This window comes from Arvicanthis niloticus, chromosome 14 (genome assembly GCF_011762505.2).
Source record: "Arvicanthis niloticus isolate mArvNil1 chromosome 14, mArvNil1.pat.X, whole genome shotgun sequence".
Classification (NCBI taxonomy): Eukaryota; Metazoa; Chordata; class Mammalia; order Rodentia; family Muridae; genus Arvicanthis; species Arvicanthis niloticus.
In genome coordinates this window covers 26,402,431-26,690,788 of record NC_047671.1, presented here as the reverse complement: position 1 = coordinate 26,690,788, position 288,358 = coordinate 26,402,431, and the positions used below count along the sequence as shown (strand labels likewise).

At 40.0% G+C, this 288,358-nt stretch overlaps 2 protein-coding genes across 7 annotated transcripts; one reads left to right on the top strand and one right to left on the bottom strand.

Annotated features, from left to right (window-relative positions):
* The first annotated feature begins 57,330 nt into the window (after window positions 1–57,330).
* Htr4 (5-hydroxytryptamine receptor 4) lies at window positions 57,331–233,807 on the top strand. 2 transcript variants are annotated; one of them, XM_034518230.2, is made up of 7 exons: window positions 57,331–57,571; window positions 74,307–74,379; window positions 146,860–146,985; window positions 148,226–148,426; window positions 163,701–163,854; window positions 171,305–171,873; window positions 228,888–233,807. In XM_034518230.2, exons 2-7 carry the CDS (start codon window positions 74,354–74,356, stop codon window positions 228,973–228,975), a joined length of 1,164 nt encoding a protein of 387 aa, XP_034374121.1. In that variant the 5' UTR covers window positions 57,331–57,571; window positions 74,307–74,353; the 3' UTR covers window positions 228,976–233,807. The 2 variants fall into 2 exon arrangements, with proteins under 2 accessions (XP_034374121.1, XP_034374120.1); XM_034518229.2 differs by lacking the exon at window positions 228,888–233,807 and adding an exon at window positions 194,298–196,864.
* Window positions 233,808–236,403: 2,596 nt separating this feature from the next.
* Fbxo38 (F-box protein 38) lies at window positions 236,404–283,998 on the bottom strand. Of its 5 annotated transcripts, XM_076912565.1 has the most exons (23): window positions 283,767–283,873; window positions 280,954–281,141; window positions 275,406–275,593; window positions 270,190–270,323; window positions 267,876–268,039; window positions 267,499–267,664; window positions 264,629–264,766; window positions 263,463–263,600; window positions 260,969–261,062; window positions 259,682–259,812; window positions 255,724–255,894; window positions 254,037–254,179; window positions 252,990–253,203; window positions 251,569–251,688; window positions 249,997–250,176; window positions 247,782–248,519; window positions 243,932–244,032; window positions 243,622–243,724; window positions 240,449–240,615; window positions 239,232–239,377; window positions 238,562–238,665; window positions 238,103–238,216; window positions 236,404–237,224 (listed from the first exon to the last, which is right to left on the bottom strand). In XM_076912565.1, exons 3-23 carry the CDS (start codon window positions 275,531–275,533, stop codon window positions 237,046–237,048), a joined length of 3,573 nt encoding a protein of 1,190 aa, XP_076768680.1. In that variant the 5' UTR covers window positions 275,534–275,593; window positions 280,954–281,141; window positions 283,767–283,873; the 3' UTR covers window positions 236,404–237,045. The 5 variants fall into 5 exon arrangements, with proteins under 5 accessions (XP_076768680.1, XP_034373943.1, XP_034373945.1 ...); XM_034518052.2 differs by lacking the exon at window positions 280,954–281,141 and having other exon boundaries at window positions 283,767–283,998; XM_034518054.2 differs by lacking the exon at window positions 280,954–281,141 and having other exon boundaries at window positions 248,007–248,519; window positions 283,767–283,867.
* Between the last annotated feature and the right edge of the window lie 4,360 nt (window positions 283,999–288,358).

Genomic DNA, 288,358 nt, shown 5'->3' with positions numbered 1-288,358 from the left:
CCCAGAGAAACCCTGTATCAAAAACCAAACCCAACCCAACCCCAACCCCAACCCCAACCCCAACTCCAACCCCAACCCCAACCCAAACCACACAAAAAGACTTTTTCAACAATAGATGGTGATTAACAGAGACCCACAATATGTCAAGGTGCACAGAATAAGATACTGTGGAATGCTCGGCCCTAAATTGAATATACTTACCCCTTTTGCCAAGGCTCATAGGTCATTCTGGAAGAACAAAAGATAGTGGATGACCATAGGGAAACTGTTTTCTGGACACCACAGGGCAGTTGCACATGTGACTCAGAGGGATTGTGAAAGCATGCATGAGACCTTCACAAGTCCAAGCCAGAGAATATCCCAGCGTGGAGGGAAGGAGGGCATGAAACTCCACTCCTTGCTGAGGAGTTACTGGAAACCAATAGCTACTGTTTCTGGGAAAATGAGAGTCCGGATTTACGAACAACACTATCTACACTTGATGCTTTTTCTTTTTTTAAGAGGACACAAAGTTGGGTGGGTAGGGAAGTGGGGGTTTGGTCTGGACAGAGTTGGGAAGGAGTGGGTATATTCCAAAAACACTGTATGAAATTTTCAAAGAAGTAAGAAATGCTTTTATGTGATGGGTAAGAGGAAGACATCAAAATTTCATCAAAAGTGCTATAAGGCCCAGATTTTGTTTGCTATTCAGTGTAGAGGTATCTGTAATTTCAGGCTGATTTTTTTATTCACTCCATTTTTCTTTACAAAAGCACTTTTGAGTGAGTATTCTAAGGGTCTTGGAGCTTCTCTCTGCCACATTTTTTTAATATTACGTTTCTTGGGGAGACAAATGCAGGAAGCTCATCTACACTAACAGATAGCCCAAGGATTTGACATCTACACACATGTTGAAAAGAAGTACAGGTCATACTTCTGATATTGGTATATGCTTCATCAAGAAGTGTTAGTCACAGATCCAATTTTCTAAGTGACATTTTGAGAGGTTTCTTAAATAGATTCATTAAATTAGACCTGGATAGGAAACGAGTGAGACTTTCATCTTTTAGATGAGGAATTTGGCATTCAGGATACAAGTCTGATTTTATCTGACATCACTTTATTTTTGGTTTATATAAAAATTTGCTTTGAATTGCTTGATAGTCTCATTATTGAATGTAGAAAAACCTTAAAATAAAAAAATGACAGGTTATCTGGGTTGTATCTGTTGCATCTATTTAGGTATATGTAGAATAAAATCCATATAAATGTACATGTTAAATGTACATGTTAAATGTACATGTTAAATGCACACGTTAAATGCACATGTTAAATGGACATGCTAAATGGACATGCTAAATGGGCATGCTAAATGGGCATGTTAAGTGGACATGTTAAATGGGCATGTTAAATGGACATGTTAAATGGACATGTTAAATGTACATGTTAAATGAACATGTTAAATGGGCATGTTAAATGCACATGTTAAATGGACATGTTAAATGGGCATGTTATATGCCCATGTTAAGTGGACATGTTAAATGGGCATGTTAAGTGGACATGTTAAATGGGCATGTTAAATGCACATGTTTCTACAGTACCACAAACCAAACCCATGAGAAATTCAGACAAAAAACTGTTTTCTCCTGTGCTCAGTGAGTATTCAGTCTTGTGAGAGGAGAACGGGAAGACTATAGTTGCACTGAATATTACAATTTGCACTCCTCATTTCCAGAAACAATAACTAAAAAAAAAAAAAAAAAAAAAAAAAAAAAGCAAAGCCCAGTGTGGTGCAAGATGTGTATAGTACAGTGAAGGAATTTTTCTCTGAAACAGAAGGAGGAGGCGTGGCCACAGTGTGGAACAGGAGCCTCCACAGTTCTTATTGTTAAGTCAAAATTTTAAGGACGTTTACAAGGCATAGATTTAAAGAAGTCAAGAAAGAAATTTCACAGAGGTTGGATAGCACATCTGTTTGGACTATGGAACTTCCGGTTGGTAGGGAGTGAAAACTAATAGAAAAAGATGCAGTTTTTCTATCCTCTGCAACCATGGGGTTAATTCTGCCTTGCTTGAAATCAGTGTGGCAAATTAAATGGTACTGATTAAACTCCCCCCTCACCCCCAACTCCCTACCCCTACTGCTACCCCCAGCTTTATAGACCAGAAATCTCACCTCCATCATGTTCAATGGAAATGTTACTAATCAATAAACGTAGCATGTGCCATTGGCACAGGGCACTGTTTCTTGACAAAAGAGATAATTCAGACAGAAGGCATCTAGAACCACGTAGGATTAAAATGAAAGGAATTTGGTATTTTTGAGCACCAAACTGGAACATTTGGGTAAATGGGCATCTTCTGCCTGGGTAAAATTCTTCTTTCCTCTCTAAAAAGACTGGTTAATCAAAGGTCTTCTCACTGGGCCACATTTGAGTCACACTGACCATTCTTAGCTAGAAGTTTTCAGTTCTCAAGGTGCATTTTTTGTTTTGTTCAGCTCCCACAAAGCACTATTACTTGGGTTACATTTGAATTTACTCAATAATACATAAAGGCAATCTAGTCTAATCAACAGAACCTAGTCTATTCAACAGAACATACAACTGCAGGTGGCAACATCACTTCTCTTCTGCCTCTCATTTGGGAGGGTGACTTAATTAAAGGCAGAATTCTATTGTTTCCTCTCTCTCTCCCTCTCTCTCTCCCTCTCTTCTTCTCTCTCTCTCTCTCTCTCTCTCTCTCTCTCTCTCTCTCTGTGTGTATGCGCATGTGCATGTGTGCATGCATTTATATAGATATATAATATATATAAATATATGTAATATGTATATATTTTGTATATGTAAATTGTACATACACTATATATGTATGTTACACACACACACACACACACACACAGAAATAGACCATGAAATTATTAGAGAGCAAGGAGGTGTCCATGAGAGGGTTTAGAGGAAGGAAAGAAAGGGGAAATGATATAATTATATTATAATCTTTAAAATAAGAAATAATTTTAATATAACAAATTTTGTTTCATTAAGCATCTTTACAATTTATCTTATTATTTTAATTTTTAGGTTAATAATTTGTCTGTACATCTGTGTTTGTTTCTGTGGCTGTGTACATGTGAGTGCAGGTGCCTGTGGAGGCCAGAGGACATCAGATCTGTGAGCCACCTGATGTGGGTTCTGGAAACTGAACCCAGAGCCTCTGCAAGACCGTTATATATACTTAGCCGCTGACCATCTCTCCAGCCTGCAGATTATTGGTCTTTGTTTTCTACTCCTCCATGGTTATTCACCTGAGATACATTTATAATTTAATTTCTTGGTTACTCTATGAACACAATTAGATTATTTTTTGCCAGTACACAGACTGATCTTCAGGATGTTTTTTACAGTCTACATTCGAACTGCATTGCAGGAATGCCCAATTTCTTCAGATGAAGTGTTCCTTTTCTCTGTGGGTTTTCATATTGTAAACATGTGAATTACTTTAGGGTTGATAAGTGCCTACGAACAGTGAGCATCTACCCGTGTTAGCTAAGTTTGCTGGTCAAATGAGGTAGGTAAGGGAGTTATTTTTACATGTGGCGGTACCAGCTTCAAAGTCTATAGTGATCCAAACTCAGTTTACAGGACCAGTTTTCCGATGCTGGCCTCAGTGATGTTGAACATCTCCTAAGCTTTAAACTTCCTTTTTTTATCATCTGTAAGATGAAGCTACAATCATCATATGTGTAAGTAGGTGAACTGCAGCATGTGGGGTTGCCATGACTAATCCCATTCTCACTTAGAGAGGTAGGCTGGATTGGCAAATGCCCAAGTGTATAAAATCCTAGCTCCCATTGTTAATTCAGGAGTGTGTGCCCTAGGTTAAGCCAGCCAGAGTACAGTATCTGCAACAGCATATTCTATGTTGATGGTATTTCACACTCATCGTGTCTGGGTATTCCTACCTCAGGATTTTATTTCTCATCTTACTGACAGCGTGAGGCAACAAATTCCTTGGCCCTGTAAACTGTGAGCGAAACTGTGAGTGTCATTTTCAAATGCAAGCTTCAGCACCAATATGTGCTTTTCCATTGCCCTTTACCACTGCTATAAAATCAATGTGTCTTGGAAACTAGCTGTTCTCCCATTCAGTGTTGATATGAATCAATTCTCAGCTGGCAAGTTCAGTAAAGAGTAAACTTCTGTCGCTTTGCATGCCACTGTGAGTTTGAAGTCAACACCACTCCACAGGAAAGATGTTTAAACTTAATTTACTTTCACTATGAAGCTCAAAATGCTTGACTTTAAAACAGGCATGTCCTTGCACACACATGCATGCACAGACACACCACACACACACACCCCACACATATACCACACACACACCACACCACACACACACACACACACACACCACACCACACCACACACACACACACACACTCATATACAAGGACACAAAACAGTTGTCTCAGTGGGAATAAAAAAGATTTTATTCAAATTTGAGAGATCATGGTCTAGAAACACAGATTTAGTTTAATCCAAATTCCATGTTCTGATGTGGAAGCAGTTTCAGGAAGGTTTATAGTTTTACAGAAGGAAGAAAGTCATAAACCAAGGCTATTTAAAAGTACATTGGTGAGTATATCAGAGAGGCATATACAGCTACAAGGTGGAGAAATATCTCCATTTGGATTCGGATGGTATCTGATGACATTCTTAGTTAGCTCTGGGCTTGGGTGGAGCTAGTGGCCTGCTAAGTTAGTAGATTTAAAGGGGTTTTATCTGTTAATCCCAGGATGGTAATTCAGAGGACACAGAGGTGAGAAAGGAATGACTAGCTTCCCGTCCCCATAAGGTATAAATAACTTCTGAAGCCATAACATTCCAACCTCTTCCCATCAATTCAATCAGTGTGGTTCTAATTAGTTAACCAGGCTCTGCAGTTTCCAGGATCTCTTGTTGACAGACCTGAAGAAACACTGGGACACCCTGTAGTGTCTCCACAGCCCCCCTCTCCAGCCCCTCCACCCACCCACCCACCGTGGATACAGTTACACTTGGTTATCATAATGCAAATCTGCTGGGGGAAAGAGGTACTTGAACATCAGCAAACGAGTTACAGAGACAGCCCCCTAAAAGGACACTCAAGTGGACCCATCTTTAAACGCGTCAGGTAAGTGAACCAGATGCAACAAATTCCCTTTACTCCACTTCAGTTGAGTTTTCTTTTATTTGTGGCCCAAATCATTTTGAGTCTATTTAAATGGCTTGCACAACGTGATTTAGCAGAATGTAATGTGGGCAGCAGTGAGACAGGGCCAACGCGTGAGCTGCTCATCGCTGGCAAATCGATGCTCTAAGAGGTGACAGAAAAGCTACTCCGGTGGAACCGGATGAAGCCTGTCAGATAAGGGTTCTCCAGTGAAGGTGCATGATGGGCACCTCTCTGTTGTGACAGAAATTGCACGGAGGAGGAGAAATAATGAAGTTTCAGGTTTCATGCAGGCCATTCTTGACACCTTCAACACTTCTCTGTCCTTACAGCTCCAAGTGCCTCTCACCGCCTTGTCTGACCTTTCTGGAGTTTCTGCCTCCCCTAGCTAGATGTGTCATTCATCTAAGCCCACTGTGTTGCTCTTCACAGTCCCAACATGGAGCACAGGACCCTCTTCCTGGACTCAATGGCGGACTGGTGGGGGGTTTAATTAATTAGCATGTGTAAGAGGTTTCCAGCTCTTTAGTGGATTAAGAATAATTAGGAAGGCAGGGCCAGGCTGTTTTGAATACCACTCCAATTCCTTCCCTGCTTCTTACAGGAACTTGTTTCAGTGTTTCATCCCACTTCTCATTAAGTAGATTCAGAAACTACCTAGGAACTCTTGACAAGAGGCAGGCATTTTATCCCTAGAGTTAGTAAATTGTATCAATAAATAATGCTGTTTAACAATTACCATGGGCACAAAGTATTTGGAAGTACAGTTGAAACTTACCGGATTTTGTTTTCAGCTTTCTCTTGTAAGAAATCTTCCCTGTCAACTCAGGGGTCACAGATCTCCCCCAGCCCCCTCCTAGAAACAGCACCCCACCCCAGAAAGTGTACCTTGTCTGCCCCGATAGTCACAGACTTTACATGCCATGTTCTTCATTTCACACCTTGATTAAATACTTTGTCCTGCCTTTATTTACCTTTTATCATAGAAGACAAAACAGGAATCGCATTTAGGGGTGCACAACACATATAGATACCCTGAAAGTTGACCTCCTACTATTATAACGGCTGTTCTATTATGCCATGTAGGTCCTAGACACAGGTTTTTTACTATTGTCTTCCAGGTGCAAGATAACCATTCTGTCAGAGGCTCCTGACAGAGCTAAGAAGGCACTAAGAGAAAAAAGACAAAGGAGTTGGCGACTGAATTACTCTGAATGTCTCATTTGGAACTTAGTTACTTGAACACCTTTATTTTAAGGTGATTCTAGAAAATAGCATCAAATCATCATGCAGTGATGTCCTCACCAGAACTGGATCTCTCTGGTTTAAAGACCAAGGAACAATGGATGACAGGCAGGCCATTATCAGTTCTGTCACATCACAACTTTGACAGTGTATTCTAAGGAAAGATCTTTAAATGCTAATTATCCTGTTATATAACAATAGAACTTAATCTCATCTAGCTGTATTTTTGTGTCTTCCAACTTCTTCTCTATTTCTCCCTCTACCCCACCCTCTCTAATCTCTGGTAGCCACTATTCCAGTCTATTCTGCTGAAGTTAGTCTTGAGGAACATGTGAAGTGATGGAGAGTACCAATTTTGACCTTGCCTGGGTCAAAATTGCAGCATAATACTATACTGTGCTCTAGGAAGGCTCCATTTGTGTGTCAGTAAGGATACACGTGTTTTTAAAAAAGCATTTTTCTCACCTTCAAAAATCAATTGGCATCAGTCCTTCATCCTGCATTAGGCTGTGAAGCACTGTCCCTGCCCAGTGCTTACAGCCCGTTGGGTCGTAAGCAGCTAGCAGAGCTCCGAGATCACTTCATCTGGAAGAATATTAAGATCTTTATCTGCCATGTGGTGCTCAGCAGTCATCATTAAAAATAGATGTAGAGGGAAAGGCCTTTGGAATCCTTTAGTAGGCTGAGATACAGCACTCGTGGTCCTAGATCCTTGCCGGAGGTTCACTTGTAAGCATTCTGAAGCAAAATAGAAGCGTGTCCAGGAGTCTTTCAAGTTGGATTTCTGTTTCCTCCAATATGTTCAGCAGCAGTCCTGTGAATGTGAGTTGCTTCTTGTGTCAGATGTAAATCAGACTGCATCCCAACATGAACTGCAGGAGGCCATAATGAAACTCTAAACTCAGAGCAGTGACAATGACAGTGACCCAAAGCACGCATTGCCTGGCCATTGATATCTTCTAAATGTTTCTGCCTTGTGGAGATGAAGATTGGCTGAGAGGCAGAAGTAATAAGAAAGAGGAGGGCAGAAAAATCATGGGCAGTTTTCAGTTCAATGCAAACAAAATGCCCAGGAGATAGCAGGTGGGCTTGTGTTCAGTTAAGGTTAGTTTTCTCTGCACTCCGGGATTCTGGGGTGAAGTGCACAGAAATCATCAAGGAGCTAAATTCACAAAGGTGACTTTGCCTCAGCTAGTTGAGGATTTTTTGTTTTTGTTTTTTGTGCTGCCATCCAGAAATAATTAGAAAATTAAATTCAAAGTCGCCGTGTTCCTTGTCATACCACAGCTTAAAAGAACCTCGCTGTGCTGACTTTTAGGGGGCCAGTCAGTTATTATTTGTGGGTTATTTGTGCCTTACTCAGGGAATATTTCCACTAGCAAAATGCAGTTTCAGCTCCCGTCTCTCCTCCCGCCCACTCGTAGCCCTCTCCTGCCTGCATCAGCTGTTATTTGCAGAGCGCAGGGAGTAGAGCACATACCCTTGGCTTCACTGCTGGTGTCTGTTTAGGAGTTTGTGGTTATGGTTGAGGAGATGTCATCTTCCCAGTGAGGTCTTTTTGTCCTTTACTTCTCTGATGCTGTCCTAGAGAAGCCATCAGGATGTAAATTTCAGAAACCGTGACCTGCGTTGGTTGCTCAATTCCCCGCTTCTCCTGGGGACATATACCATCGATTAAAAGCATATTCCAAAGACTCTACCACAGGTATAAACTCTCACACTGGAATGAACTGAAAATGAATCCAGGAGTTTCAGCTTCATATCTATCACCGTGTGCTTGCTCAGAAGGAGTAGGATATTTGGTCCATGTCATGGTTAACATAGATGGCTAATATTTTTTCATAACATTCTTCAATTCATCCCCAAAGTTTACAGAAATTCCCAATAGTGTAGCCTCCAAAACATTTGGTCAACTGGTCTTTGGCCCGTTTTCCTTTGAACCTTGGGTTGCTACTACTCAATATCTTATAACTAATCTATAGCAGATAAATAATAACAGTCATATTTGAAATAGCTTCAGGGTAAAACTGTACCATAAGATCCATTAAACTCAAAGCAAGACTTCCTGGAAACGCGATTGCTGACTGCATTAAAAGTTGTGGGTATACTCCATAAGGAAGCTTCTGCACGAGGTTTGTGTCTGTCCCTTTTCAAATTCCCAGAAAATACCATCTGGCTTCAATCCCAGTTTCTATTAGCGTCCATTAATTTAATTTTTGCTTGATCCTTCTGGTTTTCAGGAATGTCTTTTACAATGTTCCAGGCCAAGAAATGACCCCACGCTGTAGTCCCTATCTGTAATGTGTGAAGTGTAACTGTTTCTTGGGAGCCCTTGAGATGACAGACTTGTAATATTGGTTGACACCCTTTCATTGTTACCCATAGGGAGATCTAAATTACCACTCCTCTGACCTTAGTCAACTAGTACGAATCAAAACTGTTTGCAAGCATACAAAATCGGGAATAGAAAGAAATTTTACAGCTGCCTAAGCTGTCTGCCTTGATTGACACCCTCTGTGCAGTTCATTCTTGAGCTTTCCTAGACCAGCTACAACATGGATATGTGCAGAATATACTGCCAAATGCATCCGTTATGTGCACCGTGCTATAATATACATTCTACTGCATGTGATATGCAATTGGTTTTAATAAAAAAATCTCTCAAAGACATTTCTATAGTGAAGTGTCATCTTTATATAGGGAACTGCCACATATAAATCGTTTTTAGATCTTGCAGAATCCTACAATTTAAATAAGGCGAATATACTATACTATTGAAGGTCAGAAAACTGAAGCTTATGATGATATGATTGAGTTACAGTAACATGAGATGGAAAGTAATAGTTTTTACTTTGAAACCAGTCACGGATTTTTTTTCTTTTTGGGAGGGAGGCATGTATAATAGATCTGAGTTTGATTTGAAGCATATGAGTCCATCAGATATTCCAGTAAAAATTTAAATCCTCCTGGGAAACCAGCAGGTATAAGAACAGTAGGCCTGGTGTGGCACTGATTGGCAGAGATGTGGAAGGGCATCCCTCTCTAAGTGGGCCACAGTCTTTGTAGAATATAAATCTTTGACTCTCATAGCTTTCCCAGGCCACTCTGCGGTTAATTGAGATTAGCATGCCTGAACTCCTCCTTTCCTTCCTCTCCTTTCTCCTTATACTTTGTCATCTCCCCTTTGTAGATTCCCAATTGTCTTACCATTTTCATCCAACGAAAACCATCTGCCATGCTTCCTGGGTCTCTGGTACGTCCTCTTTCTAATGTTTTTACCTTGTTGACACCAGGTTGTATCTGTGACACCCTAGGAAACCTCTCTCAGTCATTGAACTCTCACTGATCTCTAATATGGTTCTTTACACAAGCCTAGCAGGTCATTCTTTTGCATCTGATAGCCACTTTGTTTTTGCTGTGAAAGCATGCCAATCACTGACTACAGCTGAGTGCTGAAATTAGCACTGAGCGTCTACTAGTAAACACAATTCTACTGCACTCAAGAGAATCATGTATTATCTTTACATGTCTCTTTTAGTTGACTTTTGTTTTAATATGCATTTCACTGCCTGAAAGTATTTTACTTAAACTCCCCCAATAGATAGACTTCTTTTCTTCCCTTGTAATTTATTTCAGTTAAGTCCCCAACTCAACATTAAATATGGAGTTAAATGTCACTGTGATGGTTTATATATACTTGGCCCAGGGAGTAGCACTATTAGGAGGTGTGGCCTTGTTGGAGTAGGTGTGTTACTGTGAACTTGGGCTTTATGACCCTCCTCCTAGTAGCCTGGAAGCCAGTTTTCTCCTGTTTGCCTTTCGAACAAAATGTAGATCTCTCAGCTCCTCTCCCATCATGCCTGCCTGGATGCTGTCATGCTCTCGCCTTGATAATGTACTGAATATCTGACCCTATAAGTCAACCCCAATTAAATGTTGTCCTTATAAGAGTTGCTTTTCTCATGGTGTCTGTTCAGAGCAGTAAAAACCTAACTAAGACAGTTACTCTCGTGCAGATCCTCTATAAACAGCAACAAACCTATTAATGCAACACACTCACATGGTTTAAAAAGTAAAGTATGTGTGTGCATTTGTGCCTCTGTGTGTGTGTGTGTGTGTGTGTATTGGGGTGTGGGGAAGTCCTAATGAGAAACATCTTTTTCTTGTTCATCATCCCCAATCTCTCTGGTGACAGTCATTTTAAACTATTTTGTCTGTCTCTTACTTGGATTAACTTAGTATTTCTAAACATTATGACTTGATTTAGCCTTAGTTCTTATTTTATGTTAATCTCTCTCTGGCTCTCTATCCTTCTGTCTCTCTCTGTCTCTCTCTCTTGCTCTCTCTCTCTCTTGCTCTCTCGCTCTCACTCTGTCTGCACCCACTCTCCTGCTACCATCCCCATGCCCCCTGCTGTAAACAACCATTTGTCTGCTCTCTCCATAGACTGACCTGTGATAGAAATTGCATAATACATATGTCAGGTGTTCAAGACTCATTTAAACTGCAGTGTATGCATGTCTACTTACGTTTTATTTAGGGCCTAATAAGGTTGTTTATCCTTGTATGGATATACCACAGTGTGTTCATTTATTCCCTGATTGTTAGGTAGTTCCAGTTGCTTATACCTTTTGAATGTTATGGCGAATTATACCACAATCACGTGATAATGTGAGAAATTACTACACTGTTTTATTTGTAATATCTGGGCTATTTCACAGTTCCACCATAGTGCATAAGGCTTTCAATGTCTCCAGACCCTCCCTAACACTGCCTATGGTGCAACTTGTTTATTATAGTCTCCATAATGGCTGTGAAATGGATGCCATTTTTAAATCTCTCCCCATGGTAAGTGATTCTGCCAACTATTTTATTCATGTACTTATGGGATTTTTTTTTTTTTGAGAAATGTGTTTTTAAGTCATTTGCATGTTTTTAATTGGGATATTTGTTCACAATTAGGCTTTAAGATTATGTATTCTGGATATAGGTTCCTAATTAGATATAAGGTATGCAAATATTTCTCTCTGTGTGGTTTTTTTTCACTCTCTCAATAGAGACCTTTGTAGTAAAATAGCTTTAATTTTGATGAAGTTAAATGGATATAAATTTTCTTTTGTTACTTATAAACTTGGTACCATTTTTAAAAAATTCATTACTTAAGCGGCTAGAGAAATGGCTCAACCACTAAGAGTCTGTACTGCTCTCCCAGAGAACCCGAGGCTGGTTCCTTGAATCTATGTTGGGTAGCTCATAATTGCCTATAACTCCAACTTCAGAGGAATCGGATACCTCTAGATTTCTTGGGCACCTGCTCTCTCTCCCTCTCTCTCTCTCTCTCTCTCTCTCCCCCCCCCCTCTCTGTCTGTCTGTCTCTCTCTCCCCCCTCCCCCCTCTCTCTCTGTCTGTCTCTCCGTCTCTGTCTGTCTGTCTCTCTCTCTCACACACAGATACATACTTAAAAGAAAAATAAATTTTCTAAAAATCTATTTCCCAGTTGAAGCTCATACAGATTCAGTATTTTTTGTTTTACAATTTTAACCTTTAAATTTAGATTCAATCTATTGTGAATAAATTTTTATATACAATACAGTCAGAGTCCAACTTCATTTTTCTTTTGCATTTTTTCTATCCACTTATCCCAATACTACTTGTTGAAAATACTAATTTTTTCTTACATAGAATAATCTGTGTCAATATTTAAAATTGACAACACAAACTTATTGCTATCAGTTTTATTCTGTTAATCTTTATTACCTTTGTTTTATATAAAAATTTAAATGAGGACATTTAGTCCTTCTACGTACTTCATCTTTTTCAGAACAGTTTTGAATTTTCTGCACCAATCAAAATTATTCACAAATTTCAGAAGCAACTTTTTAACTATGTGGAGAAATTAGGCAAGATTCGGGTAAGGAGTCTGTTGAATCTGAAAATCAGTTTGGTGAATATTGTTATATTGAACATCGAGTGTTTTTTGCTTACCTCCACGGCCTAGGAAACATTGAGGAAGGGGGTCAGAAAGGTTGTAAGAACCAGAGTTAGGGAGGACTGAGGCGAAACAGTGTCTTCTGAACAGGACTGTGGGGAGCCAACAGAAGGCGGCTATCATCCTTGTAGCCATCTTGAGCCATATACCCTGAAAAGAGACTTGATTACATTAGCCTACAACAGCTGAGCACACTCTGATAACATCTTGCTTTAGATACCCAGGATCTTCCCTTGGGTGTGTGAGACTTAAAGGTGTGTGACTTAAAGGCGTGACTTAGAGATCAGATTTAGAGACAAGGCCTAAGGGCATGACTTAAAGGCGAGGCTTAAAGGTGTGGCTTAGAAGTGAGACATATAAAAGGTGAGTGGCAGACAGAAGAAGTAGTAGTTGGTAGACATTAGACACTTGGTGAAGAGTACAACTTAGAGAACAACTTGGAACAGAGAATCAGACACTTCAGAGAGTACAACTTGGAGTAGGAATTGGGCATTAGGAAGAAGACACTTGGAGGAAGACCTTGGAATTAGACATTAGGCACTTAGCACTTGGAAGAAGAAACTTGGAACTTGGAGGCACTAGGGACTAGGAACTAGGGACTAGGAACTCAAGACTTGGGACTTAGACTAAGAAGAGAGACTGAAGAATAAGCGGAATTGAATCACACTCTGTCTGGTCTCCATTCCTCGAGTCCGTTCTCACTCTCTCTCTTGCTGAACCCCGAACTGCGGACTGGAGCAGCTTGGGGCAGTGCAGGCTCTCACAATTTAGCCCCCAAGGCTTTTGGCAGTGCGGGTTCCAACACTGACAGAGCAGTCCGAGACACAGGACAAAGCTGATGCACTCTTGAAATTACAGAAATTATGATTTCCTGCACAGACCTGTGTAAAATCAAGCTAGTAAATATTCTGGTATGGAATGGGGAGGGGCTTACCTGCCCACATCCCTAGGTGAGGAGATACTGGCAGCTGATGGTTGCTAAGAGAGAGGAGTCGAGATTTTAAAGAGTGAGTCTTCTTGTAAGTAAACTATACTCCAGTGGTTGGCACCAGACCCTGAGTGTATGAACAGCACGATTTGAACTCAATGGTTAAAAAACAAGAAAAGGAGGACTCCAAGTTGGCAGGGGATAAGAGGGTGAAGGTGGAACCAGGGGTCAGTGGGAAGTAGTGGAGGATAAATATGATCAAAATATATTATATGCAAATAAAAGGAATAATAAGCAACATTGCAAATCTGTATAAATATCTACATTATGATTGAATTTTATATATTAAAATATGACTCAAAAACTTTTGGGGTTAGACGATATTACAAATAAGAATTAATTGAGTGTTTTAGTGGACATGGAACATTTATAACTTATTTAGATTTTGTTTTATAATGTCTTATGATTTTAGAACCAAATTTATCTATTTTCTCAAATTTCTTGTTTAGTATTCTTTGAAATACTGTTGAAAATTAAACTTTCTATTTCATTTTTCTGATTGTTTATGCGTAGAAACCCAATTGAGGTTTTCAGTGCTAATCTTATATCCTCAGATTTGCTGGATTTTTGTGTTAGTGTTAATAGTTTTTCTAAGTTACACCTACAGATATAGACAACCCAGTGGCATTGCCTCACTCTGGGGACATTTGCTTTCTTCTCTTGTCCAGCTGGTTTAGATACCACTTTTTTCTTTCTTCTTTTTCTCTTCTTTCTTTCTTTTTTCCTTTCCTTCTTTCCTTTCTCTCTCTCCCTCTCCCTCCCTTTCTTTCTTTCTTTCTTCCTTCCTTCCTTCCTTCCTTCCTTATCTCCCTGCCTCCTCCCCTCCCCCCTCGTCCTCCTCCTCCTTCTTCTTCCTCTCTCTCTCTCTCTCTCTCTCTCTCTCTCTCTCCCTCCATTTTTGAGTTTTGCTTTCTTGTTTTTGAGACAGGGTCTCTCTGCATAGCAGCTACCTACCTTGAGTTCACAGTGTAGACCAGACCAGCCTTTAACTCACAGAAATCCTCAAGTCTCTGTTGCTTTGGATATTTCTTTCTAAAAAAAAAAAAAACCAAAAAAAAAACCTCAAAGGAGTTGTAACCCTCAACATGTGAGTTACAACTCCTTTGAGGTCATATATCACATAGTCTGCATATCAGATATTTATATTGTGATTCATAACATTACAAAATTACAAGTTATGAAGCAGCAATGAAATAATTTTGTGATTGGGGGGTCACCACAAAACAAGGAACTGTATTAAAGGGTTGCAGCATTAAAGGGTTGTAGAGAACACTGGTCTAAAGTCCTGCACACATCATATCCTGAATCTTATTTTATTAATCCAGTCTGACGATGTCTTTCTTTGTTTCCTATCAGTGTGGTTGGAATATTTCTGCCAGATTTTCTTTTGTCTTCTTATTTTCATGTCTTTATTTACCATAATTCTTTTTTTCACTGGCTTCTTTTGGATTACATGAATATTTTATGTAGCATTTGCATTTTGCCAATGATTCTTCACTCGTGTTTTGAGTTATTTCCCTCATGATTGTATCAGGTCTTATGTATAGCATAACTTATCAAAAGCAACATAATACATATAAACAATTTAATTCAAGGTAAAAGGTAAAAATGTTTCTTCTATATAACCTTTGTCTTATGGTATTATCGTTGCAGGTAGTATGTCTACGCATGTTACAAACTCAGTAAAAGATTTTTGTAGTAATTTGGTTATATAGCTTAGTGCCTTTTAGATAAGCTGGCAGAGGATGTTGTCATGTACATAGCCACAGGCGTTGCCATGGTAACTCTCCCATTCATCTCTTCTGCAGGGCTTCTCCTGATCTTCTGACTTCAATGGAACATGTAGAGCTGTTTCTGTTTGCATACAACTTGATCCCATCCATTTCCTTTGTTTGAATGCATCACATTTCTCTGCTGTGCAAACCTAACAATATAAACCACCAATGCTGCTCAGTGCACCTGCCCCTTAAATCAATAGAAAGAGGCAATGAGAAAGATGTATGTTTATATAGTCTCAGATACCTAATCAGCTTTATTGGTATTCTGGTTTTTTTTGTTTTGTTTTGTTTTTTTTTTAAATCACATTACTGTCGGGGATAATGTGCTCTGAGTCTTGAGAATTTTTAGTGCTTATAAAATGGCCAGGAAATGTCAGTTTTCCTCAGTGTATGTAAATCTGGAATTTGTACATTTCACTTTAATTTTTACAATACCACTTCTCTGGACGTGGGGCTCTTCATTGGCGGCTCTGTTTCCCCTTTGAACACTTTATCACCCCATTGTCTTCTCAATATTTTTGCTCTTAAGAGAACACCTTTTTGATTTGCTATTGAAGTGATAAGTCATTTTCTCTCGTCACTCGGGGGTCAAAGGCGTGCGCCATTACTGCCAGACCTGCTTTATTTCTTTAATCAGATTTCCTTTAGTTCCTTAGGAATATTTCTCATGGCCACTTAGGGAGCTTTGTTTCTTAAGTCTGACTCGGTTTTTACAGCCATTTCTTTGCTTTTCTCCTCCAGTGTATTTTATATTTCCCTATTTCTTTTTCATACCTTAAAAAGCTGTTTTGAAATGTCATTGTCGATGAATGTATTGTATAGTTCTGGTTTATGCTTTCTCTCCATCCCCACTTCTGTGACTTCCCATAGCTGTTTTCCTAGTTACATCATGGATTTCTGGTACAATCCTCATCCCTTGCCCACAGTGCTCAGTTGTCTTACACAACAGCTCTGTGGATCTCCTTATAAGCTATCATGCTACCACGTGCCATTCTTAAGCCTTAAAACAAGATAAGGACAAGGTCTCAGATTCTGTCAAATAATTTATTGCTTTTGTTGCTGTGATTTTGATATGAACAAGCTTTTGAAATAAAATTATTGCTCAGAATATATTTTCCTTTTATTGTACTCTCCTCTAACTGCTTGTATCCTGTTACCTGACATCTAGTGTGAAATTGACTTACTTGATTGAATTTGCTTCTTTTGATAAAAATGCATACCCGTGAGAGAAAAGCTAAGCATAGTACACTCCCCCGTGTGTGTGTGTGTGTGTGTGTGTGTGTGTGTGTGTGTGTGTGTGACTATCACCATTAGGATGAAGGCCAATTTTTCCCCTTTAATAGTAGTCTATGAATTTGGTATTTTCTTTAACTTGGGGGGGGAGATAAATGGATAATTAAGTTATAATTTGGTACTTGAAAGTTTGGAGGAATCAGGAATGTTTTCAGAATATCGTTATCAGCATGTTTATTATTGTTATGTGGAAAGGTAACTGATTTTTGTAAGTTAACTTGTGTCCTACCATTTTGCTGAAAGCATTGGTCGCTTCTATAAATTTTCTAGATAAGGAAACTTCTAATACATAAAATATGGTACCATCTTCAAATAAAGATAAACGACTTCTTTTTTCCCTACTTGATATGAAAGCTGATTCCCTGAGCCCTTGCTCTCATAGTACCTGGAGGTGCTAAGCAAACTGCCAAAGAAGGAAAACAATCAACAGTCATATCTAGCTAGAAAGCCTGTGAACCACAATAGTGACCACAAAGATACAATAGTGGCATGTATATGGGGAGAAACCAACAGATGTCCAATTGGACTTAGGGCTGGTTCAATAGGAAAGAATTCATGCCTGTTAATATAAACCTAGCCAACCACCAATGAGAGGTCATGGGATCTAGAGGGAAACACACTACTGTTAACTTTTGTAAACCAGTACAATTTCTAATTGCATCTTAAACACTTATCCTTATACCCACAGACTCCTCATCAACAAAGCTTCTTTTAGCAGCAGATGGAGACCATTACTGAAATCAGCAACTGGTTAAAAATTAATAGAACTTACTATGGAGTACCCAACCCCAATGGACATATCTATAACACAACTACTTCTCTAAGGTTCAGGGAACATCTCAGAAGAGGGAGCAGAAATATCATAATAGCCCAAGGACCAGGATATCTGCTGCAATTTTGTGTCTTCTGTGTAAGAGAGGGAAGAAAACACATGAAATATCAACAAAATGGTTACCTAAACAAAGCTTGAAAACCAATCACAATTTAACTTTCCAATGTAGATGCAGAAAAATCTCATGAGATCCTGTCCCAAGATAAAAAAAAACTACAGTCAATTAATAGCTGCTTAGAATGGGAGAATCTGCCTTCTTCTAAATGAAACTCCAGATAGTTTGTCTTGTCCTAAGTAGTCATTCCTAAACACACATACACATGAGCAACACTAAATGGACTCTGTAAGATATAATTTTCTTAAAGAAGTCCTGAATTTGTTGAGAAGGAGTGGAAGGATCACAAGAGGAGTTGGAGGGATAGACATGATGTAAATGCTATATTCATGTATGAAATTCTCAAAGAATTAAATGTAAAAATATGCATTTTATCAAAAGAAGAGATGAGTGTCAATAGAAGCATTTCTCATATATGGAGTCTTGGCACAGATAGCACTCACTCGTGTACATCACATAAGTCTTTAGGGCCAAGTCAGAGAAGGTGAAGGTGTAGAGTATATATTAATAAAACCTAATTAAGTAGCATCTATAACAAGCATTGTAGTATAGGAAAATTACTCATTACTTCAGTGAACCTTTGTGACAACTATGAGAGGTAGCATTAGCTTTATACTTCCTTGTTATAGTCTCTTATGCTATGATTCTGAAGCATTAAGAGTAATTTATCCCAAGTTGTGGAAGAGAAAGTGGCAAAGCCAGCATTTAAATACAGGTTATCAAACATCAAATCTCGTGACTTTATCTTGAGAGCTATTGTAGGGAAAAATATAGGTCAATATAAAAGAACATAGAGTCCTGTGTTCCTTAAGTTGGGGCATAAATTCTGAGAAATGTGCCTTTATTTATTTCATCACTGTGCCGACATCACAAAGTGTATTTACACAAATGGAACTTGATCATGTAGAGGCCAACTGCTCAACCTGACTTCTTGATACAGTTAAGAGATGCAATAAACAGAAGTTAGATGAGGCTACTGTGCCAATCCCTTGGAGAGGAGTGTATGGGACCTGCAAAACAAACGACTTGAAGTCAAATCATGGGTTATAAGCTGACAGTCCATGTTCTGCTCCAGACGGCTTTCAGATTGCTCTGTCTATGATCCACTTTCTCTGGAGATCTTCATGAAATTCTCTGCTTGAGACAGCTTCATTTTTTTTTTTTTTTTCGATTCTAAAAACTCTGGATAGCTCATCTCTTGAAGAGCTAAAGCCCAATCTTTTATTTACATATCAATTCAGTCTTTACCCCAGGTTCTCTTTTGATTATCTCTTGAATTGGTATCCCTTGACCCCTAACACCTTGATTCTTAGAAAGAGACACCAAGCATAAGCATAGACAATAAAATAGCTGAGTGGGACCCTGCCCTAAAATTACCATTCCTAGCATCCCTGGGCCTGTACCTAAAGTTCTGTTCCAGGCTAACCTTGAACTCAGGAATCTGTCTGCCCTTTTAAGCATAAACTAAATAACTTAGCTGGGTAGAATCTTGCCCTGGCATTGCCACTCCCCAAATCTCTTTATCTCCTGCCTTAGTAGATTTCTGACAAGCTGGCTTATAGTGCAGCTGCCTCTGACCCTGTAGATCTATGAAGCTCCTTATATAATTCATATTGCATTGTTATATTTTGCATAGTTGAAAAATTATATATTTTTGACCTTGTGGTTTCAGTGTTCTTTCCCACAGCTTTAAGAGCTGTCCTGAAGGTCACAGCTTTCTACCATTTTGGTGAGACATAGACCTCCCAGACTCATACTGTGATTATCATGGAGTCATTAACCTTGGTAGAGAGGACATTCCTCAATAGGTACACTATTATACAAACAAGCTTTACACCCACAGAAGTCATCAACACTTGTGAAGGCCTATGCCCTGCTGGCTCTGTTCCAGGGGTGGGGAGCATGTCATTCCATCTTTTACATGGCTATGCCAGACTCAGCATTGCTGACTGTACAGTGAGGCATGCTGTTTTCCAACAAACTCTATGCAAGAAGTATATTCTAGTGATAAAATCATAGTTGTTTCTTACTGCTAGCCACCAAGTACATAGTGTATATGTTATATTTTTATATGGCCAGCAGGTCAGTAGGCTTTTATTAGTCTATAGCACACACACCTATAATACATACACACATATGTTAAACAATAATTTTAAAAAAAGAGGCCATTTATTAGAAAGAGAGCAACTCGGGGGACGTAAAGAGAATCTCTTTTGTACTGTGTGGAAGCATCAACTGTCAATCAAAAGCCAATGGCCTATTAACAAAAAGCAGGAAATAAGAAGTAGGAGTTATGATAGAGGATTAGGACGCTGGGGGATAGTGAGATGTGTGGACTTACAAAACTGAAGAGAGGTAACAAGATATGAGGCACATATAGAATACAATATAAGGGTTACATAGGTTACAAGGTAGCTGGAGAACAAGCCTAAGCTTATGGCCTAGTGATTTATTTATAAGTGATTAAGTCTTAGAGTCATTATTTGGAAACTAGGGGCATGGGTAGAAAAGACCCTGGTTATGGGGGGATGCATATGAGGGTTTGGAGGAAAAGGAAGGGGAATATTATGTAATTGTATTATAATCTCAAAAATACCAATAAGAGAGAATATATGAATTGCAGATCTCTAGTACTGAAGTTGAAAAAGATGCCAAAATATTTTGTTGGACATATAATGGAAAAATCAGATTATGGGTGAAGTAGGGGTACTTCTGTTAATGGGTTAAGTGGGAGAGTAGAAATTTTTGTAGACAGATGGACAGCTGATTTAAATCAATTGTCTTTATTTTTTCCCAATGGCCCTTCAAATAAAATATCTTAATTAATAATTTTGATTTTTTTCAGAAATAGAAGCTAGAAAACAGTTTTTTTTAATTGAATGTGCAGCTCACCTTCATAATTCAGAAATTTAGAGTTTTTTTTTTTTTTTCAAAAGATCAGGAGATTTCTTTTAAATGAGCCCTAAGCATTGCATTGTAAATACTGATTTTATTTTCCAGTGTCCCTGAGGTTTCATAGATAAATCATTCCTTCATACTTTGAAACTTTGTCACCCGTCAATGTTTTAGGGGTCTTTGAGAAGTAGCCCTAACTGCTGGTCTAGGTCCTCATACGTATAAAAACACAGGGCCTTGTGCCAATAACCATTCACTCATCTTGAGATGCCAATTTAATATTAATCTATATCAATTATTCAAAAGAAGTTTTACTGCTATTTCAATGATCTACTCAACACAGTACTATATCAGACAGGCTTTGACTTAATAGCTTTTTTTAGTGTAATGTCAACATTTATATACATGGCTCAGTGGAGAAGTACAGCTATGGTGAGCCCATAGAACACTTATTATACAGCAAGCACTATAAAGCTATTGTGTTTTAATCACTAAAAGATATAGAGAGCCGGGCAGTGGTGGCGCACAACTTTAATCCCAGCACTTGGGAGGCAGAGGCAGGCGGATTTCTGAGTTTGAGGCCAGCCTGGTCTACAGAGTGAGTTCCAGGATAGCCAGGACTACACAGAGAAACCCTGTCTCGAAAAAAACCTATATATATATATATATATATATATATATATATATATATATATATATATATATATATATCAAGCCAGTAGCCAAAGTAACATTTGGTATATATATATATATATATATATATATATATATATATATATAAATATATCCTATATTAATCTGGAAGGAAGTCCTGATTCTAGTTTATCTTCATCTTGTCTATCTTGTCTGAGGTCTCCAGTCAGCTCAGAGATGCCATGCTATGACTCTGTCCACTACTGTCCAAGATGAGAAAACACCTCTATCCCATGTCTCAGAGTTCATTTTTATTTAATTATTTGTTTGTTTACTTAATCGCCAGGCATGCTGGGAAAGTCCAGAAGCTTTTGTGCGCCTCAATCTCTTTACTTGTGTAATGTGGATATTGATCATACATTCTCTGTGAGTTTCTGCTGTGAAGATAAAAGTAAGTAAAGTCTGGGAAACGTTTTATAAACTGTGAAGCTCTGTGAAAAAAAAAAAAGCTATCATTTTTTACAGTGGTGTTTTGGCAGAGTCTAGATGCCAGCCAAAAAGAGGCTGACTCAGAAGCAGGTTTGTAGGGGAGTTGGCAGCCTGCTGGGACATTGCTAAGGAAACCAGTAGAAACATAAACGTCACTAAGCTCTATCCTTATCTGTCTACTGCAGAGTATCTGCCAAGAGCACAAACAGTGCAAGGACGGGTCACAGGTAATTTGCACAGGACATCACCTTCCATTTATGGAGGGAGAGAAGGTGGGCATGGCTCTAAGGAAAGAAGGTGTTTCTTTTAGTTCAAAGAAGAAAGTGGTTCCTGAACATTTCCATCAAGTGTGTGAAGTGCCATCTGGAAGGCAAAGGAGGAGGTTGACTTAGGTTTCCTTGTAGGAAGGGAAGTCTTTGTCTCTGACATCTTTAAAAGGCTTGTAAGGAGATCAAGTTAGTAGCAGAAGCCCTGGAACTTCCTCTGGGCTCAGTGGATGGATTCCACCATCGGCATCCCCTTACTGCGCGTAACAAATTGGAATAGAAATAAGTCTCTGACTCTGACAACTGGGCCTGTGAAAGCCCCTGGTGTCCATTCATATTTTGAAAAAAAAATCTCTCATATAATTCTCCTCTATACCACCGTAGTTCCACCATAAGTCATGGTTTCTGTGATGAATTGCTTTCACTTTTCCCTTTTTGTTTGAAATAGGGGCTACCCAGCATACATGGAGCCTCGGTGTTCTTTGTGAGATTCCTTATCACACACCCACACTAAAAGGCACAGTTCTCCTTAGCATCAGAATGTAATCCCCAAGGACTCTCTCTTCATGTTCTATTTGTGCTATTATTTAACAGCTATGTACTCCAAGGTTGCTCTTGACCCTCCCATTCTCTTACCTATCATAATATCAATTAAAGTGTCCTATCTTCATGTCAATCACTCAGTCTACTCCACCTCATCTCACTAGGCATTCCTATTGGGTTCTTTATTACACCTTACATGAATCATTGGGTTATGTGTCACTTCTGCTTTCTAGTTATATTTTTTTATGAAAAAAGAAAATAACAACAACAACAACAAAAGTAACGAAAACCCAAGAAATAAAACTCCTTTTAAAGAAGGAGAAAAAATTTTATTTTTAATAAATTTTTGGTTAGCCCAAACAAGTTTCATGGTGGTGTTTTTATACACACTAACACAGCATCATACAACGTCACTTTCATGTCTCCCCAGACGCTGTCAATGCCTATATTTAAAAGGAAAAGTCTTGTATGCCATTTCCTTGATTGAAACCACATTCTTGAAGACTTCCTTTTCTCTCCATAGCACGTGAGCAAGTTTCTCTTAAGGAAAGCATCTGGGATTGTAGGATCAAAGAAATAATCATGGTGTCAAGTGGGTCTTAGTGTGGTGTGGTCCTGAACTAAGTTGTCATCAGGACCAAGATGACGCTACATGCAATAAACAATGGCTGTAGAGAATGCAGAGAGAGCTAGGTATATAATCAATACTGTTCTAAAGATATTTTTCTCAAAATTCTATTGATAGTTAGCATTTTTTTAAGTTTCTGTGTTACTTCTGGCTTGAGTAATTGTGACTAGCAGGTAAATGACAGATGATTTAAATGAACCGGCTGAGATACCTACACGGCTCCCGTGGGTAGTGGTGAATCATGGAGTGTTAGGGTTACCATGACCAAAAAAACTTGGGGAGGAAAGGGCTTACTCATCTTATGATTCCATATCACATTTCATCATATAAAAACATTGGGACAGGAACTTAAGAAAGGCAGGAACCTGGAGGCAGGAGCTATTGCAAAAACCATGGAGGAGTACTGCTTACTGTCTTGCTTTTTTCTAGCTTGCTCAGCCTGTTTTCTTACAGAGCCCAGGGTCACCAGCCCAGGGATGGCAACACTGTGATGGGCTGGGCCCTCACCCAGTCAATCACTAATTAAGAGAATGCTCTGCAGTCTTGCCTACAGTCAGGTCTTATGGAGACATTTTGTCAATTAAGGCTCCCTCCTCTCTGAGGACTCTAGCTTGTGTCAGGTTGATATAATACTAGCCAGGAAGGCAATATGGGTGGGAGGGAAACTGGAGGGCTAGGCATTCCAGTAGTCAGAATACATTTTAAGTGTGCCTGATATTGTCAAAGAACAAACCCAAGGAAAAATATACAAATAAAAAGAAGATAGGCTAGAAAGTCTGTGAACTGTACATGTAATCAGAGAAGTGAATTTGACACTGTTGCTGAGAGTAAGTGAGTGGGTTGGGTCCATCAGATGCCATAAAAACAAGGTTCATAAGGGACTTTGGGAATGCTTATGTTAACCATAGGAGTAGGCTTTAGCTTCCTACTAACATTTGAACAATAATCCTTCTTAGAATTCAGTTTGTTTTTGAATTGTTTGTTTTTTTAACAGCTGTTCTCAGGGCTTTCAGAATAACATTTAAATCAGTATACTGTACCTTGTTCTGAATTAAACATATTTTCCACAGAATATGTTTGAATGCATAGTTATGGTATCTTCATGAAATCTAGTGATCCACTACTTCACTTCTCAGGTCAGGCAATCTCTCTAAATCCAAGTTTTTCTTAACAGTGAAATGTGAATAATTAAAGGGATTCCTTTACGTTGTGTGGTGTAAATATAGTGATAAGTTTACGTGTTTGGAATAGTAGTGTCTATAACAGAATGAGTAGCTTCTATGACAATGACATGATGGTCCTAATGAGGACAATGAGGAAGGAGAAATGGGAGGAGGAAGAAATGAAGGTAGAGATGATGAAACCTCCCTAAAGAATGCAGTGGTTTCACAAGGCTGTACTGTAGGAAGGATACAAAATTTGTGGTGCAGACAACACTTGCCTGGCTTTCTTCTTCTAGCCTTTCCCCCAGGAACACATTTTCCCTATGCCGGGAGATACTGAAGAAATCAACATGCACTTTGTGGCAAATGTGACGCCAACTCCCACTTCCCTAGGTAATGGACTTTTCCCACTTTACTTGGAAAGCAAACTTTAATTCTTCCTACTGAAAAGGAAAGATGAGCTTTTAACATTTGATACCTGAAAAATTTGGGAGATATGAATTGTCTGCCTCATGTAACTGGCCGATAAAAATCTCATTCATACACTTGGGTGGGTAAGAAATGTCAGATTGTTGTTTTCAGGAAAGAAATGAAATCTGTGGGCCTCTGTCTTGTAGGTGGACAGAAAATTCATTCTTACCAAGGGATACTTTTTCTCTTTCTGTAGAGTCACATTAGAAACCTTCCGGTTGTACTTGTCCATGGTAAGCACTGTTAAATGCTTTGGGTACACTTCATGGTTCCTTAACCAACAAGCAAGATGTCTTACACATTAAACCTAAAGGGAGACACCTTGCTGAGAGGAGATGTTTTTCCTCAGACAGAGCTTACTCAGGTCCTAGTTCCCAACTGGAGAGAGATGGCTCTGTGGATCAGAGCTGAGGTTCCAACTATTTTTGGAAATCACCAAATGTCCTCTTGTCCATATTGATAACTCTTATATTTCTAATGTCTCTTATTCTAGTACAAATTATCCCAGCATGGGAAATCCAAGAAAGTTCTGCATTGAATGTGTCTCCCTTGCTCCTCAAGCTAACAAAACACAAACACTTGGCTGGTTTTAAAACTAACTAACTCTCTCTCTCTCTCTCTCTCTCTCTCTCTCTCTCTCTCTCTCTCAATTTGCATGCACATACATGTGTGTTAATACATATGTATGTGGAGGTAAATAAAAGACAAGCATAGACTTAAATAAACAGATTAATATCTTCAGAAATGGTTTTGTCTACTCATTTTACAGATAGGGAAACCAAGGTTCTGAGAGGTGCCCCATTCATTAACAACAGAGCTCTAGTAAGTGGCGGTGATAAGCTCATTGTTGGCACCAATCTCTTACCAGCTTCCCCAGGCCTAGCCTGCGGCTCTTACATTATTATAGCAACTCCAAAGAATGAATATTTTACTTCTCTGTATTTTTAGCTACTTCAAAATTCACAGGATAAACGACAAATGCCGTGGGTTTTTTTCTTCCTTCTTAGCTGAATGTTTGCAATGACAGAAAAGCATCCAATTCTAGGATAAAATTGACATTAAAATCGTAAATGGCTAGCTGTAGAGCTACAGACACCAGTTAGCCACACATTTGCTTATTCTGCTTCTGAGTAGTGCTATTCCATGTCATTTGGCTTTCTTTCACAGCAGACTTTCATTCTGTAACATATGCCAATTTATCAGAAAGTCTGGAGTAACTGACCAAAGGCAAAAAACAAGCAGAGCTTTAGGAAAGGGAGATCTGTACCTTGAGGGACCAAGATTCTATTGCAATAAAGTACTAGTCTCAGATGAGTGTCCATAAGATGGCAGACAGCAAGAGTTCATTTTCTCATATTGGCTGTCCAAGATCAAGCACTGGTAGGCTTGGTTTTCGATGAGGCCTTTCTTTTGAGTTAAAAATGGCTACCTGCTCCCTGAGTACCCAAGTGATTTGTCTTCTGTGTACATTCACTTTGGGTGTCTGCTGTAAGGACAGCAATCTTTTTGCATTTGTTTCTTATCCTATAACATCCTTTGATCTTAATTGTCTCCTTAAAGGTCCAATCTCCAGAAACAGAGAGTCCAAGACTTACGGTTTGGTTTCATAATGGTATGAAGGTAATGTTTGTTCAGTAGAAGGCACACTTTGAATTAATCTTTTGTCAGTTTTCTGGGTATTATTATCTTGTGATGGTGGATCTCAGCAAGACCTAGCTTCTAATCAGCCACACAGACACCAAGATGAACAGTTGACAGTGAACTGTGCTATGATATTGGGTAAGGTAGGTAGCTCAAGGTGGTTTTGTCCTACAGTATTTTTTTTATATTTTAGTTTTTATTTTTTCCTTTATATTTTATTTACATTTCAAATGTTATCCCCTTACCCCATTCCACACCCCCTGCCAAGGAACTCCCTATCCCAACTCCCCTCCTCCTGCTTCTATGAGGATATGCCCCAACCCACCCTCCCACTCTCACCTCCCCATCCATGATTTCCCCCACACTGGGGCGTCCAGCCTTCACTGGACCAAGGACTTCCTCACCCACCTATGCCTGACACTGTCATCCTCCCCTACATATACAGCTGGAGCCATGGGCCCCTTCTTATGTGCTCCCAGGCTGGTGGTTTAGGCCCTGGGATCTCTGATTGGTTGGTATTGTTGCTCTCCTCATGGGGCTGCAAACCCTTTCAGCTCCTTCAGTCTTCTCTCGCATTCCTCTATTGGGAACCCCATGATCAGCTGTGATCAATGGTTAGCTGTGAGCTTCTGCCTCTGTATATTTCAGGCTCTGGCAGACCTCTAAGGAGACAGCTATATCAGGCTCCTGTTAGCATGCACTTCCTGGCATCCACATTAGCGTCTACCTTTGGTGGCTGCACATGGGATGGATACCCAGGTGGAATGGTCTCCAGACAGCCCCTCCTTCAGTTTCTGTTCCACACTTTGTCTCCATATTTGCTCCCTTGAGTATTTTATTACTCCTTCTAAGAAGGACGGAAGCACTCACACTTGGTATTTCTTCTTCATGAGCTTCATGTGGTCTGTGAGTTGAATCTTGGGTATTTTAAGATTCTGGGCTAATTAATATCCAATTATCAGTGAGTGAATACCATGTGTGTTCTTTTGTGATTGGGTTACCTCAGGATGATATTTCCTAGTTCCATCCATTTACCTAAGAATTTCTCGAATTCATTATTTTTAATAGCTGAGTAATACTCCATTGTGTAAATGTACCACATTTTTGTATCTATTTCTCTGTTGAAGGACATCTGGGTTCTTTCCAGCTTTTGGCTATTATAAATAAGGCTGCTATGAACATAGTGGAGCATATGTTCTTGTTAAATGTTGGAGCATTTTCTGGGTACATGCCCAGGAGTGGTGTAGCTGGGTCCTCAGGTAATGCTATGTCTAGTTTTCTAAGGAACTGTCAGATTGATTTCCAGAGTGGTTGCGCCATCTTGCAATTCCGCCAACAATGGAGGAGTGTTCCTCTTTCTCCACATCCTCGCCAGCATCTACTATCACCTGAGTTTTTGAATTAGCTATTCTGATTGGTGCGAGGTAGAATCTCAGGGTTGTTTTGATTTGCATTTCCCTGATGACTAAAGATGCTAAACATTTCTTTAAGTGCTTCTTAGCCAGTCGAGTTTCCTCAGTTGCGAATTCTTTGTTTAGCTCTATACCCCATTTTTAAATAGGGTTATTGGTTGTCTGGAGTCTAATTTCTTGAGTTCTTTGTATATATTGGATATTAGCCCTCTATCAGATTTGGGATTGGTAAAGATCTTTTCCCAATCTGTTGGTTGCTGTTTTGTCCTATTGACAATGTCCTTTGCCTTACAGAAACTTTGCAATTTTATGAGATTCCATTTGTCAATTCTAGACCTTAGAGCATAAGCCATTGGTGTTCTGTTCAGGAACTTTCCCCCTGTGCCCAAGTATTCAAGGTTCTTCCCTACCTTCTCTTCTATTAGTTTCAGAGTATCTGGTTTTGTGTGGAGGTCCTTTATCCACTTGGACTTGAACTTTGTACAAGAAGATAAGAATGAATCAATTTGCATTCTTCTACATGTTTTCCTCCAGTTAAACCAGCACCATTTGTTGAAAATGCTGTCCTTTTTCCACTGGACAGTTTTAGCTCCTTTGTCAAAGATCAAGTGACCATAGGTGTGTGGGTTCATTTCTGGGTCTTCAATTCTATTCCATTGATCTTCCTGCCTGTCTCTGTGCCAATACCATGCAGTTTTTATCACTATTGCTCTGTAGTAAACCTTGAGGTCAGGGATTGTGATTCCTCCAGAAGTTCTTTTATTGTTGAGAATAGTTTTTGCTACCCTGGGTTTTTGTTATTCCAAATGAATTTGAGAATTTCTCTTTCTATCTCTGTGAAGAGTTGAGTTGGGATTTTAATGGGTCTTGCACTGAATGTTTAGATTGCTTTTTGGCAAGATGGCCATTTTTACTATATTAATCCTGTCAATCCATGAGCATGGGAGATATTTCCATCTTCTGAGATCTTCTTCAACTTCTTTCTTCAGAGACTTGAAGTTCTTGTCATACAGATCTTTCACTTGCTTGGTTAGATTCACACCATGGTATTTTATATTATTTGTGACTATTGTGAAGGGTGTCATTTCCCTAATTTCTTTTTCAGCCTGTTTATCTTTTGAGTAGAGGAAGGCTACTGATTTGTTTGAATTGATTTTATATCCAGTCACTTTGCTGAAGTTGTTTATCAGGTTTAGGAGTTCTCTGGTGGAAGTTTTAGGGTCACTTAAGTATACTATCATATCATCTGCAAATAGTGACATTTTGACTTCTTCCTTTCCTATTTGTATCCCTTTGACTTCCTTTTGTTGTCTAATTTAGCTCTGGCTAGGACTTCCAATACTGTATTGAATAGGTAGGGTGAGAGTGGGCAGCCTTGTCTAGTCCCTGATCTTAGTGGGATTGCTTCAAGTTTCTCTCCATTTAGTTTGATGTTGGCTACTGGTTTGCTGTATGTTTTACTCTGTTTAGGTATGGGCCTTGGGTTCCTGATCTTTCCAAGACTTTCCTGGAAGGAATGTTGAATTTTGTCAAATGCTTTCTCAGCATCTAGTGAGATGATTTTGTGTTTTTGTCCTTTGAGTTTGTTTATATGGTGGATTATGTTGATGGATTTCTGAATATTGAACCATCCTTGCATTCCTGGGATAAAGCCTACTTGATCATGATGGATGATTGTCTTGATGTGTTCTTGGATTCAGTTTTTGAGAAGTTTATTGAGTATTTTTGCATCGATATTCATAAGGAAGATTGGTCTGAAGTTCTCTTTCTTTGTTGGATCTTTGTGAGGTTTAGGTATGAGTGTGATTAGGCCTCATAGAATGAATTGAGTAGTGTTCCTTCTGTTTCTCTTTTATGGAATAGTTTGAAAAGAATTGGTATTAGGTCTTCCTTGAAGGTCTGATAGAATTTTGCGCTAAAACCATCTGGTCCTGGGCTTTTTTTTTTGGTGGGGAGACTTTTAATGACTACTGCTATTTCTTTAGGGGTTATGAGACTGTTTAGATGGTTTATTTGCTCCTGATTTAACTTTGGTACCGGGTATCTGTCTAGAAAATTATCCATTTTATCTAAATTTTCCAGTTTTGTTGAGTATAGGCCTTTGTAGTAGGATCTAATGATTTTTTTTAATTTCCTCAGTTTTTGTTGTTATGTCTCCCTTTTCAGTTCTGATTTTATTCATTTGAATACTGTCTCTGTTCCTTCTGGTTAGTCTGGCTAAGGGTTTATCTATCTTCTTGAGTTTCTCAAAGAACCAGCTCCTGGTTTTGTTGATATTTTATATAGTTTTTTCTATTTCTACTTGGTTGATTTCAGCCCTGAGTTTGATTATTTCCTGCCATCTACTCCTCTTGGGTGTATTTGCTTCTTTTTGTTCTAGAGCTTTCAGGTGTGCTGTCAAGTTGTTAGTGTATGTTCTTTCCAGTTTCTTTTTGTAGGCACTTAGAGCTATGAGTTTTCCTCTTAGCACTGCTTTCATGGAGTCCCACAAGTTTTAGTATAATGTGTCCTCATTTTTATTAAATTCTAAATAATCTTTAATTTCTTTCTTTCTTTCTTTCTTTCTTTCTTTCTTTCTTTCTTTCTTTCTTCTTTCTTTCTTCCTTGACCAAGTCATCATAGAGTAGAGCATTGTTCAGTTTCTATGTGTATGTGGGCTTTCTATTGTTTTTGTCATTATTAAAGACCAGCCTTAGTCCGTGGTGATCTGGTAGAATGCAAAGGATTATTTCAATCTTTTTGTATCTGTTGAGGCCTGTTTTTTGACCAATCATATGGTCTGTTTTGGAGAAGGTACCATGAGATGCTGAGAAAAAGCTATATTCTTTTGTTATAGGATGAAATGTTTTATAGATATCTGTTAAATCCATTTGGTTCATAACTTCTGTTAATTTCATTGTGTCTCTGTTTAGTTTCTGTTTCCATGATCTGTTCATTGCTGAGAATGAGGATTTGAAATCCCCCACTATTGTTGTGTGAGATGCAACGTGTGCTTTGAGCTTTAGTAAAGTTTCTTTTATGTATGTGGGTGCCCTTGCATTTGGAGCATAGATGTTCAGAACTGAGAGTTCATCTTGGTAGATTTTTCCTTTGATGAGTATTAAGTGTCCTTCCTTATCTTTTTTGATGAGTTTTGGTTGAAAGTCAATTTTATTTGATATTAGAATGGCTATTCCAGCTTTTTTCTTGGGACCATTTGCTTGGAAAATTGTTTTCCATCCTTTTACTTTGAGGTAGTGTCTGTCTTTGTCACTGAGGTGCATTTCCTGTATGCAGCAAAATTCTGGGTCCTGGTTATATATCCAGTCTGATTGTCTACATCTTTTTATTGGAGAATTGAGTCCATTGATGTTAAGAGATATTAAGGAGATATGATTGTTGCTTCCTGTTATTTTTGTTATTAGAGGTGGAATTATGTTTGTGTAGCTATCTTCTTTTGGAGTTGTTGGAAGATTACTTCCTTGCTTTTTCTTGGTTGTACTTTCCCTCCTTGTGTTGGAGTTTTTCATCCTTTGAAGTGCTGTATTTGTGGGAAGATATTGTGTAAATTTGGTTTTGTCATGTAATATCTTGGTTTCTCCATCAATATTGATTGAGAGTTTTGCTGGGTATAGTAGTCTGGGCTGACATTTGTGTTCTCTTATGGTCTGTATGATATCAGTCCAGGATCTTCTGGCTTTTATAGTCTCTGGTGAGAACTCTGGTGTAATTTTTATAGGTCTGCCTTTATATGTTACTTTACCTTTTTCCCTTACTGTTTTTAGTATTTTTTTCTTTGTTTTGCGCATTTGACGTTTTGATTATTATATAGGAGGTATTTCTTTTCTGGTCTAGTCTATTTGGAGTTCTGTAGGCTTCTTGTATGTTCATGGACATCTCTTTCTTTAGGTTAGGAAGTTTTCCTCTGTAATTTTGTTGAAGATATTTACTGGCTCTTTAAGTTGGGAGTCTTCACCCTCATCTATACCTATTATCCTTAGGTTTGGTCTTCTCATTGTATCCTAGATTTCCTGGATGTTTTGAGTTAAAAGCTTTTTGCATTTTGCATTTTCTTTGACAGTTATGTCAATGTTTTCCATGGTATCTTCTGCCCATGAGATTCTCTCTTCTATGTCTTGTATTCTGTTGGTAATGCTTGCATCTATGACTCCTGATCTCTTTCTTAGGTTTTCTATCTCCAGGGTAGTCTCCCTTTGAGATTTCTTTATTGTTTCTACTTCCATTTTTTAGATCCTGGATGGTTTTGTTTAATCCTTCACCTGTTTGGTTGTGTTTTCTTGCAATTCTTTAAGGGATTTTTGTGTTTCCTTTTTAAGGGCTTCTACCTTTTTCCTGTGTTCTCCTGTGCTTCTTTAAGGGAGTTATTTGTGTCCTTCTTAAAGTCCTCTATCATCATCATGAGAAGTGATTTTAATTCTGAATCCTGCTTTTCTGGTGTGATGGGGTGTCCAGGGCTTGTTATGGTGGGAGAACTGGGTTCTGATGATGCCAAGTAACTTTGGTTTCAGTTGCTTATGTTCTTGTGCTTGCCTTTCACCATCTGGTTAACTCTAGTGTTACCTTCATTCCCTGTCTCCGACTGGAGCCTGTCTTTCCAGTTATCTTGCTTGTGTCAGAACTCCTCAGAGTCCAGATGTCTCTGTGATCCTGTGATCCTGAGCTCCTGGGTAGAAGAATTCCTGGGACTCAGGCCGCCTCTGGGATCCTGAAATCCTGCTGCTCTGAGTGGAGTGGCTCCCCTAGAATGGCTCAAGATATGGTGTCTTCACAGGAGCAGACCAGCTAGTTGTCTGCGGCAGCCAAAAGGACCAATCGAGGGGTGGAAGGGGAGTGGTATTCTGGGGAGGGCGGGGTTTGGTTGGCTGATGGATCCTCAGCACCCTAGGCTCTCAGTTGTAGCTCTCGGGCATAGGGTAGTGGGAGGGGGGGTTCTTACCTGCTGCTCTTAGTGCAGTGGCTCCTCTAGGATGTCTCAGGATATGGTGTTTTTATGGGAGTAGACCAGTTAGGTGTCTGCCCCAGCCAAAAGGACCAAGCAAGGGCCAGTATTTTTAACATAGATCACGTTGCTGGGATACAACTTCATCATAAATGTAAATGCATCTGTATAGTCTCATGGAGGTTGGCTAAAGTTTCAAACATACATTGACCATCTAGACCTTACTACTGACTAGTCTTTTCTGGTGAAGTCTGGGGATGAACCTGCTGTGAGTTCTTCAGTTCTTGGCCTCTATGTTTTATACTCATGTTCCTAGAGATTCTGTATTGTTTTGGACTATAGAGCCACCCTCTCCCCACGAGAGTGAGATTCTATTTTCTGTTACCACCACAAAGGCCAAGATAAGTGGGAATGAAGACAGCTTATTGGGAACGTTGAAGGACATTATGAAAGAAAGGAGACTGCAGAGGAGACAGAGTTGATGGCAGATAGACATAGGTACCATTTGGTTATTTGCCTCAATAAGAATATAACTAGAATCCCACTGTTCATGAGGTTGGGCTCTTCTGTTTTCTTGGAGGCAGATAGGATAACTTGAGATGGTTGTACTTTCCCTTTGTCCCTCACCTGTTCTGGAAGTGACCCTGTAAACATCTCTGAGGTGTAAACTTTAAAAAACACCATTTTATACCATAAATGAATGGGGAAAGTAGAGTCCAGACAAGGAGGTGTCTTGCCCAAAGTTTCCCAGCTTCCCAGCAAACTTGGGCCAAGTATGGATCACAGCATTGAGCTTCTAGTTCCAGTGCTGGGCAGTTCCTCATCTGATACAGTGATTACTGAGCATTCCATTCTAAGCAAATTCCATTTGGGAACTACACCATATACCCTACTGGGGTATTTTTAGATGCTAATTTCTCTTTCACAATTTTCTTTAAAGGACAGAAAAGCACAACAATATCCAGACAGTCAAGAAGAAAAATTACAAACAGTGTGGGCAGTGGGTATCATACATCAGCTGAGATCAGACAGCCTGAAAAACTGTTCTGTGTGACTGAGCTGCTGGTTGATTGGAGCTGAGGTCAAGCTGGGAGCCTGTAGCCTTAAGCTTGGCTTCACATCAGCCCAGTGCAAATTCCTATAATTATTGGCTTTGAAGCTGTTTGCTTTGGGCTAGATCCCAGCCTTGCCACTACTCATCTGTGTGACTGTGTTTCAGTTTCTTAAGATTTGCAAGCCTCAGTTTCCTCATTTGTAAAACTGATGTTCAAATTTATAGGTTTATTTGAAGAATTAAACAAAATCCTTGTGGATAGTTCCCGGTATGATCTAGAGTCTCTAAAATGTTAGTGATCAGTTAGATGGATTCTTTTTCCTTTGAATTTACTCTTTAAGTATTAAAAAAAAAATTGCTGCATACACACATCTACTGTCAGAAACAGTTCAGTAAGACCTGCTAAACATGGTAAAAAATCCCATAAAACCACAATTAAATAATTTCGTGAAACTTTTAAAAATGAAAAGCATTTGATCCAAAAGGCCCACCACTGTGCTGAGTCAACAGGCATTTTGAGAGCAGCTGATGACCATATCCAAAGCAGAGTAGATTGTTCTTATGTTTGGGGTGATTGATGTGGAACAGACAGTCTCGGGGCTCATGTATAGTTCATCTTTGTGGATGAGGAATCTAAGGAGCTGTCGCTGGAGGAACAGAAAGCAGCTGATGACTAAGTTTTATTTTTCCTTCTCTCAGTCTCCTGCTTCTGGACTCCAGTTAAGGAAAGGATGGAGAAGACAAGGAAACCAGGGCTAGTCCAGGAAGTGCATGGAACGATTCTCTGCCAGTACTTGGGGAAGCCTTAATATTGATGACAAACTTAAAATTTGTCATTATGGATCTGTTTCAAAAATGAGATTATTCTGATGAAGAAAGCAATGCTATTATAAAAGTCTGCATGCAGACTGAATCATGAGCCATGTTGGTGCTGGGAAAAAGGCATATGAGCAGGTATTCTTTTACAGTTAGGTAAAACTATATTTTCTCATAACATACATTTCCCTTTCCCTTTCAATCTTCTGTAGGCACTAGTAGATTTTAGAATTTTTTTCGTCATATCTTCCCCCTTAAAGCACGAACCTCAGAGAGGAGAAGAGATAGCATTAGAGATTCTATGAAAATGGATTGGTTACATGCCTTGTCAGGTTATAGTCTGAATTTTTAAATTCTGCAAATGAATTGAAATTGCATAGAATTGTTGGCAGGGCCTCTTGTGTAAAACTTGTGTCTTAGGGCTTTACTGCTGTGAACAGACACTATGACCAATGCAAGCCTTATAAAGAAGAGTATTTAATTGGGGCTGGCTTACAGGTTCAGAGGTTCAATTCATTATCATCAAAGCGGAAACATGGCAGCATCCAGGCAGGCATGGTGCAGGAGGGGTTGAGAGTTCTACATCTTCATCTGAAGACTGCTAGCAGAATACTGATTTCCAGGCAGCTAGGATGAGGGTCTTAAAGCCCATACCCAAAGTGACACACCTGCTCCAACAAGGCCATTCCCTGGCCCAAGGATATATAAACCATCACATCTTGGAAAGTCTTAAGTAGGTAAAATATATAGGATAGGTATTATCAATAAGTATTCTAAAAGAGTGAAAACTAGTAGAAGGGGGTTTGAGGAGACCTAGGTTTCAGGTTCCATGTGTAGATGAATGGCACAAGACAGCACCATGCATTTTATTGTGCTCCAGGTGCATATGAATCACTGTCACACAAACTTGCTGCTGCTTTACAAGTCCTTGTATCATCAGAAGTGCTGAGATGATTCAGTATCTGAGAGCTAGAATTGCTTCAAGGCTCATCCATTCTCAAGGCTGCAGGTTAGTGCTGTTGTCCTGGAGCCTCCATGGTACAGTCAATCATCCTACCTGGCATCCCTACGTATTTCTGCATCCACAGGAAATGCTGGTTGGATTTCAAGCACATGTGCTATGTTTTTTTTTTTTTTTTTGGATGTAAAACGGCCGCTACAGAATCATGTGATTGAATGCATAAGTGCTAGCTGATGACATTGTTTTGCAAGTTTGTGGAACTTTGGAAAGGAATGCTTAGCTAGTGGGACTGGATCTCTGGTGACAGGGGAAGGAGTTATCACCTTGCCCTGCTTTCTGATCCATAATGTGAGCAAGCACCCACACATTCTTGAGGCCAAGATAGCCTCAAGCCTCTGCCACTGTCATGATGGCAGTGGCAGATGCCACTGTAATGATGGCTCTACCGTCAAATCATAAGCCAAAATATCTATTTATTCTTCTCATACATTACATCCAAACCATACTTTTTTCTTCCTTCACTCTCCCTTCTACCTCTTCTTTCCCTCCAGAGCCAAAATAAATCTTGTCTCCCTTAAGTTGCTTCATATCAAGTGTTTGGTTATAGCACTGAGCAAAAGTAAATAATACAACCACATGAAAAGCCAGGAAAGTCACGCCTCTGTATGTGATTTAGTGTATGTCAATTTTATGCAGAATCAGGGAGAAAACACAGACTCTACTTCTTGAGAAGGAAGAATGTAGTTTATATGGAAAGAAGAGTGTGTGGTATGGAATATTAGTGTGAGCATCGGTGGGAACTCCTGCCCAGCCCTTCTCAAAGCATCAAACACTTCCAAGAAATTAAACTTCGGAGATTTATGAAAGCATATATGATAAAGTTGAATTTCCTAACGTGGCCAAACAGTGCCTGCTTCTTTAAACTCAATTCCCCCCTTTACTTTTTGAGCTACAACTTACTGTTCTCTGCTTGAACACTTCAATCATTTTTCAAGTCTTTGGAGTCTCCAAGCACAGGGCCTTCTCCACAGTCCTCCAAGGAAAGAATGACAAAGGATTATTTTATGTTTGAAGCTTCCTCTCCCAGATCTGAAAGCTGTCAAATTTGTAAGAGGAAACTGACCAAGCAGGCATGTCTGTTTTTTTTTTTTAATTGAGAATTTTATTGTCACTAGAACATCAATGAATCTGGATGAATGGTTGTCTCGGGAGTGGGAGACAGGGTCCTTTGCATATGTTCAAGAATGGTATAGCTGGATCCTATGGTCAATCTACTTTTAGCTTTTTGAAGAATTCCTACACTGATTTCCATAGTGAATGTAGCGATTTGTATACCCACCAGCAGTGAAGAAGTGTTCATCTGTCCCCACATTCATGACAGCATTCACTGTCATTTGGTTCTCATTTTTGTTTGTTTTTTTTGACTTTGACCATTCTTCCTGGGGAGAGATGATATCTCAAAGTCATTTGAATGAATGCTTATACTTTGCATCTCTGAACCGTGGATCCCAATAGAAGGGTAGGTGGGGAGAATTTCTAAAGGCTGAACAAGAGAATTTCCTTTTATGTCTTCTTATGTGCAAAAGGAGAAAACAGAGGATCACAGGCCTTGGGAGCCCTCATGTCATCAGATGAATACCACTGATACCAGAGGCAACAGGTCTCATAAACTGTTCTTTGTCATATCTTTAAAACAGAAGGGCGCCTGGCAGTGGTGGCACAAACCTTTAATCCCAGCATGTGGGAGACAGAGGCAGGCGGATTTCTAAGTTCGAGGCTAGCCTGGTCTACAGAGTAAGTTCCAGGACAGCCAGGACTACACAGAGAAACCCTGTCTCAAGAAAACAAAACAACAACAACAACAAAACCCCAAAAACCTCCAAAAAATCAACAAAACACAAACAGAAGGGCACCTGGAATTCAAAGGCCACCACACTTGCCAGTGACTGCCCCATGCTAGTAAGAACAAAGTGAGGTGGATCTGTTCAAGCATGCCTTGCTTGTGCATCTGCAGTTAGAGAGACAGCCAATCACACCAGGGATGTTGAATGTATTTCCCATAGAGTTAATAAGATTCTACTGCACTAAACACTGAAACCCTATCTGCCTTCCTCAGAGACAATGAATCTCTGGGCAGTCATAGAATTCCAGTAATGAGAACTGAACTCCAGTGTAGGGAAGACATGAGTTGTAACAAATCACTTCCTGCATTCTGGAGAAGACAGGCACATGTAAATTACCAATATGCCACTGTCACCAAGTTACATATTTATTTATATGACCACTTCTTTATTGATTTTCTTTCCTCCATGATTGGGGGATAGGATGTGTACATGTTGGGACAGACATAGAACTGCAAAGTTGCATCAGCAAAGAGAAATGAACTGGAAAAAAATGAATCCACCACACAAATTTATTTGAGGCACACTTTTGGGAAAGTTTATATTTGATGCTCTTAACTTTGTCCAGTTCTTACATTTTTCAGATTAAGTTGAATGTGAGATTCAGACTGTATATGAGCCTCTTATTTAAGGGAAATGCCAGAGATATGTTGAAAATTCATTCATTTGTTCAAAAATACAATCCTTCATGGAAAAAAAAAGCACACTGTGGGGTATGTCTCCCACTTCCTGTTCGGATTACTATCTTACATTTATCTTGTTCCTGACTGGGCAGCCTGGCATTTGGCTTAGGTCATCTCTGGACTACACCAAAGAACGAAAGTCAAGAAGTTAAAGAGTGAAGTTTTGTCTGCACTTTGCCTTCGATGTAGCTGGAAGTTCTTTCTTCTCTGTGGCATTGGGCAGAGATGTCCCACTGGTAAGATTTGGCTGCAATGTGTGTGAGGAAACCTGGCCTGAAAAGGCAAAGCATCTAGTCAGCAACGGGGCTGGACACATTGCTGTTATTCTAGCTTAGAGAAAACATTTCTACATGATTGGAGGCAAATTGTTTCCCTCTCTATATACCCTAAAATACCATAAGAAAAAGAAATTTAAAATAAAAGGAAGAAGTCAATAAGCTCCTTTCTGACTATCTGCTCACAGACCCATCACTGCATACTTCTGGTTTGGAAAATGCAACAAACAGTAAAATCCAGAAACCTTCAGCTCAACCATCATCTTAGCTCATGAACTAGATACTAGCTGAGTACTGCTGAAGATGATCAGGCTCTGAAATGTGAACCACCAGAGACGTTCATTCAAAGGAAGAGGCTTCTCCCTGTATCTGAGGACCATTGGGGGGTAGTTTTCATTGAGTGAGCATCTTCCTGGGCCCCGTCTAGATGTTAAATACTTCCCAGTTATTTCATATCCACTTTCCTAGTTGGCCTTTTCACTAACAGTAATCATATTTAAACAGAAATTAAAAGAGTCCTCTCCTAATGCTCCAGCACAAAGCAGGTGCTTAATGTAAGGTTGGTGTATAAAGGGAGCAATTAGGAATGCATCCTTATTAGTTCTTGGCTCTGCCATGAGGTGTTAGTGTTTATTTTATTCATCAGTCTTTCCAGCAGCCTTCTAGGTACAACACGAAGCCACTCAGTATCTCACTCCACTGAAGCTTTGATTCCATGTCTAATTATAAACGACAGTGGAGAGGAATGAGGTGGGGCTGCCAAAGAGGAAAAGAGCCAGAGTGGTGTATAAAGACTGAAATTATTCTAGATTTATCTTCCCAGGGAATGGTTTATGTCCTTATAAATGCTTGGAGACTTTGGAAGTGTAGGTTGAGAAAAACTAGTGGAAGAACTTTAGTTTAAGATAGTAACTTTGGTTAGGTTTTAGAGGACTAAGTCCACAGTTGATAGCAATAGCTTCAAGCAAATCCAACAGGTTTGGTAGGCCAGAATGAAAAGAGAGATATGACTCACTGAGGAGGGCAGTTCCGTCAGCATGAGGAAGGGTCTGAATATGCACCCGAGGAAAACACATGGCAAAGGAAGGGGGAAGAGCTGGTCAACCGAGGTCACCCTCAGTTCCCTCACTTCATTAAAATAGTCCATCTCAGTTCTTTCTGAATACTGATATTCTAGAAGAAAGTGAGATGGCTTTATTTTTATTCTAGGGTAAAACTTTTTCTCTTCTAAATTTTCTGGTGTCTTCTACAAACATCTACTCAATTACTACATGTGGAATCTGAGAACCAGCTTTTATTCTTCTTGATCTACCTGCATTCATAAAACCAAATCCCTTCCCCATGTACTACAGAAGTAAGAGAAAGTTTTTCCATTTTTGCAATCAAAAGTCAGACAGTGAAACATGACAGACCATATCAGTAGGTGATACTTAGAATACAAAGGCAAAAGGTGCTTTGGCATTTGGTGTTAAGGACATGCAGCTTGAAAGAACTTTGGTTGTTGGTATATTTCAGGTGAAGATTCAAAGAGTTGAAGAGGTAAACTCTAATGGTATTTAAAATCCTGGCTGAGATTATTTTAGGCAGAGGGAGAGAAAAGCTGAGAGCAGTCTGTACGTTCCAGGACAGGGAGAATCATTGTGGTCCAGACATCGATGGGACAGGGTATAGAGGAGCATGAGGTCAGAGGACAGAGAAACTCACAGATTTTACAGCTCTTGGGCTGACACTTAAGTGATGTTTCTACATGTCTGCGTCAACACATTCCCAAGCATCCTCATGAGTCCTCATTTCTACTACTCCAGGATTGTCTAAGCCATCATCATCTCTTGCTGGGCTGTATTTATTTTTGGTTGCTTTTCAAATTCTCTGTTTCTCCATCTAGACTACATATACCAAATTTTTTTTAAAGACCATAGCATGGTGCCTGTATTTTGCTTTCGGCACTTCATAAAAGTTGATTGGGAAATGTGTTTAATCAAGGAAAAGGAGGGAGAAAAATTCAGAAGGAAGGGGAGCAAAAATGGTGAAATGATTCTAGGAATGCTTGAAAAAGCCATTGAGAAATTGTTTCAACCTAAAGTTATATATAATACATGTAAGTGTGTGTGTGTTGTGTGCATACATACATGGAAATATAGTTTAAATGAAGCTAAGCCTCTTGTGCTTTCAATACTTCCTCCTCAAATAAATTGATTGCCTAATAAATCTCCCATACTAGGCATTTTGAGTTGCTGGTCAGGAAAGTCCTAGAAATTCCTAAAACAATACAGGTTTTTGCATTGCCCTTGGTAACCTCCTTGAGGTGGAAGGTCAGTCCCTATTGTTGAAGATACCACACACATTGGACACAGGACTCAGAGGATCCAAGCTAGATCTGACTTGAGCCTGAAGACTAGCTTTCAGCATTCCAGAGGGACTGTATAAGCTGCCAAGGGAGGGACTACTGCCAACCAGTAGTCCTGCCCAGCTGAGATACCTACAAACCACAACCATGGCATGATAACCCTAAAGGTGCAATAAGAACATTCCTATCTAGGTGATAACCAACAGCACTCTTGTTGGACTTAAAGCCATTTAGTTGGAGGGAAATCACACTTGGTCCTGTCTCATCTCCTGGGGCTAGTGAGGTCATGAGTCTTAGACGACAACCTTCTATGGACACTTTCCTAAACCAGTGTAATTCTAAACTGCCCCCTAAATACTTATCCTTGTCCCTACAGACACTTGTAGCTGTCCCTGCTCATCAAAGAAACCTCTCAGCAAACAAAGACTATTATAAACCCCGCAACTGAGAGAAATGCAGAGAACAAATATCTTGGTTGCGCCAGCCTCAATGGATACATCTAGGATACAACTCCCTCACTTAAGATTCGGGAAACATTGCAGAAGAGCTGGGCAGAAAGATTGGTAAGAGCCAGTGTGCTGTGGGATTGAGTCTCCCGGAAGTGTCAGGAAGATGTACCTGTGATGCCTCAACATCAAGGCTGCCTAAGCTGGACAATAACAGTGTCAATAGGCAGATTCATGCGAAAGAGGGACACCTCATGGGGCCTCACCCCTGGAGAAGTAATGGACAACTAAGGACTGCTGCAAGAGGGGTAATTAGTCATCTTCAGGGACGAGAAGACTAATTGGCTATCCAATTCTAAGCAATCAGCTCTGGAATCATATACATACAAACAACACTAAAGGGAATGGACAGGATATATCTATATATTTATGTATTTATACATACATGAAACAATTAACAATTAAAGAAAAAGAGGCCACAGATTGGTGAGGGAATGGGATTATACATGAAATGGGTAAGAGGGGGGAACAGGATGGGATCATTATATTTTACTTTAAAAAATAAAAAAATATATTTTTTAAAATCTAAACAAAAGAATAAATTAAAAAAACCCATAGTTTATACCTGGAGAAATTTTACAATTCACACACACACACACACACACACACACACACACACCACACCACACACACGAGGGTAGCGTAGTCTGGGAGCTGTAAGCAAGCTGTAGAATCAACAAAGGACCATGATTTCATACACTGTTTTAAAATCTTTCTAAAAGCAAGAAAGGACAGCAGGTATAATATGAATGTTTGAAGTGGTGACATTTTTTACTTTATGAAAATGATATTTTTAGTACATTCATCTCCTCTAATTGTTGCTGCATTTATTTCTGTTCCCATGGGAACCTAGAGAGGGATGGTTTCCTGGCCCCTCTGGGCTTCAGCAGAGGCGAAGGACCACAAGAGTCTCTAAGAGCTCTCTTGAGAAGCTCTGCATCAGTGTTTCCACTCCACAGTGCTGTTGGAGACTCTGTTACTCTGTCAGATGTGTGTGCTGCCCCACAGACAAGCAGGTACACGCGAGAGAGCTTGCCACGAGGGAGAGGGTTGCATCAGCGGCATCATCTGTACAGTGTGATTGAGAGGTTAGAGAGCAGTAAGAGGTCAAGCAAGTCTTCTGGAGAGTAATATCTCTATTTCCTACGTTGTACTTGAAATTTTTCTGGGGTTAGCTAGAGAAGAGGTTAATTATCTTCCTGTTTGAGTTTCTTGCTTAATTATCTTTCTCTTTGAATTAAAAAGCATGAAGAAAAGTTGAAACAACACGAGAGACAAATTAAGCCCCAGAAAAGTAAAAGGAAAAAAAAAAGGAGCCAGACAAAACATGCGTAAAGTTTCTCCACTGTTTATGTCCAAGTGTGGCTGGATGCTAGTCTAGCTAATAAGAATAATAAAAGGAAATTCCGATGCCTTTGTGATTCAGTTTCCTGAAGCAAGGGGGTCACACAGACACCTTTAGGATACATTCATTCAGTTGTTCTCATCAAAAGATTCTCTCAGGGCGCTGTGCACTGGATGCAGGGGACAATGAAGGAGGTGTGTCAAGAGTAAAGGAGAAAAGCTAGCCTTGGGCTGATTGGCATTTGTGACCACTAGGTACACTAATGGTGGCACAGTCTGCCTGCCCGCCCGCCCGCCTGCCTGCCTTAGGAATGGCATTTTCAAAAAAATAAGAAGTGTGAAGCCATGCAACCTACAGTCACTTCAATGTAACCCAAATCCTTTCTAAGTGTGTGTCAACCATGGGATGGGGAGAAATCTCCAGGACCATCTAAACTCTCTTCTTTTTCTTCTTTTCCACACTGTCACTCATCTGCAGGTGTCCCTTTTATTTTTGTCTCCCTCTACCTCTCTCCCTAAATTATCTCCTTATCACTCTTACCTACACTGTCTCCTCTCAATCCCAAGGAGTTATAGCAAGATCTTCCTGCAGATTTGAAAAGATCATATGAAAGTTAATTATTTACACTCTGTCACCGATTGATTAATATAACCATAGGGACCCAATTTGCTGCAGGAATGTGAGAAGCAGAAATGTGTTCGTGTGCTGTTAGTAGTTTAGAGGTCTAAGACTGTGTTTTCCAGCTCTGTGAGAAATGGTCCAGTGAGCAAGGCAGGAAATCCAAAGTTGAATAGTGTAACTTTCATAAGGGAGATTAACACTTGTTTTCCGTTTTCCTTCTATTGACTTCCTGTCCCCACATGCTTCTGTGTTCAGTGAGGTCACAGCATTGCCTTAAAGACTCTCTTTAGGAAGCCAGGATGTATCTTCCCCTTCTATGTTCATATTTCAAATAAGGTAACATTTTTTAAAATTGCCTTTCTTGGTTTTTTTTTCTGATTCCCTAACTAGCCAGAGTAATTAAATGTGTAGCATGGAGCAAAAATGTATGGAAACATCTAACAGTCTGCCAAGTGAAATGCTTGTATTTTGCAAAGCTTTGTCTATAGGGAGGGAGTTTAAAAATAAATAATCCTAATAGCTAGGTGCCTGGCACTGAGCCTTGCAGACAGGATGCACCATCTCCCTTGTACCCAGCAGCAGGATCTGGATGAGATACCCCTCTGCTCTAGCGTTCCAGGTGTGTAGGGTTCTCAGAGGTTTCAGAACAGATGGTGCGGCCAGGATCTGAGTCCAGGTATGAAAGAATGAGGCTCTGGGCTCTTCATCAGTCCATTATACTTGCCAAAAGACAGAACCAATGCATCAGCATGTGCAGCCATTTTACATTCCATTCCCAGGGTCTATGTTTTACAGGTGGAGAAGGAACAGTTGCCACTGTGATAGACAGTTCCAGCAAGAGGTTAGTTAATGTCACCCAGCTTTCTTACAGGCTGGTGGCAGGGCTTTGGGGTACAGGGGTATTGCAACATAGCACATGAAGATCAACCAAAGAGCATCTATGCCAGGTTAATGTCTTATAATTTCTGCCTAGGGGTTTTTCTAGGTTTCCCCTTTCATCCAGGGTATGTTGCTCAGAATCTTCATGGCTTCTTAGAGCCAAGAGAAGCTAAGCTCAGTTTTAGGTTGTATGGCTTCAGCTCTCTCTCTCTCTCTCTCTCTCTCTCTCTCTCTCTCTCTCTCTCTCTCTCTCTTTATATATATATATATATATATATATATATATATATATATATATATATTATATACATATTACTCTGTCCATCTTTATTTTTATACTACCACTACCTCCGCTACCTTCAGAATTTGCTTCTTTATCTTCATAATTCATTTCCAGTATCATTTAGGTTCAACTGCTAACATAAATCTTCATATTCTTTATTATTGTGATATTTGTTACAACTCCTCCTTACAACATAAAATTCTTGCTGTACATAAAAGACTATGGTTGTTATCAATAATTTAGATTTTAATTACTTATATGTGTTGGCAAGTTTTATGTCAGTTTGACTCAAGCTAGAGTTATTTTGAAAGAGGAAACCTCTATTGAGAAAATGCTTTTACCAGATTGGTCCATAGGCAGGCCTGTCAGGCATTATTTTTATTATGATTGATGTAGGAGGGCTCACCTTACCCTGAGCAGTGCCACTGGTCCTGGGTCCTTTGAGCAAGCATACTGAGCAAGCTATAAGAAGCAAGCTGGTAAGTAGCCCTCCTTAGACTTAGCTCCTGCCTCCAGGGTCTTGCTATGCTCGAGTTCCTATCCCAAGTTCCTTTAGTGATAGAATGTGATCTGTGAGATGTTAGCTGAAATAGACCCTTTTCTCCCCAGGTTATTTTGGACAGAATATTTTATTATGGCAGTAGAAACCCTAAAAATATATAACCATAATGTAATTTCTTTAGTTTTCTCATAGGTCCATACAGGAGAAAATGGCAGCAAAAACTATTTTTTTTAGAAGTAAATAATTTTCCTGGAACTCCTTTGAGGCCATAACTCAATGGTGGCTCCCTAGAAAGAGTATAGTGTCTCCCTTTTAAAGCTGCCTGTATATTCTCAATGTATCAATACTAAAAAATATTCTTATCACCATTTCTTTTAAAAACAGAGTTATCATTATTAATTGAATGTATGTATATGTGTATGTCTGTGTGTGGATACACACCCATGAGTGAAGATGTCTGTGGAGGCAAGAAGAGGGAGGACCCCAGGTTCCCTAGAGCTGGAATCACAGGAGTCTGGAAGCTGCCCAGTGCAGGCATTGAGAATCTAAGTAAAGTCCTCAAAAGGAACAGTATGCACTCCTAACCACTGAGCCATCCTTCCAGTCTTTTCTGTTTATCTCTAGCTGTATCCTTGGCTTCAAATGCCTCACTTTACAGAGTATGAGTCATCTCTTTTGGGTGTGTTTTTGTTAAAGAACGAAGAATGCTTCACATTGAACTGGTTAGTCTCATACCGTGCTTTCTATAAATGGAAGCCAGTGGTTATAAGGTACAAGAAATAGAAGAAGTCTAAATTACAACGTGTATATTAGGCACAATACTCCAAAGAATTATTGCAAGGAAAAATAGTCCTACCCTACCAAAGTCATGCCATTTACATTTTTTATGGTGCCAAGGTGAAACTCACAGACTTGTACATGCTGGGAAAGCATATTACTGCTGAGCTATACATACCAAGCCCATGGAATTTATGCTTTCCTCCATCCTCTGAGAGAGATGCTACAGTTCTGCCATTGTAGGGATGCAGTATGTAGAGCATTGTATTTAGTGCTGCAGAGGTAGAAAATTAGATGTTCTGGATAGTTTCCTTTCCTGAGAACTATGCAATGCACAAATATTTCCCAAGATATGAATGCTATGTGTAGACCTCTTCTGTTCCTCCCTCTTCCCTCTCTCCCTCTCTTTCAGAACTCTGAAATAAAACTAGACATAACTGAGTAGAAAAATCATTTTCCTAGAACAGGTGCCTCTAAAACTACAGCAAAATCTAATTTCCCAACTACAAATCCTTATTGCTAAAAAGAAGAACGTGGGAAAAATGTGAAATTCTGTGATAGAAGGGTCTCCATTCTGCCCGATACTTCATTCCTGCCATGCTAACACATGGAGCAAATGACTCTTCCCAGACTCCATACATACTTACAATAAAGTTGCAGCTCAGACATAATCTCAAAATTTCAGTGAAAGACAAAAAATACACACGTGCAATGATTACTGTGTCAGTAAATCTGATTTAAAAAAACAACAACAACAACATTGGAAACCATGACGATACTGCACTGTAAATCCAACTGAGCGGCATTTCTGTCTTAGTTAAGTTGTCATTTCTGGGATTGGTCACTCATGATATTGTTGGTTTGTAGCGAGGGTATGTTAGGTGCGAAGTGTCTCACCTGGGACTCTGAAATCACTCACAGCACCTTAAAGTGTTCACTTTAAAAGCATTGCATAAAAAACTGGACCAAAGAAGGGAGTGGAGATACTTCACTCCCATTTGCTAACTCACAGACACACACTAACTGAATGAAGTAGATGCAAAGATTGTTGTTATAATCAAAATTGATTTTGTTTTTTGTGTGTATCTTGAACACATAGAATTGAATTTATTCAAATGATCTGAAAATGCATGTTGCCTCTGAATCTTTTAGTCCCATTGGTAGGAATTAAATGTTTTATGATTCTTTTGTAGATTGGACCCTTAAAGAAGAGATGTTTGCCAGTGTGGTGTACTTGTCTTGGATGTTCATGTGCTAACTAGAATTAACTAGATATATTAGCTGCTTGTCACTGACTGCCTCAGGTGCTTAAGAACCAGATATAAATTTAAGACACTAGTCCTATCTTCAAAACACTTTAAGAGTTAAAAATAAATACCCAGGTAGGGAAAAACAATTGACAGACCGAAGAGACATCCTATAGAATGGGAGAAAATCTTTGCCAGCCATTCACCTAATAGGGATTAACATGCAAAATATACAAAAACATTTGAAAAACTAAACACCAAAGAACAAACAATCCAATCAATGGCTGTGTTTCAAATGAGTAGATACAGATGGCCAATAAAATACATGAAAAAAGCATTCGACTTCCTTAGCTAGCAGAAAAATGTAACTCAAAACAACACCAAACTACTACATCTAACCTAGTGCAAAAGGCTGCCGTAAAGAAAAAAAAACAATAACAAACTATTTATAAGGGAAACCTTTCTACACTGTAGACATGGATGCTGTGGACATCAACATAGAGGTTCCTCAAGACACACAAAAGCAGAGATCAAGCTACTGCATGATCCAAGCAGACCGTTTCTGACGATACACTTAAAAGATCCAAAGGGGCATAATTAGGACATTAACACTACTTATGTTTATTTCAGCACAATAACAAAATAAAACCAGCCTAGCTTCCTATCAACAGATGACCAGATCAAGAAAATATGGTATATAGATGTGGCACAATTGTGTGTGTGTGTGTGTGTGTGTGTATGTGTGTGTGTAATACAGAGGATGACCTCAGGCATGGCTCCTCAGGGGTATTGTCAGCCCTCTAAAAAATTATCTTGATACTAAAACTCGTTTTGAGAATTGTATATTACAGAATACACAGCCTTGGTGTATCTACTCATCAAGCAACCTGAGCAGACCTGCTCAAACCTCTGATGTCCTGGAATTCCATCTGGATGCAATGAAGACACAGTGTCAGAGGCTTATCAATTTACTCTTCCCCCACCCTCTTCTAATATCTCAATGCCCGTAATCAGCTTGAAGAACTCAATGAAGAGTCAGTGCCCCTATTCCCTGGGCTTGGGGACTAAAGTGGTTAATATTGGGCTGTCTTTCTAGGGGAAAGTAGTGGTTTTGTTGGAACAGGAAGGATTAGCTAGGATTTATTACATAGCCATAACTTATTGGTAGAAATCTGTATAATTATTATCAAGATGAAGTTATAATTTCTTAAATGGTACAAAATTTACTTTGATTTCAAATTTAAGGTTTTCTTTGGTACGAGCTTCTTATTGATATAAAAGTGAGATGAATATTGATACTCTCATGGGCATTGTGCCTGTATAACACACTTAGGAATACAAGGCTTAGACCCAGTCCTTCTTTAACTTTTTTAACTGATTTGAGATGGTCAGACTGTGAGTTAAGGGACTATAGCAAATTCATGGCTTTGAATTTATTGCTAGGGTGTTTTCTATATTTTATTAAGAAATAGCTAAGATGAGTTGACAGACAACAGTCCAGATTGCCTTACATGGATAGTTGGTTTTCAAAACGTCAGAAGTCCATAGAATTGACGTTACAAACATTTCTATATTAATGTTCATTTTGATTAGAGACCTGTCTGCTCCTGACAGCTTCCTGTCTTGGATTCTAAGAAGAAATTGAGCATCTTTGGAGTTACTCCAGCTGTGGGGAGACAGGGGTATTGTCTATCTGGTTGTTTGGTTTCTCTTTTTTTCCCCTCTTTTTAAAGAGACAGAATCTCTCACTGTCCTGAAGCTTCCAAGTAGGCAAGCAAGATTTCCCAGTCAGTGAACACTAGCCTAACATCTGCCTAACTCTGGGGTCCTAAGCATTTGTACTAGCACACTTGAATTTTCTACATAGATTCTGAGTATCAAATCTAAGAACTCATGCTAGCGTGTCGAATACTTTACTAACTAGGCTATCTCCCTGGCTCTATATGATGTATTACTTAGCCATTAAGAAAAGCAAAATTATATATGAATTTTTAAGTAAACCAGAATGTTTTGCTATGGCCTTTCTGAACATTCTTAGTGTATTCATCTCTCCCTCCTTCCGTCACACCTTCCCTCTTCCCTCCTTCTCTCCCACATTCCCTTCCTTACTCTCTTTCAGTCTTGGCCTTCCTCCTCATTCTCAGTTAAATATATTCATATTAAATATAAATATTACATAGTTATCCATGTATAACAGAGAAATGCAGCAAATTTGTTTTGCATGTGTATACACACAAAAACCACACACACACACACACACACACACACACACACACACACACACACACACACACAGTTTGAATGACGTAGTGACATAGGTGGTAATAATGTTCCCCCTGAGAGCCATAGACTATCTAACAAAATCCCCAGTGCCAGGCTTGGGAAATCTTTCTTTGACTTGTTTGTACGGATGCGTCTAGTCCTGCAGTGACTTGAAGTGCCAGGGTAGGTTGTTTCCCAGGAGGGACTTCCACCTTCTCAAAGGTGAAGGAGAGGGTTGGAGGGGGGAGGGGCCATCCATGTACAAGCGAGGAAGAAACTGGGAGGAGAGGCAGGGGCTTCTATTTGAGTTGTAAAGTGAATGAATAAAGAAATTAATGAAAAAAGAAAGAAAGAAAGAAAAAGAAGAGTTATCTTGGCTTTCAATGCTGGACAGCTGGCTACATGTCCATAATGGGACGGTAGCAGAGAGCTGGAAGACCGCATCTCAACCTCACACCGGAAGCAGGGAGTGTGAAGCGGAAGTGGGCTGAGGCTATAGAAGGTCAGAGTCAGTCCCCAGTAATGTACTTTCTCCAGCAAAGCTCCATCATCTCCCCAAACGTTGCTGCCACCAACCAGGATTCAAATGTATGAGCCTGGGAATCATTCTCATTCCAAACACCTCAAGAGGGTTGAGGAATGGCTGCAAATTGCCTTGAGCTGTAGGCTCACACAGTAGGTAATAGTTGAAGCAAGCTTTAGATTGAGGACACAAGGCAGCAGTCTTTAAAAGTCCCAGGGGCAAAAAATCGGAGGCTGGAATGGTAAAGTGGTTGCTGCTATTGTCTTTTAAAGCATTTCTGTTTTAAAGTGCTTGAAAAAGAGAGGAAAAAAAACTCTGGCTAGAGATCTCATCTACCAAGGAAGTAGTGAGCCGATTGCACTGGAATTACGTGTGCGCTTGGCAGTTTCACTGTGTGTCCAAACTTGGCAGTTTCCAAAGTTTTTAAATCAATGATCTTAAAGGCTATCTCATTTCTTAATACTACAAAGTAAAGCTGAGTAAAGAGCTATTCGATCTTCCATTTATTCATCACACAAATATTTACCTATTGCCTGATTTCGCCTTGTTTTATTTCTCTCACGACCAGGAGTTTGCCTTTAAAAGCTGATTGTCTGATTCACTTTTCCCTTTATATTCATTCCTGTATTTATTATATTTACTGGCTCCAACATGAGAGACATTTTATTGACTTTGTACCTTTTCCCTCTTCTCTCCCGAAGGCATTTTATGACCTAGGCAGCCGTCTTGATAGAGAAGATACTGGAAGTTGTAAAGTGCATACAAAGCCAGCTTTGTAATCAGTTGATTTTCAGAAAGCCATGCTCCCAGAGCAAGTCACCTCATTGCCTTAGGTGTGTTTCCTGATTCCTTCTGCTCCATCAAAATGCCTGAGGTGGAGACCTGCAGAGGTGAGTAACCATGTTCCCAGGGCAGCCTGTGTAGTGTGCTCTCTACTTCTGAAGATTTCTTTCCACCCATACCTATTATGCTGAGCCTTAAGAGGATTGTGTGGCCAGCCTCGTTTGCTTTGGAATGCAGCTGCAGAACCGTGGCTCTGAGATCCAGACAGACTGTTGCCACATCTTCCAATCTCATTTTCCCTCAGCAGAGTTGACAGCACGAGATTTATTACCAGACTCCCATATTATCAGTGTCCAGCTTTCCTTTTACAATTAAAATGTGTAATAACTATTTAAAATAAAGCATACTTTTCTGACTTGTGATGCAGAGAAAACTGATGCCAGTGTTTTCTGAAATAACTCATACATTTTTAATCTGCCACTGAAGGCATTTCTATTAAGTGTACTGTTAGGCATTCCACTTCTTTCTTTTAATAATGTTTTGTGAATATCTCCTTGTATTATTTAAATCCTCTCTGAGAGGCATTTGGATATATGTATCTGTGCATGCTCATATACATAATGCTTTCCAGTGTCTCAATCCATAATTTAAAATTGCATTTAGCTAGAAAATTGTACAGTATTTCTTTTGAATACCTTTTTCCAATTTGTGAGAGAACTAGAGTTTCTTTAAAACAAAAACAAACAAATTTCGACTTTTTTCTCCTTGGGTTAGGGATTCTCCTTGATGAACAACACTGTCTTTCTGCAGTCTTTGAATATGCAATGTCTCGGAGGAGTCCACATCCCAAGATTTTTCCTTTGCTCCTCATGACTTCCATTTTCAAGAGATTGCTCACTCACTCTCCACAGTGGAAAGAAGCAGGAGCAAAATACACCCTGCATAATTGGGGCCTTTAAAGAATCTTCCTGGGAATTCCACAGAGCACATCTATTTTATTGGTCAAAACTTAGCCATGGGCTGAGATGCTAGGGATGGAGTCATCTATCACTAAATAAAAGTGAGATCTGGTTACTCGTCAGCAATGATATAGAATGAATGACAAACAGAGACATGGCTTATGTAAGAGCTAAAGGTTCATCTATAGCATTAGGTACAGTTTGATCCAGCTAAATATCTTCAGGACTCTGATTCTACTTTTTAGAGACTCTATGGGTTTTTTTTTTTTTTTAAATGTGTTCTTTTTATACCCAGATTTAGCCTCTCTAAAATAGAAGAGATACCTGCAACATTTCATCAAATAACTTTTGTAACTCACTGTCCAATGATGGAGAGAGACATTCTTTCTAAGAACTCTTACAGAAAAGCAAGAATATTACTCCCAAAATTCAGACCTGAGGCTTTGTGTATCATTGGCTCAAGCTAGATTAATCCCTTGCCGAGTCAAAGATTAGAACCAACTAGGTAGAATATATTAACGACTTTTGTCATATAGGAGACTTGCAATGGGTTAGCTCCACTAAAATATGAATTGTCTGTATACAGGAGCTGTTATCACTGCACAGGAAATTCTGAAAGCTGAAGTTGCCAGGAGATCAGTGTTCACAGTGGTTCTTGAAGGAATTATCTTTATTATGCACATAATGAGTTTCCGTAGTCATTTCTTTATTTGCTATTGAGTGACCTCTAGTATATCATTTCCCTCTCCAGTCACCTTGGAAACTCTAAGCAGCATGGATCTTCTGGTGTTTGCTCTTCTATTATGAAAGGAGTTAACACCTTTTGACTTTTATTCTATGTGGTGGGGATGTTGAGGTCCCTTCCTCCACTCACCATCTAGTTGTTTTTATAACATGAGGAATTATGCATTCTGCTCTGTCACTTTAAGTAAGTTTTTTCAGATATTCGTAAGTTTTTTCAGATATCCATAAGTTGAATAGGAAAGTTGAAGATTGGGAAATGCCACGTAGACGGCTATGCTGTCATAAATACAGTTTTCTGGAAGCCCAGATATTTACATTCCACTTTCAGATAATTAGAGACAAGCCTGTTTGTGCCCCTAAAATTCAAGCACGCTTTTTAAACACATGTGATCGAAGTGTTCTTTTAAGTTCTACAAGGTCTTATTGTGATACAACTCCATGTTTTCTTTCTCCTTGAGATCTTCTTTCCACAGTTATCCAGCCTTAATGGGACCAGGTGCCCCCAAGACCAGCAACATCCCTGGGCATCTTATGTCTAGAGATAGATCTAGGGATAGGCTGTGAAGTTGGGCTACAGAGCAAGTATGGAGTTTGTCAGCACACAGATGACAAGGGAAGCAAGCCTCCAATGAAACAGCGTGGACCAGGAAGAGAGGGAAGAGGGGAGAGCCTTGCTATTTAAGTGCTAGCTGAGGAAGAGTTGACAAGTGATACTCAGCTTTTCAGATTTAGTGTCAGACAAGTCCCAAGAGAGCAGAGGTGACACTGAACCTCACACTGAGAACAGGGGTTTCTTCTTCCACTGTTTCTGGCGATGGTACCCTGTTGGTCCTTTAGTGCCTACTCTGCTGGACAGCTCCAGATGCAGAGCTCACATCTGGATGTGATTCTCTCTCATTCTCTGTGATGTTCCAGGATATCCTCTTCCTTCTCAAATGTAAAAGTCCAGCCTGACTCTATTGTTTCCAACTGTACACATGTTCTCTTAAGGGTCTCAAGCTGTTGAGTGGCCAAGGCACTGAATGCAGTAAATCACGAGTGTTATTTGGCATAGTTGGCATGATGATGACTTTCTGTTTCATGCTTGCTCACAGAAAGATAACCTGGATTCTAATCTTGGGTCCAAAGTGAACTCTGCTGTCTTCCACCCACAACAGCCCAATATCAAGTCCCTTTCTTCCTTTTGTGTTTGCTCTTTTAACTTTGTAGACTTTAATAGTATTTCTTGGAACTGTTAGGAGACACTTAAGAAGTTATCTAAAGTGCTTAGTGTAGCAACTAGCTAATAGTATATGCTCAGTGAATGAATGCTAAGTAGTAATAAAATGTGGGTAATGGTAATAATGAGTTCCACTTGTCACCCCTGTTTCCATTATTAATCTTCACACTGTGTGTTGAAATTCTCTGCCCAATCCTGTCTTTTTTGGTTGGGTATGAGTATTTGAGAAAAGGGACCCTATCTTCTTAGAGTCCTATCACCTAAGACTAAACACATGCCTCATCGTGTAGAAAACTAGGATAATGCTGGGGCTGGGAGATTGCTCATCAAGCAAGAGTGCTTGTTGCACTAGCAGGAGGGCTTGAGTTCAGAACCCAGCACTGATGTAAACAGCAGAGCGTGGCTATGCATGGGTTTGCAAACACAGTGTCATTGTGGGTTAGAGGTTTGCTGGGGCTTGCTGGCCATTGGCCAAGGTCCAGGTTCAGTTAGAGATCCTATCTCAATGGAATAGGGTGAAGAATGTTTAGCAGGACATACCACATTCTTCTCTGTCTCAGCACGCATAGGTAAGACATACCCATATGCAGAGGAAAACATAGAAAATGGATATTTACCAATCATCTAGCTTACTAGGTTGCTCTACTTTAAACATTAAATTAGGGGCCAAGTAACCCACCAACTATCCCATTGTAATGTTTAATTAGTACTAGTAAGAAGTCTCAAAGTGTCCACATTACCCATAATTCAAATATGGCTATATGAACATGCAAACCTCTGCTCCGGTCATCTCTGTGACCAGCAACAATGCTTGAAAACAGATCCCTGCTGATGAGGTTGCTGGTGACTGGACCAAGGGTCTGAAAAACATGATCCAACCCTGCAAGTCAAAGACAGTGCTGTAAACCAACCAAGCCTGAGCCCCAATTCATAACCTGCCTTTGGACAGTCCTGGTCACTGCCTGTGCCCATTCTAAACACTGTTTTGAGCTATGTTTCCATTTCTTTAAACAGATTAGGTCATCCCAGAGATCCTCTGGGGTCAAAGGCCATTTTTTTGAGTGTCCATTTTTTTTTTCTTTTCTCCCTCCCTCAGGCCCTCATTTCCTTTTTGTTGGCCAAAAGCCTTCAGGGTTTTGAAATGGGACTAACTCCCCTGTGGGGAAGGGGCTATGCTTATCACCCAAATCTGCATTGTCCCATTAAATATATTACCTAAGGTTTATCCCTAATACACTTGTTCATGTTATAGTTCCATTTGCTGTGCATTAAATGTGCCATTATTGTTTACACAATTTTGATTTGGGGACTTGTGGAAGCTAATAGAATTTCATATCAGAACAATTTAAGTTTAATAGATATAAATGAAAAAAAATTCACTTTTAGTTTGGTTAGGGTTTTGTTCACTGGGTCATACTCTTGATACCTGTCTTCATGTCTGGACTGTTACCCCCAAACAGACTAAATAATCATTTAATGATTTTTATTGGTAATAAAAGAGGAATCGTTTAACTGCCCCTTCAAACATAAATAGTTAAGCCAAACGACATCAGGACAACTAGAGAACAAAGAACGAAGCTGAAGGAGCCAGGGTGTTCTTATCTTGCCTGTGATAACTGCTCTGATACTCTTTGTCTCCTCAGTTATCTCTGTTACCGGCAGCTGGCTTTGCAGCAATCCAGCACTGCTGGGTTATCACAAAGTGTTGGCAACAGCAGTTATTACAAACACATGATCCTGGCTTGATGAGGTCTCACGCTTTCTTTCTCAACTCTATTAATTTCTCTTGGAATAGTCTGGTTCTGGGAAGTTGTTTTCTTCTCAGAGGCAGCCCATGGCCTTTGTCTATCTGTCTCCTTATCTGGTCCATACTTGCAAACCCACGACATCATGGCATCTGAACCATTTGTTATATTTGCAACTCTTCAGTACCTGAATCTATTACTTCCCCAGTCTCACCCTTTCATGGACATTCTAGAGCAAGGATTCTCAACCTTCCTAATGCTATGACCCTTTAATACTGTTCCTCATGTGGTGGTGACCCCCAACCATAAAATTATTTTGTTGCTATTTCATAACTGTAATATTGTTTTGAATTGTAATGTTGTCTTAGTCAGGGTTTCTATTACTGTGATGAAATATCGTGACCAAAAAGTAAGTTGGGGTGAAAAGGTTTTATTTTGCTCACACTTCCATATGGCTGTTCATTATTGAAGGAAGTCAGGACAGGAACTCAACGGGTAAGGATCCTGGAGGCAGGAGCTGATGCAGAAGCCAAGGAGGGGTGCTGCTTATTGGCTTGCTTTTCCTAGCTTGCTCAGCCTTCTTCCTTATAGAACCTACAACCACCAGCCCAGGGAGGGCACCACTCACCATGAACTGAGCCCTCCGCCATTGGTCACTAATTGAGAAAATTCCTTACAGCTGGATCTCATGGAGACATTTTCTCAACTGAGGCGCCTTCCTCTCTGATGACTCAACGTGTCTACTGGACACACAAAACCTGCCATTACAAATGTAAACATCTAATATGTAAGATATGTAATATGTGACCCTCAAAGTGATCACAACCAACAGGTTGAAAACCTCAATTCTAGAAGAAAAAGGGAAAGGGCATTGTGACATTGACACAGAGAAAATGGCTTAAAACACAATAAAGTTTGGGTTAGCAAAGCAGCTGGATATCTGGGCTACCTTGATCATTGTTCATCAAAATCAGGCGCTGGTGTGACCATGCAAGAGACAAATACTGTGTAAATTATCCATCATGGTAGCAAATTACTTGATGACTTAGAATGTGTGGTCACCTCGGAATCCTTCAGATTACTAATTTAATAATTACTCATGTACTAATTTAATAGTTTTCACTGTGTTAATAAAAATGTTTCTGCAGGGCTGCCATACTTTCTGGATTGAGGGCTGGTGGAGATAGACTCAACTGTTGTTTTCAACTTTCAAAATCTGCCTGTCTTCTTTGACTCATTCTTCTTCAAACCCATACATATGGTCCTATGATTCTGAAGGAAGGCAATAGGCCATTAGGAAGACCAAGTGAACTCAAGAGACTCTTTAGTGAAAAGGGTTGGTCAATTTAAACTTTTTAGCCTGGCATGGTGGTTCCTGTAATCCCAGCACTATGGAGGTTAAAGCATGAAGACCTCAAATTCCAGCCTGGATCCTGTCTCAAAACTAAGCAAACAATCAAGCAACAGGACAAAACAGCTGGGGACTAGCCCAGGATGTGTGACAACTTTGGGTTCAGTCCTCATAATGGATACAAAGTATCCAGCACAAACTCCTGATTTCACCTGAGTTGCTTCCCGCACCAATCGTAGGTTAATGATTTTTAAGACTGTCTTGGAAGATGTCTTTGCTTTCAGAATTTAATCACTACTCATAGTTTGTCTGTTGGGCAAGTTTCCAGGCAGCCTTGGTGGTACTTACACATGAATTCTTCATTCTAAGGTTTTTGGGGCCCCTCCCACATCCGAGTGATAAAGGCTCAGCCTTTTCCAAACTGTCCTAGCAATGTGGTCTCATTTAACATTCACACTATTTCATCCTTGTGATCGGAGGCTTTGATCAGACATGTTGACAGCAGATGGATTTTGCTCTGTCATAGGCCTTCACAGATACTTCAGATCCCTAAGTGGTACCCACGCCTGGACTTTTGGAAAGCTGGTAACACTACTGTCAGTGTGTACCCTGCTTTCCATGTGAGAGCACTGAGGCTGGGTCCGGTCTAGTCACATGGTCAAGGTCACAGGTGGTCAGAGCTGGGAGAACCCGCTGCTAACTTCAGAGAGGATGGCAAGACTGGACTAACAAGGCGGGGCTGATCCCTTAGGGAATCTTCAGACAACTGAAAGCATTAACTCTGCAGAACTTATGATCCAATTCCCAGAGTGCTGGGTACTCTCTTGAAGGCCCCTCCCAGACAAACCTTGCTCTGGGCCAGGCCGCGTCAGGCATGAGAAGGAGGAAGTAGGCTGCACAGTGGAAGGATTGCCCCTTGCACAGACACCTCAGAGCATTCTTGACTTTATTGTCTCTGAATAGAGGAAGTGGACACTCAAAGAGGTGAAAGGATTTGCCCAAGGTCACCGAGGAGTCTGCAGTGAGGCCAGGGTTTGTGCCCTGTCCCTAGCGAATGGGTATGGTCCTGGTCAGAGAGAGCACATGCTGGTCAGCCCAGGGGTGTGAGATCAGGGCAGCCTCTGTGCCCACTCCCCAGTGCGCCTCTCTGCACAGGTGGCACCCCGCGTGCCCTGTGGGGGCGGCAGCGAGCTGGACCGCAGGGACTCCCAAGCTGGGGGCTGTGGAGCCTGCTGAACCCGTCTCGGTTAGGAGCAGAAGGATGCTCTGCGTGCCCAGGTGAGCCCAGGCTGGGGTCTCAAGCCCAAGCCGGTGCCAGGTGCCCGCCTTCTTGCCTTTTCCCGAGCGCGGGGGCTGGAGCCCGCATCCAGGGGGCGGCGGCGAGGGCGCAGGCAGTGGCGGGGTGCGCTGCTCAGCGCAGCAGCAGCGGCAGAAGCAGAGCTCTGCGCTAAAGGTGGCCGCAGCGATCTGCTAGGGTGCCGCTCTCCCTAGCCTTCCGCAGCCGCGTGGTGCTGGGAGTGCGCCACGAGATCAGAACCCCAGGAGCCCACGTGTGCAGGTGGGGATGCTGAGAGGGGGCGGGGCAGGATGCCTGGGTTGGAGGGGGCTTCAGGGTTCTGTACTTCCGATACCCACCAGCCTTTGTCGCACGAATGGGCTGTGTGTGTGTCAATGTGGGTGGGTGGACTGTCTGTCTGGGTAGGACTTGTCTGCAGCGTGGGACCACTGAAGGTTGAAAGGCTGCCCTGCACTTGTGTAGGTAAGTACTTGTGAAACTGCATGTGTGTTCACTGACTATGTGAGGTTGTGTGTGAAAAGGAGGGGGGAAAGGAGAGGAGGGTGAGAGGGAGGGAAGGAAGAGAGAGAGAGAGAGAGAGAGAGAGAGAGAGAGAGAGAGAGAAGCTATATTGTGTATCTGTCCTTGTTGGTGTGTAATTCGATGTCTCAATAGACTGTAGGTGGTTTTGAGTGTGTGACTGAGTGTGCCCTCGATGTGTAACGAGATATTCGCCTCTTGAGTGTATAAGCAGCAGCAGGCGTGTGTAGTGGCATGAGTGTGTGGATGCTCTGTGCTGGTGCTGCATGATGATGTCTCTCTCAGTCCCTGGCAGTACTAGGGACCATCCTGCTTGTTGCCTTTCGTAGAATCCAATCTCAACTGAAGATGCTTCTTGTCCAGGTTTGCACCTTGTGCATGGCGCACTGCTGGCTGCTTCAGAAAGAAGTGGCTGTTGATTCAGGGGAAGTGCTAATTGGCAAAGGTGAGGAAGTCCTGGCCAGTGTGCTTGGCTTCTTAGAGTTGAGTATTAGAAGAAAAATCGTGGTGATTTCCCATTTGACCCATGAAAGCAACACAAAGTGTTTCTTAAGGAACAGATTTGACGTGTTTCCCAATAAAGGGGACACTGGTGCAAGTCTTCATATTGCTGGGACAGAATTCTTTGGGTCATAAAGCTGTAGGTGACCCTGGCTTATAGCTGCTGATAGATGTTTGTCTGGTCCTCAGAGATTTCAGTATCAGTGAGCAAGGGATGAGAGTGAGCTCACTGTCGCTTGTGAGCACAGTTAGAGAAGAAAACATTGGTGATGGATGTGGTACCCGAGAAACGAGGAAAGAGTCAGAGAAAGGAGGAGACCCTCAGAGTCCTGACAAGCAGTTCCTATCCAGGAAGTAGCTCCATATAGAAGAAAGATAACACAAAGTAACCAATGTTCCGGGCATTCCCAAGTCATTATTAAATGTTGCATTTGTTTTCTTTGTGCATCCTTAGTCTAATCTCCATGTTGTGTTTACATCATTTCCTCTTCTGGGGAGTATCTTTGTTGTAATTGTTTTTATATGGTAGAGTCATTGTTGGCATTTAAACTCTAAGAGAACTAGATAGAGCACAGTGAAGTTACCCAGAGTTTCAGGGAGCCTTTAATCTCTGTTCTGAGCAGGCAGGGGTCCCAGGACACCAGGATGATAACACCTGTGGTTTCCCCTAAGTATTCCAGGATTTATTTCTCAGTGTTGTTCCTTGGACCATCAAACAAAATGTGTTTTCTTTGTACTCTGGACTCACCAACATCCTCCCCTACTCTGCTCAGCCTCTCTCTTCCTTCCCCACCATCACAGACTGAAGGCAGCACCCGGGAGTTGTCAAAAGCAGCACAGCATCCCAGCCTATACCCTTGTTCTCCCAGGTGGCTGATGCATCATTCCCCAAGTCATCCGAACAGGGTTCTGACGTCACCTTGAATTTCTCCTCCCCCTTCACCAGGGGTTGCCAAAGCTTAATCAATTGGCAGTTTGTCCGTTTTCCTGGAGCCAGTTTTTTTTTCTTTTCTTTCTTTCTTTCTTTCTTTCTTTCTTTCTTTCTTTCTTTCTTTCTTTCTTTTTTTTCTTCTTATTCTCACCAGCGCCACCTTTGTCAGGTGAAACCCAGAGTTAGGGAATTTCCAAAGTCGGTGACATACACAGTCTCTGATCATAGGAAAAAATGAAATATGAAAGAATCAATGCAGGGAAGAGGAGATCCTTGTGACCACTAGAGTCCGGCTAAAACACTCTATCAGTTCTTGATGAGTGTCACGTTGTGTGTGTCATGATAAGTGTCACGTTGTGTGACTTAGCTCAGGTCTCTACCCCTCTCCGGCTTAGTCTCTTTACTTGTAAAACTGGAAACAGGATGGCAAGGAGAGCCTTGTCACTAGGTCCTTGGAAAGGATTCTCTCAGCACTGACTCACTCCAACTGCCACTGTTTTAGCAAGAATAATTTTACCTAATGTCTCATGTGACCCTTTAAAAACGTAGTAACATTTGTTTTAAAAAGAACATTTTTAAAGATATGGGTAAAGTGGAAAAGTGAGATATGCTGCTGACTTAAGTTTGAGGCTGAGGATTAACTTCAAACACTATCAGAGTCGGGCGTTTTAAAGGTCACTCAGTTCGAAGCTTCGTGGAGTGCTAGAGTCTCCTCGTTATTAAGATAATGTCATGCTACATTATAATTCATGTTTTCTCAGGACTCAACAGCACTGGCATTTGGAATAGATGATCTTTGCTGTTCGGTGCAGTGTAGGATATATTTTTTATTTTTTTTTATATTTTATTTTCATTTCAGATGCCATCCCCTTTCCCCATTTCCCCTCCCTAGAAAACCCCTATCCCATGCCCCCTTTTCCTTCTTGCTTTTATACATTTTTTTAATGCTAATCAAAGGCTTTATAAGTTTGGTAATGCCCAATCAGAAGTGTAACCCAATACCCAACCTAGATATATCAACTATCTTTGACTGGTGGAGACACATGAACATCTGCCTCCATGCCCCCCTCTCTTTCTCTCTCTTTCTCTCTCTCATCACTTAGCTTCACCCTTCCTGTTTAAATAAAACTTTTCTCTCAAAATGCAATTAGAGCATAGTTATTCCTAATTGTACCAACATCCCCAGCATCCATTAGTAGCATCCCCATGTTACAACCAAATCTATACCCAAACGTTGCTAACTGTGCCGATGGAGGCACAAGGTCTTTCCCTATTCTGGTTGAGAATCACTGCTGTAATTTATTCACAAGCCTGGTAGCCTTACACAGCAACACTTTACAGCCAGGAACTTGCCATGTTGCTAACTGCCATCCTACCCTGTCTCGTTAACTACCCTCATGTACTCTCCTTTATTCCTCCTGGATTTTCACCGCCTTATTTCTCTGCCTGCAAGTACTCCAGATGTGCTGGAGGCTGAGGTGCATTTCAGAAGCATTGATAGTCTTAATAACTCACATTAACCTAGCCCTTGATATGCGCCAGGCACAGTTCTAAATGCTTTATGTGGATGGTCGAATTTAATCTTCATTAAGAATCCTGGGAGAGGGAGATAGAGAGAAAGAGAGGGGGGAGAGGAGAGAGAGGGTGGAAGAGAGAGAGAGTGAGGGGGAGAGAGAAAGAGAGATCCATTGCCCTCATTTTAGAAATACAGTGACTCAAGCTTACATAGGTAATAAATATGTGTTCTGTTCTCTCAGCTATTGAGTGCTGGTGCTGATGCTGGCTGGTGTGATGCCTTACTACAGTCCATTGTAGGGACCTTCACACTGCACTGCCTTGCAGCAATGGGATTTGATGTTCCAGGCTAGACAGGAGGAACTGAAAGCCCCCTTAGCCTAGTTGTACAACCAAGTCTGCCTCTAGGAAGGAGGTTAAAGACTCTCAGTTGTAAATTGTGTTTGGTTGTTGTATGCTATTCTTCATTTAAAAAGAAAAATACTTTCTCTTATTCAGAATTAGCTCAAAGGTATGTTTATAGTGAGAGAGGGGTGGCTGGCTGGGTGGGGTCCTGGAGGAGCGAGTGTGAAGGGAAATGGAAGGAGGTAACGGGACCAGATCGTGACCAAGGCATTCAGTTTCTACAACTCCACCACTGTCAGTCTTTGTTATCAAAGTTAAGGTTCCTGTGTTTTCATCAGCTCCTTCCATAGTCTTCTCAGCCTGCCCTTTCAGTACTTCATTCTGCATGCTACTGAGGCAGAATTAAAAATAAAATGTAAAAGGCTCCTCAACAGGGTAATAGATAGGCCTGGTCTACGATATTGTCAGAGTAAGGGTGACTCCTGTAGCAATTACTGATAAGCTTGGGAATCCAAGGTTGACTAAGAAGGTTGACTGTTCCTTTTAAGGCTTTGGACCCACAGATTCATCAGCTTTGACTCTGTACATCTGTGGTTTGGCAGAGAGAGTGGCCTTCAGTCTGTGATGAGCAATAGGAATAGCCATTGGGCTTGTTAGAGCCTACCTCATTGGGCAACCTCCCCGTGGTTTGTTTCTGGGTTAGAGAATTTTCACTTCTACTGGCTGTCCACATGCTGTTGCTGCTTCTCTAGAAACCACAATTGGGATTAAGACTTAGATAATTAAAACAAAGGCCTAATATGGCTTTTTCTTGGGAAGATGACCTTTTAAAAATAAGCATTGTTTTAATGAGAAGGAAGTGGTGGAGCAAAATCCCAAACCAATAAGAGTGATGAACTCATCTCTCACTAAGCATCTGCCTTAGATCTTTCCATGTCCTGGTCTACACCCACCCCTGCCTCAATTTGGACGATAAAATGCCCCATTTACAGGATAATCCATCCCCAAAGTCCTCTACTACACTGTATGATGCCAAGAACCTCATGGGACACCTCTGTGAGACTAGGAAGGAATATTCTTCATCCACCTCGCCCGCGTTTCATGTGCAGTTGAATTGTATTTCCTTTCCTTTCTGATCTACCTTAGAATGATGGAAAAACTCAGCACCTTTACCCGTAACTGATGAAAGCTTTAAGTACAGATCAGAAAGTTTCTTTAAAAATCAAAATGTAAACCCAGTCAACTCCCACATTCCTCCTGAGTGCCAACATCTGTTTTTGGTTTTGCATGAGCACATCCAAACTATGGACCTTTAGGAACTTGTTTGCAAAGATCTTTTTTTTTTTAATGGCTTATTTGCTGGGTATAGTGGCACACACCTTTAATCCCAGTACTGGGAGTCAGAGGCAGGTTATCTCTGTAAGATCCAGGCCAGCCTGGTCTCCGGTAGTGAGTTCCAGGATAGTCAGAACTACATAGTGAAACTCTGGTTCAACAACAACAACCACAACAACAGAAATGATCTACTTATTTTATTTTATGTATATGAGTGTTTGTCAGCATGTACATATGTGTACCATGTGGATGCCTAATGCACAACAGAAGAGGGCACTGGGCTCCTTGACACAGGAATTACAGAAGGTTGTAAGCAACCATGTGGATGCTGGAAACCAAACCTGAGTCCCCTGCAGAAGCGGTAGACACTCTTAACAGCTGAGCCACTTCTTCAGCCACAAGAAAGAGCTTGATATTTTGAAACTTAAGTAGAATAATGTTTATTGGCTATCCATCATATGCTGTCAAAGTCTAAGTAGATTGTTTTATACCTGGGCTTTTTGGATATTTTTTCTATCAGCTCTTGAGAAAAGCACTGATTGCATGATTTACAGATTTGGAAAGTGCAGTCTAGAGCTTTAAAGAATTCCTGTGTCTGGAGTGTAGTATTTTTGTATCTGCACTATAAATGTTAACAATGCTTTACTTAAACAAAGGTTGGAATCTATTGAAAGGACACTGGGGCTTTTCTTAAGGACTTAAGTTCAGGGCAGAAGGGTGAAAGATCACTTCCAGAGAGGTCAGCTCTGGGAGCTCATGACGTGTTTTTTTGTTGCCTTCATTAATGGGACTACCTTTTAAAGTCTGTGTCAATCAGTAGATTTCGCCAGAAATAGGCTCTTATTGGATCACTCATCTGTGAACACAAAGTCAAGGTCAAGTTCAAGGTCAAGGCTAAGTGTAGTTGTCAGGGACTCACACTAGTAGTTTTGATAGATTTTTTTTCCCCAATGACAAATGATTTTTTTTTTTTTTTGAAAAGGCAAGAAACCATTGCCTATTCTCAAACAGCTAGTGTGGCGAAGACAGAACTTAACATCAGATTTATCTCCAGGGCTGTGCATTTTTTTCTCCCTAAAGGGTTGTCTGATGGGGAATAAACATTAATGTGGCGTGTAATAAGCACAGCCATGATGCCTCACAAGACGCCATTCACCATTCCCTGCACAGAATCCTGATCCTACCATCTGTGCATCTCCTGGATTTCTGGCACATCTCTGCCCTCAGTTTTCGGTGTCATTTGGCCTGGCCTCTCATTCTGTTCATGCATGTCACTCCTCTGACACACCGATCCCAGGAGTGGGTGGGAGCTATCAGCTTGTCTCAGCCATCCCCTAGATAGTAAATAATTAAGGCTAATACACACCTTGCACTGGCTGTGAGTTTTGTTGACAACTCCTCTAACATTTCACTGTTCTAACAGCCATGGGTGCCAATTTTGTGTTTATTTCCCGATATTTTATCTTGAGAATTCATGGTTAAGTGTAAAGTTGAAGGAATTATGTAATGAATGTCTAGGTAAAAACCCAGTAGCGTTTGTAATATTTTCTTAGAGTTGCTTTATCTTAATATTATCACCCACCGGAACATTTCTCAATGATTAAAAACTTCCTTTTCCCCTCTCATTTTATAATGGGGAGTTTGAAATCAAGGCAGGAGCATGGCTTACTGAAGGTCAGATGTGGAAGAGTCAATGCAGTTGGTGTTGCACTTTGATTATCTAACTCCAAGAAGTATTTTCCTATCTGCCAAGTAGTTGTATCCCCTCTGAGAAGGAAGAAGAAAGGATGAACTCAAGGCCAGCATGAAGGTCAACGAGGTCACAAGGGTCCACAATTCCCACTACTCTGATCCTTAACACATGGCTCATCTTTCCAACAGCGTGTCCATTACTCTATTCCTACTGCACAGACCACCAGAGATGCCTTCATACAACTAATAGACTCATTTCTTCTCAATGCTTTAAATTTCCTATGAAAAGGGCAGGCTGGGAAATTACTATTTTAGATAATCCTTTACAGTGTTCCAAGAACTCTTCCATGTGTTTTTTAAATTTTTTTAAAAAATTTAAAACAGTAGATCTGCAAGACAGATGGGCTTAGTATCCTAAAGGCAACACCTAGCAGCTGGAGACCAGGGACTTACAAGAACAAAGCAAGGAACTCAGTGCGATAGGCTGCTAAGAACCTTTCTTGGGCAAAAGTTTAAGATGTATTCTCTTTCAAATACTAAGAGATGCTGGAGGGGCAGGGATGGATGTTTGAAGATGTCCCCATGTACTAAGTAAAGCTAAGCTGGCAAAGTTGAGCTTGGGACTCATTAAGATGTTCATCCTTTTGTGGGGGGTGGGTTAGTAGGTGAAGACCTGGGCTTTAGAGCCACATTCCAGTGTTGCTTTGGACACCACCCATTGTATAGGTCTCAGTCTATCCATCTGTGAAGTGAAGATAAATACTACACTCCAGACACAGGAATTCTTTAAAGCTCTAGACTGCACTTTCCAAATCTGTAAATCATGCAATCAGTGCTTTTCTCAAGAGCTGATAGAAAAAATATCCAAAAAGCCCAGGTATAAAACAATCTACTTAGACTTTGATAGCATATGATGGATAGCCAATAAACATTATTCTACTTAAGTTTCAAAATACCGAGCTCGTTCTTGGGGCTGAAGAGGTGGCTCATTTAGTATGAAGACAAAATAAATGTTGCATGGAAAGGTTTGGTCCTAGGCCCACTTAGAACATTTTTTTTTTAAAACTGCATTAAAAGTGCTTCTGTGGAATCTGTTGGTACAGTTTCATTTTCCAATATTTTGGGGTTCAGGACATATGCTTTTTGGGAAGAGAGTATAGACAGAAGCATTTTAGAGGTGACATTTTATGGGTGACACTTTATCAGAGAAAGGCTGGAATTTTCTGCTCAAGCATTTCCAGGTAAGAGCTTGTAAATGGCTTCTGCCCATGGAGATTGCATTGGCAAATTTAATTGGATGTGATCATTTGCATATTATATCCGGAATATAGAATTCTGCATAAACTATCTTCTAATGCAGTGGTTTCAGAGGCAATGGAAGGATGGGCAGAAGAGTTAAGTACGCTGTGGAGCCCTTGCCATTGGGATGTTCAGCAAATCCTGGGATCTAAGACTCTTGGTTGTTGGGCCCTGTAAACAGATAAAGAAGTACTAAGGAGGAAAGGATGCTCACCTGGATGGAAGCTCTCTATCGGCAGAGCCCTTCCTGACGTGCCCCACAATTCATCTGCAGCAGAACAGCCACAGGATATTTGATAATTTAGAGATCCCTGAGTTTTCTGAACCTGCGATTTTGGGAGAGATTTTTAGGTCCCTTTATACTTGAGAGTCACCAGCTTTAAAGCCTTAATTTAGGTGTAATGAAACTTTGGCTTCTGTTGCTTCCAATCTTGGGTCTCTGACACCAATAGTGAAAGAAACATTAGCATTCTCACACTTAGATTCCCTGCAGGCAAGAGGGATGGTTTCTGTAATCACATCTCAGGATAAGAGGCAAAAATCATCAGGTGCATTGCTTCCACTTTGAAGAACCACAAGAGGAAATAGTCTCCGCTGATTGACATGCACCTTGTTAGGGAGGCAGGCTAACATTACTGAATTCACTGGGAATCGGGTGTCTAAGTATATACTTGTGCATTAATCACGAGAAGTTAATATCACACCTGTCCCTATGATATGGATGACACCATCAGGGTAGGGAGAGTTAAGTCATTTACCAAGGTCATACAAGCAACAAGTGAGTGGACTAGAACATGTTTCAGGGCTGGAATTTGAATTAGGGGTTGGCAAAGTCTCTGGTGTGTGTGTGTGTGTGTGTGTGTGTGTACACTACAATCTAAGAACCACTTTACATTTCAAATTGTTAGGAATATGTCAGGTGAAAATTTTATGAAATTCAAATTTCCATGTTGACTTATTGGAGCACAGCCATACAATTTCATCTCTACAATGTCGGTAGCTGTTTTCACACAGCCTCCAGAGTTTGATAGTTAGGAGCTCGTCTTTATGCTCTGAAAGAAACCAAAATACCTAGGTAATCCTTTACAGAGGGGCACAGTATGCTGCTCCTCTGTTCCAAACAGCTCTGTTCATGTGCATCAAATTCCAGTCATCTGACTTCTGTCCCTTTGTGAATCTTGCCAACACTCATACCATCTGGAGCATTATCTGCACAGCATTTTCCTTTAGGTTAATTAATTTTCCTTAAATAAACATATCCTTAAAGAATCAAAACCATAAGTGGAAGTCAGTGGCACTTTTAATCAATAGAAGACACCATAAATACAGAGCACAGTTAAATAGCAGCAGCAGGCATTTCTAACTTCTTCCTGTATTCCTGCTGATGCTGTCACTGTTTCCCTGTAGAAGGCAGTGCCACCTCTGCATTGTTTGTGGAGATAGGTTTTCAACCTGCTAGATTCCCTCTGTTCGTAGACATCATGATTTGGAGATGCTTGGGAATCCTTGTGACCAGTCCTATCCAACCAATTACAGGTGTGGGAGTACAGATGCCCCAGTTACCACCCACTCTTTCAAGCAGCTCTGTCTGAGGCATATGATGTCCTCGTTTCCAGAAGTTTCCCTGTAGGGTTTTGTTTCAGTGTCTGAGTAACATATTTCTCCTAGGCTGCATCTCATTTCTCTTTTTCCTCCCCTCCCCTCCCCTCCCCTCCCCTCCCCTCCCCTCCCCTCCCCTCCCCTCCCCTCCCCTTCCCTCCCCTCCCCTCTTCTGTACTGTCCTTTCCTTCCCTTTCTCCCCTTCCCTCCCCTCCCCTCTCCTGTACTGTCCTTTCCTTCCCTTTCTCCCCTTTTCTCCCCTTCCCTCCCCTCCCCTCTCCTGTACTGTCCTTTCCTTCCCTTTCTCCCCTTCCCTCCCCTCCTTTCTCCTGTCCTTTCTTCTTCTTTCCTTTTTTTCCTTTAACAATCATCATTCCTTCCCAGTGTACCTCCACTTTGCAGAATAACTATGTGCACTCTTCATCTTCACATTGACATCTGCTTCTGGGCATCCAACTAAGATAATGGTGTGTTTCTTGCTAAAGACCGGACATGAGGGTTGCTCTTTTTTATTATGAAGAAGATTAGTGAATAGCAGGAAGATACTTTTATAAATTATTTTTGGGGGTTATAATATAATTACATTATTTACTCCTTCTCATTCCTCCCTCCAAACCCTCCCATACACACCTCCTTTTTTTAAGCTTTTCATCATATGTCTATGTCTATGATGTATATGTATAATATTCTGAAATAGCAGGAAAATTTTTCAAAGATAAATTAGCACATATCTGAGTTTTTGTCAACATAAACAACAATGATTAAAACAGAAAAGGAGGGACTCAGGAGATGGTTTTATGGTTAGGAGAGTTTGCTGCTCTTCTAGAGGATCCAAGTTTGATTGTCAGCTCCACATATATCAGGTGGTTTACAGCTCCAGCTCCTGGGGATCCAATACTCTCTCCACACCCCGAGAATACCTGTTTTACACACACACACACACACACACACACACACACACACACACACACACATAAAATAAAAACTTTGTGAATTAGAAAATGAAAACAGAATGCATCTTTCACCATATAATGTTTTAGCACTTAGCCCTGAAGTCACCTGGTCCCGTTATCATATTCTTTCTGATGTGGTAGGGAAACCATGTCTGGCCAGGGCACCATCTTGTTTCTAAAGTAGAAGCTCTGGAGTGGCAGCATCAACAGTACCTATAGATTTGTTATAAATACAGACTCTCTAAACCTAATCAATCAGAAACCTGAGGGGGGGGCACTTTGTTTTAACAAGCTTGTAGGTGATTCTCATGCATGAAAACCACAGCCCTACTGTAAACAGCCTCTTATTTTGTTCTGTTCTCATTGCGTGCTTGGATTTCATCCGAAATTCACAATCATCTCTGTCTTGCTTTCTCCCCTCAGACGTGACTGACCAATAGTTTTCATGCCCCCCCCTTTAAGCCTCTGTTGAGGTGAACACCTGCCAAAGCACACAAGTCAATAAATGGAAAGCTCTGGTGGTTCGAGGGATCTACCTAACAGCCAGTCTCAAACTACTCTCTAGACTTCTGTGCCTCCCTCTCTGGCGCCCCAGCTATGAGGCTAATTCCTTCTCCAATGAGGATGCAGTGCTGCTCATTTAACAAATGCCTGCTGATCGTGTCCCTGTCTCTTCATAGACTCTGGTCAAAGGAGATATTGATCAAGTGATAACAAAATCTGTTTTATGTTCCTCAGTCTCTGTTCAATCCTGAAATGCTAAGATCCATCCTTAATTGGACCTGGTTTGTCTCTGGTAAGCCTTCTGTAGTTAGCATATTCTTTGAGAGTCAGACTCCCCACCTTGTAAAAAGTTTGTTTTCTACAACCATTCTATGTCCGTTCCTAGCTAGGAACAGACATGAAGTTCATGCCCCTTCTTCACGTTTCCTATAAACCATTGCTTTCCCTGAAAGGTATACTAAGTGTGCCTCTTCTGTGATCTTCACTGTTTACGATCCAGTTTCTAGCAACGATGCTAAACTTTCCACTGAATAACATTTTATTTAGCCAAAGAAGAATATTTCCTTTAGTTGTTTTTGAAAAAAAAAATATCAAAGAGTGTTTTTCATTCATACACACATGTGCATGTTCATGTGTCCCAGCATACGGTTATCCCAAGAATGACTGAATTGGCTCTTGTGTGGGTTTATACTTAAGGAAATGAGATTGTTTCTTAGGACTATCTAGATGACTTAGCTCAAGTAGAATTTTGGCTAACCCTAGTAGATCCAGCTTGTGGAATATAGGTACACTTTTTTGCCATTTGTGTTGTATACAGTTGTATGTGTACACTGAAACTTTAACGATTAAATAAACAAATAATATAGATTTGGGAAGGAGATATTTACAGAGAGAAAATTTCTAAAATGAATATGTCAATTGAAAGAGGTTAGAAAGCCTGTGAAAAACAGTTTCCTACAAATTCCAAGTGTTTTCTGCGAAAGAAGTCTAGGGAAATAGCCAGGGAGAATAATTTTTCTTATTTCATGAGAATTTGCACAACTGCATTTTCAGGTGGTTCTGTAGCTTTTATTTAAAGCACACTTTTCAGGTTAAGAGAGTTGGGGCTGGTGGGATTAGAGACAACATAGAGTATATGGCTGCCTGTTACATGATGCTGGTGGGATTGTATACATTGGTGCATTGGTTGTGACAGGCTAGACCATTCAGGTGAGTAGGTCAACAATACACATTTGAATGGTTAACTCTTATAAACACCTGCTCTTATGTTTTTCTTTCTGTCTTTCTGTCTGCCTGTCTTCTTTCCTTCCTCCCTTCCTTCCTTCCTTCCTTCCTTCCTTCCTTCCTTCCTTTGTTTTGCTCTACCTACAATATACTTGAAGTATATTTGATACAGTATGTGGGTTTCCTTTAGCTTTTGTAATTTGTAATTCTTTGACATTTTTCTCTGTGCTCATCCCACCTAGTAATCTGTGTCTTTCCATTCCACATCTGGGGAGAATGAGCTCTTGACTGATGACCAGACTTGCTTACAAGGAACAGTAAGTCAGTAGCAGGGTAGGGCTGAGAACACACAACCTGAAATCTCTTTGTCCAGTGTTCCTGATAGCATGCCAGGCTCCCAGCTTTAATTTGGCTATTAAGATACATAATGTTTTACTTATTCTTGACACTTGTCCAAAACAAAAATATTGAGTATGACCTTTGATGTAGAACTATAACCCATGTAGGCATATTCTATAAAGCAATGTGGTCCCTCTAAGCATAGTTATGCATGAATATCCATCTGTGCAACCAAATCCAAGGAAAGCAAACAGGGCACAGCAAAGCCAGCTGAGGTTATGACTTAGCTCCAGGTGAGCAGGTGTTGGCAACATACCAAACTACATCGATCTTCCGTTCCAATAGGTGGGGACCATTACCGGTGAGTCCAGTGTGCATATTTCTTATAATGGAGATGCAACCACACACTTTCTGTTAACCTTTAACGACAGTTTCCTAGCAATATTTCAGACCATGTTGAGGCACGTTCACCTTGTAGGTTTTCATACCCTTAGTCATGTAAGAGCTTAGAAGCCAGAGAACTGAGCGTTCATGTCAGCAGTGTGGAGGGCTGTAGAGGTGAATGTTTCTTCTCCCCCCACCCCTTTACTCTGTAAGGAACAGTATTGTGTGTGAATATGCCTGTCAAAGAAAATACGCTCCGAGTGGTCTGTGTTCTGTGTTCCTGTCATTTTCTCTTATGACATGTACAATGCTGGAGTAATTCCAGTGGCTGAGCTTGTTACAGTCCTGAGAGAGTACTGAGACAGTCATTGTCCCTCACATGATAGAAAAGGTTTTTAGCTTTCTCTTCATCTTCCCCCCCCCCCCCAAAAAAAAACTTACTAGGCTCCTTGTCTGGTTGAAATAATCTCAAAGTGTTTCTTGGAATGAGGCTCATATGGAGAGTACAGTTCCTTCTCTCCTGGATTTCATAATAGAATGCCACATAACTGTCATTAATACACCCTCAACTTGGGGATGGGGTAGAGTCGAGAATGAATCTTACTGCACTCTCAGGGATCATTGAGGAAGAGGGGGCTAGGAAGATCCCGAGGGCAAGAGGAACAGGAAGTCTGCTTACATCTCCTATAAATGTCAGAGAAGTCATACCTATATAGTCTCATCAATCTTGAGTTCCAGAATTCATAGCTGTGCAAGCTATTCCCAGGATTGTCAAGTGTTAGCTATACAACTTTGCAAGGGAACCAAACTCTCTGACCCTCAGTTTCCTCATCCATGGGTTGGAGATAAAGATTCAGAGATCAAAGGAAAGAAAGAAACTCATTCATTGCTATTTAGTTAATGGCAGCTAATTAAAATGAAATTTACTAGGACTCACCCACTTAAAAATTGCTTTTATTTTATGTGTATGAGTATTTGCCTACAGATATGCCTGTGTACTCTGTGTGTGACTGTGCCTGTCAGACACTGGATCCATAGAGTTACTAGCATTGCAGAAGATTATGAACTGGCATGTGGGTGCTGAGAACAGAATACAAGTCCTCTGGAAGAGCAGTTGTGCCCTGGAATGTTAATCATCTCTTTGTCCTGGCTTTGGCTACTTCTTACTTATAATGTTGTGTTCAAGGATGTCTGTGTAAAATATCCTCTCCCCCTCCATGAGAAAGTTATAGACTGCCAAAACTCTATTTTCTCATTTGCAAAATGAATTAATTGCTTAATTTGACTGGCATGTGTACAGAGAGGCTACAATGCACTGGGCGGTTTAGTAGGCTAGGAGGATATTAGAGGAGTTAAGATAATGGCTCTATTGAAGCTTACATTGAAGTGACAGAAACAGAACATAAACAAGAAGGCTAGAATAAATGCACGTATCAGAACAAACCAACGCAACATAGAAGGTAGGAGTTTTCAGAAAATAAGGTCTGAGATCTTAGGCATGGAGAAGAGATTTCCTGAGGAAGTGACATTTGAGGTGAGAAAATAATTTTTATTGAATTTAGGGAGAGGGAAAAACAGTTCTCTGGGGTGGGGTCTCCTTTTTTTTTCTTTTATTGGATATTTTCTTTTCTTACATTTCAAGTTTACTTACATTTCAAATTTTCCAGGTCTTTCCTCTGAAAACCCCCATCCCATCCCCCACCCCCTGCCTCTATGAGTGTGCTCTTCTACCCACCCACCTACCTGCTTGTGCCTTCTGGCTCTGACATTCCCTTACACTGGGGCATCGAACCCCCACAGGACCAAGGGCCATTCCTCCCCCTGATGTTCAACAAGGCCATTCTCTGTCACATATGCAGCCGGAGCCATGGGTCCCTCCATGTTTACTCTTTGGTTGGGATTTATTTTTGATGTTCAAGAGAAATAGCATGACTGTGAGCAAGTGGGCAGTGAGATGTGGGCATGGATCATGCTGAGATTTGAAAGATGCTGAAGCCAGGTCATGTGTGTATGGGCTGATAAGCTATGGTGTACACTTTGGGGCTTATTGTGAGTGGCTCCTGTCATGGTTGAGCATTTTCTTCCTGAATGTTCACCAAGGCATCTAAAGGCTCAGGTTGAATTTCGTGGTTCTTTTATCTGGATTAATGAACTTAGAGACTTTGCTTGGTAAGATTCAATTAAAAAAAAGCATAGCCAGAATTATAGACTACTAGAGCTGGAAGCTAATGCTGAGATGTTCTCCTATAATCTCTCCAATTCTTCAGAAGTGACTGATGATGCCTGGGAGGAAAGGGAGCTTGTTTAGGGAGACTTGAAGAAGCAGCCGGGCTCCACCCCTGAATCCTCTAACTGACATGTAGTGGAAGAAACGGGATGCAAACCTTAAAGATTATCTTGCACAGGGTGTTAACAGAGCCAACTTAGTTAAGTGATGTCAGGGACCATGAAGAGAGACACATAAGGGTTTCTGCAGGGCTACATGAAAGGAACTCCCAGTAATCAGAAATTTAATTTTCTCTCAATGGATGCTAGGATTACTTAGCCTAGAATCCCTGCATAAGCCTTAAAGTCTTGAATTCCTAGGTTCAAGATTCCTAGGCTCTGGAGCTAGGGAGATGCTCAGTCACTAGAAATGCTTGCTGCACAAGCATGCGGACCTGAGTTTAGATCTCTGGCACCCATGTAAAGGCCAGTTTTGGTTTGTAAGCCCAAGCCCAGGGCAGAGACAGGTGGATCCCAAATGTTTTCTTGCTAGCCAACCTAGCTGACTCGGTGAGCATCTAGATTACAGACAGACTCCGAAGAAACAAGGTACAGAGTGATAGAGGGGGCTATAAAATATCAACCTCTGGCCTCCACATGTATGCATGTGGAGCCTGCACTCACATACAGAGATAGATAGGTAGGTAAGAAGCTAGACAGGCAGGCAGGCAGGCAGGCAGGTAAAAAGAAAGATAGGTAGGTAGATAGATGGATACATACATAATACATACATACATACATACATACATACATACACACATACATACATAGAGTTTAATTCCTGGACTTCCTAGAAAATGTTTTTTTTTTTTTAATCTGCTTGTACACATTTTCTATTTCTGGGCAGAGAATAAGTATTTTCTAGATTCTCAAATACCCAACTAAATTTGTATTGTTTATATAAAACAAAACAAAACAAAAAACCCTGAAAAAACACTATTAAGCCATTACTATTTTATTTCTAGCAATATAGTTACCTATTTTCACTAGCTAGTGTCTTAAGGCAGACCACAGAAAGAAAATGAAGGAAAACAACTAGGTGGATTAACATAGAGTAAAGAAAAGTAGCCGCATGTTTTTGCATCAGATCATCAGTGGAGTGCAGGTTTTCTGCGGCATTCAGCAAAACACGCCTCACACAATCAACCTCAGTGTGCTAGTAGTTCTTTGATATACTATTAGTTATTCAATAGTTCTACCAAATGAAAATTCCAATTAGTAGGAGGCAGTCCTTACTTGGCATTTTCTTCCTGTGACAGACCTTTATTTTTCTGTGTTACCTTCCCGCCTAACATCTCCTTTTCCTTGTAGGATCCTGTGGGCACTGAAATCCAACGTACTCATGCCCATTTCCTGTAATGGACAAACTTGATGCTAATGTGAGGTAGGTTGCATTTCTGAATCCTTTGTGTTGCTGGACGTGGGAGTTTGTGACAGACGGCCTCTGCAAATCTGTCGTAGTGGAATTGCAAAGCTAAAATGGACTTTTTTTTTTTTTTAGCTGTTGCATATTTAATCATGAGTGTGGTATACTGCTTGATTATTAGTGCTTTATTACTATGCTTAAATGATTAAAAAAAAACCCAGCTGTTAATGTTTCTATCTGTATGAACCAATAGGTCCCACTTGAAGATACATATTCGTTTCTGCAATAATAAAAGTTAGGCATTTGAACAGAAGCAATGAGATTGAAGATTATCTATCTGTATTGAAACTTCAGATGTAAATCCTAAGTAGATTTGTCTAGAAGGTTCTAGTTCGCCCACTTTTGTTTTCAGCCAGGGCATCAGATCATGGTCATAGTATACCAGATGTTTCTGTACTGAGTGAAGTTATAGTAACCTACATAGTTGTTGTTCTTGTAATTTTCTGTAAACCTTGGGGATGGGAGGTTTATCTAGAGGCTTGCTTTGATTTATCTGGCCTTACCAAACAGTGCAAAAATAAGTTGTATTTAAGGAAGTTTAAGTGGTCTGCCTTTGTAGTCTGTAACAGAATTATCTACAAGTAACTGTAGTTGGAGGGCATCTTAAAGTCACATGCTCTGTGAAATCACAGGAGATTTTTTTTTCAGTTGAGACCTGTGGAAAGTGTGTTTTATGTATTAATCATCGGTCTGTGTGATGGTTTGATATGAAAAAACTATGACCACTGGCTTGATAGGCGTGCTAGCTTGGTCTGATTTTGGGTGGCAAAGTTATGCTATCACCCCACCCGAGGATCCCTGAGGTACAGAATGTGTCTCACAGTACAATGCAGAATTCCTGGCACGTGATGAGTTTTGAATAAAGAGTTGATCAGGTAGCCATCGATGTACAATGCAAATTTCAAATATCATTGCATTCTAGTACACTAGATACAAAAAGCCATTATTTATCAATAAAATATTTTACACTCTTAATAGAAGACATTGTAGATTTTGTTACTTACCCAATAGTAACTAACTTGGTGTAGCCGAAACATTCCACATAGATTTGAAAACCTATTGACATGTGTTTTACTCTCCTCTCAAAGCTTGTAAGATTATTTATGCAGAGAAAACACTGTGGAATTGAGAACCTTGGCTTTCATTTTGTTAACCAGAAAACCAAAGTGAGCAATTCTGATGGTTCAACGTTGCTAAATAGTCTTTAAATTCTAAAGATTGGATCAAACGGGGTTAGCTGGTTAAAATGCACCTCTGGGGATAATAATTTAGACATTATGATCCCTTGCGTTGCTAACTTTTAGACATTTATTTATGGCAGTGCTAGCTTTCAATGGTGAAATATGATTCGATTACTCGATCATTAGCTGTTCTCCTGGGATACTGTGGAAAACTGGTGTGGGATTCAAGATGATATCACCCCCAGAATGTTGTCTGTGGACCATTCTGTCAGTCCGTTTTCTAACTGGATCCTATCAACAGATGTTCATCCTCACCCACTCCCCCTCTCTATCCACAATATTAGTAACAGGCAAATGTCATGGACTTTCTATTCATTTCCTCCTTAGTACAGCCTCTGAGTGTCCATAACAACAAAAAAGGATATCTTGGCTCACATTTGCTAAATTGTGATACATTTGTCGTTAGTAATTCTCAACAAATTTAGGTGGCATATCAGCAACTTTTTATTATCATGAGGAGTAATATTATTTTATCACTTATCAAGTGAAATAAATTTCCCTTTTATATAAATATAGTCAGATTTGAAAGTGAGTTTATGTAAAGAAAAATGAAATCCAGAAATACATATTAATAAGTTCTATACTCATGAGGATATTCTAGAATATTCTAGGTTTAGCTAGATAGCATAAATTTTACCATTTTGAAAAAAGAGATTAGAGGGTCTTCTTTTCAGTTGCTGTCTTCATATGGAAGGCAAACACATAATGAGGCAGGAACTGAAAGCTCTAGGTTCCTTGCCCAAGGGAGAGATTCTTTTAATTGTTCTGTAGACAAAGAAAAACCAATGAGGGAAGACAGAAAGTCAGAAGAGAAAGACTGTCTTCCAGGAGAGGAAGTAACTTGGCTTGAATAAGAAGGGACTTAACAACCAATGATCTAGCAGCTATAACAGACATTAAGATTAGTTATATATGTGCATATATATGTATATGTTGTGAATACATATATGCTCACTAATGTCATACACACACACACACACACACACACACACACACACACACCACAGTGGTATGTGTGCTGACCTCTCCCAGGACACAGTCATTCAATGACATTTTAACTTGCTGTAGATTGGGTGTTGAATGTTTGCATTGTTGGACGTAGGAAATCATCATGAGCTGTAATGTTGATTCCCATCACTCTATTTAATACTTAAGTAATCCTAGGGACTACCTCTTTTAATCTATGCTCAGGGTCATAAACTTTTCTGTCTTCTACTATCCTATAACTATTTTGTTAATGAGTATATGGTGTGTGTGTGTGTGTGTGTGTGTGTGTGTGTGTGTGTATGAATTTAAAGAGATAGACTACATGACATTCCTGTCTGGGTAAAAACAGAAATATGGTTTGCAAAACATTAATATTTAGTAATGGACACCCAGAAGGAAGAGAGTAGTGTGAGACAATAACCATATTGGGGGAAATTTCAGAAATAATTTTTCACTTTCATGGGCTGTAAGACTGAGGAACTCTTATCAACTCTCCCAAAACATGAAGAGGAAAAGAAATCTTTGATTGAATTGGAACTATAATAAAATGTCTTACAGAGTTTGTCAAACTATATTGACCATTTCAGCTTTTGTGTTTATGTATCTTCACTGAATTTGCTTCTATGGCTTGGTCCTTATGATTTATGTATCTGCCAGAGTTCCTGGCTAGACACATCAGGAGCTAATCCTGGCAGACACAATCAGAGGTAATTTGGGACCAGCTATTGTGAAGCTTAAAAAGTTAAGACCAAAATGTTAGAAGGCCACATTTAAAAATAGATAAAGATGTCAGGATTGGTAGAGGAACCCTGATAGTGAGGTACACAGTGGGCCATGTCCTTTTTGCAGTATAAGAAGAATAAGAAAAGGAACATGGGACCTTGCATGTAGAGCTACAAATCACAATGCAAACACTTTCTCCTACACTGAAAACAAGGATGGTAGGGCAGCCCAAGTCATGATGAAGCATCACAGTGAATCTGGACCTGTTAGAAAGTGAGCTCAGATAAGTTCTTTCTATAACTAGTGTCTCACAAGCTTCACAGTGAGCTGATAGGCTGACAGATTCTTCTGAATAATCTGACACAGAATTCTAGGAGTTTTGGCCCCTATGTTTCTTTTGGGGACTCTGGAGTAGACAGTTATGTTCCTTTCTGGGAAAGGATGGAGGAAAAGGAAGTAGTTATCTCTAATTTTACAGCTGTTCTTCCCAGGTCTCTTTATTGTTAGGGAGTGTAACTCTGGTTCCCCATTCTCTGTAAGACAGGAAGCCACTCAATGTATCTGTAAAGACTTGCCCTTCACTTCAGAGATTACCTGATATAGGCTTATACTTTTCAAAACCTACTTTATTTAGTGTTTTTAACCACTTCAAACTCCCTTTTAGCCCACTGACTAGAATTAGAGGAAAAGGTTAATAGGGAAAAGGAATTGTGGGCCTATTTAGAAGTATAGTTCTTTGGGGGTAATTTCCACTCTTCTTTGACAGGATACCAGCTGTCCAGTTCAATAGCAAACACCAAACACAAATCAGTAGCAGCAGCACGAGCCAGCAGAAACAGTAAGGCATCACCTGACTCAACACAAGTCAGTGGAAGTGTTCAGAATTAGCCGGAACACCACGAGAAGCTCTTTGGCACATTTCTGTCTATGAAGTGAAGGCCAACAAAGACCATCAAAGACCAACAAAGTGTTGCATGCTGTAGAATTGCAAGAGCATCCTCTCACTATTTCTGGGGTTCAATTTATATTTTTTTTCTAAAAATATCAATCATGGCACCTTCTCATGTGTCTGTTTTCAGCAAAGCATCACATGACACAACTGAGTTGTTACAGACACCAGAAAATTTCCAACTTCAGCCTGAAATTACTGTTTGTATAACTGCACACACTTCCACTGATACATGGTTTTCTTTGCTTCAGGTCACCCTGAAAGCAAGCCACATCTGTATTTCTTTCTTCCTGTTGCTTATTACAGGCAAAAGGTGTCTGCTTTTGATGACTCTTCCCTGTGGATATTTAGTTCCAGAAAGTATGGGATTCAGGGCAGCATTGAGTAGGTAGAAGAAATCCTTAAGATAACGACCCCAGACTGCTTAAGAGCAGCCTTCTTTTGTATTTAGCTTCCTTGTTTTGATAGCTTCTTGCCACCCTGGATTCATCTTTTTGCCTGCTGGGCTCTCTGAAGTTTCCTCTCTACTGCCCCTGAAGTCTCTGGTGTTTCTCCCTTCTTCAATAAGAGCATCCTCATCTGGGATTCTGTTTCTTCTCTGCAAAATGGCTCTGTATTCTCTTATTAATGTTTCATATCAGCCAGCAACAAAGCATCTTATACAGTTAAAAGTAATAGACGGTAGCAATCCCCTTCTTTTACTATGGTTCTAAAAACCTGAGAGTCAAATTTACACTCAATAAAAGCAAGGCTGGGTAGAGGTGTCTGGGTTCTAATGAACATTTGTTTTATCTCCCAACTCCTTTGAGTCTCTTTGGCTTCATTTACTTTCTTTTTTTTTTTTTTTTTTTTTTTGAGACATAAAATACTTTAATTGACTTTTTGTCTGATTTCATCATCAAATTTATATTTTTTGTTTTTTTAAATTTTTTTATTTTTTATTAGATATTTTATTTACATTTCAGATGCCATCCTCTTTCCCCATTCCCCCCCTTAGAAAGCCCCTATCCCATGCCCCCTTTTCCTTTTTGCATTTATACATTGTTTTAAAATAATGTTAATCATAAGCGTTATAAGTTTGGAATTGTTCAATCAGAGGTGTAACCCACTGACCAACCTAGATATAACAACTATCTTTGACTGGTGGAGATACATGAATATCTGCCTCCCTGTCTCCCCCCTCTTTCTCTCTTTCATCACCTAGCTTCTCCTCTCCTTCTTCTTCTCCTCTTCTTACTCCTTTTCTTCCTCTCAGTACTCCTCCTACCTTAGCTCCTCCTACACATCACCCTTCCTGTTAAAATGAAACTTTTCTCTCAAAATACAATTAGAGCATAATTATGCCAATTTGTACCAGTGAGGTACAAGATAGTCCTAATACCCCGTCCATCCTTTTGTTGACTAACCAGCACCTCTGTCATCTATCCTAACTAAAACATTTAGTTCTGAACCTGGCTTTAGGATGAATGTCAGCTGATGACCATCCACTCAAATCTTTTCTCTTACAGTAAATAGCTATAAGTTTTCAACCCCGTCAGAAATCCAGAATGACTGAGTTAACTATAATTGTGGGAAGCACAAAGCATAGCTTCTAAAACTTAGCCAATTTATAGAGACCTCTGAACACCTGAAAAGCCCCTATACTACCGAACGTTGGAGCATCAAATCTTCAGCCTTCTGGCCCAGAATCATCTGACAGACCTTGGTGATGCAGGATTATTAAGGACTGATTACTCTGTCTAGGCAAATATAATCAGTCGACTAGTCTGCAAGTCCTTTTCTGGACAGTAATTTGTCTGTAGATGGAGAGAGGCAATTCTTGCCTAGTGGCTGTTACCACACAACTGGAATAACTCCAAGGATGCTCAATTTCTTCTTAGAATCCACAACAGGAAGCTGTCAGGAGCAGACAGGTCTCTAATCAATATGAACATTAATATATAAATATTTGTAGCATCAGTTCTATGGACTTCTGATGTTTTGAAAACCAACTATCCATGTAAGGTAACCTAGACTGTTGTCTGTTCACTCCTCTCAGCTATTTCTAAATAAAATATGGAAAACACCCTAACAATAAACTCAAAGCCATGAATTTGCTATAGTCCCTTAACTCATAGGTTAACCGTCCCAAATCAGTTAAAAAAGTTAAAAAAGGGCTGGGTCTAGGCATTGTATTCCTAAATGTGTTATACAGGCACAATGCCCATGAGCGTATCAATATTCATCTCATTTTTATGTTAATAAGAGGCTCGTACCAATGAAAACCTTAAATTTGAGATCAAAGTAAATTTTGTACCATTTAAGAATTTATAACTTCATCTTGATAATAATTATACAGATTTCTACCAATAGGTTATGGCTATGCAGTAAGTCCTAGCTAATCCCCCCTGTTCCAACAAAACCACTACTTGTTCCTAGAAAGACAGACCATTATTAACCATATTAGTCCCCAAGCTCAGGGAATAGGGGCGCTGACTCTTCTTTAACTTCTTCAAGCTGATTAAGGGCATTGAGATTTTAGAAGAGGGGTGGGGGGAAGAGTAAGTTGATAAGCCTCTGATGCTGTGTCTTCACTGAATCCAGATGGAATTCCAGGACATCAGAGGTTTGGGCAGGTCTGCTCAGTATGCTTGATGAGTAGATACACCAAGGCTGTGTATTCTGCAATATACAATTCTCAGAACAAGTTTTAGTATCAAGAAAAAAAAAAAAATTTCCCACCCCCAGGGGGCTGACATTTTTTTTTTAAAGATGTTGGTTCTGAAGACTTTGTTTTTCCCCGCTTGTTAAAATTGGTTGTAGTATTTACGTTTCAGATTTTATCCCCTTAGCCTACTTCCTCCCACCACCCAGAAACCTCCTATCCCATCCCCCTCCTCATGCTTCTATGAGGCAGTGACTGCACCTACCCCCCCCTCACTATCCCCTCCCCACCCTCACACCCCCCCCCCACTGTGTGTTCATTTTTTTATGGGATCAAGAAACTCCTCTCCCACCTATGTCCGACAAGGCCATCCTCCCCTACATATACCTCTGGAGTCTTGTGTCCCTCCCTATGTGTTCCAAGGCTGGTAGTTTAGACCCTGGGGGGCTCTGGTTGTTTGGTATTGTTGCTTTCCACCTGGGGTCACTAACCCTTTCTGCTCCTTCAGTCCTCTCACTAAGTTCTCCATTGGGAAACCCCTGATCATATCAGTGGTTAATTGTGAACATTGTCCTCTGAGTGTGTCAGTCTTTGGCTGACCTCTAAGGAGACAGCTATATCATGTTCCTCACATTATGCACTTCCAGCCATCCACAACAGTGTTTAGATTAGGTGGCTGTACATGGGGTGAATACCCAGGTGGAATGGTCTCCTGATGGCCCCTCCTTCAGTTTCTGTTACATGTTTTGTTTCCCTATTTGCTCCCTTAAGCATTTTTGTTTCTCATTCTAAGTAGAACTGAGGCATCCCCTCTTGGTCTTCCTTCTTCATGAGCTTCATGTGGTCTGTGGGTTGAGTCTTCGCTAATCCAAGCTTTTGGGCTAACATCCGTGGAGATACGTTTGTGTAACTATCTTCTTTTGGGGTTTTTGGAAGATTACTTTCTTGCTTTTTCTAGGTTGTAGTTTCCCTCCTTGTGTTGGAGTTTTCCACCAATTATTCTTTGAAGTGCTGAATTTGTGTTGAGATACTGTGTAAATTTGGATTTGTCATGGAATATTTTGGTTTCTCCATCAATAATGATTGAGAGTTTTGCTGGGTATAGTAGTCTGGGCTGGCATTTCTGTTCTCTTAGGGTCTGTATGATATCGGTCCAGGATCTTCTGGCTTTTATGGTCTCTGGTGAGAAGTCTGGTGTAATTCTTATAGGTCTGCCTTTATATGTTACTTTGCCTTTTTCCCTTACTGCTTTTAGTATTTTTTCTTTGTTTTGTACATTTGATGTTTTGACTATTATGTGGCAGGAAGTATTTCTTTTCTGGTCTAAACTATTTGGAGTTCTGTAAGCTTCTTGTATATTTATGGACATCTCTTTCTTTAGGTTAGGGAAGTTTTCCTCTATAATTTTGTTGAGGATATTTACTGGTCCTTTTAGTTGGGAGTCTTCCCCCTCATCTATACCTATTATCCTTAGGTTTGGCCTTCTCATTGTGTCTTGGATTTCTTGTATATTTTGGGTTAGTAGCTTTTTGTATTTTGCATTTTCTTTGACAGTTGTGTCAATGTTTTCCATGGTATCTTCTGCACATGAGATTCTCTCTTCCATCTCTTGTATTCTGTTGGTGATACTTGTGTCTATGACTCCTGATCTTTTTAGGTTTTCTATCTCCAGGGTATTGTCCTTTTGTGATTTCTTTATTGTTTCTACTTCCATTTTTAGATCCTGCATAGTTCTGTTTAATTCCTTTTCCAGTTTGGTTGCATTTTCTTGCAATTCCTTAAGGGATTTTTGTGTTTCCTCTTTAAGGTTTCTATCTGCCTACCAGTGCTCTCCTTAAGTTCTTTGAGAGTGTTATTTATGTCTTTCTTAAAGCCCTCTATCATCATCATGAGAAGTGATTTTAATTCTGATTCCTGCTTTTCTGGTGTGATGGGGTGTTCAGGGCTTGCTCTGATGGGGGAGCTGGGTTCTGATGATGCCATGTAATTTTGGTTTCTGTTGCTTACATTCTTGCTCTTGCCTTTTGCCATCTGGTTAACTCTAGTGCTGCCTGTACTTGCTGTCTCTGACTGAAGCCTGTCTTTCTAGTTATCTAGCTTGTGTCTGATCTCCTAGGGGTCCAGATGTCTCTGTGATCTTTTCCAGCTGCACTGATTACAGTGGTACCTCTAGGATGCCTCAGGATATGGTGCCTCCAAGGTAGTAGTCCAGCTAGGTGTCTGCTGTTCTGGGTGCAGTGTCTCCTCTAGAATATCTCAGGATATGTTGTCTGAAGCTCTGAGTTCATTTGTTCTTCTGTGGCTCTGGATTGAGTGGACCTTCCAGTATGTCTCAGGTGGAATCCGGGGTCCACACAACAGCAGACCTGGCAGGGGTCTGATCCAGGCCTCAGATCTGAGAACTAGTTTCTAAGACACTGTCCAAGTTAGAGCTCCTGGGATCCCTGCTTCCTCTGGGTTCTTGGAGGTTGGGAACAGAGCTGTCACCCAAGATCTGCTCAGTGCTCTGGCCCAGACTGGAAGGAACCAGTGTTCCGGGCCGGGAGAGACTTCCTGGGTCCTTTTGGTTCCCAGTTACTCCCTGTTTAGGGCGGGCCCTGCTGTCTGCTTACCTAAGATACTGCCTGAGTTCGAGCGCCTGGGATCCCCACTTCCTCTGGGTTCTTGGATGTTGGGGGCAGAGATGCCACCCAAGATCTGCTCAGTGCTCTGGCCCAGACCGGAAGGAACCAGTGTTCCGGGCCGGGAGTCTTCATTTACTTTCTTGATAATGCATCCACATCTTCATAGGCTGATTTTAAAAAAATGAGAAAGAAGACCAAAAGTTGAACACTTTAGAAATAAAACACATAATCTCGATATAAAACATGTCTTGCTTTATACAACGTATAGCATTAATTAAACACTGTAACAAAGGTAAGTGGTGAGTTTGGATTAGTTGCCCAGTTGCCATAATGCCCTGATGTGCTCAGTTACAGTTCATTACTTTAAGACATTCCTTTAGGTATTAGTGTAACTACAAGAATATCTTGAAATTATTCAAACTTACAAAAGGAAAAAGGGTAACAGTTGTTTCAGTAGACATGCTGATTTGGGGCTGGATTATTAGCACTGGTGGCAATACATCTTAGTTTGACAAAAATCTGGGGATGAAGTAGAATTTTTTAATGCTGTTTCGGAGTCTTGAAGTAATTCACAGATATAAATTGCCCTCCCTAGAGACTTAGCAATATGGAGTCACTTTGGAACCAGGGTTAATTTGTGTTTGTAACCTGGCAATTGGAGTTGGGAACAGGTGCAATCTTAAGGCTGGAGAACGTTTTTACAGGAAGTCTCTCCTCAGGCTCTGAAACTCTGAAATTCATTAGCATATAAGGAAAAAGTGAGTGGGTGTGGCTTCAAAGGGGTTATTTTTATGTTGCTTTAGAGATGTAAATGGTAATCATACTCAACATTACAGCCCAGCTGACAAAGTGGTGATTTTCCCATTAATTCTTTTGATTAGATCAGGGACACAGTGAATTTGAGCTGAACCTTACCCTTCGTTGAATATCTTTGTGCCTAATAGGGTTCTAGGGGGCCTCAAACAAGACATATCACAGGTTACCAACTGGGCAACAATGTGCATGTCAGTTTATTGGTTGTAGCCTTCCATTAACACATACAGGAAACATTATATAGTTTCACATGCTTCTCCTTAAGCACCACACCCAGTGAGTACTACAGCAGCAGGAGCCGTGTGGCTCACAGAAACAACCCACATATGGGTTCAAGTCTTGCCTTTCCCTGTGACTGGATGCACGACCCTGAATGGATTATTTAGTTTGTCAAGCCATCAGTGTGGTCATTTTAAACTGTAGCTGCTGAATAGCCAGTTGCTTTATGCTTGTCAGGGTGTACCTTAATTCTGGCAAAACAGAAAATTAGTTTAAACTTTTTTTTAAAAAAAGTTTCATCCATGTATACTGTGTTTACATCATTGCCTCCCTCCCCTTCCCTTCCTCCAGCCCCTTGCATCTCTTCCATTCCATCTCAAATTCATGATCTCTTTTTCTTTAATCATCATTGTTGCGTACTTATGAATAAATACATAAATATATCCCACTGAGTCCACTTAGTGTTCCTCATATGTGTATACTTTTAAGCTTGACTACTTGGTACCCACGTAACCAAGTAGAGGGCTTATCCCTCAAAAAGACCTGTTTTACCTTGCTCAGTCGTCATTAATTGCCCATGGCTCTTCATCTAAGAATGGGGTTTTATGAGATTTCTTCCATCCATGTTGACATACCAACTGATGTCATTACTTGGGTCTTGATTAGGTAGCCATAGTGTTCAGATTCCATAGGTTGAGCTTTACTGCCAATAAAAAGATGCCATCTCACAGCAGACATCTGGTTCTCTTGCTCTTAAAATCCTTTACTTTTTCTTCCATGATGTTCTCGGAGTCCAGGGCATGGGGGTGTGTTGTAGATAAGAAAAATCCATATCACTTCAAATCACCACTCACAATCATCTTCTGATCCTCCTTTCACTTGACTGCAGAACTGGTTCCTGGTCTCTTGGTGTCTTACCTCTCCCTGGATTCTTTTGAAAGAGCCTGCTAGCTCTTGTCAATCTTTAATTGGAATCCCATATTCCAGTAATATGTTCCTAGATAGTTTCTTATGACCTTCCATAAATCAATAGCTGCAAAGAGCTTGGGGAGGAGCCTCTAGGCAATGCCTAATTTTTCCAAAAACTTTACAATATCTATATTATCCTCATCTTTTACCCAGTAAAACTCATCTCTGTACATAATAAGATTAAAGTATCGCCTGTATCAAATGGTTCAATATGTTATAGACAAGTTAGGTTATTTTGTTCTTCTTTGTAAAAATGAGATATTATGAAATTCAAGAAACATATAACTTAAAGTATCACACTGTGTCTCATGAAACATCACTGTTTCAATGCTATTATACCTTTGTGCATAAATGGGTATAGATGCACATTTATTATAAAATAATAAAATATTGTGAAAGAATAATGAAAAGGAGATTATAAGTAAGCTTTTCTGGTCATTGCATATACTGTCCACATGTACCAAACTGTCATACATGTGGTTTACCCAAGACTAAAATCCAAGTATTTTCTTCCCAAACTGCTGCTTACTTCAGATTACCTACAATTATTAAAAGACAAACTATCTCCTAATGTGTGTATAAATTTAGATCAAATTTTACATAACCATAGCTCAATCTGAAAAAAGGGTCCCAGATAATAAAAGCAAAATAAAAAAATTGTTTGCCCTTAATGCTTTGAACATTTGATATGAACAGCTTGCTGTGATTTAGTCATACTGTGAAGCAGGTGACTTGTATAAACTCACTTCTGAAAATACTGGAAGGTCTTTATTAATAGATATTGCATAATTATACACGGTGCACCTCAGTCTGAAAGGGATCTTCATTTTCATCAAAGCCACATTCCTAAAAAGAGCAAAGGCAGTATTTCCACTTATCTTTGCTTGATGATGAAAAAGGATATGTAAAGTCATACAATAGATGTGTAAAGTCATTGTGAGATGTTATTGCATGTATGTGTGTGTGTGTGCATGTGTGTGCATGTGCCCATAACCATGTGCTTAGGTCAGAGGACAATATGTAGAAGCTGTTTCTCTCTTTCCACCACATGGGTTCCAGGGACCCATGAACTCAGTCTAAATAATCTCTAGAGCTTCACAGCTCACCAGTGTTATTCTGGGGAAGGTCTACCATTTGGCATTTTGTACTAATTTCCAAAACCAAAGGCCTAGTAGATATGTTTGGCTTCTGGGGTTTTGCAAAGTGATTAAAACTCTATTGGGGACTGGGGACAACTTTCCTAAGTAGTTTTGGTTCCCTCTTGTTTGAAAGAAGCCATTTGAAGTGTTCTCTAGTTAAGGTTCTATACAGTGTGCAGGTGGCCAGAGGGTCTTTAATCTGCTGGCCTGCTCCATGGGCTTTTAACTTGATCACTTAAATTTGAGAAACTGTAGTCAGAACTATCTCTAAGCTTACAGATCTGTATTACAACGATGTATGTTTTCACATTGATACTCAGTTCTACTGGCATTTAACAAATAGGGTTTTGTTCAGTTTAAGATCCCCTTTGCCCCCTTTTTTCAAGTAAGGAACTGGAACAGGTCTCCTAATAAATGCCTGGTAAGTGATTAACACTCTATCAGCCAGCTAGTGATGATTAAGCCATTTTCTATTTGCATTTCTAAAGAACTTGAGAAGGAACCTTCCCCTTTCTCATCTGCCCACTCTCTCCTCTTTAGCTTGTAATGTCCTTATGCATTTCAGTGCTTGTAAAAACTTTTATACAAAGTGCTCATCTTTGATTGCTTTATTGTTCTGTTGAGCATAATAGATACAGGTGTGTAGTTATTGTAAGCCTTCTAAGTGCTTCCTGTGAAAACAGAAACTGACGTGTTCCAGTCTCTCTCCTCTCATAACTGCCGCCTTTGCTCATTTTTACAATTACTTCCAAAAAAAGTGTGTGAAAAGATATATAAAATCACAGTGATTTTTATTTGTGTGTGTGTGTATGTGTGTGTGTGTGTGTGTGTAAAAAGTGCAGTGATTTACTGTGTGTTTTAGATAAGCTACCATAATTAAGGGCTTAAAAACCTTAATTTCTTAGCAGAGAATATCCCTACCCTGAAGGGGAATGTTTTGATAGTTTATTCTGAGATTAAACTAAAGTGTGTCATTGCAATATTGACAGTTTTACAAACCAATAAAGTCAGGAATCTTAAGAAAGTCAGGAAAATTGTGGTTGATTTCTGTTTGTAACTTGAAGCATGTTGCTTTCATTCATATATATATATATATATATATATATATATATATATATATATATGATTAAGTCCTGTTTCAAAAACCAGCAAACAAATAACAGGACTTAACATTGTATCCCAGGCTAGCCTGAAAGTGGTAGCAGACCTTTGTGTCAAGAGCCATAATGGGACAAGCTAATAATTAGCAGGTGATCATCCTGAAATACTTGCCTTGGATTACTATATAATCCGCAACAAGTGAGCCCTCATTCAGCAAGGCCATGAGGGACTTATTTTAGGAAAGATTCCTGCTATTAATATGCTTTTTCTATTATTATTACTATTATTATTATTATTATTATTATTATTATTATTAAACATATGTAACAATCACTAAGCTACAACACACCCCTTTGGAGCAGATTTCTGCAGATCCACGAAGATGTACTGCTTTGTAGTGATGCTATATAGACAAATAGATGACTTCTTAAGTCTTAATAATGATCCTATAAAAATTCCTACAATTATATCAATGATTATTAAGCTTTTTTATAACAGAACTGCTATTAGGTCCCTCTCTGATAGTCAAAACTGCAATGAGAACTCTGTCAGTCTCCCAAGTGTCATCAGTTAATGTCCCTTAGATAGTAACCAGACTTTCTCCTGCTCAGAGCACATTCCAAGATGTCATAAAACAATTAACCAAAGGTCACTAAAAGGGAACTGACAATTTATTATAGGTGCTAGAACAGAAGATAAAATATTGCCTGGGTTTATCTATACAAAAACTTCACTAATTTCTTAGTTATAGTTTTAAACCTTCAGTGAACCTGTGGAGCTAGACAGGTGATGGATGTTTAGCCAGATAATTATTCCTGATGGATATGCATGTAAACATTCTTTGTAGTAAACTTCTATTTCAATTTATGATTTGATTTTTGGTGTGAACTTGTGATGAACTTTGTAACATGTGAAGATGTACTCTGAAAGATGCATAAGTACTGAAGACAAAGACAAAGGGAGTAATAGGAGAGTCGTAGAGTAGTCATAGATGTAGAGGTTCCTTAGGAGCCATTCGTCCTTTCCTTTCCTTTTTCCCTGCCTAGAATTTTTTCCCTTAGAATTTTTCCTTTCTTAGAATTTTTTCCTTTCCCCCCACTTAGGACCTTTCCACTTTTCCCCTTAGATAGCTTTCATAGGAAACTTTTTACACTTAGTAATAAACTCTATAGCAACGTCTCTAAGTGTCTTTTCTTCCATAGACCTCAGACTAGCAGCCCAGCAGCTCCTGCTGAGAGAGTACAAAGGCTGTTTTTCTAATCCTCTGCTGTTAGGCTACAGGTGTTAATCACCTAAGCCAGCAGTCTTTTACCCTCAGAAGAAGTTTTTAAGATAGTACAAGGCTATTTACCTAATCCTTTGCTGTTTGGGGGCTGGGGTACTGGGTGCCAGAGACTGCAGTTTCTGGCCACAGGGTCGCAGATGGCAGGTCAGCTACAGTAGCATAGTAAGTAAACTTTAGTAATGTAGATAAGTAAACTTTATTATACAGCAACCCTAAATATATCTTAAGACCAAGTCTTACTCCCCACCCCCCACTCTTCCATCATCCCCCTTGGCTGCCTCAAGAAGAACCGAGAAGGGGAGAAGAAAGAAGACACCCACCTTCTCCATCCACATTGGTGCTGTTTCCCCCCCCCTCCCCCCGGCACCTTTGACTTCAGCTTCTTTAATAGAAGACATGTTACATTCTGTTACATTCTGTGCTGATATTGTAGATGGGTTGGATCAGTTAGTTTGAGAAAGAAGAATGGCATTTAATCAGTCTTATTTACATGAAAGATTTTATAGGGTGTTTAGCCCACTTCTCTGGATAATCAGTCTGAATCACAGAAAAGGCTCCTTAACCTAAGCACACGGGTGTGAGTAAAAGCAGAAAAAAGAAAGATTAATCCACTTCAGAAAAAATTATTTTTAAGGTGCTCACTCTCTGTTCATGTTTTCATAGCTGAAGATATTGGTGTTGGATAACTCCTTGGTGTACTCTTTCCAGGGGAGGACTATGTCTCCCCCTTTGGGGAGCATTCCTAGTTACCTGCAGTTCTTTGTCTAGGGCTGAAGCCTTGTTGCCCACCCCCAGGTCCACAGTAGCATTTCCGTTAGTATCCTCCTTGTTCAGCTACTGTTTAGGCTGAAATATTGGTTAGACTTCAAGAGGGTAGCTCCTTGCATTTCTAGGAGACACAATTTGACAGCCAACTTCCTATTTTTTGGGCTCTTACAACCTCTTTATACCCTCTTTTGCAATGATCCACAAACTTTAGAAACACACACACACACACACACACACACTTGAAAAAGTAGCCACAAATTTCAAAGCGAGCAAGGAATAGGGTACCTGGAGGGTTTGAATGGAGAGAAGAGAAGAGAAGAGAAGAGACGAGACGAGACGAGACGAGACGAGACGAGAAGAGAAGAGAAGAGAAGAGAAGAGAAGAGAAGAGAAGAGGGAAATGATGTGATTACATTATGTAAGAAAATAAGTTAGTATTTACGAAGATGAGCCTTACTTTAGTTGTTGCTGGAACACTGAGGCTGCAAACTAAAAGTAGGGAAGTGAAAAGTTATTTAACATATCTGATCTATTCAAAAAATCTAAGCACTTAGTCATATTTTTTAAATATCTGTAATTCATATTTGATTAATTTTGACATGCTTCTATCCAATTATGTTGAACTGATGAGATTTTACTCTGTGGGGGGAAAAGTAGTAACCTTTTTAGACAGGCTTAATTTAGCTCCTTTTTCCCACCTAAAATTACATAAGCTTAACTCTACCACTTGCTTTGCACTCTTCCTGTCTCTGCTTAGTTATGCTTCATCGTCTCATTTCTGACTCTGCTTACATCCCTGTCTCTCTCCACCATTCCTCTAGCAGTCTGATGACTGGCCATCTTCCTTCTAGGGCTACCCTCCTACCCATACTCAATATGAACTCACTTGTCACCTCAGAGCTCTGTGTAAGCTCCAGATACCAGTTGTAATTGTCAAAGTTGTTTGTAGTTATTTATTTAACATGTATATTTCCCCTGCTGAACTTCTATGCCCAGTAGTAGGCACCTTGCCTGGTGTCGTATACCCAGAAGTAGACTCAGGGCCTGGCATGTTAGAATGTGAAAGGACCTTAACTAAGATTAAAAAAAAAAAGGGGGGGGGGGTATTTCACCTCTCAACCCTTTAGGCAATGTCTCATATTGTACCTACAGGCTGCTAATGCCAATGACTACCACCACCATGCACACACTGAATCTCCATTGTAACCATGCATTCTAAAGCTGAAGAATGAACATGATGGATGCACGAACAGAACATGAGTTCTCTGGTTGAAACTGAAATGCCTCTCCTGTAGAATTATTTGTTGGCATTTGGGACCTCAGGTGACAAGGTCACTGTGCCCTTTATTTTTAGCCCTTTATGGGATTGGTTCTTTTGCCTGGGCTGGCACCTCACCCCTACTTCTGCCATTACTAACAGGAACTGAGGACATGATAGACCATGATCTGTATTAGTCTTTCACAAGTGTTTTCTTGTTTATTCCATATAACAGCATTGTGGGAAAAAAATGCTCTTACTTACTTGTATTTTATGAAGCTATACAAAATGACTAGGTTTGAATACAGAGCCCAGACCTCTAAATACCATGCTATGACATACCACTGTTGTATTTATGGATGCTGGCATTATCCCAAGCCCTAAAACTACCATGACTCATTTTGCTTCAACAATTCCTACTACTGCTATGACTATCTATCTTATTATGTCTTGTTCTCTACTATTATGACTATGAGTTACTAAGTCTTTGCTTTTGATATTGTGCTAAGTGAGACCTTCAAGATAATATTGTGTTTCCCTGGGCTAGCAATACAAATAGCCCGCTTTGAGAAGGAATGCTGTTGTAGTTGAGGTTTTACTTCTGTGAACAGACACAATGACCAAGACAACTCTTATAAGGACAATATTTAATTGGGGTTGGCTTATAGGTTCAGAGGTTCAGTACATTATCATCAAGGCAGGGACATGGCAGCATCCAGGCAGGCATGGCTCAGGAGGAACTGAGAGTTCTACATCTTCATCTGAAGGCTGCTAGCAGACTATTGGCTTCCAGGAAGCTAGGATGAAGGTTGTAAAGCCCACGTCTAGTGATGTGCTTACTCTAACTGGGTCACACCTTCTAATAGTGCCACTTCCTGGGCCAAGCATATACAAAATATCACAAATGCCTATGATATACAAACTGATGGCATGGCCACAAAGTGATATGGTTAAAAGGGAAATGTTTTATTATAGCTATGGGAGAGAGCCAATTTTTATGGGAGCCTGAGGCATCTGGAAATGTCTAGAGCAGAAAGAGAAATTAGTAGACTGAACTTGGCCAGAAGACTGGATCTGGCCATGAGAGAAGCAGGAGCAGAGTAGAGAGAGGGGGAAGTGGAACAGAGAGGGAGAGAATAGAAGAATAGAGAGAAGGGGGTGGGAGACAGAGAGAGAAAGACAAATGGAGTAAGTGGAGCCAAAATAGCAGGGTTATAAGGGAGATAACTGGGGAGATAAGTCCATGAGTTAGAAGGGTTTAGGGTAGGAAAGGAGGGCCAAGGAGCTAGTATGGACTTTGAATTATATAAAAGTGTGGGCTATTGAGGGAGCCTAGAGGCCAGCATGCACTTTGGCATGCTAATAAACACCATAGATTTTAGCCACTTTTTTTCCCTTATGCTTTTTGGAATTTGGGGGAAATTGAATTTCCTTTTGACCTGACAGGTCTCAGATAGGAGAGACAATTGCCTGGGACTTGAGACCTCCTGAGGAGACTCACTCCTTAAATAGCTTGTCTCTCTTTGACTGGTTCATATTCCAGGAGTTCTTCCGCACTTTTGATGAGAAGGTTTGGTAGGTCTCAATCTCAGGATGAAAGGCTAACAGAGGTGCCTATTATATCAAAGATGACAATACCACTGCCAGGCTCTCTCAGCATCCCTCAGTCCCTACCTGTTATAGAGTCCTCCTGGCTTGCATACACCAGCCCCTACCGGGAACTCTCCAGCCCAGGGACTGGGCTGCCCTTCTTCCAGCTGCTCTTCCTTGTGTAATCTAGCCACTTTGGCTACATAGTCCTTTTTGACCCTTTTCATCTCTGGGTGTGTCTCTTGGCCTAGGTTGACCCTCTTGGTCGGTAGGTCCTCTTCTGCTCTCCTCCCCTTCTTTCCTCTCATGACCTGGCTCAGCCTAGCCATGTATACTCTGGACTCTCCCAGATTTCTTTGTCTCTGCACCTTTCTGTATTCTTCCTTTTACCCAGCCTTCTCCTTCACCATACCTAGGGGCAGTTCTGTCCTCCTCCTTTTTTTTTTTTTTTCATTCAAGTCCGCTAGCTGCTATTTCTCTGTCTTCTTTTTTGTATCCTCAGAGATGCCTGCAATCAGCCAGGAATCTAGACTGTTAGTTCAGGAACACCCTTAAGAAATTCCCTCATGGCCGTGTCCTTCACAGTAGCTACCCTGATCAGGCTTAAGAATACCAGTTCATTTCTTTTAAATTGATTTAGTAGCCCAGATAATTGGGTAAATTAGATTTAATAATCAACTAAATCTAGATTAATTGACATCTTCGTGAAGCAAAGCAATAATGAGATTATGTCAAGTTATGCACACTGGCTAGGCTTTATTTTGTAGACTAAGATCCCTGATTTTTTTTTTACCCTTCTGTTCTTTTTCTGTGTTATTTGTAAACAGACTAGGTTTTGTTTGTCCATGGTGCACATATCTTTAATCTCAGCACTTGGAAAGCAGAGACAGGCAGCTCTTCATTAGTTCAGAGCCAGCCTGGTTTGCCTAGTGAATTTCAGGCCAGTCAGACCTATGTAGTGAGACCTTGTTCCAAAAACAACACCAATCAAAATCACCCTAGCTTTTGTTTATCCTGTTGCTGTGCCTGTCTCTTCCCACAGAATGGGCACTATCTGTGTCCCTGCTTAAGTTTCAGTTACCAGTTCTCTATAGAGGCTGGCTGGGTTTAAGACAAGCTCAAGGGTTGCCAGGATAGCTCAATAGGGTAGAAGTGCCTGTTGTGTGATTGTGATGACCCGAGTTCAGTTCCCTGATCTCATGGTTGAAGAAGAGAACTGACTCCAGAAAACTATATTCTGACCTTCACATACAGGGATGCACACCCAATGTTCTCCCACATATATGTCACCCACACATACACGCACATGTTAATAATTCTCTCTCTCTCTCCTCAATGGCCAATTCTTATGTAACTAAAAGCCTTCAATATATAAAAGTCAGAGTCATTTCGTTCTCAGAATGCTTCTGAAATGCACATCTGGTTTAAGGATGACTGATGCTCTGCTCTGTGGCCCTTTCCCACCCTCAGTGACTTTCTCTTCTCATCTGCACTGTGTGTTTTGCCATCTTATATCCCCTTGCTCATTTCCCCATGGTTTGCTGTCTCTTGCTTTTCTTCTCTGCCGAACATTCCTTCTCTCATTAACATTTGGGACCTATATATTTTTCTTCTCCTTAAACTTATTATCTCCTAGCCCCAACTTACTGGCAAACATACTATTTTGCTTTACAAATACTACAAGAAATTCATCAATCCAGAGTCTGACAAAGCATAAACTAACAGTTTGGTGACTAATAAACTTCCATATTAATAATTTAATTCATGTCTTTGGGAGCTCAAAGTTTACAACATTTGTGCAAATGCACTGTTTTCTAATTCTTCAACATCTAGTAAAATAGAAAAGTGTTTCTTTCTTTTTACCTATTTTATTCTTTTTCTTGAAAAGCCACACAAAACTAAGATTAGAATGCAGACATTCTGATATTCGGCCCAGTGTTTTCTTAGGCATGTATCAGTAAATGAACATAGGGTAGCAGTAACGTCAGCATGCTGATGGAGATGTCATGAGGTGTGCACTCTATTTAGAGACGCATATTGGTTTGATGATATTTATTCTAGGTAGGTATCTATGCAAAGCCTAATTGCAGCTTGGTAAGAAGTTTCTGGGGTTTGAAGTTAATTTATTCCTTAGGATAGCATTGATTAGGGGAAAGGCTACAGCATAATACAGTGCTATTATAATTTGCAGTTAATATTAGCCATGTCAGAAAATGATAATATTCACCACATTAAAGGGTAATTTGCAAGGGTAAAAATTTTAAATTATTGATATGATATATATTTCTCAGTTTAATTTTTTTTAAAAGGACTTTCTCACGATGTCAGACTTGTCTACAGTTCTTAGTTTGGGAGGAATAATGCCTGAAGCAACTGGATTGGGAGAAATTATTATAAGAGGGAGTAAAAAAATCTAGCATACATTTGGATACCAGAAGCTGGATCACAAATTGGCATCTAGGTCTTGGGATTCTCGCAGAAGCTAAGATCCTGGAGCTGGGATACAATCCAGGAGAATGGCAAGAATGAGTTGGTGGTGAGTGTTGCCAACCACTCAACATGAAGTATTCAATTGACCTTTGCATTTCCTTATTATAGATGGACCAGACCTCCAAGGCAAGTCCTAATAATGATAATCATACCACATGGACAAGGAAACTGGGAATTTCAGAGTGAACTCCTATCATCAGAGAAGGCACCATAGGAAACTGCTCCCTGAGGCATAGGAAACATGGGTTATCTACCCATGGAGCTTTTAAGTAGTTATGATTCTTTCAAGATAAACTGAATTCTGAGTAGGTTAAGCAACTATGGGACTTTATTAATTCTCCTCATTGGAAATTCACACTTACAGTTTGCTGGACCCGGATCTAAAGCAAGGGCATTAGAATTACGTTTTCCTTGATATTCTAACATCTGTTTAGGGAAGGGCTGCCCATTTAATAGCATCTTGAAGTTCTCAACTTATATATTAACCACCTTCTAATGCAGAGAAAATACAAGTCTTATCAATGGTTCCAATAAAGCCCCAGAATTAATCTCTTGGGAACAGATTGTACACACACAGTCACCTCTAAACCCATGTAGTTTGTATGATATTTCCATTTGAATTTCACAGGCTTATGAAATGTGGCAGGTAGGCAAAATCATTGCCAATTGGAGCTGAAATGAAAACAGTGGGTTCAGGTCCATAATTCCGCTAAGGAAAATGGAATCATTTTACCAAATTAAGAGGAAGAATAAATGCTTTATAATCTAAAGCAGTGTTTCTCAACCTGTGGGTCACGGCCCCCTTGGGAATCAAATGATCATTGTCACCACAGCAAGAGGAACTGTATTGAAGAGCATTAGCCAAGTAGAGAACCACTGGTCTCAAGTGTCCAATCCTGGGCCCCGTGTCCTTACGCTACTAGCTTAAATAGTCAGTGAGCTTTTAGACCTCGTTGACATTCAGTTCCGAAGAAAATTGTATCTTCTCTTACATAAGAGTTGTGTTGAATCATTCTGAGTAATTGATGCGGTGGGTTACTACAGACCGAGCTAAGAGTCTAAAGCAGCAGTGTGGCAATATAAGCTGGTGCTAACAGAGGAGAGCAAGGTAGATAACCTTAGAACTGCCAAGGCTGGAAGGATCAGGTGGTACTTATGATTGCCAAAGAGCAGATGTCTAAAGAAGAGAGCAGAAAGATTGGGGGTACAGTTGTGTTGCTTGTTAGCTGACAACAGTGATCTCTCATCCTGAAAGCCTTTGCTTTTTTCCTTTCAAGTATGCATGGGCAGCCTTGAGATCTCTTCTGCGGGTAGAGGCTTATACCGGAATCACTCCCTCAGTTGATTGGTTTTTTGACATTAGGAAATAGAAACCACAAAGTTCAAATAAGCTTTTGAATTTCAAAGAACTTACTAACAAGCACTAGTGACTATTTCTAGTTTAAACAAACGATTAAGAGTTGACAGCAGAAATGTAAATTTCACTGTAATAAGAGATTCTGCTAATCCTCTATTTGTGGATATTATTCTGACACATACAGATATGGGTGTGTGCATATATGGTGAGTATTCATATGAAGAGGCGGTCAGGGACTGTTTTTCTAAGTGACTGGATATTTCTGAGTGGGTGTCGTTTTGTGGACTTGGCAGCTGTTGAGTCGTGATGTAGTTTTTGTTCTGCTATTCAAAAGCCAGACTCTGTATGAGATGAGGAAAGATGGAGGGGTAGGTCAAGTCTCCCTGAGCACTGTAATATCACTAAAGCCTGGAGAGAACAGGAGTTTGTGGACTAACTCTGCTTGCTAGAAATATAAGCAGACCACACGGATGCAATCCACATATATGATTATAAGTGGTCTGAAAACTATACTAAAAGATAAGTATAAAAGGCAGTTGAAATTAATTTTAATGATTTATAACATGTAACTCAAGACGTCCAGAATATTATTCATGCATGTGATATCACATATCAATAATTATTGAGGCAGTTAACATTTTCTTTTACTCAGTTTTCAAAATTTAGTGTTTTCTATTTCTGGCAGAGATGAACTCAGGCTAGTCACATTTACATGTTCAACCGCCACAAGTGGCTAGGGGAACCACATTGGAGAGTGCAGTTGTGGAATCTAGGTCCAGGGGCCAGGAAACTGCTAAGTAGACTACTAAACCTCTTCCACATCATCACTACTGAGCACTACCGAGAACACTGCCAATCTATCACTTTCTTATTGATCCTATTATGTCTTCCAGATCTTTAACAAAAATATTTTTTATTGTTACTGGGTGAATGCATGCATGGCAGTATGTACCCCATGACAGCTGTGTGGGTAATATTTAGGGGCCTGGGGATGGGATGCACATTGCCAGGCACACACAGCAAGGAGTTTTACATCCACTGAGCCATATTGATCTCAGTGGCCTTTCCTACATTTTCAAGTGTCTGAGACAACCTCTACCAACTGAGCAATTACGAGGTGAGTAACTTCAAACCACCTTGCCAGCACAGTCAGTTTTACCTCTGTAAAATCTCCAACATTTCCCCACTGTCTACACCCATTGGTCTGTCTATGAGCTTGGTACAAGGCCTTATCTTATCTCAAGTGACTATCAGCCCACAGAGACAGAACCCCCTGTTTTTTTATCCCTTTGTAGTACACTGGCATACCTAGCTTATTATATCCATTTTATCTGTTGTTTTTATTGAACACTGGCTATTTCTAGTAGGTGTTTTTAGCATGAGACACTCAAAAAATGTTTGCATCCTTTTTAATGTTATCAGTTACTTCATCGCAGACTAATCAGGCTGTTTTCCAAAACTATTTTTTTGACCTGATTATGGTTCATGTTTTTCTGTCTTCTTTTCATAACTCTGTTGAATTACAACTCATTTCTTGCTTTGGCCTTTTTTTTTCTTTTGAAATCCTCCTACAACTTCCACAGTCTTGGCTGGACCAGACAAACCACACAAAGAAGTGTGGGGGAACTCCCTCCTCTGTAATTGTCTAGTTTTGAGTTGGGGCTGCGGCTGTATGAGCTCCTGTTGACGGCTTTCCTTGAGCCTCACTGCAGAATACTATCGATAGTCCTGTGCTATTTGTGCATAACATTTTGGTCTGTAGTGAATGTCTGAATTGAGGTTCGAGTCCTGACTTTATGTTGTCATATTAACTTAACCATTGCAAAGGTTTTTAAACGAATTTGCTTTCTTAGTCAGAAAGAGAGAGAGAGAGAGAGAGAGAGAGAGAGAGAGAGAGAGAGAGAGAGACTTTTTACGCAATTAGCAATGTCTAAATAATATCAACTTGAATTTTGTATTGAATCAACAAGACCCCTTAACCTTGAACTTCAAAGATTCTTGTCTATTCCTTGAATGACAGTGTGGATGGTTATAAAGGTCAGGTTCATTGTTGATATGAAGGGTACTCTTCAATCAAGCAGGAGGCTGAAACTGTGAACATCCTAGAGGAAAATGAAGGTAGACACAAAGCAATGAAGGCATATGCAAGAGCAGTGAGGAATGACATAGCACCTTGGATTAACATAGCTGGAAACTGTCATCATCCCTCAAACCCCACATTCAAGTCTCTTATACTGTGAATGTATGAGTGGAAAGAATTATTTTATGAGTGGTCTGTGTGTAGAAGTTTACAGGATCTAAGAAATTTAGTACAGGAGTACAGCTTCTGTCAACCTGTGTCCCTTAAAATAGAGATGAAGAAATGCTTTCATTTGCTGATGATTCTAGTCGATTAAACCCAGATACTGGCCAGAGGGAAAGAACATTGAGACATTGAGTGATAAGGTCCAAGACGAGACAGAAAAGAAAAGAGTGATTGAAGAACATGGCGCTCACAGGCTAATAGAAAAGCCAGGCAGCTTTGGTTACTCACTTGATTTGCTCTGGGAAATGGAACATCCTTTACTTTGGGGCTCCTGTGTTTGGGGTGGGAAACATTGTACTCAGGTTTCAGTGTGGGCATATTCTCTATGCCTGTCCCCTTCTTAAGAACCTGACTAGTCACTCATGATTCATTCATGTGGATCAACACATACTACATTGGAGGCATTCCTTTTCTTTTAGAGTTATTTGTGTGTGCAGGTGTATGTGCCAACACATGTAAGTTTGTGTATAAGTAAATATATGTGTACGTGTGCATGTGGGAAGTGTGCACATGTGTTTACATATGTGGAGGCTGGAGGTTGATATCCTTTGTGTTCCTCTATTTGCTTTCCATCTTTTTAAAAAATATTTTTATTATCTGAGAAATTCATTAAAATGAATTTTTATCATATTCATTCCCTATCTACTGATTTTTGCCTTCCCGCATAATTTTGTGATCTCTTTCTTCTTGACTTTAAGCTCAAAAATTTGAATTTAATTCATGTTACCCAACTCTTCTTTAGTGTGGAGTCTGATATAGAATATGGTTGACTTACCCTGGTAGGTTACACTATTAAAGAAAACTCCTTCTGCCTCTCCAAGGAACTATCAGATGCTAATAGCTCCCCAGTAAGGGGTAGGGTTACATGTCCACTTTCAGCCCCATGATAGAATTTTGTCAGATATTAGAGTAGATATGCCTGCTTGTTTCTAGTTCCATTGTTTGTAATGCCTCTTTCCTTTTAGTCTAAAATAGTGTCTATCATTGATGGTGAGGTGTTTTTCTTGGAGGCGGCATAAAAATGGATTTTGTTTACTAATTCTGTTAGTTGTTCTGTGTTTTTATTAGAGTATTGCAACTATTAATTCTGAGCCATTTTTGAAAATTGTTTCTTAATTTATATTATTTTGTTGTGGTGGTATTGTTTCTTTTACCTCTTTTTGTTAACTGTTCTGGGAGTATATATTCCTTTTTCTCTTGTACTTTTATTTTTTTCCTTCAGAACAAAGTATTGCTTCTGGTATCTATAAAACTGATTTAATAACTGCATTGTTTTGAATATGCTTGGCCCAGGCAGTGGCCCTATTAGGAGGTATGGCCTTGTACAAAGTGTGTTACTGTGGGGGTGGGCTTTGAAAGTTTCTACCTAGCTGCCTGAGGATGACAGTCTTCTCTTTGCCTTCTGATCAAGATATAAAACCTTTGGCTCCTTTTCCAGCACCATGCCTTGCCTGGACACTGTCATACTTCCCTTCATGATGACAACAAACTAAACATCAGAATCTGTGAGCCAGCCCCAATTAAATGTTCTTTATAAAAGTTGCCTTGGTCATGGTATCTGTTCACAGCAGTAAAGCCCTACCTAAGACAATGGCACAATGGCATGCATTCATCAAATCTATTTTTAATCATGGATCATTTATTTTCTCCCCTCTGACTGATAGTATTGCTGGGTATAGTAGTCTGTGCTGGCATCAGTAGTCTTCCAGAACTTATAAAGCATCAGTGTAAGCCCTTCAGCTTTCAAACTCCCCCTGGAAAACTCATCTGCAATTCTGATCGGCTGGCTTTCATGTTTGAGTTGATTTTCCTGTCTTGCCATTTTCCATCTTTCTTTGTTCTCTAGACTTCATGTTTTGTGTATTGTGTGATGTGAGGAGTTTATTTTCTGCTCCTGTCTATTTGATTTCCTTTATACCTTTTGCCCCTTATATCTTTCCTTGGATTTGGGACATTTTCCTTCATGGTTTTGTTGAAAATATTGTCCATACCTTTGACCTGTGGTTATTCTCTTTCTTCTATAACTGTTACTCATAACTTTGGTCTTTTTATGATGTCCCAGGGCCCCTATATGTTTTATTTTTATTTTGATTTTTGTTTTTTGTGGGGTTTGTTTGTTTGTCTCTAGATTTTGCATTTTCTTTAGCTGAGTCATCTATTTCCCCTACCTTGTTTTCAAGACCTTATATTCTCTCTTGTACTTGAGCCAATCTATTGGCAAATCTTTCCTCTAACATTTTGTCTTATACAAGTTTGTCACTTTGTATGTTACTTAAATTTGGCATTTCTCGGATGCTCCATATTTTTTCAAATTTCTATTTTCACATATCAAATTGCTTTTTAGTTTCATTCACCTGTTTGTGTTTTCATAATCTTAATTCTGGCATTTATTCGTATCCTTTTGATGTCTTTGAATATATTTATAATTGTTATTTTGAAGTAATTGTCTTGTATATCAGCTAAGCTGCTTTTCTTACAGAATATTTTGATGGGAATGATAATTTCTGGAGGAGATATATTATCTTGGTTGCTCATGCTGTTTGTATTTTTGCAATGAGACAAAAAATGAGTAGCATTGGATCATTGCTAGTGGGTTTTGGTGTGGATATCAGATTACAGCTATATTGTGTGGGTGTTTGGATCTTTGTTGTTTCCCCAACTTATCAGATTGTGAACTGAATTATGCTTCATTTTCATTTTTGTATCCACTCTGTGCTGATGTGTGATAGGTGTTGGAAGTATTCTCAGCTCAGTTGAGAAGCAGGTGCAACTTCTGGCCAAGAGTAAATTTTTTTTGTAGGCTTCTACTGCATATGTTCATAATTCTATGGAGGGCTTACTGGGTCCTACAGATGGTCCTTAGGTGGTAGAGGCTGAGACCATAGTGCCTGCCCATAGATGGTATTCCATGAGGAAAGAGCACAGGATATTGCATCATCCTCATGTGGAAGGATAGTGTGGAAGCCAGGTTAGGGTCTCCTTTTCTAGGTTCAGTGTCACAGGACACAATATGGACTAAAGCAGTATGATAGGTTGGGGTGGCTGTCAGGCTGGGTCTGAGTACTCTACTAGATACTCTAAGTCTGCCTTTCTAATGTCTCAGAATGGTGTATTATCAGTCAGCGTGGCTGACAGATTGGTGTATAGGCTGATTGGGCCAAGGATTCCTACCAGGAGTTCTGGGTAAGGCTCCACATAGTTCCAGATCTGTTTCTCTACCTTTAAAAAAAAACCAACCAGACAAACAAAAAGCAGGAGATCTCTCAGTGAACCCACAGAGCACTAATTAGCTACATTGACTAGACAATGTGTTCCGGAAGACTTTCTGTCTCCCTCTCACATACTTGAGATACAAGTGTACACCAACATGCCTGGATTTACTTAGGTGCTAGGGATCCAAACACACTTGTGTAACATGTTAACTGATCCATCGCTATAGCCCTCTCTTGAGATTATAGAAACCTTGAGAAACAGGTAGTAGGCATTTAATTACATTTGGGGGAGAATCTGTCCAAGAATTAAGCCAACAAGGAGACAGAGTTACTGTGAGGTGGATGGAAAGAAACCAGATACCACTGAACTTATCTGATGTTATGGCTGCATGTAGCTATTCCCTCCTACTAGAACCTTTAGCAGTGTAGCCAAACATTCACTTCTGTTTAAGCCACTTTGGTTTGGGGTTTGCAACGTTTAAAACTCGTGTCTACTTAAAGTTGTTAAAGTAAAAGGCCAGACAGGAGAGTTGAATTAAGGTACTATTAGGAAATAAGCAGTCAGTTGAACTGGTCAATTAATAATGTGAGCTAGCTATGGTTAGCTTCAGAGGAAGACATAGTAAGATTAATAGAATTATCTTGCCATAGATAACTTATCCTGTTATTCATTTTTCCAAGTTTTATGGTGATAGATAATTATGACATTGACTATCATTAAACTTATAAAACAAGATACAACTATGCATACAGGTAATATATTGGAAGAATAGACTTTTGTATATGCATACAAATCTGGAATACTGTGTGCATAAATATTTATTTATCCTGCTTGTCACTGGTAAGTGAGATTATGGGTGTTGCCGTTCATACATCCATCTGTATTGCACAAATGTTGTTTAGTAGCAATGTGTTATTTTGTAATAAAAATAAAAATACAAATACATAGTGTAGTCAGCAATGCTGTATTTTTCTTCCTACTGACTGAAGAAAGCAAGTACTGATTACAATAGGAGACAGAAAATTCTCCTAGAACTAATCACCTGGGTGGATGTCACAATAGGGAAGTAGAGAAAAGCCTGCCTCCTGGGATCAGAAAGAAGGCCATAAAGAATCCCAGTCTTGGGGAATACAGTCTGAACCAGGAAAATTGATGTCCTCTCTCCTCTTTTCCTCTCTTGAGATGATGATTATTGTTATAATATATTGTGTTAACTTCTCATCAAGGAGAATTAAATTAAAATTTTAGAAAAAAATGAATGCCAGAAAGGTTTAAAATGAAAGGTTTTCCTTTTCTCAGGTAAATTCAGATGTATATGTGTCCAAGAGTACTCATGCCTGTGGTTATGAAGACAGCTCTTGATAGCTGCTTGTATAATACAGCTGACCAGAATCCATTCATTGTGCTGGTACATGGTTCTTGTTGCTTAGCAACAGGAATAGAATTGCTATGTGTGCTTCTCAATAGCTGTAAAGTCCTGTTCTTTATTTTCTATATATAAAAAATAAACAGAAGAAAGGAGAAAAGACCATAAGAAACATAGTGGAAAAAAGATCCAACTGGCCTTCTAGATGCAAAGTACAGGATCTGTGGAACTTTAACTAGGGAAACAATTGTCAAAATAGTTTCCCCTCCAGTGAGGAATTGATTGACAAGTCCAAGTTCCCAGGTCAGCATTTGATTGAGTAGTCTGGAAGAATGTTGTTTCCAGGAACTTAAGCACTCCTTTAGCACGTGTTCCTCTATGTGCTCATGAGGAAGGAAAGCCATCTCATTTTATCTTGACTATTTCAAGTATTTGTTTGAAGGATGTCTTATTAAGATTGATCCTAGACTCTCTGGCTCCCTTTTCATCTTCATGCAATTCACAATTTCCTCCTCCTCTTCCTCCTCTTCCTGTTCCTCCTCCTCCTCTTCCTCCTCCTCCCTTCCTCCTCCTCCTCTCCTTTCTTCTTTTTGCTTTGTTTTATTTCAAGACAGTGTTTTTCTGTGTAACACCAGCTGTCCTGGAACTTACTCTGTAGTCTGGGCTGGCCTCAAACTCAGAGATCCACCTATCTCTGCCTTCCAGGTGCAGGCATTAAAGGAGTGTGCCACCACCACCCAACACAACCTACAATTTGTATTTTCAGATTCTGTAACGTTAAGAATAGTGAATTTTGTCAGTTTCCTTAAACCAGAGCCATATGGAAGGGCTCCTAAAGAGTAACACTTAAGTGAATTACCATATAGTCAAAAATTTCCCTAAAAAGCTCCTGAAACTTGGGATATGTAGTCTGTGCAAATGAAAGCAAACATTCTTTCTCTCTCTCTCTCTCTCTCTCTCTCTCTCTCTCTCTCTCTCTCTCTCTCTCTCAGTAAGCACCCACAAATTTTTAACATGTGACTCTTTGATTTACAAGGGAAGTCCCAGTGTCGATATCCAGTAATGGCAATGAAACTGGGCTGGAAGAAGACACAGCAGATACCAGATCTTGTCTCATCCTTATCTGGGAACCTGAGATCCTTCAGTGAATAGTGAACAAAATTGCCTGCAGCATGCCAGCATCCTCTCATGGGGTCAGTTAATTGAGTATACAATGCACCACTCTGATAAAGATCCCCTCCCCGCTGTCTACAGCCTCTTATTGATATTTAGGTCAGGAGTATGCCCTACTTTTATCAGTCAATAAATCAGTCAATAAACTATTACTCATTGTTATCCAATTTCTTCAACATAGAACTGAAACACTGCATGCTTGAACTGAATCTTAAGTGGTGTGGACACACTCCCTACATGACACATAACTCTATAGTAAAATGTATATTTTGAGTAGCTGTATTGTGCCACTTTCTACGTGTATTCCAGGTCTAGTGTGTCCCTTCGTTTCCTCTTAAGTTGCATTTTCTTGCTACTGAGGGCAGGGTGTTTCCTAGCCCATCACATGATTGTCATATCGCCTCTACCAACCCTCAGGTTAGATATCAATTTCTAAGGGAAAGCCTGAGCTAATTGTCTTTATGCTGACATATTAAATATTTCACTGATACCTCACATTTTAGTACTTATGAGATTTTATGGTAAGTTTTTTTTTTTCCTGAAAAGCATTATAGTACTTAAAGACCAACACTCTCATATTTTGCCCAATTTCTTAAGGTAGCTTATGCTCAGCAAATATTAATTCAGTGACTGCCGATGTAAACCAGACTTTCACTATTGGCTCCAACGTAGCCTTATATACACAGATAGTTACAGGTGCTATCTTCCCTCCAGTGTGTATTATACCTTCTTCATCCAAAATTAGGTTGTAGTAGGTACATGGACTTATGCCTCAGTCTTCAGTTCTATTTCATTGATCACTGTGTCTATTTGACACCAGTAGTGTGCTGTTGTTATTATTCTACCTCTGTAGCATAACTTGAAATGGCGGTTGGTGACACCTCCAGTAGGTGTCTATTCATTATTTAAAGTTTCATATTGTTTGGGTATCCTGGGCCTTTCATGTTTCCATATGCATTTTGCATTTATATATTTTTTTCAATTTGTGGGAGGGATTGAGTTGGCATTGTGTTGAATCTGTGGATTGCTTGTGGTAGGCTGATCATTTTCACAATATTATTTCTGCTAATCCCTGAGCATGGAAAGTCTTCCCATCTGGAATCCTCTTCAGCATTTTTCTTCAGTGTCTACAGGTTTTCATTGTCTAAGTCTTCATTTACTTTAGAGTTATCCCAAGATACGTTTGGAGGCCTTTGTGATTGCTTCCCAAGTTTTTTTTTTTTTTCTTGGCATGTTTGTCATTAGTTTCTAGGAAGGCTGTTGATATTTGTGTGTTGGCTTTGTATCCTGCTACTATGTAGAATACATTTATCAGATTAGGATGTGGGAGCTTCTGGTGGGCTCTTTTATATAGAGAATCATAAATTATCTGCAAATGAAGATATTCTGACTTCTTTTCCTACCTGTATTCCTTTTCTCTTCTGCACTTGTTCCATGGCTTTAGTTTAGATTTAAACACTATATTGACATCTATTGTCTCCTTTTAGGTGTGGTTTTAGGTTTCAAAGGCTGCCTTCAGGTGCAGCATTTAGTTTATCAAGATGAAGTCACTTCAGATTTTTGGTGTAGGTGCTTTGTGTTATAAACTTTCCTCTTAGGGCTGCCTTAATTGCATTCCATAAATTTTGATGTGTTGTGCTTTCATTTTCACTCAATTCTAGGAATTTAAATTTTCCTTCATGATTGATCTCTGGATCCACCTTTATTCAGCTGTTTGCTGTGTTTTGTTGCATTTCTTCCACGAGTTTGTGTACTTTCTGTTATTTGCAATTGCTGTTGACATCCAGATTGATTCTTCTGTGGTGAGATAATATACAAGATAATATTTTAGTGTTCCTAAATTTGTTGAGACTTGCTTTGTGTCCTAATATGTGCTTAGCTTTGGAGAAAGTTCTGTGGGTTTATGAGAAGAAAGTATACTTTTTAACGTTTGAGTGTGATGGTTTGTATATGCTTGGCCCAGGGAGTGATGCTATTAGGAGGTGTAGCCTTTTTGGAGTAGGTGTGTCACTGTGGGCATGGACTTAAGACCCTCATCCTAGTTGCCTGGAAGTCAGCCTTCAGGTGAAGATGTAAAACTCACAGCTCTGCTTGCACCATGCCTGCCTGGATGCTTCCATGCTCCCACCTTGATGATAATAGACTGAACCTCTAAACCTGTAAGCCAGCCCCAATTTTGTCCTTTGTAAAACTTGCCTTTGTCATGCTCATGACAGTAAAACCCTAACTGAGACAAGTGTAATATTCTGTAGTTGTCTGTTAGGCCCAATTTTTAAAATGATGTTATGATGTCATTTAGCACAGGAGTTCTCTATTTGTTTTTTGTCTATATGAGCTGTCTGTTGATAAGAATGGGGTTTTGAAGTCATCACTGTTGCTCTGTAGGATCATTTTGTGATTTTTATACATAATATTTGTTTTATGAAACTCAATGCCTTGCATTTGGTGCATAAATGTTTAGAATTATAACATCCTTTCAGTGAATTTTTCTTCAATAAATATGAAATCTTCTTCCCTATCTCTTCTAATTAATTTTGCTTTGAAATCCATTTTGCAGGATATCAGACACCTATGCACTCTTCTTCTTTGTTCCGTTTGCTTGGCAAACCATTTTCCATCTTTCTACCCTAAGGTGGTATATACTATTATTGGTAAAATGTGTTGGGAGGGGGATAGGCAGCAAAAAAGATAGATACTAATCCACTTTCTTAGTCATCTTTTTGTTGTGAAAATTGAGACTATTAATATTGAGAGTTCTTACTGAATGTTTACTAATTCCTGGTATTTTGTCATGATTGTATTTTTTTCTTAGACCTCTTCATTTTAACTGTTCTGGGACTATATATTTATTCCCTTTCACCTCTTGGGTATGTTTAATATTCTCTTCAGATCAAAATATACTTTTCTTTGTAGATCTGGTTTTGTAGACATAAATTCCTTATATCTGCTTTTATGAGAAAAAATTTTCTTTCTCCTTTGATTTTGACTGATAGTTTGTTGTGAATAGTTGTCTGGATTGGCATCTGTGGTCTGTTTCCTAGCTGAATAGGTAGTAGCTTGTCTGAGTTTTGAAGAGATAAAGGTGAATGTTATCTCTAGTGCCTTCCCCAGACACTGCTGTATGAGCTCTTGTTTGTGTGCCTATGTTGTCTATGGGGCTGGAGTTTCCTCTGAGTTGATGCACAGTGCTGTTCCAGTGCTTTGTAGTTAGGTGCCTAGTACCTGTGGCTCTCCAACCATTCCTAAAGAGTCCAGAACTGATTAATTTCCTTCAGGGAATCTTCTTTATCAAGGTAGTTCAGAAATACATTTTGGTATTGTGAACAGAAGTTACAAATGCTAGTTGATTCTCCCTACATGGTCATATCTGTTTTCTTATATTTTAAATTGTTCATATGAAAAAGAACAAACATTTTTCTGTTATGCCAGGTAGGCTTTCTTAAAGAACTTTATCTTTTATGTATTTGCTTTCAATTTTTTTTCTATCATAGGCAATCTTCTTTATGAGAAGATAGGGAATAAATGTATGGGGAAGTTTGTTCTTTTATAACATTAATCCATGTATAAAACATGGACAATGAAAGCTCATATAAGATTTTTGGAATTGAATGGAGGTTGTTGTAAAGGGGTATTATCATAGCTTTATGGAAACTGTCAAGATCAGGATTTGGTCCAGCTTTGTCCATAACTGTCTGTCTTACTCAGGGTTACTATTGCTGTGTTGAAACCAAATGACCAAAAGCAAGTTAGAAATATATATTGCATATTTTATTTATTAATTTATTGTGTATGCACTCACATGCACACTGAGGCCAGAGGAGGATTCTAGGTGCCCTGTTCTGTTTACTCTCTGCCTTATTCCCTTCATATAGTACCTTTCCTTAAACCTGGAGCTGGGCTGGTAGTCTGCCAGCCCCAGCAATTCATTCCAACATTGTACACAGGTTACTGGTACATCGCCATGCCTGGTGTTTTAGGTAGGTATTGGGATTTGAACTCTGATCCTGTTGCTTGCACAGTGAACTCTTTTACCTCCTGATCCATCCCCCAGCCCTATCATACTGTTAGGTGAAATGTTTCAAATGAAGGTATTTCCCACACCATTTAAAAGTACAGTACTGTGCCCCCTGCACCTGGTATACTTGTTCTGTTAAACATGAAGAGAAACAGTGTTAGCACCAGGAAAGATGGGGTACTCTTCCATGCTAAGAGATTTGTACTGAATTTTAAAGTCAGTTATTATCTTTTATGACATATAAAATATCTGGGTGACTAGAATAGATTTCAAAAATTAGAGTATTTGAGAGACTGTTCATCTGGAAATATTGTGGGGGTGGATTAGAAAGAGATTTTTAAAAGCCAAAGCCTTATCAGATTACCAGTGACTGTGCATTTTAGTTTTGAGTTTGGGGGTTTACTCAGAAGCCCATGAGGGTTCAGAATAGTTTTAAGCAGCTGAGTGGTATGACCTATTTCATTAGGATTTTAGAAATACTTGGCTACAATCTAGATAATGATTTAAATGGTGGCAAAGTTTTAGCAGAGGCAAGAACTAGAAAGTTTATTTCAAGTATGAAATTTAAAAATTAAAATGGAAGCATGTAAGGTGGGGGAAGAAGACAGAATAAAGAAAAAGAGGCCGAAGGATGAGCAATGGTAACCTTCAGACTTTGGAAACAGTAACGATAGCGTGAGGTACCCAAGTGATGCTGCAATTTGGGTCAGCACACTGGATCCAAATCAGGAAGCTTGGTGAAACAGGAACAATAAAGATTCCCATTTTGTAATATATATTTGAAGTTCAAATGTATATTATTCTCATATTCTGGAAGCTTAGAACACAACAGAAGATTGTGATATTGCATGCAGCACATGTCCTGCTTAAAGAAAATTTTAAGACATGTCCAAAGGGACACTTGCTGAGCCTAATATTTTCACAAATATGAGCTCTTTTTAAAGAATATCTTCAGCAAGGCATAAAATTCATAACCCAGGAATCAAATACTACATTCATGTGAAAGTTCAGAAAGTCAAGCATGTAGAGTCAGAAAGTGAGGTGGTTTCCTGAGTAGTGGTGTGGAATGAGAAGATGCTGGCTACATGGAACAAAGTTTCTATTAGAGCAGAAGTAAGTCCTGACTGAAGGTCTGGCGGGGAGCATGGTGACTGTACTTAGCAAGAAATTATGTATCCTTGGGACTCATCACACATACTATAAGGGTAGTAAATATGCTAATTAGTTAGACTTAATCATTTCTTAGTACCTATGCCAAGACACCATGTTAATTTCCACAAATATACAACACTTATTTGCATTATAACCTCAGGAAGGGAAAAGTAAAGCTTTAACATGGCAAAATATGCCAAAGGAAGGCATAAACTACTGGCAAAACTGGAAATGTTGTTTGTAAACCAATAGCCACCAAAGAATTAGTACCATGGGTGTATAAGTGTCCATATAAAACTTTAAGATCGTTTAAAAAATCAATCCAAACAGAAATCCTTAAAGGACAGAAATAGAATGACCAATAGGTAAAATTTAAAGGCCTAACTCTCAAGGAACACGTGGAAATGCCAAGCCTTACACAATGAGGTACAGTCTCACACCCACTATACCATCAAAAATAGATAAGCCAAAGCCACCAAGTGTTGATAGAATGTGAGGGAAAAGGCACTTACTCAGGAGGGAGTTAAATGGTCTGATTATTTTGAAGAGGATTTTGGTGAACTTTTCACTAAGTACTTTGCAAAGTTTTGATGTCTGTTTTGAAGAACAGTCGAATGTAGGAGTACACACCCAATGAGTCTACAATTCTTCCTCTGGATTTTTACACTAATAAAACCTCTTGGACTTTTGTATAAGATTGTCATTGTAACTTGTATTATGTTGTATTACATTGTAACTTGTAAATTATGATAGCTAAACAGTGGAAATTAATTATGTGTCCCTAAGAAGAAAATGAATTAGTAGACTGTAGTTTAGTCCTGTAGTTGTTTAAAACTCAATATTAACGAACTCAGTTCTATTTGCATATTACAGAGATCTCCCGTGAATGGAGTAGAAACTCTGCCAAGGATGCTATCAGTGTGGCGCCACTATTTGTAAAAGACAACCCAACATGTCTTGCTCATATGTGTATGTGTAATAAAAGAACCTACACGTAACTGACTTGAGTGTACCAGAAGGTGAGGGAGGGAAGACTCTTAGCAACATACAGTTCTTCCCCAACCCTCGGAGTCTAAGAACTTCAAAGTTTGCCCTCAGTTTACATTTCTTCAGCCTAGCTGTGCTTTTTGGGATGTCTGAAATGTTTCCTTATTAAAAATTATTTCAAACGATTTTACTGAAGCATTTCACCAGCAATTCTTCATGCTGATAGTGAAAAAAATGTTGGTTGTATAATGGCAGAGTGATGGAGACTTCGGCCGGGAGACTCTGAGATACTTGGTGGCAGACTCAGGACTATATCTGAATCTTCTGGTCTTGGCAGTTTCCTTTCTTTATGCTTTCCTCGTTACTTTCCTACCTGGTTGACATTACATTAAATTTCCCAGAATCTCTCCAGAAAAGTTAAGGGAGGGAATACTGAAGATGGCCATCCCCTTGCTGAGGCCAGCAAGACCAGAGAGGAAACATGGGTTGAAGGAACTGTCTGGAAACAAAGAGCTGGGAACTTTTACAATGCAGCCTTGATCCGGGCTGGGAAGTTGAGTCTGGGTCACCGATTGTTACTTCTAGACTAGACTTCCCCCGGATTTCAGGTGGAAACACAGGTCCCAAGAGCAGCAATTGAAGATGTGAGGCATCCTGAATTGTCCTTAGCTCCACATTGTCATTGTTCTTTAAGGGAGTAGCTTGGATCCCAACTAAACCTACCTGGAAAGAATAAACAGTGGTTAGTTATGTAAAGTGACAGGAAAGATACAGGTACAAATTAGTGAAGGGGAACTAAGATGCAGATCTGTGGTTATGTGGGAGGAGCAGGCCTCCTACGTCTCAGGCTTCTGATGGAAGAAAATATATGAGGAAGATGGGTTCAACTCAGGCAGAGCCCATCACCCTGGTTTCCTTCAAACTCCAGGATTTCAGAGAATCCCTGGCTTGTTCCAAGTCACTCTGGTATTAGATGCCCAGGTATATAGTCCAATCCTAGATGCACTACTAACTTATTCTGTGACCTTAAATACCTCCCTTCTAAGTTTTCCAGCTTCAAGGAAAGGTAATGGGCACAAACTATTTTGAATTGCTCTGATGTACTTTTGCACTTAAGTATCTTCAAGGCCCTTATTCAATGCTACAGAATAATAGGTTTGGTTTATTTGCTCATTGTTAGTTATATACTAATCTACTGGTACTGGTACTGGTAGTATTTCAAGCCCCCCTACTCTTAACTCTAATACAAAGGTAGCTTCTAAGGACCAAGGAAGTGACATAAGTTCTTGTAGAAGTCAGGTGTGATACAGTAGTAATGTTGGGGTGGAGAGGGCATAGAAGAGTTACATAGTGCATGCATCCTCCAGAAAGATAGGCATAAAAATGTCTCGGCAATACTGGACTGCCAGTGAACACTTTACATAAGCAATGAAAATGTCTCATGAGGTTCTGCAGCCATTGGAATTAGCTTTAGGAGGATGAGAAATAGCAGGGAGTGTGAGGTGAGAAAAGCAGGGACATCCATGAACTCACCTGTTATCTCCACCACCCACACCTGGCTTTGTAGAGATTCAAACTGATGGATCGCACTAAGAGCCCCATCTCCAAACATATTGGTGGAATTCAGTTATTTGTCTCCCGAGGTAAGTCTGGATCACAACTTTCCTTCTGTTCCTTCTGAATGCACTTTGGTAGCTTGGTGCTGGCATACCTTCTACATTTTGTATTCTGTGAAATTAAAGATAAAGTGGTTTCAGGATTCGCTCATTTCATTCATTTAGTCTTAAAAAAATAAAGTAAAATAAAATAATAAAATAAAACCAGCCAAGCATAGCTCACAGATATTCATCAACTTTTGTCTTGGGAGCCTAGACTTTTAGGGCTAATAGAATCACACAACATCCAGTTGACAAATATCAGGTGCCAACTCTGGCTCCAAGAATTGTTGTGGCCTGTGGATTACAGTAAGGAACAAAGCAGGAAGGTCGCCTCTCCTCCTGGAGAGCAGCAACAATTATGCAAGGCTATAAAACATAATCTAGTAGCTTGTATAAACTACAAAGGAAGAGGAGGCAGCAGAAAAACAAAAAATGAAGAGCAATCGTGACTGTCGAGTGCAAAACTCTGTAGCCAGGAACAGGATTGCCCAGCCCAAGGAAATAAAATCAAGGTCACACTTGGAGGTCAATAGCTGGGTGACATTGGGTATCGGAAATGAAGTGAACATGGAGATAGAACTTGGAAAGCAACACATACTCTTAGCCTTAGGCATGATGAGAAATGCAGTTGTTAGACTCTGGGAAAGAAGGGAAAGTTTTCTCTAAGAGTGTAGCCCAAGACTATTTCAGGCAGCACAACTGCCCTGGAAGGTGTTTTTGCTTCTTGGTTTTTTTGTTTGTTTGTTTAAATTTTTAAATGATACAAAGTTGGGTAGATAAAGAAGAGGGGTGGATCTGGTGAGGTAGATCTGGCCAGAGTTGGAGGATGAATATAATCAAAATACATTTTCTGAAAGTTGAAGCTCTCAGCCCTGAAAACATATGTATGTGTAACATTATACTGACTGAACAGGTTATATTCAGAAACATGTACATATATAAATATACATGTATGCGTGCAATAACAATTAGTAAAAAAACTAGACTGAGATTTGAAGGACTGTGGGGATGGGTATATGAGAAGGTTTGGAGGGAAGAAAGTCAAGGGAGAAATGTAACCATGTTATAATCTCAGGAAAATGAATTTAAAAATAAGAAAAATGAATGAGCAAGTGACTATATGAATGAATGAAAACATCTGCCTAAAGCACTAGAGTAAACATTTCTCCAAAAATAAAAAAAGATGTATAAATCGCCAATGGGCATAATAAAATATGCTTAACATCTTTATTGAAAAGGAAATGAAGTCAAAACCACCATTAGAAGGCTGGTCTGATTTTAAAAATAGCAAGTACTGGCAAGGTTATAGAGAAAGCAGAGCACGTGTGCTCTACCGTTGAATGGCATAGCAGCTGTGATGAAGAGTATGGACATTTCTAATGTTAAAGTAGGGTTTTTGTGGAGTTCAATCATCTTGCTTCCGGTGGGGTGGACATCTCAAAGAATTGAAGTCATGGGCAGTGGTGGCGCACGCCTTTAGTCCCAGCACTCAGGAGGCAGAGGCAGGTGGATTTCTGAGTTTGAGGTCAATCTGGTCTACAGAGTGAGTTCCAGGACAGCCAGGGCTACACAAAAAAGTCACTATCTATCAAAACAACAACAACAGCAACAATAAAACAAACAAACAAACAAAATTGAAATCAGGAGTTGTGAGGAGCTGTCCTCATTTGGAAATTTGGAACCAAGAGGAATTGGGGGAGGTCGTATATACATACAATGGGATATTATTTAATTAATTATTTTTTTTTAAAGAAACATGTTCTGCCATTGCTCAATAATGTAGATGATCCTAAAGAATTATGTTTCATGAACTAAGTCTGTCACTGGATAAGTCCTGCATGATTCCTTTATATGTGACATCTAAAGTGGTCAATGGTCCAGAAGTAGACACAGAACTGTTAGGTGGACTTGTTCTGTGAGCATGAGTGAATACTCAAGACAACGGATTTTTATGTATCTGCTGGAAAAATGTTAACTTCCACCAGTTAGCAATAAAGTCCAGGGTTGAACTTGTTAATGAGATAGATCTTGCTAGAAGAGAAAATAGTGGGTTTCGGAGATGATGAATTTATTATCAGCACTTTAGTATGGTAATATGAATATAAACGTGTATCCAAACCCACAGTATGTGAGAGGCTCCCAGGACCCATTGGGGATGACCTTAGCCAAAGTGCTCAACAGGGAGGTGATGGAACCTGAAGAGACCACCTCCAGTAGATAGAGCCCCCAGTGGAGGGATGGAGCCACCCACCTACCTTCAAAGGTTTTGACCCAGAATTGTTCAAGTTAAAGGAAATGCAAGGGCAAAAATTGAGCAGAGACTGGAGGAAAGGCCATCCAGTGGCCTGCCCAACTTAGGATCCATCCCATCCATGCATACCAAATCCAAACACTATTACGGATGCCATATTGTGCTTGCAGACAGGAGTCTAGTTTGGCTGTCCTATGAGAGGCTCTACCAGCAGCTGACTGAGACAAATGCAGATACTTACAGTCAATCATTGGATTGAGGATGGAGACTCCTATGGAAGAGTTAGGAGAAGGACTGAAGGAGCTAAAGGGAATGACAACCCCATAGAAAAATAACAATATCAACTAACCTGGACCCCTCAGAGCTTCCAGAGACTAAGAACCAAAGAGCATACATGGTCTGATCCATGCTCCCCAGCACATATGTAGCAAAGGACTGCCTTGTCTGGCCTCAGTGGGAGAGGATGTGCCTAATCCTGCAGAGATTTAATATCCCAGGGAAGGGGATTCTGGGGGTGAGGTGAGGTGGAGTGGGTGGGTGAGGGGGAGCAACCTCTCAGAGGCAAAGGGGAAGGGGATAGGGTGAACTCTGGGATGGGGCACTGGGAAGGGGGGGCAACATTTGGAATGCAAATAAATAAAAATAATTTAATAAAATAAAATTTAAAATTAATTTTAAGCATACACAATAGTGGATGCCATTATGACATTTACACATATTTATTATTATTCTTTATTCTTACTCTTATCCCCTATTCCTCTCATTTCCAGTCCTGCTCCTGTAAAAGTACGGCCTTTTCTACACTCTCCTTTTTTTTTTTTATAATGACACAGAGACTTTTACATATTTTTCAATAAGGCTAGCACTAAACTGGTTCTGAGCTATTCTAACCGACTATGCTGGCCTGCCCTACTTTCCAGCCATGTGGCCCTTTACCTGATAGCTTGGTTTTGCTCTGGCCTATTTCATTTGTATACTCATGGTAAATGTCCAGTGGCTACCTGAGACCCTCACTTTTTAGGGCACAAAAGTCCCTCCTTATCCTCTCCTGCACATCTATAGGCTGATCAACAATTTATAGACCAATCAGAAGATGACAGAGAACAATGTTTTACAAAATACTGAGTCAGGGAAATGTTTCGTTATAATGACAATACCAGAACCCAGACTGCAGCCATATCTCTGGGTACAGAAGAAGTCAGCATTTGAATGCACAGTGCACAAAAACATCCCTCAATAGGCTTGAGCCCTTCCTCTTTCAAATAATATTTCTTCTGTTTCCAGGTCTTCGGTACATTAGATAATAGACAGACAGACAGATATTTTAAGTTTCTAGGTTCAAGTAAAATAAGGTCACCACAGACACAAATTTAGAGTTAACCTGGAAAAGTCTAAGGAAAAGAAATTTCCTGAAGGTTATGTGTTCTGTATAAAATCCAGCAAAAAATATTAGAATGAAGTGGAGAGCTGGAAGGGGAAGAGGGTTGGCCATGCCCACTGGGTGTAATTTAAAGAAAGAATGAGCATGTGTGAATGCTTAATGTTCTCCTCTAGTTGTCGGATTAACTTGGCAGTAACTGATCATTCTGGGTGATAAGAAAACCCTCTGTAGGCAAGGAAGAGGACATCAGTTGGCTGACACCAATTGTTCAGCCCTGAGAAAATATGCACAGGTGACATTATACAGACTGAGAAGGTTATATTTAGAAACAAATGTGTATATATAAAACCATGTATGTATGTATATTTGTATATACATATATGTGTGTGTACATATATAAATATGCATACATATATATACATATATGTGTGTATGTAACAACAATTAATAAAAAGAAAGCCATGAATAAAAAAAAAAGAGGGAAGAGTATATAGTAGAATTCAATAAAAGAGGAGAGGGAAGGGGAAGAAAAGTAGTGATGTAATTGTATTTTAATTTACCACATTAGGCAAACATTCCCTTCTACTGGACAGGCTTTAGTCTAATTAGACACCCATTGGTTACTCTCAGACTCTAAGTGCCACTATCACACCTTTCAAAATAAATTACCATTCTTGTTATTGTGGTTTCTATGATCTATACTGGACAGGGTTATCAATTAATTAATTTCCTTTCTTGGCAGTCTTCATAGCTCCTTCTGGTACTGTGAGCTATAGTACTCAGGGAAAAGTCTTCCAGATTGGTTCCTGCTCTACTTATCCTAGTACTCTGCTCAAAAAAAAAAAAAAAGTACACTCTTTAGCAATAGGGTTTTATCTTCAATTTCTGGTAGGCAACCAAGGGCCATCTCAACAGCCTAACATACTGGGGGTAGATTTCTTGCACTCACCTGACTAACAACTCATCATGACTGACACCTATTTATATATTAACACACACACACACACACACACACACACACACACACACACACTGGTAAGTAAACAGAAAATAGTGCGATCTCCCATGACCTTTTAAAACACTTTTAGGGCAATTTATACATCTTCACTTGCTCTGTGTTGCTCTCCGTCTCCCTTTCCCATCCTGTCTTCCCCAGTTCCTCATTTATATCAGCAGTGGTCCACTGTTCCCCTCTCTAGAGCATTCCTGTCCCGACCATGGTCCCTTTTTACTTTCCTAAAATCTAGGCTACACACTCATATCTAAAAGGCCCAAGCTAGATCCACTCCTAAGAGAAGAGATGTATTATTTGTCTTCTGGATCTCGGTCACATCCTGAAGTCTAATAGTTTCTAGTCCCATCCATTAGTTACAATTTCATTTTTCTTTACAGCTGAATAGTAGTCATAGTGCATATGTACTGCATTGTTACCATCTCTTTGTCAGTGGAATGACCGTTAGGCTGCATCCGTCCCCTAGCTGTTGTGAATGGAGCAATAGTGAATCCACCTAGCAAGCATCTGTGGAATAGAATGTTGAATCCTTTGAGCATATGTCCAGGAGTGGTATAGCTGGGCGATAGAGTCGATTTTAGGTTTAGGTTTTTGAGGATTTTCCATCAACAGTGATCTCCAGAGTAGGTGCATAAGTCTACAATCTCACCCAACAGTGAGTGTTCTTAGCCATTCTGACTGAGGTAAAGGTAAATCTCAAAGTGGTTTTGATTTTGCATTTCCCCAACTGCTAATGGCTTTATTTTAAACATTCTTTGAGAAATTTCTTGTCCATTTTTATTCTTCTGGAGAACATTCTGTTCAGATCCATAGCCTTTTTTTTTTTTTTTTTAGGAAAAAATATGAATCACTTTTTTTCTGACTCTTTGTATTTTGAGTTCATTTTATACTCATTATATTTGATATGTTCTTTATATATTACAATATATTGATGTTAATTCTCTATCAGATGTGTAACCGACAAAATTCTCTTGCACTATGTGGGCTTCCTCTTTGCTTTGTGAGGTCCCACCTGTCATTGTTGGCCTCAATTCCTGGGCAAATAAAATCCTAGTCAGAAAGTCCTTACTAAGTCTCTATCTTGTACAGCACTGTGTATTTTCTCTTCTGTCAGTTTCAGGTCTCATTGAGATCTTTGGTCCATTTAAAGTTGATACTTTTTGTACAGAGTGATAGATACATGTCTAATGTTATTACCTCATGTGGAAATCCAATTTCGCAAAAACCATTTGTTAAAAGATGTCGCCTACTTGGCATCACTGTCAAATATGAGATGGCTGTGGTTACATGAATTTGTGTTTGGGTCTTTGGTTTTGTCCCACTGACCCACTGACTTACTGACCCACTGACCCACATGACTATATTTTTATGCAGTACTTACCTATTTTTATTACTGTAGTGTGGTAATATAGTTTGAAATCTGTCTAGAATTATGCTTTTTGCTCAGGATTGTTTTGGATATCTAGAGGCGTTTGTGGGTCTATATGAAATGTACAATTTTCTTTCCCTATTTCTGTGAAAAATTTCATGGGTATTTTGATTACATTGTACCTATAGATTAGCTTAGATAGAATAGTCCTTTTCACAATATTAATTCTATCAATTGGTGAGCATAGGAAAGCTTTCCATCTTCTAGTGTTTTTGTGGCTGGTGAAACCAAAGATGCTAGAGGAGACTCTAAAGGCAGCGGGACCTGGGAGAACGGAGCTGAGAAGTGAGGCAGACCAAAGTCTCAGGAAATAGCCAACTTTATTTTTAAAAGGAGGCAATTTATACTCTGAGAGTTAAGAGGAATCACACGAGAAAAGCGCTCAATCATAAGGCCAAGCCACATGACAGGCAAGCTGCATGTGGTGGGTGAGTCACACATGGCAAAAACATTTTTCTTCCAGAGCAGCATATAAAAAAGTAACAACAGCCAATAGCAATGAACAGTCTGTAGTAAATTCACTCTTACCTACTATACCTGTGAGGAATACAAAACCATAATTATCTAAGAACAATTCCCGTGGTTTGTTTTTTGTTTGTTTGTTTGGTTGGTTGGTTGGTTGGTTTTTTTTTTTTTGAAGAAACTGAAGTCACAGACTCTTAATGTCTTGGTTTCTTTGGGGCTCTCTCACAAGCACTCGGAAATCCCCTCACATGACTCCATTCTTGAACCATATTTCAACATACCTCTTTCGCTTTCCTAAGACAGTATAATTCTCAGCTACATTCTAAATTCTCATTCTTATATCCACAGATAAGTATAGCCCTTATCTCCATTCCTCTTTGTTTGCAGCAGAAAGAGATCATTATAGAAACCCACAACTGGAATCTCTATGCAGAACAAACAGCTGACCACAGGGTACCTACCCATCCCCAGTTGATACAGCAATGTCTACACCTAAGGATGAAGGGAAGTTGTGAAAAGAGAGAGAGAGAAAGATTGAAATCACCAAAGCACCATGCCATCTCCTGTGACTCCATGTCTTCTACACATAGAAAACTGCACCCATGAACTTGTAACAACATGATCACCTACACAAGACCTGAAATATGACACTGCCAGTTGACACATCAATGTGGCTGGGGAAGTCTCACAATGCTCCACCCCAAAGTGAAGATCTATGGCTGGTTAATGACTGTTGAGAAAAATAGAATTAGTCTTCTCCAGGGATGAGCTCTTTCACAGGTTATCCAAGCCCAAGTGTTTAATGCTAAATACACACACATACACACACATACATACATACACACACACACACATACATACACCAACATACACACATCTATCTATCTATCTATCTATCTATCTATCTATCTATCATCTATCTATCTATGTATTTATCTGTTGAGAGAGAAATAGACAACACTAGATGAATTTAGCAGGTTTTGTTAATATTTTTTATGTATGCATGCAATTTAATAAATAATAATAATAATGAAGCAATGCATTTGAGGAGGATTGAGAGATACATGAGTAAAGTTTGAAAAAGAAGGGCAAATGATGGGAAAATTCTAGAAAATTACGTGTCTCTCTCTCTCTCTGTGTAAAGAGTGCCTGGAATTTGAACAAATAGAACTTTAAGTGCAGAAATTAGAGGATAGGACACCACTATAAGTTCTACACTGTTTTGAAGGACAACTGATTTCCATAGCCTAGGATAATTAGCTGAGGTGAGAGAGGGGTATCAAGATTCTTCAGTAAAATAGCTATGCTTTGGACTTTATGTAGGAATTCCACTGTAATAGCCCTTCCTTCTGAGGCGTAGACTGCAGCTTCAAATTGTAACAGCAGTTTTGGAGGGCTAAGTACTCGCCACTGTGCATGCTTTACATGATCTTCCTCATATAATAATCAGATAGTCCCAAGAAGCAGACACTGTGGTGTCTGTTCTATCAAGAGAAGTCCCAAACCCAGAAAGCTTCAATACCTTGCTTCAGAGAAACACTAAGCATTGAACCCGGGGTAGTTCGTGGCCAAAGGCTGTGCTCTGGTTATGCAATAGCCTCTTCATGGGAGGAAAATACATTATTTTTTAAAGGAAGAGATTTATATACACAAAATCTTATCAAGTGAAAGTATGTGTATTATCACATAATGTAAGACACGTGCTTGAAGACATCTCTTTCACCCTCTCTGTCCCTCTCCCCCATCTCTCTCTGTAATACCTAATTACCAATATCAATAGACACCTATGCAGAAGCTTGGAATCAAATGTTGGATGGTGAGCAAGGTGAAGTTTAGGTTTCTTTGAAATGCTTACATTATCCTAAGTGATTATATTAATAATTTATTCATAGATTATTTGTAGTTGCACACGAAGTAGGTCACAGCATCCAGTTTGGAAAATAAGTTTTCTCCTTTCTATTTATACCCTCCCACTTTCCCAGCAGAGGTAACTGCACCCCACACACAGAATCTATTTTATTCCTGTGTGTTTTTAATTATTTTGAGCACATTAAGCATGCATTTTAGAATAATATTTGGTATTTTTAATGTTTTTACATTTTGACTAGGCAAAATGCTACATATTGTCCTGGAACAGTATTCAAAATATATTCTATTTTAAATTGGAAATATATGTGTATAATATCTCAATATTGATATTTTCATCACTTATTTGTGAGGGTTTACTCTATGACAGTGATTTTTTTCTCCTGTTAATGAATATGTGGATATTTCCAGTGTTTTGCAGCCACAGAAACAGTTCCATGATCATATCACATTAGATTCATGTGTGAATTTCCTTGTTTTTCTATGCCCAGCATTAGGTGTTGGCTGTGTTTGCCTTTACATTATTTAGTGGTGACAAAATTTTCTCCAGTGTCATGGTGCACTTTCTAGCTGTTTGCAGAAGTTCAATTGTCTCAGGTCTTCCAGTCAATGCACAGTCGTGCCAGATTATTGGCAATCCGATTTAATTAACAAGAAGAATGTGTTCGTTTTTTTACACGAGCACTTAAAAAGAAAGAAATGGGAAATGAAGACAAGAGAGAAGAGAGAGGAAGAAAAGGGAAAGAAATTCAACATAGGAGAAGAAAGGGATCTAGCTGAGGGAAGTCTGTCAACCATCCAAGGATTGCTCACCTCCCCTAGTGAGTCAAACCAGTGCCAGAATTAGAGCTGAGGGGTCTTTAGTGGCTCTGAGCCAGAGCAGGAAACGGACAGGAGGCACTGATGGAGTCTGCCTAGAAACTATTCTTAATAGGACCAGTGTGATCACTTGGCCACTCATTTACAGATAAGCCAGGCATTTCCTAGAATGCTCGAAGGTTTACCCTTGTTATTTACGTTTATTAGTTTTTATAAGATTTTTTTCTTCCTTTGATGTTTCTATCAGCCCTTCTATAATGACATGTCAGTAATCGAAACCAGAAATTTTACTTTATGGCCCGTGACAACAGCAAAAAATAAATAAAATTAATTTGATGGGGGATTGGACTTTGATGTAATATGGAATGCACACAATGGGAAAAGAACTACCAGATATTACAGAAATCATAATCCTTCAAAACCAGCGTCCTATTACTAGCCCTGGCAGGGAAAGTGGTATTATGATAAATTCAAATATGAAGGAACAAGAAAATACTTTCAGAACACACTCACTCACAGTGACTTCTGGGTTACAGTAACACAGACTCATTTAGAGAAGAAGTAAATAAAATGAACCTCAAGGAGCCTGAGTTTATCTGAAAACATCACCTACAAAGATACCAGCCTCTAACTCAAGTAGCATAAGCAGAGATGCTCAAAGAAGCTTCCACTAATTGAAAGCTGAATCCAGATGTTAATTTTCAAAACCCATGCTTTCTTTCTCTGTTTCTCTCTTACTCAGTTACTTGTTCTCAGCCTTCATGCCATGCAGGGCCTTTGTCAGCTGTCTTCAGAATGCCTTACCCTCTGGCTGCTCACAGCCATGGCTGAATAACAGTATATTTTTCTAAGTCAGCCATATTTGTTTGGGATGGGGAGTTACTGTGATGTCTGTAGCTGAATTGGGAGGCTGATATGTCCTAGGTTTCTGAAAGAGTGTTTAGCAACACAGAGTCTTATATAGGACAGTTTCCCAGTTGAAGACACTTGCCCTCTTTCTGCTTGTCTCGGGTTACTGAGAACTGGTATTCTATGTTATCAATGCCATCTCATGACCCCGTGATAATGGAGATCTTATCCCCAGAAATCTTTTCCATATCACATTCCAACTGCTATTCCTGGGTCAATGCTGTAAAATGAGAAGAAAATTGTTAGTGTTTCTTAGTTTGAGCCAAATTTTACCTTCCCCTAGATTCCATGGCCAGACTTATTCACACTCTTTAGGGCTCAGTGATCATGAGCTCTGAGTGTTTGGTATCCTGGATAAAGTCCCTGTTTCCTTGGCTCTGTTATGTGCATTGCATAAAATAATTCCAGAGGCCATCCTGTCCAATATAACCCTTAATGGTTCTCAGGTTGATGAAGATGATTCTCCTCCAGGACAATTCTCAGCATATTCATTGGCCTCTAGAACTTTAACTTTCATATTATCTTTAAATACCATTGCTCACTGAAGGGTTGCCATGTTCTAAGGTGAGGAGGATGAGGGTCAAGGCATGGACCAGCATCAGAAGAGAAATAGACACAGGGGTCACAGTGCAGTGGAGACATTCTAGAGATAGAAAATGAGACCCAGAGGGTAGAATGTTTCAGATGAAAATGGTGGAGACTATGACCAGTGGTAAGAAAGCTTCAGGTGTGAACACTTGAGGGAAGCATCTTAGGAAGTATGCGGGACAAGTTTCTTGTCGGGATGTATGTCCAGAAACTCATGACTCACAAAGAAGTTCTCAGAAACAAAACACAACAACAACAAAACAAACAAACAAAAGAACCCAAGGCCTTTGCATTCGTTTACATTTCCTTTTTATTTTATCTTCACAAATAATAAAACTAATAGTGATATTATGTTAGAACATCATAGAAATGAAGAGCTCAGGCTCTTGAGTTAGGAGAACCTGTGTTCATTTCCTGAATTTCCCTTTTCCATTCTGTGGCTTTAGACATGGTAGTTCAAGTCTTGCATACTGCCGCTTCTACTGTAAATCAGATATAAGAACAGTGCCCATCTCTATAGGCTTGCTGTGGCAATAAAAATAGTGAATGTACTAATAGCACTCTTCATAACTCATAGTAGCATTCAATAGAGAATTACTCTTCCATTTAATCATTGTTAAATCATAATGAAGCCTAAGGGATTAGGAAGAACCCACTGGATCCCAATGGGATGCTCCGACTAAATTATGTAACGGTGCACACTGCAGCTGGGCATTTATTGTCAAACCATCATACAAGATTCCAGTCTAAGCAATATCATGTACATGGAAGTGTTTCTGCCCCATAAGTTATTCTGGGAAAGGACAACAATAAAATGATCGAGGATTCTACAAATCAGTTTGCAAATAGCTATTTGGCAAATTAGATATTCATGTGAGAATGAAATACAGCCTTTTATGGAAGATGTTTATCACAGCTGTCAAAATTCTTAAAGACTGTGAGGGAATCGTGAGGCTAGAACAGATCATTCTAATTTTGTTGGTAGTAAAACAGTCTTTTCCTCTGCTTCAGTCATCCCAACACTTCACATTCACTAGGCTTCATTTGCAGCAAACAGCTAAGGCTGTAAAGCAATACACTGGATGTTCAAGAGATTGAACTTACGGAGATTTTGAAATTCACACTTTTTTATTTCAGTGTTTCTTCTCACTTCTGATCAACCACTAGCTTCCTCTTTTGTAAGATCATTTTGTAAATATCTTTATGATATTAAAGTGAAGTAGGTCTGTAAGTGGCTTATTTTTTTGCACAGATAAGAACTTCAATGTAGTTCACTAACTAGAATATTTTAAAGTGTTAAGTAATTTGTAATATAATTACATATGGAATGCAAATGCTCAGGTTTGCCTAAAGTAGAAACAGCAAAAAGCCTGTGCATGTGAGCATTAAGAGCCCATGGATGTGACACCCTCCCACAACCTAAGTCGTGTGAGCCTGATTAATGGTTCTAATACTGCGACCGGCTGCAGGTGACACATAACAAATGCTTGCTTGGACAGAATGACAACTTGGCCTTCCTTCAATCAAGTTAGTATAAATAAGTAGCTGTGTAAAGTTCTTTACATTTACATGTAGAAGAAGTTGAATTCTATATTATTTCATTTACACAAGTGCCTGGGATGCATGTTAGCCTCATGGAAAACGTAGGATGTATTTTCTGTAGGAGTGATTCTTTGTCACATTGTAGTATGGTGCCCCATAAAGGCCTGCTGTGTTCTCTAACTATAACCACGGTCAAATGTCTCCATTAGTCATCATAAACAGCCCCCGCAGATTATACTACATCCACTAAAACCATGTTTTAAATGGGTATACTGATTTACATGTAAGGAAAATGTTTTACATGGCCAAGGTCAGACATCAAAACCCAACAGACTGACTGACTCACTGCATGGTTGTTTACCCTGATACTCAAGACGGGGACATACAATCAAGCCCTCCCCAGCATCAATGTTCTTAAGTCAGCCTGTGGCTTCCCACTGAATTGATAAAGCACAACTCCCAGGTCTCTCAGATTTGCCACTCTGATTTCATTTGGGCATGGTGCATCCCTCTACTCTCTGCACCCCAGCCATGAACCTCTCCTGCTGGACCAGTGCTCTCACTGCTGTACAAGCAGCCTTGTTTCTGCCTCCTATCTGCTTTTCAATAATTGTTCTCCTTCCAATCTCACCTCAGTGACGACTTCTGATGTCTTACAGGACCACTAAGGTCAATGCTTCTCTCTTACTGTCCACAGTAGCAGTCAATTTACACATACAGTCTCTATTTTGTGTCTGTTTCCCCCGATGGCTTCTGGATTCTCTGAGGGAAGAACTGTATGTGTTTTCTCTTCTTAGTGCCCGAGAGGTTACATTTTCAAATACTTTGTTGGGTGCATGCATCCATAGACACGAAATGATTGAATGAGCGAGTAAACAAACATGCCAGTGACTAACCTGACATTCCTTGGCCAAACCTCCTTTTTTGAGTCAGTGAGTTTGTTTGTTTGTTTTCTGCTTACACTCAAGCTACCTGGAGAAATGAATGACTTAATATATGACCCATTTGGCAAGAACAACGTGTTAACCTTCTAGTTTTATGGGAGGAAGAGAGTTACCAAGAACTTGTGAGTGTGCCAAAAATTCGAGAGTTGATGGGTTTCACAGGAAAGGGAGTCTTTCCTTTAGCTCCAGGTGAACACATAGTGCATTTATAATTATAAAAAATATAAAAATTCTTAAAGCAACAACTTCCTTAAGCTACATCAACTCCTTACATTAAAACATCTCCTGTTGGGGCTAAAGGCAAGGATGAAGCTATTCCATTAAAATAAGAAAAGAGAAGAGTAGCCGGGCAGTGGTGGCGCACGCCTTTAATCCCAGCACTTGGGAGGCAGAGGCAGGCAGATTTCTGAGTTCAAGGCCAGCCTGGTCTACAGAGTGATTTCCAGGACAGCCAGGGCTACACAGATAAACCCTGTCTCGAAAAACCAAAAAAAAAAAAAAAAAAAAAAAAAAAAAAAAAAAAAAAAGGAAAGAGTGCTCAATATTCTCACTCCTTTTCAACATAGTGTTTAAAACAGTAGCTCAATCAATTAGAAAAGAGAAGGAAAACAAAGAGATACAAATGGAAAAAATAAGAAGTCAAATTACTCCTATTTGTAGACGTTGTGATGGTATACATAAGAGATACCAAAAAAAGTCATAAAACTTTTAGAAATGGCCAATAGTTTCAGAAAAGTGGCAGGATAAAATATTTTTGCATATAAATAAGAAACACACCTAGAAAGAGATCACAAAAACATTATAATTCACACTAACCTCAAAAGAATGAACGCAACCAAGGTAGATGGAAGACCCATAAATAAAAACCTTAAATATCTCTACAGTGAGATTGAGACAGACACTAGAAAATGGAAAGACATGCCATATTCATGAATATATTTAATATTCACGGATGTTGTGGAAATGATCACCACACCAAAAGCAATTTACAGATTTGGTGCAATCCCAATATAAATTCCCATGATATTCTTCACAGAAATGGGGGACAAAAATATCCCTAAATTTCATATGGAATCACAAAAGATTCTGGATAACCAAATAATCCTTTGCAAATACAAGAGGGATTGCTGTAGCTGACTGAAAGCTATACTATAAATTGATTGTAATAAAAGCAGCATGGTGCTGGCACAATGATACTCATATAGATCAGTGGAACTAAGTTGAAGAAACAAATATGACTGCAGTATTAAAGCTGTCTGACATTTGTCAGAGATGCTAGAGGACAAACATCCTTGTCAACAAATGTTGATAGGGAAACCAATGTCCAGATATAGAAGAAAAACATTAGACCTGTAGGTATCAGCTTTAAAAAGGGTCAACTCCAAATGGTTCAAAGACCTAAATGTGAAAGAGCAAAACAGATAGAAGAGAGCATAGGGTGTGCCCCACAGGGAAGATACCCCATTTCCTTCAGGAATTGAGGCCAACAGTTGATGAGGGGAGTACCACAGAAATAAAAAGATTCTGCACAGCTACAGCAACAATGAAGTGCAGAGAAATCCCAGAGAATTGAGAGAATCTATGCTACAAATACATCTGACAGAGGATTAATATTCAGAATAGTATAAATATATCAAAAACCAAAATGTCCAAAATAAAAAAACACATTAAAAGTGTGTTTGGGATTCAAACAGAGAATTCCCAAAAGAAGAAATTGCTAAAAATATATCTCAAAAAGGAAACAAGAAAGAAAGAAAAGGAAAGCAAGCAAGCAAGGGAAAGAAAGGAGAAATTGAAAGAAAGAAAGAAAGAAAGAAAGAAAGAAAGAAAGAAAGAAAGAAAGAAAGAAAGGGAAGGAAGGAAGAAGAAAGAAAGAAAGAAAGAAAGAAAGAAAGAAAGAAAGAAAGAAAGAAAGAAAGAAAGAAAGAGAAAGGCTATCTCTTCTAGCAATTTGGAAAATGCATATCAAAACAATTTTGTCATTTTATCTTATGCCAACCAGAATGACAAAGCTCAACCAAATCATCAATAACAAATGTTGAAGAAGATGCAGAGAAAATAGAAACCTTATTCATTGTTTAAATTGCAAGCTATTGCTTTCACTCTAAAAATCAGTATGGAGAACCCATATATATATATATATCTGCCCTAGGACCCACATGTACTCAAAGGACTCAACATTCTACTTCATAGATGCTTACTCGGCCTTCCTCTATTCACTATTACTCTACTGCTCTATTCACAATAGCTAGGAAACAGAATCAACCTAAATGACCTACAACTGATCGTTAGATAATGAAAATGTGGTTCATATACACTATGCAATAATATTTAGCTGAATAGAAAAATGAAATTGTAAAAGCTGCTGATAAATGGTTAGAGCCCAAACAGATCATACCGAGTGAGGTAACTTGACTAAGATGACAAGTGTCACATGTTTTCTCACATCTATGCTTCCAAGTTCCCAGTGTTCAGATGTGAGTATATAACCTGGAATAGTTGCCAGAACCATAAAAATAAAAAGAAACCATGGTGAGGAGAGAAAGAGAGAGGAGAAAGGAAACAAATTAAAGTGGAAAATGGGAAAATTGGGAAGGTAAAACATACCTAATTATGATAAATCACAATGACTAGCATAGCATGATAACCCTAAGGGAGCATTAGTGGTATGCACACCTTGGTGGTAACCAATAGCGCCTTAATTGTACTTAGGACCTGTTCATCAAGAGGGTAATCATGCCAGGGACTGGTAACATACCTAACTACCTGGGCTTAGAGAATTCATGGATATTGTAAGAACACCTGCAAATAACACTTTACTCAGCATAATCCCTAGCTACATTTTAAATGCTTATCCTTATGCATCCAGAAGAGGGTACTTCTCACCCCTCATCAAAGACACTTGTCTTTCAACAGACTTTATTATAGAGAACGACGCTCAAACCATTAGATTGTGGTGCCGTGTCACAATTGATACATCTACAACACATCTCCAGAACCCAAGGCCCAAGGAGCATCAAGGACGAGAAGGCAGAAAGATTATAGAAGCGAGAGGAATAGAAAGTTTGTTGTGAGACTGTATCTCCTAGAAAGTCAGAGAAGCCACACCCATGCAGTCTCATCATTTTGGTTACTGAAAAAGGTCCAACACCTGTAGACGTGCTAGGATGGAAGGAGGAAAGCTTATGAGCTTACAGGCTAGTAAGGTATGCTAAAAGGGGAAGATATAGTCTTCCCCAGGGTAGAGCCCCTCGCCCCAGTTGGCTATTTGATACTAAGTGGTCAGCCCCGAAATAATATACATACACATAACATTATATGGACTGAAAAGATTGCATTATATATTTAGGTATGTAAATATTTATCAACAATTGAAGTAAAAATAAGTCATAAATTTGAGTGGGGGAAGGGGAATGGAGGGAGGGAAAGAGGGAGAGAGAGAAAGAGAGAGTAGGAGGACACACAGGAGGGACTAGAAGGAGGAAAGGGAAGGGAGAAATTTATATAATTACAATTTTAAACATTAAATTTGTTATAAGCTATTACATATGATTCTGTAACATAAGAAAGGAGAGGAGGGTCTGATTCAAGGAGAGATATGAACATGAATCTGTCTATGCTTGGATGAACTAACATTAGTCTTTCCTCTTCCCTCTCTCCCCTGTTTCCTTCCATGCCTTCTGTTATGTCTGCATGCATGGTAATGTATGCATGTGTAAGTAGGTACACACATGTAGATAGTGAACTGATATTTTTGAGACTCTCTTTAAACCTTTGTGCTACATGAATGGTTCCCGTTTCTGTCACACAGTTTCCCACTGAATGCCATCCTTTCCAGGTCCATTTTCTTTCTTATGAACTTTCAGCACATTTTTTTCTTATCTATTCTATCGCAATGTTTTAAACAAGTTATATTTGGAAAGACTTCTATATGTTCTTGCCAGCTCTTTGTCTAAATGCCTTCTGTATTTGTCATTTCAACAGCCCTTAGTCAAACGACATTCCACCTTACTGATCAACCACCGAAAAGGCTGTTTTTTCTTGCTATACTGTGAACTAAATAACCAGGACAAATGTCAATGCCATTTATTCATACACGGAATGAACAAAAAGTGTAAAGAATAGTAGCTAGCATTTATAAGTTCCATACTACTACAGCATTTACAGGTACATACTACCAAGATATATTTTAATGTTTTTGTATTCATTTCCTTAAACTCATAATATCTTCAGTGCCAGGGCACAATTAGAAATGTGCTTCAAAGTATTTCTGCTCTTCAGAGTATAATACAAGAAAAACTTTGTCTTCTCTGGAGAATCTAGTTATCTCATCCGGTATATGATGCCAGCGACTAAGAGTTACACATCAACATGATAATTGGTGGCCCTAATGTATCTGACTCAGAAATTATTTCACCCAACTCTTTTGTTTAAATAGGTCAACCAAACTACAAATCAATAAATAAATTTTAGAGCTAAGCTATACCACTAGATTTAATATATATTTACAGAATACTCTATCTGGTGTAGGTACAGTACACATTCATCTTCCCAAACCCTGAAACGTTTATAAAATCTATTATGTTATAGGCCACAAATCAAAGCTTATCAAATACAATAAAATCAAAACAATTTTTTGTATCTTATTAGACCACTATGTAGGATAACTAGAAACCAACAGTAAAAGAAAACAGAGAGATGCCACAAACATATGGAGAAGTAAGAATACACTTTTGACTGAATAGTAAGCCATTGAAAAAGCACAGGAGAAATTAAAAAATTCTCAGACTCAAAAGAAAATGTCAATCTAACTTATCAAATTTCTGGGAGCTAAGACAGTTCTAAGAGGAAAGGGTATAGTTATTAATATTAAAGTAAAATAACCAGATATGTCTCAACTAAATAATGACGCATCTCAGGGTCCTGGCAAAAGAACAAGACAAACCTAAATGCAACAGATAGCAAGACACAGTTAAATCAGGGCAGAGGGTAATGAGATAGAAAATAAAATAATAACATAAAGACAATCACACAATGGTTATTCATTTGCAAAAATAAACAAGATGGACAATCCCCCATATAAACAAAGGAAAAAAGAAATGGAGGATGCAAACTAATAAAATTAGTAATGAAAGCAGGGAATGTTGTAATGAATCTCAGTGAAATCCAGATATTCCTTCGGGAACACTTTGAAAAACAAAAAGGAAAAAATTTCTAAACTCCTTTTACCTACCTAAATTAAATCAATATATAAGCAGCCCAAAACAGACCCATACCAAGCAGAAGACTGAAGCATCAATCAAAAGGCTTTCCACAAGGAAAAGCTTAGGACTGGGAGAATTTACTGCTGAATTCTATCAAACCATCAAGGAAACATTCACACTGGTACTTCTTAAACTATTCTACAAAGTAGAAATGAAAAATAAAATACCAGCAAACTTACTCTGCAGTGTCAGTATTATCCTGATATTCAAACCAAATAAAAACACAGCTAAGACATAACCTATGGACTTATTTGCCTGATAAGCACAGATTCAAAATTTTTCATTAAAATATGTGTAGCCCAAATCAAGAACATGTGAAAAGAATCATCCCATCGGCACAAGGCTAGTTGAACGTACACAAATCAATAAACCTATTACAATGTGTACAATAGACTTGAAGACAGAAATTACATGATCATTTAAAGTGATAAAAGGCTTTTGAAAAGGTTCAGCATACCCTCACCATAAAAGCCCTAAAGAAGCTACACATAGAAGGAATGTATCTTAATATAATAAAGGTTGTACATGCTAGGACTATAGCCAACACTATACTAACTGGAGGAAGCCTGAAAGCATTTTCTTTATAATCTGAAGCAAAACAAGAGTCTCCATTTTGTTTGTTCTTATTCAATATTGTGCTCAAATTTTGAACTATAAATAAATAAATAAGAAAGAATATACAAATAGAAAAGTAATTAAATTGTCATTATTTGCAAGTTACATGAACCTATACTTGAACAATTCTAAAGACTCCACCTGAATACTCATAGTTCTGGTAAATACTTTTAGCACAGTATAATACAAACCAAATAAAAACATAGCTAAAACATAACCTATGGACTTATTTAACATGCAACATACAAAAATCAGTATTCTATATACTGATGATGAACATATGGAGATCCAGCAAACAACACTAATTACAAGATCTAATCAGGGGACAAAAGTCTTCTCAGTGAAATTGTACAAGAGTCTAGGAGATGAAAAGGTTTCTCAAGGACACAGATTGGTAGAATTAATATAAAAATGCCAATATTACCAAATGTCAAATAAAGTATAGGTTCACATTACCAAAAGAGTCTATAAATGTAATACAATCTTCATAAGATTGTGTTGGGGGCCGACTTTTAGCAGAAAGCGGCTATCAGCTTTGCAGCCATCTTGAGCCATATATCCTGACATGAGACTTGAATTACAATAGCCTACAACAGCTGAGAACACTCCGATAATCTTGGTTTAGATACCTTGAGATTAAATAATCTTGGTTTAGATACCTTGAGATTAAATAATCTTGGTTTAGATACCTTGAGATTAAAGGCGCATGAGATTATAGGTGTGTGACTTAAGAGTATGGCTTAGAAGCATAGAGATCAGAGTTAGAGACAAGACCTAAGGGCATGATTAAAGGTGTAGCTTAGAGGCGTGGCTTAGAAGTGAGACATATAAAAGGCAGAGACAGAACAGATCAGAATTCAGACATTAGGGAGACACAGCAGAGAGAAGACATTAGGGAGACTATAGAAGACAGAACCAGACATCAGACCAGAGAGAGAGATTCATACACATGAGACATTAGGTAGAATCTGCCCTCACCCTCGCTCTTGCTGAAACCCGACCTGCAGACCGGAGCAGCAGCTTGGGCCGGGATACAGTGGCCGCCCAAACGTGGGTCGGCCCGGGCCTCAACATTTTGCCTGGGCTGCAACATTTATTTTGGCAGCCCCAACTTGGGGCTAGTGCGGTCCCCAACAAGATTGGAAGAAAAAGCAGTCCTGAAATCCCAAATAGATATAGCAGCACTAGGCAGAAACATGATCTCAAATTATATTATAGGTGTGTAGTAACAATAGCATTGCATTCTAAATAAAAACAGTATATAGGTCCAACAAAATAGAACAGAGGATTCATAAATAAACCCATATAGCTTTTACCATATAATTTTGACCAAGGTGTCGCGGTGACTAATCTTCACTGTCAGCTTAACTGAATTCAGAATCACCATGGAGGTACAACTCTGTATGTGTCTATGAGAGTGTTTCCAGGAAGGTTAAACTGAGGTGTGAAAGCCCATCCAGAATGTGGGTGGCATCGTCCGTTGCATGGGCTGAGAAGTGGAAAGCCACACTGAGTGCCAGTATCCATTCCTCTCTGATTCTTGACCGTGGGAGACAGTGTAACCAGCTCCCTTACTTGTTTGTGATGACATCCCCATCATGATAGACTGTGTACTCAAGCTGTTTCCAAAACAAACTCTTCCTTAAGTTATGTTTGCCAAATATTTTGTCACAGTACGAAGAAAAGTTTGTCAAGGACACATCAGAGAAAACCCTTTTAAACAAAGGATGCTGGGAAACCTGGATGTTTCCATGTAAAAGATCAAAAGTAGATCTAAGTCTCTCATTCTGCACTAAAATAATTCAAAATGAATTAAGGACCTCAGTGTAAGCCCTGAAACTTTGAAAGGGCTAAAGGAAAACACTTCACAATCTTGGCAAAGGAAAGGACTTTGTGCAAAGGACTTCTCCATCATAGGAAACAGTCCAAAAAAATCAACAAATAAAATTCCAAGAGATTAAAAACCTTCTGGACAGCAAAGAAAACTAACAGCAACATAATGACACAGACTATGAAGAAAACAAATCTTTACTATCAGACAAAGAGTCTGTATCTAAAATGCATAAAGAACTGCAAAAAAAAAGTTTTTCATAACTTCAGGAACATGATTTACTCATTTGCAAAAGAATACCCCAGAGGATACATGGAATTTAAATGTTAATTTTCCTTTTACTTGCTGTAATGAAAGATCAGTTGGCGCCTCACCAGAAAGAACGTATTCTCAGTAGATGAAGCACAGGCAGCTTATTGTCAAAGAAATTAACCCTGCTGAAACCATTATTCCCCACTGATAAAATATTTTCCTCTGCTCCAGGAAAGTTTTTATTGTAAAAATAATGTGTGACCCTTATGCTATAGCTGTCAATATGCAATTAGTACCACACGCAGTAGCCTTTGTAAATATGCCCGATATGAATGAACAACGGTGAAAATTAAACATCAAAACAAATTCCAGTCTATCAATGGGCTAGTGAGCTGACTTCCTTAAAAGGAGACTATACATGACAGATAAATATTCTTAAAAGTGCTCAACTGTCTCAGCCATCAGGGAGAATGTGAATTATGCCAGTCAAAATGGCAACCCTGAGGAAAACAAGAGCAGTGAATGTAGATGAGGATGTGGGAAAGGGGGCACTATCATATACCACGGGTGGGAAAATGAACTGGCAGAATCTCTGTGGACGTCAGTATGTATAGGTTTCATGAAACAACTGAAAGTGAAACCACCCATGTTGTCCAACTATGCACTTCAATTCCCACCACAGTGCTTCTTACAGGTCTGTGTCTCTTTCTATATTATTCATAATAGCTAAGAAATGGAGCTAGCCTAGGTGTTTATCAACTGACAGATAAGGAAAATGTGATACTATAGCTGGTAGTTGCTTTTACTGAGTTGTAAAGCCGACCTAAGTAATGACCTTTGAAAGCTCGCTCCTGCTCAACTCTATGATCTCAGCTCACTACTCTCTCCCTCCATACATTGTTCCAGATACAGGGGTTCCCAGGCTTCCTTAAGTTCCCAGAATGAACCAAGCACATTCTCACCTCCAGCTTTCTCAGAAGAAGTTGCCCTCCATACATGGCAAATTAACGGACTTTTATTGAGTTATAAAGAAAAATGCAATTATGACACTTACTGAAAAATTCAAGAGCTATAAGTCATCATGTTAAGCAAAATAAGCCAGATTTCAAAGACAAGTACCCCATGTGTTTCCTTATGTGTGGACCTTAGGTTTAAGTTTATATATGTGGAAATGTGTCTGCATGTGTATGTGTGAGGAGATCATGAAAGGGGACCAAGAGCAGAGAAGAAGAGACAGACTGACATAGCGATAGAGAGATGGAGACAGGGCAGAGAAGGCACAGGAATATCTATAGATCATGAAAGCAGAAGGGGCGTGTTTATGGGGAGGAGGTGAAGACATGAGAGCCGAGCAGATGTACAGGGAAGGCTGGGCTCAGGGGATGGAGAACAACATATGCATAAAAATGCCCTCTGCTTTATACACTTTTAAAATCAATTAATACAACTAGTTATGACACACAATTACAAGGCACTCCTGAAGCATACTGGATAGCCAATAAGATATTTGATCCTGTACTGAAGGAAATGTGACAGCTTGCCAGGTAAAGGTGAAAGATAGGAGTGGTTAAAAGTGTATGACATCTTAATGGGGGGTTATATATCTTTCTGTGGTGGAGTGGGTTACGCTCCAGTGTCAAAGATAAAATGAGAGCGTTAACTAGGTCCAACTTTGGCATTTTACCAAAATAATAATGAAAAGCTATTAGCGGATTTTTAGCAAAGGGGGAATTAGTATTTTATTCTTTTGTAAAAATTCCCCAAATTTTGACTTCAGGAATATGAGTTGTGAAAAAGTAAGAAGTCAGAACATTAAACCAAGAGCCAGCTCATTCATTCGTTAATTCTTTCTTTCAGTATTCCACACCTTGTTGTTTTACCACTGATGATGATTTGTTCATGTCAGTGTTGTGGGAACTAGAAACAAATCAACATAATAAACCAAGTTACTGCTTCTGTTAAGCTGAGGTTCTCATTTGCCTGTCTCTGTCTCTTGTCTGCCTTTCTCTGATGCTCATAGGGATACGTGCCAGGTAACTGCTACAAATACTAATATAACACATGGCAAAGGGATTGAGAGTGAGGGGGGTTACTTGAAATGTAAATGTGGGTGGCCAGAAACATTCTCTGTCTGCAGAGGTGAAGCTGAACAGAGACCTGAATGAACTGATGAGGAGGCTGATCAGATCCTAGATGGAAAGATACAGGTGGATAAAAAGATGCAGAGCTGGGGGTGAGAGGGCAGCATCTTCTGAGAAAGCTGGCGGTGAGAATGTGCTTGACTCATTCTGGGAACTTAAGGAAGCCTGGGGACCTCTGTATCTGGAGCAATGTATGGAAAGGAGAGGTGGTGAGTTGAGATCATAGAATCGAACAGGAGCAAGCTTCCTAAGATCACCATTTAGGTCATGGCGAGGGCTTTGTGTGTGGCTCTCCAGGAGGTTATGTCAAGGGTGGTAAATACAGAAGTGGTATGTCCCACTGTCAACATTTTGCAAAGTGTATGGATGACTGCACTGTGCGTGGAAAGTAGTGGAAGCAGGATGGCACCAGAGAACATGCAGCCATGAACTTGGGCGCTACTGAATGGAAACTGAACAGAAGCTGATAAAAGGCCACATATGAGGTGCCATTTAGAAGACAGAGTTAAAAGAATTTGCTGACATGTGTGAGCATTAGAGAAGGAGGTCTATAAAAAAATTATCTCACATTTTTGGCCAATTAACTGGAAAGATGGGTTTGCCATGTAGTAGGATGGAAAGTGGACTGAGGCAAGAAAAGAAAGAGTTAAACTGAGACCATATTAGATCTCAGCTGACTGATGGAGAGCAGACTGAATGGGTAAGAGGGTGTATGTTTATCACTGTCTAGGTAAAATTAATGATGCAAAAATACATACCTACATATCTACATATCTATCTATCCATCATCTATCTATCTATATCATCTACATATCTATATATCTTTCTCTATATCTCTGTATCTCTATCTCTATCTATCTATCTATCTATCTATCTATCTATCTATCAATCTATCTATCTATGTTGATATCTAGATATTTATCTATGTTGATAGATATCTAGATAGATAGATAGATAGATAGATAGATAGATAGATAGATAGACAGACAGATAGATATCTTCAGTGGCTCTCCTGATCTTATTGTTTCTATATAATATTCTTTGCTGTTTTTATTTATATTTTAGTATTTTTGAGATGTTGTCTTTCTTATGTAGCCCTAGCTGGCTTAGAACTCACTCTGTAGCCTAAGCTGCCCTCAAACTTAAGCTGGTATTTCTGTCTCAGCCTCCCAATGTCTGCGATTATACCTGTGTGCCACCACAGCTGTTATCTGTATTCTTCTTTCAATCAAATCTATCTCTAGTTCCTAAAGATCAAGGGCCATCAAACTTTTCTGCATGAGCGGCTATAGAGGAGGTTGTTTCAGCTTAGCTGGTCATAAAGCTCCTATATAATTACTGGACTCTGTCTATGTTGTTTGAAAGTTGCCATAAAAATCCCTAAAGCCATGAAGGGTAAAGTTTGTGTTCTAGTGAAAGCTGTATTTACGAAAATGCAGTGGGCTGAGCAGGACCAGTGCTATTGTTTGGCTGTGCCCACCGTGGAGGAACTTGAAGCAATGGTGTATTTTGTTTTGCTTTCCCTTCTTTTAAATAGACTGGGAGCAGGTCATTAGCAGACTATGGGGAAAATCTTCTCTCAGTTGAGTGCTTCTTGAAGTAAATGATTGACCATAGGAGAGAGGCTACACAGAGTTCCCATTCCCCTAGATCCCACACCAACATTCTTACAGACAAGGCAACCCTTTCAAAGAAACCATCAGCCAGAAGTTGAAAAAACACCCTACGTTTAGCACAAATGAAGATATTTCTGTAGTGAGTAGGCATTTTCCCAAATAGTTGTGGGTGAAGACATATTGGCAAAATAAATCAGAGAGTCTATATGGAATTCCCAAGTAAACATAAATGTATCTCTGCAACCGCTCACTTTCTACTTTGTAAGAAAGAAATTTCTTAAAGCGATAGAGCCTCTTTTACGGTCTAATTTATGGACACAATCATCAAGCACTTTATTTCCCAAAGGAACGATAGTTAACACGCTGCAGTGGGGAGGATCTCGTGTATTGTTACCGTGTCAAATCTGAACTGGCTTTGGTTAACAGACTCATGCATGTCTCAGAGAACAGCGACTTTGATCTTGATATCTTTTGTATTTCTTCTTTCTTTTGTAATTTTTAACTCCGAAATGCTGTGTATGGACAGAACCTCTTTGAACTTTGAAGCTCTCTCATGCCTGGTATGTACGATCTTTGGTTTCAAAAGCTCTATTAGGAGCTTCCAGGAGAATGCAAGTTCCAGTTCAGAATTACCTGTCACTACATGAGTACCAGCTACCCACTTCTCTTCAAAATCAGTGAGAATTATTTTAATACTATAAATGCCAATATATATATATATATATATATATATATATATATATATATATATATATTACATATATTTTTTTTATCTCATAGGACTTACTCTGTTTTCCCCTACAATTTTATATATCCAGCATGATTTTTTTCCTTAAACTTCAGCATGCATTTCTTTTCTTTAAAGGAAATTTACTCAGCTCCAAATTAGCATGCTTCAAAGTTAGTGGAAGTAGCACTGAACTTACAATCAGAATACATGGGCTTAAATTCCAGCTCTACCATTGGACAGATGTAGAAGATTGTCTCAGAACCAGGTGGCTGCACAGTGATATCAGATGGCCTAAGTGTGAAGATGGAACAAGCCAGCATCAAAAAGAGAAAAACCTTCCCTTCATGCTTTGTCCCTCATATGGAGCCATGCAGGTGATCATTGTAAAGATCTACCCACTTCCAAGCAAGGTTCTCAGCTGAGAAGAAAAGCACTTAGGAAAGATGAGACGCTACAGATTCAGACTAATGACACCTTTCTAAGTTTTCAAGTCATGGTCCTCGGAGTTTATTTCACAAGCCAGTGGCATTAGCATCGCCTGGGAACTGGTTAGAACTGGCCTCTAGCCCTAAAGCGTTGAACTAGAAACTGTTATGAGTGGGCCCAGCAATGTGAGTTGCACAAGACTTCTGGGTGATTGCTGCTGAGGCGAAGTGAAACTACCGTAATGCCTCTCATCAGTAAACGGTCCTACACATACAATATTATCCATCCCTTCATTTCAAAAAAGCACTTGAGGAAAATCAGTCTATTGAAAAATTAACTGAAAGACCTCATCATTTACTGAAACAGCACAAAGTAACATAAGGCATAAGAAATAATCTCTTCCAGAAAAACAAATGCTAATATGAAAATATAGACTTCCTAGTGACTGTAACATTATCTAGCATGTGGAAATAAACCAAGACTTTACAATGGAGAGCACACGGAGACTGTTCATTCTGAAGGTGCTGTAGCAAGAGGGCCAGCCTCCATGCCTTACATTTAGCCAAGACTCAAAGATAAACCGAGGAGGAGCAGAGAAGCCCTGAAGTGAACAAGCCTTCGGAGGTGCTCTGAGTGGGGACTGCAGGTGAAGGAAAATAGAAAATGCACTTACAGGAAGCATGGCATCTTTGGTGATTAGCTTGGGAACCTAATTGTCTTTCTATGGTTGGTCTTGTGTTGTTAGTAAGTAGGAGAAACTAAGGAAGTGGAGAATTGAACAAGCCTTATGCTTTCAGGAGTGGATCCACAGATTTTTCAGCTAGAATTGTACTGTTATACATAGTCTGATCATTGTCGGGTTGGTCTCTCAAGAAGTTCTGCTTTTGTTTCTTATTTGATTTGCTAGTGGACTAGAGATCTTTGGCCATCACCTGCCTCTCGATCCAGCTTCCTTGAGTTCATGACTGTGTGTTCACCACCTTCTGATGTTACGGTTTCTGGTTGACTGGTGATTGGTGAAAGAACAAAGTGCTGCTCTCCTTATCCTTGTGTGAATGCACCAAGATTGTGAGCTGGGGAGGGGTGAAGAAAGAAGCTGGGTTGGAGCATTTGAGCTGCCCAGGAGGACCCTCTGTGAGTGTGCACCGTGTGTTTTCAAAGATGTTTCCTCTGTATATGGCAATCCTAACATGTGGGTTAGCAGGCCCTTCCTCTGGCAAAGACTTTTGTCCAGTGATAAAGTTCTCTTGTCAACCTAACATGATTGCGATGGTCAAATTTGTAAATACATAAAACAATGGCTGTTATCTGGCGGAGCCATTCTCAGTTTTACCCCACAGTTATTGTTCTCTGCTTTTCTCTATTCCTTTACACACATTCTCTTCAACAAGTTTTTCTGAAGGACACAGGCTGGGCTGTTTTTAGGCATTTTGATGCATCAGCCTACAGAAACCTGGGGCTCTCTTAGACTATCTGATTGGTTTTCTTCTGCCATCTTTTCATTTGATTTTCATCCAAAGCTGCCTCACATGTGACCACTGCCCCCTCTTCCCACCTCACTATTCACCTCTCCATCCATCATTCCAGTAGCACTGAGATCTTCTTCTCTTTGCCTTTCCACCCATGTCCACAACATCGCAACCTGCTATCAGGAAACTCATTTCCCACCTTTCTTCTACTCTGCTGCACTTTAGTGGTGATCCATAGATGCTTTCTCCTTTCTTTCTTCATATCTTCAGCTGCTACCTTGTCTACATCATGTTTAGGTCAAGACTCTGGCCCGTTCTTGGATGTTTGCATTTCTACCCAAGGCAAATACCATGTGTGTTTCCTGTGTGGCTATCTGGTCTCATTTGTAGCTACAGACACCTAGCTGCCTATTGAACATGCACACTTGCAGCTCTTACCTGTGTTTCACAACTTATTTTTGCATGTAATAAAATTATAGCATTTTTATGCATGCAAATTCAAAATATGGATTTTACTTCTCACCACCACCCATGCCATTATTATTTTTCCATATTGGATATTAAATAACATATATGTACATGCTACTTCTTTTGTAGTAAAGTACTGTCTTCTTTGAATCTACCAATATTTTAAACTATTTTTCATATTATTGAGATTATAAAATAGTTATAGCATTTCTCCCTTCCTTTCCCTTCCCTCCCTCCATATACCTGTGGTGGTTTGAATATGCTTAGCTCAGGGAGTGGCACTATTAGGAGGCATGAGCCTGTTGGAATAGGTGTGGCCTGTTGGAGGAAGTGTGTCACTGTGGGGGTGGGCTTTGAAACCCTCCTCCTAGATGCCTGGGAGTCAGTCTTCTCCTGTTTGCCTTTGGAACAAGATGTAGAACTCTCAGCTCCTCAAGTGCCATGCCTGCTTGAATGCTACCATGCTTCCTTCCTTGATGATAATGGACTGAACTTCTGAATCTATAATCTAGCCCCAATTAAATGTTGTCCTTTATAGAAGTTTTTTTGATGACAATGTCTCTTCACAGCAATGGAAACTCTAAGACAATATCCCTCCCCACTCCCTCTCAAATTCATGGCCTCTTGTTTTATTGATTGTTATTATATACCTATACATTCTTAAATACAATCTTCTCTGTTTGTATATTGTTACTTGTATGCATGGTGTTTTGGGCTGACCACTTGGCATCAGACAACCAGTTTGTCTTCTATGGGAAGACCACCTCTACTGCCTCAAATGAGCCACCCTCTTCTCTCCCCAGACACACACCAGAAAAGCGCATCAGATTCCAATTCAGATGGTTGTGAGCCACCATGAGGTTGCTGGGAATTGAACTGAGGACCTCTGGAAGAGCAGTCAGTGCTCTTAACTGCTGAGCCATCTCTCCAGCCCCCACGCCTCTCCTCATATCTCCAATTCTACTCCAAGCACTGTGCTGTTTGATTTTTTGAGACTTACCTAAAGCTCTTCTGATTTGTTCTCTTGTTCATTCCCAATGACATTATTCTGCTCCTACATTTCTGTATCTTTCAGTAGGACATTAGCTTCTCATCTGGGAAAACCGGCCCTCAGAGTCTACTCCTTGGTACTTATGTGTGCTCGTTTCAGGTGCTTGCCTCTCTGAGGGAGAACCTAAAAGGTTTTTCTGTCTCAAGGCATTTTCACATAAGCCTCACCCCTCTATTTCCTCTATGTCTGAGTACTCTGAAAAGGTCACCTGAATGTCATCTGTAGAGTTCCTGGACTACCTAACATTTTCCTCTCATTTAATCACTCTATACTCCACCTTCGTGTTTATGCCCTTTAGAGTTTTGTAATTCAGAAGTCTGGAGAGATGACTCACAAAGATCTAAATCCACTCCCCCACGTGTGCATTAAAATGCCAGACATAGTTGTATGCACCTGTAACTTTAGCATGGGTGAAGAAGATACAGGAGGATCTTTGGGCTTTGTAGCATGCTATAATAACTGAACTGGTAAGCTTCAGGGTTATCGAGAGAACCTGTTTCAGAACACAAGATGGAGAGGCGATTGAGGACATAATCTGAGGTCAACCTCCAGCTTCTGAGTGCATGCGCACCCACATGCAGCTTCATCCTCCCTCCACAAGATAGAAGAGAGAGTGAGAGCATCCGTGTCACACAAGGTTAAAACGCCAAAAGCCTGTGCTTCACCTGAGATGTATAAAAACAGAATCCGTATTTGAGAAAGGAAACCCAGTGAATTACAAACATCAAAGTGAGAGGACAATTTTGAAGTACTGAGCACATCTGCGTTTGTTCTCTGAATGTCCACTTCTGTCTTCTCTGTTTCTGCCCTAGTGTGAACTCCTTGGGGACGAGGACTTTGTCAGTGTCCAGCACAGCACTTAGCGCGTAGTTGCCCCTCACTGTGTACATGGTGGATGTTAAGACATTTGATCTAACTTTTGAGGCTTAGAGGGAATAAGTAAATGATTTAGTCACATGGTGTATTATTAATAGAGCCAATGTGGAAGCAAACACCATCTGTAGCATGATCCATACCTTATGCTTGTGCACACACAGGCTTCTGCTACTTGTGACAGTTATTTGTATTAATGCTGTCCTTTGACATGTGGTTTTATTTAAACCAACCTGTAGAGAGAACTCGGGTTTAGTCTTTGCATTTTCTTTTACTGAGAACAGAGAAAGTGTTAAATCTGGCCAGCAAGTTTATAGAATTTCTTTGTTAATGGGTCAAAAGATCATTGAAAAAGAAACGAAAGAAGAATTTCTCATAGGAAAAGCTGTCAAAGAGCCCATTTAGTATAGATGTCACCTCTGTGGTGAGAACTGTCTAATTGCTCTTGACGGTGTTCCCGGAGGATGTCAGAGGCAACCCAAGGATCTAACACAGATTTTGAAAGAGTAGCTTCTAATTTATTTTACTCATTGTTACTGGAATTTATACTTATTTTTGCCTATTTATAAAAGTTCACTCTATGGTTCAATTGAGCTTATCACTCACAATTAAAAGTTTACCCTCTTCCAGCTCCCCATTGCTGTGCCACAAATGAACCATGACATTGAACCTGTGCCCAGTGCTCTTTAAACACATATTCTTTGCAGCCAGAGGTGTCCATCACAAACACTCTGAACATGTTTTCTCTTCCTAAAAGAAGGAAATCAGCCAAGGGAAAGCAGTTCTAATGGAGAATGTGAGCTATGTAGAGAATCCATCTGCTAATGATATATTTCTATCAGCCATTGTTGATAAGAAAGTAGCCTAAAATACCCAGATCAACTGGCCACTGACACAGAAGTCTTCTACATTAGCATCATGATGTATACTTATCCATATGTTCTTTTGGTATTATAATAAAACACAAACAGACAATTGATCAGTAATATATTAAATAATGACTATAATCAAACATTTCTGTAATAAGAAGTACACCCACAATGGTGTGGAGCTATTATCATCAATACTATTTCCAGAAATTTTCCAGCAACGCAAAGGTTAACTCTTACCTATTAAGTAACAATTCCCATTACCCTGCACCCCCAGGCCTGAGGAGTTATCAATTTACATTCTTATCTTGTGAATTTGTATACTCTGTGATTTTAATATAAGCAGAATCGCATATTTGCTCTTTTATTTCTGGTGCATTTCACCCAGCATGATATCTTCAATGTATATCAATATTGAAGCGTATGTCATTCCTTCATGCCTTTTATGGAAACATAATATTCCAATACATATATGTGTTTACATGTCTATTACATTCTGATTAATTTATTGTCTGTTCACAGATATAAACCACTAGATTATGTCTCCAGGCCTTTATCACTAATGCTGCTAAGAATGTTGGTATAAAACATTCTGTTTGTATTCCTGTTCTCAGTTCTTTGGAATATGTATTTACAACTGAATTTCTGGGTTTGTGTGGTCATTCTGAGAATATACTGAGCCTTCTATAATCCCATTAGAGATACACATAGACTCCAAATCCCTTACATTGATGGTAACACTTGGTTTTGTTTATTTTGCTCTGTTTTGACTGTAGTTATTCTAACAACTGTGAATCAGTCTCTCAGTTGAGCCAGGTGTTCTGAAATAAATTCAAAGCAATTCCAGGAAGCCACTGAAGTCTCTCCCTGGCAATGAGAAGGTTCTTATCTCCTTCTTCAGTGAGACTCAACCTTGGTTACAAATCAGAATAATTTGGAGCTTCAAAAGTTCTGACACTCAGACTACAGACAAGAACAATTAAATCAGTTTTCTGGGTAGAGCAACACAACCAGAATCTTAAAAGTATTTTCTGTGGCCGGGCAGTGGTGGTGCACGCCTTTAATCCCAGCACTTGGGAGGCAGAAGCAGGCGGATTTCTGAGTTTGAGGCCAGCCTTGTCTACAGAGTGAGTTCCAGGACAGCCAGGGCTACACAGAGAAACCCTGTCTCAAAATAAACAAACAAACAAACAAATAAATAAATAAGAATATAATTTAAAAAATTTTGCGTATAGAGTGTATGTGTGTTTGTACAGAAGCAGGTATAGAGATGTGTTTGTGTGTGTGCCTTTGTATGTGTATGCACACGTGTGTGTGTGAGTGCATATATATATACATGCACACATGTGTTTACCTAGTAAATGCTGGGCATGGTGGTGTTGCCTATGACTTGAGGACAAAGGCAGGTGGATTCCTTTGGTTCCCTGGCCAGCCAATATAGCCCAAGTGACAAGCTCTAAGTTAGTGTTAGACTCTCTCTCAAAACCAAACCAAAACAAACAAAAAAACCCAAATAAAACCCTAAAAATAATGGAGAAACAATTCTGCCTCCTCACATGCTCACATAGGAGAGTACACTTCCACACACGTGTGCACACATACACATTCCTCTTCAAACACAACGATGGTAGCCTTCTAACCTCCACAGACCATCCCCATCTCCCTATCCTTTTTGGAGCTAACACTCCCTATTTTCTTACATATCTGCTTACTCTCTGCATTATTTTTCTTATAGACACACTAGGCCCATCTTAGGGTTTTATGAATAAATATGTTAATCTACTCTTATTTCAAGTGGAATATTCCTTCTGATCGTTAAAAAGAAATCCCCCCTTTAAAATTTTTTTTTTTGCTGGATCTTCTCTATTTTAGGTAAGATCTCCTCTATGCTTTCAAAGAATGCTTTGGAATACAGTGAAGAATGTGCCTCCCTTTGTGGAATATTACATGCCTGTCACTCAGTCAGCAAACTAGCATGTGCCTATGCAGTATGCATTGCATATGGCCACACACCGCACACACTATAGACCAGAGACTTTACTGTCACTTGAAGTTACAATGAAAATATAACCAGAGACAGTCTGAGAGGGAGATATTTATAAAATAATTCTGAAAGTTATGTCAGGCAGTCCACACCATGAAGATGAGAAATATTGCTTGGCTGCTGCACGTCACCTAAGGGTTGAACATAAGCATGCAGGAATGACAAGTAGCAGCTGAGCACTGATAGCATGTTCTATATGAAACACTGATAGCATGTTCTATATGAAACACTGATAGCATGTTCTATATGAAACACTGATAGCATGTTCTATATGAAACACTGATAGCATGTTCTATATGAAACACTAATAGCATGTTCTATATGAAACACTGATAGCATGTTCTATATGAATGGGCATCAACGCTGCAGAGATGGAGCCCTAAAGTGTTCCAACAGCTTACCACCGCCAGTTTTCCATGCTGATGTGTTCACTTCATGTCCAACAGTTTAAAATTTTTTCAAACTTCATTTTGTTTTGTTTTGTTTTGTTTTGTTTTGTTTTGTTTTGTTTTGTTTTGTTTTGTTGAGACAGGGTTTCTCTGTATAGCCCTGGCTGTCCTGGAACTCACTCAGTAGACCAAGCTAGCCTTGAACTCAGAAATCTTCTTGCCTCTGCCTCCCAAGTGCTGGGATTAAAGGTGTGCACCACCACTGCCTGGCTTTTTCAAACTTCTTAAAAGGACCTTTTTGTGACATTAGGAACATAATTGTTCCCTGCAGTTTCAGAGTAGCCTGCAAATGCTGTGCTTTTGTTGAGAAGGAACCTTCACTTCAACCTAATAAACCAAAACCTGATCTTATACTGGCAAAAAAAAAAAAAAAAAAAAAATTGTGGAGTCTAATCAGGTACTGAAACTGACAAGGATGTGAGTGTCAGAGAGATATTAGGTATCAGTGAAGAAACAGGTCATGAAGTAGAAGAGGTCCCAGGACCTCTTATCCTTTGAGCTTCACAGAATGTTGAGGTCATTTGTGAACTGTCACAAGAACACCTGTTGAGTATGGCTGTTTCTTTCTAGACATTACACAGCTTAAACCGCAGCTTTTACTCAAGCTAGAATAGGATAAAAAACGCATAGCCCTTGTGTTCATGCAGACCTTGGTTTCAGTGACTACCACCCATTGATCACAGATCATCTCCTCCATCTGATAAGCGAGAATCATGAGTTGAACACACCTCAATGAATCAAATAGCTGAGGTCCTGGTGTGGAGGAACTTGCACTGTAGATGAGTCAGGTGTGAAACCCAGAAATCAACCAAGTACATACCTAATTACTAGGCAAGGTGAGTCTGAAGGAAAACAAAAATATATGCAGTCAAGGCTAACTATTCACCTTCCCAGTCTCCCTCTCATATTCTCCAGCCAACTGGGGATACTGTCAAGTGATGGCAGACCTTGGCAGATTCAGGTGCATAAAACATGTTGCTATTGTTGGGTAATGATGATGTGACCTTCCTGAAGACTGGGGGGGAGGGGCGGGGGGCAAATGAATGGCCTTTCCAATGTGTCTGATGCTCCCTCACATCTGGGTGTTTTGTGTTTCCATAACCTCCAGTTCTAACGAGGGTTTCGGGTCCGTGGAGAAGGTCCTGCTGCTCACGTTCCTTGCAGTGGTTATCCTGATGGCCATCCTGGGCAACCTGTTGGTGATGGTGGCTGTGTGCAGGGACAGGCAGCTCAGGTGAGCAGCACAAGGGGAACTCTCTGCAAACATGGGTGTCAGAGGGATCTCCCTGTAAAGTTGACTCTGAGTAATTTCTATTGTAATTTATCATGATGATGGAAAACTTTCATGAGGACAGATTTTGAAAAACAGAAAGGGGACTACACATAATCCTACAACCCCAACACCAACATAACCATAAGAACACCTTGGAGTACTTCCATCCTTTCTGGAATCTATCTGTTTGTCTGTCTATCTATCTATCTATCTATCTATCTATCTATCTATCTATCTATCTATGTATCAATGGTTCAGGGAATAAATCAACCATAACTAAAGATTGATTTAGGGAATAAACACTATATCTACCACATTTTATATCTTACCAGCCTCAACTGTAGCTACAATTATAATCACTTAATATATTTTTCAAAACAATACTGTATGGTATTGGTGTGGCCTGTGTAATAGTCTGGAGACAGTTATATTTTAAAAGTATCCATTGTTAAACATCAAATTTTAATTGGCCATCCTGTAACTTAGGTAGCAATATTCAGCAGAAGAGGATGATATCCACCCAGTTTTTTATTTGTTTGTTTGTCTTTTTTTTTTTTTGTCTAATTGATCTGAGTTGAACCCTGGGCACTGAAGTTTCCTAAAATCCACAGGGTATTTCTAGTGCATGGCCTGGGTATGTAGCATTGGACCATGAAAAAAGAGGTGAGACAGAGGTAACCTGTCTCTAAGCCAGACATGCCCTGACCCAGTAAAGAGGAAGAGACAAAAACAACACAGAACTTTGCCTGGAGTCACACATGGTGGGTTCAGAAGAGGTCACTGTAGCTGCTGAGAATGCTACAGCTTAACACTGTCTGAAGGCAGCATCTTGAGAGGGCTCCCTGGGAATGCCTCAGCTGTGACCAAAGGCAGGGTGGACACTGGCAAGAAGAGTAGGCAGGAGAAAGCACAACTGTGTGGAACCTCAGAATGGTTCTCCATACACCAACGGCCTCTGGTCAGGCCAGAAGGGCAGAAGAGAGAGGCAAAAAAGGGCTTTGGGGCATGAGGGCAGAGCACAGAGAATCTCCTTGGCCGTGGTGCAGAAGAGAAAATTGAGACTCATGGATTATGTTTAATGTGTGATTTCTTCTTTTCTTTTCTACCTCCTTTTGTTCCTTCCTTCCACTCTCCCTGATTCTTCCCTGGCTCTCCCCACCTTCTTCCTCACACCCTTCCCCCACCACCTTTTCACTCACAGGAAAATAAAAACCAACTATTTCATTGTGTCTCTTGCCTTTGCCGACCTGCTGGTTTCGGTGCTGGTGATGCCTTTTGGTGCCATGGAGCTGGTCCAACACATCTGGATTTATGGGGAGATGTTTTGCCTGGTCCGGACCTCTCTGGATGTACTACTCACTACAGCATCGATTTTTCACCTCTGCTGCATTTCCCTGGATAGGTAAGAGCAGAGTAATGTGTGGAGCAGACCGCATTTGACACCAGTGACCTAACAGATACCACCTGGTATCTTTCTTTGCTTTCCTGAGTCATCTCAAAAAAATTAGTTCCAGAGAGACAGATGTTGGCAGTTCAGTGATTCTTTCACCAGGGCACTCCTTGTGGAGGGCTCCTACTCAGCCAGGTACTCTCAGAGATACTGAAGACCCAATGGTTGGTATGGACTAGCAATTGCTTGCAAAATCTTCTGTGGAGATAGGTATCCTCAGCCAAGTTGATTTCCAATTTTGTATTGATGGCAGGAACAAAAAGCTAAGGGAGTCAGCTGGCAGGAGGTGGTGCAACTGCCCAGGAGACTACAGGCCAGTTCAGCATGATTTCACTCTGTGTTTCTACATGATCTTTTCCTAAAATATGCCTGTATAGCAAAGTTCATATGATCATGGATATTCCCCCCCACCCCAGAAAGTTACAATTGACAACTAAACCTCCAATAATTGCTTTTTTAAAATTTCAGTTCAGCATCCTCTCTCCTGTGTAAACTGTGTTTGTTTGTTTTTCATACTTTAGGGTGCCTAATGATTCCCCCTTTGCTTCACTTGTTGCAGATATATGCTTATCAGCTCTTTCCAGTCTCCATTTCTGGTCAATTTAACTGAATAACAAACAAACAAAGAAAACTACTTTAGAAGTCCGGTGACTCTGAGAGCGTATGTGGCTTGAGGCCACACGGAGATGTGAGATAAATCTTTCACGAGCTCAGACTGCTGTGGAAAGAATCTCATTTCCCCTCCAACTGTCCCCAGACCTCCTTCCCTTGGCTTGGGAGAGGTGCATTTGTTAAATTGAGGACTTAGAAAAGTAATCAATCAAAGTTAGAGGGTGCTACATTATTGAAAAGATTCACCTTTAAACAGTAAAATAATAGTTTCTTAGAGAATTACTCATTTGAGGCACGCAGGTCCTTAAGAACAGAAACCTGTGTGACACAGCAGATTCACTTCCTGTCTCATGAGGGCCCTGATGAAAATGGCACATGTGACAGCCTCCATGGCTTAAACCATTCTCTCCTTGTTTTCCTGACAGGAACACAACGTTGAATTGCCTAGGTTCTATCTATGTATATATGTGTGTATGTGTGTATGGATGGATGTGTGTATGTATGAACAATGAGACTCCATTGCATTCACAGAGAGAGAGGAGCATAAATGGACTGTTGGCCAACAGTAAGACCTACTATGTGTCATACTTAGAAATTTGTGTGTCTTAGCTTGTTTATAATTGGGCATCAGTATATAAAAGCCATTTTGAAACTGTATACTATATGAAATTTAGTATTTAATAAAATAAAATATGAAAAAGTAGAAATCACAGGGAAATCCTAGATGTAGCCTGTGTATTATAATTGCTACGTTGATCCTTGAGACTAGACAGGATAGATACCCAGACAGAGCTGGGGTTAAAGGAAAGATGCAAGTCAGTGAGAATTAAGCAAAAGCCAAGGGAAGCAAATGCATGGAATAAAAATGGGAGAATTTTCCCCCGCTATAGAGACTAGAATCTGGCCAACCCCAAGACAAATGCTAAAAGGTGTCCCATCAGGAAGGGGTCTGCTTTGAATTTCCAGATTTCAGCTCATGCCCCTTCATGAACATTTCCTTGAGTAGGCTCAGGATGTCGTGAAGCAGTTAAGAACTGGACACTAAAAGCCATCTGTTTTAAAATTTGAGAGACTTAAATTTTTAAATTTAAATTTAAATTTAAATTTCAGCTCTGTCAGGGTTTTGCCTCTGAGATTGGTAGTGGATTAATAAGCCTTTCTGGGTCCTGGTTGTCTTTATCTCAAAAAAATAGAGGGCAAAGACTTGATCTTGCAGGACTGAAGTCTAGAGACAAAAGCTAATCTACCTGATGTGGATCATGGTCCATGGTACGGCTGTGATTGGGACTCAACATCTCTCAATACACCAGCACATCCTCTAATTATTCTCGTGTTGCTGTATTCATTTCCACTAACAAGATCAAACAAATGGCCAGCTTTGAAAACGGCTGCTCTAAGCATTGCCACTTGCCTGGAACTTTTCAACAGCTACCCCTTGCTTTGAGATACAACCATACTGATTGATGTAGGGAATTTCTAAATTTAATTAAATTAATTTCTAATTCAACTTAATTGATTTAGAATTTCATGCACACATGTTTTTATCCCACCCTCTCCCTACTTCAATTCCTTCCCTGTCCTGCTCCCATGTCCCCTAGCCCACACACCTCACTGAGTCCATTCAGTGTTACTCATGTGTGTGTGTGTTTAATCCTGATGACTTGTCACTGACTCACCCATCAGAGGCTCATCTCTGGAGAAGACAGATTCTCATTCTCTCAGCCATCACTGACTGCCTGTAGCTCTTCTTCTGGGGGTGGGGCCTTGTGATATTTCCTCATCTTTGTTGACAAACCAAATTTGTGTTATCATATGTAGGTCTTCTTAAGTCAAATATGTTACTGAGATTTCATGGGTGTAGTAGATTCCCTGTCCTATATAGAAAACACAGTCTTGCAGCAGATATAGCCTGGTCTTCTGACTCTTACGGTCTCTTCATCCCCTCTTCTGCAATGTTCCCTGAGCCTTAAGTGTAGATGTTACATTTTAGATAAATTATTGATTGAGTTTGGATCCCCGTGGCCTGTTACTTCTCTACATCTTAATCAGCTACTGATTAACTAATAGTCCCCATCTGCTATAGAATTAACATCCTTTTCTGATTAGCGGGTGAAGGCTACATTTTTCTGTGGATATATAGGTGGGTATTGAGAATGTGGTCAGAAAATGTACAGGGTTTAAGAAAGTGGCAGTAGTAGGTTCTCTTTCAAAGTTCAAAGCTTTACCAACCATGGGTAGTTGGGTAGGTTTACAATAGTAGACATGAATTCTCTTACTGAGTAGGCTGTAAGTCCAATTAGGAGGCGGTGGCTTACTCCCAAGATGTATCACCCTTGGACACTTGAGAATATCTTGCCATGCTGGTCACTGTTGTGGTACCCAGGCTTTGCAGTTGAGTAGGAGTATTGATTGCTTGTCTCCCTTGGAAGATTGCCTATCACCTTCCATGACACTATGATATAGTAAGAGCTATTCCTCAGGGAGGAGGCTTCATATCATATCTAATTTGATTCCTGTGTTTGAAGTGTGCATGTTTTCAGCTATAGAGTTTTACTTTCTGGTTCTGAGAGGAAACCAAGGGCAATGGCAATAGGCTGTATTGTTTGGGGAGCCTCTTGGGTTACTCTGACCAATAACTTGAAGGGGACTTTTCCAAGTTTGTTAGATAATCTATGCCTCTTGGAGAGAGCATTTCTACAAGGGGTACGACTTCATTTGAACAATATGTGCATTACCTGTAGTACATTTGAATTTTTAGTGAACATAAAATAATATTTTCCTATAGCTTTTTCAAACATTTGGGTGTTATATATTATTCCCCTCTCCACAAAGTTTTTCCCTATTTTTTTCTATTTCCCCGCTTATTGTATGTCCTGCTATTCCTCTGTATAAAATATTTTTATTAAATCTTCAAGAACTTCATACAATATATTTTGATCTTGTTCACCCCAACTCATCCAACTCCTCCTAAACCTCCCTACCTGCCAAATTTATGTCCCCATTTAAAATAGCCTATCAACTCCAACATGTGCTGCTAATATATTCCTAATTGTGGGGTCAAGCACTGGAACACAGTTAACCTTCCAGGAGCCATGCCCTGAAAGAAAACTGGTTCTTCCTCCTTGAGAAAGCTTCTACTGTCCATAGATTTTTGGATACGTGTGGAGGCTCACCTTCCCACTCAGTGCTGGAGTGTTGACTGGCTTGGTCTTTTGCAGATCCCATGGAATCAAACAAAGCTGCTGTGAGTTCAAGAATGCAGTGGCCCTGTCACATCCAGAAGACATTATTTTTCTCTAATCTCAGGGTCTTTCTGCCTCTTCTTCTGCTATGTTCTCTGAGTATCAGTGGTGGTGGTGGTGTTGGTGGTGGTGTTGGTGGTGGTGTGTGTGTGTGTGTGTGTGTGCGCGCACGTGCGCTCCTTAATGTGTAAGTGTATAGGTGGGAGGGGAGCGAGGAGAGGTAGGTGTGTCATTTGTGTCTGAGCACTCCTTGGACACATATTCTCTGCCCTGTGGCCAGTTGTGAGTTTGTGTGTTAGCCACCATTCACTGCATAATGATAATTTTTCCATTGAGTTGTGATAGTGGCAACAATTGATGAGTAAAAGAGAATTTCACTATTTCTATCTCTATCCCGAGCTTCCCTTCACACCCTTCACCAGCCCTGTCTCTAGGCTCTGGCCACCTTGACCTATCTTTTCTTCAGTTGTTTTCTCGGCCCTGGCTCCTCCCTGTGCCTGGAGAGCTCCTTTGGCCATTGTGTGACTGTTGGATTTTAGCTCAGTTCTATCTTCCCTGAGGCAGAAATCCACCTCTAATCTCCTCAGACAGATTCTTTGTAGAACTCACTGCATTTTTTATTAAATGCGGTTCTGCAATTTCTCACACAAAGTCTCCCTGCCCCGCTTGGAGTAGGAAGCTTTGCATGATGAACAGGGTGAGAAAATGTTTGAACTGCTGGAATTTGCATCTAATGACACTTTCAACAATTAAACAGTAGCTGCACATAAATATTTATTTAGGTATTTGGCAAATTTTCATTTTCTTTCCCATAATTGACATTAGAAACTTGAATACCTCAAGGAAGATGGGACTGGTTTTTTTCTTTTTCTTTGTCTCCAGTCCTATCCCAAGTGATTTCCTCACTGAGTGGGAAGGTCCATCCCAAACATTACAGGCAAAGGCAATGCCTTGCCTTGAACAATATGGTTTTATTTATGATCTAGCCTCCCCTTCTGCAGTGTCTCTCTCGGAATCACATTTGGGGTGGGTCAAGGCAGAGAAAGGGTTCCTTGGGAGGACCAGGGGGTAGGGAGAGGTATGATATTCTTGTTATCTTCCTGAATCCTCTTACCTCATACTGCTGTGAGTCTTCTAGGAAGCCATAGTGCCTTTCAAGCAGACTCACTTTGATTCTTAATTTTTGCCCAGATTATTGGGTCCTGGATCCAGTAAAAATGTAGAACGCCTTTACTATTAAAAGATCCATTTCTACATCTACAATTCTCATGCTTCTTGGTCCTTTGACAAATGAATCATATTACTGAAAATTTAAAATAATTTCAAAACTAAAATTAGTATGTTTCATAGAGTCTGAGTCATGAGGTCAAACACTGTATTGCCTGAGATTCTATGGTAAATGAAAAGCAACCAAGTTGCTACTTTTGAAATGAAACCATCAAATCTCCTGACAAATAATATATGCTGAGGAGATATAACAAGGAAAAACAAGTTTCAGGCTTGAATGTTTGTCACAATTACATTCATAAAATATGTGCATGTATGTATATATCTGAACATATAATATGAAACAATATTATTGAATGAGAAAAAGGGAAAGAGACTGACTGAACAACCAGGAGCCGAAGGCTTAGCGTCTTTTGGCATACCCACAATCAGATGGAGTGGTGTTATCTCCTCCTTTCATCCACATTGACCAATTATACCTTTGTTCTTCCACTGGATTCTTAAACTAAACTTTTTGAGTCTTAACTGTTATAACTCTTTTTCTTTGAACATGTTTGCAACCTACCTTGTATTTGGCTTTAAATACAATTACCTCTAAAAGTTCATTTTACTTTCTTTTTCCTTCTTTCTACTTTTCCCTTCTCTTTCTTTCTTTCTTTCTTTCTTTCTTTCTTTCTTTCTTTCTTTCTTCCTTCCTTCCTTCCCTCCCTCCCTCCCTCCTTCCCTCCCTCCCTCCCTCCTTCCTTCCTTCCTTCCTTTCTCTCTTTCTCTCTTTCTCTCTTTCTTTCTTTCTTTCTTTCTTTCTTTCTTTCTTTCTTTCTTCATTTTGCATCCTGATTGCTATCCTCTCCCATAGTTCATCCTCCCATCCCCACTCACCTTCTCCTCTGAGAGGGTAAAATCCCTCCAACCCATGTATTCCCAACCCTAGCACATCAAGTCTCTGCAAGGCTAGGTGTATCCTCTTCCATTGAGGTCAGACAAGGCAGCTCAGCTAGAAGAACATACCCCACAGAATAGCCGTATTCCAGTTGTTTGGGACCCACATTAAGATCAAACTGCACTTCTGCTACATATGTGCAGTGGGCCTAAGTTCATCCTGTATATGCTCTGTGATTGGTAGTTTAGTCTCTGAGAGCCACAAGGGTCCTGGTTAGTTGACTCTTTTGGTCTTTCTGTATCCTTGATCTCTGCAAGACGTTTAACATGAAGGGGTGTTGGATTTTTGTCAAAGGCTTTTTCACAGCATCCAATGAGATGGTCATGTAGTCTTTTTTATTTCAGTTTGTTTATATGGTGGATTACATTGATGGACTTTTATATATTGAACCATCCCTGCATCCCTGGGATGAACCCTACTTGATCATGGCGGAAAACGTTTTTTGATGTGTTCCTGTATTTGGTTTTCGAGTATTTTATTGAGTATTTTTGCAATGTTAATAAGAGAAATTCTCTTTTTTTATTGAGTCTTTGTGTGATTTAGGTAACAGGGTGATTGTGCCTTTATGAACGAATTTGGCAGTGTTTCTTTCGTTTCTGTTTTGTGGAATACTTTGGGGAGTGTTGGTATTATCTCTTCTTTGAAAGTGGAATAGAATTCTGCACTAAAACAATCTGGCCTGGGGCTTTTTTTTTTTTTTTTGACTGATATTATTATTTTCATAGCGGTATAGGGATGTTTAAATGGTTTGCCTGGTCTTGATTTTTAATCTTGGTAAGTGGTATTTGTCTAGAAAATAATTTATTTCATTAAGATTTTCCAAGTTTGTGTAGTACAGAATACAGGCTTTTGAAGTAAGAGCTAACAATTCTTTGAATTTTCTTAGTGTCTATTGTATGTGTCCCTTTTAATTTCTGATTTTGTTTATTTGAATACTGTCTCTCTGTCTTTTGGTTGGTTTGACTAAGGTTTTATTTATCTTGTTGATTTTCTCAAAGAACCAGCTCTTAGTTTATTAGTTCTTTGTATTGTTTTGTTTGTTTGTTTGTTTCTGATTGATTCCAGCCCTGATTTTTATTATTTCCTGCCTTCTACTTTTCTTCAGTGTGTTTGCTTCTTTTCTATAGAACTGTCAGGTGCACTTTTTAATTGCTGGTATGAGAGCTTTCTAATTTCTTTATGGAGGCACTTTGTGTTAAAATTTCCTCTTAGCACTGCTTTCATTGTGTCCCATAAATTTGGGTATGTTGTAGCTTCATTTTCATTGAATTCTAGGAAGACTTTAATTTTGTTCATTTCTTTCCTGACCCAGAGATCATTGAGTAGAGACTTATTCAGTTTCCATGGGTGTGTAGGCTTTCTGGTATTTCTGTTGTTGAGGTTCAGCTTTAATCCATGGTGGTCTCACAAGATACAAAATGTTATTTCAATCTTTTTGTGTCTGTTGAGACTTTTTGTGACCAACTGTATGGTCAGTTTTGGAGAAGGATCTATGAGATGCTGAGAAGGTGTATTTTGTGTATGGATGAAATATTCTGTACTTGTCTGTTAGGTCTATTTGTTTCATACTGTTTGTTAGTTTCATTATTTCTCTGTTTTGTCTAGATGAGCTGTCAATTGTGAGAGTGGGGTGTTGTAGTTCACTGCTCATTGCACATTCCTCAGGACAGCAGAGAGTAACCCAGAGGATTCAGCAGGCAGGGAAGATGGATGCAATAACAGAATCTAACCTGTATGGTTCTTAATCAGAAGGTCTGATGAAGGTGGACAGAGAGGTGGTAGGAGAATGGAGGTCCAGCTGGGACATAGGCTGTTCAGGGCAGCTGAAGGTACCCCAGAGAACTCTGCAGTCAGGGAAGATGGATGCAGTAAGGGAATCCCATTTTACTTTGTTGAAGAGACCATTATCTATAAGGGCAACAGTTTTTTCCTTTGCTTTTGTATTGCCAACTATCTCCTGACATCCGGAAACTTGATATATTCTATCTGCAAAACCCTCCATGGCTCTCCAGTCCCAGGTTTTCTTGGAAACAAAGTTCCTTGTAAAACATATTCTTCTCACTCCAGAGTTGCATATTTCACCATGTGCAAGAGATAAGTTGTCTGTTTCGCTTAATGATCTCCCTGGAGCATAACTAAATTGTGGATGTATAAATCAAATGTGTCAATCATTGTGAACTTGTGTCGCACAGTTTCATTTGTTTTCCCAATATATCTGAGTGATTTTTGCAAGGAAGGTGAGCAAGAGTTTCTTCTTTTCATATACTCTTCCCAGACAGGTCCACACAGTGTACCTAACTGTCACATTTGTTTAATTGGATTTCATGGCATAATGTATGAACTTTGATTTTTTTATATTCATTTCATCAATTATTCATGGAGTGCTTACTAATTGCTGGGAGCTCTTCTGGACACTAGAATTATAGTGCAGAATGACAGGAAAGGCTCTGCGCTTTTAGTGCAGTAATGGAACATAGTGATAGTAGATAGAAAAGAGTGTGTTAAGATTATGGACAGTTGAAGAACAGTAAGTCAATCCCTGGATCCTGAAATGATCACCTCCTGAGCCAGGCTGGACCCCCACTGGAAGGATAGGGATATCAACCCTACCACAAAACTCTTGACCTAAACTTTGTCCTGTTTATAAGAAATACATGGACAAAGATGGAGCAGAGAATAAAGGAATGGCCAACCCATGAATGGCCCAACTAGAGATGCATCCCATGGGTAAGCACCAAATCCCTACACTATTAACGATACTCTGTTAAGCTTGCAGACAGGAGCCTAGCATAACTGTCCTCTGAGAGTCTCCACTCAGCATCTGACAGAAACAGATGTAGAGACCCACAGCCAAACACTGGACAGAGCTCAGGTAGACTTGTAGAAGAGTTGGGGGAAGGATTGAGGGACCCAGAGGGATAGGAACTTTACAGGAAAACCAACAGTCAACTAACCTGAACCCTTGGGGACTCTTGGAGATTGAACCACCAACCAAAAAGCATACACAGTATGGACCTAGGCCCCCTTGCACATATGTAGCGGAAGTGCAGTTTGATCTTCATTTGGGTCCCGAATATCTACAGTGAGGGTTGTCCCTAAAGCTGTTGCTAACCTGTGAAATACATTCCTCTAGTTGGCCTGCCTTGTCTGGCCACATTGGGAGAGAATATGCCTAATCCCTACAGAGACTTGATGTACCAGGGTTGGGGAATACGGGGCAGCTTCCACCCTCTCAGTGGAGAAGGGGACAGGAACCAGTGGGAAGGACTGTGTAAGAGGGGGGACTTGGAGAAGCTGGGACAGTGATCAGGATGTAAAGAGAATAAATTAATAAATTAATGCAAAACAAACAAACAAAAAAGTAAATCCCAAAAGCTGTTGGCGTATGCCATTCCACATGTCAGGGAGATTCTTCAGGGGTAAGACTGAAACTAAGACCTATCACATTCATTATAGACTAAATGCATTTTAGCCTTCGATTTTCATTGTATAAGCTTTGCATCTGCATGGACCATTTATTACCTATGAGAATGGCAGCTCATCTTGGTCTATTTTTTGCCAGTTTCTCTCTAATTATGAATGCCAAAAGAAGCAATCTGGTTGTGTCAACTTTGTGCTCTTGCAACAGACAAATAAAGTAGCTATGTCACACATGTTTACCTAAACATAGGGTGCTCTGAGATGTACCTTGGCTTTTATTACAATGTTGGTGTTATTTTTCTTTTCTGATAATTTTGGCATAAGAAAAAATGGGTAAGAGTATGGTCTGGGGTATTAGACTAGATGCCTAGATGCATCCTCAACTTGAACAAATATGAGTTTCATCATCTTGGGAAAGTTACTTGAATTTTCTGGAGTTCACCTAGTTGATAGAATTATGTTATTGACAGAAGCTTCCTCTGGGAGACTAAGGAGTTGAGTGACATAAATGAAGTGTGTGTGTGTGTGTGTGTGTGTGTGTGTGTGTGTGTGTGATGTATAAGCAGATACCTACCTAATTCATCTAAATGATTTTAACCATTTGCCTTGGGAATTTTCCAAGTCCAAAGTGGCTTCTGTGGGTGACTTCCCAGGCCTTGACTCTTCAGCCTGACAGTGATTTGTTGTTGGATAGTTAAGAGATTTCTCAGCCTTCTGTAGATCCTCTTATTTCTTTGAAGAACTTGTTTATCTGGTGGCTTACTTGAACCTTTGTTTTTGTTCTCTCACTTTATTTCTGGGCTCCAAGGTCCTCTCTCTGTCTGTTAGAAAAAGTACTTTCAGCATCTTTCCATTTCTCTCAAACCCAACGGGTTCAACATGGAAATTTCCATCATACCTTAAGATCTTTCTGATTGCTACATCAAAGGATTCAAAGTGTTGCCTTGAAGTTACAGATATTGGATACAAAATAAGACCTGCTTCTTGCCACAAACTGCACTTCAATTAGTGTGTGTCATATACTGCAGATAATTGAAGTATTAGAGAGGAAATCAGCAATTACAATGTAGTTAGAGAAACACCATGGAAACATAGCAATGACACAATGTACCGAAATGAGAAGCCCATCCTTGATCTGGAGAAAAGGACACATTCAGAGATCTGAGCTAAAATATGGCTACACCACTGCATAGAGGAAGGACTACTTTACTGCCCAGCTACACACACACACACACACACACACACACACACACACACGTAGGTATAGATATAGGTATATCTATATAGATGATATCTCTGCTTATCCTGTTGTGATTAGGTGTGAGTGTGGAACACTGACCCCAGAACTTGTACACAACAGTATATATTACATCTTAAATGCAATGAATTCCGTCATTCACGGCCATTTACCTAGAGGGAGCAGCTTTGTTTAGTGTTTTGTGTCTTAGACTCTCTAAGTACTAGGAGAGATGCTGATCCAAGTGTTTTCGTATGATTTGGCAAATAGCTTAGTACATAGGCGTGTCAGGAACTTCAACATGTTTTCAACATATTATCTCATCCGTTCTCACAGCAAGTGAGTAGCATCATTATCCCACTTTACAACTAAAGAGACTGTCTTAAAGAGGGTCAATAGCTAGCTCTAAGACTAGAGGGCATATGAGTAAGGCAAAGAAGTCAGTGCCCAACTGTGAGGAGATATGAGGTTGACTGCTAAGGTCTCTGCTAATTGTGAAATTCCAGGATTCCTGGTTGGTCTGGGTGCCTTTCCTTTACCTGTGGTTAGAGAGCAGGGAATGAGAAGGTAGAATTTTCCTTAATTGCAGGAGTGGTGAAGACATTAGCTTGGGGCTTAAAATATACTGCTGTCTTCTAAGACTTGTCAAAGTAAATTGTGTCCCTAGAGACATTTAAAGGCAATTACATCCCTCATTTGCATGTGGCTGTGTTTGGAGACGCTGCAGGTTGTCTACCAAAGGAGACTTTTATAGAGTTTTGTGAGAAAACTTTGAAAAGTTTGCCTAAGAACTTACTTCGTAAATTCCTTTGCTACATTCTAGTTAATCCTGGCCATCTGTAACCTAATTTGCCACTAGAACATTTATTCAATCACTTTTTAAAAGTATTTTTGGTTAACTAGAAAATACTAGGAATGGCTAAAGAACAGAACTTATATAGTAGTCTACTCCTGAGATAAACCACAATTCTGTTTGCTAAACAACACCCACTTAGCCTGAGAATCCACAACCTTTGTCTTTCTTTGTTGTAATTCTCTCTGTTAGAAGGACATGCTGCAGGGTTGACCTGATGGGCTTTTCCAAGTTGTGTGACCTCTTCTACATTAATAAACTCTTTTAGAAGAATTCCACTACTCCTTCTCTTCCTGCCTCCTTCAATTTTGTGTCCTTAGTTTTTGAGATGAGACTATCTTGAGACAGATGTTCTGACCCTCTGGCTCTTGCAGTCTGCTGTCTCTTCCCCTGTGTTCCTTGAGCCTTACATAAAGGAACTGTGTTATAGATCTATCCACTGGGGCTGGCAGCCATGGCCAGCTCTTCTCTATAGTGTGAGCAGTTGTGGTTTTATGTTGGTCTCCATCTACTGAAAAAAGAAGCTTCTTTGATGAGGGGCAAAAGCTACAATCATCATCATCAAAAGTACTCAGAATGCAGTTAGAAATCACACTGCTCTGAGAACATGATAGTAGTAGGTTCCTTTCTATGTTCCTTGGCCTCGACAGTTTTTATTTCTTCATCTTTAAGGCAGATACATTTGTGTGTTTTGTCTTTTAAAAAACTCATGAGGGGCTGATGGAAAGACATTGCAGTCACTAAAGTTACATGCTGTGCTCATAAAAAAGACTTAAGCTCAAGCTTCAGAACTCATGTGAAAATGCTGGGTGTGGTGGCACACACCTGTAATCTCAGGGTTGGTGTATATGGGAGTGGGGAGTAGAGACAGGCAGGCCTCTGGGGCTTGCAAGGCAGCCAGCTGAGAATATTTGATGAGCTCCTTTCCCATGGAAGACTCTTTTTCAAAACACAGGTGAATGACAATCACGATTAACCTCTGGCCTCCTCTACATACATATAAACACAGACATGCCTACACAAGCATGCACACACACACACACACACACACACAGTAGTTATGGGTGTTGCATAATATTTTGTAAGTATAGCCTTTGGTAAGGAAATCAGCCGTAACTGTTACAGTCAACTCAGTCAGTGTGAGTTAGGTGATCCCAGAGCACTTGCCAAGTTGACTAGCAACTTCTCACCAATGATGCTACCATGCGTATTTTAGAGAAAGATCGCAATACAATAAGGTAGTTTCATTTAAAACAAAACATACACACACAAAAAAAAACAACTTTTCTAGGTTGGTTTTTTTTTTGTTTGTTTTTGTTTTTTTGTTTTTTTTTTTTGTTTTTTTTTTTTTTTTTTTAAAAGAGATTTTGCAATATGAGGAAAGATTCTCAAAATGTATAAGGTGGCTTTGTGAGAGTTCTGCCTTGAGGGTACCAAAATCCTGAAAAAGAATCTTCAGCATTTATGTCAATGTTGTGGGTTTTATCTAAGAATCTCATATTTTGCCAGGCAGTGATGGCACACATCTTTAATCCCAGCACTCAGGAGGCAGAGGCAGAGAGGCAAAGAGACAGAGAGAGAGGCAGAGAGAGAGGCAGAGAGGCAGAGAGGCAGAGAGGCAGAGAGGCAGAGAGGCAGAGAGGCAGAGAGGCAGAGAGGCAGAGAGGCAGAGAGGCAGAGAGGCAGAGAGGCAGAGAGGCAGGAGGGGCAGGAGGGGCAGGAGGGGCAGGAGAGGCAGAGAGGCAGAGAAAGGCAGAGAGAGGCAGAGAGAGGCAGGAGAGGCAGGAGAGGCAGGAGAGGCAGGAGAGGCAGGAGAGGCAGGAGAGGCAGGAGAGGAGGCAGGAGAGGCAGGAGAGGCAGGAGAGGCAGGAGAGGCAGGAGAGGCAGGAGAGGCAGAGAGGCAGAGGCAGACGTAGATCAGATCCAGATCCAGATCCAGATCCAGATCCAGATCCAGATCCAGATCCAGATCCAGATCTCTGAGCTCAAGGCCAGCTTGGTCCACAGAGTGAATTCTAAGACTACACAGAAAAACCCTGTCTTAAAATACAAAACAGAACAAAAACAAAAAAACAAAATACCCTCATATTTCCATAGTTTTTGTTCCACACTATCAGTTAAAAATATTGTTATGTTTATTATAGAACAAAGTCAAAATTTAAGTCGAATATGAATCTGGACAAAATAACATGTTTTCATTATCTATACACTAATCTAGCACTCAGAATTTTACCAACCTAGTTTAAAATTAAAAAAAAATAGTCTCCTCCTCTTTACTCTTGCTAATATTTTAAAGATAAGGAAGAATTTTCTCTACCTTCCTTAATGATCAATGTCTATGCAAGCTCAAATGTCCATAATTGTCTGTACAGTGGACATCCCTGCCTTTCACCATAGCCACTGATGAAGGAGCTGTCCAACATCTGAACTTCAGTTATCCAATTTCCAGGATACTGACTGTATCCTGACTGTACACTGCGAGTTGTATAAGGGTTTGGAAAACCGTGTGTTAGATCTATAGCATCATGAGATCACATTACATCTTAAAGGGACTTTAATACTTTTATTTGCTTCTCTGAATCAACAACATATACTAGTCTAGAGCAATGCCAATCAAGGCATAGATCAATTGGATAGGCTGGAATAACACGCAGGATCAAGTCTGGGAGTTTGAGCTGAGGCCATTTGTGAAGGTCCAAGAAATTTAACACTTTAGGCACAAGATAAGAGGATGAACAGTGAATTCCAAGAAAGACTCGTATTGCAGCAAACAAGGGGAGAGTACTTTCAACAGATCAGCAATAACTAAGAGTGAGATGCTTGCAGTTTTATGTTCTTAGCTTTAGAGAAACAATTAAGTAGTCACTGTCAGCGACAATGAATGTGACTTCTACTTGAGACTTTTTAGCATCACTGGGTCCCATGCTAACAGAGGAAAGGCAGGAAGTGCATGCACCCCTAATGGGGAAATAAGTGGTACTTACTGGTAGTGTTAACTCGGTGGTGGAAATGTACACTCCAGGTGGCTGGCCAGCAGGCTGTGATTCAGGAGACCCTCAGAATCTACATGCTCTTCTCAGCTAAGTATTGAGGGAGAAAAGAGGAGAAAGGGTAAACGTGGACTATGATTTAAGGAGTACAGAAGTACATGCAACATGTCAGCACAGCCATCAAGAAGAGAACAAATCTGGAATAGTTCAAATGACAGTCACAGAAGCTAACGATACCTGGATATAGGGGTCTGGAGAGCTTGAGGAATTTCTCGATTCCCAGAAAGTGGAACTTTGTAAGAGGCAGAGTAGACCTTCATGCTTCTCGGGCTGAAGTGCTTAAGGCTTTGGGAGATGAAGTAGAGCGAATTCAAGGCAATGACCTTCAGATGCAATATAAACATATTTTATACAGTAACAAATGCTAATATTTTTATTGTATAATTGCCTTTACTCTTCTCTTTGTTCTCTGTCCCATTCCCTTCCTTTTCGTTTTCCTCCTCTCCCACATCCTTTCCCATTTATTCCCAATTTTGCTTTCCTGTTTTAATCTTTACCTCCTCCTCTGATTCTCCTTTTCTCAATATTTTCCCTTCTTTCCATCTCTTTCTACTCTTCCTTCTTTCTCTCCCTTATCTATTATGATCTTTCCCCTCTCCTTCTCACTTCCCCCTGTCTGTGGCCCGCCTTTAATTGTCTCTCCAGGTACTATGCCATCTGCTGCCAACCTTTGGTTTATAGAAATAAGATGACCCCTCTACGCATCGCACTAATGTTGGGAGGCTGCTGGGTCATTCCCATGTTTATATCTTTTCTCCCCATAATGCAAGGCTGGAACAACATCGGCATAGTTGATGTGGTAAGTATGCATACAAAATCATGGGGTTATTATCTACTCAGTTTTGCTAGGCATTGTAGATGAGCAAACACTACTAAGCTAGGTAGCTATTTTAATAGATGTTATAATAGTGGTCTGAGCAACATGTTTAAATGCCTATTTAAATGTTGCCTTGGTCAAATGTTAGCCAAGATCCTCTGAATTATCTTCCCAATGAGAATTTGTGTTTTTAAAAGGTTATTTATTTAATATTTGAGAATTTCATACACAAGCATAATGTACTTAGATCACATGAAACCCTAAGTCTCAAAGTTTGCATTTCCATGTCTGTCTTAGATTCTTTTCCTGTGCAATGATAAAAATACCCCATCAAAAAGAACTTAAGGGAGAAATGGCTTAGTTTAGCTCAGAGTTTAAGATATCATCATGGCAGAGATGTCAAGACAGCAGGAACCTGAAGCAGTGAGTCCCTTAATGTCCACAGTTAGAAGAGAACAATGAAACTGCTCAGTTTGTTTGTTTGTTTGTTTGTTTGTTTGTTTGTTTTTGGTGGGGGGTTGTTTGTTTGTTTTGGCATCTACATTCCAGGACACCCTGCCTAGGGAAAGGTCCTACCTACAACTAAGATGGATCTTCCCACACCAATGACCATACACAAGATAATCCTCCCCAGCTATACCCAGTGGCACTTATTGCAGGTGATTCTGTCAAGTTGACAACACCCTCTAACCAACACAATGTCCGACTTTGCATTGCTCAGTTTCAGCACGGATGCTGACGAGTCGGTTTATGCTCAATCCGCCATCCTCAGTAAGGACCAGGCACTTCATCCTTCACCTTCCCCAGGTTGTGTGTGATTGCCCTGGCTTGTCTTCAGCAAGAATCCTGCTAAGTTGACTTAGTTAGAATCCCACTTTCTCTTCCCATTTACTCTGAGTAATTTTCTGCTCACTGGCCCTCATCAATCCCCACTTTTTTCCCTTTGGTGTTTTAGAGTTGAATCTAATCTCCTTGTGCAAAATCACAGTATTTTCTCTTATGAAAAATAATGTGGAATAAAGTCTCCATAGCAAGTGTTTCAAATAATTTTTTAACATTATTGTAAATTAGACAGGATGATATGCACTTTATACATAACCCCCCCAAAAAAACTTTTGGGGAGAGTATAATTATGACCATTTCAAAGATGAACAGGTTAATTTGCATTTCCCATGACATATAGTTTTCCTGTTAAAAGTATTTTTATTTGATTTATTTTTATATATTTATATTTTATATTTATTAAATATTCATTGATATTTATAAATCAGTTCCCAGAACTTGAGGCATATCATATGTCCTGAGAAGCCTTCATTCTATTTCATACCAAAAGTCTATAAGGTTTACGGTGCCCAGGGAAACACATACCAGGTGAATGGACTCTGCCAGGGAATGAGGAATTGTATTAAGAAGGGAAGTCAGTGCCGAGTGAAAAAAAATATGTACAATGCGAGTCTAAGGGGACATGTGCCACATATGCCATGCATTATCCAAACTCTGGGTATTGTTTTCCAGAGACATATAACCAATAGGATGTTTGTGTGTATATGTTTATCTACTTGTCTATCAGTCTTTTTGTCTATCCATCTATCTGTCTATCCATCTATGTGTCTATTCATCTATCATCCATCCATCTATTTATCTATCTTTCTATTTTTCTCTATCTATCATCTATCTATCTATCTATCTATCTATCTATCTATCTATCTATCTATCCATCTTTTCCTTGTTATATATCTGTTCATCTATCTACCTATATACATAGAGAAAGAAAAAGAGAAACCAAGAGAGATATATAGACATATTGTAACTGGTCCACATTGTTGTGGAAATTGACAATCCTCAGCAAACTAGAGACTCAAGAAAGGCAATATTTCAGTTCAAGTCCAAATTTAAGGGAAAAACTGATGGCCTTCATTAAGTCAATACAACAGTTCCCTCTTATTCGGTTATCTTGTTCTATTAAGGCCTTTAATAGGGTTAGATGCAGTGCTGAATTGGAATAGAAAATGGATTTATAAAATCTGCCAGTTCAGAGCTTACTCTCAATCTCAAATATTGTCATACTCAGAATTGGGTTTTACCAAATATCTGGATACCCATGGCTTGGTTACATTGACACATAACATTAACTATCTTGTTGTCAAAATCATCTACTCTGGCATACCAAATTATAATGATGATTAAAACTGTTAGTCCAGATTCATTGTAGGGGCTATACGTTTCTAAAGGAAGATGGCATACAGTCACTTAAAGCCAGTCCTAAGATCTTGCTAGATGTGGAGAAGGGAACAGAAAGAAGAGACTGAGAATGAAGAATGAGTTCTGACCCAAATGGACTAGAAAAAAAGAGAGAGAAATTACCTTCTTTCTGCACATTTAAGGATTTTAATTTCACATTCAAATGAGTCCCATTGCCAGGGCATTTCTGAGCAAGAGTTCTTGAGCTTCTGAAGAAAATTCTATAAGCAGGGAATAGACAGCCCGGGGCTCCATCCTGGAAGAAGCTGTAGATAATTTTTTGAATCCCAAACCATTTTTTCAGTTTGTTAGATTTTTTTCTTTAAATCTGGAGAAATGAAATATCGGTTTGCAACAAACACTAATATTTAAATAATAGTAATAATAATGATCAACAGATGTTTCATACTTACTATGTATCAAGCCCTATATTGATCAGTATTTCGGTGAACCACATTCAGGGACATTCTTTGCTTAACTGAAACACTTGTGCTTTGAAACATGGGCTTGGCAGAACTGCTCTCCTTCATCCCCAAAGCTTACAAATGGACACTGTACCAACCCATTGAAGGGTACTTTACATTGTGAACAATGTCTCCTTTTTCTTCTTGGCTACCATTTACTAAGCACTTTAGTCAATACACTAAATTCTTCATGACTTAATGTCATTTGCTCCATACAGTACTTAACATCCATTTTATAAAGAAAATCTTGACTTCAAAGTCTATGCACTTAAGAATTGCTCTACTTGTTCGTTTAACTATTCAAGAAATATTAACTGGAAGCCTATCACATTTTGTTGATTTCTAAATCAATTTCAACATTTCCACTTTTGTGGCTTTTATGATCTAATAAGAAAAATCACACTATATTTCAAGTGTTGATTTTTTTTTCAAACAAAACGTCAAACCAAGTAAAAAGATTCAAAGTGATGACAAGATGTTTCTACTTTATATGAGAGTTTACCTCACTTGATAAGCTATGGCTAGAATAAGCCCTGTGCACGCAAATGTTCATAGACAAGTTAAATGGAACTAAGGTTGCAGCAGACAGAGGCCTTCAGTTGGGAGCATGCTTTGTTGATCCTAAGAATGTCAGTCCAGGGATTGGAGAGCAAGTCTTGAGCCAGATTCTTTTGTTTGGGTTTTTTTCACTTTGAACAATCAAGGGCTTTTAAATTTTACTTTGAAATTGGAGGGTTCAGGGCAAAGAAGAGTTCAGTGGCATGATGTCTTTGTGTTTCTGAGGAAACATTTTAGCTAGTCTGCAGAAAATAACAACAGGGTGACAGGAAATCAGGAAAGTACAGGGAAGAGACTGCAATGGTCCTGCCAACTGATGATGGTGACTCAGTGACCTGAAGTATCAAGAAGTTGTGAGAGTTCAGATCTCTCACTTCATGTTCATTGGGTACCTGCATTTCTAGGTGCTAGGTCTGCATTACTAAAGAGAGCACCAGCTCTGTTCAAGTGGTTCAAATCTTTGTAACTTTATGTCCAACCAGTGAGATGCAAGCAACACATGATACACTAAAGATAAGCAGATATCTAGAATGCTAGGTGATAATGACTATATTTTACTTCAACTTGGGACTGAAGAGATGACATATTAAATAAGAATGTGTACAAAATCCATACCAGGTGGCTGACAACTGTCTGTAACTCCAACTCCAGGAAATCCAACACCTCTGGCCTCCTTGGCAACCTGCTTACACGTGAATATGCCCACATGTGGGTGCACGCACCCACACACACAATTTTCAAATATTAAATCTTTAAAAGGTGGGTTGTTAGCAGATTGGAATTCTAAATAGGGAGTTAGAGTGGGCTCTGTTGAGGAGGTGACATTTGAATAAAGACTTTAAGGAGACAGAGGAAATACACTTGTAGGTATCTTGGAGATGGATACAGCAGGCAATATATATATATATATATATATATATATATATATATATATATATATATATGGCATAAAGCTCCAGAGGCAAGATGTGACTGACAGGTCCAGGTTGTTACAGAGTTAACAAGGAGGTAAGAATGCAGGTGGGGAGCTTACGAAATAATAAAATACAATAGAAGAAGGAGAATGTATTGTTCTGTGGGACATTTAAGGGTTTAACTTGGAGTGACATGAGTTTACTATAGGATCTGAGCTTATTAGTAGTGAGATTTATAAGATTATGAGAAAATCCTCTTTTTTTTTCTGTTAAAAACCAAACATAAAGGGAGTCTGTAAAAGTGATGTCATGGGTAAGAGGCAAAATGGTACTCTAGCTTCAGTGAGAGCAATGGAGATTGATTTGGAACAGGTATATTTTTAATATAAAAAGGACCTTCTGTGTGGTTAGAAGAGAAATGTGAAAGAGAAACATTAGTTAGATACAACCAAGATTTTGGTAAGCATAACTGGCAAAATCTAGTGAATAACTATGGATTTCAGCTGGGAATTACAAATTGGAAATGCAATAGGTAGAATATTTGTGGACTACAGAAAACACAATATGTGTTAAGTTCCTGCTACATAGTTTAGCATAGCAGTCAGGAAATCAGCTTAATATCAACTCTTAATATGTATGGGAACTCTCTATCAGAAACAAACTTCAAAGTAAGCCATTCTCAGAGCCAGACACTACTTAAACCCATACAAATAGATGTAACCATCTGGGGAATGAAGCTACCTAAGAGAAGATGTCTCAGAAGTAAAAAGTCAGTAATGGAGGGTTGGCAGGTACCACTAAGAAGGAAGCAAAAGAAGAGGAAAAAGTCTAGAAAACCAATTTGAAAACACATGATAAGTGAGGCTAGAGAATGCTATTTCAGGGTGTGGTAACAAGTATCCTAACCACGACTATAAGGGTGAATAAAATATATTATATTCAAAAACAGTGTCAGGCACTGTAGTTCATCCATATGGCCATAGCACTTCAGATGCAGAGCCAGGATTGTTTCTGGATCAAGCCAATTTAAACTACACAGTAAAAATCCTGTGCAAGCCTAGTCTAGACAAAAATCCCAGCATGGAGTGGGAAGTTGGGCACACAGTCCCACCCCTAGTCTTAGAATGATTGGCCATTATTAGCTGCTGGGAAAGCAATGGACAGATTTTCTTAGAGTGTAACTCCTAACAAGCTTACCATGTTCCAGTAGAAGGCCATACATCCAAGAATATTTTAGGAATAGAGAATGACCTGAGAGTTTTAAAATGAAATAAAAACTTTTCTCCCAAGTTGCTTTTGATCACAGTGTTCTATCACAACAACAGAAACCATAACAAAAACAACATCTTGCATAAAAATTAATCCAAACTGGACTGAAGAATTCACAATCTAAAATTTTAACACAACAAAGATGTTCCAATATATGAGGAAATGTCACTAAGTGGTAGATAGAAGAATATTTTTATCATGAGGGGGTAAAGATTTCTTAATGGGACACAAAGTTACTAATTGAAACCACAGGTTTTAAAAACTGCAATCAGATGACACTAGCAAGAAAACAATAAACAAACAAACAAACCAGGAATTTGCAATATATAGATTTGACAATAGACATATCCAGAATATAGAACTATAAAAAAACAAAGAAGACCTAGGATGCCCAAGTCACTGTTCAGAATTGACTTGTCAGCCAGTGGGTTTCCTCGGGATGCTCACAACACTCAGGCTATTTCCAATATTCTGATTACCCTCCAGAACTTGACAGTCAGATCCTGTTGCTGAAGACACGACATACTTGAATCACAGAACATAGAGAAAGTAAGTTGATACTGACCTTCATCTCTACTGGCTAGCTTTCATTACTAGAAGATGTCATACATGCTACCAGAGGGAAAAAAGGAATCATTCACACCCAGCTGTGAATGATTTTGTGAGCTACAGTAATGACCAGCTTAGGAAGACATAACACTGGTCCAATAGTGGCATGAATCTTATGAACAACCAATCATTTTCTGATTGAACTCATGGCCCCACTCACAAAATGAAACCCACACCTGCCACCATTATCAGTCTAAAAGTCCATGTATATACAGGTCACAGACACTGTATAAGGGACTACTACTATTATTCTGTTAAATGGAAATAGTATTAACCTATCTCCTAATGACATTATCCCCATAGATTAAGGCATCTCTGAACCTTCATCAGAGATGCTTTTGTTTGCAGTAGACCATGATAAACAAAGTTACCCACAACTAGCCAAGGTGTAGAGAATAAGAGACTATAAAATACCCAACTCTAAATAAAAGGCTACTAGGTAATGAATGATTGTGTGACATATATAATGCAGACACGCTGGACAGAGGGGTGACTCCTTTCCTACATGAGTCAGAGGAGGCTGGTGTAGAATCATTTAATGTTACTCAAAATGGCATGCAATTTAGAACTTAGGGATTGCTCATTTAAACAATGTTTGAACTGGATGATCACAGGAACTAAAACCTTGGTAGGTAAAACCATGGGCAGTTGGACAGCTACAATGTTACATCTTCCATGGTTGTGAAATATCCACCTTTTCTTTCTTTCACTCTCTGAGTCTCTCTTGTTCATTTCTCAATATCAGTGCTTTGGATACTGTACTTTCTATGTGTGAAAAACCTTCATTAGTCCATTCAGTAAGAACACATCTGGAAAGTGTCCAGCATCCCCTACAGATCTGAGATTAGAACGATATAGGGTGAGGTTTTCAAATATTAACAAACTTACTATTTTTAAAAGTGTCTAAAATGAAGAAAGTGGTTTTGATGCAATTGGTCTAGATGGAGGCCAGACTCTACTGCACAGATCATAAACATATTTGATGGTATTGACCTAAGACATCTTATTAAGGGATAGTCATATGTTATGTGCAATCAGACAATGAAGAAAGACTGGGTAGGCAGAATTGAGAATGATTTCTGACTACGTCTTCTGAGACCTCACTCGGATAAACTCTGAGAACTCTGGGACATGTTCTTTTTCTACCATTCAAGTCCTATGTGCTATAGACTTGTAAGTAACATAAAAATTTAATGATAAATGTTAATTTTTCTTTTCTGTTTCTCCATTTTCACTTTCTTTGACCCTTTATATTCTTCCCTTTCTCTTCTTTTCCCATTATTTCTTTTCCTATGTTTTCTTCACTTTACTTATTCTTTACCATTTCCTCCCCATTCACCTTCCCATCCTCATTTTCTCTCTCCCTTCCATTCTCAGATAGAGAAAAGGAAATTCAACCACAACTCAAACTCTACATGGTGTGTCTTCATGGTGAACAAGCCCTACGCCATCACCTGCTCTGTGGTGGCCTTCTACATCCCATTTCTCCTCATGGTGCTGGCCTATTACCGTATCTATGTCACTGCTAAGGAGCACGCCCAGCAGATCCAGATGTTACAACGGGCAGGAGCCACCTCTGAAAACAGGCCCCAGCCAGCTGACCAGCACAGCACACATCGCATGCGAACAGAGACCAAGGCAGCCAAGACTTTATGTGTCATCATGGGCTGCTTCTGTTTCTGCTGGGCCCCCTTCTTTGTCACCAATATTGTGGACCCTTTCATAGACTACACTGTCCCTGAGAAGGTGTGGACTGCTTTCCTCTGGCTTGGCTATATCAATTCAGGGTTGAACCCTTTTCTCTATGCCTTCTTGAATAAGTCTTTCAGACGTGCCTTCCTCATCATCCTCTGCTGTGATGATGAGCGCTACAAAAGACCCCCCATTCTGGGCCAGACTGTCCCGTGTTCAACCACAACCATTAATGGATCCACCCATGTGCTAAGGTGAGTGCTTAAGGAGGGGACCACTCTGGTTGGTTTGCGCTCCTCAGCAGGGGTTGGGATCCAGTTTTGCTCTAAGGAATTATTCCTGAAAATGCATGTAGTGTTTCCCAAGATTCATGCCCATGCTGCCATCTAACCATGGAATCAATTAGTGAGCAAGGACTCAGGCTCTGTTGGGAGATTGACTTGCAGTCATACCCATAGTTCTTTGACCTTGGGTAATGACCTTGGATCACTAACAGTTCTAAGCCTTAATTACCCCCTTTTAAAAAAAAAAAAATTGGGATTGTAACCACTGTATGTAGATGCCAGGGCATTTATGAACATCCAGTGAGCTAATCTGTGTGGCACTCATAGTGCAGACGTTAAGTTCAGTAAACTCTTAGAGAGAGTAAGTGCTGCCCACTACTACTCACAGATAATGTTTTAGGTAGCAGCTAAAAGCATGATCTTTAAAAAAGCAAGAGAGGCTTAATTTTGATCCTCCCCGTGCCTACTAACCATCTTCTTAATCTTTCTTGCATTTATTTTTTTTCAACTATAAAAATGACAACAACACTACTACATTCTAATTTGGTTTTGTGACCATAAAAGATATTGTGTTTGTAGGACTTAGCACATAGTATGCTCATTAGTACTACTAACTGTACTAATATTAGTTTAACTAGTAATAACTTTATATTGTCCAAAAGCCTAAATGAGATGATGAAACTAAAATAAACTGAATAATATGTGTGCAGTAGTAAACGCTATGTAATAAATTACACAGAGGGGAGTGGGAATCTCTGATAGTGATCTGAGGAGGAAGGACAGTGATTTGGCACATAGGTAGACTTCACAGAACTGCAGTTTGTAAGAAGTTGAGATAAGGGAGCGAGACTAGGGAAGCCATTCCAGGCAGATAGAGCAGGAGAGGGAACAAAGAAGAGAACCTAAGAGCACCTGAATGGTAGGGACTTACCAAGGTTACACAGGCTGCTGGAGGTAGTGGTGACACTGGAGGTAAATGTTCATGTCTAAGGTACTTACCAAGGCCACCTGGCTGGTGGAGGTGAGAGTGACATTGGAATTTAGTGTCGTGATGCACTGTCCCACACACAAAGAGCCTTTAGGTGTGAATTGTTCTCAACTGTGAAAAGTTACAGGCACAGAACCTTCATCCTGTGGCAAAGATTAATTATCAATAATATATTGTTCTTTGCTCTGAAATCCATAAGGACTTTTGAAGAATACTTCCTTTTTTGAGTTAAGCACTTCTTTTACTTTTCTTTATTTTGGGTGTTTATATAATTTTATCATTTATTAAAAACAGAATAGCTATACTTCTTTATTTTCACATAAAGAACACTTGATGTTGCGGGAATATCTTCATTTCTCAGAGTTGATCAATGCCTCAATTTTGTCATATTCAGTAACTAGTAAGCACTTGTCTTCTTTTGATGGTGACCATATGAGGTTGTTCTAGCAGTTGAAACTTGAGGGGTTTTCATTTATATGCTTGAGAGAAGAGGAGCAGGTTTAAATTGCTATGAAGTATAAACAATGGTCCTCAGAGGCTGCTCAGAAGCATCAATTCACCAGTGTGTATAGACTTGCAGTAGTGGCCTAACGCAGTGTTGGAGCTGCAGCTGGTAGAAGGACCTTGAAAGATAACTCTGACAGCCAAGTGTTCTCTTCATTATTATGGAAGGAGTGATATGGGGGGAAATTCAATTACAAAATGTGCACAGAATGTGTGTGTGTGCGCGCACAGGGAGCTTTAGCTATTTAAGCTGGGAGTTGCCTAAGTGCAGGCTGTCGGCAACTTAAAACAGTATGTGCCACCAGCAGCACACTTGCTAAGTCTGTTGTTTCTAAAGTTGGCAGCTTTCTAGCTCAGGTACTGTCACAGAAAAGATTTGGACATTCTGGGACAGCTGAAGATGATCTGTTTTGCTAATATAGTACTGTTTTTTCTCTGATCCTTTGGTCACCTGTGTAAGCAAAAAGACTGTTTTGGAGAGCTATGAATGTACCTTCCATGTGGTCTTCCTTACACATCTTCATGGTATAAGGAAGAGCAGGAGGTTACTTAGAGTTGTTCTGTGGGGAAGAGAATCATATAGAATTCTAGTCTTGATTTTGCCTCTTAAAAACTAATCTAGATGCTATAGCTGGCTTTTTGCTACTTTATGGTTCTTCTTTTCCCACCCCTCTTCATTCCTTTTCTTTTACCCTCTCAACCCTCTAACACAAGATAAGAGAGAAAATGGGATAAAGAAGAAAGGAAAACAATCCCTGAATGAAGTTGGGGGTCAGGAAGGGGCAACATTATCATTAGACTACTTTCTGCTGAATAGGGACATCAAGTTCCTTGGGGCAAGTTTGATTTTTGCTGTTAGAATATCTAATTTCTTCTCTTTTTTTCTTTGTGCACGAGTACTTAACAGGCCATGAGCACAGCACCCAACACCCAATGATCTTCCACCTCTAGGGATCCTAACATTTATATACCCTCTGAGAAGTCCCCCAGAATTCCCAGCATCACAAAATTACAGAAACAATCTGCAGCTGGCAAAATCATGCCCCTGCTAGAGCACGAGGCAAATCATAGTCAGCTGCTATGGATAATCTGAAGAAGCCTCATATGCCACACTTGGGATTAAAGCAAAAACGCATCCTTATAATGCCTATGTGTGTGTTTTTTTTTAAGAAATCAAAATTCTCACACTACAAGGTAACTTTCCTGAGTCTCTCTTTACTCACTCAAAACAAGAGGAATAAACAAAGTTCTCACTGACAGGCATGCTATCCATTAGCTACATATGATTAGTTAAGTAATAGTTTAAACTAAATATTTTTAAGATACAAAGGGGTGTTATATAATATTTTATTTATTATTTAATCATCTCATACCTACAAACTATGTATTTTGGTCACAGTCACCCATTCTTCTCCTACCCCCTTTGACCCTCTACTATCCCTCATCCCCTTCCAATTTTGTATCCTTTTATTCTTGATAATGCACAGATAGAAGTTGTGATGCTCAAATACTCACATGTGCAGGGCCATCTACTGTGTTTGACCTACCAGAGACCACACCCTTAAAGAAAACTAACTCTTCCTCTCCTAGAATCCATCAACTTTCAATGGCTCCTCAGCTAGAGGTGGGTACTAGTGAGCCCTTCCAACCTTGAAGCTGAACACAGACTATAGCTCTGCAAGTAACCACAACCATATGAGTTTGTGAGTTCAGCAATCCTATTGTGCCTAGAAGATGCAGTTGCACTCGGATCCTCTGGTCCTTACAACCTTTCCATCCCCTCTCATAATGGACTCTGAGCCACTGGGGAGGAGGTATGATATAATGTCCTATTTGTGCCTTAGCATGGAGTAAAGACTATTAAGGAGTGTCCTAACTCTGAAATTAAAGGTTAACAGCTGTTAGCAGGGAACAGCTATACTCTACCCCTTGAAGGACTCAGAATGGGTTGACTTTTCTTGATGGGTCATCAGATAGCTATTGTTTGAAATAATCGAATGATGTATTTGCTAATAAAAGGGAAATTGAAACTTCTGATATCCACAAATGGCAACCATGTTAAACAGAATGTATTCAATGCAAGGACAGACAAGTTAGCCTCCTCTTGGAAAAACTGTGGTTGTGAGCTGAACAAGTTTAACTATGATGCTTTTCTAAGGAAGCATTTCAGAGGAGAGCAGCAGTCCAACTGCCACCACAAAAGGGTTTGGGGTTATTAAACTAAATGCTGCCTTTAGGGCTGTTTCTCCTATGATCATTTCGTTTAAGACACTTGTGCCACTGAATTTCCTTTTGGTAAAACTGAAAATAGTTTTAGCCTGATTATGGTTTTCTCTCCCCCCAACTTCTACAGGATCCTCCCCTACTCTCCACCCACCCAAACTCATCTCTTTCTATCTCTCTCAATCTCTCTCTCCCTCCCCTTCTCTCTCATACATATTCATAGATATTGAAAACATAATAATAAATATGATAAAATATAAAAACAAACTAGAATAGGTTAATGCAAACAACCTGGAGCAAGAGATCCAGAGAAAAAGCACAAGAAACACATATAGATATACACATGCGCATGCACACACACACACACACATACACACACACACATTCCCACATGCAGAAATCCCATAAAACACATAATACATATGCAAAAGACGTGTAAGGAAAAAAGAAAGCAGAATAATGCTCAGAAAAAGCATCAAGAGTCAAGGAATGTCCAAAGAATGGTACTGAGTTTGCTTTGTGTTGTGCTGGGCATGGGATCCACCCTTAAGAGTGGTCTGTATACCACTAAGACTCTACTTAAGAAAACTATTTTTTGCCTTGTGAGCAGTTATTAGTTTGAAATAGTTTCTAGGTTAGAAATGGGGGCTTCTGTCTGCTTTCCCTTTCAGTGCTGGGATCCCCTCTGCCGTCTACACATGCAAGTGGTGTGCATGCTGTCCCAGTCTCTGTGTGTCATAACTATGAAAATTTTATTGATTTAGAAAGCCTTGTTTCCTTGGTGTTTTCCATCCCCTCTGACTCTTGCAATTGTCTCCTCTTCCTCTTCTTGAGATCTCCAAGCTTTGATCCTTTTCTAATGTTTGTGACCTCATGAGATTGGAGCATCAGACTAGGTTTCCAGTACCAGATATAATTACTATCCTGTTGAGTGCACCTTAAGTCCAAGTAGACAGCTGTTGGTTTCCATCAGCACATGTGTGCCACTTACTGTACCCTGATGCATGTCTATCCATGTTGGTGATTGTCATGGTGCATAGATGTTGCAGCTGGGTAAGACTGTTTAATTGCTTCTCTCCCTTGGCAGATTTCATAGCATTTTGTGAAACCGTGGAAGCTAGACCACAGGAAAATGACTTTCAGGTCAGATCCAGCTTGAATCATCTGAGTCCTGTGTTTTAAGTGTGATATGTCTTTAGCAATTGGGGTTCTCCCTTAACCCCTGAGAGGCAACCAAGGGCTACATTGATAATCCATATTGTTTGGGGAGTCACTTAGACTACCTTGGCTAACCAATCAAAAGGAGGTTTCTTGTTCCCGGTACTGGTGTTTTTGCTAGTTTATGGTTCTTGTGGGAAGCATTGTCAGCAGCTTAACTTCTTTATATATAATACCTTATTATAAATTTAGGTAAATATAAAACAATGTGATTCCTTGAAGCATAATCAAACAATCTGGGTTTTACTTGTTCTTTATCCTTCCTTTTCCTTCTATATTAACCTCCTGGCTTGATCTTGTGTAGGTCTTATGCAGGCAAGCAGAACTTCATGAGTGCAACGGTCATATCATATCATGTCCGGAACACAGCCTCCCAGAGCACACATCACCATCTTTCAGCTCTTGCATTCTTTCCACATCCTCTTCTGTGATGTACCCTGAACTGTATGTAGAGCAGGGGAGTTGATAACAATATCCTATTTATACCGAGTACTCATAGTAGCTTATTCTCAGTATTTTGAACAGTTCTAAGTCTCTGCATTACCAATACCCTCTGAAATAAAAATCTTCTCTTACCAAGGTTGATGGCATCACAGATCTGTTGGTATAAACCTATTTAGAAAGCAGTTTGACCATAAGTGTGGCCATTTAGCTAATAACCAAACAAAAACAGCATGTTAACCCCTGCAGCTGATGGTATCGTTAACCATGGGATTTCACTACATTTATAGTACCAGGCACGTACTTCTCCTGTGGAGCTGGTGGGGATCAGTTCTTTGCCCCATAAACAATTCTGCCATTATTTCACAAGTGGCTACATCCTACCTGGCAGGTCAGTCAGTATTGTAGCATGCATAGTCCAGTACTAGATAAGCCCGTTGATCTCTTCTCCCCTGGCAGCCTTCTCAGTCCCTTCTTGCACTATTAAAGCTAGTCAGCGTGAAGATTGTCCTAGTCAGTTGAGACTGATTCCTCTATATCCTTACCATTAAAATATATGTGGTTTTCTTATTGATTTCTGGGCATCTGTCATGTTTTGGATAGTAATTCTTCATTGTATCATTTCCAATGTAGCTTCCTATCTTCTGCTTGGGTTTTGACCTTGGTTAGCAAAATAATAGAAGTTTCACGTTTAGAAAACCACACTTTTACGTAATCTCTTAGACTCATTTTAGCTTCTTTCTTCAGGCACACACCACATTCTCTTTCCTAAACATTGTGATTTTCTGATCTACTTCCTAATTTATAGCATAGCATTTATTTCCCCACACACTCACCCTTTTCCGTCTATACCCGCAAGTTCTCAGGAAGTTATTCTCAACTCTCATGTGATTGATCTATTCATGAGTCCCATTGCCATGTTCGTGCCACCTACTTTGAAAGATTAAGATAAAAGAAGACTTTTATCTTTAGCCATAGCTTCCTCTGAGCTCTAGACCAGAAGACAAAATTTGCTTACTGGACAACCCCATGTAGACATCTCTTAAAAATCTTAAGTCTAACAGAACCAAATAGATTCTTAGTTTTATGTTTTCCCACTTCCATCCACGTTGCCTGAGTCTTCTCTATCTCTGTAAATGGACTCAGCTTCTACCACACTCCAGTGAATTAGGACACTTTCTGTGACTCAGGGAGAACAGGTCAGACTTACATATTTTCAAAAGAAAAATGTACTGAAATATGATCAACAGTTTAGTTGCATTAGAATAATTATTTAGTAAAACAGATTCCTGGGCCCTATTCAGCAAATCAGGGCTAGACTAGAAAATAATATTTCTACCAAGACAAATTTTCTGCCTCATAAACTATAAGATTTGCACTGATTAGAATTTCAGTGCCTGGTGCCACTACTTTTATTTCAAGACTTCTGGTTATGACACATACTTGCAGTTCTTGGCTTCTGATATAAAGTCTCCATAAGGGTAAATATTAACTATACATTCACTAACAAAAAAACTAGAAAAAAAAAAAGTACTAGAAAACTATCTTTGAAACTTTATCTTGTGGGAGTTGTGCTTCAAGCCAGATGTCTTTTCACATGAGAAACATGATACAAACACATAGCTTTGCCTTGTGGCCACAATAACTAGGTGACAAATGGTAGACAGGTCACATTGATTTGATCTGAGGTTCCTCGGCAATTTGACTTTGCTAATATAGTACATGTTTGCATGAGATAAATAGCTCTAAGAGTGGACAGGGCCAGGTAACACAAACAGAATTGTCTATGGTTTAGATTTAGAGATGAGCTGACTGACCCACCAGGCTTAGGTCCCTTTTTGGATTCCCAGCATCAGGTACTAAAACCTAGAATACTTATTCAGTTCTCAGTTCCTAGAAAGGCAAGGAAACTTTTCCAAATGCCAAAGAACTTGCTACCTAGCTAGGTTCTTGACTGTAGCCTTCCATAATCTGGTCCACACATTCCTGGTAGATGGCTTTCCATTGTCTACATATCTCTACAAATGTGTCGTACAGTGGTATAAATATGGGCCACATGTGACTATTAACATTTTAATACTCATAAAATGAAACAAAACAAAAAACCCATTGTTTCCCTAGTAGTATTGGCCCTACTCTTAGTATTTATTAGCCACATGAGTGGTTTCTGCATTGAATAATACAATTGTAGAATATTTCAAAGAATGGAGAAAGTTCTGTTAGACACCACAATTTTAGAGGCGAACAAGTGTTTTATCTGGAAGGGGATATAATATATTTTTCTCTTAGACTTAACAACTCATGTTACTGGCCAGAGCTCTCAATCTTAAATAAACTATATGTATAACGATTATGTATATCAATCCTCTATGTTTCTAAGCATAGGATTAGTGTATGCAGATTTGTAGAAAATCGGGGCAAGAAGAAAGGAAAATGGAGGGGACCCCATCCTTTCTCCATCCAAAGCAGAAAAAAAATTAAAATTTCCTTGGAGATTTTGTTCCCTTTTGTTTCCCTTATAAACAATTACTAGAATTTTTTTTCTAAATATTATTGTGTTTTCTGTTAGACCTCCCTCCAATAGACTGTCTATACAAGAGGACAGGCAATTGTCTCTTTAATTTTCTAAGGTTTCCCTAGGATATAGACATTTATCAGTATATTTGCTGGATAAATAAATATTCTGTGGGGTACATACAGTATGTACTGCAACAAATTTTCACGTGCACATGTGTGCCTATAAAAATCATTATTTTTCACCATGACTCTACTTACCAACATTTGAATTCAACCTAACAGAATTCCTTGAGTTCCTTTTGAAAATAAAGCTTTTTATACTTTTGAGTTGGAAGATTTGCCAATCCGCAGATGAGCAAATAATTTAGATTTGGTTTCTTTGGGTTCCTGGGAGATTTCTACCTATGTTAGAAAGTCGTTTGACATTTAAATGACATTTTTATAGCCTTTACTCTGAACTTTGGAGGTTACAATTGAAAACAACATTTACTCATTGAATTGAGCCAAGATCAATTTAATTTGTGTTAAGTCAAGGATGGATGTGGATGCCCTTGCTTATCTTCCTTAATCTTCTTCAGGGTCAGCGTAATTTATAGCTCAGTACAAGATGAACATATTGGGTTAAGAGGGCAGAAAAATTGCCGTTAAAGGCACTAAAATATAAAGTCTTTTCCTTGCATCTATCTCTGTTATCTGGTCATTTACTGTCATTGTTCCCTGTGTTCCTTTATATAAAAGAAATTTTAATTATTATTATAAAATTTATAATTTTTGAGAATTTAATATATGCATACTATAATTAATCATTTCCGTCACTTTCTTACCCCAAATTCATCATGTTTCTCCCACAAATCTCTATGTCGATCAGTGATATTTTCTTTCTTCCTCCTCCTCTTCCTTCTTCTCCTTCTTTTGTTGGATCTTGACCTGTTTTTAATGTTAGTGACACTTACTTCATAGAAAGAAATTTGGAATTTATCCTTCTGTTCCAATTTTTTAGTAATTTAAGAAATATTAACTATAGCTCTTCTTTAAAAATCTGCTAAAACTCTGTTGTGAATCTATCCAGCTGAGCTTTTTTTTTTTTAATTGAAAGCTTTATTTTATTATTACTGTTTTGATTTCCCATTTGTTGTGGATCTGTTTAAGTTGATTTGTTGTTGATTGTTTCTTGACTGAACTGCAGTGGTTTGTATGAATCTAAAAGTTATCCCATTTCTTTTTAGATTTTTAAAGTAATGGAGTATAGGTTTTTAAAGTCTTCCCTTATAATATTCTGAGTTTCTTTGGTGTCCATTTGTGAAGTTTTCTTATCATGCTGATACTATTTATTTGGAACATAATTTTTTTAACTGAGCCAAGGGTCTATCAATCTTGTTTATCTTCTCAAAATGCCAGTTCATAGATTCATTGATTCTTTGTATTGTTTTATCTCTTTTCTATTCAATTAACTTTTGTTTTGATTTTATTTAATTATTCATTTTCTATACTTATATAGCAAAATAATGAAGTATTATCCTAAAATTATTCCTTTTGAGACAAAATTTTACAAAGCTATTATAGGACAAAACTTTTTCTGTGTATAAACAACACACATCTATTAACCCCATATAATGAGCCTATGACAACCAAAGTATGGATACTACCAAAATCCAACTTGGTGAACCAATGAATTTTACTGGGGTTAATTACAGGAATATGGGGGAAGGGTTACAGGAGTAGAAATTACTCAAAGACAGCTTCATCACCAAAGCCTATCCCAGCATGAATAACAGTTCACAAGATCTGGGAATCTGGAATACACTGCTCAGCTGGCAGGCAGCTCAACAGTTTGGAGAGTATTCTTTCCAAAGTTATTCAGTTGTTCTAAATCTTCCAGGCAGTTCAGCTGGTTTCTGCTGAACTAGTTTTAGAGTCTTCTTTGAAGCTTAGCTTGTCTGAGAGTGACTCCCAGCAGGCTTTACTGTTTACATTTGAGAAGAAGCCTACTTAATCTGGTCACAGTCTTTACTGTTTATACTTGAGGGGAAGCCAAGTTAATCTGGTCAGTTTCAGTGACTTCCTGAAGCTCTTTTTAGTTGTTTACCATCTGTCTTAAAGCACTGCTCCTTAAATAGGAAATGTGGAGTTTCCTCTGCTCAAATAAAAGCCAGAAATTAATTAAATATAATGCTACTTATAACAAATTGTTTAACCAACATGAGATAAGATTTAGTCACTGAGTACACCATGAGTTGTGCTGGACAATTGCCTATATTATATTGAATGTCTCCTGGCTTCTCAATCACCTGTTGGAATTTTCTTTGACCTAACAGAAAGCATGTTAATCCTGTCAAAAAGGCTGAGCATCTTCTGTGTCAATTGTTTTTTTCTTGTTTGCATTGCAAGTGTGCTTGCCCTCAAGGCACCAGAGTTCTGGGTAGCAGCCTTCTGAGACTGATGGCAACAATGAGGAGAGGTTGTATATGGCATTTGTGTGCAGAGCAAGCCTAAGACAATTGTCATCTTGGGCATCTTCAAATTTCCAAAGTGAAGGAAGCATCAAAGGTCAAAAATGGACACAGGGTGGCATGGTGTCCTGGTTTTGAATCCTGACTGCACATTAGAGATACCTGCGAGCTTTAGAAAACTACCTGAGAGTGGATTTCACATGTGCAAGATGTTAGCATGAATGACCTTGGGGGGACAAAAATGTAAAGTTTTTAAGAGTTCTAACATACAGTAGGGTAGAAAACCACTTGTGAACGACAGAAATCTGAAGAAATTTTTATCTTTTATTGATCACCAATAAGCCATTATCCTCCCTTCACCCTTCACACCAGTAAAACAAAGAAGTGGAATTAGATAATACCCTAAGATCAGGACTTTATCCATTTCTTAGGTACTGAGATGATATGCATTTAAATGATAAGGTCTCAGTGGTACAATTCTGCTTACCAGGGGATTGGTGCATGCATGTTGTTATAGCTGGGGTTTGCTATAGACAGTTCATAGGCAGGAATGATTCTAAACTTCTCACAGCACACAGGGAAGCCCCCTACAGAAAGAACTCTATGGCCCTAAAGTGCTAGATTATCCCGAAATAGAAAGTTCTTTAAACTTTGGGATTCACAACAGAGAAACTTCTTGTCCTTGCCAGGAGACAGATGGAGAGTTCTTGAATAATGCTTGAGGTACAACACCTGTAGTGTTGACATTTCTCAACCCATGCAGTCTCCAGACAAGGAAAAAGAAGCCTTGTGGAGGGTGGCTGAGATTTCTTCTGGGAAAAATCCTGCCTGTCTGTGGTTAGGTGTTGGCAGCCACCTTGCAGATAAGCTTCCTACAAGGCAGGCTCTATGCACTTGTTCCCTTACACCATGTTCTTGGCAAGGACACAGCCCTCTCAATTTAGTCAGAGCAGCTGCTCAGGAAGGGATTGCCTCCAAAGCACACTATGAAACCCACTGAAAGACTCCAGTCTCGTGTAAATGTGTGTTTAGCCCACAGTAGAGTGGTATAGGTCTCTGATCCATTGAATTGATAGAAGCTTCATCTTTTGCAGGGACTTGTCAAACTAGAATGTGATCAAAAGAAGGCAGATACCATGATTTTTTCCTATAGGATAATTTATTGTGTATGAAGAACAGAGGAAAGAATAGAGAATTCTGTGTACAGAGCGAAAGATTCAGAGTATAAGCTTTGTTTTTATGTATTTAAAGGTCGACTATGGGGAAAGGGGACATCTTGCTCTTAATGGTTTGGGGTTTTATAAAAAATGTGTTTCAGCACAGTGTGGAATGAATAGCCTTGATTAAAGTGTTCCTGTAAAGCAGAAGGAAACAACTGGATGACCACTTAGCAGTGTCAACTGAGGGTCAAGTCACCAGAACCACCACGTGATCATTTGTCAGAGTTTCTGAGGAAGTGGGGGGAGTTGAATGAGATAGACCATTTTCTTCCCACAGTACAGTGAAATGCAGGAAAAAGCACTGACCACTTCAGCTGTTGTGCTCAGCTAAAGCTGAAGAACTGAAGAAGTTTTCAGTGTGTAGAGATTCATTGCAGGTGATACAGTCCATTTCAGGCGCTATTCTGTGTTTCCTTAGTGATCATCCTTGCGGTATGAAAAAGTAGACCAGTCAGACTTTTCTGAGGGAGAAATTCATTTCTGAGTTCAGTAACATACAACTATTGGATGCCTGAGATTGCCTTTCAGGAAAACCTTGGTCAAATCCACAGAGCTGGAGCCGTTTCTGCACCTCTTCACCTTCATGGTTATCATCAGCTGGCTACCAGCTAATATTTAATGGTTTAAATGCAAATCATTGAGCCAAATGCATCATATGTGTTGTCACATTGAGTTCTTAATCATCTCTGGGCAGGCTTCACTATTCCCAATTTACTGAAAGGGGAGTATATTCAGAAAGATTAACTGATGCCATTCTTGAAACTAAGCCATTGGAGGACATTCAGAATCCAAACTATGTCACCAAACAGGACAGAATCTCTTGGAAAATACTTAGTTATCTAGCTCAACTCCCAACACATGATATCTCAGTATTATCGAAGGCCAGGAATCCTACAGTTTGAACAGCCCTCATTGTTGCAAAATTTTACTTACCCATACCTTAGTGTAATATAAGACATGAATCTTATGGGTAGAACTGGTTCTAGAATTCAGACTTAGTGCTTTGCTTTGTTTTTCAGGTTTACAAACCATTTTGCTCAAATTGATTCTTATTCAAAAGCATGGCAATGCGAAACAAAACTGTGGATTAAAAGTAGTTAGTATAAGGGTATATGCACTTAACCATGGCCATTGCTCCAACACACTAATGTCTACAATGGCTATTCCATAATGAAGCTTGATAAAGTCCGACTAAAATTACCTGGGATATGCTGCTGAACCCAGTGTGTTATCGACAAAACAATAGGAGACTCAGAGAACATTAGGAGTCAATAAAGGAATAAAGAAAGATCAGATCTCAGGTTCAGAACTCAGGGTCAATTTCTCTCTAAGACATTGGTTCATCCATTCATTCACCATCTTGCTATTACATTTCTACTAGAATTACAAACCATGTCTGAGATTAGGTAGAGATTTGGCACAGATGCACAAAGTCAAGATACTTTCTAGAAAGGTATTTCAGTGTTCATAGTTTCTCACTTACTTCTGATGGCTCAAATCCTGCTCCTGGATGCCACACACAGAACTACAACAAACTACTCACACCACCCTGGGAAGCCTCTGTATTCAATACAGTGTTTTCACAACTTTTCCAAAGGCTTGAACATACAGCTCATCACGAATTTGACAATCTTAGGAGACTTTTCCCTTGACGACATAGTAAATTATAGAGGTTTTCCTGCCTTTTCCCCCCTTTTGGAACAATGTATAATATAGCTTAGAAAGAGACTCTGGTTTGCATATTATCATCTAGGGGGATGATATGTCACTCAGACATGTAAGATTTAAACTGCATATGCCAGCTGCATTGGGCTGTGATAGAACAAGCTTAAGCTGTACGGTGTGGCTTGCAGTGAGCTGAAGGTGAAAAGGCACATAAGCCCCATTAGGCCTCACACAATCTTGTTTTCTTGCTCATTTCTCGCACTACAGCCGTGTTCCTCTTCCTGTGGTAGGTGTAGAACTTTGGTGAGCTTCCTCTAAATCTTCAGTGGGTTTTCCTACCGCTGGCCCACTTGGGCTACCTTGACTGTTGCCTCGATTTCCTTCCTGGCACAACATTATTTTTTTTCCTCCAAGTGCAGTTCCAATATGAACTCTTTACACTTCTCTGATCCCAGCTCCTGATCTCTGATCAACAATTAATTACAGTTTTCCTGTGGGCTCTCTTCCGGTTGCTTCTCCTTTCTTGTGGAAACTCAGCGTGTCCTGGGATCTTCTTTGTGCACATTTTACACCCCCACCTACCTGCCCAGCTTCTCATGAGTAATGTCTAGGGCTTTAGGGGTCTGCTGGGGGGCAGTTCACACTTTGTGATGCTGGCTTGGTGAGGTTCTCAGGCTCTACCTGGACCTAGTTCATAGGCCTCATTCTTTTGCCAAAAAATGAAGACCAATGTGCTATAATTCTTCAATGATTATGTGAGGCACCCATGAATTATCTAGTACAATAACAAAGACAGCAAATGAGGGTTCCTTTCACTATGAGTCTCAATTTAAAACACATGTTCTTCTAGACACCACCAGTCCCAAGCTGGAGTCCCCATTGTTCCTATTGCCCTCTAAGTAAGAGAAAAAATGAATGAATGAATGAGTGAATGAATGAATGAACTGACAATAAATGCTGTTAAGAATTCATGGAAAAGAGAACCCTTATTTACTCTTTTGTGAACTTGCAAACTGGTACAGCTACCAAGGAAATCATTGTAGAGAATCCCCAGAAAGTTAAAAGTAGATCTTCCATATTACCCAGCTACACCACTTTTTGCTATATACCCAAAGGATCAATATAATGCCACAGAGATACTTACTTCAACATGGCTGTTTACAATAGCTAGGAAACGGAACAACCTAAACACGGTACATATGCACAATGAGATTCTGTTCAGCTGTAAAAAAACAAATCTTGAAATTTTGAAGGTGAATGGATAGAACTGGAAAATATTGTACTGAGTGATGTAACCCAGACCCAGAAATTCAAATTCCCCATGCTCTTTCTTATTTGTGGATCTGAGCTCTGAATCTCTGAGTATATAACTGACGTATACAAAGAAATTAGAAAAGCAGAAAGGGATCATTGGCGGGGGATGTTTCTATAAAGGAAGATATTAGGAGAGTAGGTAGGGCTTTCATTATTATTGCTTTTTAAAAATTATTGTGTTTCCATACAACGTATTTGTTTGCTCTCTCATTTGCATGACTTGGTCACCAAGCCTTCTTCCCCCCGCCCCCAAGCCTTTTTGGTTATCCTTGTCATAAAAACAATAAATGTCCCTTTTCAGCTTTTCTCGCAGGGATATTTTGTATCTCGTGTTACTGCTTCCACTCCGAGCACGCTCAGAGCATCGCTGACTGCCTCAGATATCCAGCTCTGGTCCTTGTGACTCATATTTTCTCTCTCCTACCCACAAGTCTGCATCACTAAGCTGTCTCATAGGTATTAATAGAAGAGTTTAGTACTCACTTGTTCAAAGAATATCATACTCTTGTGTATGTAAAAATCAGTTGCCAGCAATATTATAAGTGAAAAAGTCTTTTTTTTCCCCTCACCTAACTTTACCCTACACTGTCAGAGGGCTTGTGGGAAACCTTGAACTTTATTTGTTGCATGTACAGCATCATCGTACACATAGTTTGGAGGCCTTTGGGGTAAATGACTTAAGCAGTGCTACATTCCTCCATTACCCTCCTTCTCCTCCCTTTTTATAACCACTATAAGTCTATTTATTAACTGTTAATATCAAGCTTCATCTCAAAAGTCTTTCCACCACAAAAATGACTCCCGTGTTCTCCAACGGAGAGAACTTTATTTTGAGGAAGAGCTTGAGAGGCAGAATCAGGAAGAAGTTTCAATTTATGACATGGAATCCACAGTTAACTACTTGAATTCCTTACTTTTCCGTTGTTGTAATAAAACACCATCACCAAGACAACTTATAAAAGGAAAAGTTTATTTGGGGCTTATGGATCCAAAGGGATAAGAGTCCATGACCATCACGGTAGGGAGCATGCAGCAACCAGGCACGCTGCTGGAATAAGACCTGAAAGTTACCATCTTGATCCACAAACAGAACAGGAGAGGGAGCTAACTAAACATGGTGTGAGACTTTTGAAACTACTCAGTTCACCTCCAGTGACACGCTTCCTCCGACAAGAGTACACCTTCTAATCTTCCCCAAACAGCCACCAACTGGAGATCAATTATTTAAACATAAGGGGGGCCATTTCATTCCAACTACCACATTCTACTCTCTGACCACCCATAAGGTCAGGACCATATCGTAATGCAAAATGCAATTAGTTTAATTTCAAAAGTCCCCATAGGGTTTTTTTTTTTTTTTTTTTTTTTTTTTTTTTTTTTTTTTTTTTTTTTTTCCGCCTCAACACTATTTTAAAATCCAAAGCTTCTTCTGAGACTTCTGGCAATCTTTTAATTTATTAAACCCCTGTAAAATTAAAATGCAATTTCCATACTTCCGACATACACATTATCATTCCAAAATGAAAACAGGGGGGCATAGTGAAGAAATGCTGGACCAGAGACTAAACACCATTAAGGAAAATATATCTAGTGTCAAGGGGCTGCAATGGCTTCATCCCTATGGCTTTGCTGCCTATAAAATATGTTGCACTCTTGGGCTGGTCCTACTTCCTGTTTGCAGCTCTCCTTAACAGACATCCCTTGGCTCTAGAACCTCTAACATATTGGAGTCTCCAATGCAATCCAGGCTTTGTTTTTATGGCTTCACGAAAAGACCTTTAGGGCCTCTTACCCTCTCTGTGCTTTCATTCAGGGACTGCCCTGCCTTATGTTGCCTGTCTTCAGTGGCTCTCCCTTAACCACAGAGGAAGATTCCACAACTCTTTTATTTGAGTATCCTCCATGACTCTAAAAATCAAACCCATGTGGGTATCTGCCACGTTTGGCTGCCCACTTGGGATGAACCCTGGCCAGAAGTAGAAAATTCCTTCAACCTCTTTCTTTCACAAGTAGGAGTTTAGCTGGATGGGGGCTTCTCCCTCTGGGGACACACTTCCCTTTATCATATCGAGAATCAGGCTTCTCCTTAATCTCCTTATTTCTTTCCGCACAAGCCTTGGCTCCAGCATTACATTCCCTGGTGTTCCTTTTCTCTTTAAACTGTGTATTTTGTACCCTACTTGGCCCACTGTTCTCTTTCATTGCAGATCTACATAAGAGTGGTGACTAATAACCATGCAACAGAGTCAGCATTAGGCTGTATTGAAGTCTCTTCCGAATTGTAAATTAGCTCATTATTTTTTTCAACTTAATTAACCCCAGGAAAATTCTTGGGACAAGGGTGAAACAGAAGCCAAAAATATCATATTAATGGTATCTACCCCATTTGCTGTTAAAGTTTTGCTTTCCTCTGAAACCTCTTGAGCTGGACCTCCACAATCCATATAGCTCTTAGCACTGTCTTCCAGATTCCTGTTAGGATGTCCCCATTAAAGCCTGATTATAGCACTCAACCACTTTAGTCCAAAGTCCCAAAGTCTTCCATAATCTTCCAAATCTGTCATGGTCAGATCTATCAGAGTAATAGCCCACCCCCTTGTACCAATTTCTGTAGTAGTTACTTTTCTTTTGGTATGACAAAACACCATGACCAAGGTAGCTTATAGAAAGGAAAGGTTTAGGGTGGCTTACCTCTAGTGGGATAAGGGTTCCTCACCATCATGGCAGAGAGCACGGCAGCAGGCAGGCAGGACTGACATTAGAGCAGAAGCTGAAAGCTCACATCCTCATCCACAAAAAGGAAGTAGAAAGAGCTAACTTGAAGGGATATGAGTCTTTTGAAGTCTCAAGGCATGTCCCCAGTGATATATTCTTTCCAATACATGTATACCTCCTAAGCCTCCATAAACAGCCACTAGGTGAAGACCAAACATTCAAACACATGAGCCTATGGAGAACGTGTCGATCAAACCACCACACCATTCAACCAATCCATATCTACATTATATTTCCCTCCTCCTATTAAATGGAAATAAATATCTTGTGCATTCCTTCCTTATAGATTTGTGCTGAAGATTAAACATGGAGAAAGCTGAAAACATGCTATCTATTGTCAAGAGGTTCAGCCAGTTCATAAAGTGAAACCTTGTGTATTTCAAACTGACCTGTTAGCTTGGTGGAGAAAATTTATTTTAATGACATTTTGTGTCAGGGATTTTGCATAGCACTGGCAATGCTTTTGGCCATGTCTGTGTTTGAGGACAATCAGTTATGGTCTCACTGTATTTTGAACCCTACCCCATACCCTTCTACTTAAAAACACTTAACAGCCTTGGAGAGTGAACTCGCGGCTCAAAAATTGAGGACTTTTTTTTTTTTTTTTTTTTTGATTCTTTGACACAAAAGCAAAATTACCTTCCCTGTGTTTTCAGAAAATCTTCTTCCCTCTAAGTGGAATATAAATGATCAAATGCTAACAATAGGATATTAAAAGCCAAATTTGCAGCAATTACCCACAGCTTTGCAGAACAGTCCCACACACAACTGCTATCCAATCAAAAGGCCCATGTCTGTCACCCACTATCCCTGCTACTCATGGAATCAGAATGTCAGAACTGCACAGGATCTTATGGATTATTCCCCTCCCACTCACTTAACAAATGGGGGAAGTGAGGCACAGGAATAAGTCTGTGCTGTTGGGTACATACACTGGCAGTCTAACACCACATTAGAACTCCCTGTGTTCTGATTAGTGTTCTTATTGCTGCACTTTGCTGCTGCTCTTGCTCCTGACTTTAGCTGGCAATAAAGTGGGTTCCTGGGGTGGCAAAACAGTGCACACTCGGTGTTATCTTTTATACCACATGCCATCTCTTCCTGTGTAATATAATCATCCATAATTTTTTTTTATCTTGTGTAAAAACATTCAGGCAAATTGCAATAAAGCATTAACTGTTAATTGTGCTGGTGTAATAACATAAATTGAGATTATTCCAGACCAGTGACATCATCATACTACCCTTTCCTACTCTAAAGTCCTCTACAGCCTTTCCTATTGTGGAGAGGAAATAGGTGTGTCTTCCATGGAGTTAGCGGCTCAGGCATTATGAAGCCTGAGCCAATGGCATATGAGCAATCCTTTCTTCCTTCTCATCTTCCTCATATTCACATTCAAAAATATTCGTTGTAGATATATCAACAGATGAGATAAATAAAAATGTAGGGTAATGATGTTAGGGCATATGTTGAGTTATCTAAAGAGTTAATGGCATTTGAAAATTATAGAAGGATATATAACTAAGAATGAATCTGAATCCCATGTGTCCTGAGAAAAGGTGGTCTCAGAAATAGTTTTATGTTATTATTTTGGGAAGAATGAGTGCATATTCTCTACAATAAGAGAAGATGCTAGCTGAAAAGAACAGAACATTATGGGACATTGCTGTCTAGATTAATAAAAAGCCATATAGAGCTCCAAGCAAAGTATACAAAATCTCATGGTTTGAAAATTGACTGATGATACCCCAAGTAGCTCTCTGGCAACACAGGTGAAACAGCAGAAGAATGCACATCAGTAAGCAACACCCAGTTTTTCAAGAAAGACTCTAGAAATTGCAAATATGTGGCATAAAGTAGACTTCACTAGTATTCCAAGACATTCATTGTACAAATGAATGAAAAATAACTCAATGCAAGTTGTGATCATATCCTAATAGAACAGTTTTTGATGAAACACTTTAACATATCACCAGGAAAATCCTGATAGGATGAGGCCATGCTTAAGCATGCTGAGACTTATGTGTTTATAGCATGATGTACTGTTACACTTTGTTCTGCTCTGCTGTGTACTTTTCCCTTGGCTGAAAACTTAAAATTCAGATAACACCAAACTGAAATGTCTAGGTAGTGACAATGATAGGTTATCTATGTTCTTAGAAAACATTTGAAACATGGTTTAGTAAGTAGATATTGAAAATCATTTGAAATGCTGAAATTCTCATAGCATGAACTCAAGTGGCAAAACTGTTACCAAGTCCATAAGATAAAGTTTAAGTGAGATAAATATTTTCCATTTTGACTCAAATATATGGTAATACATAATAATTTAATAACATAATTATTAACTAGAATAAACTCATCACAACTTCAAGTATAGATACCACCTTAGAGCGAAAGGATGTAAAATAGCTTTCTAGCGAACAGGACCAACAAGGAGATGACATTGCTATCTTAGTAGCTGGAAAAATGGACTTCAGCAAAAGTTAATCAGAAGAAAACCAATGATGCTAATTCTAATTAATGCAATTACTAACCAAGAGGACATTACACACATACATGGCAAACTCCGACCCACTCAGTTTTATAAAAAGAATCCTACTATAAAGGTAAAAATTAACCCCAGCACGGCAATGGTGGATTATTTCAATACCCTCCTTTCTTCACATCATCTGGACAAAAATTAACAGAGAAACATAAGAATTAAATGACAGCAAACATTAAATATCTCTAACAGATAGCTACAGAGTATTCTACCGAAACAACAAAGGATATACTTTGTACCCAATGGCCTGTGGAAGTTTTTGTAAACTAGACGACATGATTGGGACACACAAAAAAATCTCAAAAAATACAGAACAATTGAAATAATGCTATGTAGTCTATATCACCACAATACAATGAAGCTAGAAATGCAAAGGAAAAGAATATCTAGAATTTCCATGCATCTGTGGAGATTCTGATATAAAGTCAGAAAGAGAACAAGTAAACAATTTACTTAAGCAATTCAAGAATTTGGAAAACAAGAATAAAAAAAACCTACACCCAGTAAATGGGAAGAAAAAAACCTTTAAAACATGACAGAAATTGATAAAATAGAAACAGACCAATACAAGAAATTAACAAATCTATGAGTTGGTTCTTTGAAAAGATAAAATTGACAATGAACCAAAAGAAGGAAGAGATGACTCAAATAAACAGAATTAAATGTAAACACTACAATAAACAGCAGAGAAATTTAGAATATTATAAGGTAATACTTTAAAAAGCTATACTCCTTTAAGCTAGAAAACTTAAAAAAAAAAAAAAACAGATAAATGTCTAGATTTATCAGCATAGAACTGAAACCAAGAAAGTGTCAGGAACTTAAACAGAACCATAAAAAATAAGGAGATTTAAACAGTAATGCAAGATCTCACATTAAAAAGCCCAGATTCTGATTGATTCACAGCAGAATTCTACAGACTTTCAATAAAGAACTAAAACTAATATTTCTCAAATTAAAAGAAAGTACTTCAAAATGCTGTTACTATAATTTCAAAGCCTACAAGCCAGTATTTCTGATGAACATGGATAGAAAAACTCTCAACAAAATATTTTCAAACTAAATACAGGTACAGATCAAGAAAGATTATCCATCATAATCAAGTTGACCTCATCACAGAGACACAGCTATAACTCAACATACATAAATCAATAAATGCAATCCTATGCATTAACATTCCAAAAATCACATTATTATCCTGATAGCTGCAGAAAAGAACTTCGACAAAATCCAACATGCCTTCATGATTAAAAAGTCCTAGAGATGGTTGAATTGGAAAAATCTGTATATGGCAAACATAGAGCCAACATGATCCTAACTGGCAAATAACTCAAAGCTATCCTACTAAAGTCAGGAAGGAACAAGAGAGGGCTTCCACTGTTCCCACTCCCTTTTAACACAGCACTTGAAGCACTATCTTGAGCAATATGAGAAGAGAAAGAGATTTAAGGGATAGAAATGAGAAACATATGTTTATATATGTTGATAACAGAGTCATTATTAGTCAGTAGTGTAGAGGGAGGAGTTGATAACTAAAGTCTGGTTCCCTAATTGTTTCTTGATTAAGTCAATAAAGACAGCAGAAGCCAATCGTTGAATGAAAGTAAAGAGGTGGGATTTCCAGGTCCCAGGAGGAAGAGGAGGGAAACGTATAGAGAAAGGGCTTTTCAGCCAGGCTTTGGAGAGAGGAGCATGAGCCCTGTAAGGTCTGGGGGCTACTAGAACTGGTGGTAGCCTCCCCACCAGCGGAGTTCAAATATAAGATAGCTGATGAGTTTAGAGCAATAGATTCTTTACCCAGCAGTTGTGTTATCTGGCTGGTTTTAAAATATTAAGGCTGTCTGGTATTTTCCATCTGTGGTGACTCAGGTGGACAAGAGAAATGGCATAGCCTGGGCACTTGTTAGAGCATTGGCAGAGCTAGCTGCTGGGTGGTTGGTCAGTGTAGAGTGATCACAGCTTCCGGAGTTCATGGGAAAAGCATGAGCTGTAGGCACCTGGCAAGGAACAAGCATGGGTTTTTAAAACTACTCGCAATAGCATATTAGCATTGATAGGACTGAGACCACTATGAGTGAATCCACATAAGCAAACTAATTATTTAGTCTGTATATTGTGATGCTTGTTGTGCTTGAAGAGTTGGGCTTCTTTCAAGTGCTTTACTTTAAGAGACATCACCAGAACATGTATTTTGTTCATAGGACACTGCTCACTGTGGAATATGATCTGGAAGAGAAAACTTGAGATATTCGATCAGGAGAGATTAGGATTTGGGGTGGGTCTGGGATGCACAGCAGACCTGTTGGGCAGAAATGTTAGGAGGATAAATTTGGGCTGGACATTAATTATTTCTGAGTAGTTAGAGTCATACAGGAATCATTATTGGCTCGTTTATTGTCGGGAACTCTTAGTTTAGAGGCTAAGCTGCAGCCCATTTGCATGGTGCATGGAGGTACCTGCTTTGGGTGTGGCCTACTCACCATCTCGTGACTCCATTCCAGTACTTGAGCCTTTCTAATCTTCTTCTCCTCCAGGGATGCAGTGGAATGTGGTGGCCAGTGGGAGAGCCGGTGTCACCTCACAGCAACTTCTCCTATGGTGGCTGCTCAGCCCAGTGATACTTAGGCCCCTGGGACAATGACCTAGAAGACAGCTGTGGCTTGAAACGAAGCCAGTCCTAAGCTGCTACTTGTGTGTATGTGGCTGCCCCTGGCACTCTCTCCTGCAAGGCTTTCCAAGAGCACGAGGCAATCCGCACTGGACTTTCCCGTCAGGATTCCAGCAGGCGGTATTTGAGGAAGTCAGGGGAGAGAAGGGCTTCCTCCTTCACTTTCCGTTTCTCAATATTTCCTCTTCCTGGAGTCTCCACTCTTGCTTGGTGGTCTCTGAAGTCCATGACCTAGTTCCCTTGCTGTTTCCAGTCTGTCTTGTAAACGTTTACTGTGTTCAATTTTCAGTTTCCAAACATGCCTTCTCTGAAGTGTCATCTTACAGATACTGTCAAGACATGTGTCTGTCTCGATTACATTTCTTGTCTGGTCACACCTACCAGAGCTGTGTTCAGACCCTCCACCCTTCTCTCCTTGCTGTCTTCTCTGCTGGGCACTTGTACACTTTCTTCCCTTTGTCTAGGTGTAGATACGCATCCTCTTGGCCAGCCCTGTGTCAGTCATAGAGCTGTTTTCTTTTTCCTGTGTTTAGTGTTGATGTTCTCTTCAGGACAGGCTCCATTCGTTTGTCATTGGAGACACAGAAGAGAGATCTGTCAGTGGAAAATGGTCTCTGAAGAAACCCTGGAGGGAAGTCAAAGACAGCTTCCCCCAGTGCCAAGACCAGATATATCTCATCTGAGAGATTGTACTTTCCTTTCAGCTCAGATAGAATACCTAAAGAGCCTTAGGCAGGGCTGGTGTCATCACAGACATCCATTAAGAGTTGCTCAGACTTTTCCAGTGGACAGAACTGATAGATGCTCACCTTGTAGAGCCTTGATACCCTTGCTATCTTTTAGGTGGAAAAGTCCAGAAATGCTAGTAATGAGAGAACAATATTTGACTCCAAGTCAGAGGACCCAAATGCCAGCCCAGGCCCTGCTTCTAAAATGCTGTGAGACCATGAACAATGTCTTTCCATCTATGAATTTCACTCTCTACATGGCCAAATGAAATTTGGAGTAGGGGAGTCTTTAAGGTTTCTTTCCATTTCTAAGACAATAGAATGCCGCTATAGCCTGCCATCTGCTACCTCGAATACTTATGGCCTGCCTACCTGTCGGCTTTGTTTCAAAGGAATGGCCCTCCTGATTTGGGCATTCTAGACTTCTGACTTGGTTATCTGTGCCCTTACAGTGAACCTGGTGTCTTTCACCCAAAGCAGAGTCCATCGTTTGTCCAAACTACCTGAGAGCAAAGGTTCTCAGGGAAGCACCACTTCTCAGAGCCACCTTTCACCTTGACTGTGGTTTGATTCCATCTCAGGACTACGTACTGCACCGTTGTCTTGAGCTTCTCATGGAATGGCACTTGCTATTCCTCATGGCATTGACTTTCATTCTGGAGCTGAACTTAGCAGGAAAGAGACTTCGGAATGAGGAAGAGAAGATTGCCAAAACCAGTCAAATGCCAAAAAAGAATTCTCTGATATGTGAAGACTTAAGTTTTCTTGAGCACAAGCCTTAGCAAAAGGAAGTAGATCCTGAGAGAGAACTCCTATATGCTGCTGAGAAAGAAAAAAAAAGCTCTGTGCTAAGAAATATTGCATGCTGAGATGGTTCATGTCAAACCTGATCCAGTGGAGCAGTACTCACTGGAGGCTTCTTCTTGTGAGACATGAAAAGACTTGAAGCATTTCCTTGCATACTGACTCTGTAGTGGGATCAGTCCACTTTGAGCTGTAACTCCTTGCTTCCCTGCCATGGCTAGGCTCAGCACTTATTTGGAGGCAAGCAGTGTTTTGAGGTTGGTTCTTTTCTAATACAAAAGATGAGATGCAACCAACCTGCCTCGGCTGGCCATATGCCCAGCCCCTCGGTGAACATGGTGGAGAGTGAATGGCTCAGGCACCAAGTCAATGATGGACTGACAGAGTGGATGGAACTGAAAGTTGGATGATGTGAGCCTCAGAAACACTTCCACGTACTTCATAACAGTTGATGTCGAGAGAAATTATGTTTATGGAAACATTTTGTAAAATATAAAATGACAGCTCGTATGTTTGTTATTATTATGGGTATTTTGAATTACTGTAGATGTGCTTGAGATCTCAAGACCATTTTTTTTCACTAGGAAATTAGATCAGTTTAGAATGAGCTTTCTGCGTTGGAAACAAAACCCAAGAGCAGCTCTTGGGTACCAACGTGCCCCTGGGTACTCCTCTCATTATTTGTTCCTCATTGGTTGCTCAGCACACCCATTTATATATCACCCTCCTTTTAAAGGGTTTTCTTTGGTCTCAAAGGAGGTGAATAGAGAAAGAGATTGTGGTGAAATTTTGGTAATGACTCTAACTTTATACGCAACTTCATGGTCTCATGAGCTAAGTTCATATATCTGTCTTTTATATAATATATATATATGAACAAATTTTCATGTCCATAAAATTAATTCCCACTTTATAAATAAGATATATACAAATATATCTTTATTTAATATATATACACATATACATTATATATGTGTACATATATAATATATATTATATTATATGTGGACCAATGTATGAATGGCCAGCTGGCAAGAATGTTACATAATGGGTCACTAAGTTACTGAACAAAGATAGACTTTGACATTCTCTGGTCTGATGACAGTTTATTTAAGCAGCTGTTGACTATAGCATAATGTCATTTTATCTAATTTCTTCATTTTTTTTTACAGTTTTTCCAAGTGTAGTTACAAATGGGGCCACTTGTATCATTTATAGCTCAATGAAGCTTCTAGTGTAATAAATCCAGTAAGTACAAGTGTGCCTATTGTTGAAAACATGAAGCTTAAATCTTACAATTTTAGGGGTTTGTGAGTTCTGATTATGGTGTTATCTTTGGTGTCATGAACTGGTTGACTATATCTGTGGTTTATTGAAGCTAATATTTTTAAGGTACTAAAAGCCCTGATTATTACTTTGTTTCCATGGAAAGCATCCTTGGTTTTATGATAGTTCCTTTTTGATGCAGTTTCCAGGAATAACATTGTTCTTGGAAAACACAGGGACCTACACAGGTTTTTTTTTAAAAACTGATTAATTATATTTATTGATAAAATACTGACATATTACACAGTTTGTATGACTTTATCCATACAAGTTTAAATAAGTTATACATTAAGACAAATATTAAGTCGGGAAAGAAATAATTGAGTTTTGAGAATGCAATAAAATGCCAAAGATAACCCATGTGTACAAGTACTATAGAACATCTCTGTAACCCTCAGAACTAGGTCATTCCCTGGAAGTTACTGTCAACTGGAACTGGAAATTTTCTCTCTTCAATATTAACTCTTCTTAATATTCTTAACAAGTCCAGAAGCCCGGGTCATTTAAGAAACGTGATTCTACCTGCCTGTCTGCCTGCCTGTCACCTTTATTAAGGCCTCAAGCACTAGAATAGATTTCTCTGACAGTCATCCTGCGGCCATAGTGTGGGAATGCATCTCAGACATACTATAGGGAGACAGAGACAGGAACTACAGAGAGTCCTTCACAGCAGTGTGGCCGTGACATATGCTTACATGCTGGATTGAAATTATTAAGCATGTGCCTCCTCACTTAGAACATGTTTTACATATGAGAAACCAACCTGGAACCTGGCCAACTCCCTTGAGGACAAGCTATTTGTTGATAAAATTTTAGTCCCATCTTTTCTGAATTATGACAGTGGAAAAACTTCCACAAACTGGGGTGCGTGTAAAATGACAAGTCCCAATGCTTCAACTCTTGGAACTGCTACCTTTTGACATACAATGTTGACAGTGGGACAATCATCAGGTTTTCAAGTCAGAATACTTTCTCCATACAAAGGGTTTCCAGAGTCTCACTGCATAAGAGATTCGAGGAGCTCTGTAATTCTGAATTTCCCATATCTGCTCATTTCAACCCACACACTAGGAGGACACTTTTTGAGAACCAAAGCCTACACTGGGCCTGGTGGTGCCTTGTTTCCCTTCATTCTTCCTTTTTCTAAAACAGGGTCCTTAGAACCCTGCTGGCTATTTTTCTAGGTGCCAGTCCTTGGCCTACATTCTCATCTTCCCCTTACTTACAAAACCTCTCCCTGAAAATCCTACCACCTGGAACTTTCTGGAATGAAAACTTAAGCCAGTGCCAAATATAGAGTGTCTGCTATGTTCAGGTGAAGTTCTCGGTCCTAAAAAATATCCTGCAGGAGGGACCAACCCAGCTTTTTCTGCCCATTCTGAGACTTAATCCTTCTAACAGCACTATGGGGTTTAAAGACACTTTTTTGAGCAGACTATGTATCAGAAACCTGTCAATACTGACCACTGACAATCTTTCTGTTCTGTCAAATAGAGCATAAGCAAGAAGCAAGTATGTGAATTAGCCCGGTTTAGATGTTAGTGTGTGCTGTAGAGGACATAAATAAAACGGATAGCCTACAAGGGATGATGTGCCACAATTACCTGGCTCGTGGGGAGGGTAGAGAGCAGAGTTCTGTGATCAGAGACAAGAAGGGGTGGGACAGAACAGAGAGAACAGCAAATGCCAATTCCCTTGGGCTGCAGTGAGTAAGACATGGGCAGCTGGAGGTCAGGGAGTGTGGGGCTGTTGCGGGAGGTGAAATGTGTAAAACCTGACGCCAATTCAGACTCTTATACTGTGGCTCTTTGATGACTTTAAGTTAGCTGCTTGCAAATAAGAGCCTACTCAAGAAGAAAAAAAAAGAATAACTATACAGAAAGAGGTTTCCTACTAAAAAACAACCTGTATTTTCAGAAACAAGGGACATCCATCGAGTGTGTAATCAGTAGATATTTTTCATAGCGTTTCTTTGCATACATCTTGACTGACATGGTTCTTCCACAACTGGCATTACCTTTTATGTACAGTGGGTCGTTAGGCCCTAATATCCAATTCTGCACTGCCATCACCCCATCTGAACCCTTCAAAGACTCCTTGCTACACACAAGCCTAGGTCTCCTGTTTTCCTGAGAGAAATGCTTATGACGTCACTTGTAGTTATTCCTCTTCATCCTGGCAAAGCAAAAGAGATTGTTTAGACTACGTAATTTCTCTTTGAAGTTCTCCATTCATTCTACAGCTCCAGTTACCTGTCTCCTGGGCACTTGCTCCCAGTCATCTCCCATACTCTGTATCTCAGATGCCACCTTCTACTTAAATGTTTTTCCAGCATTCATGACGGCCTTTTAAATTTATTCTTCCCCTGTGATATTTCATATGTTTTTCATTGTGATTATTAATGATTCCTGGGCTCCCCCAGAAGCTGTGTCCCTGGTGCCCAGAACAGGTGCTTGTGCACTGAAACTACTCAGCAACTGAACGAAATTCGCAACGTTAGAGGAATTCAGAGCTGTTCACGATTGCATCTGTACAATGCCATCCGTCTCCATCCCCTCAGCCCTAAACTTCAGTGTAGCTCTCACATTTAATACACCACCCACTGCAAAAGCTGCAGCCTGCTGATAAAAAGGAGTTTTGCTTTCTGTGACAATAAAACCAAGATGTTTATCATATGAGCTCACAAGTAGCTAAAGGATTAGCATTTTAAAATACCATTATTTCTCTGGTCTACCACAGGCTTCTTTTCCTTTTTTGGTTCACGTCTGTTCGTTGAAAAGGAACTTAATCTTGAAGTGTTATACTTTCAGAAAGCAGCGACGAATGAGGCAGAACAGGAGTTACCTGACCTTACAAAGGTCTAAAGGACATTGGACAACATGTTACCAATAATGGCATTTACTGAGACAACATGAACTGAAGAAAGGGTGGGTTGTAATATAGGATATGGACTGAACACAGTGAATTACTCAGGCTAGGATGTAATCGTTTGCACTCAAATGGGGCTATTTTCTAGATATAGTTTCTCAAAACTTGATTGAAATCAAATAATTTAATATCCGTTCAGTGTTCTTGGAGATTATGCCATTTCGTCCCAGCCTTAGTTCCCTGAATTGCATGACAAGCGTTGCTTTATGGTACTCTTGTCAACAGGGTCCAAATGGGGACCCATATGCCAGTGCTTAATGATCAGATTCTTGGCCAGAACACAGGTCCTCTCCCTTCATCCACATTCATTCTCCAAAGCCCTATAGCAATTTCTCCCCCTCACCCTCAGGCATTTATTTGCCAGGGGACTGGGGGGACTGAGTCATCAGTCATGAGCCTTTGGAAAAAGGAATTTGAGCCAGGTTTCATAATGTCAAGTGTAAAGCTCCTGGTTGGTTGAGCTAAGACAGCATGTCTGGAACCTCTTGTCCCAAACCCACTGGAGGGTGCGTCAAACAGGTGAGTCAATGGTAGTAGCCAGGTAGCCAGGTACTATTTCCCTTTCCAACGTTAACTTTAACATTGGCTGAACATGGAGCTGGAGCCTCTGGCAACACTAAGCTACTAAAACTCAAAGGTTTGGCCCATTTCCTCAATTGTGTAATGGCCTCCTTCTTGGTAGACAGTAGTCTATTTACTTTCTAATATGTGGGCATTTTATTGCTATGTGCATATTACTGTTGAGCCTGTGGTAGACTGAATGACACATGTGGAGTCAGACTTTATCTTCCATTCTGCAACTTATCAGCTGAGTAAACTCTGGCAAGCTCTTACCCTTCTGGGTCTTTCATTTCTTATGGTTTCCTACTGAATCTACTCATCCATTGAGGTTCACTGGATAGACACATGCATAAGCTTTGGTCAGTGGGCTTTGATGACATCTGTGTTAACAGCAGAGGAAAGATACAATTGTGTGTGAGCACGCACGCACACACACATACACACAAATAGAAAGCTAGACAGAAAGTGGTAAGCACAGTAAGTTTAATTAAAATGTTATTTTCTAAAGTGTAGAGGAATAGGCAAGGAGTTCAGAATGTGACTGTTGAAATTGCTTTTCTAATGTTCCAGGCTGGAAGTCATTTCTGACCTCTGTGCTGTCCAATCTTCTTATACTTAGTCTCCAGATTTACTTTCTTATACTTAGTTTCTGTTTATCCAGTCTTCTCTCGGGTTTCACAGTCGCTTCTCAGGGCTTCTTCCCCATCAGTTCATGCTATGGCATCTTCCTCTCCCATCTACCTCTTCTCTGCCTATAGCTGTACATGCCAAGTAAACTGCTTTTGAAATTATGCATTCATAAATAACAGCAAAAAAAAACCCCAACAAAACAGAGTAGCATCCCTCTCTACTGTTTTCAGTTTCAAGTGTGTCAGCTCAGAACAGCTAAGTGATCCCCGATGGTTCATTGATAAGTTGTCTGTATCCACAGCACAGTGCCCAGTTCAGACTAGAATGTACCAATTTCCACTTCCTCTCCTGCCTCTCTGGGCCCTCTGTGACTTCTTTCTGCTCTGTTGCAGTCCACTAACCACCCCTTCTCCTTCTACTTTCCTAACACTGTGGCCTGCTTCATGGACGGCCTCTTCTGTGAGATCTAATCTAGGCTATTCTGATCTCCTTAATGCGTTTTCCACATGCCCTAGTTCTCTGAGGACACCAACCATGATCTTCCTGGATACTCACACCTACATACTATATTGAAAAGAATGCCTTGATTATGTAGCTATCTCAACATGAACCAGTCACTACCAGCAATAGTACAAGGCAAAATGACTCTATGTGAGGACAAGAGATGACAGAACTGGAATGTTGCTATTATGTTCAAGAATTTAAGGGATAACTGTGTTTGTATCCATATAAACAAACTTTTAGTTAGCACCCACTGTGTGCTGGGCATTAAATTAGATATTAATGATGCAAAACAATAGAATTTGTTGTGGAAGTATATGTACCTGACTGTGAAGCTATGTATAAATTGGGACAGACTCTTCACTGAGTCATTCTGTATAAACCTTCCCTGGGGGAGCCCCTAAGTGGTAATTGTGGCTACTGGCCATATACTTCTGAGAGTTTAACTGACAAAACAAAACCCCAAAGTAAACAAAAATTTTAAAATCTTTGCCATACTGTGACATTATATAACATTCATTTGTAAATCTTTCCTATTGCTGTGCCTCCAGTTGGTGACATTGATTTCAAAGTCATACTACATATCCATACTGTCATTTCTTTCAAGAGAGTGAGTCATATCAGGAACAATATTTCTTGATTTTCTTTTCCTCAAGATAGCTTTATGGCAATTATCCCATTGTTTGCAACCAAGTATATATGATCTCAATTAGGGAAATATTATTACCATAATTCACACTCAAACTCTAAATCAATGGTGCACACTTTTGATCTCAGCATTCGGAGGACAAAGCAGGAAGAGCTCAGTGACCTTGTTATACCTGATAATTTCCAGGCCATCTGAAGGCTACTGAGCGAAACCCTGTCTCAAAGTTTTAAAATGTAATTTTTTCACCAACAGAAATGTATTTATCATATTACTCTGGTGTCAGGCTTGATATCCATCATCAGGACTGCTAACTCACCCTTTTGTTTTGTTTCCAAGACAATTCCAGGAATAAAAAGCATACTTGGTTTGGAAATTGACTGGGACAGGAACAGAATTCTGCTTTCAGTGATGATCTCACATCTTAACAGATGCTACATGGGTTGGCACTTTTTCTAACAGCAAAGAAACTGGATTAAAACCTTCATTTCAGCAGTTATTAAATGACCTTAGGCAAGTGACTTGATCTTTAGTATCCTTATCTATGAAAAAAATATATACATATATATATAATACAATATATATCATATATATATATATATATCCTTGAGTCAAAATGATTATTATATTTATAAAAGGTTACAAAACCAAATACAATAATGGTAAAATTAAACTAGATTTACCAAGAAGTGCAAAAATGCTTCTAGACACAGAAACTCAGCCTTACTGGAAAGCTTTTCTGACATTAAAGTTTGGTAAATTCTGTCCTAGTGTAGTGTGCCTGTGTATGAGTCCACATGACCTCCTCCTACTACCTGGTTTTCTTCATGTGCCATGTAGATAGTAGTATATATGCTAAGAGGTACGAGTGAAGATGCTGGAGTTCAGTGTATCATTTATGAAGTGGTGTCCTTTGACCAAGACAAGTCGTATAAGAACATTTCATTGGGGCTGGCCTACAGGTTCAGAGGTTCAGTCCATTATCATCAAGGTGGAAGCATGGCAGCATCCAGGCAGATGTGGGGCTGGAGGAGTTGAGAGTTCTACCTCTTGCTCCAGAGTCAGGTAGGAGAAGACTGGCTCCCACATGGTTCAGAGGGAAGTCTCACTACCCACCCCCATGGTGGCACACTTCTTCCAACAAAGCCACACTTATTCCAATAAGGCCACAGCTCCAAATAGTTCCACTCCATGGGCCAAGCATATTAGAATCACCACACGGGTCTTAGATGTAGCTCTAAGTGGTCTGATACTCCCTATATGACCCAGGCTGATGTTAATATCATTGCAGTCCTCCTGCCTCAGACTACCAAGTACCAAGGTTATAGTTTTGTGCTCCTGTGCCTTATTAGCACCTCTTCTCCTTCTCCCTCTCCCTCTCCCTCTCCCTCTCCCTCTCCCTCTCCCTCTCCCTCTCCCTCTCCCTCTCCCTCTCCCTCTCCCTCTCCCTCTCCCTCTCCCTCTCCCTCTCCCTCTCCCTCTCCCTCTCCCTCTCCCTCTCCCTCTCCCTCTCCCTCTCCCTCTCCCTCTCCCTCTCCTTCTCCTTCTTCTTCCTCTCCTCCTCCTTCTCCTCCTCCTAATCCTCTTCCTCTTCCTCATCATCATCACCATCTTCATCTCTTCTGAAGAAATTTGAATTAAATGAGATGGTGCATATCCTACATCAAACACCCCGTATGGTGCCGTGGCATGGCATTTACTCAACAAATATTTATTGCTGTTTCTATCACCATCAACAATGTCACTATCATAGTTTCAGAGCTTTCACATGTATCATCTCATTAGAAGGAAACGGCAACATCATAACACCTGTCAAGAAAAGATGAAGAAATTGAAACTTAAGAGTGGTAGAGGTAGATGCCAAGGCTCAAAGAGACAGAACACAGGCTCACAGCTGGACTTTTGTAATCTGTAGCAGTCAGTTCCTTCTCATACTGCACTGCCTCTTCATCAAAATCTCTGATGATCTATTGATTGTTAGTGTTCTTCCAATGTTATCCTTTGAGTCCTAGGAGCTTGATGAGGTAGACAAATAGGAGTATTCTTCCTTGGCAGGGCTCTGCAGACAGGAAGCTAGGATAATTGCATCCCTGTCATTTGGCCTTGGGATTGCATTTGTAACTAGCTAACTGTTGATGTACAAGCCTGATGGAAAAAGACCTGAGCACACAAACACAAGCTTTGTAGAGTGGCTCATTGTTTATGCTGCTGTAAGTGTCCCATTAGTAGTAGCCAAAAGCTTTCTATTAGTTCCTGCCCAGGACAGAAGTGGCTTCAGAACCTGCCAGATTACAACCCGCCAACAGGGAGAAACAGAGATACCTGGAGCATTCAGTGAGGAGTCAGGAAGTATTGACATCAGAGCTGCTATGATCAGATCGGAATTCCTTTTTGACTTGGTTTGGACCAAAGACAATGGCAGACATTCTTTGAGTGAAGCGCTTTCAGACGGGTGCTTGAACAAAATAATTAAGAACAAGTGATATAGCACTGGAGTGAGTTGATTATAAAAGTGGGAGTTATTTTAAAGATTATATAAGGTTTATGAGAGAGTGAGACCACTGGAGCCATACTGGGGCCAAAGAACCAGGTTTTATTGAGGTACTCACCACTAGGCTGTCTCTAAGAGAAGGGAGAGCAGCCATGTCAAAAGAGAGTTTGGGTTTTATAGGATAATTTAAGTTGGGCAGGAGAATGGTGGGAGAGCATTAGGGAAGGGAACTGCTGTGAACAAAGGAAGTGTCATAAGCAGAAATCTTTCAAGAAGACCTTTGGTTAAGATACTAGGATGCTATAGTCACGCCACTCTGGCTGAAAGAAGGGTTACACTCCTGACATGCATAGAACATGCAGTTTCCATTTCATGAATAAACAGATTCCTATGAGTCATTCTTCTTGGTGTTTTAGGTGGCTCTGTCTTGGCCAAGGACTTGCCCAGCTTAACACCCTTGCCTTTTGTTGATGGTAGCGAGTGTCAATGGTCTCTTCTAGCTACTTTCTTCTAGACAGAGGTAACAAATTTGGGAGCAGAAAGGCTGTGTATGGTCAGTTCAAGTCATTGAGTTGGCCTCTGCTTCAGTATAGCCTAAGGGCAGATATAGGCAGAAGACAGATGGGTTAGCAGAGTTGGTTAGAAACCTGATGGGTGATTTGCTTACATAGTTTTTGGTGCATTTGAAGAGGCATGGGGCTAAGAGAGGGAGAAAGATTCAAATAAGGGGTCCTAGAAGGGGCTGGAAACATGGTCATATGCTACTGAAGACATTCCATAGCCCAGGAGGCCATGAGTTTCTATTGAGCTATAGGCAGCTTGCTACGGTTTGGAATTTTTCTTAGTTTCCACTTCTGGTTGATTGATATGAAGGCAGCATTCTTCACTGAGAGACAGGCTCCTCATTTTTCTGCTGTCAAGAGGGTAACTGAAGCCAGAGAAGAGAGCTGCTCCTGTAGCATTCAGAAGCCACTATCTGAGCTCTTGGTTTCTGTTATTAGTTCTTCCAAGAGCTTGTTATAGGAGGTAGGGGTATATGAGGCTCCTGTCAGCATGTATTTCCAGACATCCACAACAGTGTTTGCATATGGTGATTACATCTGGGAGGGATCTCCAGTTGGGGCAGTCTCTGCATGGTTTCTCCTCCAGTTTCTGCTCCACACATTGTCTCATATTTGCTCCTGTGGGTATTTTGTTACTCCTTCTAAGAAGGACTGAAGCACCCACACTTTGGTCTTTCTTTTTCTTTGGCTTCATGTGGTCTGTGAGCTATGTCTTGGGTATTGTGAGATTTTGGGCTAATATCCACTTATCAATGAGTTCATACCATGTGTGTTCTTTTGTGATTGGGTTACCTCACTCAGGATGATATTTTCCAGTTCCATCCATTTGCCTAACAATTTCATGAATTTATTGTTCTTAATAGCTGAGTAATACTCCATTGTGTAAATGTACCATGTTTTCTGTATTCATTCCTCTGTTGAAGGACATCTGCGTTCTTTCCAGCTTCTGGCTATTATAAATAAGGCTGCTATGAACATAATGGTGCATGTGTCCTTGTTATATGTTGGAGCATCTTTTGGGTATATGCCCAGGAGTGGTATCGCTGGATCCATAGGTAATATTATGTCCAATTTTCTGAGTAACCACCAGACTGATTTCCAGAGCAGTTGTACAAGCTTACAATCCCACCAACAATGGAGGAGTGCTCCTCTTTCTCAACATCCTTGCCAGCATCTGCTGTCATCTGAGTTTTTAATCTTAGCCATTCTAACTGGTGTGAGTTGAAATCTCAGGGTTGTTTTGATTTGCATTTCCCTGACATTGGCCAAGGACAAGGAAGTAGGCTTCAGGCAGAAATCTGACATTAGGCTAGAACAAAGAAGTAATTTCAGATAGGAATCTAAATTTTAGGCTAGAACAAGAAAGTAGGCTTCAGACATGAAAATGACCTTGGGCTAGGACAGGGAAGTAGGTTCAGATATTTTGGTCATCCTGATAAACCCTCAGAAACAGTGATCATGGGAGTGTTCACATAACTGGGTTTAATGCCTTGGTTTTTTTTGTTTGTTTGTTTGTTTGTTTGTTTGTTTGTTTTTTTACTATTTGTGTTTATTATATTGCTTGTTTCTTGACTATTTGCATCTATTGTATTGCTAGACCCTCAACCTAGAACTGACCTTAATACATGTATGTAATCAAAATGGTCTAAAAGCATAAAGGAGGAGAGGGGATGGGATGAGGGGGCTCTAGGGAGGGAAAATGGGGAAGGGGATGACATCTGTATTGTAAATAAATAAAATATCTGATAAAAAATTTAAAAAAGGAAAAAGAGGAGGTAAGGGTATAATCTACCTCCTGCCAACCCCTGCAGTTGCCAGGTGAATGCCAGGTGACACTGACCATCACAGTGAGCCTGAATGGCTGTCTCCCATATTTGAAGTAAAGGTAAAGGAAAAGAAAGGCAGGGGGCCTGATCATACAAGTAGAAGAAGGCAAAGAGCTTTTCAAAGTTAGTACAGGAGGAGGGATGAAGGTGAGGAGAGCCATGAGGAAGAGGAGGGTGATGAGAACAAGGTGAGAGATATGGAACAGTGTAAGGGGGGAGGTTCGAGGGTAGAGAAGATGGGATAGACAAAAGAGTGTCTCAGGAGTGACTCTGACCTGAGAAATAGCTCTCAAGAACCAGGGGCTGGGAAAAAGAGATCCCTGGGTAGCAGACAATCTTCCCTGTTGGAGGCAGAGAGGCTGTAAGGGTAGGGGCACTGCCTGACATGCCATCATGGTTTTTGGCTAGAGGTAAGGTTCTGAATTAAAGGCCAACATGGAAGGGACACTTATTGAGATCAAAGAAACAAGAAAACAGTCAGAAGAAATCTAAATCAGTGATGACTGCTAAGGCTGGCAGCAAGCAGGAGGTTCCTGGCACTCAGGGGCAGAACAGCAGTTTGGTGATCATGAGAGATGATGGGGGAGTGTCCAGAGACAGCAATGCACACACCTTTCAGGTTTCAGTACTAGATGTAAGATTTCACAAGAGAGTGAGACCACGGGAGCCACACTAAAGCCAAAAAAACAAAGCTTTATTGAAGTGTGAACTTCAGGGCTATATCTGAGAGAAGGGAAAGCAGTCATACCAAAAGGGAGTTTTGGTTTTTATAGTGTGGTGTAAGTTGTGAGGGGGGATGGCAGAAGGAGATTAAAGGGGAAGGAAACTGCTGTGTGGTGGTTGAAATATGCTTGGTCCATGCATAGTGATACTGTTAGAAGGCGTGGCCTTGTTGGAGTAAGCAGGTTACTGAGTAGTTGGGCTTTAACGGCTCCTAGTCCTCAAGCTCTGCCCAGTGCAGCCGAAAGCCTCCTCCTGGCTGCCTGCAGAAAATAGTCTTCTCCTGGGTGCCTTTGGATCAAGGTGTAGAACTTTCACCTCCTTCTCTAGCATCAAGTCTGTCTGGATGCTGCCATGCTTCCCACTCTGATGATAATGGACTGAACCTCTGAAACTATAAGCCAGCCTCAATTAAATGTTGACCTTGGTAAGAGTTGCCTTGGTCATGGTGCCTCTTTACAGTAGTAACCTCACCCCCCCCCCCCCCCAAAAAAAAAAAAAAGACGTGCTGCAAACAAAGGAATTTTCACAAGGGGAACCTCTAGTCATTAGGTAACAGGATGCTGTGGTCAGGCTGCCCTTGCTAAGATGAGGGTCAGATTCCTGAGATGAGTAGAGTGTGCAGTTTTCATTTTCCCAAGGGACTGGTTTCTACATAGGTCATCCATCTTGGTGCCTTGGGTGGCTCCATCTTGGCCAGGGACTTCGGCCTGTGTAACAGTAATCTCATGTAGTATCTTTAGTTGAGAAAATGTCAAGATCAACTTAAATAGGCTCCGATGTTAGACAGTGTGAGCATTTCTGGCTTGCGACGAGGGTGCATGGCTTTCAGAATGACAGGATAGTTCATAGCCCAGATGTGTGTGACCCACAGACCTAGTGCACCAGATGCTCACAATCACCAGAGGTTGACACAGGACAGTAGCTCATTGTCTCATGCCACTACAGATAAAAGATGGAGACAGTCACGGGAGTTCATAAAGCAGGCTTAAGCTTTACTGATGAGAACTACAAGAAAGGGAGGCATTAAAGGAGAGAGAGAGAGAGAGAGAGAGAGAGAGAGAGAGAGAGAGAGAGAGAGAGAGAGAGACTGACTCCTGAGGGTTGGAGGGGTTCCAAAACTTCCCATGCTAGGTTTTTAATAGGACCATGATAGAAACTACACATAGGCTGAGGTAATTGCTATGGGACTGATTAATTCTCAGGGATATCATGTATTTGGGCTGGGCTAGTGGAGAGCCCACATGCTCTGTATCTCCTTTGCCCAACTGGGGATAGTCACATGCTGTCCTTGTGCTTCCCACTCAGGGAGGGATGACTGAAGCTCCCCTCTACCCACCTCTGAGTTATGCATTGTTACCTACTGGACTTGAGTGTTTGTCTGCTAGCCTGGTCTTAGCTCTGGCCATATCCGACACTGCAAGTGTCTTCTTTGCTGTTAAGTTAATAAGACTGCATTCTCTTTTATTCCTCAGATTTATATGGTCAACTTGTAGCTTTGCCATGATAAAGTTAACTTCATCACAGACACCAAGACAGAGTTACAGTCCTCCTTGGTTACCTCATATTCAATTCCTTGTCCACGGGGGTAGAGCAAGGTAATTCCACAAGGGGCAACTTCTTATTAGAAGTCATCCTTACTTAGAGTTTATTCTGTTAAAATTAGCTTCATTAGACATAAGGATGTAGTATTTGCCTATGTTCCTCCAGGGCTTTAGGGCCACATCTCTTAGATGATTAACTTGATATCCCATCTCCAACTACAAGTTCTTTCATCTTCCTCGATGACCCACTCTGCCACTTGGATCCTTAATCTTTCTTTTAACCCCAGGATCTGCTCTCATTGCACGTATGTGATCAGCTTACAGTTCACCACGAACCCTTTTCCCTTAGAACCTAGAGACATCCTGCATCAATGAGGTGGCTGAGCCAATCATAAAAAGCACCCATATGCATCTTTAGATGCACACTTGATGTACAGAGCAAAATAGGTGAAATATACTCTGTGGGTGGAGATACACGGTGCTAGGCTAAGTACCCAGCATTCACTACTGAAGATGGTAATGAGTGTTGCTAAGAGCAAGCTGTGATCATTTAAAGTTTGCCCTGCTGTCTGGGCAGGGATAGGTCTAGGGTTCGTGACTAAAACTACCAACTTCCTGGGTTTATAGTGTAGATAAATACTCCAACACTTGCCCAGGGGCCATGGAGTTCTCAGTGTGAGAAAGAAGATGATGCTCTTCCAGTCAAGGAAGAAACCAATGCAGGTAGCTAAACCTGGTAGCCATTGGTCTTCTATTCTATAGTAGTGGCAAGCACATTTAAATCACTAATATTTGTGGGTAAGATCTTTTTATGTTTCTGTGAGTTGCTACAAGGACTCCAGGTCTCCATCTGACCTCCTACTCTGCCTACCTTCTACACCTTGGCTCCTTGGCATTGAGTTTTCCTAACACCTGATGCTATACACAGTACATAGCCATAGCAGATCACCAAATAATGTTCAAGCCAGTTGTCACTATCCTGTTTGTCTGAGATCTGCCACAATTCTGTCTCAAGGTGACAGGCTTGCACCTGCCTATAACAAACATATCTGGACACACAAAAGGCAACACTGACCAGTTAACCCAGGTTCCTGTGGACATTTAAAGAACACTAAAACCACAAACCTCCTTAGTTTGTGGTATAGAATAAATAAGATGTTAGCTACGCAAGGGTATATAACATTGTGTTTTAAAATACAAAAATAAATGGCAGCCTCTACAGGTAAACTTCAGGCTCAATTTGATGTGTTTTTCACATGACTGTCCATTCACCAAAAATTCAAACAGGGATATCAGGAAAACTACGTTGTTAATTCAGAAAGGTTTACAAGAACTATACATAAGCTGTGTACTTAAAGTTGTATATATTTTGAAATCCTGAGCTTTTGTCACAGCGGCATGTAAGTCTTAACATTTTTTTCACATGTAATGGTTAATATAGCCTATTTTAGTATGTAGTAAAGAAAAGTCTTTATGAACATTATATCATCTTCTGAGTTTTTTTCACAAAGGAATATTAATTTTCCCTATACCTCAAACACATTACTTTTAAAAATCCAGTCCTATGACTGATTAATATTAGGCTCAGAAAAAAATTATTAGATGAGTTTTCAAGTAAGTATGCAAATGTAGTAGTATCCTTCATCACAAGAGCCCATTTCTGTAAAAACCTCCAGCCTTGTAGCCTGAGGGCCAAGTAGAGGATTGTGTATCTCCTTCAGGTAGTGACCTTCTCCCCCACCACGACTCTTCTGGCTGCCTGAAGTCCATGCATGACGTTCTATACACCTCCCCGGGGTAACAATCCTCACCTCACAACAACCTACCCTTGCTGCCCAAAGACTGTAGCTGTGGGGCCTCTCATACTTCTTCTGGGTAACACGGTCCACTCCTACCGCAAGTCCAGCTTCTCCTATGTAAGGTCCAGAGGTAGAACCTTGTGAACCTTCCACCCATTTCTGAGCACCAGCAATAAGTGTCTTCTAACTCAACAGGTTTGCTCTAATACCCAGAGCTGTACCAACCATAGCTGACTCAGGACAACCTCTGATACCCCATTTGCATATCAACACTAAGTGACCCTAAGACTGAAAAGCAAGAAGCATACAGCTGATCCTAAACATGACAGGTTGAGGTAACAGCAAATGGAGATTCAAACATTCACTCAGTAATAATAGACATGGGATGGATTTCAATACCAAAACCATCACTCACAACTTAACTCCAGATGCCTAGGTTCCATCACATGATTGTAGACAACACAAATAACTGTGACAATGTGTTATCTCCAAAAATTAGTACTCCCTTCATAATGTTCCTTGATAAAAGCATCTTAAAGGACATAGTAGACAAGTATTTCCAATTATAAATAGTTTGAGGAATTTGAAGTGGAGATGAATATATGCCCATTGAAGATCAGGACAATACACACAGTTTAATGAAACAGGGGAAATAACTCAAGATATAAAAAATAAAAATTAATAAAGAGCTAGAGTTTGGGGGGGGAGGAAACCTAATTAAAATAAAACCTGAAATAAAATTTTCACTACGTCAGATAAAAAGCTAAATAAAAAATCCCAAGGACAGGATGAATCAATTGGAAGAGAAAATATTAAGGCATGAAGACAAGGCCAAAAAATTGGATCATTCAGTCAAGGAAAATGATAGACTTAAAACACAAATAACAATAACAAAAGCACCATGAATGGGACATTCAGAAATCCTGAGACACTATAGATGGGCCAAAGGAATGGGTCATAGCTATAGAAGAAGAAGAAACCCAGATTAAATGCACAGAAAATGTTTTCAGCAACACCATAGAAGAAAATCCCCAAAGTCTAAGGAAAGAGATGTCTACCAAGGTACAAGCAACTTACAGCATGCTTCACAGACAGGATCAGCAGTGCTATATAACTGTCAAAACATTAACCTTGTTGAACCAATAAAGGATATTGAAAAGTGAAAAAAAAATGTAAAAACCAAGTCACATATGGAGTCAGGCTCATCAAAATTACAACTGAGTTTTCAAATCAAGAAAGACTTTTAAAGCAAGAAGGGTTTAGACTGAGAATCTATATATATATTCTATATATATAGAATATTCTAATTATTATTCTATATATATATTCTATATATATAGAATTATATATATATATATAATCAGTTATAAACAATGGATAAAGAAAAACTTTCCACAATAAAGGCACATAAAAGGGATTCATTACCACCAAGTCAGCACTAATTCTTCAAACTGAAAAAGGGATAAGCAGAACACTAAGAGCCAATAGTGAAAAAAAATCAATGTAGGGTAACTGAATAAGCAAAGGAAACCTAAGCGTGGGGTGGGGGTGGAGGGGCTAGAAATGAGACCACAAAATCAACAACATGGCAGGAATCAACAAACATCTTTTAGTACCAACCTTGAACATTAATGTCTCAACCTCCTGGTCAAGAGACACAGAATAGCAGACTGGGTTACAAAACAAGGTCCACCATTCTGCTGCCTCCAAGACAAACCTCACCACTAAAGACAGAACTCACTCAAGAGTGAAAGGATGAGCAAAAGTGTTTCAGTGAAATGGAACCAGGAAAAAAGCAAGAAGTTCTATTATAATATCCAATGAAATAGACTTCAAATCAAAACTCTTAAGAAACGATGTTATTTCATGTAGGTCAAGTGAACAATCCATCAAGAAGACATTAGAACACTAAATATATATGCAGGCAACTTCATTAAACAAACACGCTGATGCAAACCAACAGATTCATCTAACACCAATCCATTAATAGCATGCAACTTTAATAATCCATCTTAAACAATGGACAGATATTCCAGGCAAAATATAAACAGAGAAATAGAGCTAAATGATATCGTAGGCTAAATGGATCCATGATATCTATAGAACATTCTATCCAAATACTAGGTATCATCTCAGAAGGAAATTATTCAGTCAAAAAATTATTTAGCTCATCCTGTATTGACTTGGTAATAAAAAAAAAATCTTACTATTCAAAACCAACTAACCAAATAAAGAAAAATGCCTGAATAAGATATATTTACTGCAGAATTCTAGTGGAGCTTTTAAAAAAGCATTAAAGCCAAGACTCCTCAAAGTCTTCTATAAAATGGAAGAGGGAAAAATGCATCCAACTTCCTTTCATGAAGCCAGCATTACATTTAATCTGATAACTAAATCAGATTAAGACACACAACAACAACAAAAATAAAATTATATACCAATCTACATGATAAACATAGATGCAGAAATTTAAAAAAAAAAAAAAACACGTGTATGCCACATTACAAAAAACAACGAAGAAATTCATTGTCCTAGATATCCAAGGATGGTCAGTGCAATTAATAAATATAAACCACCACACAAATGGACTTAAGAACAGAAACCATATGGTTATTTCATTAGATGTAAAAAAAAAAAAACAAAAAACAAACAAACAAACAAAAATGGCCATTGACAATCCCACGTCCCTTCATGATAAAAGTCCTGGAGAAATTGGAGCTACAAGAAACATATTGACAAAATAAGGAGAGTCAACAAGCCAACATTAGAAAGACTTGAAATATTTCTTCTAAAAACAGAAACAAGAAAAAGATGTTTACCATATCAACTCTTGTTCAATATGGTGCTTTATGTCTTTTCTACAGCAATAAGACAAGAGCAGATAGAAGTGATATAAATAGGAAAAGATGTCCAAGTATCCTGTGTGAATGATTTTATTATATTCATAGAAAATTTTAGAGACTCCTCCAGAAAACCCTTACATCTGATAAATACATTCAGCAAAGTAGCAGGACATGTAATTAATATACAAAAGTCAGTAGCTTCCTATATACTAAACAAGAAGCACAAAAAGTAATAAAGGAAACAATCCCATTTACAGTAGTCTCAAAATGATGTAAATAAAATATCTTGAAATAAATCTAAAAACACCCTCTACTTCAGGAGTAGTTTTCAGAACCAAAGAACCTGAAGAAGATACTAGAAGGTAAAAGGTGCTCATACATTGGTAGAATTAATATTGTGAAAATGGCCATCCTACCAAAAATAATCCACAGATTCAATACAATCCCTATCAAATTTCTAGCATGGTCTTTCACTGATACTGAAAAAAAATAAAATAAAATTTCATATGGAAACACAAAAGATCCCTGATAGCCAAAACAATCCTGATCAATAAAAACACTGCTAAAAGTATCACTATTCTTGATTTCAAGTTACATTACAGAGCCATTATAATCAAAACGGCATGGTACTAAGAACAGTATAGTCATATAAATTACAAAAAAACAAAAACAAAAAAAACCCCACATTGATCAGTGAAACCAAACTGAAGATCTACATATAAACCCAGGTTCCCACCGCCATCTGATCTCTAACAAATATGCATTGAAGAAAATACAACACTTTCACAAATAGGGATGAAAAACTGGATAGCTTAGTGTGGATGAAATTAGATCCTTTTCTCTTACCCTGCACAAAACTGAATTCTAAATAGATGAAGAACTTCAACAGAAGGTCAAACACCCTAGATCAGTTAGATTAGGAAGTTGGGAATATGCTTTAATTTGTCGACACAGAGCACGACTTTCTGAGTAGGACTCTAATGATACAAGAATTCAAATTGACAATTGATAAGTGGGACTTCATAAAACTAAAAAGCTTCTATACCACAAAAAAAAAATGCCATCAATAAAGTGAAGAGGCAGCTTATGGAAACAGAAAAGAATTTTTACCAGCTAGACAGAAAGTTTTGAATATAAAGAGAACTTAAAAATAACCACTAAACACCAAGAAAACAGATCACCCAATTAAAAAACAGGGCGTGGAACTAGTCAGAGAGTTCTCAAAAGAAAGGAAAACGACTAAGCAATTTTGTTTTAAGTGTTCAACATCCTTAGCCCTTAGAAATGCAAATTAAAGCTACTTTGAGATTTTATATTATCCCATTTAAAACAGAAAAGAATTAAATAATTAAATAATTAATAAATGCTGGCAGGAATGTTGGAAAGGGGAAAAGGTATTCACTGTTGGTAGGATTGCATACCAGTGGAGCCACTATGGATATAAGTGTCACTGTTTCTCAAGAAGAAAAAAATAATGGAAAAGAGGTCTAGCACAGGATCTGGCTATACCACTTGGGCACATCCCCAAAGGGCTCTATGTTCTCCTACAGAGGCATTTGCTCAGTGCTTCTCTATTATAAGGATTTTGGTTAAAGTTGCACTGCTTTTAGTGAAAAAGTAGATTAGTGACATAATTAGATACTCAAAGGATATCAAATATACTCATCGTAATTTACATATTTAAAATACAATGCCACCTTCTATAAAGCAGTGTTTTAAACACACGGTATGGCACACCAATGTTGCAGAACAAGCATACTCCATTCCCTACTCTCCATTGGGAACAATTGGATGTTCACTTAGGTTAACCAAGCATCTACTAACCTTTCTGTTTTCTTTCTTTTTTTTTCTTTCTCTCCCAACTTCTGCCTGGCTCTTTCTCCTCTGTGGCTGTTCATCTGTGTCAAGTTTCTCCCTGCTCTTCTGCAATAGACCTGTTCCCGTCTAACTGAGCGTGCTCTGCAAGGCTGTGTGAGTCTGTCTGGATCTGTCCATCCATTGCTTCACAGAAAACACAATCCATCTATGTTCAGACTCTGGCCTCTTTCAAGCAGGCTGCGAGTATATATGGGAGGTCTGCTAAGCCCAGGATGTCGTGGTGGCTGTTCATCTGACAGCCAAGGTTCATATAGTATGAAAAGCTTATTTTCCATGTATTAACTTCTCGGTAAAGTCCTTAGTTTCTTTATTTTGCAAATCGTATGGAAAGTATGCACTGTGGTAGAGCTGAGCGCTAATATAACTGTGGTCCTTGGAGGTTTTCTTATCTAGATTACTCCTTATGATCAATTAATATTTTTATCACCTTGCTCTAATGGGGCCTTCCTTCATGGTCCTCAGCAAATCATCGTGTCTGAATCAAGGTAATGTTTTAAAGTATTCTTTGGCATTGTGGGGCATTTTTATTTTAGCATAAAATAATGAAAGATACAGGTATTTCATACGTGGTCTCTGCGATTGAAAATTCCCCCACTATTAATATCTCTCACTTGAGTGACATGGATTTGAAATGAGCCTGCACTTGCCCCCCATGTCCAATGAGGGCTCACAGAATACAGCAGTGCTCACTTATGGTGTTGTACAGTTTAAGTTTGAACAGTGTATGATGATGTGTCTCTACCATTGTGGCATTTTATAGAACTATTTCTTTCGTCACTGTACTAAAATCCCCGTGCTCTGCATATTCACCCCGCTCTCACTTCCAGCTTTACACCTGGCAGATACAGATGTTCTCATTGTTCATACTTCTTCTTTTTCCAGAATGTCATTTATTTGTAATATCTCACTCTCCAGCCTCTATAGATGGGTTTCCTTACCTTAGTAATTTATATTTAAATTCTCTCCATATATGTTTATGACTTGATAGCTTATTCTGATTCTGAATAATATTCAACATCTGAGTTATGTTCTGTTGTTAGACGTGCTACAGTTTTATCTACTCCCCAACTTAAAAATAGCTAAGTTTTTCAAAGTTTTAATAAATCTGAGCAGAGCTGTTATAAATACCTACATATAGGTTTCTGCAAGACTTAATATAATGGCTTACTAGTTTCAGAGTTTTTCATATTTTTACATGTATGTCATTATCATATCCTCTGAAAGGGAAGTTTCTTTCTTTTCTTCTTTCTCTATTTGTACATGTTTTATTCCCTCTTGTTGTAGTACATTCCCTGAGTCTTCCAGCGCAGTGCTGAAACATAGCAGGAAGAGTACACACTAGCATTTTCTCTGATCCTTACAGGGAAACTGAGTTTCTCCCATTAAACATAATGTTGTTTGACTGTGCTTGTGTGTGTTCTTAATCTAATCAAAGAAGCTCCCTTTATTCTTAGTTTGCTGAAAACATTTACTTCTAATGGGTTTTAAGATTTCTCAAATGCTCGGTATGCCTTTGTTAACATGATCATCTGATTTTTCTTGTTTACTCTGTTGAGGTGATACACTATATTAACTGACTTTTCTTCTTAATTTTTTTTTTTTTTGGCTAGATCACATGCAACTGTTTAATTCCCTAGAGAATGGGTTGTTATATAAAGTAGTCTATATAAAGTAGTCTCAGCTCCTTCTCCTCCATCTTTTGGCACGTAGCTATTTCACATGCCATATTTACCTTGTAGTGATGCAGGCCTGATGGGGCAAAGAGAAGGATGGTTCACTCAATGCCAGTAGCATGCAGTTCCGGCTTTCTGGCTACTGGAATCATAAGCCAGTTACATAGTTTTATAAGTTAACCTGCTCTAAAATATTTTGTTCTGGCAATACAAACTGGACCAAAACATTTTCTTTTTGCAGTGTCTTTGGTTTTAGTATTAAAGTAATGCGGGCTTCACGAATGACCCATTCAGGAGTCATTCTCCTTGCATCCATCTTTGAAAAGACACCATAGAGGAGTAATGGAATTTCCTTCTTCCACTGTGTGGTAGAACTCATTACTCAGCACTTCTAAGCCTGGGGTACTTTTTCAAAAGGTTTCTAATTAGTAGATGTAATATTACAATAGATATAGGCCTATTTCATTAAATTAGAATATGTGGGCATATTCTATGTTGATTTCTTCTCAGCCTTGGTAGATTATATATTTCAAATAGTGTTTTTAGCATAGATTATCAAGTTTGTGAGCCTGAAGTGCTTGAGTACTTTCTGTGGGGTCTGAAGTGAGGCACATCTCTCTGTAATGTTTGAGGTAAGTTGTGTCCTGATTCTTAGACTAGCTGTTAGTTCATCACTTCTTCAAGACACTGGCTTTCGGTTTTATTGGGTGTTCTCATTGATCTTATTCTCAGTTTCGTTGGATTGTGTTTTGATATTTCTTTTTTAGACTTACATTGGATTTCAGGTTTTTTTTTTTTTACACATATGTAACTTTAAATTGGTATTCTACATATGAAAGCAATGTGGGATCTGTCCTTTGAGGCTGACTTGTTTGATTAATATATAATGAGTTCTGCCTCCATTTATTTCTGTGAATTTTATTGTTATAACTGTCTAAAATTCCAGAGAGAGAGAGAGAGAGAGAGAGAGAGAGAGAGAGAGAGAGAGAGAGAGAGAGTGTTTATTCCCCTGTTGATGAGCATTTAAGCAGGTTTCATTCTTTAGCTATTGTATAGGATATAACAATAAACATGGATGCTCCAGTATCTCTACCATATGCTGACTTTGATTTCTTGGGCTTTCTTTGTCGATACATTCAGGAATACAATACCTGGGTAGTGTGGCAATTCTATTTTCCTTGCTGTGTCTAGGAGAGCCTATAAAACTTTTCACAGTGCTCACACAATTTTACACACATAGATTGTCAGTGGTAGTTTCTCTTCCCCCTCATCTTCAGTTGTGAATGGTAGTTTCTCTTTCCCCTTGTCTTCAGTAGCATTTGTTGTCACTTGAGGTGACTGCCATTTGAATTGAGGTGACATGGAATCTCAAGGTACTTTGAGTTTGCATTTCCCTGATCACTAAAGATGTTGAACACCTTTTCAAGTAATTGTTGATCGCGTGTATTTCTTTTTTGAGAGATGCCCACTTACTGGTTGGATGATTTGGGGGTACTGGTGTTGAATTTTTACAGTTCTTTATATGAACATCTCACTGATGGTATATAGCCCATAATGAATTTTTCCCCATTCTGTAGTCCATCTGGAGACTCTGGAAATTGTTTCCTTGCTATGCTGAAGCATCATCATTTCATGTGATCCTACTTTTCAGTTTTTTGGATTATTTTCTGTTCTATTGGAGTCAAAAAATTTTGTCTACAGTCTGTCATTTAGGGGGACTGTACTTCTAGAAAGTGAACACACACATCTCTTAGCCCCTCCCCCACTATATCCCATAGAACCCTTGCCTGGAATTGACAGGAGTCAACCCATCCCCTCCTCTATCTTAGGCATCTTGTTTTTCCATGGTAACTTTATTCAAAGAACACCAAAAGCAAAAATATGAGTGCGTGAGATTCCCCTTTCACTTTCCTTACCTGAAATGGAGTGAATTTTTCTGTTTCTGTGAGAACCTGGCTGAATCTCCAGAAGGTAAAACTCACAAAGTTCTGGGAGATCCCACAGCTGGTCCTTCTGGAGTTTTTCTCTGTCAGATGCTACTCTGAGACTTTATCAATCTGTTGACTACAGTCAGGACTTCCCACCTGTTAGCATTTTGTCTAGGCTCTACCCCACAGGTACCAGGCAATAGCCACGTATGCCTGACTCACTACAAAAAGGGGCTGCTTGCCTCTCCTCTCTCTCTCGTCTTCTTGCTCTTGCTTTGTCCTCTAGCCTTCCTCCTCCTTCTCCATTCCCTTCCCTTCCCCCCTCTCTCTCCACATGCTCATGGCCTCTCTCTCTCTCTCTCTCTCTCTCTCTCTCTCTCACTTTCTCTGTCTCTACTACCCTCCCAACTCCCCTCCCCATGCCCTGAATAAACTATTCTATACTATACCATCCTGTGGCTGGGCCCTCAAAGGGAAGGGATGCCTCAGCATGGGCCCACAGATTACCACACCTCCAGCAAACATATTCCTTCTCTCCTTTATCTTTTTATAAAATACACTTCACCCATAACAGTTTCTTTGAGAATGTCCCACACCTCTGTCTTGTGCACTTGGGGTTTGGCCCTGTGACCTCAGTTCAGTTACTTACATTTCTAGGAAGAATTTAGGGGTCTGTTTGTTTGTTTGTTTAAATTTGTACAATTTTTCACTTCTTAGGATAGAGCCACAACATGAAAGTCAAGCAGAGCATTTCTCCAAGTTTTATAAACACTTTCTAACTTTTCTAAAACAACTTTATGTCCATAGAGAATAGAAATAGTTTAGAAAATTTCTTCCTTTAGTCCACTGCCTCCTTATGTTAACATTTCATATAACCATGGTACATTTATCAAAACAAGACAAGTACCATTAACCAGTCCTTTCAACAAAACTCTAGACTTTATTTTTATTTACCTAGTAGTATGTTGGTTTGAAAACAACTTTGTTCAATATTGTCATTTTACATTTCATTTAAATTATCATGTTCTAAAATAATGGCCTAGGAAGAAATTTGAAACACTCTTTTTTTCTAAAATGTGCTAATTGGCCCAAGTTGGTTTGCTGTTGGCTTTCTTTGCCATTTTATTTCTGTCAGGATACATTTCATGCAGTCAGCTAAGTGACTGCTCCCACTGCAGATTCTGCTCTGAGGACAATCTCCACTCCCTATTGGTGTATCTCAAGACAGGGGTATGCAAATCAAGCCTAGGCATTTCCTGAGGGAAAACGCTGAAGAAGACAAGAAAATTCTGTTTTGAAAACTACATTGTTAACTCAGTTCAAGTTTCTGGAGAGCAGAAGTCACGGACCAATTGTTGGGTTTTGTTGTTTTCAGGGCTGGGGATCTGGACTAGAGCCCTCCTGATGCTCTAGACAAGACTCTACCCCTGAGTTACATGCCCCCACCCAAGAACTGACATTTGTATATAGGAAGAATAGGTAGGAAATGATGGGTAGAAATCTATAAAACACTCCCCAGAATTTCCACTAGAAGGTTTCCATAAGAATATCCCCTCCCATGATTCTTGGTGCTAAGAAGCTTTTCCAGTCTCCTTTTCAGAGAAAGTCTAAAACCCAGAAGTAGCCACATCCAAAGTATTTCTGAGTGAGTGAGGAAATAGATTGCTCTACCCAGCCCCCCTCCAGAAGGATATAGCACTGTTCATTGAGCAAAGATGGATGCAGATGCTCCAGATACAGAACTGTGGGCAAAGGTACAGCATGTGATTGAAGCCTGGGGGAGGACCAACAGGAGACTAATTGCCACTGTCCTTTGTAACCAGTTCAAATGCCAGGCAATGCTATTACCCACGTAGTAAATATTTCCATAGATGCTAAGATCTTTCATAGTTTGTGAGGTATCAAGAGCTATATATTCAATGTTGAAAATGAGGTTGGGGGCACACCAAAAATGCAAATGGTTCTGGATTCTAGCAGGCCTGGGTTGAAATCCTTGAGTGTCTAAGGTGAGTCTGAGTTTGTAGTTGGGACACATCAGTGTTCCCAGCCTCAGTGTACAGGATGCTCTTGGGATGCTCAGCCTCTCCTTACCTGTGCTCTGTGCTAGTCTATGCTTTTATGTCTTTCCCCTGTCCACTCCTGGGTCTAGAGTGCCCCCACTGTTTTCAATGGCAAGGCACTGTCATGTCTTCTAGTTTTTTTCTTCACGGTACGTCTAGAATAAAACTTCTTCTCAAACCTCCTCCATATCCACTCTAGATCTCTTGAGCCACAACTGGGCTGGGGACAGCTCAAAATCGCCTGTGTTGGGTAAAATAATGCCCACTCAGTGAGGTCCATATTCTGTTCCCCGGTACCTACAAATATGTTATGTCATGTGGCAAAAGGTTGATTAGGATATGATCGATCTCAGTGTTGTCTTGCTATGGGCAGGATTCTCAGAACTGTCTGGATGGACTCACTGTGCAAGGGTTTTATTTATTTGGTTGGTTTAGTTTTTGGGTTTTTTTGGGGGGGGTGTTTTTGCTTTTTTTTTTTTTTTTTTTTTTTTGTAGGGGCAAGAGGACCAAAGTCAGAGACTCGAGAGCCTGACAGTAAAAGTTAATACGGTGACGTCATCAATCCCAGAATGTGAACAGCTTCTGGTGAGAATCATTTCGGACTGATGAGCTCTAGAACCTGGAAGACTTAAAGCTTATATTATTTCAAGCTTCTCTGTTTGGGGTAATTTGTTACGACAGCAACAGAAAGCCAATATAGCTCCCAATGTGTTACTGTGTCCCAATCCAGCCTCACGCACACCACAGACTAATTATCCTACAAAACATGAGGTTCTCCCCTCTGGTTACACCCTTGTCTGGCTCCCCGTCATTATTAGGATAAGGACAACAGTCCTTAGCATCATCCTGGGTCTCTGCCCTGCAGCATCCCTTTTGGTCCATGAGTGTCCCTCTTCCTCTGCTCAGCCCCATCACTGTGGGCAACTTGCTCTTGTTCAGATCCACATCCTCTTCCCCTTAGCCTGGCGACCCCTTCCCTGCCTTTCAGCTCTCACCTCCTGTCACTCTCCCAACCACACTACTCTGACACACCAACTGCGTTCATGTCCGACTCGTGTGCTCTCAGTGTCAACAATTACAGTCTACCTTTAATGTTTCACATGGTCATAAATTCCCACGAGACCGTGGGCCTCACAGCATGCCATGAACTCTGTGTGTCAGAAACTACGTCAGTCCTCCACCTCAGGTTCTCCCAGGCCTGGCACAGGGCCTGAGTCACAGTGGGTACACAGAATGCACTTTAAAATGAGTGTCTGGATTAGTAAATGTCTAGCATTTGACAATTTCTTTCCTTCAAAAACACAGAAAAAAATAGCCCCACCCCCGAGGTATGTCAGATTCCAAGTAATTCCAAGGGCTCAGATCTGCCTGAGGTTTGATCAATTTATACAGAGCTGCTTCTTATTTTGCAAGCATCCCCAGCGAAGGCAAGCAAGTGCTGTTGCCCAGAGAAGGCCTGAGGCCCTGTGTTATAAAATCTAAGCTTTTCCCAGTGGTGCCAGCCTAGGCTTGGAGAAGGAGCTCGGGTATGCTATTAATTATTGCTCTATTCGGGCTGCTCCAAGTTTGATACTAATTGCTCAGTGAACAAATTGTAGATTCGGATCATCACCAAACCTAATGTGGCTCCTGTCATGTTTGAATAAATTAATGCAAAGTAGACAGCTGCCTCCATGTCGCTCCACAGCAGTGACTTTTCCCAGGTCAGATATGGCTGCTCAGTCACAGGAGTTGGCCAGCCCACTGGGTTAGCCTGGGAAGGCCTCCGACACCAGAGCTTGGGGGCCTTCGTCAAGCTGAGGGATGATGACTCCCTCCCTCCGTGTGCTCTTTGTTCTGCTGTGCCATCCTGAAAGTTTCTTTCATCTATGTGTTCAGTTACCCGTGGGCAAACAGGCATCAATTACTGTGGAATGGGATTGTGTACTAAACCAGAAATTAAGTATTAGGTTCAAGCTAGTTCAAGCCCTGTCCTTAGACATCTTATAACGGGAATATCACTGTTACACATTATCCAGTATCTGGCTGTCATAATTGAGTTTCATAGGAATCATGTCATTCAACGGTCATAACTCTCTAGAGAATTTGGAAACAATTCACACAGTAAGTGAGAGGCAGAGCAAAGGTTTGAACCAGAGCATTCTGCCTCAAGAATTCTTAAGTTCCCTACATATCAATTTTATATTTCCAACTATCCCATATGTATCTACTTCAACCATGGGAAACTCTCATTTTTCTGAGCTCAGTTTTTTTTTAACCAGTGAAAAGTCCTCCACCTACTCAGTGCCCAGCATTATGTTAGATGCTAATTTTACCCTTCCACCAAAGGTGTCAGGTGCACAGGGATAACTGGCTTGGCCGGGTCACACAACTAGTAGATGACAGGTTTGAAACTTTGTTTGCTAGCAGTGTGGGATCCCTTTTCTCTACATACTTGTTAAATCTGAGGATGTAAGGGTGTGTTCACAAGTGTGCTCACAGGCAGCTGGGATTGGGGCCCTCTACTTGGAGAAACACTGAAGAAACTGAGCCATGGACTCTGGCGTCTGCCTGGATCTACATGCAAACAAGAGCCTTGAATTCTGACACACAGCTTACTGGTGGCCATCCAGATACTTGCAAATATGTGTTCATATGGTGTATTTTCAATCAAAGAGAAAACATCTGTCTTAGTCAGCTTTGTATTCCTGCACAAAACATCATGACCAAGAAGCAAGATGGGGAGGAAAAGGTTTATTCAGCTTACACTTCCACATTGCTGTTCATCACCAAAGGAAGTCAGGACTGGAACTCACACAGGGCAGGAACTGATGCAGAAGCCATGGAGGCATGCTGCTTACTGGATTGTTTCCTCTGGCTTGCTCGGCTGGTGTTCTTATAGAACCCAGGACTACCATCCCAGGGATGGCACCACCCACAGTGGGCCCTCCCTCCCTTGATCACTAATTGAGAAAATGTCCTACATTACATCATGGAGGCATTTCCTCAAGGGAGGCTCCTTTGTGATAACTCCAGCTTGTGTCAAGCTGACACACAAAACCAGCCAGTACACCACCTAAACTTGTGTAAATCATGGAGACTTAGGAATACACAAGCCATGGCAGGACCTCTATACACTAAAATGGCAGACTGTTCCTGGTTGGCAAGGGAGCTAAGTCTCCTTCCTTTTTTCAGTATTCAAACCCCACCACAGCCTGTAAGATGGCTGGGCTAGTCTGTTTTCTACTGCTGTGATGCACACAATGATCAAAAGCAACTCAGGGAGGAAAGGGTTTATTTAGCTCACAGGTCTTGATCACACACAGTGAGAAGTCAGAGCAGGAGCCGGGCATTAGCAGAGGTAGGAGCCATGGAGGAACACTGCTTATTGGCTTGCTCAGCCTTCTTTCTTATACAACTCAGGACCACCGTGGCACCAACTACAGTGGGCTGGGTCCTCCGCCATCAATCTTTACTCAAGAAAATGCTACCCAGCCTTGCTTACAGACTTGCAGGTCAGCATGATGGAAACAATTGATGTTCCCTTTTTCCAGATGACCCTGACTTGTGTCAAGTTGATAAAAAACAACAACAACAACAACAAAAGCCTAGCACAGAAGCCCACCCCAAAGTCTAACTAGAGAGCATGCCCATTGACTCATCACCATGTCTAAAGAGTGTGATGGTCTTCCAGCTGGCCTCCGTGTGCTGGGTCAGCACTGGTTTCAACCTTTCTGGTTATCCTGACAGGTGAGTCATTAGTCCTATCATGGTTGTCCTTGACTGTCAGCCTGGAGGGAGCGAATCCCAGGAGGTTTGTTGAGCACCCCTCTGTTGTGTCTGTGAAGGTTTATTGTGAGAGGATAAGCTAAGGGGGAAGGAATCACTGTGAATGCCAGGAGTACAAGCCCATAGGCTGGAGAAGACTCTACTTCCTGACCATGCACAAGAGTTCTGTTATGCCCTTCTGCCAAACCTTCTGCAACCCCGAGCACCTGTCCATATCTCGTCAGTTAGGGATGGAGGTCATGAATCCCTCCCCCAGTCCCCCAACAAAACTTCCTACATGATCAAAATACCAGGTTTCCTTCTGATAGGGACATGCTCTTTCTACGAGTCCCATAGGAGAAGTGCCACTGGTGGCCAGTTCAAAGTGTTCTATTTCTATGGAGCTTGGCAGAGTTTGGGAATGTACTTTGAGCTTAGCATGGTGACATTACACACACTGTGACCTTGGATCAACCAGACCAGCAGCTCTGAGCCACAGTATTTTTGGTTGTTTGTTTGTTTTATTTTTTTTCATCTGTGAAATAAATCTGAGTAACCAACACATACAGTTGTGAAACATAATTGTGTAAATGAAGTCATGTATGTCATGACTATGTATGGTTCCAAGCACCTTCATCCATCAATAAATTGAATGACAGATGACCTCTTTTATTATTATCATTACATTTGTTGTTGTTTTTCTCTGCACAGGAATCAATGTCAGGGAATCATTATACCTCAGGTGTAGAGCATAGGTGTGTTTCAGACCTACTTGGTTCTAAACCACTAGTCCATCTTAGTCCATTCAGCAACGCTGTTCATGAGCCAGGCCAACAGGTGTTGGTCTGACGTGGGTCTAGGCCAGGTCCTGTCACTTACTTACCATGCATCTCAGGATCCAACTTCAACATCTCTGGGACTCATGTTTCTTCTGTACATAGTTCTGGCCTTTTTGCCTGCCTGGCATGACCTGCCAAAAAGGCACAGAAGTGTGTGCTTGCAAATCAGGCTGTGATTTTCACAGTGGAGGAAGAAAAAGCCAAATACGGAATTTCCTAGGCCTTGAGGTCTTCTAGGTATTCCCAACAAAGGGAATAAAGGAGGAAAACCCTTCAGCCATTTAGAGCTGTGTATATGTGACCACCAACATGACACACTCTTCACTTTGTGAGCTATGGAGGAGGTGTATTTGGAACTGTGTTAACTTTGCATATTGAGCTTCTGGAGTCCAGTACTTCGTGCTTCCTTCTCTGTGCAGTGATACTGTGAGGAATATTTCCTTCCTTCAGCTGCACAGGAGAAAGGAGAGGGGGTAGTGAGGCAGAACAGTTTACTAAATGTCACATGGTCAGTGACTGGCAGAGCCTGATTGGATGCTAATTCTGTCAGGATCCAATGGAAGTCTTAGCATGTTGCACAGCACAGCAGTTCTAGATGGTCAGATACACAAACACGGTATGAGAGATGTTTCAAGGGTAGATCCAGCAAGATGGAAAGTTACATACTACCGAGGATAATGTCTGTATCCAGAATCTGACTGCTTCTCATTGCCTGGGCCACAGCACCATCTTCCTTCATTTCCCCGAATTGTTGCTGCAAAGCATTAAGTCATCTTGCTGTCCAACATCCTTCTATCAAATGTCACGAGCCATATAATGGCATTTCAGTTACTGATGAGTCATATGTATGGCATAGAACTCCCACAGAGTACTTGAACTGGAAATTTCTCATCTCCTTCTGACCTCGTACTTCCTGTGTGTTATAGTATTCAATGCAATCTGCACGGGATTTTTGCCCAGTCAATAGCCATACAATGGAACTTGGAGTGTAGCAAGGTACAGTCTACATAAGTCTATCCTTATGTAAATGCCATCTATGGTGTTTGTACAGTGATTACATTGCCTAATAATATACTCACCTGGGTGCATATCTGTTATTAAGCAAAGTATGAGTATACTTTTAAGAGAGCATAGAGTCAAAAGATGCCTATTCCACGGTCATTTGGACCACTGCTTTGCTCGAGTGCCTCCTAGGCAGTAAAAAGCCAGAGGATCTCAGAGGGATCTGCAAGGTGTCTCCTGGTCCTGGATATTTTACAGATATCATCTCCCTCCACTCCTCCTTTTCCCTCTGGTTCCTTGTCCCATGCCCTGCCCTAACACTCGCTGTTCTTCAAAATGGCAGCCAAGATCTAGCTTAGAAACATCTGCATAAATCTGCACAGCAGCACACATTGAAGGCGCAAGGCTTTGTGGCACAACACTGAGTACATTGTCCCTAGGTACCGGGAGGAATATTCAGCTGCTCATAGTTGGCTATAGGACCACCAACACCATATGTGCATGTGGCCCACTCCTCTACCTGAAATGTATTTGTTCCCATAGTTGCTGAAATCCCTTCCTAGTGGGAGATATAGCAATGTCTACCACTTCTCCTAACGTCTCAATGACATACTGAGGCACAGTTCCACCAAAGTCTATGCTGAGGAACCAATGATTGATTATATTGGGCTTTCTTTCAGAGCATAGATGAGGGGGTACTTGCAAGAGTGTGGCCACTTCTCTCCAACTGGACATATCTGGAGGTCTTTACCCAGCAGAGTTGAGGGAGTCCCCCATGGCCACAAAAATCAAATACACACACACACACACACACACACACACACACACACTCCTCTTTGGCCATACACAGAGTTGTCAGTTGGTACAGAGGCAGCTGGATATTCAGGAGTGGAGGATATAAATTGTTAATAATCTCAGATGGGATGAGGTTTTTCAAAGGGGCCACAGATAAATGCCCTAATATGGCAGTCTCTTGGAGGCCAGTCACTTACTATACCAAGTGTATACATTTCCCCCTTCAATCCAGGATGCAGTCTGAATTTTAGACACTTCAGTAGAGAAACAACATTTTACATAGGCATCAGAAAACTCCTGGAAAGGTTTATTCAGGGTCAGCTTGCAGTTGTACATAGGTCTGTTCTGACCAGTGGCACAGGAACCATCTTGGGAAACGAAATCTGGGTCCTTGTCCTAGTTCTGTCATCTACTCTCTGTGCATAATAGGCCTGTTTCCCCTAGGACTCCATTTTCCAACCTTTGACCTACACAATCTAGGTGAGCTCTTTGGCCTTTCCACTCCATTCTCACCTCCGTGTCTCCTCAAATACATGCAAGAACGGGGAGCAGAGAGCAGAGATGCCTTTGAAGGATGCCTGGTGAATTCTCATGCCTTCTTTTTTTTTTTTTTTTCCTCCTTAGGTATACAGTTTTGCACAGTGGTCATCACCAGGAACTGGAGAAATTGCCCATACACAATGACCCAGAGTCCCTGGAATCATGCTTTTGATTGAAGACATGGCTTGCCATTTAGATATCCATCCCCATCTGTGTCTGCATGAACAGGTTACTCTGGAATCACTTCTGACCCTGGGCATCACCAGTGAAGCATGAATCACGGGGAGGCAGGGTCCAGTGAAGGTACACAGCAGACATTGTTGAGTGGGACCTGAACCCAGCACATAAAGGATTTCAGAACTGTGTGGGGATTTCAGACATCATCAGACCCAGCGTCCTACCCAGAGCCCAAGTGGCTTCTCCCACTGCATACTGACAAGTGGTCAGTCTCTGCTCACACCTCTCCAGGGACAGGAGCACACTACCTCCTAATGTGGTGGGGATGCTCTAATTGTGTGGAAGTCCCGTCATTCATTGGCACTCAAGTCCTCCTGTCTGGCTTCTATAGGGACAGTGCAATTGGTCTTCTCTCTTGGTTGAACATCTCCCACTTCCTCTTCACTCTGGACATGCTTTGGTGGGCTCCAGATGACATAGAAGGCATCAGAATTTTTGGTTTACAACCATTAACATTCTCTCTCTCTCTCTCTCTCTCTCTCTCTCTCTCTCTCTCTCTCTTTCTCTCTCAATTATAACATACCATTTGAGGTAATAGTTCTCCCTTGAGGATAGATTTCAAAGATTCTGCTTGGGTTTTGGCTTTCTAAGCTGAGCTGGTGTGTGTGTGTGTGTGTGTGTGTGTGTGTGTGTGTGTGTGGTGTGTGTGTGTGTGTGTGTGTAAAGTTGTCATTTTCCCACTGGCACTGGCATGTCAGCAATTGGGTTATTTAGAATGAATCCCTATCTACTTCCCTTACATGACAGTGGACTAGGACCCTGTGTGCTATGGATGTTGACAAATAACAGTTTGATAACTCAAGAATTAAGGGGTGGAAGTATGGGGCTAGAGAGATAGCTCACTGTTTAAGATCACTTGTTGCAGAAGACACAGGTTTGGCTCCCAGCATTCACATTGTGTCTCACAAATATATATATATATATTTTTCCCCCCCAGGGGATCTGACAGCTCTTCTGACTGCCACAGACTCCTGCACACACATGGTGCAAATACATACACTCAGGCACACACATACACATATATAACATGAAACAAATTAAAATAAAAAGAGTTAAGAAGGGAACCTCATTTGATCCCATGAACGACCTTTTAGGAAAAATCAGTTTATTCTTTGCTCAAAACAGAAAACAGCCTAGGACTAACCACAGGGTTGTTTAGCAAAGAATAAACTGATCTTTCTGTGTCTGGAACTATCATTGACCCCTGCCTACTATGGACCCATTTTCAACACATTTTGTAAACGTCAAGATATTTTCTTTCCTATGCTAAACAATCATCACCTTCTTTGTCTTGGGAAAGTTATTTCTTCAAGAAAGAGAAGACTTGATACTCTGAAGACAGTTTGCTCTCTTTCTTTCTCTTTCTTTCTTTCTTTCTTTCTTTCTTTCTTTCTTTCTTTCTTTCTTTCTTTCTGCTGTCAAAAACCAGTTTGATTTACTGCTGGTGAAACAGAGGGAATGGAGAGAATGAACATGGCCTGGCATCCTTACTCTGTGCACTGAGAGGTGAGGATGTGCCAGGAGCAGCAACCAAAAGTTTTCCTTGCCCTGTTTTAATGCTTCATTCTTTCTCCTTCTCTCTCCCCAACATCCATCCTTATCCCTTCCTTCTCTTCTTTTACCTTTTTGAGACAAGGTTTTTCATAGCCCAGGCTGCCCTCAAACTCACTGTGTAGCTGAGACTGAACTGAACTCCTAATCCTCCTACCCCCATCTCTTAAGAGTTGGAGTCACAGGCTTGAGCTGCTACACCAAGTTCTAGTTGCCTTTCTACTTCCTAGAATGACATATTACAATTGCTTCCTTGTCCTTGTTTAATCCAAAAAGGGAGAACTCTTTATTCATCCATCTTTCTTTTCCCCATCTGCAGATACAGTGAGAAAGGGTGGCCATCCCTCACAAATGAATGAAGAGACCACCTATCTAGGTTTAACTTTGGAAGTCTCATATCCCAAGACACTCCACAATTCTTGGCAAAATCAAGATAGTCACCACCCTTAGTGGGACCCTCCTAGTAAACCTCTTAGAGCTGAGTCCTCCTATAGTGACAACTAGTGAACCACTTAGAGCTAAGTCCCTTTCTGTCTTCCCCTGAAAAATTGAAGGGACCAGGAATGGTAAGGCATGGGGATCACCCAAGTTCAAAGTCATAAGGGAAGATGGGATTCATTCCATCTGCAGAGCTGCTAGCCTAGCATTGGTTCCATACATGGCTTCCAGGAATCCAGATGATGCAGTGTGAGTATGGAAGACTCAGAAGACACATAGCTGTTCAGGATTCAAGGAGACTTAAATTTGCCTTCTTCTCATGACCATCCCCTTTCAGGAAGCCTGTGGAGTTAAGAAGAGATGTTACTGGGGAAGGCAGTGTTGTGACCCAGCTGCAGGCCAGATGAACATTGGCAACCACTTGGATATTTAATGAAGTCTGAGTGCATGCCTAGGATAAATGGATCCACTGGGCTTTCTCTCCATTTGACTTTGCAGTTTGTAGGAATACCTGGTTCTGAAGATCCCACCCCAACCTGTTGGGAGCCAGACCGATCCAAGGTTCAGAGGCCCTCACGAAGGGGTAAAAGAACATTAGTTCTTTGCCCTTGCCCAGGACCAGACTTGGTAAGATCCAGTCTAAGGCCTGGGCTTTGAAGGAGTTAAGGTTTCAGTTCCTAGGAGGCCAGCTTTCCCCTCTGAAGGGCTGTGGTTATCAGTCTTAAGGCTGCTGTGTCTGAGGTATCTTGTGTTCTCTTTTAAGAGTTTTCTGATTTACCTTGCTGCTGACCTTGGCCATTCTCCTTCTGTGAATAGTATATAGGATGCTGTACTACTTAGTAGGCTAGCTCAGCTTAATACATAGCTTGTGTGATACCTCCCAACCCCAGCTATCCTATCTTCTCATCTGGCCATCTCACTTAGACCACTGTCACCAAAGAACAACCTGCTGGTCTAGGTCACCAACCTTCTCCATTAGCAACTAGAAAGTAAAAAGAAATAAAACCTAGGATGGATTGGAAGAGAAAAAAAAAAAAAACCCTGAGATTTCACTTTCTCCTCCCACGAATATTTTTATTTCCTGCTGCCAACTTGCTCTGTCCGGAAGCAAATAACTATCTGAGAAATGGGAGAGGGTAGGACGTTGGGGGTAGTGGAGGGAGGAGACTCATTGAGGGGCCAGAGAGTGGAGGCAACCAAATCACCTTCAATATTGTCTTCACGTGAGAACAAAATGTCTTCTTGGTCTCTAGCTGTTTCTCTGTGGGATTGTGGCTCTCTTAGGTGAGAGGTGCACGGTGCTTTTCTCTGTTCATCTCTATTATTCTCTATTACTTCAATTTGCTGCGGTCAAAATCTGCTCCAAAACACTGGGCTTAGAGGAAAACAAAGGCTAGGGTGCTTGGCTCTTTTGGCCAGAAGTTGTCCTATATCCACACAATCTAGAAAACTAAGTATTTGATTTGAATGTAAACAGTGCAGAGACAGACTTGAAGATCTGGGTCAGGCACACTGTTGTGCTGGCCCTCGAGGGAGATTTGTCTCACTCTCGTCTCCAAAATGCAGATGGTCTCTGAGCCAGGTGGATCTGTGCAAACCTTCTGCCATAGATCCCCAAGGGCCACTGTTACACGTTTTGCTAAATACATGCTTTGCTTTGTACTGCTAACTATATTTCACTTACAGACATTTAGTTTAGAAGGAGACAATTTTATCAGACCCCAAAATAGAAAGTCAGTTTATGTACTGTAAATAGGAAGTAGCCATAAACTAATAAAAATGAAACCAAACTACTAAATTCTAACCAGATGTCAGTACTCGGAGAGTGTTCCCTGCCTCTGCACATACCAGGAAGACAAACCTGTCAGTAGTTTACCTAGTTCCTCTCTAGGAGTTGGAAGTATTGAGAAAAAGAATTTAGAGAATGAATTGCAAACTTTAGAAATATACTGACTTAATACAAGTAACATTCCATAGTTTTGGAAACAAAGACAGAAGAAAAACCATCAGCTTAATATTTTTATTAGTATTATATTTAATTTACATTAAGTGTCTCCTCTCCTTTTTATTTTAGCTCCTTTGAACTTAATGAATAGTAAAAACAGAACAGTAAGAAAAGCTGACATCCAATATGCTTCTTTCTGTTGGGCATTTGGTTAGCGCTTTCCATGGGTTTCCTCATAGAAACCTTTCCTACAAGTACCAAAATTACTCCCTCTTTGAAAATGAACAAACCTCATCAGAGATGTCATGTGGTGCCTGACCTGACAAGTATGGATGTGGAATATAGGCCCAGGCCTCCTGATTCTAAAGTGCCACCATCTAAAGTATTCCCAGTGGTAGTCAATGGTAGGACACATGCTCTCTACATTGAAGTGTTAGAGGACAAGTTCTCTCTTTGCTCACATGGCCTAAGTACTTTCTCTCCCATATTGATAACCTTGGGACCCAGACCTGTGCCTGTTTGAGTTCTGCCATTCGCTTGCTCTGTTTTCTCCTCTGCGTGTCATTTCCATATTTAATGATGGAGGTATTCTGGCTCATGACAGAGCAGCAGGAAGACCCTGTGCAATGTTCTTTTAGCATCTCCAGGACTCAGAGCCTGAGGTTACTGAATAGCCAGCAGCAGACTGAGAGGCAAACGGATGAGCCCTGAATATTGCCAACCGTCAAGGTTGCCCTGCAGAAGGCAGTATGAATTCTCCTTATTTCTTGGTTGAATTGAAACTCTATTTGGACCTCAGCTCAACTTTTCCAGTGACTATCTATTCATCCCTATAAGAACTTGCGACCCATCTGCCTGTTCACAAGGTCTCAGAGCCTCACAATAGCTTATGGGGGAGATTACTGATTCAATTTTATAGACAAGTCTTTGTCACAGCAAGAGACTTACTTGCCTAAGGACATATGGCAGAAGCCGGATGGAAAACACATTGGGTCCTCCTATCATAAATAAGTACAGTGCTTGTTTTCCTCCTACATAAATTATGGTCTATATAAATGAAAAAAACTTATGCAATCCACTTCCACTGTAAAAAGTACCCATAACACAGATGCAGTAAATACCCTTGACCCCAGCTTACTCCCACTCCATTCCCAAGGTGTGTGTGCGTGTTGTTATCACTTGGCATATGCAGTTCAGTACGTTGTGGTTTTGTTTGCTGTCCTGTATGAATAAGGTGATCCTGTATGTAGTTTGCAACTTGCCCTTCAATAGGAAACTCCATACATCATTTCCCATCAACACTTGTGTGGTTCATGCTGTAAGCCTTGCAGAGTGGGTGATTCTACTGCTCACTGCAGCCAATGTCTTCCACAAGGTCAGGGGGACTGGTTTCAGAATGAAGTGGCAGCTCAGACATCAGTTGTCCTATTGGAAAGAGGCAGCCCCACCATGGTTCTCGCCCAGCTTCCTTCTTCTTTGAGGGACTGACATGTCTTTGGAGTCAAGACTCTGCTTCCAGTAATCTCTAAACATCTGCTTTTGACCAAGTTATCTAAACTACTAAACTGGATGTACATGTGTTGGTGTTGTGACAAGCTTAGGAGGCATTGAGTAATCACCCCTCAAAGGTTCAAAATGCCTGTGGCCTGACTGGTTCTCCTAATCAGTCCTAGGATATGGTTTAAGAGACTTCATGGAAAGATTAGGGGGAAAAAAGGAACTATGAAAATAAACTGACAACACACACACACACACACACACACACACACAAACACACACACAGCCTGCCAGAAGGCTGAACAAACCTGGGATTATACTGGATGATCTCATTGGCCCTTCAGCATTGCCAGGTGGAGTTGGGTAGCTATTATCACTTTGCAAATGAGGGAAAGTGAGCCTCCAGCGCAGGGCTTGTAACCGTCTCCTGGTCACAGCTATTGTCTGAAGGTAGAATCTGAACCCAGGACTTCTGACTCCATGTACTGAGTCACTTCAAACATCACATTAGCTATTGTCTAAAGTACTAGACCCACATACCAGGCAGCATGAGATACGTGGTTCTTTCTGATACTGACACTCAGTCAGAGGTCGTCTGTGAACTATTTAAGGCCCTTTTACAAACAGGCCATTGTACACAAAGCTGGTGACATGACTGAATAGAAAACTCAGTTCTCCATCAGGTGTGGACAAACTGGCCAAGATGTGGTCTGTAAGCCTTCAGAATTTTTACTTTCCAATATGTCTGGGTATAAGTTCAGGAGTATTATTTTGTGATGTGAGTATTATGTGAAATTCAAATTTCTGTCTATAAATAAAGTTTTGTTGTAAAATAGCCATGTTTCTTTGTGTTCTTCATGGCTCTCCCACAGTGGAGAATGTATGTGGCCCACTGAACATAAAATACTACCTAGCCCACACAGTTTGCTGGCCTTGCTATAAAGCAATCTACCAGCTGTTTGTCCCTGTACATTTACTAAGTGCCTATGAGAGTGGGTAGCCTCCAGTTTTGTTTTCTGGTGTCTGCCTTTGGCATCTTTACAAATGATCTTAGGGCCCCTACTGTATTTAATGAGTTTGCAATAGGATGGGCAAACCAAGTGAAGAGCAGTGGCCGCTAATGGCTGATGCCAGCATTGCTTAGGTGAGTTCCTGACTAGGGATACAGGCTGAGTCTTGCTGAGGACTGCAGGTTATTATTCTGCACTTTTTTTTTTTTTTTTTTTTTTGCCTCTTACTGAGCAGTTATAATCTCAACGGCGAACGAGTTAAAGCAGTGAGCTAAAAAATAAAAACAAACAATGTGAACAAAAGATGAATGATCTTACACTTAAGATTTTTTAAAATCTTGTATTTCACGAATCTTAAAAGCCTTCAAGTAGACTTTATACCCAGGCACCTGGCACTCATGAGTCCAGTGTTATGAAGTCACCAACACTCTTTTCTGTCACTGGGATCAGAAACTCAGATTCTCGTCCTAGTCCTACCCAGCCAACACTAAGTTCTTACCATGTGGGTTTTTTTTTCTATCTCTGCCTCAATCCCTAGAAAGGGAAGGGACTGTACAAATACTGAAAGACCTGACACTTTTCTACAGACCATAATTCTTTTTGTCTTTAGCCACTGGATTTGGAAGCCTGTTAAGGTCACTTATTTGTCAAATGGCAAAGCCATGGTGCCACACTGAAAGGCAACTGCACCACTCACTGCTGCTGGGCAGTGTCTAGCTGAGAGGAAGGCAGGCAGCTCCTCTGAAATAGCCTGAGTTATTGTCCCAACACTCTGCCACAGTTGTGTGTGTACTGCATCTTACAGCCACAGGTTTAAAACGGATTAGAGTGGACAAAGGCACTGAGTTAGACTCAGCTATGCACTGCTGTTCTGTGAAGTATTTGCTACTGTAAATAACAAGTTTCAAATCCACGGAGAGAATAACGTTTTTACTAAATGTTTATTTTTATGTTCAAGATAAAGCATGTACACAATTGAATGTGGAAATAAATAACTAGAAATGCTCTGGAAACTCTCTATTTGCCCTTCAAATTCATTTAAGTTCATGAATCTTTTCATGTAAATGAATATGCCAAATATAAACGTTAAGAAAAAAAAACTACATCTTAGTACAGAAACATAATCTTCTCTGACTAAGGGTTTAGTTGGCATTATGAAAACAAAAACACACAAGATACAACACTCTTTAGCAGGCTGACTTACGCAGCTCTGCTGGAGAAGAAAAAGGCACAGACTGAAGGACGTGGTGAGGAGCCGAGGAGATGAGCTCAGTCACCTGACACTGAGAGCTAAGTCAGGAAAAGTGAACACAACCAGTGCTAAATGATTGGCCTTCCTTCAAATGACTTCTTTAAATTAAGATGTATAAACATAGGATATAAAGACATTACTTTTGGAAGTATCTCTGTATATTTCTTCTATATATAAATCTTTGTATACAATTTCCATGTTCCTTATATATTTTATATATAACAAACTGAGCCAGGGCCTCCCAATTCCAAGCCCAAGGTTCCTGTGTAGACTCTTGGCCACCATGGGCCAGAAGAGCCAGGAAAGGTCTATTTAAATGTAGTCGTCTTCAACTGGCTCTCCATTGACATCACAGTAGTGGATAAAAATCGCCACTACTCGCTGAAATACACCCCTCTTCATCTGGCGCATCTCTGAGATCTCTTCCCCTATTGTCTCCATACAGATGTCTGCAGACAACTGTCCTTTCCTTCGAGGAGCATAAATGGTACCTGGGAAATGGGGAAGAGAGGAGGGATAGTTATGATGATTAGAATCACTTGGTCCAGGAAATACTAGTACATACTAGTATGTCCTGTTGCTGATGCAAGAATAGCTCATGGAATTTGCCTTCATGACTTTAGTTTTATATCAGATCTGATGCCAAGGATAGCAGAGGTCAAAGTCTCCAGGTAAAAATAATGTACCAAGACATAAATTATGCATAAATCAAGTAGTTTAAAAAATTTACCTCCTTAAAAACATTTCTTTTGAAGCTTTACCTAAAAGTGAATATACAAATATGCTAACACTTTAAAAAAGTGTATTAAAAGCATCCCCCAATTCTTCTATTTAAATCATAATAAGCTGCCACGAATTAAAACAGTACTCCTAAAAAACAGGCAAATCATTAGTATAATTGAGCAACTCTAAAATATGATGTTTGTAAATTCTTCAGTAAAGATCAGTCATTTTCAGGCACGCCAAATGCAATTCTAGCAACTGGGATTAGGTGTTCGAGGCCAGGCTTACTACACAGACAATTTAGGCCAGGCCTAGGCTACATACATGAGAATCTGTAGAAACTTCAACAGGCGAAGTTCCAAACAGTTTTATAAAAGCTCATGTGCTTTTCACAGAATAGAAAAATATGATGAAATTCTCATCACGTAGACATATTAAAACCACTGTGTAGATATGTTAGACTCACTATGAATCTCATGTTCACATATTGGACCCACTGTATTGTAGCTGGGCCTTTTTTGGGTCATGTTAAAATATTAAGGGAAACTAAACCAAAACTCTGCATCATTCCTAATTTATAAACAAAATATTAACTACTTAACATAGTACAGTCTATCCAATCTAGAGAACAGAAGTCAATAATTACTCTCTTCATCATCTTCAAAATCGTATCTGGCAAAGCTGTTAGGCTCTGCTGCCCGCAGTGACCTCAGCCAAGGGAAGTCAGAAATCATGGAATACGGAGCTCCATCCACAACACCTGAAACAAGCAGACAGTTGCGAAAGTCCCGTTAGTACGGGAGGGACTGCTGACAGTAGCAGTCTGTACTTAAGCAGCTACAGCGAGACACAGAGCCTGAGCCAGCTGCCTTCAAAGTCATTTCTATCAATACCTCTCAATTTTTATTTACCTTTTGTGTGTCAACAGATTCCAATTATTCTAGGGATGGTAACGATACACAGACACACCAAGATGTATCCACTCTCTATGTCTTGCAGGGATGCAAATCTCTCATTAGCTAAGACCTTCCATATCCCCCTCGGGCATGCCCTCTCACCTAGTTCACAGCTTACAATTTATCCCTGCAGTCTAGGTAAATCTTACCCTCTAAAGTGTAGATTTCTCTCCCCCAGGGATACTTAGGGTACTTCTTTAAATCTTCTTCGGTTCGAGTGGCTTCCAGGAAAAATTCGTATTTAATGAGCTCTCTGGAGACAACAGGGGAAAAAAATCAAGTAAATATACCATGAAAAAGAATGCTGGGTAAAAGCACCTGTCTGGACTACTCAGACTTAAGACTCCACCAAGCATCTCAGGCAGGACAGATCTGACAGCTCCAGTCACCCCAGCTGGAGAATAAGTCTAATCAGGTCTAAAGCACAGTCTTTATTATCTTTCAAATCGTATTAAGGAAACAAAATGGGAAGTCTTTGAGCACGTTGGTTGTATGTTGAGGGTAAGTAGTACAAGGTATGTATGATAAAAAACAAAACAAAACAATTTTCTGAAAAATGAAGCCTCAGTGTCATTGTCATTAACTGTTTCTTTTCCATCCTCCATGGCTGAAGAGATAACATGAAACATGCATGTAGGATCTGTAATTTCTCTTCTAAGTTTGAATAAAATGCTTCATGAATACATGCATGCTTAAGTTTGAAATTTGCTTCATCATTTTTTACAGCTCAGTGGCAGTCACTTAAAGAGCAAGGGTCTGACCCCAGGAGGCTCCAATAGAAAAGACAATGAAGAACTCTGGGGTAACTGAGACACTTACTGATTGATGTTGGCTATTGTGTCCATCCAATTGCGAATGCGCACCTTGTTCCGCACATTGGGAGGGTTGCTGAACTCATGGATGATGCAGATGTGATAGGGGTAAGGGCCACTGAAGAGCTTCTGCTCCAGAGTCAGTGTGTCTACCTGAAGACAACATCAGAGAAAAGGTCTTCGGACCAAGACTAAGTCTGAGACACCTGACTCCACGACCTTGAAAAGTTTCAGCTTTGAAACCCCTGGCAGATTTGAATACCAAATAACAAGCTCTGTCCCAGAGCACGTCCCGCCGTGTTAGGATGAAGACAGCAAATTCTCTACACAGCAAACTCAGCCACGTCCCCCTCTCCCCAACTGCCTTTTAAGGAGCTATCAAGTCAGAGGGAGCCGATGCAGGCGACTCATCTCCATCAAGTGCACATCTTCTGAGGATGGCCGTAACTGGTAACTACAGAACCCAGAGAGCGGGAAGTCAGTCCTATCAGAACAACTGCTAGGTTTTAAGGACAGTATGTTCGTGCCTTCTTGTGGATTCTGTGTTGACAGGACATTCTCACGGATGCCCTTTCTCCTCTTAGCTCTTCAGTATCGTCCTGCTTTCAGTAGAGCACGAGTGTAATTCCTTTAGAGAAAGGTAAACTTCCTAGAAAAAGTCTATTTGTAAGATGTAACCAGTTTTGAGTATTAAGACACTTAAGAATTTGATGAGCTAATTTTAAGGGCCTTAATCTCAGAATCCAGGAGATGTTTAGTATTTCCTTTTAGCAACAAGCATTATCCTACATATGCACTTAACTTTTCATAATAATTTCAGTTATACTCTTGCTTATGAAATACCAGCAACTGTCCTAGTATATTGTATATATTAATTAAAACAGCACAAAACTGTAAGTGCAATTCTAATTTTACATATAAGAAATTGAGAGATAAAAAGAGCTTGCTTTATGTCAAAGCAAAATCTGAACCAGGAAGTCCGTGATCTGAGCACATATTCTTAGTCAACAGGCAACTTCTAGCTTGCTGAATGAGCACTGTGTAATGCTACGAATCCCTAAAGATCTAGTAGAAAAGCTTTAAAAAGCACTATTGACAGGACAACATGGCTCAGCTATAAAAACTCCACAGATTTTAAAGAATCATTACTAAGAGTTAAACGAAATGGACCAAATAAACAAATATTAGCACAATGTGTATCTTATAAAAAGCAGCGTTTGTTACCTGCTGCATTGGGCGCAGGTAGATGATGCGGTTCCTCTCCGGAGGCATCCTCAGTATTTGGTCTAGTACCTGGTCCATATTTAGTTTCTTGCATTGTGCATAGTCAAATCGGTTTACAATCGGTGCATTTTCTACCTTCAAATGCTTCAGGACCCTGCACCTGGTAGCTATGGAATAAAACAAAACGCTCTATAAATAATTAATATAAGAGTGCAAAGCATATTCTGGAAGCATCTCTGGAAAACAACGGCACAGGCAGTGTGCTTGTAGACACAGCTACTCTCCTGATCATGCATAGCAGTTAAGATTTGACAACATAACTCAGGTTCAGAAGAAGTCAGCAGTTCTCATCAAGGCCCTCCTGTCCTCTACTGTTGCCTTCTAAAGAGATTAAGTCCTGGAAGTTGACCTGCCCAAATAGGAACTGCCCAGGAACCATTTCCTTAATAACCAAGTTTATGGAATGTGATATGACTATATAGTTAAAGGTCACAGCTGGAAGAATTCACAAATATTGCCTTGTATTTAATGGTAGAAATTGAACAGTTCCTGCAAAAATACAGAAACTGTACCTTGAGAAAAGGCACAGAAATCTGTGGTTTCTAAAATTCTTGGCTATATATTTTAGTACTATGGAAAGATCTACTGAAAGGTTATCTAAAACATGATCCTTCTTCCAGTTCAACCCAGCAGACAGGAAGTCTGCTACTCACCACACTTTGCTGTACTAAATTACTAACTGCATCCCAGCCTGCTTCTTCCTTGGTCTAAACTGCCTGGTTTAACTTCAGAGAGAATTAAATGGACACAATTATAAAGCCACAGAGCTGAATTGCTGGATTTTCTAGACTTTCACAAAGGCATCTTCTACAGGATCCGCAATGCAAGCATCATCATCTGTCAGAGCGCTGCACCCTGGAACTAACCTCCATGTCTAAACGTGCAGCAGCCTGCCTTCAGTCTCTGTCATGCAGAGAAAGGAGGAATTTGATAGAAATAAAAAGAGAGAGGACCAGATAGTGATATGGACCTGACGGCTCCGTGCTGTAAAATCAGACACAGGTAAAGAATAATCTAATTGTGTCTCGGCGCCTCATCTGCCGTTGACTTAGCTGTTATCCAGAGACCGAACTACATATCTAACACCCTGTGTCTCAGGACAAGTTGAACTCAACAACTTGGTTTCAAGGGCAGAAAGTGGACCTGAGGACATATGATCCATCAGTGGGTTAGGAAGATACAGGAGAATCATGGGGTAAGGCCCAGCAGTAAAGCCAGTGACACTCTAGGAAGAGCTTCGGTGCTGAGAGGAAGCGATAGGTGACGCAGCACTGGGAGGCTGATTCAGATGCCCAGACACGACTGTGGTGGAGCCCTGAGCACCAGTCAGGAGCACCAGTCTGCTGTGCACCTTTCAGAGCTTTCTGTTTCAAGAAACTCGAAAAGGAGACAGTGACTTGATTAGATATTCTATGGCAAAAATAACTTGTCAGCTGAAATAAAACAAACAAATAAAAAATTCAAAAATTTGCAGCTTGAACAGTTTGACATCCTACAGAATTCAGGAGAGGTCTGATCTGTCCTTTTTATGGTCTCCCAGTTTTATGGTAGGTTTAGAAGGTGCCTTTTATGGAATTCATGGAATTTCTTTGTTTATCATCAATACCACAGGAAATGGAAAATGGAAATAATTTGCTTTAACAATATTTCCACAATACTAGCATAGCAGAAAGTTATATCTGCTAGATGTTTCCTTGAAAAAAGGGTTTTTCTCTGAGGCCCAGGCTAGCACTGGGTTCACAGCAATCCTTCTGCTTCAGCCTCCTAAGTGCTAACATTTCAGGTGTGAGTCATGCCCAGTTGTATAAGGTGTCTTCCAGTGGTCATACCCTATATCATGTTGTGTACCCACATGTATGGATATATATGGATGTACGTGTATACACACACACACCACTGCATTTAACCAAAACAAATGCCAAATGCCCTATGACTTAACCAAAATTATGTATACTTTACCTACTTGAGAAAATGAACACACAGCATGTAATTCGTTTAAGAAAGAAAATAAGGCAGATCTTGATTTTCTTTTTTAAAACACATGATGCATGGTCTCCCTGTGTAGCCTTGGCTGGTCTAGAATGTGCTGTGTAGACCAGGCTGGCTTCAAACTCAGAGTACTGCCTATTTTTGCCTCCAGGTTATTTTGGATCAAAGGTGTATGCCAGAACCCCAGCCTGCCCCCCTATCTATCTATCTATCTATCTATCTATCATCTATCTATATAAAAATAGGAATATAAAAATTTTAATTTTAAAAATAAAAATCCCATTATAAATGGATATAATATACACCTAAAACTTTCAAATCTCACCCAGAACAGCCTATATTTAAGGGAGACATGTTAAAAAAAAAAGGACATGGAAGGTATGCAGGAGTATATTAAATTAGCAGAGATGGTAGAAACAGAAACTGTGTGCAATGGGCCCAGAGACTGGGCTGGGAGCAGCAACAATGGGCCAGGAACTAAGGATCAATTGAACATATAACCAAGCACAGAGCAGCAAAGCAGCAGAGGCCCAGTCTCTCTGCCCTTTACAGGACCTTTCCAGAGCCTCATGCCCAGAGCTAAGCTGAGGTATAACTGACTGCAGCCTCTCCATGCTAGGAAGCTGCTCTGCCACATCAGGGAGCAGTTAACTTTCAAGGGGAGGCGACATAAGAAGGATCAAGCGTTAACAGGTGGACCCTCATTCCAGAGGAATTCTGCGAGAACCATACAACAAAGACAAAATTAAAGCTAGCCCAAATCACTCCTGTGAGAAGTAATAATGTCGCTGGTATACAGGAGGATTAGCTTTCGCTCGCTTGGCACTGCTGAGGTTGGAACCTAGGATGTCCCACATGCAATGTCCCACGTGCGAAGCAGCGAACACTCTACACTGAGCTGCATCTCCACTTGCTACACAAACACATATACACGTTTTAATTCTTCTTAAACTTTTAAATTTTGTGATTAAATCTTGCATTATGGCACAAGCTGACCTGAAATTTGCAATCCTCCAGCCTTAGTCTCTTGGTTAGTTAGAGTTGCAGCCTGCTTCAACTGGTCTGGCCTTAATTCTCTAAAGGTTTCGTGATGTTCTTATACAGACACAACCCCAGATACATACCATGAATGAACATCATCTTGGGGCAGTCTTTCAGCACTAGATCTGTGATTCCACAATTAGTCATTGTGACTCCAACAAGATTTTTGGATTTTAATACAAGAACCTACAATGATAAACATTTAGAAGTTACAAGGGAGTGTACCTTCCCAATGCTTTGTTTTCTTTAAGGGTGAAAATTTTCATTGTGACAAACTAGAGTCTGTTAACCGAATTTTCTCTTTAGAATATAGACAGTATATAAAGATAGAAATTTCAGTTTCTTTGCATGAACTGGGCTGAACTGTGAAAAAATGATAGCTTTTTTCTTTACCTGTACATGGTCATCCTCAATCACAGGATCACTTGTGCTGGTAGACTTATCTGCAGTTCGTTTTCGTTTCATGGCATGGCATGGCTTTGTTTTGGCAACTTCTATGAAAAAGAAAATCCGAATTGTATCCTTCTTTGTCCCCCCGCCCCACCCCCAGTACACACACAGAACGTACTCAGTCACATACGAAAGCTTCATCCTAACTCCCAAATCTCAATTTGCTTGTTGAAATAGTTAGGTGGTGTCTCTGCAAGGCCACTCCAAGGCACAATCACCCCTCCTACCTTAAGCGTCCCAGTAGGCATACAGCTCCCACATCTTACCCATGTTCTTGGCTTTGGCCTGGGCCTCAACTCATTATAGATACCTCTGAGGAATGAAACTCATTTCTTCCCTACTACAAAACCTTCCCAATGGCTGCTGCTTAGTGGGTATGTTTCGATTCCTGACACTGAAGTAAATGCCTCACTGTACCTCACAGGTATTGTATTAGTCCACCCTGCAGGCCTCAACTGCCTCCATTACCTATGTCTGAAGCCATTCATCACTCTAGCTATTTTGCTCAGAACATCTTTTGAGCCTTCAGGGTCTGAAAGAATACCCATCTTGGTCCTAGCCAACCATCATTTGGTTCTAACAAATTGGATTTGGACCTCCAACTAATGTGTATTGTTCTGTATTTCCCCATACACTTGTCTCCCTCCATATTTAAAGTAAAAGTTGACCCTTAGAGGCAACAACTGTTCTTTCAATGTCAGCCACTAGAATTACAATAAACACTGACTGAGGAGCTGGCACTCAGCACGGCAGGTCCTGAGCACGCCCTGTGTCCTACCCTAACTGCTTTCCTTGTATTAACTCACTGAATTCTTACAACAGCACTTCTAATGTAAGTTATTTTAAATTATCCTCATTAAATATTCTGGAAACTGAATCACTGGAAAGTAAACTAGCTTGCCAACATGTTAAGTCCATACCAAGAGTCAAATCTACTCAATCTGGTTCTAGTCACTAGGTTACCAGCCCTATATTTTTCAGTGAGGTTTAACCTCAATTTACTAGTATTTTACTAAAACGTTGTAACTTAATTATAAGAACAAATGGAATTTTATTTAAAAGCAAGGTCTAAACATAAACCCACACAATTTATTAAATCTATTATTAAGATATTGAAAGTCTTCTCATTGTTGACACATAATAGTATGCTAGCAACGTGCAACCGAGTGAATACAGCTCTTGATCATCACTCCTATACTACTGTGCGGTGTCAACACTCTAGTGCAGATTACAAAGGAGAATGAGGTTCAGATCCTGCCAATGCTATGAAATCCAAACATCTGAAAGTAGCTGTTCTGCTGAAGGCAAAATGAGAGAGTTTTATTCATCCAACAATATCTTGAAGAAACCTCTGGCAAAACCTACCTCCATGACCAAAAGTCAGCTAAAGACCACCAAGATTCACAGACCTCTTAGAACTCCTCAGGACATCATCAAAGTGCAAACAAACCAAACAGGCCTGGTTCAGTCATCAAGCAGCCAACTCCAACGGCCGCCTGCCTTCTCCTTTTATGATTCCATCTCAAACCTCTCACCTTCCTGAACTGCCTTCTCCCCCCTTTACTGCCTGTAACAGTGTTCTGGTTATGCTCCCTGCTCTCCACTGGGACTAAATTGGTTTGTGCTTTCTACAAAAAGCTATAAAATGAAGCAACAGTTTATTTGTAGATGATTTTGAGCAAGTGTTTCCACACATACCAGGAAAAGGGAATTTCCTATGCCTATTATTATTCCTTCGTGTCTTCCTGTCAGGGACCATGTCTAATGATTTTGTACATTGTCTAGCATCAACATAACTTACAGTGGCTACACTTACTAAGCCCATTTCATCCATTTGACCTCACACTGCAGTTAAGACATAGTGCTAGAGGCTGGGAGGAGAACGGCAAACAAACACTGTCCCTGTCATGTGTGGCCCCTGAGCTACAGCGCAGACAGACAATGAAACAGCATTACAAAGATGGGTGTGAAAGGTGCTTAGAAAAAGAGCAGATGAGACCAGCCTCACAGCATCAAGGACAGAGACCAGGAACTATGAGAACTATTTTAATAAATGCTACTCTTTCATAACCACATTAGGTGTTCTGTGATATTTTTTTTTGTAAATAAAATACTTTTAGAAAGTATTGATTTCTTTTCTTCCCAGAAAAATGTCTTAAAAGTAAATTGGACATTTGCATGATGTTTCAAAAATATTCAGAACTAATTTATGCACTAAAAAAAGTTATCTCAAACAGAAAAATAAAAATGAGAAAAAAAGTAGAAAATGTTAAAGTAAAATTTTTCTTGTTTTATCCAGGTAATTATTTAACCTCTGAAAAAGTCAGACCATGTGACAGATGAGAATAAAACAGAAAAAAGAATAAGAAAAACCTAAGACAAAAAAAAAAAAAAAAAGAAAAGAAAGAAAAGAAGAAAAGAACCTCCAAGATAAATGATTCATGTTTTAAAAAAGTTCTAAAATCAACTGATAACACTTCAGAGACAGATAGCAAATAATTGAACATTCATAATAGTTCTTAAATAGGACTCAGTGTTGTAAAGGTATCTTCATCAGTCAAAGTTATTACAAACTCTGATATAACTAAGAGAAAATAAACAGAGACATTTATTAAAATGAGAAGCTGAGATCGTTTCTCTAAAGCATATGAGGGCAGACCTTGTACAGAGTACGGAAAGCTTGTACATCCGGCTTCACAGAGACAAAACCCAGGCAACTAAAGTCTCACAGTAGGTACAGGGCTGAAGTTCAGAGTCAGGGTGATAAAGAAGTTGACTGTTGGTGTCAGGTGCAAGTGTGACTATTCTTAATGCGACTGACCTAGTGGCAAACTTCAAAATGGTCATGTTATACATTCTTTTCTATATGCTTTTTTAAGACTATCATAAAACATCTTAAAATTCAAGCTGGGAAAAGTATTTTTATTATGTAACAGATCAGAATTTAAAGAGCACACTGTATCTTCAAATATAACTTGTTTTATATGAATTTATACCACTAGGACTATCTGCACATAGGTTAAGTCTTGCACTTATAAAACTTACTTTTATGAGTTTAATGCCTCATAAATTCCACTTATTTAATATATGAAAAAGCAGGCCATGCCTCTGTTGTGGGACTGGTTTTAAGATTTTAAAATTAAGATGCTTAGAGAAAGTTAAAATCTATTACTATCTGCTGGTATATACTAGTACTTTAATAAAAGCAAGAAGGATGGTCTTAGAACAGAAATATAAATTAGTGTCATGTCTGTGTGTGCATGTGTGTACCTTCACTCAAATCATCTGAGGAAAACTACTTACTTACCTGTTTATCTCCTGCCAAACCTAGCTGGAAGCAAAATAGATTTCAGGAAAAAAAATCACTAAAACCCAGAGGCAGGCCCAGTAATGCACAGGAAAGTTCAGCAGCCAAGCTACCTCATGCTCCTACCTTCCCCTAAGCACTAGGTCTTCAGAGACACCCTAAGTGTGGGGCGGAACAACACTCCTGTGACTATGTGGGCTCAGGCATCAGAATCAGAATTGCACACGGTTTAACTTTTCTTAAAGGTGAAGTGATTCTCAATTTTCTGGATTCAAAGTGTTTTACATCTGCTTCCACCAAAATACTTTTTAAAAATTATTTAAAAGTTTCTATGATCCACAGAACTCACACATAGAGTATCAGTTACCATTAATTAATTAATTAACTAATTAATTAATTAGCTTTTTAGAAAGAAACTCATGAAACAATCTCCGGGTATTCTCCAGCCCTGCCCTGCAGAGGCTAATCCTGGGAGCATTGTCATACCTGACTCAGATATCAGCGGTACATGGGACAGTCTGCTCCTGGCCCTGGTTAGGGGCCTCCGAGGGTAGTCTTCATTAGACTGCACGTCACAACTCTCAGGCTGGGAGCTCCCCCTCCTGTCCTCACCTGTAGCCCCAGAGCCACTCCCATTAGTCCTCTCATCATGTGCTGGGCCTGAAGACCCCCCTTGTGGCAGAGTCCTAAAGGAAAAGGCGGATCTCGTACCATCCGCGCCATTCACAACACAGGCTCGGCTGGTTGAAGGACGCTCCTCGTCAGAACACCTGCCAGTTCTCCTTTGAGACTCCTGAGGCCTGAGACAGCAGCATCTGGGGCAGACAGAGCTCTCTGCATCTCCCTCCTCCATGGCCTCAGAGTCCTCTGACCCACCAGGGGAGCAGACACACTGCCTGGAAACATCCACTTCTGGAGGGCTAGGCTCGGAGGGGCCGCCACTGGTCACCGTCCTTACAAAGTCCGGGCTCTGGGAAGCCGTGCTGGGTGAGCTGGAGTTTGCCACTGTGCTGGCACCTGTGCTGCTGCAGCTGGGATAAACATCCTTGGCTTTTTTCTTTTCAGAACCATCCCTAGCTGCTTTCATATCGGCTTTGATCTGCTCACTGGTGACCTGACAGCCTTTCTCACAGCTGCTCTCCTCCAGGGGAAGCTGCTTCGTCTGGCCCGTCTGATGAGAGGTGCTGTACCTCTTTCGAAGCGGAGTCTTGCCTTTTCCACTTACTGCTTACAGAAAAAGAAGAATGACCCAAGGAAAAGAAAAGATTTCAGTACAAATTCTGGACAAAAGACAAGCGTAAATCTGGCCCAGGAGACTGACTAGTCACCTAATCGTCTACTTCACGGCTTCAAAGCTCTGCACTTATCTCTAGTGCTTCCTCCCGCTTGCCCACTAAAGCCTCCATCATCTGATTTGTAACTAACTTCCCATCCGGGCCCTCTACGTACACTCGGCACCTGGCCCCAACGTCTCCCTCAATATAGGCCTGACTCAGCACCGAAGGGCCCGAGGTGCCGTGGGATCTCCTGCTGTGCCCACCCTAAAAGCCACAACAGTAAGGCCTGAAACACTGTGATCTAAGTTTCTACCTGACTTCAACTGGACCAAAGGCTCTTAGGGACAGCTGGAACCTGACCCTTCACAGCACCTACACGGTCATTACAGCACAGCAAGGCTCAATGAGTACAGACAGAATAAGCAAAGAAGGCTGGCTTCTGGCCAGTACAGACTTTAGTTGCCTGATTTAGAAACTGAATTTTGTAGGAAAAATTATAAGTTAGTCAGCTGGTCCCAATCCTCCTACATTTTAGTTTCCTTGAAGGTTCTTTTCAGCCACAGTATATTATTTGAATTTTAAAAAGAGTGAATTAAAAATTGAATAATCGGCCAGTGGTTAGTAAATTACTTAAGTTCAAAAAACCCGAGCTTTCCAAAATAAAGATTATATATGATTCAGGTACAGTGTTAACTGTGTACAGAACACTCAAACACACTAAGGAGTAGAAAGGAAATGAACACACTGTTTAGAAAACATAAAAAGAGTTTGAAAGAAGTCTCCTTTGCTAAAAGTAGTGAGTCCTTGGTTCTGAGAACTGAGGAACAGCTGGGTAAGGAAGAGCTGTGAACTGAAGAGAGAGAAGCAGTGCAGTTTCTTAGGAAGGCAAATAGAATAAGCTGTTGCCTGGGATAAAAGGGAAGCCAAGAATTATTTAAAAAGCGAAACAAAACAAAACAAACAAACCAACATATTTTAGGGAGCTGGAGATACAGCTCAATGGCAGAGTACTCGCCTTACATGCTAAAGGCCCAGGTTCAAAACCTTAGTACCACCAAACCCCCACATAAACAAAGGGAAGCCTTGCATTCCTGTATGTCAGGACTCCCTCGAGTACTGCAGCAGCCACCACATTCAGACTACGACTAGACAGAGTATCAGTTGTTGAGTGGCCACTGACCACCTGATACCACAGCTCCCTAAGGCCCACTGAGACTCCTCACGCTCACTGCCTTCCCACACCGCTCTCTACCCACAGCAGTATGGCCCACCGCCCTGCTGAGCCTTCTGTCTTCCTTGCTTTCTAGCTGGTGTCAGATGTGTAAACTGCAGGGTAAGCTGCAGTGCACACACATCAGGAAGACTGAGTGGAGCAGTTCTGAGACATCCCACTGCAAGGCAGAGGTGGGTGCCCTCTCTCTCACCGCCTGTTTCCCTCGACTGTCCCGAGTCTCCATTTTTTTCTTCCCGTTCTGAGTAACGCCGGGAACCATTCTTAGGAATCCAGACTTCTTGGAGTTCTAGACTGTCTTCTTCATCATCGCTCTCTGAATCAGGAACAGCAATTGGTGTTGGTTTTACCACACGTTGCAGACCACTAGGTCCTAAAACAAAAAGCGCAAGACTAAGAATATTTTTTTGCTCAAAAAAAACCTCTCTCAGAAAGTACTATTTCAGAGACCTGGGGTCACAGAGATGCTTTTGTCAGAGTAGCCTCTGTCACTTACTGTAGTCAAATACTCAGGTGAGATTCTGTGGAAGTGTTAAGCTAAAGCCATTATGACAACATTAAGTATGACTAGAATGACAACTGGAAGCAGAGTAAGACATCTGTCCCAACTTCACTATTTTAGAAAGCATAACAGGTCATCCTAGTATAACCAAATAACAGTTGTAGTATTTTAAAGACTAAGCTATACAGTGTCCCAATTCTGTAAGCACACAAGCCAAAGCAAAGAAGAGAAAGCTCACAATGCATGGAGTGGTGAGCGCGGACCTAACTTGAGGACCTTGCGCTGCCCTTCGATGGTGGATGAGTGCCTGTGTAAAGCACACAGTAGCACAACTTTGGACCTTCCGCTCTTCTGACCTGATCCTGACAAGTGACTGACATTAATTCAACTAACGAAACGTAAGCCGCAGGGAATCTGGTCTGCCTTTCCGCATCACACTGCACAAGCCTGGCAAGCTGACACCCAGTGAGTCTTCTGGGTAAGTGACTGCATCTGTACCGAGGTACTGAGGTACCTGACGGACAGCACTGCATTCTAACCTCAAACTGTGCCTTGTTCCCTCAAGTACTGCTGAGTGAACCACTGCCTCTGAGACATTGTTTTTCATCATAAAACAAAGAGCTGGTGAAGCCATTTAAAGGCCTAGGGCACCACACTGACTCTGGAGTCAGAGACTACTAGGCTTTGGTCTACTTACTACCCAGCTCAGCCTCCGCTCTGCTCCCTTTCCCCTCAGAAAGGAGATCAGAGTACAAGCACACTTTTTTTTTTTTTTTTTAATTTAAGTTAAAAAAAAAAAAAGTTTTTGAGACTTTCATAAACAGGCATTTGCTCACATCATTTTCACACCTCTCTTCTGACCTCTCACATTTATGACTTCTGGTTATGCAAACACACAGATACACTCACACAGAGAGCGAGCTTACTGTGTGCACTGAGCACTTCTCATACAAATAGAAATGTACTTAATGGGGTTATTTCTCTCAACAATCTGAGTGCTTTCTTTTTCTACATCCACACGAGACAGTAAAATAAGAAAAAGCAGTGTTGGCTGCAGCTACAAAGAAAAGACAAAAACAAAACAACAGGAGACAATCACTTAAGATATAGACACATAAGACACAGAGACTAGCAATGATTTCTAACACTTCTCAATAGTGAATAGCAGACAACACAGCAGAACGTGTTCTCAGTACTTCCTATTCTCCATTATACTTGGCTCTAATGTCCTAAGAATGGATGTAGAAAGACTGGCCTGATTACCTGCTTGTTCCTCATCAGCATCCATAGGAAGAACTCCCTGATTGTGAGCTGGTGTACCACTTCCACTCTCGGGTACCACGTCTCCATCTTCCTGGACCATGTCTTCCATCTCATTCAATGCTTAAATAAAAATAAAGTTAAAACTAAAGAAACCACAAGCATCTACAATGCATGCAAGATTGTGGCAGTGCAGAGGACACAACACCCTGTCACTGTGAGGCCTGCTTTTATAAGAGCAGCTTGTCACTGCTTCAGTAGAGAGACAAAGTGGCCAACTAATCAACAGAAAAGGAAATCACAGATAGAAAAGGATTATTTCATCAACCAATGTAAGATAAAAGCAGGAGAAAAGTCATAGTTGAAACCAAGGACCATACTCATCCCTGAAGGGCATAGCTGGGTGACGTCTCCAGTAAGGAATCTGCTTGATGATCATCATCATCTTATGAACAATGAGCCTTGTGGTACCCACTGTCTTATCCAGACTATACTGAGCATGCAAACTCAAATTCTACCTTTCTTAGGGACATTCTTGACGTTAGGCTGTCATCTATTAATTATACATAACAAAAATCATTAATCAACTACATATAGTTTATAACACTTTAATGGCATTTAAATGCTGGATGTTCTTCAATGTTTACTATACCTAGTGTGTACCACTGGTGAGAACATGTGGTTTTACTTTCACATTATTCCAAAGGATAAGTCCCATGAAAACCTTAAGAGCAATAAGCTTCAACTTACAACTACTAATAAGAGCTGATTTCATCAGATGTTTACAAAATTAAGTGTAAAATCTCTCAAGGCAATATGCAAGATATTTAATCTAGCAACATCATACTTCCCCCCTCCCCCCTGCCCCCCCAAAAAAACCTTTGGCTGATCTCAGTTTGAGTCAGAACAATACCAGTATTGAATACAATAATGAGATTTTGCAATCCTCTGTGCTGAGCTATGGGCACTCTTTTCCATTGCCCTCGATCACCACAATTGCACTTACAGGATTTGCATAGTTTTGCACTAAAGTTATAAGAACTTCCCAGAGATAACTTATGTCTTTCAAACCTGTGTTTCTATGGTGCCTGTGACCTATATACGCCATGACTCTTGGGCATGTCAAATGGACAACATGTAGTTCACATGCCCTTATCTTTACTATCTACTTCATTCACTTCTTTCTTCATTTCAATAGTTTGAGAAGCTGCTTTGGCACAGACCTCAGAGTTAAAACTCAGTTAAACTAGGCCTCCAATGCTATCAAAGTACCCTCAGCCCCAGGATCTATCGGCCTTTTCCACTCTCTGAATTCTCTTAGACATTTCTGTGTGTGCAGACAAAGAGTGACAAGCTCAAACAAGAAAGAGAGGATCAGACAAGCCAAAGCACTGTTTCTGGAGCTCATGAAAGATCTGAGTTACCATCGGCTGCAAACTGTGCCTCTCCTTGTTGTAGGTCTTGACGAAAGTCATTGTCGTCATCCGAATCATCAGGGTGATGGTGATTGTTGTCATGGATGTTGGCGTTATTGTTCTGAGCATTGTTATCATTGTCATTGTTGGAATTCTGGTTGCTGACAAGCGCTGAGGAAACCCCAATTCCAGTTCCTGCACTCAGACCAACTCGAGCACAGCCCTAGGCAAACACACCATGTTCTTATTAATTTGGGATGCTACACACAATACCTCATCAGTAACCTTTCATTTCATCTTTACATAAGGACTAATATTTAAAAGTATAACAAGAAATGTTTTTAAATATATATATATATAAAAGAATCATTCAAGGCTCACAACATTTCAAGCAATAAAGCATTACTAGCCTGATTTGCAAGCATCAGATGCATCCTGGGAGAGATCTGTGTGACAGTACAAGACCAGTAAGTACTTTAGCTGGTAACTGAAAACAGGTTCTGTGACCTATGCTTTTCCAATTCTAACAAACTGTCAAAAGTGAGAACAGAGCCACAGCAACACAGAGCACCTTGAGGAGAGTTCTATGAGTGAAGCAGCTGTAAATTACGTTTTATACAATTGGGTAACCTTGGATATATAACTTATTAGGAGACGGCAGCAAAGTAAAGCATTTCCAAAGTAACTACCTACGCCTTAGAACTGAGCTCCTGCTGCCTAGTTTCTAAGTACTTTAGAAGAAGCCTCTGTCCTAAGGCAGATTTGCAGCTTCACCTCCATCTTACCCTTAACTCACAAAAAGGAGGCAGCATCTTGTTTTTCCTTTCCCTTCGCTGAAGAGCCCTTAATTAATATTCACTGATAACAAGAGGCTACCCATTATTATGAATGTTGTATCTTTACTGAAGATGGAACTTTGAAAAAGTTACAACTATACAACAGCATGCAGGCACATTTATTAAGAAGAAATAAACATCAGACTATTTTCCTTTCTTTCCCGTATCGGAAGAAACTGAAAAGAACACAATACAAAAACTTCTCTCAACCTTGCTTTACCTTGGGTGGTTCACGAAACATCTGGTCCAATGAAATAAACTCCAGGCTGGGCAATAATTCAACAAACTGGCCAAAAGACTCCAGCTTCAAAGCATGGCACCGCACGAGGTTGATATCCACCAGTCGCGTCCACCTAGAGTGGTCTGTTGAAAGTGACATAACAGAACGTACTCAAGTAACTGATTAAGTTTTGCTGCAGATCACAAAAGACTTTCCTTCCAATCCTTTTTCTCTGAGTAACTTTTCCTTACTTTATGGTCTCTAAGGCTTGATGACTCCCTCCTATGATCTTCCATAGCGAATTTCATTGTGAGAAATACATGGCACAGGAAACACTGATGTGAAACTAAGGTGGCCCTGATTTAAATGTCATCTCTTCATCAGCCTACATGCCTTTAAGCAACAGGACACTGGGTAAAGCAAGCATGGCACATTCACTTAGTCGAACAGATGCACCTACTCTGACAGGATGAGAAGAACTGTATGCTTGCTGAGATGGACTGCTCTCCCGAACACACTTAGTACGAAGAATAAGGCACAGGACAGTGTACACATAGGAAGATCTGTCTGTCTATAAATCACTTTAAATGCTATAAATGTATAGGATGTAATATGCACAAAGTAATTTGTCCAGAAGAATATATAAGAAACTGTTGATGATGGTTACCTTGAGAAGAGGAGACTTTTCATTTTGTACCTTTCTGCACTGTCTGAAATTTATCAAGTGCATGTATTACTTTAATTTAAGTGTTAACAGGAGTTCTGAATGATGGGATTATAAGCCATTTTTTGTTTTCTTCTTTATACTCTTCTGTATTTAAGAAAAACAAACCAAAAACCCAATAAATGTTATTTTTTAAAGTGATCTATACCTGCTATATACTAAAATTCCTAATTTCCAGTAACATGTAGGCCACTGACAGGTGAGGACTAGCCACTGTGGCATGCCATCTCAGAAGAGGCTCAAGAGCCCTGAACAGTCCTGTGAGTAGCTCTGCTATGAGGTGCAGATTGTGGCAATTGCTCTGACAACAGAGGCCAAGGGCTTACTAAGAAGTACAAGGGTCTTTGTGTGGTTAAAATAGGCATCACAAGAAACTCATTCTCAAATTGCTAATCTACTTAAAGCCTTGTGAACACCGACAGTTAAAGGCTATAAACAGCATTACTCTTTTAGAAAAGATGAACTTGTGCCATAAGGAAAAGTATCAAGTACAGAATTCACTTGTATGCATGAGAGGGGTAGACAGGAGAGGTTGAGACAAAATAGGACTTCTGGCCAATAAAAGCTTTCACTTCAGGTTAGAGTTTCAGAAGTCACACAAGGAAGAATTTAGAAAAATGCCCATCCGTACTTTGTGTTTCCAGATGATGTGCCATTTTGAAGGTAATTTTCAAGGAAACAATAGTCTAGGTTCTGGGCTGAGACTTTTAATCTTCTGTGAAAAGATGTGCATGTGAAGACCAGGGCACTGGAATCTACAACTGGGGCAGTGCAAACTTCTATGCTAAGAGCTTTAAAAACTGAAGCAATCACTGAATAATGGTTCTCAGAACTTTTATGAACAAGCCACATAAGATATTATGTATCAAAAATGTCTACATTAGAAATATAATAATATCATATAAAGAAAGACACATTATTTCACTGCCAAAAACCATAGCGGTATTTCCAAGTGTACAGTACCTGAGATCCAATTGTATGGGTTGTGTAGATGAGGACAGTTATAAATTGCCAGATATTTGATACAGGAAAACACTTCATTGACTGCCTTCATTCCTATATCAGTAATAATACCAGGATTTTCTACCACATCAGCCAAGCCATACTTCACCAAATCTGCATTCGCCATTCTGCCTAGAAAGAAATCAATGTCAATCAAAGTCTCAGTGTCATGGAGTTGCCACCTCTGTATCCTATCCTTTCATGTGATTAAACTGTTCTATCAATGGTCCTCATCAGGCTAGCTGCAAGCTTAGTCAGTTCAGAATATACAGTAGCATTCTCACACAAACAAGAATCTGTGTTAAAAATCAGGGATAGCTAATAAGGCATAAATAATATTCAACTGTTTAGAAAGAGGAAAAAATAGAACACAAGAGATATATTAGTTCATACAACTATGAAACTTTAATTTTATCTTTTAAAAAAAAAATCAAAATCATGAAAACGAAAGTCTCATATATAACATATATGTTGAACTCTTATGTGAAACTAGGCTCGGATTTCACTACTGAGCTCACAGCATAGGTGATAGGTGTCCACCTGTCCCCCGAATTGGATTCTAACTCAGACACATTCCACTGGCCAGGTCACAATCTTGGAGGAGGGTCAGGGGAGGGAAGGAGGAAAGATATGTAAATCATGCTAAATCATGTCACTGGGAACCTCTTCATCTCTTGCATATCAACATTCTGTCTCCCCTATGTCTGGTCCTCACTCTCTGGGACAGTTACTTAAACATAAGAGCTCGCTGAAGGATCATCCGTTTACTCCAATTGTATCCTCAGTATGGAGGATGGAACTAGGAATCTAAGTACCAATACAGCCTATATTCCATGAAAGTAACTGGACAACCAACCCTACAAAGAAAACTCAGTTGCTCTTCGAGAAACTGTCTTGACTGACTTGAACAATAGAGCAATGTGTATCTTTAGCTTGAAATACGTGGAAATATGTGTTAATCTATAAATCCACCCCAAGCACTACCACATTTACTTTCCACATAGTTCACACTTTCTACTACCCAGCATCAGTATTTGCTGGTATTTCTCGCAAAAGTCATCTTACACCATCCTAAACATCAACCTCCTTGCTACTTTCTGCACTTGACGACAACGTTTTCCCTTATGATGAGCGAATCCTGGTACTGACTCTATTTACTAGGTGTTGTCCACATAAATGTCCCCCTGTAAAAGGAGAAATATATGTCCTGCTTGAATGCAGCCCATCCCTGCTCCTGAGGCTTTCTACTGGCTTTAATTCTTAAAATCCTGATGATACCAGGAGTTCATTTCTGTTCCTTTCTCTTCTTTTTTTCTCTTCTTACAGGGTAGCTAAAGGTAAAAACCACTACTTACGGAATAGCTCAAGTATTGAAGTTGCTATAAATGTATTTATGTTTTTGTTGTTGTTTTGGAGATGGGCTCATGTAGCCTAGGATGGTGTCTAGCTTGTTATTTACCAAAGGATGATCTTTTGCATTCCTAATTCTCCTTCCTTCTTGGCTCTATTTATCATCTTTTTCAATAGCTCTTCAGAGCCATTCAAGAGGAAAGTAGGGAGGTACTTAAGAATCTTATACAATCTTATGACTAACAACAGGCAACTCTCAGTTCTCATCCTCCCTCCCTCCCTTCTTCCTCTCCTTCTTCCCTCCCTCCTTCCCTCTCTCTCTCCCTTTCTCTCTTGTTCTAGAACTTCAGTCTACATGCCTGAGTTTCCACCCTGATCGGCTGCCCACAAAGCTCTGAGAGAACAAAAGCATGTGAACAGACTCTGTCTCTAAGTGGTCCTCCAGTCCTGGACTCCTGGCCATCTTTATTTCCAGTACACAGCAGCAGCTTTTCAGCACACTCCCCGCCCCATCTGCTACTGCCAACCTTAGTAAGTGCTAGAGGACAAAAGGGATGTTTCCATTTAGCTATTTCACCAGACAAAAGAAGTGACTTGAGTTCCACAAGAGGATCCCATCCCTTCACCTTCCTGTTTCAAGATATGAATCACTAAGACGGCAGATGAAATGAAGGAGCAAGAATGAGCATGGCTTCTCCCTCTTTCTCTTTCTCCTTGTGTGTATGAGTACATCTGTGTGCCATGGCGCTCACATGGAGGTCAGAGGGCAATCTCTGCTGTCTGTCTTTGTCTTCTATATTATTTGAGATAGGACTTTTTGTTCTGATGCAATGGCAGGCTAGCTGTCGTGAGGACATCCAGGGACTCACCTGACTATACCTTCTACGTGTCTGAAGGAAAGCTGGCATTGTAGCTGAGATTCTTAAGACATTGTTACCATATCCACTTTGTATCGATTCCTGGAAATTCAAGTCCTCATGCTAGCCTGGCAATCACTGTACCCACTGACCCAGCCCCCTAGCTTTCACCCTTCTTAAGATGTCTTGTAACTTAACACTTATCCTTACAGACTCCCTGGCAATCTCTGGTGAAGCAGAGTCCATATACAGGCAGGTTGAAGAGTTTCAGAGGGGAAGGGCTTATAAAAAGGCTAACACCAAGAGCCTACTAAGTATGAAACAAATTGTTATGAAAAGTATGAAATAATGGTAGTCAAGCAGTAGTGTTGATATCCTACTGAAAACACGTGGTGAGGCAAGAGAATACAACAGGGCAGAACTGGTGTAAATACACTAAGTGCCCACCTATCCCTGCAAGTGGTATTTTCATAACAGGTAAGCCTTCAGCTACCTAACGTGGGCTAACCTGAGGGTGGGGACATTGTTAAAGCTATGAGATCTTTGGAGCAAAAAGAACAGATTCTGACATCAGGGCACCTATACACTGATGCTACAGAAACAGGATACTAGTAGCTTCTTTCATAACCAGAAAAGCTGGAAAAGAAAAGGGTTAATTTTCTATGACGAATTCTACTATCTTAGCCTCTAAGATGTTCTGATAAAACCTGATAGTTTTCAAGCTAACCACATAGATTAAAAGTGGTTCTGGAATTAAATTATCTACAAATAGGTGCTTTGATTTCTTAAAAAAATTCTGCACAAATACCAATGAGAAGTTCAAAGACAAAGGAAGAGGAAAAGCAATGAACAAAAGCACAACTGCCAGACTGTATGTAACACTTTGAAATGAACAAGGAAGGGAGTCATGGGTTCTGTCCAGCACTGTCCTAGGCTGTATTGGTCAATGTGTTTTACCTTTCATGTTCTGTAATACATATTATTAGATCCAAAGGAAACACAAAAACCATCTGGTATGACAGTGGATGTTCAAGAATGTTTATAAATTATCTGACAAATTAATTCTTGGTAAAATGAAAACACATTGTTGTTGTAAATTTCAACTATTTTACAAATGTTATGTGGGAAAACAGTTTGAATAATGAATTTGACTGACTTAAACTCAACCCTAAGGGATGAGTTCCTAATTGTTACTGCATACTCAAAATGTTACCGAGCCAGCATCAATTACCGTAAAATGGATACTAACCACTGTGTGTTCACAGTATCTGCAAAGTCCAGAACTCTAGCTGGCTTATTATGGAAATGCAAAGTATGAGCAAAGAATGGGACCTCATCTGAGGAAACCATCAAAAGTTCCAAGAAATGTGACAGATCAAATTCAACAAATGGAACTATGAAAGACATTCTGAGAAAATGAAGCAGAACCAGAAAGAAACATGGACAGTAAAGTGAAGATAACTGCAAACCCAGATAAAGGTTTTCTTTACCCAGTGTTAATCACTCCAGTCCCAATAGCATGCTCACAGCAGTGGCCACATGGAACAGGAACTCAGAACATGGAAGTAAAACAATTCCTCTGCAACACACGTAAGCACTTAAGACATTAGGTCAGATTATAGTCAAGAAAACAAAGACCCAGAATACTCAGGTTTCAGTAGATCAAGCACGTTTCCCACAGCACAGTCAGGTAATAGAGCATGATGTCTTACTCTGGAGCAAGAACTCATCTACATATCCCAGATGAAGGGTTTCAAACTGGGGAAACTCCAATTCCGCCATCTTCAGGGCAGAAAAGACGCCATCTTTGGTTAGAGAGGGCTGAATGCGAACTTCATGTAACCTACAAACAGAAAACATGTTAAAGGGAACAATGAACTCAGATCCTTCCTGAAAACAGAACTTAGAAACTAGTTCATAATTTTACAAAAGTTACCATAGGTATCAAGAACTTTTTTCTCTTTCCATTAAAAAACACTCAGCAACAACAACAAAACATCAACCAACCAACCAAACCCCTGAGATTTCTCTTTTCAAGTGCAGCTTCACACTAGGCAGCATACTTAGCTATTCAATTACTAACAATAAATCATACAGTAAGAATCCTAGAACCTGCTCAGGACCCCTTTTTTCCTCCCCACGAACTTCCTTAAGGATGACCTAAGTGAGGTACAGTACTTGGCGGACAGCTCAGTGAGGACCACTGGCTACGCAGGCCTGATGGCCCGAGTCACTACATTCAATCTGAAGAACCTACAGTGGAAAGTGGGAATTGATGACCCCAAATTTTTCCTCTGCATCTGATACTGGTATCTGACAGTTTTCTTACGCTAGTGTTAATGCTTTACGTTAAAAAGGATGCACGTCTATGGTATGTAAAAACACTAAGTTAAATTTAGAAACACTCTTTTGTTTTATTTTTAATAGTCTATTATTGGTATATACTGGTATATTGGTATATACTGGTATGTTGGTATATACTGGTAAAAATTTTTAATAAACTAATAAAAAATTTAACTTAAGGAAAATGTACAAATATAGAGTCAGACCTCTAAGAGGTGGAAATAGCCAATGTAGTATAAAATGATATGAAGACACATTTAAAAGATTATGGACATGTGACATTGCAAAGGCTGATTTAAGACAGATTTCTGACTAGGAAGTATATCATCAACTAAAACAATTCAGAATACCAAGTAGAGATGGAGAATGGCTGGAGAGGCCTTCAGATACCAGTGTCACCAATGTCTATCCACACTACACTCAGGCACTGCTTTCCTATGCAATGATACTACATGCCCTTCCAGGGCTAACCCACTGGAATGCAGTTCAAAGGGCTCCAGCTCTGAAGATAGACAAACATGAAGTGATACCACCTGCTACTGAACTAGTTCCTTTGTATATTAGATTCAAATGAGACAATCAAAATTTATACACAAGTGTGTGTAGATACATTGTAATTGTAGAAGAAGAAAATATAAGGTAAAGTTAAGACATACCTCCGGGCAGCAGTGATGATGAGGTAGCCAAGGTCCACTTCAAGGGCATTCTTGCAAGCTCCTAAGACAATAGTGTGCAAATTCCTAAAACCACCTAATTAAAGAAAAAAAGAACAAAAGTAAGCATTTCTCTCACTGCAGAACTTTTGGTAAAGGAGTTTTAGATGCCTTAGGAAGCAATTCCTTGTTTAAAAGTAAAATGCTTTGTTGCTACAATCAAAATTACTTCAAGGTAAATTATTCCTACCGGTTACTCCCCAAAACAGATACTCATTTTGGAAACATACTTTGAGCATCTGAACACTTCAAGACTTAGGACAAAGAAAATGCTGAAAACCCACGAGGAACTACAGAAGACTGCCACCTCCTGGTCAAATCCCAAGCCTGCAGGTATCATGGAACAAGATAGCACTGCTTTAACTCACTTTCATGTTTGACTTTTCGAATTTTGTTGTAATTAATCAATCTCCTGTGTGCATGTACACTGCACACACCCATGTGGGGGCCAGAAGTCCTTTACTCCTTGTTACCTTATGCTTTAAGAAACAGTCTCTCAATGAAACTATAACTTGTCATTTTGCCTCCATCTCCCAGTGCTGGGGTTACAGATGCATGTGGCCTATGTAATGTAAGTCTTTTCAGTGCTGGGCCAGGTCCAGCATGGTCATATAGCAAACACTTTATCCACAGAGACATTTCTGTACTCCTGTACATTTTTTGAAAGGTATCACACCAAAAGGAAGGGCAGCAGACAAAAAATCATTAATGTATAGCAAAATGATTTTGCTTGAACACAAAGTTACCAGGTATGTACACTTTGTATCTGGCTTCACTGACAAAGCACTGCTATGTGATTCAACCACAATGCTGTGGGCAGCTCTCAGTTTGCTCCTTTGTACTGTGCAGAACAGCATGTGAATATGCCACACTTTAATTATGGATTATGGATGATCAATGTCTGGTTGTCCTAACTTATGGATGATCAATGTCTGGTTGTCCTAACTTATGGATGATCAATGTCTGGTTGTCCTAACTTATGGATGATCAATGTCTGGTTGTCCTAACTTATGGATGATCAATGTCTGGTTGTCCTAACTTATGGATGATCAATGTCTGGTTGTCCTATCTGGGAGCCTATTAGCAACAATGCTTCTATAAACATATCTCACGTGCATTTCTGGGTAAACATAAACTCTTTTCTGTTGGGTTTAAAGCCAAGAAGACAACTGTTGTGTGTATGGCCAATGTTAGCAGACCATGTCTACCAACATTTCCAAGTATAGAAGTATCAGCTTATAGTAACATTGTCCTGATGGTGCACGACCCAGCCAACACTACTGTCTTTCAAACTAGTGATGTCAGTGCTTCTGTGGCACACATTAGCTTTAATTTGTACTTCCTAAGTCTTGTGAAATGTCATCTTTTTTTTCCACATTTATCTGTTGTGTGCATAAAGTCCTATGTGAAGGTTATACAGTCCTTTCCCATTCTCCTACTGGAATGGCTGCTTATTTCTTAACGTCAAGAACTCTTTACATATTCTTAATGCAAGCCCACTGTAACAGAGATCCATACTCAAGATCTCCTCACACTCTGTACAGACTGCCTTTTACTCTACTCTTTATCATGTCTTGAGATACAGCGTCTGTCAGCTCTCTTCAGGCCTCCTCTCTAATGGATGAACACTGTGGTCTTCTTTACTCTACTCTTTTGGCTTTTATCTTGTTCACTGAAATAAAAATAAACCTAACGCTGCTGGAGGGAGTCTATCCCCATCTTTGGTTCGGTGCAGTGACGGGACCTCATCCCGACTTGACTATGTGACAACATATCTAGAGTATGCTCCAGCAGCACTGACCTCATCTCTACGTCATCGATGTCACTGGAGGAGTTTCCATTCTATTACATGTTTCATTTTATTTTCTTTTCCATCTTACTTTACTCATAATTTGTATTAGCTGCATTTCTAGTACTGTATACCTACGCCAGCCAATCTCTTCTTACCAGTGAGATGATTAGCAAACTGTTAGTTTCCGTATTATCCAACAGGTGCAGCTAATGTCCAGGAACAAGCAGGGAACCTTCTATATACTATAATAAATGCCAGACACAGCAGTGTGGCTAAAGCCTGAGCTCTTCTGGAGACCTAAGATATTCAAGTTATACAGTATCTCTCCTCAAAGGGCCACCGGGTCAGCAGCTCTGAGAAAGACCTCAATAAAGACGGTCATTTATTTACCAAGTAATAAAGAACAAACCAGAAACCCTGCCTCATCACTCTGTATTTCTCTTGAGAAGGTTTAACATGCATAAAAAGGCAAAGGATACTCACCTGTGCTCATGGCTACTCACCTTCATCAAGTGCACCATAAAGAGAGCAAAGATAATTATAAATATTATTTAAAAAAAAAACATTAAGAGACAACTAAACAAAGCCAGAAAAAAATCAGAAGCTAACTTTAAAAACTGTTTTGTAACTAAAAGAAACAGATACCTGATCTCCAGCTGTCTTCAACCACATGTTGGATGAGACCTCCCAGGAAAGGGACTCGAACCATTTCCAAGTGTTCCAGGTTACGGGCAGATGCCAGACCTGTTACCAAGGGCACGTATTTCAAGGAATTTGTGGGTCCTAGAATAAGTAAACAACAAATCTTAATATAGTAAACCATTTTAAAAGATGACTTTTTCAAAACAACAACTTATAAATGAGTAACTTATAAATGACAGACTATGTCTGGGCTCCAAGCCTTTTCCAATCAAAGTGCTAGTCTGTTAACCATAAACTTGTTCAGCATAAGAATAGTTCAAAACTAATGTTGAGATATGCAGCATATTTTGCAAATATACTTAAGTCAATAACTTTCGTTTCAAAACACCAAAGGGAACAGAAACCTCAAGAAGAGAATTTGATCCATCACTCGGATGAGCTGCTTTACCATTTATCGTCTCTTTATGTCTAGGAGTGTGTTAGAGACGGGACCAAAAAGCAATGGCCCTGTCCATCAAGACTTCCAATGGAGAAACAGCATATAAATAATCCCGAAAGGATAAAAAAGACCAAATAAATATATGAAGTACCAAAGACATGCTGCACTCCACAAAAAGGAATAAAGAGAAGAGAAAGAGATGGCAAGAAAAGCAGACTCTAAGGACCACGCATAAACTTGAAAGAGGACATATGCATCTCAGGGTAAGACAACAGTGATCAACAACAATACAGGGTAAGAACTGCACAGCCATGTAGACAGCAAACAGGTCTTGTTACATTAGACCAGACAGGGAGAAGTTACCCTTGACAGTGCCCATAACAGACCAGGGTGCTAAAGACTTTGTTTAGCTGAGGAACATCATAAAAACAAAGCTTAATGTGAAATAACTGTTCCTAATACTTAGAAAATCAGAAACCAAAATGACTGAAAGGTATTAAAACAATCCAATGGACTGAATGTCAAGCTTATAAAACACTAAGCTGTTGGGTTTTGTCTTTGCTAACGTTATATTTCAACTAAAACAAAAGATATGTTACATTCACAAACTGTATGAGTCAAAAAGCATAGATAGTAGTAAGTAGTAACATAATTTTCAGCACAAATGCAGAGTTATCTTGACATTTTACAACAGTGTATGCTTAATCCACCCATAACTATATAATATTACCTGCACAGTTCCTCATGACAAAAGTTCGCAAGCTGATGCAAAGGAAATCTTTAAACGGCTGTGGTTTAGTGAGTCTCACCCACTTCATGTACAGGTGCCTTAGCATAGGGATACAAGGGATTTCAGGAACATTGACCCCTAGAGCACACACACAAAAGAAAAGAAAGTGACAAAAATACTCTGTGGTCAGTATACAGTGTGCTAGAGTCCAGTTTTCAATGGACAGTCTATCCTTCAAGGAGATTTCTTTCAGAACCAATTACATAATTAAAGTCTACCAAAATTGGTTTATTTAAAACAGGCTATTAAAGAACTTTTATGCAAACTGTATTATAAAGAACGGGACTTAATATCTATTTCTGTGTTTAAAACACACATCTGTCTCATAGCCATACCTTATAAGATTCAAAGTAAAAAGAAGTTTCTCAAAGTACAACTGTGAAGACAGAGGTTAGTTACACAATACCTTAGGGCTTCCAATTACTTATAACTAACCACCCCCCCCCCATTTGTACGAAGAAATTTCTCAGCACAAAGTGAGGCCAAAAAAGTTTTAATATTTAATATTATGGTTTGTGGTAGACAAGATACACCTTGATGTCATTTACACAATTACAGGGATTTTAGGTATCTGTAAATATGTGGAAGAAGCTAGCACAGCTTTGGGAAAAATTGGACAACTATTTATTTTACCATCTCAAATTGTTAAGGTTATTTTTTGACTTTGATAAATCTTATATACAGAGAACTTAATCTGGAAGGGAAAGGGTGTCCAATGGAAGAGGTATCAGCATATATGGAAGAAGAAAAACCAACGCTTATAAATCCTAAAGAAAGAGGGAGCATCAGAAACCTGTTCCTCAGTAGTTTAGTTACTGCTATGCAAACACACCATATGGCAACAGACAGGAAATAAAAACGGGGGGAAGACCAAAGGAAGAAAATCAGACCAAGAGAGGTACAGAATTGGCAAGAAAGAGCCAAGGATAGGCATCTGATGCTCAGTCCTACTTTCTGCCAAACATAGCCTATTAACAAAGGATAACATGTATTTGTTCACGGTACCACCATACAGTCAGTTCAAAGCTGTGAGTCAGTCACAGAATTTGTGCACTTCAGGGAGACTTATCAAATACCTGTAACGCCAATGAACTGGTACAGGCATTGTGGAAAATGTAAAGATAAAAAAAAAAAATCTTCTACCTTGAGGTTACATCATAATCTCAGAAGTAAAACCTCTTTATCACTTATAAAATCCAAATATTCCAACCCTTGCTCAGATTCACTCCACAATCTTACAAATGAGAGGGGTCTCTATTATCCTTTGTAGTCACACATATGACTATCCTGCATTATCCGCCAGGTCCTCCTATGACTATTTAACCCCACTTTTGAAATTTCTAGATCCTCAGAATATCCCCTATATCTGGAGTAATCTTTGGGCATATATTCAACATAAACACTAATAGAATAATAAAAAAAAGATTAAAAATAAAATATAAACTTAAAATATTAACAAAGTATGAAACTGAAAATATTTGGGTTGAGGATATGGCTCAGCTAATAAGAGCACTTGCCTAACATGCACAAAGACCTACCTGATTTCATCTTTGTGACACAACATAAAACTGGACATGGTAGTGCATGTCTGTATCAAGCACTTGGGAAGAAAAGCCAGAAGGATCAGAAATTCAGGGTCACCCTTAGCTATCTAATATGTTTGAAGCCAGCCTTAGCTACAGAAAATTCTGTTTCAAAATAAATAAAAAATAATGCCACATTGTCTCTTAGCAGATTAAAACAAGGATGAAAAGTTAAGCTTGATCAAATATTTTCCCCTGTTGAAATACTGTGATGTAATTTTACAGAGTGTGCACACAGGAAAGCACAATGAAACCACACAAACAAAGCAATCTCTGGAACGACCCCTCACTCCATCACCATGTATGAGAGGGAAAAGGAAGAGAGAATGTTCATTCCAGTGGCTCTAGATGGAAGAACACGGTGCATTTTTACTTGTTGAGAAAAACTAACAATTATCTAGGGTTAGACTGAGGTTTAGTAGGCACGAGCTATACCTGCCTGTTTAAACTTCAGTAAATTAACTGGGCGTGGTGATGCATACCTCATGGTGATGCACACTGCCATGCCAACACTCAGGAGCTGGAAAGACAAAGATGGACACAGAGCTCACGGCCAACGTGAGCTACGCAGAAGATTCTGACTCATTTCTTTTGAATAACAAGGAATGTAAGTAAATTTTAAAAGTTTAATTCCTTAGTTTCTATATGTAGAATGAGTCACATCATAGTAAAGCATTACCCTGGCTTAGCAGATGAAAGCATTTGTGTCATGCAGTAAAGGCACTTGCCATGTAAACCTGATGACCTAGTTCCATCCATGTGACCCATTTACAGATGGAAAGGAAGAACTACACACACACACACACACACACACACACACACACACACACACCCGTCCATTAGCCTTCACATGTGCACCGTGGCACACACATGCCCATACATCATACACACAAACACAACAAACATGAAATAAATTCCTCCTCCAAAAAGACATCTCCTCTACAGGGTATAATCAGAGTAAAGGGAGAGTTCTAGCTTGATGTGAAAATGCAAAGAGAAACCTTCAAAGCTGTCTTCAGCACAGCAACTGACTGCCTGAAAAGCAACATTGCCCCTGAGAGATCTTTAACTCATGGAAAATCTGGGCTTTTATACAAGTCTCACAAGTGCTTCTTGTTCTACAACCAATCGGTAAGATGATATTTAAAATGTTATAACTGTTTCAGTGAGTATTCACTTACACAGTGTTTCAAGGCATGACAAGTGAACTAGAAATCAGGTACTCACCAACTAAATGCAAAGTTTGGATTTTGGCTCCTATGGGGATTTTCAGTTTATTTTCAGGAGGAATCGGAAATGCTCCGTTACGATTACGAAATTTCCCCAAAATATGAACATGCGGCATATATGTCCAAATGGATTCTACCAACTCCAAATGAGATGTTTCTACACCCTAGAAAATAGCACCATGGCAAGCATAAGGAAGGCTTCATTTCGCATCCCAAGTGTCTCTTTCTGTACAAGATGCTAACTGTGAAATGGAACTTAAGACAAAGTGTGTTATGCGTGCAGTCTGCACGTGAGCGAGTAAGCCCCACAGTCCTTGTGACCCACTAGTTCATCAACCAGCTGATGTTATTAAAATGTTCCAGCAGCATACTTACCACCAAGTTTGGGCACGATTGCAAAGCTTCCAGGACTCCTGGAATGCTGAAAGCCTCATGGCCCCTCACTCTCCGCCTCTCGAGGTATCTAGGATGAAGGCCATACAGCTGTTCAACATCTGGCATCTTCTTCAAAAGTGTTAGGAAACTGGAATCTGTGAAGCCTAAGGAAGTCAGAAGCATTTAGAACAGCTTCATATATATGTACTAAATACTTAACAAGTTTTAACAAATATCTAAACAGAAAAAGATCCCTGTGAAAGTTCCACGAAGCTAATGCCACAGCTGAAGAAAGCGTTTCAACAGAAGACATGCCAGTCTCATTACATGGAAAATCCTTCACACATGTTACCTGCAAACTAGGCTCACCCTGTTCTAATCATTTCCTTGCAATTGCTCTTTTATATGTTTAACTATTATTTCCCATTATTTCAGAAAGTTCATTAAAAAAAAAAAAAAAGACAAGCCGGGCGGTGGTGGTGCACGCATTTAATCCCAGCACTTGGGAGGCAGAGGCAGGCGGATTTCTGAGTTCGAGGCTAGCCTGGTCTACTGAGTGAGTTCCAGGATAGCCAGGGCTTACACAGAGAAACCCTGTCTCCTCGAAAAACCAAAGGAAAAAAAAAAAAAAAAAAAAAAAAAAAGACAAAAGGAAGTTGGCTAAGAAAGTAAGAACAATTGAAGGTGAACAGATGTTGGTGGTAAAAAAACAACAAAACAAAACAACCGTGTATCTGGGAAGCCAGCTGTGCTCCGTAGCAGAAATTAACAAGGTGCAAACAGATAGGCACCTCTTCACAACAGGAGCTATTGGTTAAACACATATGGAGACAAATCACAGGCATGACACGTTTTCTATTACTTGACTCTCAAAAGATCTGAAAGCCAACTGTCTGCCCACTGATAACAAAACATTGTTTCCAACTAAATTATAAAGAACTGAAGCTTTTCAAAAATGTTCTATTTGTATAGGGCTAGTCCAGAGTTGCTAACTATAAAATCACAAAGGAAAATGGTAAGAGCCAAGCATAAATGGGGAAAGTTAACAGAGATGGGATATGACTCCAAAGAGTTCACACGAATGAGCTATCAGGTACTTCTATCAAGATTCAGGGCTTCAGCTGGGCACTGATAGCACATGTATTTAATATCAGAGCAGGGGTAGGGGTTGAGGGGTTGAGGGGTTGAGGGGTTGAGGGGGTGAGGGGGTGAGGGGGTGAAGGGGTGAGGGGGTGAGGGGGTAGAGATAGGTGAATCGCTGTGAATTTAAGGCCAGTATGGTCTATATAGTGCATTCCAGCCAGCTGTGGCTAAATAGTAAGAACCAGTCCTAAAAAATGATCCAGGACTTAAACTTTAGAGAATAGGTCAGCGCAGTGTTAAACACATTTAATGTGGTCTCCTCCTACAGACTGCTGCGACACTCTCTTTTATATTCACTGCAGAGAGGAAAAGCTTAGGGCTACGTATTTATTAACAGGTTGAACACTGGCCATGTGCACACAGACTCTTCCTCATTTGGTAAGTGCCCTGATGTCAATGCTTAAGCTTGGAGCACATGGGATCTCTGCTGCCCTCCGGAATCCTGTCTGCAACCTCTGCTGAAGCAAGTCTAACACAGAATGAGATCATTATTCTCATGCTGCCCTGCCGGATTTCTTGCCTACCTCAAACCATCACTCTCTGGAGTTAAATGAACACTTTCCCTTCACACTGCTTCCTAAGTGACTAAAGACAACTCTATTCTGTCTCCTTTAAGCTAAGTTCTAGCCTAACACTGCAATGTTCTTTCCAAGAATGTGTATGCCTTGATCTCTCGAAAGGGCCCAGCACCACAAGCTGCACAGTACAGAACTCTAGAGGTAGTCTGTACTGTCTGTCCAGGTATCTCTTTAGCCTCCACTTCTACCCTCTGGTAAGGACTTCTTTGATGTTCTATTGCTGTTGTTGAGTTTGTCTGCCTCAGCCTCAATCCATGTTCAAAGTCTCATGGTCTGAATATTATTCTTTAAAAGCATGATTTTAAAAGACTCTAGTTAATAAGCAACAGACAAGCATACTAATTAGCAGACAACTGTTAAAAGAAGGCAGCCCTTTCAATTATTATTTTAATAAGTGCTTCCCATGACATGTGCATCATGAATAGCCGTCATCTTTTGTTCCCCTTCCTCCTGCTGGACCCTCCCCTCCAAACAGTGCCCCTCTGCTTTCATGTCATAAATTGGTTACCTTAAAAAAAAGTCACATTCTATGGACGCCATTTTTACCACTTTCTAATAGGGCTCAAATGTCCCTTAAAAAGCTGTGTACTTACCACTTGGCATATATTCCCACCATCGGCCTGCACAGAGATCCACCACTCTCACAACTCTTAGATACAGAGTAACTGCTTCCTTTAGCTTCCGAGAAAGACATTCCATGCACATGATATCCTGCAGAGGCAGGTACCTTTGTAATGGAAAGAAATATTAATCAAGTATGTATGCAGGTCTTCTCCCCCTAACATGCTCCCAGCCTTTACATGATGTGAGGACCTAGGAACATTTGCAGCACTTTAAGTGTGTAAGGTCATTCAGCTCACATGGTTTTTTCTTAATTTGTTTTATTATTTGATGTTTCATGTTTTTGCCTGCATGTATGTGTACAACATGCACTCCTGGTAACCTTGGAGGTCAGAAGAGGGTGTTGGATGCCTGGGACTGATGTTATACATCCTTGTGAGATATCACATTGATGTTAGGAATCAAACCTACATTCTCTGTGGTGCTCTTAACCACTGAAACAACTGTCCAGCCCCATTCAGCTTTTAAGTAAATACAGGCAAGTTGGCCTGTATTTAACATTAAAATAATAAAGTACTAAACTCTTTCTGTGCAACACTTGATAAGCCTACAATACTTCCCATAAGCTTTCAAGGACAAAATAATGTAAATAAAAATATACATACCCAAAGGCAAAAACAGTGCAAAGAAGAGAACAAACCAAATCAAACCCTCAGCACATTTCAAGGCAGACAAGGGAAGGGAGGAGAGACAGAAAGAAGGGAGGAGAGCCAGCCAACACCCTGTCATGGTCACAGCATGGGTCCCTAGAGTTCCCTCCCAGCTTTCAGTGCTCTTGAAATGCTGTTCTCCACACGAGTGCATGTCTGTTGATGTACAGCACATATCCTTTCACATGTACTGCCATGCTTGTTGCTAAAGCCTGTCCTTCATTTCCTATTTCCTCTCTTCCCAATCTTCTTTTTTCAATATTTTACTTAATTTTTCTTAACTTACTCACTTTACATCCCTTTCACTGGCCCCCCACAACCCCCTCCCACAATCCTTCTCCCATTCCTCTTCTCCTTCTCCTCTGAGTGGGTGGGAGCCTTCCTGGGTATGCTCCCTGCCAACCTCTGACCCTGGCACTTCAAGTCTTCAAGGCTAGGCACATCCTCTCCCTTGGAGGCCAGACAAGCCAGCGCAGCTAGAAGAATATATCCCACGTACAGGCAACAGCTTCTGGGATAGCCTCTGCTCCAGTTCTTTAGGACCCACAATAAGACTGAGCTGCATATCTGCTACATAAATGCGGGGAGGCCTAGGTCCAGCTTGTGTATGTTATCTGGTTCAGTCTCTGAGAGCCCCAAGGGTCCAGGCTAGTCGACTCTGTTGGTTTTCCTATGGAGTTCCTAACCTCCTTGGGGCTGCAATCCTTCCTATTCTTCTGTAAGAGTTCCCAAGTTCCATCCACTGAGGCAGATAGAGGGAGGAACTGGGAGTGAGAGGGGATAGGGAGGGGGATGGGGAGTTCAGGATCAGATGTAGGGACAGGAGAGATGCTAGGTGGCCATGAAAATGAATGGAAATCTGCAACTGGTAGGAATGGAGAGGTGTGGGGGCGGGGGAGGAAGGGGCATCTCCAAGACCAGATGGAGACCCAGGATAAGGGAAACATCCAAGAATCAGTGAGGATGACCATAGCTGTGACTAACTACACTGGGGATATGGAACCTATAGTCAGGCAAGAACCCCAGTAGAGCAACAGAGACAACAGCCCACCTATAAAACTTTCAACCCCAAATTTATCCTGTTTACAAGAAATACAGGCACAGGGGATAGAACAGAGACTGAGGGAATCGCCAACCAATAATTTGCCCAACTTGAGACTTATCCAATAAGCAAGCACCAATCTCTCACACTATTAATGATACTCTGTTATGCTTGCAGACAGGAGCCTAGCATGGCTGTCCTTTGAGAGGCTCTACCCAGCAGCTGACTCTTCCCAATCTTATCTCCTTCCTGAAACTAACAACCAACCTGTTTCTATCTAGTTTCTAATGATACCAACATCTATTTTGAATACCAGAAAATCTCACCTTTGTCCTTAAAAGCCCTCCACATACCTAGACTGCCAAGTGGACCCAATCTTTCACCCAGTGGGTACAGTGTCGCAGCTGTATTACAAGGAGAGTATTACAAGGTTGTCTTTTGGTCACACAACCCTTGCAGTGCCACCTTGTCCCTGGTCCTCTAGCTAACAGTTCCTGTGTCAAGGAGAAGGCAAGAGCAGCAGAGATACTTCCCGGTTGCCACCAGTCTCCTGGATGAGTCTGCAACATTCTTCACTGGTTCCTTCAACGCAACCTACACCTATGCAACAAATTCCTTCACTAAATTATCTTCAAAGTCCTGCTGAGGGTATCCTTTCTCATCTGCTGGGAGCTTCACTCAGCAGGTAGGGCTACTATTGGGCCATTTTTAATGTAGTGAAACTGGCTAGAAAAGCTATGCCTACAGGAATTCCTACAGCCAGGAGGTGGGAAAGCAGCAGTGCTCACACACTGCAGGCTGATTCTAATTCCAACAGCCAAGTCTATGTACGCATGCTCAGAATCTTTCTGCTTACTGTGTTCCTTCCTCCCGCCAGCCCTTCCTCAAAGCTATTTAAATAAAGAGAATAAATTCAAATTAAATTTCCACCAAAAGCATTACTGTTATCCTCTAGCGCGTAAAACAATTTTCAGAAGATTTATGACTACACTTTATATAAGCAATGAAAAACACTGAGTTTGCTTTCTAAATCAAGTTTTACACCATTCCAATATTTTTACTATTATCCAAAATATTTGCCTGAGTTAGTTTTATAACTTCTACGTAACAGTTAAAAAGAAATCAGGATGATTTTTCATCAAACTTTCCCTAGGAAGTAGAAATGTACGTTTTTCTATGATATATGTGATTAAAAAAACCAGCATTAAAAGGGCACATAGGAAGTGGGGCCGGGAAGGCAGGGGACAGACAAATAACAAAAACAAATTTTATGTGAAAAATAGCATAATGAAACATAATTTTTCATAAGTTAATAAAAACCATATTATAAAAGTACATAAGTACACTTTAGAAAAGAGTAAACAAAGATTAGATTTCTTTCTAAGAGAGACCAACTATTTTCTTTTTTTTTTTTTGTCTCAAGAATATGTTAAGTAATTACCACATAATTACAGCAGGAGTCTTCAGATAAAAATTTTAGGAGCCTAAAAATAAAACTTAAACTATTTATTCTAGAAAAACCTAGACTATGAACTCAGGGAAGCTCAGAGTTTCTGCATTCAGTTAATGTGTTCATGTTTATTAGAAACAATACATGACCTCTTTGCTTGATTCTCATCCTTACATTTGAATAATCCACCCAATTAGAAACTAGTATCTGCTTTCAATGTAAAATATGGTCCAATATGTCCACAATATATCCAAACATTTAAAATTATTTCGAACACATAATTTTTGCACATTTTTATGGGGTTGGCATGATCAATCAAGGTAATATACAGCGTGACCATCAATCAACAGCTAACGATTAACTACAATTCAGAAGTTTAATGTTTAACTCTTCCCATTTAAAATAAAGCTATAGGATCTGAGATAAAGACATGCTTTTAGGTTTTTTCTCCAAATGTTTGTAGGCTCTGGGATCATCACCTATCCATTAACTACAATTCAGAAGTTTAATGTTTAACTCTTCCCATTTAAAATAAAGCTATAGGATCTGAGATAAAGGCTTTTAGGTTTTTTCTCCAAATGTTTGTAGGCTCCGTGATCATCACCTATCCATCTTTTCCACAATGACATGAAAACCAACTTTATAAACTAGATCTCTTCATGAATTCAAATAGACACATGCAGCCCAGTTGGTCTCTTCTGCCCAACTCCTGCTATTCTCTTCAGCTCTTAACCACATTTTATTTATTGTATTTTAAAATGTATTTGAACATCGGTACAGTTACTTGCCTTTACTGAAACTTTTGGCATTTCCACACACTTTTTTCTAGCACGTTGAATTTTAACATCATTTTGTTATAGTAGGAAAGATACCTACTGTTTTAATTGGCCTTTTATTCTCAGATATTAACTATCAAAAACTATATTTTACCACAAAAGATAAAAACTACAAAGGATTAATAAAATTCAACAGTACATTACAAAAATGAAGTGCTCATGACTCCTTAAATAACTTAATACCACTTAAAAGCCTCATAATTGGAAAATATTAATACTGTGTAAAATTCAACACATTTCTGAGAACTTTTAATAGGCAGTATGTTTGTCTGGGTGAATAATCTAATCTAATGATAATTATCTAATAAAAAGAACCTAGAGGCTTAATTTAATTATAAGCAAGGAAAAAAGACAAACCAGAAATGAACCATATGCAAGGCAAGAGAAATTTTAAGTAGTGTGTCACATGTACCATTGATAGAATAGAAAGCAAAGACTAACGTGGTAACTGAAACTATTGCTGCAACATAAAGACGTGAGAACAAAATACAGGATCATTAAACCACACATCTATGTCTTACAATGTAGTAAGTGCTTTGAAGACACTGTTTGGCCACCGGATCCTAAAACACCTCTGCTTGAATCATTGTCCTTAGGATGATAACTACACAGATGTATTCAATCTTTGAATGGTATGGATAAAGATAATGAATAAAAAGAAAAAAGCTGGGCAGCACGCCTTTAATCCCAGCACTTGGGAGGCAGAGGCAGGAGGATTTCTGAGTTCGAGGCCAGCCTGGTCTACAGAGTGAGTTCCAGGACAGCTAGGGCTACACAGAGAAACCCTGTCTCAGGAAAGAAAAAAAGGAAAAAGAAAAAAAAAAAAAACAAACAGGAATAAAATATTTTCTTTCTTGGTTTTTATTAATGGTTCTTAAAATACAGTTTGAGTAAAAAAATATTACTTTACAGTTTTTTGGAGGCTTGGAAATGGCTCATCAGTTAAGAGCACTTGCTGTTCTTGCAGGGCCCAGGTTCGAGTCCCTGTAACCTGTGTATACCATCTACAACTCCAGATTTAGGGGATCCAACACCCTCTTTTGATTTCACGGGCACTTGGCACACACATGGCACACAGACATACATGCCACATGGCACACAAACAGATATGTTAGCAAAACACTAATACATATATGGTAAAATAAGGAAGGAAAGTTTGATTTCACTTTTACACTGTAGATACATAAAAGTAATTCAAACAAAATCCCACCTGAAAATATGACACAGCACTTCGTGTGACAGCTGGTTCATGTAGTCCTTCTCCTCATCAGCTGTCATTTCCTCGGGGACCTCACTGTCTATCACACACACTTTAACACTTTTCTTTCGTGGTCCCATGGCTGTGCTTCTCCTTAGTGTCAAAGATCAAATCTCTCCTCTGATTTTAGTTCAAAACACCTGAAAGGCAAACAGAGCAGAGCAGCCTAAAGCACACCAAACTCAAACACAAAGTGTCCCTATCACAAGTGAGTTAGAAAATTCATTCGGGGTTACTAATGGGCAAAGGTTCAGAATACTGATGCTATTACAATAGTACACCATAAGCAAATTTTAAAAAGTGTTAATTTCCTCTAAAGACAGAATATCTTTTCCTGAAGAACAGTTTAGAGTGAATAGAACCCAAGAATAAAGTCCTATTTTCTAATTTGCATTCTAGGGCTTCCCACTCAGCTGGTTCATTCAATTTCTCCAGGCATCAATTACGTCAGTGTGTAAAGCAAGATAAGTAAACTAGGTAACAAAATTGCTTCTGGCTAGCAGCTCATGATTCGAAACATGCATTCAAAGTCAATATGTAAAGGCATGTCTGAACTCACAAGGAGACCCTTTCAGGTATCAAGTTCAGCTGCGCCTTCACCTTTGTACCATTAATACCAAGGAATCCAGCATTTCATGTAATCTAGCCCAACATAGCAGACTCTAGGACTCGAATTTTTGATCTGCCACAAATTACTACTTCCGGGAGAGGAATCAACCTTTTAAATTCTTCATTCTCCTACCTGTAAAGTAAGGGAATGAGATCTTAACCTTCTGTGAATGGAATAAAACCAAACTGTAGACACTCTCCAAAAAAAAAAAAAAAAAAAAAAAAAAAAAAAAAACAGAACTTGCAATTTTGAAGGGCAAACTCACTTTTATATAGCATATACACTTGGCTTTTAAAATGAAGCCTTAGTAAGGGAAGGCAAGTGAGGTGAGGGACGACATATTTCGTTCTGTTTACTGGTATGTAAGTATACTGCCCAGAGTGTCAGAATGTCTGGAAATATTTCAATGATGGAGGTCCAGATGTAGACCAGTTCTGAAATGTGGACTTCTTCAGCATTAATGGCACATTGTAGACAGAGTTGGCAAGTGAAATCAGATTTACTCAGGTAATTCTTTAAGTCACACATGCCTTCACATACTTCAACAGCCTTTAGTAAGTTTAACGTCATGAACAAAAGACCTTGGAAGTCATCATCGAGGAGGTAAGGAACCATGCAAATGAACTCAGAACTTCAAGCTGAGATAAGTGCATAAAAATGCAAACACACTTTCAAAGTAGCACACAGCACACCAGCCTCATTCACTGCTGGCTTTTTTGAAGCAAAGGCCAACTGAAATGATATCTGAGGGATGGTCAGAAAATAGGGCAAAAAGGGAGTAGGGAAGCAAAAAAAGAAAAACATTCTAGAAGGCCCCAGTAGCATATGCCTCCATGTCCTTGGGCGGTTCCCTGGGAGCTGGACCTTACTGGGCAGACGAGATGCTGAAAGTCAGGTGAGCTGGGATCTGATGGAGAAACTGCAGCTCCCTGGATGATCACTGTACAGAGTTAAGCAGGGAGGCAGGGCTTATGATGTACAGCTGGATTCAAGGAAACAGATTTAGCTAATCTCAGCAGGCAAGCTGTCTCTGTAGGGGAGCAGTCTTTAGGCTGTAGACATTCAGGAGGGGAAGCTATGGTGGCCATTTTTCTGCATATATTATCAACATCCACAGGTGGACTAGAAGAGGAAGGCTTTGCCATTTCCCCCTGGGTTTGTGGCAAGGGTCCTCAAGAAGCTGCAGCCTTGGTAACAACACACATTCACTGAGGTCCTCACACACGCAGGGGTTCCCCAACTCTCCAGATATGCTGAACTCTGGGGAAGGAAATCTGTTTTTAAAAACTGAAACAAAACTGCTGGTGTTAGGATGAAGAAGGTGAAATGGAAGTAAGAAGAGGCTGAGCTGTTAGCAGGGTTCTTGATCCTCCACAGGAGAAACACTGGCCTGTCAAGCTGAGCATGCACCGTACTTGGGAAGCTTGGGCACCCTGGGATAAAAGGACACAGCTACAGAAATATGCAGTTCCCAGGGACCTCTGCTTCGGAAATCAACAGGAGCAAACCTAGTCTAAACCAATCCTTATATCCTGTGCTTGTCTGTGTTCTCATCTCCTCTTCCCTCACTGAAAAGTCCTTGTGGTATCAGCACACTCACCAGTGCCTGGGTTCCAGTATTCCACACATAATCCTAAGCAAACTTCCTACTTGGTTACTTCGACTAGTTCCAAGCCAGGAAGCAAGGAAATAAATTAAAGATTATAGAACCATGTGTGGGTTCTCATCAAAATGCCTAAAACAGTTCTCAACCTGTGGGTCATGACCCTGTTGGGGATTGCAATCAGATGTCCTGCATTTCGAAAATAACGAAATTCATTCCTAACAGTAGCAAAATTACAGTTATGAAACTGCCTCAAAAATAAATATGCAAACCAGTTTTTTACTGTATCACATCCACATTTCCCTGTTTATTGTCCCTCTTCTCCCACTGAAACTTCTTCTATTACAGTACTTCCTGAACCTGCTTCCCGGGCTTGGGCTCCAAAGTGACCCTCTTCTCTGGGACTACTCGTCTCTAACTTGCGCAAGTGATTTTCTCTCTGTGCCCACTCTTTTGCCTGCCAGTTCCCCTGCAAACCCACTTCTCACTGGCCAACTGCACCCGTTAAATCAAACACAACACACAGCACATACTGCCCTCTACTGTAGCTCACTAAACTCCTACACTATAAACTCTGGCTGTCCTAAACACACCCAAGTCTCTCACTCTCCATGACTACCCGTTTTCCCACGATACGATTATTCCATGCATTCCCACTGGCTTCTGGGACTCTATTGATCTTCATCTAGGCTACTGTGGTTGATGGCTTTCTATGTGGTGCCCAGCAGTGTGCCATCAAAGCCTATAGCAAAGGCAGCCATGGCTCAGGCTTCAGTAGGTAACTCACTAAATAAATGCTCGCACCACATTTTACACTGAAACTACAGCAATCTTATTAAGTAATTCTACTTACTAAGTTTCAAAAAAAGCATTGCATAGACTAAGTCTCTAGTACGATTTTATGTAGACAACAGTAAATGACAAATATGCTGGTGTTCTTTACACAATATGAACAGTGGTTGCTACTAAAAAATAAGAGCAGATGAACATGAAAAAGAAACTTAGTTTTGTCTCATGTTCATCTCAATCACTGAGCTTTTCAGACTGCTCATGCTTATGGGATTTCTTTAAAAATGAAGAAAAGAAATAAACAGAAGAGAAAAGAAAATATAAGACATGAAAATCCAGTCTCTAAGGACCCGTGGCTCCTAAAGGGTAAGGATATTTCCACTCCAGCCTCAAGCTACTTTTCTGATCTCACCTTCTAACCCTCTCCTGGGACCTCCTGGGACCTCCAGGAGGAGCACCCAGTCAGCTTTCTAGGCAGGGATCTTTCCTTATATGTTACTTATTCTGGCTGGAGCAGTCATCTTCCTTTACTCTCCCCTCCCCTTCCTATTTCCCCTTTTCTCTAGTCTAGAAAACTATTCATTAGCCTTCAAAATTCAATTTAAATTGTAGGTGTTTTGTGAAGACTTCTTTCATTGGAGTCCTCTACGGAGCATATGCTTCTACAGCAATTTGTGTAATGTCAGATGTCACATGTTTGCCAGGAAGGGATCTCAAGCTCACCTCCGGGCACCAACAAGTCTTCACTCATATTTCACACTCTTGAGAGCAGTTTGCTACCACAGCATTTAAGAATCTCAGCAGTAAATACCATCAGGTTAACCCAATTAAAAACACACATAACAGAGATTTACAGTATGCAAGAGCCCTAAAACACAATTAACTCGAAGAGCCCTATCTAGGGACTGCCCAGATGTTCAGAATAACCCTCCAGGTACCGAACACACGCTTCAGGTTTAAGAACTTTGACAGCCCTTCAAAAGACATGCTCCTGACTTTTCCTTAGCTATAAGGCTTTGATGAAGGGAGAGCTTGAGATGGCATGGGGTAAGAGACAGACCTTTACATCAGGAGGTTGACAACGGAGGCCAAACTTCCTTTTTTGCTCCCATTGAATCTACTGCACTTAGAGCACCTTGCTTTTATGACTACTGTCTCTGTTATTCTGCAGTGCTCTTTCAGAGGCATATTTAGTAACCCTCAGTGTCCCATATATATTTAAAATTCCAAGTTAACTAGCCTTAATATAACTAAGTTTACAAAATTCATGTATTTAGAATTCAAAAATTATAGAGATAAACCATCAAGAAGATAGGTGTTCGACAAACCCATGAAAGTCTAATTAGCCTATGAAGTGTATCTAAAATCAAAAACCAGTGACAAAAACTAAATAGGACTCAAATGCTATTCATTGCTCTTCCATCAGGCCTATAATTAAGCATGTGTTCTTGCAAGTCCATCCTCTACTTACTTACAAGAATACACCTGTCAGATAAAAGAGGCTATAAGCCTTTGGTGAAGGGAAGACTTGAGATGACACTGGGCGAGAGACAGACCTTTCCATCAGGACATTGATAGCCAAGGGGAAGGCATCTCCAATACAAGCAGCTACCCCTGGGAACATTCAGGAGGAAAATCTTAGTCACTCAAGGGCTCCTTTATTCTTCCTTAGCCTTGGTGCATGTTGACAAAAGACAACAGAACTGTCCAACTCAAGTGGTCATCAGTTCATTTGTATCAAAAACCTAAGCTATGTTGAGCATTGTCTCAAACACTGAGGAACAGGGGCCCTTGTGCTCCTGCATGCGAAGAAAACACCAAGCGATTCAGAACAAAGTCCCAAGTGGACAGTATCTCTTTGGGAAGGAGACTACTATGTTTTTCCTTCCTAGCAAGAGGGATTAAAAAGCAAGTCAAGAGAAAGGAAACCACCACAGCTAGTCTTCATTCGTCCTTCTTCCCAGCTCCCCACACCACTCACCACCTAACATTCTGCTCCCCTGTGAAAACACAAGAAGGTTTAGGGGAGTAAGTGGTTAAAAGGGGGTGAAGGCAGTCCTAGTTCTCAGCATCAGGTGAAGGACGTGGCATGAGGGTGAAGGACAGGTGACTATAAACAGCACAGAAATGTAAAAATATGAAGACGGCATTTTCAGACACCAAGCATTGTTTCTAAAGTTAACAATTTTTGGAGGCTCTGAACCTCCAAGAAATGTTAATCTGACAGAAACGATAATCTAGCCCTTAATAGTAAATGCTAAAGGGGCCCTCAGAGACTACCTAGTCACACTGCTGATGTTTTGTGGGTTATGAACTCCTCTGAGAATAGGACAGTGGCATTTCTCTCTTCTACTCTCATGCAGACAGAATTACAAATAAAATTTCAGAGGCTCTTTCAGATGAATAAAGAACAGGAGAGTGTAAATCAGGAAGTCACTCGCCGTGGGTCAAATGTTAAATATCAGGCTCAGAAGACCGAGACTTCCCCACCTACATACCATACTCTAGGATTGTCAGTCCTCAGCCACCACAGCTGTCTCTCCACATTCCAGAGCTACATCACAAGGCCTAGAGATTGGCTTCAGGATGTTCCTATTAGAATTCAGCCCATACCCTCCTCCACAGAACTGGGCTTCCACACAGTAGCCATAAACACCTGGGCAGTCCATTATCATTCCACAGGAGCCTGTTTACCAGAGAGAAGGAAGCTTCAATTTTGTCCTGGCATCCCACGCACAGTCTTAAGCCTTAGTTCTTTGCCAATGCCCTTCAATCCAGGTCTTTCTAAAATATGCCTAAGCCTTCTCCTTCAGCTATGTCATCAGCTAACAGGACACTATAATAGGACGCTATTATAACCTGACAAAATCATTTGGGTTGCTCCTCAAATTCTACCTGTCTTACGTTTTAATACTCTAACATTCCCTTGCTTGAGATTATGAATTATTTTGTACTCTATCATAGATGTATTTCCCTAACACTGCAGTACATAAGTCTGAAATCACCTGTGCCTCCCAGATCCCTTAAACCCTTTTCAACTGACAGTCTTCCTCTACCTAATCTACCTTGTCAGTATTTTTTATCACTGACTACTAATTAGAAAGGAGTAATTACCCCTCTCCACTCCTCAACTCACGCATGGCACTCTGGGACACTAGTATTTCAGAGAAGAACTAAAGTAACATCACAAAACTAGCTGAAATGGCAGGGGTCTGTTAGGATTTCTCTTTCCCCTCTTGAAAAGACCCCTCCTTTCTCTCAGTTGCTTGTATCTCGGCATTCCTCCATTTCCTCATTCAGTTATTGTTTGTCGAGTACAAGGTGGCAGCAAAGCCTTCCCACACCGCTTAGCCTCTTGGAGTCTACATGTCAGGTTCCTTCCTCAACCATCTCAACTTTACTAAGATCAAATGCCAGCTCATTACCCTAAACAGCAAACAAACCCAGAACAAAGATCTTCTTAAATCATCGGGTGGTCCTACATTGCCAAGGTCATTCCTGCCTATCAAGTTTCTAATGTCTCTTTATCTTCTGTTGGCTTCAGTTTGTTAAGTCAATGGAACCTTGCACATCATCTAATTAATACTCACAGAACACTTTATGTATCTCCTATCTTGGATGTACCCTCTTGCTCTCAAAGTGTCACCCATCCACCACACTGCTTTGATTTAAAAGGAGAGGGGGAACCTCCACTGACAAAAGGGCAAGGAATCTAGTCCAACCTTTTATTTTACAAAGAAGGAGAATGAGCACCAGAAGGAAACGCTGTCTGTCCCTGTCTGAAATAAGGACCTAGGCCTTCAATTCCAGTTCAACACCAATTGTTACACCACCTAACTTTAGAGAAACCTAGGTTTCCCTTTCTCTTCTGTTATGTCCTTCTGAATAAATATGTGTACCTTAGGCACACGGCCATTTAAACACACACACACACACACACACACACACACACACACTGTGTTGTCTGAAGTCTTTCCCTAGAGAGACATAAATCTCCCTTATGAGGCCCCAATGACAAACTAAAGTACAATTCCACCAAAGTTTACCCTGGGGAACTAATGTGTTTATTGGGTTTACTTACATAGCATGGCTGAGATGCTACAAACAGGAGCCTGGTGTATTGGAAAGCAGCCAGATTGCTAAGTCTTCACCTGGTATGGATGATGGCTTCCCTATAGCTATACCCATGGAATTCTTCTCCCCTTTTCAGTTAACCTTCCCAGACTATGTACTTTAGTACCTCCCCACCAAGAGGCTATGTACCATCAAGGCAGAATTACATACAAAAGGCCAGAGGTATGAGAGGGAGAGCCCTGACTCTCAGGTAAGGGACCAGTGAGAGCCCCCACCCCAACCCCAAACACCTTCTACAAAGAAATGTCAACCAACAGTGGAGTCTTTTTAGGAAGTCACATATGCTTTGACAAAGACTGATGGCTGTTAAAGCTTGAAGGATGACACTCTACAACATGCACATACACACCCTGACACCCTTCTCCCAAACAGAGTACAACTGCAACATAACAACTTATGACAAGAGAGATGGGGCTCTTTCTGGTCATCTAGAAATGGCAGGTCTCAAACAAAAGTTAAAAATTACAAGAGTATATATTCTCAGGCTATAACTACATAGTATGTGCTTTTTTCCATGTTCCAATTTCTCTCATCTCCAGAAAAACCATGGCTTTACAGAAACCCTATTGTAAATCCCATTTGCGACGAGGTGGGGGTGAGAAAGGAGATGAAGCCGGTGTCTACTCCAATACTTTTCTCGAAAAGATGAGACATTTCAGGTTCAAAACAATGAGGGGGTTATCTGCTCGAAAAATGACCACCAAGTGAACAGCAACAGGGGGACAAAAACCAGGGTCTCCCTGTTTTGTTTTGGTTTTTTCTTTTCTTCATACGATGAATTAACTGCATCCTACAAGGGCTACTTCCTCAGCGGACTAAGGGCAGGCGTTCCTCAATTTACTGGCCTAAACGACTCCACATTAAAATCGTTGCATTGCTGACGCCTAGAGTGTGTATTGGGGGAGGGGCCCAAAGTCTGGCCAAACCTCCCATTCGGCTGATGAAACCGAGACCCAGAGAAGGCTCTGTATGGCGGGATAGAAAGCTGGATGCCTTAGAAGCAAGGCCTGCAAGGCCAGAACTACACTTCAGATACTCCTTTCTCGGTCGCTCCAGGCCCAAGAGTTCCTGAACCCGAGATCGAAGATCTGGGCGGTGGGAGCCCCGGACCCCTCCATCTGCCCACAACCGCGCACCTCCACCTTCGCGACAGCCTCACAGGCCGCGACTCACTTACGCCGGCCCTCCGTCTGTTTTTGTGGTTGAGAGGGACCGAGAATCGAGACAGACTCTTCCTGCGGCCCCCGCCTCCGCAGCGCTTCCGCTTCCGCCGCCCCTAGAGTCTTCCGAAGAAGTGTCATCGGGGGATGGGCCTGGGCGGGCCTCACTGCGTCCATGTTAGGTGTGGCTCCATCCCGGCGAAGCGGCCATGTTAAGAGTGGCATTTCCTGACGCCTGTTGCCGGCCCTTCTTCCGGTGACGTAAATTTCCCCACCGGAAACGTCGGGAATCTGTTTACTGGAGCTGGTACCTTGCGGCCTTTCGGTGGTGCTGGTAGTCTGTGATCCTGGATATACACTGGCTCCCCTCTTCAAAATGAATAGGTGCAATAAAAATATTTTCCAGCTAAAAATAGGACCATTGATTTCGGGGTGTGGGTAAGTGGTGGGGCGCAAAGACTATTAAATCATTCTGTGATTTGCGAGCGTTGTCTTTGCATGTTTGTGGTTTGTAGTCTCTTGAACATCAACGTTTTCACATCAGTGTTTCATTAATAAATGTGACACTGGACTTTTGACTTATGAGTAGAGATCTGCTTGATAATTTTTTTTTCTACATTGTCTTCAGTAAGGATAGCTATGACAATGTCACAAAACTGGACTAAATCTAGATGATTTTTTTATTCCTACAGATCTCTTGTCAATGCACTTACAGGCCTGTAACTAACAGGTATCTAGCTCTCTGTAGGCGCGGGGGGCGGAGCAGAGATCATGTACATAGGGACATTTAAGACTCAATTTGACAAGATACAGGGCGGGGTGAGGTAACTGCTGATACTCAACTAAATAAGACGATGGGAGCACCGTGCACAATGTTCTAATTGTTTTTAATTTTTACCAGACTTATTAGTTCTTCCCTTTTCCTTACTAAAGATTACCCTGAGCTGTAGCTTGTTTTTACCCTCAAGGTTCCATGTATCTATCCTAATTTGGAGCTCTGATGTGGGGACAAGGGGAACTTCATTACATATGTAGATATGTACACATGGTAACTTTAATACTGCAAGTATTCCTGTAATTGAATTGTGTGTATTCCTGAAAGTGAAATGTGTGTACTCATGTTACTTATTTCTGTAAATACATTTGGACTTAAATAAGAGTAAGCTTTCCCCCATACCCCCTCACCTCCTTTTCCTGGGTTATTCTGAAGAATAAATATAGATAGGGCCTGGCATAATACGAGAACAGTAAAGTTTATTTCAGCACAATTGAGTTAAGTCTTTAATTCAATTGGGTATATTCTTCCATTTGGTGGCCTTTTTGTGCTTTCAAAGACACAAGTATCACTTCATAGGAAATAAATGATAGTTTATTCTGGAGCCAAGTATGACTCACCATGTCCTGAGAACACGTATTCAGGACAGCTCTGAACAACATGCCAATGGGTAGCGGCTTCATAAAGTTTGTGTAATAACAGAAATAAGGAAATCATAAATCAAAGCCTTTAAAATACACTGGCAGAAACAGCAGGTAGGTGAGTTATAGTAAAACTGTTAAAACCTCAGATGTTATCTCATGACATTTTTACCCTTTGGTTGGTGGAAGACAATGGTCTGTTTGTACATTCCAGAGTGATTTGATGCAAGAGCTATCACCTTATGTAGAGTGGCTAGTTCTACTGCTAGGAAGGATGAGCCTTTAATAGCTGATTTGTGGACACTGTCTTCATCTGTTTTATTCTATTGTTATTATACCTGATTTAGTTTGTAAAATCAAATGAAGGGCACACTATTATAGAAGAAAATTATGTAATATTTTTTAAAAACTTTATTTTAATGGGTGTCTTTTTATGTAGCAACTGTTATAGCACCAATAGAAATGATATCAGACCTGTTAAAAAAATCAGAATTTTATTTTTAACCAAATATTGTTTTTTATTTGATAGTCAGAAAAACAGAAGCAAAGAAGCACAAGATGCAAGCCATGCTCATTAGGGAGGATCAGCCGAGCAGCAGACAGGGAAACACACATTATACTTAAGGATAGTAACCCCAGGAATGTGAAGACATAGCTTCATGGATTCATCCTTAGCAGCCTGAGGAGTCCCCCATAAGCAGCAGAGAACTCTTGATGCAGGCCAAAGCAAATAAAAACCAAAAAGCCAAACAAGTTCTTTAAATAGCCAGCTCAGAATGAATACATGGTCTGATAGACCAAACCAAGAGAGAGCAGAGAAAGCCCTCTCCCTCCTCGAGAACACTCACCACCAACCACCCAGAGGAAAGGACACCAAATACCTTGGATGCATTGAGTTAGGTATCTTGCTTACAACAGGTGACCTCTCCTGTGAAATTCATCCTTCCTGGAGCTCCACACTGGGAGTCGTAGCTATCAATACAAAAACAGTCCTCACCTCAAAAAGAATAAAGAGAAGGCAGAATTTATTCTTGAGCCAAATGTAAGTGGTAATGGCTAGCCCAGAGAACACAGATTTTGGTTGTTCAGACTGGTAGAGATTTCATGAACTTTTTACAGTAACAGAAAAAGAAAGTCAGGCTGGAGAGATGGCTCAGTGGTTAAGAGCACTGACTGCTTTTCCAGAAGTCCTGAGTTCAATTCCCAGCAACTATATGGTGGCTCACAGCCATTTGTAATAGGATCAGATGCCCTTTTCTAGTGTGTCTGAAGACAGCTACTGTGTACTCAAATGCATAAAATAAATAATTCAAAAAAAATATAAAGAAAAAAAAAAAGAAAAACCAGAAAAAGAAAGTCATAAGTCAATGTACTTTTCAAATACATTGGTGGGCACATCAGGTTGGCTGGTGAAAGCAAGATTCTGCTATAGGTTTTAGATGCTATCTGGAGACACTTTTGACCCTTTGATGGGAAACTAGGGTTTTGTTAAGTTAATATATTCCAAACAGTTGTTAAAATGTTAGGTCTGGAACAGAGAAGAGCAAGAAATAACTATTTTGTAGCATCAAGATAGCCCGAGAGAAGCTGTAACTATGGTCTAGAACTGTAACAACGCAGCTTCGTAGCATCTTTGAAGTTTTAATCAATCAACCTTTGCAAACATAGCTTATTTCCAGGTATTCTTGTTTACAGAAGGAATTACAAGTAAAACATGCGGCTGTGATCCTCTGTAGTAGCTTTTGAATTGTTGTACTATATTACCCTCCTATCAAAACAGATGCCACCCTGCTGAGACCAGCTGTTTCTGCTTGCAGTCATCCCAGTAGGCTTGATTAGTGCTGATATTCCTTCATAGATAATAAGTGTGGGAGAGGACACTGAGCCCTCACCTGGGTATCCAGACACTCCTTCCAGTCATCCTTGCACCTTGCCCCAAGAGTCTCAAGGATATGCTAGAGTATATAGGCTGGGGAAAGAGGGGTTTATCTGTGCATCTGTGGAGGAGAGATCCTCTGTGCTGGATGCTTTCATTACTTTAGGGCCACTCATGCTTCTGCCCACATCCTCTTACCCACAGTTTGTAAGTAAGCCTCATAAACTCATTGGGTCCCCAGGGTGAACAGTGGTACACTCAGACTTTGGTTTGCCATTTCTCATGAGGGCAGGGAGGCAGGATAAGGGAAAGTATGATGAATATCTGCTAAATATCCCTTGCTGCGACCTGAAACATGGAACACGTGGGGAGACTTAGGTTGTAAAGAAGGAACCATCCGGAGGTAGGCATGATAGAAAATAACCACCAGCTCTGAAGTCAACGAGAAGGGGAGGTGGAGAAGGGAAAATCCATGGTATAGAATGCAGCTGTGGACCTTAATGGCCCAATAAAGGAAACTAATGTAGTCAGAGAGTACTCTGCCTTTGGAACTGTGCCTTTGAGTAGGGAAACACTTAAACAAGAGATCACACAGCTTCTCACAACTTAATTGCTGAAGCTGTGGCACACAGTTTGAATACTGTGGAAGCAGAGAAACGAAATACCCAGACCTCTTTGAGACAAAAGTCATATAACCTGAATAAATGAGAGAAGTTATTCCCTTATGTGAGTTAAATTAGCCATTAGCTACACTGGTCATCATTGGCTGTAGTCCCAACACCACATGTCCTTCCTCTATGTCCTCCACAAATCCCTGATATTTGTTTGAACCTTAACCATGAAGTCCAGTTCTCCAGGCCAGATAGAACTATTTTTACAGAGAGTTAGTGGGATGATTCAAAGCACCAGAATCACCTCCCTATAGTTACTTTTCATATTGCTGTGACAAAGCATTGTGACAAAGGCTGACAAGATTGTTCAGTGGATAAAGGCACTTGCTTCCAAGCCTGATAACCTGAGTTCAATCTCCAGGACCCACATGACAGAAGGAAAATATGACTCAAGCAAGAAGGAAAGAAATGACTCCTCCAAAGTGTCCTCTGACCTCCACATGCATGCCTCCAAACACCACACACATTCTCTCTCTCTCTCTCTCTCTCTCTCTCTCTCTCTCTCTCTCTCTCTCTCTCTCTCTCTCTCTCTCTCTCTCTCAAAATTCCCTTTCTCCACTCACACAGTCTAGGATCTCGGCCAGGGAGTACTGCAACCTACAGGTAGGTCTCCATACTTCTATTAATGTAATCAAAAGAGTTTCCC

Coding starts and splice junctions, on each gene's coding strand:
- Htr4 (XM_034518229.2), top strand. CDS start 74,354: ATGGACAAACTTGATGCTAATGTGAG. Junction 146,986..148,225: donor TGCAGGGACAGGCAGCTCAG/GTGAGCAGCACA, acceptor TTTCACTCACAG/GAAAATAAAAACCAACTATT. Junction 148,427..163,700: donor TGCTGCATTTCCCTGGATAG/GTAAGAGCAGAG, acceptor TTGTCTCTCCAG/GTACTATGCCATCTGCTGCC.
- Fbxo38 (XM_034518052.2), bottom strand. CDS start 275,533: ATGGGACCACGAAAGAAAAGTGTTAAAGTGTGTGTGATAGACAGTGAG. Junction 264,767..267,498: donor CCAAACTTTGCATTTAGTTG/GTGAGTACCTGA, acceptor TGTGTGCTCTAG/GGGTCAATGTTCCTGAAATC. Junction 238,217..238,561: donor AGAAATCTACACTTTAGAGG/GTAAGATTTACC, acceptor TGCTTGTTTCAG/GTGTTGTGGATGGAGCTCCG.